The sequence below is a fragment of the Nycticebus coucang genome, chromosome 3 (assembly GCF_027406575.1).
Source record: "Nycticebus coucang isolate mNycCou1 chromosome 3, mNycCou1.pri, whole genome shotgun sequence".
Classification (NCBI taxonomy): domain Eukaryota; kingdom Metazoa; phylum Chordata; class Mammalia; order Primates; family Lorisidae; genus Nycticebus; species Nycticebus coucang.
Window position 1 is genome coordinate 51,151,243 of NC_069782.1, and position 288,358 is coordinate 51,439,600.

At 40.3% G+C, this 288,358-nt stretch overlaps 4 protein-coding genes, 1 non-coding gene and 2 pseudogenes across 7 annotated transcripts in view; 4 read left to right on the top strand and 3 right to left on the bottom strand.

The window, feature by feature from the left end:
• ZFC3H1 (zinc finger C3H1-type containing) overlaps positions 1-41,465 on the top strand; it is a 58,788-nt gene extending 17,323 nt beyond the window's left edge. Inside the window, exons 4-35 of the mRNA XM_053586668.1 lie at positions 1,681-1,879; positions 2,945-3,168; positions 4,390-4,513; positions 7,642-7,739; positions 9,160-9,369; positions 9,571-9,735; positions 10,698-10,835; positions 12,366-12,487; positions 12,890-13,039; positions 15,580-15,754; positions 16,292-16,423; positions 16,777-17,319; positions 17,726-17,835; positions 18,960-19,091; positions 19,196-19,317; positions 20,258-20,359; positions 21,095-21,214; positions 21,798-21,981; positions 23,424-23,610; positions 25,376-25,564; positions 26,614-26,851; positions 31,537-31,642; positions 31,722-31,920; positions 32,477-32,571; positions 36,002-36,112; positions 36,364-36,468; positions 36,597-36,762; positions 37,864-37,964; positions 39,338-39,439; positions 40,071-40,110; positions 40,367-40,429; positions 40,559-41,465. Of these exons, the coding sequence (XP_053442643.1) occupies positions 1,681-1,879; positions 2,945-3,168; positions 4,390-4,513; positions 7,642-7,739; positions 9,160-9,369; positions 9,571-9,735; positions 10,698-10,835; positions 12,366-12,487; positions 12,890-13,039; positions 15,580-15,754; positions 16,292-16,423; positions 16,777-17,319; positions 17,726-17,835; positions 18,960-19,091; positions 19,196-19,317; positions 20,258-20,359; positions 21,095-21,214; positions 21,798-21,981; positions 23,424-23,610; positions 25,376-25,564; positions 26,614-26,851; positions 31,537-31,642; positions 31,722-31,920; positions 32,477-32,571; positions 36,002-36,112; positions 36,364-36,468; positions 36,597-36,762; positions 37,864-37,964; positions 39,338-39,439; positions 40,071-40,110; positions 40,367-40,429; positions 40,559-40,696 (4,890 nt within the window). The 3' untranslated portion in view covers positions 40,697-41,465. The remainder of the gene's footprint in view (positions 1-1,680; positions 1,880-2,944; positions 3,169-4,389; positions 4,514-7,641; positions 7,740-9,159; positions 9,370-9,570; positions 9,736-10,697; positions 10,836-12,365; positions 12,488-12,889; positions 13,040-15,579; positions 15,755-16,291; positions 16,424-16,776; positions 17,320-17,725; positions 17,836-18,959; positions 19,092-19,195; positions 19,318-20,257; positions 20,360-21,094; positions 21,215-21,797; positions 21,982-23,423; positions 23,611-25,375; positions 25,565-26,613; positions 26,852-31,536; positions 31,643-31,721; positions 31,921-32,476; positions 32,572-36,001; positions 36,113-36,363; positions 36,469-36,596; positions 36,763-37,863; positions 37,965-39,337; positions 39,440-40,070; positions 40,111-40,366; positions 40,430-40,558) is intronic.
• A 24,055-nt stretch (positions 41,466-65,520) lies between these two features.
• Positions 65,521-224,808, bottom strand: LGR5 (leucine rich repeat containing G protein-coupled receptor 5). 3 transcript variants are annotated; one of them, XM_053586671.1, is made up of 18 exons: positions 224,261-224,808; positions 148,682-148,753; positions 127,098-127,169; positions 111,553-111,624; positions 96,289-96,504; positions 94,016-94,087; positions 91,021-91,089; positions 89,867-89,938; positions 84,759-84,830; positions 84,541-84,609; positions 84,331-84,402; positions 80,136-80,201; positions 78,837-78,908; positions 73,924-73,995; positions 73,089-73,214; positions 71,958-72,103; positions 69,583-69,666; positions 65,521-68,234 (listed from the first exon to the last, which is right to left on the bottom strand). In XM_053586671.1, exons 1-18 carry the CDS (start codon positions 224,470-224,472, stop codon positions 67,147-67,149), a joined length of 2,724 nt encoding a protein of 907 aa, XP_053442646.1. In that variant the 5' UTR covers positions 224,473-224,808; the 3' UTR covers positions 65,521-67,146. The 3 variants fall into 3 exon arrangements, with proteins under 3 accessions (XP_053442646.1, XP_053442645.1, XP_053442647.1); XM_053586670.1 differs by having other exon boundaries at positions 223,861-224,366; XM_053586672.1 differs by lacking the exon at positions 127,098-127,169 and having other exon boundaries at positions 223,861-224,366.
• Positions 74,729-74,804, bottom strand: LOC128582978 (uncharacterized; annotated as a pseudogene).
• On the top strand, positions 129,451-130,362 carry LOC128582614 (putative DENN domain-containing protein 10 B). Its single transcript, XM_053586674.1, has one exon. The coding sequence runs from the start codon at positions 129,525-129,527 to the stop codon at positions 130,065-130,067; it is 543 nt and encodes a 180-aa protein (XP_053442649.1). The 5' UTR covers positions 129,451-129,524; the 3' UTR covers positions 130,068-130,362.
• LOC128582615 (60S ribosomal protein L39-like) lies at positions 157,256-157,901 on the top strand. Its single transcript, XM_053586675.1, has one exon. The coding sequence runs from the start codon at positions 157,387-157,389 to the stop codon at positions 157,540-157,542; it is 156 nt and encodes a 51-aa protein (XP_053442650.1). The 5' UTR covers positions 157,256-157,386; the 3' UTR covers positions 157,543-157,901.
• On the top strand, positions 166,996-168,403 carry LOC128582612 (putative F-box/LRR-repeat protein 21; annotated as a pseudogene).
• A 7,534-nt stretch (positions 224,809-232,342) lies between the features above and the next one.
• On the bottom strand, positions 232,343-232,404 carry LOC128582820 (U7 small nuclear RNA). Its single transcript, XR_008379250.1, has one exon. It is a non-coding gene; the product is annotated as a U7 small nuclear RNA (small nuclear RNA).
• Positions 232,405-288,358: the final 55,954 nt, after the last annotated feature.

The window sequence follows — 288,358 nt, forward strand, 5'->3', positions numbered from 1 at the left end:
CCCTTGAGCTCAGGAGTTCAGGTACTACTCTGAGCAAGAGTGAGACCCTGTCTCTACTAAAAGCAGAAAAATAAGCTGGGTGTGGTGGTGGGGGAGGAGTGCCTGTAGTTGCAGCTACTTGGGTAGCTGAGGCAAGAGTATCTCTTGAGCCTAAGAGTTTGAGGTTGCTATAAGCTGTGACGTCATGGTACTTTACCCAGGACAACAGAATGGTACTTTTATCTCAAACAAACAAACTCAAGAAAACCTCTGCTTAAGAACCTGACATATTCAGTTATATTTTACTTTAATGTAGAGAATGGATTAATTTTAAAAATTATCTCAAAAAAAGTAGAAAAATGAATGAAATGAAAAATTAATTTATTTCAATTTGAAAATATTCTCAAACATCTGCTTTTAACATCTTCCCATTTTAGCTTCTGTGAAGAAAGTCTTGTGTATTCAAAATATTTAAAATATTCAGATAAACTTCTGTAGCTTTAGAACACAGTCAAATGTAAGCACGTCTATAGATTTTTATCTTCAACAGCAATTTAAAGAATTTAAAATATATAAGAAAAGAAAGTTTGCAAATTTGAGTCTTGATATTAGTGTATCTGTTCTCTCTGTTACATGTGAGGCTAGTAAGTCACATGATTTTGGAACCATTTTAATTCTTATTCCTTCCCTCCTGGGTTCTTGATTTCTTCTTCTTTTTTTTTTTGGAGTCTTAAGCTGTTGCCCTGGTTAGAGTGCCGTGGCGTCACAGCTCACAGCAATCTCAAACTCCTGGGCTGAAAGGATTCTCTTGCCTCAGCCTCCCAAGTAGTTGGGACTACAGGTGACCGCCACAATGCCCGGCTATGTCGTTGTTGTTGTTGTTGCTGCTGCAGTTGTCATTGTTGCTTTAGCTGGCCTAGGCTGGGTTTAAACCCGCCAGTCTTGATGTATGTGGCTGGCGCCCTACCCACTGAGCCATAGGCACCACCTCTTGATTTCTTCTTATATTTGCTACTCAGATTTTTACACTCTTAGAGTTATTACTAGTATTTATTATTATTGTTATTATATATATTTTTTGAGATAGAGTCTGACCATGTTGCCCTGGGTAGAGTATTGTGGCGTCACAGCTCACAGCAACCTCAAACTCTGGGGCTTAAGCGATTCTCTTGCCTCAGCCTCCGAAGTAGCTGGGACTATAGGTGCCCGCCACAATGCCCGGCATTTTTGGGGGTGGGTGGGTGGGAGGGGCTTGTAGTTGTCATTGTTGTTTGGCAGGCCTGCAAGCTGCCAAATTCGAACCTGCAAGCTCTGGTGTATGTATGTGGCTGGTGCCCTAGCCACTGAGCTAGCCACTGAGCTATAGGCACTGAGCCAAGGGAGGCCTTTTAAATGATCATCTCTAACTCCTAGTTTTCCCTTTTTGCATTCTCTTCTGTCAGTTGTACCCTCCCCAGTCCTGCATATTTGTGCATGTAAATACACCCTTCACAGATTGATTTTCTGTTGGTGTCATAGGCAATAAATTAGGGTCTTGGGCTCTGGTAAGTAATTTAGTTTCCTTATTTTACCTATAATTGCCTTTTAAATAATTGCCTTAAAACTGAGTTTAAATTCTGAACTTGAAGATTTGACTTTGTGAAATATTCGAGGCTTACTTACAGAATTAAAAAATTTTAACTGTTTCTTTTTGCTTTAAAGAAACTCGGTGAAGATGAAGAGGAGCTATCTGAATTACAACTTCGTCTTTTGGCTCTCCAGTCAGCCAGTAAAAAATGGCAACAAAAAGAACAGCAGGTGATGAAAGAAAGCAAAGAGAAGTTGACTAAAGCCAAATCTGTACAGCAAAAAGTTAAAACCAGTACAAAAACACATTCGGCCAAGAAAGTTAGCACTACAGGTAATCATTTCTGTTAAATTTTTAAAATCAAATGAGTATTTCAGAATAGTTTGTAGATTTTAATTCAAAAAGTTTTAAGTTAATGGAAACTAATCCTGGTGTAAACAGAACTCAGGAGCAGCTATATAGACAGACAACTCATGATGATGAAAATAAATTTTTTTTTTTGTAGAGACAGAGTTTCACTTTATTGCCCTCGGGTAGAGTGCCGTGGCGTCACACAGCTCACAGCAACCTCCAACTCCTGGGCTTAGGCGATTCTCCTGCCTCAGCCTCCCGAGTAGCTGGGACTACAGGCGCCCGCCACAACGCCTGGCTGTTTTTTTGTTGCAGTTTGGCCGGGGCTGGGTTTGAACCCGCCACCCTTGGTATATGGGGCCGGCGCCCTGCTCACTGAGCCACAGGTGCCGCCCCAATTTTTTTTTTTTGAAATAGAGTCTGACTTTGTTGCCCCAGGTAGAGTGCTGTGGTGTCATAGCTCACAGCAACCTCAAACTCTTGAGCGCAAGCCATTCTCTTGCCTCAGCCTCACAAATAGCTGGGACTACAGGTACCTGTCACAATGCCCGGCTATTTTTAGAGGCAGGGTCTTGTTCTTGCTCAGGCTGGTCTTGACTCTGAGCTCAGGCAGTACACCTGCCTCAGCCTTCCAGAGTGCTGGGATTACAGGTGTGAACCACTGTACCTGGCCCAAATGAAAATAATTTTAAAACTCTTTTATCTCCTACAAAATTCTAACTTTTTTTTTTTTTTTGAGACAGAGTCTCACTATGTCACCCTCAGTAGGGTGCTGTGGTATCACAGCTCACAGCAACCTCATATTCTTGGGCTTAAGCGATTCTGTTGCCTCAGCCTCCTAAGTAGCTGGGACTACAGGCACCTGCCACAACCCCCAACTGTTTTGTTGTTGTTGTTGTTGTCATTGTTGTCTAGCAGGCCTGGGCTGGGTTTGAACCCCCCATCCCCAGTGCACGTGGCCTGCACCCTAACCACTGAGCTATGGGCACCAAGCCCCAAATTCTAACTCTTAACAGATAACTGATGTTTATGTATTTTCATCTAAAGCTAAACAAGCATTGAGGAAGCAGCAAACAAAGGCATGGAAGAAACTGCAACAACAAAAAGAACAGGAAAGACAGAAAGAAGAGGATCAGCGGAAACAAGCTGAGGAGGAAGAGAGACGGAAAAGAGAAGAAGAGATCAGAAAAATTCGAGATCTCTCAAATCAGGAAGAGCAGTACAATCGATTCATGAAATTGGTTGGTGGAAAGAGGAGATCGAGAAGCAAAGTAAGAAATGCAAAAATAGTCAAAATATTATTCAAAGTTAAGTACCCTTGGGAGTCTTTATTTTATAGATTCTGTCAAATAAAAACTGTGCATCTTGCATTTGACAGTTTATATAAATAACTCTTGGGGAGAAAGAAGAATAGGTTATAATTGGGAATGAGTCTTTCATAGTTAAAAGTGTTAGAAAAGTGTTAGTGTTAAATGAAAGGAAGGCTGAAATTATATTTAACAAAGACTGCTTCTAGCCTTTTTTACCATTTTCTATGTAGATTAAAGTAGGATTACTAAATTATGGTGAAGACTTGCTCTGTTTCTTTAGGGGTAGAATTTCATTAGTCTTTTATTTAGTAATGTAAAACGGTAAGTATGTCATGATTAATTGGTGTGGACTGCTGTAAAGAGTACTAAATCTGCTTATAGTAATAACCTTAATGCATGTGGCTATTTTGTAGTTAATCATCACACATTTGTTGAACATTTGCTGTGTATAAGTCATGGATAATGTCCTTTAAAATATACTTGTGGATGTACATATGAAGAATAGAGGGATATTAAAGAGGAAGTTCTTTAATTGAAGGGAGTCAGGAAGTAGGTTTGCCTAAGCAAGGAATATTGTAAGTATCATAAATATTCATGTTTTGAACTTTAAACAAGCACTTTGATAGAACATTTTCCCATCGTATTCTTTGCACATGATTTTTAACTCCATGCGGATAGGCTTTGCTCGTTATTTTGTTACCAGCTGTCCCTTTGAGTAGAAAAGAAAACACAATAGACAAACACATTATAGTTTTCAGGTATCATTAACTTATTCCTAATAAAAATGTTATTGAATTTTTGGGGAATATTCTTGATGCCATAAAACTTACATTTATTCCTCTAGTTTCTTATTCATATGGAAGACAGGTGTTAGAGAGCTTAGTGTCATCTTATTTAATAGAGGAATAGCTAACTGTTTAGTGACTTAGCTAACTGTAGGGGATTTCATCATTTCATCTAGATTTCCATTTTCTGTTTGGTGATGCAGTTATAAAATGTCAACCACAGTGTACATAGTACTTGGCATGTAAATTGAATTTCCCAAATCAGATCTAACTGAATCATCATGATTTTTGGTATTGTTTCCCAGAAGATAACTATTAATTCATTATTGATTTGTAGCTTAAGAATAGCTTAAGACAGAAAATGCTTTGAAACTAAAAAATGTGTTTCTATACTTAGTCTTCAGATCCTGACCTGAGACGATCCTTAGATAAGCAACCTACTGATAGTGGAGGAAGCATTTATCAATATGATAACTATGAAGAAGTTGCTATGGATACAGATAGTGAAACCAATTCTCCAGGTATGAGCTGTAACTGGAAACATTTGTATATTTATGATTGTTAGAGAATGATCATAAAACTACCCAAAACTTTGAAAGACATGTGCAATGAAAGTGAGATTTGTTGATGGACTGTATAACCAAATACTTAAAGAGAGCAAACCTCAAATAAGTTATGTTAACCTTTATTTCCAAGTGTTTCTAGATAGAGTGTAAGTAAAAGAAGCTTTGTTTAAGGTCTGTTTGATCTTAAAAGTAAATACTGTGTGAAAGATGAGAATGCTCTTCTTATTTTTTTTATTTTTATTTTTTATTTATTTATTTATTTATTAAATCATAGCTGTGTACATTAATGTGGTCATGGGGCACCATTCACTAGTTTCATAGACCGTTTGACACATTTTCATCATACTGGTTAACATAGCCTTCCTGGCTTTTTCTTAGTTATTGTGTTAAGACATTTACATTCTACATTTACTAAGTTTCACATATGCCCTTGTAAGATGCACCGTAGGTGTAATCCCACCAATCCCCCTCCCTCTGCCTCCCTCCCTTTCCCCCTTCCCCCTATTCTTAGGTTGTAACTGGATTATAGCTTTCATGTGAAAGCCATAAATTAGTTTCATAGTAGGGCTGAGTACATTGGATACTTTTTCTTCCATTCTTGAGATAACTTTACTAAGAAGAGTATGTTCCAGCTCCATCCACGTAAACATGAAAGAGGTAAATGCTCCTCTTTTAAAAAAACCACAACAAATCGTTGGTATCCGGGATGTTTTTTGCTTTAGTCAACGGAAGATCATTTTGCTATCCGGCTTCCTGTCTCCTTCCAGTAATTATACTTTGTAGGAATTTGGAGATGGAAAGTGATACTAGTGGTATCTCAGGAAATTGCTACTTAGGACTAATCAGAGCTGTATGTCTGTTAGATTGCATAGGCTAGCCAGGGGTCTTCAAACTGTGGCCCGCGGGCCACATGAGGTGGTATGATTGTATTTGTTCCCCTTTTGTTTTTTTACTTCAAAATAAGATATGTGCAGTGTGCATAGGAATTTGTTCATAGTTTTTTTTTTTTTTAAACTATAGTCCAGCCCTCCAATGGTCTGAGGGACAGTGAACTGGCCCCCTTTTTAAAAAGTTTGAGGACCCCTGCTAGACTGTGAGGGCCAGAGACTTGCTTTTGTTAATGTTCAGGGGTGATTGGCTATGAGACACCTAGTCTCACACTAATTTGAAAGCATAAGATTGAGGCCGGGGACAACGAAGTTGGCATTTGAGGAGCTGCAGTGCTTAACAGACCACGGGACAGTGTCTTTCTCCTGGTGCTCATGTGAGACCAATCAAAACTAGAATCCTATTACACTTTTTTGGGTCTAAAGACATATTATTTGGCTTATGTTGACCAAAAGAGCTCATTTTCAGGTTGTTTTAAGCTAATGCTTGATAATCTTACATTATTATTTTGTTTCAATTTCATAAATTAACTTTTTGATCAATCTTTAATTTTCTTATTTTCAGATTCTTGGGTGATACATTGTAATTCCCTAGTATTGACAATATTTATATTCTGTATTTCTGTAACATAACTTTATGATCTATGCTTTTTCTTTCCTTTTTTTTTTTTTTTAAATAGAGTCTGACTCTGTCTTTCTGGTTAGAGTGCTGTGGCATCATATCTCACATCAACCTCAAACTCTTGGGCTTAAGCAATGCTCTTGTCCTAGCCTGCAGAGTAGACAGGAGCCTGCTATAATAGCTGACTTGTTTTTCTATTTTTGTAGAGACAGGTCTCGCCTTTGTTGAGGCTGGTCTGTGAACTCCTGAATTCAAGTGATCCACATCCCTTGGCTTCCCAGAGTGCTAGAATTACACGCATGGGCCACCACTCCTGGCCTGATCTATGTTTTTTCAACAATTTTATAAAGAATTATTATCCAGAGAACATACTCTGCAACTCAGCTTTGTCAAATTATAACTTTTTGCCATGTTAACTACATATATTTATAATGTAGTTAATTTTTTTTTTTTGAGACAGAGCCTCAAGCTGTCGCCATGGGTAGAGTGCTATGGCGTCACAGCTCACAGCAACATCAAACTCCTGGGCTTAAGCGATTCTCTTTCCTCAGCCTCCCAAGTAGTTGGGACTACAGGCGCCCAACTACTAGCCCCCTGTTATTTTTTGGTTGTATTGTCATTGTTGTTTGGCAGGCCCGGGCTGGATTTGAACCCGCCAGCTCTGGCATATGTGGCTGGTGTCTTAGCAGCTTGAGCTACAGGCGCCGAGCCTGTATTTGATATTTTTAACAAGTAAAGTGTTCTAAAGATCAATGTGTATGTAGATGGTCTTATTTGGGCCTCAAATCAACTCCATGTAAGACATGAGTAATATCTGTATTAACTTGTGAGACAAATAGTATAAAAAAGAAAAACTAGATTTTCCCAAAGGTTTTACAGTTAGTTGATAGTAAGAGTAGTCTTTGAATCTGCCACATTTCAGTGAGCCTAAGAAATCTTAACAGCAAAATGCATAATTATTTTTATCTGCTGCCAGGGCAGAAAAATGTTAGTAATTTAATTGAGATGAATTGATTGTAATTATTTCAGAATTTAACATGTAAAAATATTATTGATTAAATATAGTAAATAGGTCTTCTCATTCATTCCTAGTTGAATTTGGTTTCTACACAGCTTATATAGTCCGTGTCCTCAATTTTCTTTGCTCCACATGAAAGGAAGAATGAAGTTGCCACATCACTGGTTTCTTTAGGCTAGGGCATTTTGTCAGGATTCAGGGGAATTTTCTGTTTCATTATTTCTTAAAAAGTATGTTAAAAAAAAATATATATATATATATATGTTTAGCCTTTCCTGCTATGTTCCCTGCTGTCATCATTAGGTGAAATGTGCAACAAGGTAATTTTGAGGGACTAAGTGTTGGCTTAAAGTGAATGGCTGACTTTATGATGATGTGACCATTTTAATTGGGTAGAGGTGGTAGACTCATGGGGGTTGAAGATTTTATCAGAGATTGATAAAGTCTAATTTGTACTCAACCTAGATATATTTTTTATACCATAAAGTTAATATATTTTTGTTGAGGTGTTTGCCTTATTAAACTCTCACTAAAGTTTTTTTTTTTTTTTAAATAGCTCCTTCACCAGTGCAACCACCATTCTTCCCTGAATGTTCTTTGGGGTATTTTTCTCCAGCACCATCTGTTTCTCTGCCTCCACCACCTCAGGTTTCTGTAAGTCAGAATTGATAATGATTTCTAGGAAAATTATGTTGCCCTGTCTTTTCTAATTTTATAAAAATTGGCATGTAATTAATGAACAGTTAGGTTTGAAGAAGGCTTAAAAAATCAAAATTGCTTACCATAATTAATAGCAATGAAAAATATAGAATAAGCAGTTGTATATTTACTGGCATGCTATCCATCTGGTATGTTTTTCTTCATAGCTAAATTTTTTTATTTCACGTTGACTTTTAACACCTAGCATGTTCCTTCTTCTCTTTGCTTCTCAGCAAGTAGCTACTCACAAAATTTATTTCAAAGCAGTAGAAAAGTTATCCACTATTTTGGCATATCTCTTTTTTTAAGAATTAGGATTTAACATATATAGGGATGCTTCCAAAAATTCTCTCTTCTTTTGATGAATACAGTTACTTTTAACTTGAAAATTCAGCAAAGGAAAAGCATTGCCTATGGAAGTTAATCTTTTCCCTTATCTTCTACTTAAAAGAACTGTCCTTCATTTAAAAAAAAAAAAAAAAGGAAAGAAGGAATGGGGGAATCACAAAACAAAAGTTTTAAAGTTATTTCTCAGTTGGTAAGAGGGAACCTTTCCCTTTCACATTTCCTATGCTGACGTAGACATGTAGGGTGTTTATAGTGAAGGGACTGTTGTAACAGAGTGAGAGAGAAAACACTTTTTTTCCTTGAAATGATTTCTTTTGGGAAGTGTGGCGAATGAATAAGTTAAATGCCATTAGTAGTACTGGAAGATCTTGAACTCAGGGAAATGTATACAGTTAGTTTCCTTTATAGGTAATCTCTAAGAAGCTATTTTTGAAGTGGTGATTATTCTTGAAACTTAATAAGGTACTTCGTACTATTCCCAGAATCCCTTTGATTCCTAATTTTTACTTTTTTACTTAAATACAGTAGAATCTTTCTAATTGACCACCTCCCTACTGACTGGCCAACTCCTTATGTTGACCTAATTTTCACAGGTGCATCCTGCACATGTACAGATCAGTCCAGTAGGCCTAGTTTCTTATGTTGACCACCTCTGTATGTTGACCGGCCATACATAATACAGGTTCTACTGTATTGTATTTTTGGTTTCAGTATCTCTACTTGTTTTCAGTTCGTCATTTGGAAGGAAAGACTTGTGTAATTTAATTCCTTTGTCTTCTAGAATGTAAAATGGAGATAAGAACAGGAATAGAGGTGTTTTAAATATTAATCAATTTTTTTTAATTGCAAAGTTTTTATTGTGGAATATTGTATCTTGGGTTAACTTTAAGTCTAGAATATACTTAATTCACTTACAGCTAAATAATAACCTCTAAAGTGTACTTTTTTCTAATTTAATATTACTGCAGAGATGAACATTGTGGTGATAAAATTTGTATTGTAATCATGATTTATTTTTAAAAAATAGTCCGTGCCACCTTTGAGCCAGCCTTATGTGGAAGGCTTGTGTGTTTCTCTTGAACCTCTACCTCCTCTACCACCTTTACCACCTCTCCCACCTGAAGATCCAGAACAGCCTCCAAAACCACCTTTTGCAGATGAGGAGGAGGAAGAAGAAATGCTACTTCGAGAAGAGCTACTTAAATCTCTAGCAAACAAAAGAGCTTTTAAGCCAGAGGTAATGTAGGTTTCTGAATCTCTAGGTGGTGCTCTTGAGCTTGGTTTTAGGGTAGTCCTACTTTTTCCTGGTTATTTGGGATTCACTGGACTTTTCAGCAAAGTAGGAATAAGTATCATACTAATTTGCTCAAGATTTTTAAAGATGGCAGAAATCTCTTTTTATGTAGAAATGTTTCATACCAGTCTCTTCCTTGTTTAGGAAACATCCAGTAATAGCGATCCACCTTCACCTCCAGTTCTGAACAATTCACAGCCTGTGCCAAGAAGCAATCTATCAATAGTCAGTATTAATACTGTATCTCAGCCTAGGATACAGAACCCAAAGTTTCACAGAGGACCTCGTCTTCCACGAACTGTGATCTCGGTAAAAACAAACAAAAAATTTAATATTTTACCCAAACAGCTTCTCAGAAATTTGTATGAAGTTTTGCTGTCCTGTTTCCCACCCCCTGGTTTATTTATATATATATACATGTATTCATGTAAATGCAAATTGTGGAAAATTTATTTTTTATTAACGATAAAGTGAGAGCAGTGTCTTCTTTACTTAAAAATTGGTAGTGTTTGGTGATAGGGTACTTGGGGAAGTATTGTCCTCATCAGAGTGTGATATAATTTCTCTGCTCTTTCTTCAACTTCTTCCTGTAAAAATTGGTTAATTAAGATTTTCTATCTTTTCTAGAGTCAGTTTAATAAATTGTATGTTTTTATTTCTCTCATCTCTTTTTATACTTTGCTCACATTTTCCAACGAGTGACTGTACCATAATCGAAGAATTTATTTATGATGTTTATTAAAGAAAGGTGAATGATAGTTTTCTACCTTGTTTTCTGATGGCTTCAAAGTAAAATAAATGGAGCAAAGCCAAGTTGAAATCTTGCCTATGTTAGGGAAGCCAGCTTTGGCAACTTGTCCTTTATATATACCCACAAAAACTACAGCATTTTATTAATTATTATATAGCATTATTAATTTTTCTTTGGTTTTAAAAGATTTAGTTTAGATGGCATTATGGTTCTTTATATTACGTTAGAGAAAATTAAATTTAATGAGGGAGGTAATCATAATAATGTCTAGAAAAACTTAATATAGATTATTTTATGTTTTGGCATATAACCAATATTAATGGAGTGAGATACAATCAGTTATGTAATGTATTTAGAAGGAGCAATCGACTATCTACTTGGAGCCCATTGTTTTTGTGGGTTGAAATTCAAAGAGGTTAAAAATTTGTCCAAGGCTGTGCCCCTCCCCTCATGGTGGTAGAGCCAAAAAAGAATAGACGTGATTTTGTTATCAAAGGTAACAAATATATTGTCTTTGTAGCTTCCAAAGCATAAATCAGTGGTTGTAACACTAAATGATTCAGATGATAGTGAATCTGATGGAGAGGCTGCCAAGGCAACAAATAGTGTTTTTGGTGGATTAGAGTCCATGATTAAAGAAGCAAGACGAACTGCTGAGGTAGGTGCAATAATGAAAGGTGAAAAGAAAGGTAATCCATCAATATGACTAAAGTTTATTTTTTCCTGATAATTAGACCTTAGACTTACAGATTTTTAATGCATGGATTTATGGAGATATTTTAAGTATTCGTGCTATTAAGACTTTAAATAATGAAGCATGTATAAATTTAGATCAATTTTACTATTAAAAAAAATCCCTAATTTGTGTTTCCTATTAACTGGTCCCTTCAAAATAGTAAAACTGGATGGGTAATTGTCCTGTTGTACTAAGGAGATTTGTTGTTTTGGAATTGTGTTTTGTTACTAGAAAATAGTTTCTATTAAAGTGTATAGTCTAAGTGATACTTTTATCCTTTTCACTGTTGAAACAGTTGTTTAGATATGATTTAATTCAGTGATTTTCCAAACTAGGTCTTGACTACTTGGTGCTTTATATTATTAATTTGGTAGTTATTAACCAATGTTGTTTGAGAAAAAGGAGTAGAAAATGATGGAGATGTTCAGGCTTTTCTGTCTTTTTTTAGCATAAACTGGGTTGCAACGTAAAATATACTTTTTTTTATTTATAGATGACATGATTTTCTTTTTCTTTTCTTTCCTTTTTTTTTTTTTTTTTTTGAGACAGGGTCTCACTGTGTTGCCCCCTAAGTAGACTGCTGTGGTAGCACAGCTCACAGCAACCTCCAACTCTTGGGCTTAAGCAGTTCTTTTGCCTCAGCCTCCCAAGTAGCTGGAACTACAGGCGCCCACCACAACGCCCGGCTATTTTTTGGTTGCAGTTGTCGTTGTTTAGCAGGCCTGGGCCGAGCTCCAGCTCGCCCCCTTCAGTGTATGTGGCCAGTGCTCTACTCACTGAGCTATGGGCACTGAGCCATGATTTTCTTTTTATAAAATTCTAAAAAGTATCCCAGAAAAAGCCCATTATATTTAATAAGTCAGTTTTGTAATGTCACAGGATACAAAGGTAGTATACAAAAAGTAATTGTCTCTCTATATACTGGCAATGAGCCACTGAAAATTGTAATTTAAAAATAACATCAATGATGTTATATAAGTGATTACAATGCAACAAGAATACATGATATCTCTGGGCATAAAACTAATAAAATATACCCAAGATCAAGATACTAAATAAATTGAGAAACATACCACAGTCGTGGATTGAAATAAATAATACAGTTAAGATAATCACTTCTTCCTAAACTGTTCTATAGATTCAGTGGAATTCAAATGAAAATCCTAGCAAGATTTTTTTTTTTATTAAACGAATTCTATTAGAATCGTAAATTTTGTAAATAATTAAAGTAGAGCAAGATTGGTGGAATTACTCTACCTACTTTAAGATTTACTGTAAAACAACACAAATCAAGGCAGTATGGAATTGGTAAAAGGCTAGATAAATAGAAAAATTAAACATATGGGCCATCCAGAATTATACCCAGCTATATGTGGTCAATTAATTTTTTTATATATAAATCTTAATATGAAATTTCTGAAAGCTATTGATGTGATTGCAAATATTTTTTAGCAAGCTTCAAAACCAAAAGTACCTCCAAAATCTGAAAAAGAAAATGATCCTTTGCGAACACCTGAGACTTTGCCTGAAGAAAAGAAGATTGAATATAGATTGTTAAAGGAAGAGATTGCCAAGTAAGTGTAATTTTTGTAGTTAGCTTTAATGGTATATTTTTCTTTCAGAACTTCCCTTAGTCTATATAGTTTATTGACACTAGGAAATAAATGATGGTTTTTTTTTTTCCAAGATGCAGTTAATGTTTTTGTAACTCCCTCACAAGGGGGAGCCAGATGATCATTTTTATAGACTTAAGTACAATAATGCACTGAGATCCTGCCTGCTTAGAAAAAGATAAAAAGCACTCAGAGAGAAAAACTGCACAATTAATTCTGAATGCCAGCTTGGGTCATGCATAGTGGTCATCATTCATCATTGTTAGTCAGTGTGATGATATTATGAAATAGAATACATTTTAAAGAAAAATAGTTTCAGTTTATTCTTGGGTGTAATTCATCTGTCTTTATTGATAATTTTAGTCGTGAGAAACAGCGTTTGATTAAATCAGATCAGCTGAAGACAAGTTCATCATCTCCAGCAAGCTCTGATGTGGAAATGGATGGGATTGGGAGGATAGCAATGGTTACTAAGCAGGTTACAGATGCAGAAGCAAAACTTAAAAAACATAGGTGAGCCTCATTATCTTCCCATATCTAATTGTTACTCTATTAGAGGGATGTATTTTTATGTGTATCATTTATAAGTATGTTTATAGGATTATAAATTTTTATTTACATTTGGTAGAACTGTAAATGCATTTATGTAATACCATACAATTAATGTTTAAATAAAAATACCAACACTTCAAAGGAAAGTTGAACCCTTCAGATTTATACGTGACTTATATATACATCACTAAAAACATTTATGGAACTTCTGTCTTTGGAATTTTATTTAAAACCTCTGGCATGTTTTTTGAAATATCTTAATTGGAAGAACCATTTATCCATAGTTAATTTTTATTGTTAAAGTAGATTTGACTGTTGGAAATAGTCATTACCTAGTTAGATCAGTGATACATGGTCAAATTATGGTTTTAAGAGGTGTGAGTATTAACTTCTGAAATCACTGTGCTATTCAAGTGATGGTTGACAATTTTGAGAATATGTAATTCAAAATTCAATTTCGAGAATATAAAAACCTCACAAGATGAACATATTGAACAATAGAATTCATTTGTCTGTATTAGCATGTATATGATAGAAAAAATTATAAGTATGCATTTTTTCCCCTCCCCAAATCCTGCAATTATTTGTTAGTGAAGAACAAAATGACTTTAGTTATCTTCAGTGTTCCTGAACTTTTCTTCTACTAATCTGTTTTTTAGGTTTACAAATATAAAGGGGACGTTCTGTGTAACTTTTCTTGTCCTGCTTTTAGTAACTGAGAAACCAGTTCTTGAACTATAAATCATGGCAGTAAAAAGTTTTTATCGTGATGAATTAAAACTCTTACTGTTGAACAATTGTTAGTAATATTTGAACAGTTTAATGGTTTTTAAAGCAAGTTTGAAAAGTTCATTTATAATTAAGGAAGAGAAATAGAAATTTACAGCATCATTTATAACATAATAGCCATCTTAAGCCATGAGGAAGAATGTAATTTGGTCTGTTTTTTAGAAGGCAACAGAGACATCTCAAGAAGATACTGACTGAATAAGGCTTTATGTTAAATATACAAACATGTCTTCTCATTTTCATTTATGAGCAAGAGATTAGGTATTAATATTCTAAACAAAATAATATGCATTTTAAAATAGTGTTCATAAATGTCTTAAATTTTAAACGACTTTTGTCTTTTGCTTAACTTACTGTATTTCTTAAATCTAAGTATTGCCATTACTTTATGTGGTACTAAGAACAAAAAATGCCACTGTGCAGTAATGTCAACATACATCTTGATGTTAGAGATCTGAAAAATAGGATTCATAGGTGAAATATGAATAAAATGCCTAAAATTATCAATGAGAAATGGTATTATGTGTGTTTTAAAAGATTAAGATAAATTTAGTTCTTTTTCTTTAATAACTTTTATAGCAAATGAAAAGTTTGTAAAAACTCTTCATGTGTCTTTCCATTCCCTGTTCTATCACATATTCTTTGTCTTTTATGATTCATTCTAGATGTCAATAGTTGGTGACTACTGAAATCTGGTATCTTTCTGGAGAGCTGCTTCATTCTTTTTTTTTGCATTTTTTTGGCCGGGGCTGGGTTTGAATCCTCTACCTCTGGCAAATGGGGCCAACGCCCTACTCCTTTGAGCCACAGGCGCCGCCCTGCTTCATTCTTTTTAACAACATATTCTGTGGCTTAAAATATTTAAAATTGTTTAAATTTATTCATATTCATAAATTTGTCTTTTTGTCCTGCTTTTACTTCTCAGTTTCAATTTAAAAATTAGACTTTGTTCTCCACTTCTTTGCCTTACTTTAGATAAAAATGAGTTAGAGGTATATAAGTTAATTAAATGTGTTTATGTTTATTAGATGTTTGTGTACATATTAGCAGCATTATAAACGAAACTACACATAGCCACTTTTCCAGTCATTACTGTCCAGGGTCCGTATAGGGTCAGATTCAGCCAACATTGAACATTTGCTCTAAGCTTTAAAACTGTAATTTATATTAATTGTAGCTTAAGTGATTTTTTTGAAAAAGATCAGACTCGGTGCCTATAGCTCAGCAGCTAGGGTGCCAGCCACATATACTGGGGCTGGCGGGTTTGAATTTGGCCCTGGTCTGCCAAACAACAATGATAATTATAACAACAAAAATAACTGAGTGTGTGGCAGGCACCTGTACTCCCAGCTACTTGGAAGGCTGAGGCAAGAGAATCGCTTAAGCCCAAGAGTTTGAGGTTGCTGTGAGCTGTGACGCCACAGCACTCTGCCGAAGGCGACATAGTGAGACACTGTCTCAAAAAAAAAGAAAAAAAAAAAAAACAGACCCCTAGTTGAAATTATAAAGTATAGCAGTGTCAAAATGTAGCAGTGTCAATTTAAGTATATGTGTGGTTGACAAATTTAGAAATAATTATCCTTTTAAATTCTCATCTGCATGTTATAGATGTTTTTTAAAATGGTCTACCACTTTGAAAATTTTTTATTTGGATGATGTTAGTCTGCTTGTTTAGAAAAACATTAGTAAGAATTTTGTTATTTCCTGTTTAGGATTCTCTTGATGAAAGATGAATCTGTTTTAAAGAATCTAGTACAGCAAGAAGCTAAGAAGAAAGAATCTGTGAGAAATGCTGAAACAAAGATCACAAAACTTACAGAACAGCTTCAAGCAACTGAAAAAATTCTCAATGTCAACAAAATGTTTTTGAAGAAGCTTCAGGAGCAAGTAATGTTTCTTTTTAAAAAGAAAAAAATATTACAGTCTTGTTTACTACACATTTTTGTTTTTCTTTATTGAGACGGAGTCTCACTTTCTTGCCCCCAATAGACTACCATGGTGTCTTAGCTCACAGCAACCTCAAACTCTTGGCCTTAGGTGATTCTCTTACTCAGCTTCCCAACTAGCTGGGATTATAGGTGCTTGCCACAATGCCTGGCTATTTTTGGAGACGGGGTCTCACTCTTGCTCAGACTGGTTTCAAACTTCTGAGCTCAAGCAGTTCATCCACCTTGGCCTCCTAGAGTGCTGGGATTACAGGCATGAGCCACCACACCAGGCACTACCCATTTTTGTAGGTCAAATTTTCTGTAAGACCAAGAATCCCCACAAAATTAAGTTGTCAAATATGTGCAGTCATTAGTTTTTCATTGAGACATGATGGAGTATTTTTATTTTCAGTTTATTAAACTAAAGCTGCAGTGCTGAAGAATTTCCTTTCTGAAGGTTTTCATTTACACTTTCAAAATTATTCTGTATTTTCAGATTCACAAAGTTCAACAACGTGTTACAATTAAGAAAGCTTTGACTCTAAAATATGGAGAAGAACTTGCTCGGGCAAAGGCAGTGGCTAGTAAAGAAATAGGAAAGCGCAAACTGGAACAAGATCGCCTTGGAGTAAGTTGTTTGCAGAAATATTTATTTTGGAAAGCAAAGTTTTTATACTTTTGAGGGTAAGAGATGTGTAAAATAATTTTTTCTTTAAATTCAGAGAGAATAAAATTAAAGCTTTGCTTTTAAATGACATCCACATTTTTGGATGCTTCTTTTTTGAAATTTATTTTGTCTTTGTTTTTTGGATTAAGTCATAGATTAACTAGCAAAACTGTTGGAGACTTACATTAAACTGTTTCCTTCTCTATATCTAGTTAGTTTTATAACATTGGCATTATATTTGATAGCACAATTATCTTACCCAAAATTATAAAATCACAGTTATGTAAAATATTTATATCATTTTTCTTCTCCAGCCAAATAAAATGATGAGACTGGACAATTCTCCAGTATCAAGTCCAAGAAAGCATTCAGCAGAACTAATTGCTATGGAAAAAAGACGATTACAAAAGCTTGAATATGAGTATGCCCTGAAAATTCAAAAATTAAAAGAAGCCCGGGCCCTTAAAGCAAAGGAACAACAAAATATTGCTCCAGTTATGGAAGAGGAAGCTGAATATTCTTTACCTCAACCCTCGCTTCATGATTTGACGCAAGATAAATTAACCCTAGACACTGAAGAAAATGACGTTGATGATGAAATTTTGTCTGGTTCAAACAGAGAACGAAGAAGATCCTTCTTAGAATCCAATTCTTTTACTAAACCTAACCTTAAACACACTGATACCCCTAACAAAGAATGCATAAACAAACTTAGTAAAAATACTGTGGAAAAACCAGAACTTTTTCTAGGGTTAAAAATCGGTGAACTGCAAAAATTATATTTGAAAGCAGACAGCTTAAAACAGCTAATTTTAAAAACTACCACAGGCATTACAGAAAAGATTTTGCCTGGCCAGGTAACTGAATATTTCTTATTCTTTGTAACATCTAAAATTTGTCCCAGACTTATTTTCATTATAGAAGTATTAGTGTTTTTTGTTTGTTTGTTTTAAGGTATTAATGGGGGTACAAACATTTTTGGTTACATGGATTGCTTTCATAAATGCTTGAGTCAGGGTTGTAAGTGTGCCCATCTCACAGATAGTGTTCATTGTACCTATTAAGGGGGTTTTTCCCTCTTCTCCTCTCTCCCTGGCTTGTTTTCCATTGAGTTTCTTTCTGTGCATATGTGTGCTCATTGGTTAGTTCCATTTAGTACAAGTACATGTGATGGTTGATTTTCCATTCTTTAGATACTTCACTTAGGATAATGTCTCCAGTTCCATCCAAATTGTTGCAAAGTATTATTGTTTTCTTTTGCAGGAGATTTCTGTGGATGTGGATTTTGTCACAGCACAGAGTAAAACATCAGAAGTGAAGCCATGTCCTTTTAGACCCTACCATAGTCCTCTTCTAGTTTTTAAGTCCTACAGGTATAAAAGATTCAATATAATTGAATTTCAGGATTACTCCTTGGTTCTTAGTATTTAATCTTGAATATTTGATGAATGAACAAGCAGTTGAATCTTGGTCTGTCAGATAATGAATCTGTCCTTTTAGGGAAAATAAAAATTACATGTGTTGCTGTTGGACTCACTGTGTCAGGAAGTGACATTTATTTATTTTTTTTGAGACAGAGTCTCACTTTGATGCCCTTGGTAGAGTGCCGTGGTGTCATAGCTCATAGCAACCTCAAGCTCTTTGGCTTAAGTGATCCTCTTGCCTCAGCCTTCTGTGTAGCTGAGATTATGGGCACCTGTCACAATGCCCAGCTAGTTTTTTTAAGAGGTGGAGTCTCACTCTGGTTTGGCTGGTCTTGAACTCCTGAGCTCAAGCAATCCACCCGCCTTAGCCTCCCAGAGTGCTAGGATTATAGGTGTGAGCCACTGTGCCTGGCCCTTAGGAAGTGAAGTTTAGCTTGCTTACTCTTGGGTTTATCAGTTCTTACAAAATTTCAGTTTCTGGCTGCTAGCCTAAATGTGGGCATTCTGAATTTCTGTTATGGGTTTTAGGAAAAATAACTGCCATCTTGTGAGGATTTTTAATTTTACTACTGTTCTAAGGAGTGCATTAGCCAGACTTCATAAAATTTATGTAGGTAGACATTATCATTTCTCAAATAATTAACTTTGAGAGAGATTGTCCCACAAAGATTTTTTAGACTTCTAGAAGTTGTGAGACTATTAAAATGGGTATGGTTTTATCCTAAAGTTATAAAGCACCTTCAGGTAGTGTAGATTTTTTCCCTTTGTGTGTGTTGACTGGCAATGTGTGCAAAAAACATTAGTACTATACAGGATTTTATTAGGTGGAAAAACACTACTTCTAGAACACAGGCTTTTGTTTTCTCTTTCAAATCTTATGTTCTTGGCATAAATTAGCTTGTCTCTATCAGTTGATACTCTGGCTGTTGTCTTGGGCTAATTTGGTGTTAATTTAGTTAGATAAATAGTAAGCTTAAAGTATAGAAATCTTAACTGAGAAAGAAAAATTAAATTTTTTTAGTTTTCTGAGGAATGTTTATGGTACATGACATGCCTGTCCACTCTCTTCCTAGATTTAGTCCATACTATCGAACCAAGGAAAAACTTCCCCTAAGCTCGGTATCACACAGTAATATGATTGAACCGGATCAGTATTTTTGCCGTTTTGATCTAACAGGAACGTGTAATGATGATGATTGTCAGTGGTGAGTTGTATTTGTGAATATTTTATAATTTGAAAGGTCTTGGTTGCTTAACTTTCATGTCTTACGTACATTATTATCTTTTCTGTGTTGCCATTTTATTTTAGGCAGCATATACAAGACTATACGCTTAGCCGGAAACAGCTGTTCCAGGACATTCTGTCATATAATCTGTCCTTGATTGGTTGTTCAGAAACAAGCACTGATGAAGAAATTGCTGCTGCAGCAGGTTTTTAAAAACTTCTTATTCTTCCCCAAGTGAAAATTTGAGTTTAGGCAATTAAAAAATGTTATGCTTCATTGTTGTTTTTAAATAGCTGCAGTCATGCAATACATTCACCTGTGAGACTTTATCTAGCTCTGCTGTGTCCGTACAGTAGCCTCTAACCATGTGCTGCTATTTAAATCAAAGCAGAAATGTCCTTTCTCAGTTACTTTAGCCACATGTCAAGTGCTTTTTGGCCATGTGTTACCAGCGGGACAGCACAGACTTACTGCATTTCTAAGATTGTATAAAGTTCTTTGGACAGAGTTCATCTGAATAGTTCAGTTTATTTAAAAGAAAATATTAAGCTATTTATATAGAAATTTTATTAATCCTTTAATATGGACCTCTGGTTTTGCTTACACTGTTTTCAAAAATAGAGGAGAACTGAAAGTTAAGATGGCTGTAGTTTCAAATTCTATAATGAAATAGAAAAGACTTCATACACTTCGACATTATAGAAAGCATAGATTACTATCATATAATTTGAGCAACTATTGTTTAAGCTTTTCTACAGATTTGGTGGCAAATAATAAACCTCAAACTACAAGTCTTTTGGAAGTAAGGGAATTGATAATTACTAAATTTGGTGTTATCACAACTCAGTGTGATTGTAAAGTCACTGAATCTGTTTCGTCACTCCCAACTTGGGACTTTATTAAAATACTATTGACTTCATTTCAGGAAATAACTTTTTTTTCTTGTCCGTTAGGTATACGATATGGTAGGATTTGCCATAGTAGTTAAAATAATGTAGGCTTTGCCCTCTCAAAGGCCGTAAGTGTAACTGACTAGTATCATATACTTTCTTTTAATTCTTAAGCTATTCTTTGTGTCATACTCTTTATTATACGAGTCTCTATAATTGATGTTTTTTATGAAGATAGTATTGTACTTATTTCAGAAAAATATATCGAGAAACTCTTTGGAATAAACAAAGATCGGATGTCAATGGACCAGATGGCTGTTCTCCTTGTTAGCAATGTCAACGAAAGTAAAGGTCATAGTAAGTGTGTGTGTGTGCATCTTTCTCTAAAAAGAACTTCTGAACTTCCAGATTTACGTGACTCACACCTGTAATCCTAGCACTTTGGGAGGCCGAGGCTGGTGGATTGCCCTGAGCTCCCAGGTACGAACTCAGCCTGAGCAAGATCGAGACCCTGTCTAAAAATAGCTGGGCGTTGTGGCAGGTGCCTGTAATTCCAGCCACTCGAGAGACAGAGGCAAGAGAATCACTTGAGCTCAAAAATTAGGAGGTTGTTATGAGCTATGATGCTATGGCACTCTGCTGAGGGTGACAAAGTGAGACTCTGTCTCAAAAAAACAAAAATATATAAAATATATGTCATTTCTTTTTTTCTTTTTTCTTTTTCTTTTTTTTGAGACAGAGTGTCACTATGTTGCCCTTGGTAGAGTGCCATGGCGTCAGAGCTCACAGTAACCTCAAAGTCTTGAGCTTACACGATTCTCTTGCCTCAGCCTCCCAAGTAGCTGGGACTACAGGTGCCCATCACAACGCCTGGCTATTTTTTGTTGCAGTTGTTGTTGTTTAGCTGACCAGGGTGGGGTTTGAACCGCCAGCCTCAGTGCATATGGCCAACGCCATAACCACTGTGCTACGGGCGCTGAGGCAATATATATCATTTCTAATATAGAGTTCTTTTTAAATGTTGTTTAGGTAGCCTTCAAAATAATAAAAAACTAGTTATGTCAATTAACAGTCTTCTCCTATTTACATTAGCACCTCCATTTACAACATACAAAGATAAAAGAAAGTGGAGGCCAAAGTTGTGGAGAAAACCTGTTTCAGAGAATAGCTTCAGTAGTGATGAAGAACAGTCCACAGGACCAATTAAGTATGGTAAGCTGTATAATTTAAGGTCCAGAATTATTAAACTGGTGCTTCGTCTTAATCTGATGCTTTACTGATCTTTTGGTATATGTACTAGCCTAGTGTTTAAAAAACTTTCTGCATTCTAATTTCAGGTTTGCACAATTTGTTTACTATTTGTGGAGTAGCAAATATCTAAGAAATGTGTACTCTAATGTGGTTAGTTACATTAATGCTTTTTCTGTAGTTTAGATGTAATGGAATAAATCAGCTTCATAAATTGTAACTTTTTATTTATAATTGACAATTTAATGAATGTGAATTATTAGATGATGTCACTTACCTTTACAATAGGATGACCCATACTGCCAGAGTCCTCCTGATTACTCCTTTTGTCCTGGTGTCATTTTTAATAGCACTTTTTTCCACTCTTAGAACTGTACTAGTTTGGATGAAAAATTTTATGGTAGCTCTACCTTAAAACTATAAGCTGCTGCCTATTAGAGTCTAAGTTTTGAGATTATTTTAAAGATCAGTTGTTTTTTTCTTGGGTCTGTGGTTTAAAGAAAGTATTAAACTAATGATACTTTTTTTTTTTTTTTAATTTGAATAGCTTTCCGGTCAGAGAAGCGAATAAATGTTCCAGCTCTGGATACAGTTGTCACTCCAGATGATGTCAGATACTTTACAAATGAGACTGATGACATTGCTAATTTAGAAGCAAGTGTGCTTGAAAATCCTTCTCATGTACAACTTTGGCTCAAGCTTGCATACAAGTACTTGAATCAAAATGAGGGGTAGGTCAGCTTCAAATCTTTGTGTAAACTGTTGTACTTACATTTTTGTTTGAGGTTTATTTCATTCACAGTAATCAGGTTTCTTTCCTAGTATCAATGGAGTCTTTGTTTTTTGACAAAGCTAAAAGCATTTTATTGTTTAAAAGCTATTAGAAAAGTTTAAGATTAAATCTTGAATTTTTGTGTATGGCTCAGTGTATGGGTAATAAATTACACTCTCAAGCTTTTAACTCCAATAGGCTCTCATTTCAAAGTAGAATTAGCTAAAACTGTAAATTCTGAGTGATGGGAAGATTATTAGGTTTTTTAAAAAACCAAGTAGTCAAAGTCTTTTAATAAAATTTACAGAACAGGTTAAATTTTATGTTGATTTGCAGCAGAGATATAAAGCTTATCTAATAACTTCTAAATTTTGGTGAATTTTTTTTCACATGTTTTATATTAAATTATGTGTGTTTAAATAAGATAAACAACTTCTGCTGCAAATTGCATCTTCTGATTTCTGCTTTTCGATAGTAGAGATAAGCCAGGAATACAATAATCTTTTTATAATCTTAGCTTCAAAGCTATTTTGAAGGATTTTTTTTTTTTAAACAGGCTTGTCTGATATAGTTTACCATCTTAAAACTTAGTGTAAAAACTCCTGAGTGAGGTAGCACTGCAGAGTGGTAATAAACCACACATGCCTGGATGTGATGCTTATTTAACTTTCCTTGTGTGTGATTTTCATGTTACAGTGTTTTCTTTTCTGACTCATTTACTGAGTGAAGGCCAAAAGAACTATACATTATTTTATGAATAGGATCATGAGAGAGAATTATCTTCTCCAAAAGATAGCAAGCCCTTGACCGTTGAAAAGAACTATTATATTGAAAGCTTTGATATTTTGTGCTGGCAGTAGCTGGCCTTGAGAGAGAATTGTTTAACTTTTCCCATTCCTGAACAGTGTAAATCATAAAAGCTATTGCTGAATATGGATATAAAGCACATTTGAAGTTGATAACCTTAGTGGTTTTATAACACTGTATTTTTATCTGTGGCACGTGGTTACTGAAAATTCACTTAATAAGAAATTGTTGAAGAGGGATGGAGGGAGGGGGGTGGGGCCTTAGTGTGTGTCACACTTTATGGGGGCAAGACATGATTGCAAGAGGGACTTTACCTAACAATTGCAATCAGTGTAACTGGCTTATTGTGCCCTCATTGAATCCCCAACAATAAAAAAAGAAAAAAAAAAGAAATTGTTGAGTCTGGGAAATCAGGAAGTTTTTTGGACACACCTGTTTTAAAATCCTAATCTATTGCCTTTTGTTATAAGTGATCCTGGCTTCTTGGTAGGTTTTAATAGGAAATGAAATTTTAAAATTGACTCATTGGATTAGCTTTATTTAAAATGTTCAAGTAGTATATTTTAAAAGTGTTGCTGCCTTTTAAACATACAGGCTATGTTCAGAATCCTTGGATTCTGCTTTAAATGTTTTGGCTCGAGCATTGGAAAACAACAAAGACAATCCAGAAATTTGGTGCCATTATCTTAGATTGTTCTCAAAAAGAGGAACCAAGGAAGAGGTACAAGAAATGTGTGAAACAGCTGTTGAATATGCTCCCGATTATCAGAGCTTTTGGACTGTGAGTAGAAAAGATAATAGTCATGAGTGTGTATGTGTGTGTGTTTATAATTCTTTGGGTCGTCTTAAATATTGATGGAGCATGTACTTTCTCTGGACACAGATACAGTGACGTTACTTTCAGTTTCTAGTAGCCCCAAAGCCACTTCTTCATGGATCAAGATTAATACATAGTAAGAAGTAAGCAAGAAGAAACCATTTAGTAAATAGGTGATTTTTTGTTGTTGCTAATTTTATTGGTAAGTAGAAAATATAAAATCATCAAATATTTTGGGCAGAGTTAAGTGTAATTTCTACAAAACATAACAAAAATTTTTTCTTTTAAATTGCTTGTGTAAAGTTATGAATGCCAGGAAATGATTTGGTCTTTTTATTATTTATGGAAATAACCCTAATTTGTAATCAACACTAAAAATCAAACCTTGCCAAGGTACAAAGATTTGGTTGAAAAAAATTGGGTTCTTTCTCTGAGAATAGGATATTTTGCACCCAGACTTGAAGTTATTAATTGATTCACATGTGAAATAAGTATTCATTAGTATCTGAACTTTCATCAGTTGAACTCAGGAACTATTACATTAAGATAAATCTGTTTCAGTCAGATATATAATTACTTGCTAACTGAAATTCAGAACCAAATAGATTTGGACAACATATCTTTTTTTTTTTTTTTTTTTCCCTTGAGGCAGAGTCTCACTATGTCACCCTTGGTAGAATGCCGTGGCATCACAGCTCACAGCAACCTCAAACTCTTGGGCTTACGTGATTTCTTGCCTCAGCCTCTGAAGCAGCTGGGACTACAGGTGCCTGCCACAGCACCTGGCTACTTTTTTTGTTGTTGTACTAGTGTATTTGGCTGGCGCCCTAAGCACTGAGCTACAGGCACCGAACCCAACATGGTATCTTTTGTTTTTTTGTTTTTAGAGACAGAGTCTCATTTTGTTGCCCTTGGTAGAGTGCCGAGGCAACACAACTCACAGCAACCTCGAGTTCTTGGGCTTAGGCGATTCTCTTGCCTCAGCCTCCTGAGTAGCTGGGACTACAGGTGCCCGCCACAACACCTGGCTATTTTTTGTTGCAGTTTGGCCAGGGCCGGGTGTGAACCCGCCACCCTCGGTATGTGGGGCTCGTGCCTTACTCACTGAACTACATGGTATCTGCCCAACAACATGGTATCTGCTACTCTAATTCTTACTGTCTGAACTTAGGTAAAATAGATTTGGATGGTAAAGGTTGCTTGATTTTTGACCTGGTGTCTTGTACCAAAATTAATGCTATTGATCACTGAAAGATTTTACAAGGTGTGAAATATTCAAAAGATGTGATATTTGTCCTTGAAGTTGTTTAGTTTTCAATGTGTTTTGCCTACATTTCTAATATAAAATCTATTCTTGTATTTTTAGACAGTCACACTTAAGCAGTGCAAATTGTGTATGATCATAATTGTGAACTTTTGGATAGCCATCAAGGTCTTGCTATAGTTTGCCTTTAGAATCAGGGAGAGATGAAATTACTTCAGTGATGAGTCTGAGAGTGCATCTGTATTGTTTCAGTTTTCATCTGATTCTACTTTCTGTTGTGTGATAGGAGGGGAAATCTAGGTTATAATGCGGGAACTTGGGTTTATACAGTTTTCTAATTATCCTGTTTGTATAAATTGAAGATTTGATATCAGACAGTTTGTTAATGAAATGTGAAAAATCTGTAGTTTTAGTTTATTCCTATAAACCAAGATTAACATACAACCTCCTCCCCGCCTCGGGCAGTTTCTGCACCTGGAAAGCACCTTTGAAGAAAAGGATTATGTATGTGAAAGAATGATGGAATTTCTGATGGGAGCAGCCAAGCAGGAAGCATCAGATATTCTGTCCTTTCAGCTTTTAGAGGCTCTCTTGTTTAGAGTTCAGCTGCACATATTTACTGGAAGATGCCAAAGTGCACTAGCAATTTTACAGGTAACCATTTATTATGGCATTTAATTATACTTTATAGAAAAAGTGTAAAAGGTATACAACATTACAGGTAGCATTATTTAATGATGAGAGCTTTTGGATTTGAATTCTTGTTTTGTCACTAGTAAGTTGGGTAACATTGGTTACATTTATGATTTTATTTCCTCATTTGCTTTGTAGGGATAATATCTTCTTTAGAATACTTATATTATTGTTTTTATATAATTTGTAATATACAATAGTAATGAAATGTACTATTGTATGTTAAGTACCCACCAGATAAACTTCAAGATTCAAACCATAAGGGAAATCAGTCTGTAATGAAAATTAGATGAGTGTAGTCTAAAAAAATTTTTTTACTATTTTTAATCATACTAGATTTTGAGTATCAGGATACTTAAAATGTGCAAATAAATTCCATCTTTTCTATTAATTATGTCAACTTTAGCATAATGAAAATTATCTTCATCTGATATAGACATCTTTTTAAAAATTTTTTTATTTTTACATATACATGTGTTTATTAGGTTACCTTTTTTTGCCTTCACAAAATTAAAAAGGCTTAAAATTTAATAACAATAATAATGTTTAAGATAAGGACTAGAAACAAAAACCTCATAAAGAACGAACAAACGTATAGACATTTTTAAAGAATATTTTCATTAAGAAGTTAGTGACGGGCGGCGCCTATGGCTTAGTGAGTAGGGCACTGGCCCCATATACCAAGGATGGCTGGTTCAAACCAGGCCCCGGCCAAACTGCAACAAAAACCAGACTGCAACAAAAAATAGCCAGGTGTTATGGCAGGCGCCTGTGGTCCTAGCTAACTTGGGAGGCTGAGGCAAGAGAGGCCTATGTTTGAAACCTGGAGGTTGCTGTGAGCTGTGACTTCATGGCACTCTACCATGGGTGACAAAGTGAGACTCTGTCTCTAATAAAAAAAAAATGTTAGTGACTATCTTAATAATTAACACTTTTTTCTTATTTATGTTTGTTAGAATAGGAGTCATTTTTTAAAAAAAATTTCCATATTATTTTTTCATTTTACTTAGAATGCATTGAAATCAGCTAATGATGGAATAATAGCTGAATACCTTAAACCAAGTGATCGGTGTTTTGCTTGGCTGGCGTACATACATCTTATTGAATTCAACATTCTTCCTTCAAAATTTTATGATCCATCTAATGCCAATCCTTCGAGAATTGTTAACACTGAATCATTTGTAATGCCATGGCAAGCAGTTCAAGATGTAAAGACTAATCCTGACATGTTATTAGCAGTTTTTGAAGGTAAGTATAAATGTTTATAAATTATAATATTGATGGTTAGAAAATCAAGTACCCATTACTATAATTCTTCATAATTAAGTGGAACAAATTTATTTCTATACATTGCAAGTTGTAGTTTCACACTTTATTATGTAAATGCTTAAAAAGGACTGAATTGATAAAATGGGCATTGACATCTTGTGAAAACCAATAATTATGTAATTAATTTTTCTAACTATGACAAAGGAAATCAGTTAAAATACGTAGATGATCTAGGTTATTTAGGTTTGATAAGTTGATTGAATCAGAGAACTAGGTACTACTTTTTTTTTAGCATTCCGTTAGATGGAAGTTTAAGAAGATATGTCTTGTTTTTCTTTTCAACTAATTTTTTTCTCTATCAATGACTTTGATTGTACTAAATGGCATGTCTGCTGTGAAATACGTACAAGGTATATAAATTCTGTACTTTCTAAAAGAAGTGTATAGCCTAGACAGAAGTTGAAAGATAAATCTATACATTTGATATGATTATTAAACATATAAGGCCATATATATCACTGTATTAGTATATAGTCTAAATTGTGTGCTACAGAAGAGATTAGGTTCTCTGATTTATAGAATTATTTGGTATGGGCAGTGAGCCTAAAGGGAAGAGGTAATCATAGGTTGGCACAGTCAAGAACATCTTCATAGAAGAACTGGGCCTTGGAACTGGACCGTTAAGCACAGCTGTGGGTCTGCCATAGTGGGTCTCATCAAAGATGGGGGGGTGGTCTTTGTTGTATCTGTCTATTTCTGAGGGCCTATAAGGGTGACTGGTATTAAGTACTTAGTTGATGCTTGTTGAATAACACAGTGAAGACGGGAAAGAAAAGAAAGGTTATTCTTCTTAGGGGAGTAAACAAAAACAAGTAGGTAAGAATTTATGCAGTGTATTTGAAGTGGAATTGGAGGAAGGAATAATCATTATTAAAGTGAGAATTCTGTGCTGGCTATTAGTAGGGAGTAAGCTTGATAAATTGAGTGATTCCAGTTTTTCAAGAACTTTGAAAGTATGGTGGACTCAATGGTAGGAGTAGAGGTTTTTTAAGAGAATGTACTTGAAGAGAAATTATACCAATGGTAGGAAAACCAGCCAGAAGCTGATGGCCATAACTCAGTCACAAGGAAAATAACCTGAGAAAGAGACTATTTGTTAGAGACACTTCAAGTTAGCATATGATGGATTACAGATTAAATGTCAGGGAAGAAGAGGAGAAGGAATAACCAAAGACAATTTCAGGGTTTTGAGAATGATGAAAAGAACAATGTCATTAATAGAAACTAATAAGTTAGGAAGACTGATTTTGGTAGTAAGAGTAGTGTTGATGTAACTGTGCATTCAAGTGGAAATGATTGTTGGCAGAAGGAAATAAGTAAGTGGACCTTAAATGGACAAATTAGGGCTAGATAAGTGGATCTGAGGGTTATTAACATAGAAATGACTAGGTTACAAAGTACTTTACAGTTTTTAATTTGCTTTCAAAGTAAATTATTTAGTATTTGAAGCTATGAGATACTTTCTCTAAGGAAATGAGATTTAAGAACATAGCAATAAGGATATAAAGGAGAGTTGAGTCAATGAATGAAACTAAAAGGAAATAGAAACAATCTCGTGGAAGGCAGAGGCAGGAAGAAGTTAAAAAGAAGAACATCTGTCATGTGCTAATCAAGTAAAATGAGGTTTTAGGTTTGATTACATATGAATCCTTACACAGTAGAACCTGTGTAAGTTGACCACCCAAGGGACTGAAACAACTGGTCAACATATGGAGGTGGTCAGCATAAGGAGGTGGTAGGCCTACTGAGTGATAGGTACATATACTTTACTTTCTAGTACAGTTTTTATTAGCTATAATCAATACGAAATCATACAGTGTTATATAAAACCAATACATTTACTGTTTTCCCATGGTTTAATCATTCTTTCTGAAAAAGAGCCAATCTTGGTCTGTTTCTTGTTTTTATTACAAACATAAGTAGAGAAAGCACTCTTAACAATTGGCTGTACCACTCAGCATCCCTAGGCATTTTTCCACAGCAGATGACTTCAACTGCATTGTCAGATGCCTGGCAATCTCTTCTTTTAGAATCTCCACAGTTTCTGTGTCATCTTGCTTCTTTCACTTCATCAGCTCTTTCATGCACTTTCATGTGGGTCTGTACTCCAGTCACTGTCACTGGAAAATTGCTTCTGGGTCAGGTTCATTACAGGTTGCCACCTTCTCATCTATTGCAACCAAAACCTTCAAAATCCACTCCTTCCAATTCTGCCATGGGAGATGGACTGTGATGGGGTTGTGATAAATCCAGCTTTCCTGAAAAGCTCCTGTGTCATTTGTGGCTGAACTTGATTCCAAGCAGAACCGATCCAGAGGACAGCATCCAGAGTGTTAACTGATGCAGGGGATGAAGCTGCTTCACAGGTGGCCACATTGGGGGTGGTGGGGCATTTTAAATGTTTTGATGATGGCTTGGTTAAGAGGTTGTGTTGGGGGCAGAAATTTTACCATCATATTTGTGAGATGATTCACTTGGGAAGTGGCCAGGACAGTTGTCTGCTGTCAGTAGAATAGATCATTTCTTCTTCATTCATTTCGCAGTCAGTACCCTCTAGCCACTCCTCAAATAGGGCACCAGTCATCCATGTGCATTTGTTTGGTTTCCAAGTGACATGGAGTTCTTCGGGCTTCAGGTTCTTGAATGCATGTGGCTTTGCTGATTTACCAATCACTGAGGGTTTTAATTTCTCTCTGGTTGAGTTAGCATAAAACAAAAGTGTAAAATGTTCTTTGGAAAGTTTTCTGCTCTTAACATTTGTCACCCTTCATGGTGAGGCTCCTGTCAGGCATTGCCTTGAAAAAGAGTCTGCGTTCATCAGAGTTAAAGATGTCATCTGATTTGAAGCCTCTGGCAATGTCCAGGAACTTTATTTTTATTATTGTTTGGGATTCATTGATGGTACAAAGCATTGGGATACACTGATTGCATTTGTTAGTCCCTGTTATACTTGTGTCCCACCCCAAGAGGTGTGTCACACACCATGGCTCCCTCAGCCCTCCTCCCCTCTCCCCATTCCCTTATTCCCCTATCCCCCATCTACTGCCTTCATGTTAGAATTGAGTACATTAGATTCTTGCCTCTCCATTATTGTGATATTTTTTAACAAACTCTTCCACAACTTCTACCGGCACATCATTGGATTAACCCCACAAGACTTTCTGGGAGATCTTGTGTCACAGTTTAAATTTCTGTAGGTAACAACTGATGCTTGGAAATCTGCCACCCCAAATTCCTGTGTGAATTTTTTAACGACTTCTTAGGTTATCGGCCCCGGACATTTAGGTGTTAACTATCCTTATTTGTTCAAACCAGCTTAATGTGGCATCACTGACCTCAAGTGCTCTTCCCTTTCTGCTATAGGTCTCTGCTTTCCTTACCATGTCTAAGTACCCATGTTTATGTTTTTGGATTTTGCTGTGTTCTTGCTAACAGCAAAATGTTCTGCTGTCTTTCTTTGGCTTTTGCTTTCCAGAAAACATAGAAGATCAACCTTTTCCTTCCATATCAACTCTTTGAGTTCTTTCTTTTGAGCCATCATGTCTTGATAAACTGTAAAATTTTTCAGTAATTGTGGTATGTACCCACAATTCAAACCACCCCTTTCACATTTGAAAAAAATCTCCTGCAACATGTGATCAACAATAGGATGTTAGGGCTAATCCAACATGTGGTAATAGTAAAACACGAAAAATCAACTTACAGTAAAGAAAAGATAATATAACTAGGGTCACGCCCCACACCTTCTACATCTTGATGTAGAGTGGACTCAACTGGTCAAATTGTAAATAGTAAATAAATACTTTGTGTCATTGTCAAAGTAGTGAAGATGAAGCTTACAGAAGTGTTCCGTATATAGAGGTCAGTCTTCCATGGAGTACACGTGGTGGTACATGTCCAGTCCATAAAAAGTAGGTCAGTTTAAGGAGGGTGTCATGTTAAGGAGGTGTTCAATGGAGGGAGGAGGTCAACTATGGAGGTTCTACTGTATTTGAACCTAGAACATAGTTTTCAAATTGACGACGTACACTTTGAAACTCTGCAAGTCTAGGAAATCATACTACATTGGACAAGGAGGAAGTGATGGCCATTATGCAAAGTAAAACACTATACCATTTTACAAGAATTAACAGGATTAAGTAAAGAAATCTTTACAAGGGCAGAGTGTGTTTTGAAGGAGTAAGGAAAGGATCTAGTTTAGGGAGAAAAATGTGAATGGCTATTGGACAGCAGAGCAAGACCTCCTTTCAGTGGTCAGAGAGAAAGGAAAAGATAATTTATTCTGTGATTTTTTATTTTTTGGATGAGTTATAAGAAACTTAGGATAATTGCAAAGATACTTGTTTATGCAAAAGCATTCATTTGAGAGCTCATGTGGGATGATTTTTTTCTTGCCAGAAAAATTGACGGTAAGGGATTTTAGGATTTTGGAGATTATCTTAATTATCTTCTTCACGTGAAAGCCAGGAGTTCAGCAAAGATAAATAAGATGACGGGCAAGAAAAAGAGTAGTTCATCTTTTCCCATTGGTCTCTCAGAACTGAAGTAACAGTCACATAATCCATTTTATGTTCAATTCATGTTATTGTGACATTTTTGGACAGATGCAGTGAAAGCTTGCACAGATGAAAGCCTTCCTATTGAAGAAAGACTAGAGGCCTGCTTTCCACTTTATACAAACATGATTGCTCTGCACCAGCTCCTAGAGAGGTAAACTTAATTGCCAAGCAGCTAACCTTGTGTTGAAAGTTGACCATTACGTGTGTTTAGCCATTTTTTTCTTGTTAAGGTATGAGGCTGCAGTGGAGCTTTGTAAATCTCTGTTGGAATCATGTCCCATGAACTGCCGGTTATTGGAAGCCCTTGTTGCTTTATATTTGCAAACAAACCAGCATGACAAGGCCAGGGCAGTGTGGCTTACTGCATTTGAGAAAAATCCTCAGAATGCAGAGATTTTTTATCATATGTGCAAATTCTTCATCCTGCAGGTAAAAAAAGTCTCATAATTTTTAAATATGATGTTTTTGTATTTCAAGTTTCCTTTTTATCCACCTAGCCAGGAAGCATTTCCTCTTGCCCTTCGTATTAGGTATCCCTTCTCACTGCTGTAGCCCCACCATTGCACTGAATGCAGTGCTTTGTAGTTTTGCTTGTGGCTGCTTTATATACTTTACTAAGAACTTCTTGAGGACAAGGATTATGTCTTAGGTTTACAGCCCCATGCCTACCATAGTGCCACACTTGAGATAGATGCTTGATAGATAATTAGTCCTTGTAATTTGAGCCTATAGTAGGTAGTATTGGATGTTAGGCTGTTTAATGGTTAGTTCTGAATTTAATTCAGAAGTTAGAATATAGAAGTTATTAAAAAAAAAAAAGAATATTGAAGTTATTTAAAAGTGTCTCAAACACCCCCACCATCCATTACTCACCCAAGAAACTTAATCAGTATTTTTTAAGGCATTTTTTCCTCTGTTAAGACATTTTAATTTTAATCAAGCATCATAAGCCTGATGTATATCCCCTTCCTTCTTTTTAAAATAGAATCGAGGCGATAATCTTCTTCCATTTTTGCGGAAATTTATTGCATCCTTCTTTAAACCCGGGTTTGAGAAGTATAATAACTTGGATCTGTTTCGGTAAGTCATAGAACTCTTGATTTGTAGAGGAATGAGAGAGTACAGTTCAGTGGGAAGATTACAGTAATTTTGTATATTTGATTACATTTTAGACTTTAAAAAAATAATCGAACACATTATAGAACTCCTTTGAAGACAGTAGAATAAATAGAAAAATATTAACAAATATGGAGGCAAGATATAAATTATTATAAATTTTTTTTGCATTCTTTGGATTAAAGGCACTTTACAAAGTAAAGTTTATAGCAACACTGTCGTAACTCATTCTTTTACATAATTCTTGTTAATTTTAGTACTTAGTACAATAGTGTCTAATTGTTCTGATATAAATCTCAATAATTTTTGGAAAACGTGCTTTCATTTATTTGATGAATGTTCAGAAGTGGATGTATATAACATGCCTTTTTGAGAACTGTTCTAGCCTCTGAATGAATAAAGTTTTAGAGAGAATTATTTTCTCAACTACTAGTTTCTCAGTAGCTCATATAGAACTGTGTATTTACTATCTTTGTTTGCTTTGCTAGAATGTTAAAATTCTTTTTCCTTCCTCCCTCTCATCTCTCTCTAGGGGTCATCAGACTTTTTTTCTTAAGAGCCAGAAAGTAAATATTTTAGATTTGCAGGCTGTATGGTCTACGGGTATCACTACTTCAAACAGCTCAGCTTTGTTGTAGTGAGAAAGCAGCCGCAGACAGTATGTAAATGAATGGCATGTTCAGTAAAACTTTATTTACAAAGATAGGTGTAGTTTTCTGATCTTTATAAAATAATACCAAAAGGAAAATATTTTACTGTGACTTACTCTATTATTTTATGTTAGGAAGAATTCAGAGAAGGAAGACATAAGCTTGGTATCTCTCCAAAAAGTTTCTTTCGTTTTTTTTTTTTTTTTTTTTTTGGCCGGGGCTGGGCTTGAAACCGCCACCTCCAGCATGTGGGTCCGGTGCCCTACTCCTTTGAGCCACAGGCACTGCCTCCAAAAAGTTTCTTGTGAAGAATACTGATGAATGAAAGTAAAATCTTTGTCTTATGTTAGCAAGTCTAATGCTTGCAAATACGTATTTTTCTTAGGTCCTCCTCCTTTCCTACTCATACCTCTACCCTATCCCCCCAATAGCAGCATTATATAAAAACAACTTTTTAAAAATAACCCAAATTTTGTTAAGTGATCCATCTGTCTCCCCCTACCCCCCAATTTTTTGTGAACATGGTAGTTTTATTTGAGATTTGGGGAGTCAGTGTTCCTTCTCAGACCTAAGTCTTTGTATTTGCCCTCTTTTGGCAACCAGCTTATTGACAGTGATTTTGGTATCCTTCCTGATATTTTTTCTGCTCTGCCACATTCAAATTAATATCTTACAAATAATTACAAATGAAGTAATTTTAAATAGGAAAGAATGAAACTAAAAGTAATTTGTAGCTTCCCCATACTCACTTTCTCCCTTGTTTAAATTAGTTTGCTTTAACTTCTCAAACTCAGGTAAGGACTAATTCAAGGCTGAACCAGACTCTGTACAGACTTGCTGGTTCTGGTCTTCCCTTAGGCATGGAGATAATTGGTTTAGTTTAAAAGAATATGCTGCCAGTTTCTGCCTTGCTAACTAATCAAGATATCTTCAGATCTTTTTGATGTCAGCTTAATTAAGCAAGTGTCAAATAAATTTTTTAAATTAGTTTTCAAATAAAAATTTGAAAAATTAGTTGCTTTTAAATATTCTCATTGTTCACTGAGTCTTCTTGATTTATTAAATTCTTTTTTGGAAGTAGTCATAATTCACAATTCACCAAGAATTAGAAAAAGGTGCCTTGTATATAGTTTATTCCAATGGTTCTTAACCTTCCTAATCCCGTAACGTATTTTCGTTGTTACAAAGGGGTTGCGACCCACAGGTTGTGAACCACTGATTTAGACAACAGTGAAATCCTTATTTCCACAAAATTATGCATATATGTTAATTTAGAAAGTCTTTTTTGAGTCACATATTCGGAGATGGCAATAGATGAGATAATTTTTGGTGTTGCCACACTTACTGTATGTTGATACACATTTTTGAAATTTATAAATATTGTCAAAGTGTATTAATAGAAATAAGTACTCTTAATTGGTTCAAAATACTTTCAAAATTTCATGAGTAGAAATTGTAAAGCAAAATACTTAGCACTATAACATTTACTAGAGTTAAATTCTGTCAACTCCTTATGTGGCCTTTAATGTAAAGATAACAAGGAGAAATATAGGGGGTAATTTTCCGGCTTTTCTAATCTATTTAAAGATTAGGTGGATAACCAGAAAAGTTAATTGGGGATTTCATTTACTATACTGAAGTTAGCCTAGTGATTGTAGTCTAACAAAGATTTGAAGTTATCTTTTCAAGCCCCTCCAGTTTTCAGTTGAGAAAACTAAAATTCTTTGAAGTTAAGTGATTAACTCATGGAAGTGTATCTCCTTAACTCAGGTAAAGTGAGAGGACAACCTGAGTTCTCATGTCCCATTTCTTTCTTTGTGTATCGTTCTTTCTGTTTGTCCTCCATACAGTCTGTCTAATCCATTAAAACTTGTTCCCTTGCACTCATTTTAAAATCCAAGGTAAATAGTTGCACTGGGTTGTTATTTTTGAGATCAGTGTATTTCCTTTAAAAACATTAATTTGAAGATGCTATTAAGTATTATACACACAGAGATTCAAATACATTGGAGGAAAACTAAATTGGTCAAAGTCAGATAGATTTCTTTACCGACCAACTTTTAGAACCTTTGATATCCTAATATGTACTGTAGGTTTTCTGAAAGGGGCTATAATTTGCAGTTACTTCTCAACTTCCTTTGATCATAGACCTCTTTTTGACAAGTAGTTTCTGAGCCAATGAGTTATAGAATATGCTTTGATATCATGTCTAACATTAAACCTAAATGGGGGAGTATGTGTGTTTGTGAGAAAGAGATTATTTTTAGATATTTTTATTTTTAAAAAACATTTTTTTTTACAAGTATGTTAGATACTTAGTAATCTTTTTTTTTTTAAAAAAGTTAGATTTAATTAGAGGATTATGGTGATTTAATTTTGGAAATAGAAGAAAAACTTCATTTTAGGAAGGGAGTTTGTGATGTAGGTATAAAACTAAAACTTTCAGGTGAAGGGAGAGGGGGGTTGGTAAGCTGTCACCTATGGGCACAATGTAGGGGTATGTAAATGCAAACAATGTAATGTACTTGTATGTACCCTTATATTAATCTGAAATTTAAAAAAAAAATGAAACTTTCAGTAAATATGTGATCCTGGAGAGCTGACCAAAGAGGTGTGGTATATACGTTAAAAGAAGTTCTCATTACTTTCTAAAAACAATTCAGTGAAACTTAAGGAATTTTAAAAAATATAATTTATATATGCATAGGCATAATTTCAAACAATTTTGGATTTTTTTTTTTCAGGTATCTTTTAAATATCCCAGGACCACTTGACATTCCATCTTGTTTATGTAAAGGGAATTTTGATGATGACATGTTTAACCACCAAGTTCCTTATTTGTGGCTGATTTACTGGTGAGACATCATCCGCTGTGGAGAGATGTTGCATACTAGGCCTGCATTTGCTGTTCCTTACCGTTTACCCTGATGCTAAGGTCATTGAAGTAAAGTTGTAGTGATACTAAGGTTTAATACATGCTACAGAAGAAAGATCAAAAGAAGACCTCCATTGTTACAAAATTTGTAATGTTTAAAGTATACTTTATCTTTCTTTTACCTAATAGTATTGAATGGTGGACATACGTTTTCCTTCGTTTTTTAAACAGCCTTTGTCATCCTCTTCAATCAAGTATTAAAGAGACAGTGGAGGCATATGAGGCAGCATTAGGGGTGGCCATGAGATCTGATATAGTACAGAAGATTTGGATGGAGTAAGTTTAGTTCCTCTTAATAAGAATGGGATTTTAGAATAAGGGGATATGGTGGGGAAAGGGGTAATAGGCTTTCTTGGTGAGAGAATTACTGAATTAACTAAATTACAATATTTTTCTTTTGGCAGTTATCTTGTCTTTGCCAATAATAGAGCTGCTGGATCCAGAAACAAAGTCCAGGAATTCAAATTGTTTACTGATTTAGTGAATAGATGTTTGGTTACAGTCCCTGCCCGATACCCCATTCCTTTTAGCAGTGCTGATTATTGGTCCAACTATGAATTTCACAATAGGGTAAGAACTTAAAGATTTTTTCTTCAGATATTTGTACAAAACAGAGACACTTAATAAATGACAGCAGATCTACTATTTTATATCAGGAGAACATCTCCTAGGATTCTTTCTTAGCATTCACTATTATTCTTGACCATATTTCTTTCTTACCTCTTCAAAGTCTAGCAGCATAGTCCTTGAAGACTCAATTAAAATAAAATATACATACTGATTATGTTATATTTAAAAATAACAAGCAAAATTGAAGGGATGTTAAGGTTTAATATACATTAATGAAGAAAGATCTGACAAATGATTCTATTGTGCTAATACTATGAGGTTTTACATGAGGAGTTGAAAATTTTACTGAATGAAATTCCAAAATTTCAGAGTAAATAAGAATGGACTTATACATGATGGCTACTCTTCTTGTTAATATTTTGTTAAGTCATTATAGCCTTACATGGGCCATAAGAAAGCTGAAATCAAGTGCTGTTTAGAATTTTAAGAGTAGACTGTGATTAATGGTGTATTTTATAAGGTTATCTTTTTTAAAAAATGCATTTTCAGAGACCCTTTTCAGTCAGTGCAATATAGCCTTAAATAGCTGCTACAGCACCATGTAGACTAAAACATGTATGTGTTTGGGTTTGTTTTTTTTGGTGGGATGGTTTTGTTGCTAATCGGCATAACCATTGCTCTGTACTTCTATGCCATTCTTTATCTCAGGATCTCAAACCACTTTATGGACATTAAGTCATTTACACACGAGCATTCCATGAGCAAGATGAGGCAGGTATTATTAACCCATGACTTGCCCACCTATACAGCAAGTAAAGGTAGACTCAGGAATGAAAACCCGGACTCCTGGCTTCTTGTCAGTGTTCTGTCCATGGCTCTCATCACTAGTCCATGGCTCTCATCACTAGACCACATTTCCTAATTCATACCTGGAAAGTCACTAATATAATTAATGGTTGGAACTATAACTCACAACATCATACAGTATTGTAATTTATACATTCACATCTCAAAAACCATTTTGGTTTTCTTATTAAAACACATAGGTAATTGGATTTCACATTTTGGTTGCATTCATTTTCCCCCCCTCAACCTTTACAGGTTATTTTCTTTTATTTGAGCTGTGTTCCAAAGACCCAGCATTCCAAAACCTTGGAACGATTTTGCTCAATTATGCCAACTAATTCTGGACTTGCACTGAGGTAAGAAAAAGTACAATTCTTTTGTTCCTCAGCTCAATAGTATAGGCTCTTCATATAAAATTATTCTTGAAAACGTATTAGTGTGTTCTTCCTCTGTGTTCTCATGGATATATATACTGTTTAATTTCAGAATTTTGTTAAGCAGTATTTAGCTATTGATATAAATCAGGTTGATGATAAAAAATCTGGTTTATTCAGAAACTGCAGGCTGCATTATAAGGGGATAAATAGTTTCCTAAGCACATACTACTACTCTTTAGAAATTGCCTTGTAATTAGTAAACATGTTTTATGTGGCAGAGAAATATTTACTTAAGAAATTTTTATATTTCCACATAGGTCATTTGCTTTTCAAATATTGGCATACATTAGAATCTCTTAGAATGCTCATTTAGAACATAGCGTCCTGTGCTTGAACCCTCAAACCACATTTTTGAAGCACTGATTTAGGGATTTCATACGTTTAGTCAGAGTGAGATTTGGGAACATTTCTTTATAGTTTCTCCGCTCTATCAAGTAAACCTATTTTACTCTCAAGAATTGTGCTTTTTAATTCTGCGTGCTAGTGGTTTGGCTTCCACTTGGGCAGTCATCTCTCCTGTGTGAGCTGTATCTTATGCAATACTTACCAGATATCCCTTGTAGGATTTGTATTCCACCTAGCATATATGTAGAAAAAATAGTATAGAGTTTGAAACTAAGGGTATGACAAAATAACCATGGTGTCTTATAATTAAATTTCTTAGCAAGCATGCTAATCTGCAGAAGCTAAGTAATTTGAATTATGAAACGTTACTTTCAATAACAATGTAAAATAGAAGATGTGGTCATATTTTGACTAGTTTCTATTATGATAGACTTCTTTGATACAGGTAGTTTAATTGTTGGTTTTGTTGGCAAATCCTCACCTCAGTGTTTTTATTTCCTTGTGGTCGTCCTCATCTCTTTGTTTAGGAGAATAGAAACCTAATAATTAGTTACTATACTTACATGTTAATTTAAGAAACATTCAAGATTAAGCATACTATAAGAAAGAAAAATACCAGGAAACTGCATTAATATGTCAAGTCATTACTTTCAAAAAGTTAGGGGTGGGGACAAAGAGTGTTATTTGGAGAGAATGCTTTCATGTCTTGTAGGAATGTGTGGCCCTTACTTTAATTTATTGAAGATGACCGTGAATCTTGACTAGTTTGCACATTCCTATCCCAGGATAACTTTTCATAAGAGACATTTTACAAACATTTGCTGAATAGCCTTGATGGAATTTAACTGAACAAAAATTTATATTTCATCAAACATTCTGTTCCTAGAGCACAGCGGGGTTCCCTATACTTGCAATTGTTTGTTCATTTTCCTGAATGTACTTTACAGGCTACTTCAACATGAATGGGAAGAAAGCAATGTTCAGATTCTGAAACTTCAAGCCAAGATGTTTACATATAATATCCCAACATGCCTGGCCACCTGGAAAATGTAATGCAACAATCATGTTCATGTTTTTATAGCTATTGCTTTTATTTATAAGATTTGCGCCAGACAGGTAAATCTGAAATGACATCTATTTTTATTATTTTTTTTTCCTGGACAAATTGCTACTCTCAGTTAGATTTGTTTTTTTTGGCACTTGCTGAGGTTTAATGCCAAGAGTGAGTGCTCTTTAATATTTACCTCTAAAAGCAAAAAGGATAGACTTTTAATTTTCTGTGAAGAACATCTAGATAATACTGTCATCAAACAGATCTGTTATGGACATTTTACAACTATCTCTTTTGAAATGTGGTGTTTCTCCCCATTAGAGTCTGATTTCTCCCTTCTTTTAAAGGTGTTAGTGCCAGGTATTTTTTACTAGCTGTTTGAGTATTTTTTCATCGTGAACGTTATTTATTTTCAAAACACTGGTCTGCTTTCCTCTTGTAAAGTTGATAAAAATTGTTGAATTTTTCTTTTCACTATAGGTTATCCTCCTTGGAAGTTTAGCCTGTTACTTTCAGGAAGTTTTGTATTCAGATTCCCACAGTCAGTATTCTGCCAGTGGTGGTGTTTTATTTTGTTCAAAGATAAATTTGTCTTTTCCCTTTTCTATATTCCTTTTTTTTTTCCTTAGAGCCATTGCTGCTGAGATTGTTCTAAAGGGACAAAGAGAGGTAAGCCATGATTGAATCTCAAATGGGCCACTTTTATTTTTTTAAGTTATTCTGCCCCTGTTGTTGACTTCTCAGTTTAAAAGGATCAGAACATATCAATTAACATTTCAAGAACTCTAAATGTTCGGAAACGCCAATAGCCATTTTGCATTGAGTGTTACTGTATTTTGAGTGTACCATTCTTTAAACAGATAGGAGTGTGAAGCTATTTTTTATCATGTGTTCTGATGGAGTTGTATGTGCATCTTTCTTATAGGTCCACCGTTTGTATCAGAGAGCCTTACAGAAGTTACCTCTTTGTGCATCACTGTGGAAAGATGTAATGCGTTTTATCTTTTATTTTATCTTGATGTTTTCCTATAAATTTTCTGCATGTGCCATATCCATTGATGTGGTAATGCTCAAACTCTAGCTCAGTCTTACTTCTATACTTCCCTGTCTTTTACAGCAACTCTTGTTTGAAGCATCAGAAGGAGGTAAAACTGATAACCTGAGAAAACTAGTTTCCAAGTGCCAAGAGATTGGAGTCAGCCTAAATGAGCTCTTAAATTTAAACAGTAACAAAACAGAAAGCAAGAATCACTGAACATTGGGTACAGTCAGTTCTAAGTCCTTATAATAATTGCCAAAATTATTTGAATGATTCTTCAAGATTAGGCTGATCCCTGGCTAAGGTCTGTGTAAGGCAGACAAGCATTATTGATCATATCAAGTCCCCTACAATATCTTATCCTCAAAACCGGAAGCAATGAACATGAACCTCTTCGGTTGGATAAATGAACTTCCTGTTTGGCCTGTTCTAGGCCCTGCCAGATTCTCATAACATCATGTACGTAAGTATAGTTCCTAAAAGTGACTGACATTTATTTTAATTTTCCTTTGTTTTTGTTTTTGTTTTTTACTTTTCCCTCTTCCTTTATGTTGTGTTTTTCCTGATTCACTTGACACTCTCTGATGCCTGAGAGATTCTTGTTTGGGATTTAATTTCCAGTGCTGTGTTTACAGTAAAAAAAAAAAAAAAAAAGAAAAAGAAAAAAAAAGTAGGCAATCCCTTTTAGTTCTTCCTTTTTAAATCTTCTGAGATTCTTTATTTCAGGATTTAAAACTTAAGCAGTCCATCTTAAGGAAAGTGTAACTGCCATGGCCACAAGTCTGCTAGTTGCACTTGAATGCTCTAACAGGGTTGTTTATTGCCCTTTCTACGTTGTGGACTCCTTGCTGAGACTGTTTAACTTGAAGATTAAAGAAACTATTACAAATGCCAGTGCATCAGAACCTAAGAGTGGTCAAATATTATGTGCAATTTTTTGTAAAGAAATTTTAATTTATAATAAAGTTTAACAGTTTAAAGAACAGTTAATATTTGAACTGCTTTGTATTGAAATACTACTTTGTAGTATTAAAATTGTTTATATGCAAAATATTTTTAATATAAGTTTTTTAAAAATCTTGCTGTCTTTATTCACTTTTCACACTGGTGGGAAAGGGTTGAAGTAGGAGATATAGATTCACTATAGTTATATCAATGCCTGTTTATCCTGAAATTGCTTTTTTTTTTTTTTTGAGACAGAGTCTCAAGCTGTCACCCTGGGTAAAGTGCGGTGTCACAGCTCACAGCATCCTCAAACTCAGCCTCCCAAGTATCTGGGGTTATAGGCGCCTGCCACAATACCCGACTCTTTTTAGTTGTAGTTGTCATTGTTGTTTGGCAGGCCCAGGCTGGATTCGAACCCGCCAGGTTCTGTGTACATGGCTGGCGCCGGGCTGAAATTGCTTTTCCATTAATAAATTTTTTTAGTGAATTTTTAGTTATGAGAAAATGGACCCTTTTCTGTTTTGAGGACAGTGAACAGAAAGATCTGCACTACCATTAAATTTTGTTCTCAAAACCACAGTGTTTAGAAAGTGTCTCCAAACTGTATTTTGAATAATTTGCTCAGTGACATGCTGTATTATGGTGAATATCAGCATGATCAAATATAAAGGAGACCTCAGTTTTTGTTTTAGTCTTATCTTGGGTTGTGTTCACGTTGGCAGAAAAATTGTTTATGATAATATGCTGCCACAAACCTGGCCTTACAGCTACATGCCATCGAATTGTTGGAGGGAGAGCAGCACCCCCATGAAATACTAGGCAAACTTGCACATCTACATGTCGCGGTGAAAGCATATTTTGAGGCCTGTGTGCCTAGTAGACAACATATTTGGGGTCAAAAATGGAGTTCATTTGTCTGCTGTTTTTCATTTAATCAGAAAGAGAGGTGAAGTCTTTTTTTTTTTTTTTTTAAATTGTTGGGGATTCATTGAGGGTACAATAAGCCAGGTTACACTGATGAGAGGTGAAGTGTTAACTGGTTTTCCTCAAACCCAAAGAAATTTGAGTGGAAGATAATAATCCCAGAGGGATAGATTATCAGTCCTCCATTGTATGCATTTAACCATTTGACCCTGGAAGCTGCTTAGAAAAGTATTTCCATTCTTCCCCCATATAGTTTTGATGTTAACTGAAATGTTTTAGGAGACAGTGCCAAGTTTTGAACTTCGTTACATTAATAATTCCACTGGTAGTAACTATTTTGCCTCCTTTTTAAAAAGAAGCCTTTGCATTGGTGTATGCAAAACTCCCCTGGGGCTGTGGGTAGAAGCCCAGAGTCCATCCACACAGGCTGACAGTTCCATGCAGTTGTTCAGGAATAGGCCCTGTTTCCTCTTTGGTCACTTGGTCAGTGTATTGCTGTTTAAAACCACGAAGTTATCTTAAAAAATTATATTGCCTTAATATACCTTCTTAGATCTCCTTTTCTTCCTGTCATTTTATAAACTCACTTTTTAACCTCCACATAAAAATAGCAACACTGCTACAATGTGAGGTATGTGTTCCTGTAATCCTTCCATATTTAGCTTAACTTTTTTTAATGAAGTACTTTCACGCATAGTAATTAAAATATTAAACAAATATGGGATTAAGTTGATATTGGTTGTTTTAGTAACAAGAATATAAAAATACTTAACATAACTGGTGAACTAAAGTCTTTGGGCAGAGAAATACCGCACAGTAAGAAAAGAGCAGTCACTGAGAACTTCAATCCCTGTCTTCCCCTGCCTGCTAGGGGAAAGGACACTCACACAAAGAGCTGTTTTAGGCTGTGGGCTTTTATCTCTGACAAAGGAAATGGAGTGGTAGATTACAGTGTATTTTTATGTGTTTTTCTTCATTTTAGAGAACAGCTTAATATTTCTATTTGCCTTTTAACGGAAAGTGGACCTTGTAACATTGTTGTCGCTGGATTATCTAAGGCGGTTTGCTTTCAATTAAAGGGCATATAAACCTACATCATAAAGCAAGCAAGGATCTCCAGGTGCAACATCTAAGAGCTAAAGGCACTAAGCAGACAAGCAAAAGGTGATTAAGACTGACAACAAATGGAGAGGGACTTTATTGAAGATTGTAGTTCAAATATTTATTTTTCAAGGTTGTTGACAAAGTAGGAACATGTGGTTAGAATAAAAAGCAGGGCCAATATTCTTGGTCGAAGCTGTCATGTGTTCACAGATAAGTCATAATTTCCTGAAGTCTGCTTTCATATCTCCGTGTTAATACCAGGGAACAGTGGGGAAAGAAAACTTGAGAGACCTTCAGGTTTGGGGCTTATGCCTGCAAATGTAACGTTAACCCTCAGCGCAGATGAACAGTAATTACACAGAATATTTTGGAACAGGAGCTGTTTTAAAAAAGGCAGACTTCAAAGGAACATTTCCAATGTAGTTTTTTTTTTTGCTGCTCACAGTTAGGTCTGTGTTTTTCTGTGCTGTGCTGGTTCTTATTGGGGGTGGGAGAGCTGAGCTGAAGAAGAGCTTTTTCATTAATTGTTTAGAGCTCTATTCTGTATGTCACCAGAATGTCCCCTCACTTTCTGGGTGTGCTCCTCTGTTGTGCATTTCACTCTGGGGGAGAGGGAGTATGCACGTCCACTTCAGGACGTGTCCCATCCTGTCCACATTCCTGTGTCTCACCAGCACTCACACAAGCTGCCTCACTACTTTTTGAGCACTACTTGACTGAAATACCCACAATAAATGTGAAAAAACTTTCCCCTTTTTTCTGTCAGACATCTTTGAGGTAGATAATGGAAATCTGTATCTGTCTTCCACAGATAGTGAAAGGATTTAGAATTTGTCTTAGTTTTTGGTGTAGTGGCTTTCTCAAGAGGAGACCCCATAACATATTTTTCAGAGACCTCACCAAAGAGAATCAGGCTTCTTTTTTCATTCCAGAATCCATTTGATCTCTGTACTAAGCATTTTGAATACAGAGGTGAATAAAGGGGTGCCCAAGGGTACTTGAAACTTAACAAACAGAAGAGTGTATTCCAAGGAAGGGTCTCCAGGGGGATCCTAACTTGAGTTGGAGGTTGGAGAAGGATTTGTGCATGAATGTGAATTATTGACTAAGTCATAAAATGGGGGATGGGGGGATTGAGGCCAACAACATTTTTTGTTTTTGAGAGAGTCTCACTTTGTTACCCTCAATAGAGTGCCGTGGCCTCATAGCTCCCAGCAACCTCAAACTCTTGGGCTGAAGTGATCCTTTTGCCTCAGCCTCCCAAGTAGCTGGGACTACAGGTGCCCACCATAATGCCCAACTATTTTTAGACGTGATCTCGCTCTTGGTCAGGCTGGTCTCGAACCCCTGAGCTCAGGCGATTTAACTGCCTCAGCCTCTCAGAGTGCTGGGATTACAGGCATGAGCCACCATGTCTGGCCTCAAGAACATAATGTTAAAATACGTACCACTCCTACCTGAATGTTATAGAAAGATTTGTACAAATTTAGAAACCTTTGCATTTTTTTAAAACTAACTGAAAAGCTTCTTGGACTTTGCAAATTCTTCCATAACTACCAAATTGTTAGAAATAAAAGATGAGTAAAACTCCGTAGTACCCTAACTATCCGGAAAAGAGTGCTCTTGGGGGCACCCTCTCCTTCTAAATCCACTTGAGCCTGACTGACTAGGAGTGATCTTATCAGACCCAACTCAAACAGCCTTGGTGTGCAAAGTCTTTCTGGAGTTGCAACTGCTGCTACTAACTTTGCCTTTCGTCCCTCTAACTTCTTAGGGAATGCATGAATGAATGCTACTTTCAACATTTGTTAGTGGCTGCAACACCAGAGCACTATTTCAATTCCAGTTAAGGCTACACAGTTGTTTTCCATTATTTAGGAGTCATGGTATTTTTCTATCTATGTTAAACTACCTAAAGATGGCCCAGACCTACAGCATCTTCACTACTTTAAACTGATCTTTCCTTATGACCCAATACCAGAAATGTTTGTAATCACTGTGGAGCTAAGCCAGGAATAAAATGGTTAGTTGGGGAACAAAAACATTTGCATGTTTGGAAGAATATGTGCTTCCTAGTTTCACCAAGAAAGTAGAAGTTCCACAATACCTGAGGCCAGTAAAATTGCTTCTTAAGACAAAACTTATGTAGAAAATAGTGAATGGGATGTTAAAGATACGGTGAGTTAATTGTATTCCGAATAACAGAATAGCATGAATATCTCACTTGAGACCTTAATAAATTTTGAAGGCCATCCAAAATACAAACAAGTATGACTTTCAGGGCCATCTTCTGTGAATTCCATGAAAGCCTAAATCCAAGTAATTTGCACAGCCATCATTAAAGAGCACCCACTATGTTTGCCCTTTGGGAATCTGAAAGCTTCCAGATTATCAAGTCAGCTGAAATCAAAGGTGAGTGTACAATATCATTTGGTCCATCAAGCAAATTAAATCTTGTAAATGTTCTTACCTACTGAACTAAGACTTTGGAAGGAGGAATGATAGCCAACAGCCTGATGGAGCTCAATCAGAGAGAGAGAGGACCGGTGAGCTGTTGCATTAGTGGAGAAATCAGGGCATCTGCTGCCAAGGCCAAAACAAACACAACCTGGCACATCACAGTCAACAAGACAGCTTGTGGGTAGGTTTGGCATTTCATGCTGGTTGAAATGGAGAGAAATAATTGGAGAGAGGAATGTGAACCAACGTGAGTAATGAAAACACACATAAAAGATCTGGGTATTAGATTTAGCTTTGCCATTAACTACGTCTTTATGACAGGCCATTGTGACAGGTTTCTTGTCTCTTAACATCAACATACATGCACTTACCTCAATGGTGCTAAGAAATAATAGAATTTTTTTTTTTTGGTGAGGACAAGAGCATTACTTTGTTGTCCCTCGTAGAGTGCCATGGCGTCATAGCCTCAGACTCCTAGGCTCAAGTGATTATCTTTGCCTCAGCCTCCCAAGTAGCTAGGATTACAGGCACCTGCCACAACACCCAGCTATTTTACAGTCAGGTCTCTAACTCAGGCTGGTCTTGAACTCATGAGCTCAGGCGGTCCACCCACCTTGGCCTCCCAGAGTGCTGGGATTACACGCCTGGCCTACAGAAATCATATAATAGAAATTATCTTTAAAAAACAGAGTAGTATTTTGAGTTTGAGGACATTTTCCAAGATTTTGAGGGCAGAGTACAAAATAGGTTTCTTCTGGACTTAATTTTAAATACTGTCTTTTGGTGAAGAGCATATGACTCTACTAATAGATTAAGCATAAGTCAGTTGCTAGCTATGAGACTGACATCAGAAAATTGCCATCCAAATTTAATGGCTCATTCCTGGCATCATTCCCCAAAATAACAGGTGAAAATAACCATTAAAAGACGGTTTTGGCATAAGGTTTTTAAGTCAAAAGGGGTTATACAAAAATCTTGTCTGCTTTTTACTTTCAAGTCTGAATGTTTGCAGCGTGTTAGCTGGACTCCATTGAAGGTGTAATAGAGGATACCCCTTAATTCAGTACTCAGGAGTTAACTGCAGAAAATAGCCAATAAACTAAGCAACTTCCCACACTTTATTGGAGTTGCCCACTAAGGGCATGGCATGATCAACCAATTTAAGTTGACTTATTTTTGCAGGCAGAAAGCCATTAAAATGACCTAATCAAGCAAGAAGACTTGCATAAAGTTTGCGTGAAAGCTAACCATCCAGGAACATTTACGAGAAAAGAATGCCCCCCCTTCCAGCCCCCCTTTTTGAGATAGGCTCTGTTGGCTAGAGTGCAGTGGTGTTGGCACAGATCACTGCAACCTCCAACTCCCGGGCTCAAGTTATCTCCTACCTCAGCCTCTCAAATGTCTGAGACAACAGGCACGTGCCACCATGCCAGGCTAGTTTTTCTATTTTTTTTGTAGAGAGAGGGTCTTGCTGTGTTGCTCAGGCTAGTCTTGAACTCTTGACTTCAAGCAATCCTCCTGTCTTGGCCTCCCAAAGTCCTAGGATGACAGGTATGAGCCACCATGTCCAGCCAGAATTGCCTTTCAGGGGAGGGGGGAAACTATTATTTTACTGTATTGTAATTATGTTCAACATGGCTGAAGGTCTGGTCCCCTGAGAGGAAGAGATGAAAATCAGATTGCAAACAGGCGTAATTGGTAGTATTCACTTCCGGTGATTAAGGTGGTTCTAAATAAAAACAATGTTTCGTTGAGGTTTTCCCCGCTATCAGTGTTGCAAGTGCTTGGGGTTTATTAAATCATTTGAATTCTCACAACAACCCTATGAGACAGTGTTAAAATCTCCACTTTACAGATAGAAACTGTGTCATGAGAAGTTGACTCAGGTCACAAAGAGTGACAAACTCAGGAAGTCGACCTCTGAGTGCAGCCTAAAACCCCTAGAGAGAAGTTGGTCCACTGAGAAGGAATCCTGAGACCTTTGAGCGAGTTGCTAGTTGCCAAGAAAGAGCTGCTCTCTGTTACTGAGTTAGAATGCAATTCCTCTAACAGCCCTGTTAGCGCCCACTGGGTGGGAGTGGAGTCCAAAAGGAAAGCAGAAGTACGCGGTGACAGCAGGATTCACTGTGAACTACCGTCAGATACTTTGGATTTTTTAGACATTTTAAAATTTTCATTTTTATAAACTGCCTTCCCTCCTTTTAAAAAAATTGAGCTTCTGAGACGACCTATGCCTGAAGAGACGAACATAGTCATTTAACAATGAGGGCAGAAAATGGAGTAAGTTCTTAGAGCTACGTGAACTGAGATCTAATGAGTGACTTCTCGTTGAAGTTGAGAGGTATGGGAGGATGGACGGTGGTAGAATGGCACATTTAGATATGTAAGGAATAGGGCTGCGGAGACAGAAGTGTTAGGAGGAAAATACGGCCATAGTGCTTAAATTCTTGGGTTTTCCTTGAATTCAAAGCTTGGCTGTATGACCAGGGGAAGGTTCACTTAACGACTGTATGGCAACATAGGTGTGATTAATACTAGAGCTCCTCTCACTTGAAGTTGTGAGTATAAAGTAAAGAGTGAGCAGGCTTGGAACAGTGCCTGGAGCATTGACATACAGCATTGGCCACAGCAGATGAGAGCAGAAGTGAAGAAAGAAGCCCTGAAATGTGAGGGGTGGTGTCTCGGAATAATAAGAGAAGACTTGTAGTGTCTAATTACTTGATTAAATTTTTCACTAGAGGAAGACCTGAAGAACAAGTAGAGACAAGGAAAATGGAATAATCAAGTGTGGTTTGGTTTGGACCCATATTTATTCGGCTAAAGAAAGCTCTGTTGAAGGTTTGCAAGCAAACTAGTGTTGATGGCTGGAGACAGCAGTTGCAGAGAGAAGAAAATGAAGCTTTTTCTTGGCTGGGCATGGTGGTTCATGCATGAAATCCTAGCACTTAGGGAGGCTGAGGAATAATTGCTTGAGGCCAGGAGTTTGAGAAGAAACTGAGCAACATAGCAAAACCCCTGTCCCTACCAAAAAAAAAAAAAATTAGCTGGGCATGGTAGCACACACCTGTAATCTAAGCTTCCTGGGGAGGCTGAGGCAGGAGGATCACTTAAGCCCAGAAGTTTAAAGTTGCGGTGAGCTGTGATGATGCCACTAGACTCTAATGGCAACAGAGATCCTGTTGGGGGAGAGTGGGGAGATTGCTTTTCAGTTGGAGATTCCCCAGTGTAAAGAATGTGCTAAAAGAAGTAGGTTTTTGCTTCTCAATGTGGTTCTGGGTCTGCAACATCAGGGACATCTGGGAGCTAGTTGGAAACACAGAAGCTCTGGCTCTACCCCAGACTTCCTTAATCAGCACTTACACTTCACTGAGATGCCCAGGTGGTTTTCTTGCTCATTAGAATGTGGGAAGCACTGCTGTAGGCTAGAGAGAAATGCATGGATCTCCATTGTTGAAAATACGAGAAAGAGTGAAGAAATGTGGTCCCACCCACATCACTGGAACATCTATTTTAAAGTTTGTAACACAGTAGCTACAAGTCGCATAGTTGCCTTTAGGCTTGCTGTCTCATTATTCCCTGGGTGCCTAACAAGGTTTCAGAAACACTAACCATTAATCTCCATCCTCACCCATGCTCGTTACTCCGAAACTGATGCGAAGGAGTAATTCTGGTTTCCCAATTCTTAAATATGTATGTGCTGTTGAAATTTAAGTGAACCATAATTTCTTGCCTATTCACAGGAGCATTGTATTATCTATTGCTGCATAACAAATTATCTCAAAACTTAGCTGCTTAAAGCAACAAACATTTATTATATCACAGTCACTGTGGATCAAGAATTCAGGAGTGAAAGTTCCACACTTGCTCCTGAAGCTGCATCAGAAGAAAGAGGACAGGTGGTTTGAAGAGGAGGAAAGAGAAGTTTATTAATTTGTTATCAAACGAGGAGGTTGTTGGACTCCCATTCATAATGCCAGCGTCCTCCTGAAAAAGGCACAGAACTTTTGAAAATTCGGATTAATCCCATAATCCCATTTGGCTAAAACAGTTTCACACCCTCCACCAGATTAATGCCATCTTCGGCTAAAATAATCTTGTGACCTTTTCCCTGATTCATCCCTTCTTGTGGCACAAAGAACAAAAGGGTACTTCTCCTCCCCTCCCTATCACTGGCCTGAGCAGGGATATGGGCTTTAGTTCTCAAAAAGAGTAAGGGTTTTTTTCAAGAAATAGCATTTTTACCCTTTTCCCCCCCTTGTTTACCTGGCTGGTTTGGGTTTGGGTCTTTAATGTAGATGCATCAAGCTATTTGGCTAGGGCTGCAGTCAGTCATCTGAGGGTCAACGAGGCCCAAAAGATCGACTTTCAAGGTTTCTCATGAAGCTGTTTGCAGGCCTCAGTTTCTTACCACATAGATGTTCCGTAGGCTGCCTGAGCAGTTTTGTGTCATGGCAGCTGGCTTCTCTCAGAGCAAGTAAGCTAGGAAAACCCAAAATGGAGGCTGCAGTCTTTTAATCCCTTGGAAATAACATACCATCACTTCTGCCATGTGCTGTTGGTCACACAGAGTTACACTAGTACCATGTGGAGGTCATTGGGACATCTTCCTGAAGTCTGGCCGGCTACAATGGTGGTGGTGCTGGGGTGCTTTCCTTACAACCAAACTCATTAACAGCCCCAGGTGCAGGTTGGACAGCCAGGAACCTCTTCAGTCTCTGTGCAGAAGAAGGGAGCTAAAACAGTGCCTGGCTGGCTGATCTCACATCCACGTTCAAACTATTTCCAGGAATATAAACAGAAATGGATTGTAGTCTTTTTTTTTTAAACAGTCTTGCTCTGTGTGTCTTTACCCTATCGTATCTCCTACACTGAAGCAGGCATATACTATAACTTAATCTAACATACTGTACATCCTATGGACCATAAACTATTTAAATTATAAAGTTAATTGTATAGAGAAGTTAATGTCCATCTCCACTGAATGTTGGATGGGATAGATGCCTTCTGTCATATGTAAAAAGTATTTAAATTCTCCTTATTTCATAGGTTTTCAGAGGGAAAAACTCTGAATATTTCAGAGATTACATCAGGTAAAAGTCAGCTACGCAACCTTTTTCTAATTACCATAACAAGGCAACATAGCAGGAATTTTTGTTTTTCTATTGGAAAATAAAGTTACGTGAATCAAACACAATGACATTTGGTCTATTTTAGATCAAAGCCTCCTCTATACCCCAATTCTGTTCTTATTAGGACAAAATCCTTGGGTAAAAAGTTCAATTTTTTTTTTTTTGGAGCACTTTGTTATTGCTTCCAGTAAACCTCTCAGTGGTTAGCATATTTTGACCAAAATATCAATCCAGATCATTTTCTTACTATGAAATGGAGATTTAAAATTTGAGAAGTTGGGTGGCACCTGTGGCTCAAGGAGTAGGGCGCCGGCCCCATATACCAGACGTGGCGGATTCAAACCCCACCCCCGCCAAAAACTGTAAACAAACAAACAAACAAACAAAAAATTGAGAAGTTAATCATGTAAGCACCAGATATACATGAACAACATATTCCTCCAATGGGAAGAAAACTTTTCTTGTAACTAATTATCTGCATCACTTATTTTATTCTTCTTTGATTTTTATGGTTAATTGGTTCTTAGTTCATTTGGACTGCTGTAGCAAAACACTATAAACTAGGTGGCTTGCAAACAACAAACATTGATTTCTCACAGTTCTAGAAGCTGGGAAGCCAAGGTCAAGGAGCTGGCAGATTGGGTGTCTGGGGAGGGCCTATTCTTCATAGACAGGACATTCTACCTTCTGATTGTTTCCTCACAGGTGAAAGGGTTGTGTATATATCTAGGGTCTCTTTTAAAAGAGCATTAATTCCCTTGATGAGGGCCCCACTGTCGCTACCTAATCATCTTCCTGAAGGTCCCACCTCCTATACCTTTACTTTAGGGGGTAGGAATTTAACATATGCATTTTGGAGGGACATAAATATGCAGACAGAAATCGGAAAGTGAAAGTTAACACATGTAGTGTAATATGGATATTTTATTAACATTCATTCTATTAATTTTATTGATAAGTACTTTGACTGAAGAAGGGGAAGTAGAGAAACTTGCCCAAGATCACATCACATACAACTATTAAAAGTCGGAATTGGGATTTGAACCCAGCTGTCTCAGTCTATTTTGTGTTGCTTTAACAGAACGTAACAGACTTGACAACTCTCAAACAATAGAAGTTTATTTGGCTTATGGTTCTGGAGGCTGGGCAGTCTAAGATGGAGGAGCCACTTGTGGCAAGGACCATCTTGCTGTGCCATCCCATGGCAGAAGGCAGAAAGGCAGGAAAGTGTGAGAGCGAGCCCACAGCATGCTACTGTGGTACATAAATTCCTTGAAGACAAGTATTAAAAAATAAAAATAAAAAGGATAGAGATGTTTATTTAGTTCATAAATGATGTTTCAGCCAATATTTTCACCCTTCCTTCCTTCCTTCCTTCCTTCCTTCCTTCCTTCCTTCCTTCCTTCTTTCTTTCTTTCTTTCTTTCTTTCTTTCACAGAGCCTCAAGCTGTCACCCTGAGTAGAGTGCTGTGGCATCACAGCTCACAGCAACCTCCAACTCCTGGGCTCAAGCAACTGTCCTACCTCTGCCTCCCAAGTAGTTGGGACTACAGGCACCTGCCACAATGCCCAGCTATTTTTTGGTGGCAGCCATCATTGTTTGGTGGGCCCGGGATGGATTCGAACCCTCCAGCTCAGGTGTATGTGGCTGGTGCGTTAGCCACTTGAGCCACAGGTGCCAAGCCGCTCATTTTTCTTTAATATGAAATAAAATTTCTGTCTGCCTTCCATACTCCACTTTCCTCTAGATCAGTAAACACCTCTTTTATCTCATGGCACACTTGAACCCATAGTTAAGCTTGTGTAGCACACATACGTGTTATGTTGATCCAAAAAAGAGTAAGAAAAAAAAAGAATATACTTACTGTGCTTTGAACTTGTTTCAAAGATAATTTAATTAATGACCTTAAAAATTTTTGAGGCAAAGGGGTGGACCAAGATGGCGGCTGAGTAACAGTTTCCCTGCAACTGGGCCCGGTGAGTCTGGGGAGATAAGACTCCAGGCATCTCTGGCTGGTGGGATATACCTATAATCATCCCTTTGAGGATACAAGGAGTTGGCATGGGACTTCTGGACCCCAAAGGAGGACAAAAACAGTGGAAAACTGGCAAGTGGTTGCATGTGTTCAATCGACCTAATCCCGCCAGCAACTGTAAGTACAAGCAGCAGCGAGACTGCAAACTGGAAAGGCCTTACCTGTGAACTGTTTTGGTGTTTTTGGACTTGGCACACAGTTGAAATGCTTTGCAGAGAGCTTAAGCAGGAGTGCGGAGAATTTGGGCATTGTCTAGGACCCCAGACTGAGCCGCTGAGCTGGGCCGCAGGGAGCCATTGTGAGAGAACTGCCCCGGCAAGCTCCGCCCTCAGGCTCCCAGAGCAACAATTAGGCGGGAGCTACTAACCTAGTGACTGAGCAGCCTAAAGGCAGGGCCTAAGCTGCCTTACAGCCTTAACCCATAGGGGTAGAGTGAGACTGGTTTTGGCACACTGAAGCCATGGGCCGTTGCAATGGGTAGAGTGCCGCGGCATCACAGTGCATAACAACCTCAAACTCCTGGGCTTGGCGCCTCCCGGACCTCAATAAGAGCTGTGCTGCGACCCCCGACCTGAGACCTGCGCCTGCCGGGCTTCCGCATGACATGACCAAAAACTGCGGGAGCCGCGCTACCCGGCATCCTCCCTCTTGTATCCTTCCTGCCTCCACACTGGCCTGCTTGTATGGCCAGGGATACTGGTAGCCGCATGCCATCTGGAGCCCTCCCTGCCTCTGCACAGAGCCCTTTTCCTGGCCAGAGACTGCTGGAGTCTTGGGCTCTCTGTGCCAAAGTCACTGGGTGCCAGGCACTCCCAGAACCATGCGCACCACCTCCCACCTTGTTGCTGGATCCAGGTGTGTCATGCCCTGGAGTTGCTTCCAAAACCAGAACTCCCTAGTTAGGTGAGCCTCAGAGGAACTACACAGGGTCACTCCCTATAAAGATCCAGCAACAATACAGTGATCCCGCTGGGGTCTAATCTTAGAGAGACACCTCCCCAACTCTGAGGACGGTCAGAGGCAATGGTGAAAAACAATCATGAGGTGTGTCCAGACGAGATTGGAAAACCTCCTGAAAGATTTTCTTAACCTTATCAGTTAAAGGAATGGAAAAAATGATTTTCTTTTGTCACATGTTCTTTCCTCTGGGCCTTTGTGACCCTGCCAAAAATGAAAAATAAATATAATTAAAAAAAAAAAAACAATCATGAGGTGAAATCTAAAGAAAAACTCTAGCAATATGAATAATCAGAGTAGATCAACTCCCCCAAGGGTCAATGGGGCAGACACAGCACAAGATCCCATGCACAAACAAATAGCTGAGATGTCAGAAATCGAATTCAGAATCTGGATAGCAAATAACATCGAATTAGAATTCCAAGCAATAACCCAAAAGACAGCTCAAGAATTCAACAAATTCAAAGACCAAATGACCAAAGATTTTGACACATTGAGGCAAGAAGTTGCAGCCCTCAAAGATCTGAGAAACACAGTAGAATCAGTGTTTCTGATTGGAGCAAGCAGAAGAAAGGATTTCTGACATTGAACAAAAAGCTTTCCAACACTCCCAAACTCTCAAAGAGGAAGAGAAATGGGGGGCAAAAACTCTCTCAGAGAGCTCTGGGATAATTAGAAGAAAACTAATATTTGTCTTATAGGGATCCCCAAAAGCGACGAAGTGGCTTCACAAGGCACAGAGTCTTTTCTCCAAGCCATTATGAAGGAGAACTTTCCAGACATGCCAAGAGATTCTGAAATTCAGATAGCAGACAGTTTCAGAACTCCGGCATGACTGAACCCAAATAAGACATCCCCCAGACATATCATAATCAACTTCACTAAAGTTAATATGCAGGAGAAAATTCTGAAAGCAGCCAGAAGAAAGAAAACCATCACATACAAGGGCAAGAATATTAGAATAACTGCAGGTCTCTCTGCTCAAACCTTTCAAGCTAGAAGAGGATGGTCATCAACTTTTAATCTCCTAAAACAAAATAACTTTCAACCCAGTATCCTGTACCCAGCTAAACTGACTTTCATTTATGACGGAGAAATTAAATACTTCAATGACATTCACATGTTGAAGAAATTTGCCATAACTAAACCGGTTCTCCAGAATATTCTCAGACCTATCCTCCATAAAGACCAGTGTAAATCTCCACCACAAAAGTAAACCCACCCAGAAAATTTTGATCAAATTCCAACTTCCACAGTCACAAAAGGATTAAAAATGTCCACTGGACTCTCGAAAGGCTTATCAATATTCTCAATTAATGTGAATGGTTTAAATTGTCCTCTAAAGAGGCACAGGTTGGCTGACTGGATACAAAAACTCAAGCCAAATATCTGCTGCATACAAGAATCGCATCTTACATTAAAAGACAAATATAGACTCAAGGTGAAGGGATGGTCATCCATACTCCAGGCAAATGAAAGGCAGAAAAAGGCAGGCGTTGCGATCCTATTCGCAGACGCAATAGGCATTAAAACAACCAAAATAAGGAAGGATAAGGATGGACACTTCAAATTTGTTAAAGGTAATACTCAATATGATGAGATTTCAATTATTAATACTTATGCACCCAACTAGAACACACCTCAATTTATAAGACAAACTCTAACAGACATGAGCAACTTGATTTCCTCCTGTTCCATAGTAGTTGGAGATTTTAATACCCCTTTAGCAATGCTGGATAGATCCTCCAAAAAGAAGCTAAGCAAAGAAATTTTAGATTGAAACTTAACCATTCAACATCTGGACCTAACAGACAGCAACAGAACATTTCATCCCAACAAAACTGAATACACATTCTTCTCAAAAGCCCATGGAACATACTCCAAAATCAACCACATCCTAGGCCACAAATCTAACCTCAGCAAATTTAAAAAATAATAGAAATTATTACTTGCATCTTCTCAGACCATCATGGAATAAAAGTTGAACTCAATAACAACAGGAACCTTAATACCCATACAAAAACATGGAAGGTAAACAACCTTATGCTGAAGGATGATGGGTTATAGACGAGATTAAGAAGGAAATCACTAAATTTTTGGAACAAAACAACAATCAAGACACAAATTACCAGAACCTCTGGGATAATGCAAAGGCAGTCCTAAGAGGGAAATTTATAGCACTGCAAGCCTTCCTCAAGAAAACGGAAAGAGAGGAAGTTAATAATGTAATGGGACATCTCAAACAACTAAAGAAGGAAGAACACTCCAACCCGAAACCAAGCAGAAGAAAAGAAATAACCAAAATCAGAGCAGAACTCAATGAAATGAAAACAAAAGAATTATACAACAGATCAATAAATCCAAAAGTTGGTTTTTTGAAAAGATCAGTAAAATAGATAAACCTTTGGCCAACCTGACCAGGAAAAAAAGAGTAAAATCTCTAATTTCATCAATTAGAAATGGAAACGATGAAATAACAACAAACAAGTCAGAAATTCAAAAAATCCTTAACGAATACTACAAGAAACTCTACTCTCAGAAATATGAAAATCTGAAAGAAATCGACCAATACCTGGCAGTATGCCATTTACCAAGACTTAGCCAGAATTAAGTGGAAATGTTGAACAGGCCTATAACAAGTTCTGAAATAGCATCAACTATACAAAATCTCCCTAAAAAGAAAAGCCCAGGACCAGATGGCTTTACGTCAGAATTCTACCAAACCTTCAAAGAAGAATTAGTACCTATATTACTAAACCTCTTCCAAAATATAGAAAAAGAAGGAATATTACCAAACACATTCTATGAAGCAAACATCAGCTTGATCCCCAAACCGGGGAAAGACCCTACAAGAAAAGAAAATTATAGACCAATATCACTAATGAATATTGGTCATTATGCTAAAATACTCAATAAGACCCTAACAAAGAGAATTCAACAGCACATCAAAAAAAAATTATACACCATGACCAAGTGGGATTTATCCCAGGTTCTCAAGGCTGGTTCAATATACGTAAATCTATAAATGTAATTCAGTACATAAACAAACTAAAAAATAAGGACAATATGATTCTGGTCTCACTGGTCTCACTCTGCCCCTGATGGTTAAGGCTGTAAGGCAGCTCAGTCTCTACCTTTAGGCTGCTCAGTCAGTAGGTTACTAGCTCCCACCCAGTCCTTGCTCTGAGACCTTTAGGGTGGAGCTTGCCAGGGCAGGTCTCTCACAATGGCTCCCTGCTGCCCATAGCTGAATACTATTAGCTCCGTCCAGCTCAGCGGCTCAGTCTGGGGCCCTAGACAATGCCCATTGTTCTCCGCACTCCTGCTCAAGCTCTTTCCAAGGCAGTTCAACTGAGTGGCAACTCCAAAAACACCGAAACAGTTCACAGGTAAGGCCTTTCCGGTTTGCAGTCTCACTGCTGCTTGTACTTACGGCTTGCTGGCAGGATTAGGTTGATCTGACACATGCAACCATTTTCCAGTTTTCCACTGTTTTTGTCCTCCTATTGGGGTCAAGAAGTCCCTTGCTGATTTCCTGTATTCTCAAAGGGATGATTATAGGCTGATCCCACCAGCCAAAGATGCCTGGGGTCTTATCTTCCCAGACTCAGTTGCAGGGAAGGTGTTACTCGGCCACCATCTTACTCTACCTCCAGAATGTGAATTTCTAATGAGTTCCCAGGGACCATCTATAGTGTAGCTATTTTAAAAAGTGTCTCTGAGACTTATCTTCACTATTTACTAAGCAACTGATCTGAGGCAAATAAACAAACCTTTGTGCTGTTTCTTCTTCATCTACAAAATGCTGATAAGAAGACCCATCTCATGGTCTTGAGGTGTTGGACATAAAGCATCCAACACAGCCCCTGATGTAGATCAAGTCCTCATAATAGCTATTGTGATGGACTGTCTTTTCCAGACAAACATCCACTTAGAATAGATTTAATAATAAAATAATAGCTATTGGCAGTAAAAAGATATTCCTCATTGTTGACATTTCCTTCTGTGTAGAGGGAGCTCCATTTCTACCAGTATTGTGGCCTCAGCATGTGAATGGTCTTGTCCCAGGGGAGTAGGCATGAACAGTCTCATTGGAGAGTTGGAGAGAGAAATCGCCCTGCTTGGATAAGCCCCTTCCTCTCTCTTAAAAGTGTGGAAGTAGGCTCTCCATAGGAACTTTAAGTTCTGCTGCTGGGTGATTCCAGAGAGTCTGGCCTCCACATAGAGAGTCTGGCCACACGGAGAGTCTGGCCTCCACATGGAGAGTCTGCCCACCACATGGCGATTCTGGCCTCCACATGCAGAATCTGGCCACCACATGGAGAGTCTGGCCTCCACATGGGGAGTCTGGCCTCCACATGGCGAGTCTGGCCTCCACATGGAGAGTCTGGCCTCCACATGGCGAGTCTAGCCTCCACATGGAGAGTCTGTCCTCCACATGGCAAGTCTGGCCTCCACATGGTGATTCTGGCCTCCATATGGTAAGTCTGGCCCATTAGAGAGTCTGGCCTCCACATGGAGAGTCTGGCCTCCACATGGCGAATCTGGCCACATGGAGAGTCTGGCCACATGGAGGGTCTGGCCTCCACATGGATAGGCTGTCATCATCCAGTGTAAGTCTGTAAAGCTCATTACTGAGATATTAAGCCACATTCTACAATATTAAGTCTATTATTAGGAAATATGACAGATTGGTACATATGTACCTTATTACTTTTTCTTATTTCTCTCTTATTTTGAACTCAGGGCAAGAGAAAGGATGCTATTCATGGGAACTCTTCAAATCCAAATCCAGTATGAGGTTTGAGGTTTCTGCCATGTGACATTTCGATGTGGGAAGGTTACTGAGGTGTACAGAGGCCACGTTCACAGATGAATGTATGTTTTCATACAGGCTGCACTGGGCTTAAGCGAGTTTAGGATATTTGAAAACTGAACAAAGATGGGATCTTTTGAAAACGTGGCATCCCAGAACCTCGTGGAGACCAGTTCTCCTGCAGTTGTGATTGCTCTTGGGGAGCAGCTTTGAGAGGGTGGGAATAAAACTGCCCCGATAGGTGGTAGATGTCACCCTCTGAAAGGACAGCCACACTGTGGGCTGATCACAGACCTACAGGTGAAACCTAATAGATTAAGTTGAAAGAACCAAACATAATGATGGCTTGAGGGAACAATCACATCCACCCTTCTGATGTTTCCTTCCATATGGAAGGAGCTTTATTAATGTAGCACCCCTGCCAGCATTCCATTCTCTTACTGACATCCTGCAGGGAGGATAAGTGACATGTCTGTTTAGAATTTAGAAGAATCTGTCTTTTCTTCCCTCTGTTAATGTCCCCCAAAATGTTACATTTGGCCCTGTTCTTCCATGCCGTTTATTTTATAGAAGCGCACTTCTATGTTGGAGGTCTGTGGTGGTCCATTGCTCTCTGACAAGTGGACAAGTCTGTCTGCCTCTCCCGTTACGCGCTAGGAGCCCGGCTTCCCTGCAGAGAGAAGCTCTGCTGTCTTTTATGAACATTACATGTAATCAAGTTTGACCTCCGTTGTCTCACTGCTTGTCCTGTTTTTTGATAGGCTTAAAGCAAAAGTATAGAAAAGAGGTTTTATTTATGGGACCAACCCAAACCCCAGACGTTTATGGCTAAACATTTACTGAGCACATAATTATGATGTGCTAACCATTCCATATATTAATATTTCTTCAGTAAGAAGGAACTAAGGTGTGTGGTAGATGCCATTATTATTCTCATTTTATAGATGAGGAAATTGTCATTTAGAGGAATTAAGTAACAAGCCCAAGGTTACCCAGCTGGTAAACAGTGGCCCTGGCACTCACACTGGGGGTGTCTGAACCCAGAGCCCTTGGGGTTAGCGCTACCATTCTCTGTCCAAATCTCCTGCTTGAAAACAGAAGAGAAAAAAATTTTTTTTCTCTCTTGCCCTGGGTAGAGTGCTGTGGTGTTACCATAGCTCACAGCAACTTCAAACTCCTGGGCTCAGGCGATCCTCTTCCCTCAGCCCTTCTGAGCTGGGACGACAGACGCCCACCAGAACGTCCAGCTGGTTTTTCTGTTTTTAATAGAAATGGGGTCTCGCTTTGCTCAGGCTGGTCTGGAACTCCTGAACTCAAGCAATCCTCCTGCCGTGGCCTCCCAGGGTGCTGGGATTATAGGCGTGAGCCACTGTGCCCAGCCAGAAAAGAAACTTTTAAAAATACTTTTAAGTAAATAATTCTATCTGCATGTACTGTATTTTATGTAAAAGCCTACTTTGTTTTTGTATGTTGTATAAATGTATCTAATGTAATAAACCGGGTAAGTGACTGTGGCAAATGATAGAGAGAAAAATCTGTGGAAGGTTCCCCTGTGCCAGTGGAAACTGCACTTGAGCTGGGGCAAAGCAGCTAAAAAGACCTTATCCAGATGCTGGAAAGACATTACGGCTGTACATAAAACATTTTGGGCAGTGGGGATGGGCGTTTTGTGTGTGAGGGACAATAACAAGTTCCTCAAACCAACTCTAGTATAGAGGGGTTTACGGAGAGAATACGACAGGCGAATTCCCAGACATCTAAGAATAGGACTGCAAGCATAACTGAGCCACCTAGAGAATGGATCTTTCTAGAGGCTCTATCTTTCATGGAGCTGCTTGGCCTTATTCTATTACTTTTTGCTTGTTGCCCCGGTCTTTTGTTTTCTCAGTATAGTGACTTTTTCTCCTTTTCAGAACTTAAACTTACACATAATTTTGGCTTCTCATGGTGTCAATGCCACTCAAAATTCTGTTTGGAGCTTCTCTTCAAGCACTTTCCCATCATGATCGGCCTATGTTAGTGTCTCTCAGTGTCCTCATTTGAAATCCTTGGAAAAAAAGAATCTGACTGCTCTGGCTTGGGTCATATCCACAGGGGACTTGATAGTAGTTGTAGCTGGGAAGCAATTGCAAATATGGGGGCATGGCCTGGAAAAGTAGCCCCAACCTGTCTCCCTTAGTAAGGAAAGTTAAAATTTGTCTTAGTCCCTCCCTTTGGACTGCTATACCAGAAGCCATCAATTGGCTGGCCTTATTTCTCACAGTTTTGGAGGCTTGGAAGTCCCAGACCAAGGAGCTGGCACATTTGGTATCTGGTGAGGGCCCACTTCCTCTTTCATAGTATCTGTCTTTTCACTGTATCCTCACCTGGGGTAAAGGGGGAGGGAGCTCTCTGGAGTCCTTTTTTATAAGGCCACTAATTCCATTTCTTGGGGTTTGGGCACGCATCACCTAATCATCTCCCAATGGCCCCACCTTTAAATACTGTCACACTGGGGATTAGGTTCAACATATGAATTTGGGAGGTGGGGGAGATTATAAACATTCTGTCTATAATGAGTCACGTGCACAAAACAGGCCAGTAAAGACCCTTCCGGGCCTAGAAGCTTCTAAAAGATCCTCGCCCATTGTCTCCTGCAGAGGAAAGTGGGAGGGAGCCGTAGTCAGCCAGGGTTCTGACCAGTGACCCCGACTTCCCCCATCAGCACCATGACTGATTGGATCAGAAGGGGTCCTGTGACCCAGAGGCAGCCTCGTCTGGTCTGAGCTGTGGCTCTTCCCCTGACCCTCAGGTTACCCAGCCCTGGGGCTCTGCCCCACAGGTGTACACGACGATCAACCGGATGCTCTCCCTTCTAGAAGATTCCACCAAGGCTAGGAAGTGCATTCCCTCAGTGAAAACATTGTGGGGGATGTGTCAAGGGAATGGGCTAAAGTAACAAGTCAGCAAAAGTCAAGGAAGTTAAAGCTACAGAATGGAGATAGTAGTAACAGAAGTGGTTGAAGCAAAGACCAGCTGGGTCCTCCCTACAGCAAAGGGGGCAATAAGACTCCTCCATCCGAGGGCTGGGTGAAGCCCAGCGCTTCCTCAGCACCACACTGCAGTTGGGGAGGGCCAGTCCCAGGAGATTCTGTGTCCTCCCCCAAACTCTCCACTCTCCCCCATTAATTATGATTGAAAGAGCCAAACTAACCATAGGTATTGAATATTTCACCTCAGTATTCTAATATTTGCAGTCTGAGATCAAAATGAGGAGGACTAAGAAGATAGGCCGGAGCTGGCGAGTGAGAGGTGGACCTACTGGTAAGGACTTCACACAGGTGAAGAGGGGGTCTGCCGTGGCATTTGAGCTGTGCTCTGCATGGCTCTTTGGCACTGCTACTTTGGGGACTTTGGGCTGCGACTTTAGCTTACTTGACTGTTATCTGTCCTCCTCACTGCCTGGGGAAGGACAGCAGCAGAAAGAACAGACTTCAAACCTGCGGTGGCCAAAAGCCGTAGAGAGTTGATATCGTTTCATCAGTAGTTTGAGCACAAAGGGCAGTCAGGCAGGAGGTGAAAAATTTAAAGGACTTACTTAGTGTCTCAGGGAAGGCCTCTAGCAAGTAGAAATCCTGTCTTTGTCCTTCACCACTGAATCTCTGCCAACATGTGACCCAGAACTATGCCCTGGGCTGGGCACGGTGGCTCATATCCTAGCACTCTGGGAGGCCAAGGTAGGTGGATCGCCTGAGCTCAGGAGTTTTAGACCAGCCTGAGCAAGAGCGAGACCCCATCTCTTTTAAAAACAGAAAATCTAGCCAGCTGCTGTGGCAGATGCCTGTAGTCCCAGCTACTCGGGAGGCTGAGGCAAGAGAATCGCTTGAGCCTAGGAGTTTGAGGTTGCTGTGAGCTACGACACCATGACACTCTACCCAGGGTGAAAAAAGAAAAAATAAAAGGTTGGGAATTGAAAAGTTAGCCGTCATTTGATCTAGCTTCTCACTCAATATGATAAGACTTCCTTTGGCACCCGAGACACCTGACCAATGAATCTTCCGTAGGTAAGCCTAATTTTGTTTCACCGAACTGGTCACCCATTGGTTTTTATTCTCTCAAAGAGTATGTCAGCTTATCTGCAACTGTTTTTCAAGCACTGTTAAGTAAAACTTGTATTTTAGTCCCGGCTCTTTATTTTAGACCTTGGAAAGTCATTTTATCCCTCTGACTCTCAGTGGCTTCATCTGCAAAAGGGCAAGTTCTGCTTTGCTCATTCCATGGGGTGTCAGGAAAGGGGGAAAGCCAGTAACCATTTATTGAATATTTATTACTTTTCAGGTGTTATGATAAGAACTTTAGATACAGCAAGTTATTAGTATTTCCACCCCGGCGAGGCTGACAACATTATACCCATTTTACCGAGGAGAAAGTTGAGGCTAAAAAGTTGATATCTTGCCCAAGATTCACACAGATATTAACAGAACTAGGATTTGAACCCAGGCCTGTCTGGCAGTTGAGCTTAGCCATTTCACTATTTGGTCTGCTCTTAGGTGATGCTGAAAAAAGCACTAAGTTTCAATCATTTAAAGATTTCAATGCTTTCTTTTAGCCTTTTCTCCAGGAGAAATGTTCTACACCTTTTTTGTTTTTTAATATTCTTTGATGGGATATCATTTCCCTCCCCCATTCCATTCCATTCACCACATTTCTATGTCCTTCTTAAAGTGTGGTCAGTAGAGCAGAAGGTCATGTTTGCATAGACTGTGGACAATCCCTGGAAAGCCTGTATTCCACGAGGCTTCCCCAGCTTGTCACCTGTATTTTCTGCGTGTTTCTGGATCCACTTAAGCTGCAGTTTTATTATCCTACCCAGTAGACTTTAGGAACTTGTGCGTAAGTGGAAGGAGTCAGTGTAGAACCCGAGTCTAGCATCTTTAGAAGCATTTATAAGGAAGACACTGAGCTGAGAATGTGGTCACACCCCTCCCGACCACTTCACGTGCAAGGAAAACCTATCCAACTGTGTTTGAGAGCCTCTGTGTCCTGAGACGTCTGGTTGCCACCACAACACTTGTCTAGTTTTTCTATTTTTAGTACAGATGGGGTCTTGCTCTTGCTCAGGCTGCAATAAAGCCTGTGGATTTATAAAGAAATAAATTAGAAGGCCGGGCACAGTGGCTCACGCCTATAATCCCAGCATTCTGGGAGGCTGAGGCAGGTGGGATTGCTTGAGCTCAGGACTTGGAGACCAACTTGAGCAAGAAAGAGACCCTGTCTCTAAAAATAGCCAGGCGCTGTGGTGGATGCCTATCGTCCCAGCTACTCAGGAGGCTGAGGCAAAACGATCACTTTAGCTCAAGAGTTTGAGGTTGCTGTGAGCTATGATGCCACAGCGCTCCTGAGGGTGACAAAGTGAAACTGTCTTAAAAAAAAAAAGAAAGAAAGAAATTGGAGTGGATTTCTCTGTGTGCATGCTTAATTACATTATTGATTTGTGTTTTCTTGCACAGGACAAAAAGGAGTGGGCTGCCTGAACTTGTTCTGAACTTTGGGTACCCACAAGCAGGAATATTGAGAGGAAAGACAGAGATGTATTCCTCTAGAGCAGTGATTTTTCAACCAGGGTGTGCATCCCACTGGCGTGCCCTGAGAAGATCTTAGGTGTGCCTTGAAAAATTTTAAGGATCATTAATTAAAATTATTTTTGAAAGTTCAAAGTGCAGTAAGTATATTCTTTTTTTAACTCTTTTTTGGTCAACATAATTTAAGTGTGCTGCAGGAGTTTAACTGTTGGTTCAAGTGTGGCCAAGAGATAAAAAAGGTTGAGAAACACTTTTCTAGAGGCAACTTTGGCATCTGCTGCCTGGGCTAAGAGGAGTGGGATTAAGAAGAGGGAGCCCTTGTTTCAGCTGAAGATAAGCCAGACATGGAGCGCACAGTGGATCCACTGGAGGCCTGTCAACTGTATTGGGGCTGAGGCATGTGGTTAGGTCTCATGTGTGGGTAGGAAACTCAGTGCCAGGTGCCCTGGGTGGGGGTGCTCTGTAAACGTGGATTGATTTTCGCAATAATGCTGTTTGATTTTGCAATCCACGCAGGAGGAGCAGGAATCATCACCAAAGCTGGTAGGGCCTGGCATAGGTGTCCAGAAAAATATTTTATTTATGTTTTGGGACATAGGAACTGCAGGGGACAGTCTATTTCTTTGTTCTCTGGACATACTGTGTCCTCTTGTTTTAGCCTTGACTTGGTCATGAAATACGTTTGCTTTAAAGCAGGAATTTATAGCAAACTCATATCCATAAAAAATATGCCAACATTGATTTGTTATTCATAGATTTCTTTCTAATAATGTAGGTTTTTTATTCTTATACTACAAAAGAAGTTTGGGACCCATGTAGATATAGAATCCAATCTTTCACTGGGGACAGTAAACTTCACTAATGCTATGACAACATGGCTTATCAACGGTAGTTAAAATAACACAAGAGTTGGTAAAGATGTTTTGATTTTTTCTTGTGAAAGGTTTTTTTGAAAAGATAAGTCCAATATGCCTTAAGTATTAAAGTGCTAATACTTACACAGAAAATGTGCTCTATTCTAAAATTTAAAAACATTTCAGAGGCTATATGTGTGTATCTATCTGTGGGCTCAATAAAGAGACCTGAAAACATTTTGTTTTATAGTCACACATTTTATTACAAATTTATTTTGTACCCAATAGAAAAGCAAATTTGGACTCTATTTACAAGTACTATATATTACATATACACAGTTAGTGATGTCAAAGAGAACGGGCAGTGAAATACAGTAGAGATGGAAGAACACGCCACTGTTCATGGTTCATTGTCATGGTCGTTAATGTTACTGAATCTTAACTATAGTAATAAATACACTTCTATATTTACACATCTTATAAAACATCTCATACATGTATTTGATCAAAATAAACATGCTTATATAAAAATATATCTAACAAACACCCATTTGGCTTGAGTATGTTGAAGCTAATGTAGGATAAAAAAAGTGAAGAATTAACATTTTGACTTTTAATATTTAATAATTTGACTCTTAAAATACCAAATACTTATATTAATATGGAATAAGCAGGGAAGTAATGTTCTCGACATGAAGTGGGTTGATCCAGAGAGAACACAGCTAAAACCAAGCTAAATAAACAAGATAATACGTTACTGAGTCTCTGTTGAATCCAAATGGTTTCAGAGGTTGGGTTTACTAGACCTACTAGAGATACATGTGTGGGGAGTTACACCAGTGAAATTAATTTATGCTGTGTCTGTATTTGATTGTTATCTTAAGATGCACCTTGGTTTGAATCAACTGATAGAATCTCTTGCAAAATAATTTGCACTCACTCAGGGGAAAAAAAAAAAGTCCCAGGTTGTTTACTATCTTTTTAAGTATGTCCATTGCCAGCAACAGACTTTCCTTCTGAGCTTTGGCCACCAAAGAGTGAAAAATGAATTAGACAAGATGAACTTCTCCTGTACCTGATTGCCCTCATAGCAATTTAAGAATTTCAATTTTCCTTCCAAAATATTTGTGAGCTGGGTGGCGCCTATGGCTCAAAGGAGTAGGGCACGGGCCCCATATGCCAGAGGTGGCCGGTTCAAACCCTGCCCCAGCCAAAACCTGCAAAAAAAAAAAAAAAAAATAAAATAAAATAAATTTGTGAGTCATGTAATTCCATAGAGGGTAGAAGAATTTAGTGCTCATAAATAAAACCTGATGTCTCTAAAAATGACCTGGATGTGAGTGAGTTAATAATGGCTCACATTATTCATCCAAGTGGTTGGTGACCTGCAAGGCTCCTTTCTGAGGAAAGGAAAAAGTAGAGCATGGTCATAGCCCTCCCTTGGTAAGGGAAGCAATTTAAAGCCCATATGCTGCCAACCATCTTTTACCTTAAAATATAAACTAATTTTGGAAGCAAGTGGGGTCTTATCCCATCTCCAAATTACTGCATTGGTGAATTTAAAAACAATGAAAGTAAAATCATGGGGAATCATTTTTTTTTTTTTCTGAACCCTTGGGGAATCATTTTTGAAGAACATTTCAATCTGCTTTTTTGATCTGTGCTCACCTACATAGTGTGACAGATCTATCCCTTAGCTAAAACAAATTTATACAAGCAGCATTTAGACATGTTTTACGCTCAAGTATCAATAGGTTTTCAGATTTTTTACATTAACGGAGAGGTCTTTTTTTGTTTTGGTTTTTAAAACTAAGTTTCAAGTCGGGTTTCGGTGTCACATTTTCAGATCTTCACTTTTTGAAAACTTTCTCTCTCACACATTAGTGACATGGGACAAATGCCACAGACGACAGATGGCAGCTTTCGGTCATTGGATAAGCAGGCAGGGACATGGCATTTGAAGGCAGGTCATAGGCTATGCTGGCGCTGGTAAAGGTCACCAAGGCCTGGGTGGAGTCACAGGACTGTTTTTCCACATCATCAGAGTTAATGGACATCAGACTTGGGTGTTTGGATCTCGTCCAGAAGTACGTTTGCTTTCCCACGCTCCCCAGATCCTCTTTAAAGTGGGGATTGAACAGGATGTAGAGAAGGGGATTGAGACATGCAGGAAGTGGGACAATCACCAGAAGGATGAACTTAATAACTTCAGGACTGATAAACGTGAGGTTCAGTAAAGAGGAGAAGGACAGGAAAGCCACAGGACAGTAAAGGATACAGTTGGTGAAGAGCAACAGGGCGAAGTGCTTCACCATGGGGCAGTCCCAGACATTCTCCAGATCCCCCTTTTCCAGACTGCAGTAGAGCCTGGTGTAGGCGACGGTCATCACGAGGAAGCACAGGGAGTTGAGCAGGACAAGGGCGACCATGTAGCCGGTGGTGCTGGGCTCCCCAAAGGGCAGGGGCAGGCAGAGCGGGGAGGCGCCGTACTCGCTGCCGCCCAGCAGGGGCGCTGTGGCCGTGGCCAGGGCCAGCAGGGCGCACAGCAGAATGGCTGTTTTCAGGCTGGAAAAAGGAGTTTTCGTTTCAAACTTTGCAGCACACTTCACAGAGAAGCCACGCTCCAGAGCTGCCAGAGTAAGCAGGAAAACAGATGATTCGGAAGCAAAAATGGACAAAAACCCAATGGCTCGGCAGCCGACCCCGTTCTCCCACCGCGCCCCGTGTCGCGCAAAGCGGCCGAAGGTGGCGGCGTCCACGGCCGCCAGCGCCGCGCTGGAGGCGCCCGCGAGCAGGTTCGCCGCCGCTATGGTCCCGACCAGCAGCTTCGCGGCGGAGACGCACAGCGGGGTCCTGAACACCGCCGACGACACCAGCGCGTTGCAAGTGAGCGCCAGCACGGCGACGGTCCATACGCCGATCCTGATCAGCCAGCTTCCCAACAGGTGTTCACAGGGCTTGAAGGGGCCTGGAAGTCCAAGGAAGAGAAAGATGCAGCATCAAATCAGAATCCGCAACTCCTGTCCAGTTACCCCTTTTGTTTCTCTAACGAGGACGCCGAGAGATAGAGCCCAGGACCGGCCCTGGCTGCACACAGCGCCCCCGTGGCTTCCTCCACTTTCTCAAACCGCCGTCCTTACCATCTGCACCTACACACCAGGGGCTCCTGTTTCCAGGAGAAATGGGGATGGGGAGTTGCAATCTCTTGATTAGGGACCCCCAAATACAGCTGTCGTGGGGCAGGTAAACAGCTAGATCTCTGGGACTTAACATTTTTCACAGTGCTTCAATAAGGTTCTGAGGGCAGAGAAGGAGAATCCCAGGGAAATAGTCCATAACATTAGAAAAGGAAGTATGGGTGGTCTGAACATGCATTTCATGAAAATCTCATCTTAGTTTTAGATGAGAGTTTTAGATGTCATTTGACATTAGGGAGCAAAGAACAACTGAATTGTTGAAAATAAAATATCTACTCTTCTTTTTTCAACTGGCTCATCCTGTTTCTCAGAATGGGAGGAACTCTTAAGTGAATTCACTGTTGGGTTTTTCCTTTCTCTTTAAAAACTGATCTATTATTTGCTTCCCTCAAATGGTTATTTATAGGGTTATTTATAATAATCACCCTCAAAAAATCAGGCATATAAAAGCAAGACTATAACATATTATTTCACAGTTAGTTGCTAATATCATTAAAATAATGACACATGCTTCAGGTGGCGCCTGTGGCTCAAGGAGTAGGGTGCCGGTCCCATATGCCAGAGGTGGCAGGTTCAAACCCAGCCCCGGCCAATAACCAAAAAAATAAATAAATAATAATGACACATGCTTCTAACGACATTGCTTGATTCTTTTTTTTTTTTTTTAGTCAGTCTCTGTTTCCTCAGACTAGAGTGCTGTGGTGGCGTAGCTCACAGCAACCTCAAACTCTTGGGCTTGAGCAATCCTCTTGTCTCAGCCTCTTGAGTAGCTGGGTCTACAGGCGCCTCCCACAACACCCAGCTAGTTTTTATATTTTTAGTAGAGACAGGGTCTTGCTCTTTCTCGGGCTGGTCTCGAACTCCTGAGCTCAGACAATCTACCAGCCTCCCAGGACACTCAACCTTGCTCGATCCTTTAGTTTCCATTAAGTTGTTTCAATGTCCCTCTCCCCTAATCTTATTTGCAAATAGAGAACTCCAGGGAATAATGAACATTTGTAGTTTACAGGCCCCAACCCTGGGAAAGGATGGGCCACAAAGATGGGACAGAGTGGCTTTTCAAGGCTGGCCGCACTGGTGGACTGAGACTGCGGCTGAGCCAGCTCTTCTGCTTCTCACCTGGGGAAGGCGAGCACTGCACCGAATGAAGGGCTTTCAGGTCTTCCTCAAAGTCAAACAGGAAATCTTCAAGGTCCCGTTCATCTGCAGGAATGACAGTCCTAGAATGATCAGTTCTGTCTCTCATTTCTTTTTTCTTTTTTTTTTTTTTTTGAGACAGAGCATCAAGCTGTTGCCCTGGGTAGAGTTTTGTGGCGTCACAGCTCACAGCAACCTCCAACTCCTGGGCTCAAGTGATTCTCCTGCTTCAGCCTCCAAAGTACCTGGAACTACAGGCACCCGCCACAACGCCTGGCTATTTTTTGGTTGCAGCTGTCATTGTTGTTTGGCGGGCCTGGGCTGGATTCGAACCTGCCAGCTCTGGTGTATGTGGCTGGCGTCTTAGCCGCTTGAGCCACAGGCGCCAAGCCATGTCTCTCATTTCTTATTTTGAATATTTATTAATATTTATATTATATTTATATTTATTTTTATTTTTTTTGAGACTAAGTCTCAGTCTGTTGCCCTGGGTAGAGTGCTGTGGCATCATAGCTCATAGTAACCTCAAACTCCTGGGCTCAAGCACTCCTCCTGCCTCAGCCTCCTGAGCTGGGACTTACAGGTGCCTGCCACAATGTCTGGCTTGTTTTTCTATTTTTAGTGGAGTTGGGGTCATGCTTATGCTTAGGTTGGTTTTGAACTCCTGAGCTCAGGCAATGCACCTGCCTCACCCTCCCAGAGTGAACACCGGCTGTGAACACCCTGCCCAGCCTCTGTCTCTTTTCAAGGGACCAAATCTCAGGCAGAAGTGTCCTGGGTTGTTCTTGAGACATAAACCCTCGCAAAGGGAGCTGAGCAAGACACCCTGCTTTTTCTGGGGCTCCAGTTTTCCTGCAATTGGAGGACAAAGCTGCCTTTGGATGTTCTACCCGAGCTGCTGTGCCGCACGGTTCCCCACAAGGGGAGGTGAGGGGATGGGACCCCAGACTCCAGATCATAACATCTAAAGTATCCTATTCTGTTCTTGTTCCATAGAGCTTGTGATGACGCTGAATTGCAGACGTAAGTTAGAGAAAGGCTGTGGCCTCTCTCTGCAGATTGGGAGCCATGTTATCCAACCTTTTCACACTGGGATGGCTACAGTACCCGCATTCTAGATTGTGCTTTCTGAACACAAGGGAGAATCAGAGACAGTGAGTTTTCAGCCTTGCAGAATAGGGGAATTCTGCATAACAAAGAACAATTCAAGAAACTGCTTGGTGTTTGGATTAGCTGTCCAAGGAATAGGAAAATAAAGAGTTTCACGATCTATACTTTCCCCACACTGCAGATTTAATTGGTTTCATGTGGTGCTTGGGAATCAATATTTTTCCAAAGCTACTATTGTGGCTCAGGGTTGAGAGCCTCTGCCCTTGAAGGCAGAGTCCATGAAGGATCTTCTCTCTCTGGCTCTTTGTGTATTTCCAGGGCCTGGAACGGTGCCCTGCACGTAGTCGGGTCTCCAATTGTTCATTTGTATTTCCTTGAGTGAATGACTGTAGTAAAAATCAGAGTGAGTGAGCCAGGAAAGGCAAAACTAAAGCGAGAATAAGAGTAAGACATGCCGTGGCTTAAAACAAAAAGCCAACGGCCAAAATATCAGCTCCTTAGACAGGCAGGGAGGAACGGTAAAGTGATCTGCAGACAGACTGAGTCACATTCACTTGGAACCAACAAATCATCTAGGCCCAAAACGTGAGAAGTCAGTCTGTTGAGACTTTGTACAAACTTGCAAGGTTGGCAGGGAAAGGAGGGAGCACTGCCCGGAGTGGCTCCTCATTACCACAGGTGTGGTCTGCGGAACATTGCTGTCTGTTTAAGTAACGTCTTCTCTCAAGGAAAGCCAAGAGTTTTACAGACCTTATCTCATTTCACCTTCCTGAAAGATAACCCCGTGGAGGGAAGGCAGGGAGAATGAGTTAGAATTAGCTGGATAAAAAGTTGGATCCTTATGCCCCTACTACTGAAATACGGAGGAATCTAAATGCCTATCATAGAATAACAATAGATTTTGTCTTCTGAAGAAAAAGGTTCTAAAGCATGATTGGAAATGGTATCTGCAAGGGTGGGACTCCTTTAAAAGTTTATGGAAACACTGGTATCATTAATCATTCCTGAGGATAATATATGCTAAAGGGGATCTACTTCAAATACAAACATGAAGAATTCACATGCATAACAGATATCACTTTAAAATAGATCTGAAGGGAGCTTTCTCTTTCTCAGGAAGTTCTTAAAAAGGGTGATTTGATTGATTCTCAACTTGTGAGATGGTTACACAGGGCCTTGTCTGGAGTTCAGATGATCTGTTTGATAACTTTCCAGACTCTTTCAGACCATGACATAGCTGGTCTTACCTTGAACCTGAAACATTCCGGTATCTTTCTTAGGAAAGTCGTCCATACTCTTGTTGTCAACTTTATTCCACTGATTAGAAACTTTGTAGACATTCTCACACTCTCCAAAGGCACAGCACTGGTAAGCATAAGGCATTTCTATAACTCTTCATATGAAAAAAAAAACAAAAAAAATACAACTTAAAAACCGTCATTAGATATAGTGAGCATCTTCTTTCACTCAATGATTCTAGCCTAAATAAATACCCCAAATGTAAGTCATAGGTATAAAGGTGTTCACTACAGTGCTACTTAGAGTAATAACAGAATTATTAAAAATTATCACCTATTAAGTGTAATTGCTAAAGCTGAGTGAGGCAACTTCCATCATTGAAATGATGGGAAATTTCTAAATTAAGAATGAAAAATGACCGCTGAGACAGTTGTAGCAAAATTAAAAAATGCTTACAGCATAATGTTAAGTGACTAAAACATGATATGAATTTGTATGAACACTTTGATTCTAATAATTAAAAATACACCGAAAAAGCCTGGAAAGAAATAACGTAAAATGTTGTTTAGGGAAACATTTTTTAAAATTTTTGTTTTTTCTTCTACTTTCCAAACTTTCTTTTGGGAGCATGTTACTTTCATAGTTTTAAAAGTCTGTAAAAAGGTTTATGGTTTAAAATATATAGTATATATGTAACTCAAAATACTGCTTTATCAATGATAAACCCAGTAGGTTTTAACAAGTACTATCTATTTGAACGAATATTAATTCAGTACATTTTATGAGAACATACACACACACTAGAAAAATTAAAAATTATAAACAGGAGTACGATGATATGACAATGTTATTTAATTACATGCCCTAGTTTATATGCCATGGATCAGTGGTTTTCAAACTCTTTCTGTGAACCCTGCAATTCTGAAGGCGTCTTTGAGAAAGAAAGGAAATATGATCAGGAAGACACATTCTCCCACTTTCGGACTTGCCCTAACAACACTCCAAGAACAGGGGACTTGAGGGCATGAAATGCAATTCAAAAGGGTCTCCTGACCTCATAAATTTAGGAAACCACTATAATATGTCTATTATTTTGCATGACCACAAATGTATCTTATTAGTTTTAATGACAAACTCACTTGAGTTCTGGAAAGTTTTCAGATGATATCAAGCTCTGCAAGGCATGATTTCCTGTTAATTTTAAGTGAGTTAAACCATGTAACCCAGTTACAGGAAAAGACGACAGGAGGTTGGACGATAGGTCCCTGCAAAACATCAAACAACAATAACCTTTTAGTCTGTGTTAGCATAAAACATTTATGTTAAAAAAGCAACCTAGTGATCATTAAAGTGCTCAATAAAAACTTCTAAGCAGGGTCCTTACTCTTAATGGTAAAAGCAACCATTTTTGTTTTTGCTTCTGATAACTTTTCTACTTATCATCAGGATTGCAGGGCAGGAGGTTAGTTTTAATTGCAACCAAATTGTTCTTGGGTCAGCTTCAGTTTTTCAGGTGGGGGCAGCCGAGAGGAAGGTGCTGCGCTTAATCTGAAAAGCAGTGCTGAGCGGATTAGGAGTGAGAAGTAAAATGTTATTCCTCCTAACTTCTTTTGGACCATTTCCTCTTTTGTCTATCAGATAAAAGATAGAGAGAGAAAGGAATGGAAGATGGGAAGTGGACAGGAGAGATAAAGGAACAGGAAGTGATTCAGCAGTCAAAACAATAAATGGAAGCCCCTCAGAACTGAATTGACATCTTATTCCACCCGATTACTCAGCAAAAGTGGAAAATTTCACCAGAATAACCATTTGTCACCCACATCTTCCATTATCCACTTAAAGGCTCAGGTGTGGAGGACACGGAAGGCTGGACAATCTGTGCCTCTACAGCTTCTTCAACAGAACCAACATTTTGATTAACTAGATGCCCCCCAGTTATTAAGATATGCCGTAAACAGGTAAGGATATACTCACAGCTTTATTAGAGACGGCAAAGTGGAAAATGCATTGGGGTGGATAATGACAATTTTGTTCCAAGCTAAATTCCTATTAAAAAAAAAAAAGGCAAATGAAAAGGTTATATTAAAAAAGAACACAAAGTTTTACCAAATGCATTCAGTCCCCTATCAAAACGCAATTTCCATTCAGATCAGAAACAACACATCACATTGACATTCAGATAAAGATACTGATGTTCTACAATCACTAAAGAAAGAACTTTAAATCAGCTGTTTAAAGCAATCAAGGAAAAGTCATTAAGTTAGGAGAATATTTTAGTTTTTATTCTTGCTAAAAGATTGACTTTAACATAGCTGTAAAATTTTATCAGGGTTTTCTAAAATGAGTGGAGGTGGGGGTGGGGGGTGGGAAGAGACGGAAACTTCCAAAGCTCTTCTTCTGACAAGCACGTAAGTTTTAAATTACAGCATCCTTGGCTATACGATGAAACTCAACCACAAAACCTATGCGTGCTCCTTGTGTAGCTCAGGGCTTGAGAGAGACACAAAAAGGGCTTCAAGAAAATTTCCAAGGGAGGATACTGACAAGTCTATTCTTAGCTGGGTTGTGAATGAAATAGAGGCTAATCATGTTAGAAACAGAATCTTTTGACAGTAAAAAAAAAACACAGTTTATAGGGAAATAAAATCCACTTGCCACACATATGTAATAAAATGTAGATAATTAAGCAGGGATGAAACCTTTTTCAAAAACTTGTGCAAAAATATTATAGGGTATAAGAATTTCTACATTAAAAAGGAACTCTAAAAAATAAAAAAGAACTATGGATTTAAGAGTTTTACTCTTAAAAAGGGTAATTAACAAACTATAGAAATGATCCCTGAAAGTATAGTCTTACCACACCTATGGTGCATTTCACAAGGGTCCATGTCAAATCTACTAAGTGGTGAGTATAAATGTCTTAACACAAGAATTAAGAAAGTGCGGTGAAGGCACTGTTAACTGTTAACCAGTTTGTTGTAAGTATTTCAAATTGTATATAAAACCAGCACAGTGTACCCCATAAATGCATTAATGTATACAGCTATGATTTAATTAAAAAAAGAAAAGAATAAAAAAGAAAAGGGTAATTAAGATGGAGGGGCCAGGTGAGGTGGCCCACGCCTGTAATCCTAACACTCTGGGAGGCTGGGGCGGGTGGATCCTCCGAGCTCAGGAGTTGGAGACCAGCCTGAGCAAGAGTGAGACACACCTCCCACTTACAAAAGAAACAAACAAACGGCGCCTGTAGTCCCAGCTACTCGGTAGGCTGAGGCAAGAGAATCGCTTAAGCCCAGGAGTTGGAGGTTGCTGTGAGCTGTGTGAGGCCACGGCACTCTACCGAGGGCCATAAAGTGAGACTCTGTCTCTACAAAAAAAAAAAAAAGAAACAAACAAACAAAAAACTAGCAGGGCACTGGGGGAGGCTGAGGCAAGAAGGATCACTGGAGCCAGGAGTTTGAGCTATGATGTCATGGCCCTCTACCTAGGGTGACAGAATGAGACCCTGTTTCAAAACTAGTATGTAGGCCTCCAAGAAAACCGAAAGTGGTCAACCTCAACTTTTGTTTATGAAAACATTAAATTTTGAAAGTTATGAAAAGTTTACGATACCAAGCCCAGAGCTCAATGAGTGACTTGTTTCTACACTTCTGAGCTCTTGATTCCACACTTTTCCTCCTCTTCTTAGTTGCAATTTTCCTCTGCTCTGGGATCAATGAAAAACTTCCTCAATGAGAAAGTAACTTTCATGTTACTTTGCATTTGTTAAGTAAAGTCCCCATTGTGGCTGTGTCCTTTCCCCAAGAGGTCTGCCATGTGCCCTTCGGTTGTGCCCATGTGTGGGATCACACCATTCCCCCCACCCCCCAACTTGACAGGCTTTTTAGTAAATATGTGAGAACTTATAAATTCAAAGGACTGTAATTCCTCTTCTAGCCACCCTGGAGGTGTCCCTTCTGCTCTCCTGCTCTGCTCCGAGCCCAGCTGGGTCCTTGGGATGCGTCCCCGAGCGCCCTGTGGCCTGCTCATTCCCCGTTTGGGAACCGTGTCTTGGGGGCAGCCGCCGCACCCCCTCGGGTGAGCGCTCCCCGGGTCCCTCTCCGTCTGTGTGACGGGGTGCTTTCTGCACAGCCTCCTCTTGCTTGCTCCTGGCAGCACCTGGGCAAGTCAAGTGTCCCTTCAGTGGAACCGATTCTGTTTGCTGCCAGGGCCCTGGCGGAGCACCCTGAAAGGCTACCCAGGGTTCTAGTAATAACAGTGCGGCCTAGTTACTCCGAGCCAGGTTCAGTTATGAGGTTTTACATGGGTTATCTCGCAATCCTGGACACAACCAGAAGAGGCAGGTGGTGTCATCATCTTCATTTTATTGGTGAAGAAACAGAGACACAGTGAAATAAGTCGCTTGCCCAAAGTCACAGAGTCATCTCAGGCGCTGAGGCTCAAAGCCAGGCACACTGGTTCAGAGTCCCTGATCTTTGCTCAGAACATTTTTTTTTGGCCGGGGCTGGGTTTGAACCCGCCACCTCCAGCATATGGGGCCAGCACCCTACTCCTTTGAGTCACAGGTGCCACCCATTTTTCTTTTTAGAAAGTGTCTTATTCTGTCCCTGGGTAGAGTGCCGTAGGGTCACAGCTCACAGCAACCTCCAGCTCTTGGGCTTAGGTGATTCTCTTACCTCAGCCTCCCGAGTAGCTGGGATTATAGGCACCTGCCACAACGCCCGGCTATTTTTTTTTGTTGTAGTTTGGCTGGGACCAGGTTTGAAACCACCACCTTGGGTATATGGGGCCCACACCCTGCCAACTGAGCCACAGGTGCTGCCCTTTCCTATCATTCTTAAATGTTTCCTACTCCGTTAATGACTGGATTTGTTTAGATGTACCCCATTGTAATCAAACGTTAAGCTTTAAATTTTTTTTATTGTGCATATATGTGTGTGTATATATATATATATATATTTTTGAGATAGAGTCTCACTATGCCACCCTTGGTAGAGTGCTGTAGCGTCATAGCTTACAGCAACCTCAAACTCTTGGGCTTAAGCAATCCTCCTGCCTCAGCCTCCCAAGAAGCTGGGACTATAGGCGCCTGCCACAGCCTGGCTACTTTTTCTATTTTTAGTAGAGATGAGGTCATATTCTTACTCAGCTTGGTCTTGAGCTTCTGAGCTCAAGCTATCCAACCCTCAGCCTCCCAGAGTGCTGGGATTACAGGTGTGAGCCACCACGTCCAGCTCAGAGCATGTTCGAATTCTTAAGTAAATAATGAGAGAGCCACTGCACTAAAGCCTAGAAATAAACAGGCAAAAGCATTCCTGTTGTTTCCCGGTAGGGCATGGTTTACCAATGGCAGAGCTGGGTGTTACGTCCTGTAGTAGACAGTGGGCACAGTGGGCTCCAAGAAAGGAGAACTTAGGCTTGTGAAATGGGCAGAGAGACTAGTCGGGGTGGGGAGGGATCCCATAGGCCCCAGGAACAGGAGGGGCAGGGGGAGAGAGGATGTTGTGCCAGGAGGCTGGGGTCAGATTGTGAAGAATGGTGCTGGGACATCTGGTCTTCATCTTGGAAAATTGGGGAACAAAAGGTTTCTGAAGCAGAGGAGTAAAATAATTAGACTTCTATCGAAGAAAGATTATTTTGACATCTCTTTGGAGAATGAGATGAATGGGTAGAGACAGAAGACAGGTGGCAGGAGGACTGGCTGCGAGGATGGTGGTGACAACAAATGAGTCCTTAGCTGGGCCTGGGGCAGAAAGCACAGTGGGAGAAGTGGAGTTGGCGGAGCTCAGCGAGTGGCTGGAGGTCAGGTCCCCACAGAAAGAGGAACCCAGGGGGATTCGGGTGTCTATTCTTCAGAGCCGGTGACACATTCTTTTGTTATATTTAGAGCTTAGCTCTAGAACTGACTTTGGGAACAGTCAGAAATCGAACCTGGTAAATAAGGCTGGTAGTGAAAGGAGGTATTTTGTTCACATTTATTAAAAAGTAAAAAGCCCCGCAGGAGGAGGTTTAAGCCAGAAGTGAGGAAGGGCAACACGACCCAGTCAGTGCCAGATGGATCTCCAGGTAAGTTTTTAGGAGAAAGTGATTCTAAAAGATAAATTTAAAGCCTTTCGAGGACTGGTATTATTAAGGAAAAACACTGTGGAGATCAGGAAAAGACACAGATTTTTAACAAACTACAGTTTAAACATTGCATTAGAGACATACATTACATTAAAATCATGTCGACATTCACTTTCAGTATAGAAAAGCTTTAACTGTTATTTCATAAAATAATGCTACTAAATTTTCTTTTTTAAATTTAATATATGGGTGTTTCAATCATCAAATGGAATTAAATATGGGCATTTACACATCTTCATTGACTGAGCATCAGAAGCATTTCTGAGGACCTCCGTGCTCAAATCTCAGTGTCCGTGTTAAAATTCAGATTCCCAGGCTCACTCCTGAGATTCTAGCTCCTGGGGCAGGCGAGGACCTGGAGTCTGTATTTTTCACAATTGCTCCCACGTGACAATCAAGCCCTTTGAGACACATGTTGAAAAACTCTGCCTAACTGGGTTAGAAAAGCAGGCAGAAAGAGTCGTGTGATCACCCCATTTTTGCGCGCAGAATGATCCTTGCCAGGCTGTGGACGGCAGCACACCGTGGGTGGCTCTGCTTCCTCCCTCTTCCTCTGGGGTTCGTGTTTGCTGCCTGGTAAAGTGCATAACTGCAAGTTTGCTGCTTTTAAATTTATTCCTGGGTTTTGTCAGGAACAAACTACTTGCTTTATCATAGCACAGAGGTCCCACCATATAAACATACAGTGAAAAGAAAATAGTAAGAGGAGGCTCGAAAGAGAATGTGCTGTGTTGGGGGAGATGGAGGCAGGCGGTACTCACAGAGATCGGAGACTCGGCAACCGCTGGAACGTGTCCACTTTGATTTCATAGATTTCATTATGTCGTAGGTCACTGCAATGACAGAATTCCAAAGATTGATTTCAAAGTTACTGGTTTCAAAGATTACAGGCTTCAGAGAACTTTGACAGAGGGATTACCTGCGCTTAATCAAAGAAACGCATGAAGTGTGACTATCAAGTGACCCAGTTTTGTTTGTTTAAAAATGAACATCAACATTTATACACTCAAATAAGCGTTATCTCTATTTTGAAGCAACTGATTCCCCTGGGAGGATATAAAACCATGTTCCAAACACACCGTCACCATTTGAAACACCTGAGCCCTCCTCTCCTGGTGAGGACTCTATCCTGGTGAGGCCTCTTCTCCAGGTACCCCCTTCCAGACATTGCACCCTTGGAGGGTCTTTTAGGAGGATCAAGTCTTTACCTTTTAAAGATGGACTTACTTTGTTTTTCTCCCTAATCACCAGAGGTCTTCAGAGAAAAACTAAGCATAAGAGCAGAGCTAGGTACTACTGTTTCGCTGAAAACTGAAGTGTGACTATCAAGCAGTGTTTTTCAGGCTTTTTTATCTTACGGCACACTTGAATCTGAACTTTCCTGGCACACTGAAATTATGTTAGTTTAAAAATAAAAAAGAGTAAAAAAAAGAATATACATACTGTGCTTTGAACTTCTTTAAAAAATAATTTGATTAATGATCTTTAAAAACTTTCATGCACACCTAAGATCCTCTTAGAGCACACCGGTTGAAAATCACTGCTATAAAGCAACAAGGCCAATGTTTGTGGGGGAGGCAATTTTACGAGGAATGCTAAAATATTTCATACACAAGTAGCATCCACGACACCTCAAACACGACAAATATGGCACTTCCTCTAAAGAGACTATTTGTGAAACAAACACAACAACAAATTCAAGTCCCCCCATATTCAAAAATAATACCATTCATTGGATGTGCAAATTTGGTTGTTCTTGCAAAGGAAGAAAAATCCTAAAGCTCAAACAAACCTAGTTCATTTGTACACTGATTTGTGGGGGGAAAAGCAAATATATAACAAATGTTTTCCTGCTTTTATAGCACAATGCTTGAAAAAATAATATTATTTGTGTTTCTCCATTATGTAGCCACCTTGTATGGTCACACCTTGCGTGTGTAAGAAGGAGAAGGATCAAATGTCACCTCAGTGACCTGCTGCATAAATGAACCAGTGATCCTGAGAAGTGGGAGTTGGGGTTCTTGGTTCTTGCTAGGTGATTTGCAGACTTTTATACATACATTTTCTGAAGCTTTTGACAGAGTGAAAAACTGGGTAAATCTTCCAACAGGTTGTAAGACAGATCTCTGAAAAACAGAAGGTACAAAATAAGAAAGTCTGTTATACGAGTCATAAGAAAATATGCTTTGCTCTTCTTGTTCCTCCAAGATGTTGTATTTCCCAGAGGCAGACTCTGAACATTTCCTCAGCCATGATGGGGAGCAGCTAATCACAGGCATTATCAGATTACCCAGTAGATCCAAATGTTTACTGAAATATAACTGTTCTATTTCTTTCTTCTTTTTTTTTTTGAGACAGAGTCTCACTATGTCACCCTAGGCAGAGTGCAGTGGCATCACAGCTCACAGCAACCTCAAACTCCTGGGCTAAAGCGAGTCTCTTGCCTCAGCTTCCCAGTAGCTGGGACTGCAGGTGCCCGCCTGGAACACCCGGCCATTTTTTTGTTTGTCTGTTTAGGTGGCTTGGGCTGGATTTGAACTGAACAGCCCCAGTGCATGTGGCCGGTGCCCTAACCACTAAGCTATGGGGCACCGAGCCAACTGTTTTATTTCTTCAATTTATTTAAATAATTACTTAATGAATTTATTTGTATTTTGTTACTAATGATCTACAATGTTTTAGCTCTTATCTTACTGCCATGAGTACAAATTAAATTATGTAATCATGCCTCTGTCTCTAAGAGCTCTATAGCTCTATCAACTTAAAAAAAACCCAACAATTCACGGAGGGAGGGGGGTGGGGTCTTGGTGTGTGTCACACTTTATGGGGGCAAGACATGATTGCAAGAGGGACTTTACCTAACAATTGCAAGCAGTGTAACCTGGCTTATTGTACCCTCAATGAATCCCCAACAATAAAAAAAAAAATAATAAAATTGCAGCATAAAATAAAAAAAAAAAGCAAACCCAACAATTCAAAACATGGCACTAACTTTGAAATCAATCACTATGAGATAGGGGTGGGATTCTAAAAATGTCTTCAGCTAAAACTCAACAAATTACAGAATAACAAAAACATCTGGACATATTTACAGTATAATATAACTCATCTAAAAGCAGCCATGGTAATTTGCAGAAAAAAGAAAGCTGATAAAGTAATATATATATATATATATATATCTACTTTATCTATCAGCTTTCAAAATCTTATCTGTTTTAAAAGTGACTAGCTGGGAGGTGCCTGTGGCTCAAGGAGTAGGGTGCTGGCCCCACATACCAGGGGTGGTGGGTTCAAGCCTGGCCCTGGTCAAAACTGCAAAAAAAAAAAGTGACCAGCTAATCAACTACCACATTTTCATGCCTGATTCTAATTCTTCAAACCAGATCACCGCTATGGAGCTGAAAAATCACACTGTTTTCTAAGATGTTTTAAATTACTCTGTTCTTCTAATTGATTACTGTATTCTACAGTTATTGAATAAATGAATGGGATTTATATAGGAATAGAGGTCATTTACTCCACATAAACAGTTCAAAGGAAACTGCTTACAAACACACATTTGTGGTTTAAACTAGAGGTTTGAAAGATACATTACCCCCCAAATCCCCTAAACCCTGTACCTATGCACAAATACATATGATGAATAATATGGTAGTTTTTGAAAATTAGTGAATGTAATAAAATGAATATTTTATTATGGATATAAATGTGTATTACATTTATACATATAATACACATACATTATATCATCAAAGCTGACAATAACTTGGTGCACTCATCTCTGTGACTGCAAAAGTGGGAATCCTTACACATCTATCTTTTAGTAGAGTGTGTATAAAATCTTGTTCTACATGAAGACACAGGGCTACCGTCTACCTAATGACTTACACGGTTAGCACTGACCAAGCACTTCTTACATAAAGGCTTCACTCAAATTGTCTCAAGTACTCTCTGGCCACTTCCTGTGGAAGATGCTGTGATTGTACACCTGCAACATGGGACGACTTGCCTCAGATCACAGCTGGTCAGTGAGGAAACCACACACAGCCTGCATAGTGGGGCCAGGTAATCCCACGTGGGTGAAGCAAGTCGAGGGCAACGCCACTCATGTTCAGTGAAGCTTCCTCGTGTAACACAGGCTCACTGAATGGTTCAGCCAAAGGAGGAAAGCTCTGAGACCTTCATGAGAACACACAGCACCCTGCTGCAGGAGTCCGGGCGCTGGGCTCTAGTTCCAACTTCCACTCATTTTACTCGGTTGACACACCGGCCCAAGCACCAATGTCTTTGTCAGCTTTCTCATATGAGGAGACACCTGCTTCGGTGACCTTGCGGTATTGTCAAGAATGATCAAACAATACTATAGGTTAAATGCTCTGGAAATGGCAAGGTACTGCCATTAACGTGCTTGTGTTCTGCCACTTTCAAGTTCCAACTTGAGGAAAGAACTAAGAACAAAGGACGTGGGAGAGATGACAAGACCTGACATTTTCTGAGAGTGTCCGACCTCCCAAGTGTGCTGAAGGGTCATGAAGTCACTGAATCTCCCTGTGATCCTCTGAAGGAAGTGGCTATGCCTCCATTTCATAGACTGGGAAACTGAGCCCCAGAGGGGTAATAATTGCTCAATGCCCTGCGCTGGTAAAGAGACTGGACTTGAACCAGAGAAGCAGGCTCCAGAGGCTTGGCTCTTATCTGTTTTGCCAGCAGTCCTCCACTTAGGGTGGTTCTAGCCTGGGTCACTGGCTCTGCATCTGTTAGTTACAGTATGTGAAGTTCTGATCATGTTGCTGAGCCACCTGCCTCAAGAAATGGGGACAACTGTCCGTGTACCCATTCTGGGTGTGCTAGGTAGAATTCTCAGATGACCTTCCAAATTTCTGGCACCTGGTGTACGCACAGGTTCTCCCAGGCAGTCAATCAACCTGAACGCATTTGAATGTTAACTCTGCTACTTTCTTGCAGTGTGACAAAGGTACTGAACTCCCATAATTCCAGGTTTTCTCATCTGTATGCACACTTCAGGGGGCAGGGTAGGGTCGAGAAGAGGTTTGTTCTATACTCCCCATGTTCTATACTCCCCTTCTGGTGTTACTTCACCCCATGTCTCTGAGCAATGGGACTGTGAGGTGACACGGCAGGCTGGGGACAGGAGGCAGAATCCCTGCAGCAGACATCCCCCTCCATCCATTTAACATTCATGGTGCTGCTCAGCAGCACCTGTGTGACCACAGGCCTGCAATGGCCACAGGTGCCTTTCGTGTGAGTGCCCAGCCCTGGCCAGGGACTAACGGGCCTTTCGTGAAGTCTCCAAAACGCTTGAGAAGACAGTAATAAGGCTGAGTGGAGATGAGCAAGGGGGCTGCAAATGGAAGGTCAGAGCAAGGCTCTTCTAATCCCTACGAGCTACTTTTCATAAAACAGGAGAAAGGCGGGGGAAAGCAGCTCCAAGTCAGTAGGAATAACACAGGCAAGCTATTTAACCACTAGATGATACAGAAGAACACGGCCCCCACACTAGACAGAAAGTGTGTTTGGTGACTTTGGTGACCTTCATCAAGGTTTGTGTGAGTCTGATATTCCATTTTTGATTTTGGTGGCCACATGGGTTAGTTGATCCATTAGGTTATTTTGTTCTCTGCAAAGCCTTTAGGGGGGAAATGAAGTTATTTTGGCTTGCTCAGATCTTTTGTTGTTGTTGTTGTTGAGATAGAGTCTTACTCTGATACAGTCTTACTCCTGGGCTGGAGTGCCATGGTGTCACAACTCACAGCAACCTCAAATTCTTGGGTTCAAGCAATTCTCCTTCCTCAGCTTCCTGAGTAGCTGAGACTACAGGGGCCCACTACTATGCCCAGCTAATTTTTCTATTTTTAGTAAAGATGGAGTCTTGTTCTTGCTCAGGCTGGTCTTGAAATCCTGAGCTCAAGTGATCCTCATGTCTTGGTCTCCTACAGTGCTGGGGGTACGGGCCCAAACCACAGCTTCTGGCCCACTTATTCATTTTCAGAAAGAAAAATGTAACCAACTGAAATTCTGATGGGAGACTGTTTTGGACTTGGAAACAAAGGGTCTACTGCCTTGACTGCCAAGCTCACGTCAGACAGCATGAACCAAAGAGAGCAGAGACCGGACCTCCTGGAGACTGCCAGGAAGCAAACTTTCTCCCCTTTTAAAGGATTATTGAAATAATGCCTGCCATTTCACCCCTAAATGGAAGCTGTCTTTTACACATAGTGCCTCACGTATACGCACAGCACTTGGAGATTAGGTAGCTGATCACAGGAGGTTTGAGGAAGAGACGAGATCTGTGCCCCAGTCAAGGTCCTGTTAAAACATAAACCAGATGGTCCTTTCATTCAGGCATCTCACAGTGACATGTTTTGATTCGCTTATGTTAGGTCTGTCAGGCTCTCAGGGCGGGGTATGTTCTGGGCAAAGTTAAAAGTCCACTCAAGCACTTACAAGCTCTCCAGGTTTGCAGTGCCAGTTAGATCAGGAAATTCAGTTATTTGGGAAGCACCATTCAGAGCCCTGCAAGAAAGAGAGTAAAAGTAGTATTGGGAGAAGATTGGAGATGGGAGTAATTATTATTGCTATTTTCAAAGCACTTCAATCCATAACATTCATTTGATTTTTCACGGCAACCTTCTAGGGGATCTTTAAGAGGAGTAGAAACTTACAGTGTTCTCAGTTCAGGTAAATGTTGAAAAGCAGATCTTCCAACAAACTGGATAGGGTTGTCATAGAAATGTCTGAAAATCCAAACACTAATATATTAGTATACAACCTGAATGATGAATGAATATTTGTTCAAAATTTGAACAAATTGGCTCATTGCCTATAAATATATGGCTAGGGAACTGGCCACATACACCGGGGCTGGCATGTTCGAACCTGGTCTGAGCCTGCCAAAAAACAATGACAACTACAACAACAACAACAACAAAAATAGCTGGGTGTTGTGGCGGGCGCCTGTAGTCCCAACTACTTGGGAGGCTGAGGCAAGAGAATCGCTTAAGTCCAAGAGTTTGAGGTTGCTGTGAGCTGTGACGCCACAGCACTCTACTGAGGGTGACATAGTGAAACTGTCTCAAAAAAATTTTTTTTTGGAACAAATACATTAATTGTATTTATGTAATTTTGGTAATACTCAAAAAGTTAAAACCTCAGAAAGTGTTTTGACTCACAGTATAAAACTTTTGGTGAGGAATCAATCCTATATAAAATTAAACATTTCTTATAGCAAGGCAAATATAAGTGATATGGAGAAAAGCAAGTAAACTGACTATGGCTATGCTTAAAAAGTTCCTCTGCCTCTGCCATCTGTGGGATATCCATTGAGATGGCAAAAAGGTAATTAGTTCAAGGTGCTGGCACCTTGTTTCAATAATTAAAGCTATTTAACCATTAGACGAAACATTATAACATGGCATCCACACTATACATATACACATCTATATATGGTTAGGTCTGCTGGGTCAAATCTTACCACAACGTAAACAAGAGACTTTTCAAATTATTTGAGAGAAAATGAGCTACTCTGGGTCTTTTTGAACATTAGAATTTTCTTGAGTTAATTATTGTTCTAAAACGTGAGACATTATTGGAACTTAAAACATGTTTTGTTTTACAGACATTTGGATGCAATGGTAGTTGAACTGCCTGGGGAAGGGAGCTCCGTAAATACCTCTTAGCTGGGTTATCCTGCTAGTTCAATTAAATTCAACAAATATTTATAGTGTCTATCACGCTAAGCGTGTGAGGGTGCTGTGGGGATTTAAAGACCAATTCACTTAAAAATCTACTATATACCTGATATTATGCTAGATGCTGGGGCTTGAAGAGGAATAAGATGTTCCTGCCCTACAGGAGCTTGGAATAAGTTGGGATAAAACAAATAGGTAACAATCTATTACTTTCTATTTGACAAAGCACTTCCATATACGTAGCTCAACTGATCCATGCAACGTTATGAGAGCCACCGTATAGATCAGCGGTTCTCAACCTGTGGGTAGCAACCCACAGGAACTGTATTAAAGGCTCATGGCATTAGGAAGGTTGAGAACCACTGGTATAGATACAAGCAGTCCCTGGGTTACAAACAAGACAGATTCTGTAAATTTGTTCTTAAGTCGAATTAGTATGTAAGTTGGAAGAGCTGCATTCACCTATTACCTGGAAAGCCTCTGCTTGTAAGTGCGAGTTGTACATGAAGTCAGGTATTGGTAACTCGGGGACTGCCTGTACTATTTTCTTCATTTTGGGGCAAGGAGATCGAGGCTCAGAGACTTTGGCAAGCTCATCACCTCCCAAAGCCTTAATTCTCTAATTCGCTAAACTGAGATAATACTACTTAGTTGTGCGGTTTCCCTAAGAAATAAAAAAGCCAATGCATGTGTAACATCTGGTTCAGAACTTGAGATGTGTTTTTTTCCCGACAAACCTCCGTCTTCTGCCCTACCCTCTGAGCTCTTCTTTGCCCTTGGGATTACTCAATAAGAGAAGGAGCTGGAGCTGGAATACAAGCCTTATGATTTAAATATGAAGCTTTCCTCATCATATCACATCAGCCCTGAGCTACACTACACGCTTTATGTTTTACCTGTTTTCACATCCAGGCATCTGGGCCAGTGTGGACACACAAGCTGTGTGCACCAGCACAAATTCCACACAGACACTCAAGGAGCTTTAGGGGCTCTGGAGGGAGCTCTCTCATATGCTGGGGGGAGACTGAAGGAGGAAATGTCTTGAAACAACATTTGAAAAGAGCTTTCTTCTGTAGGCATAGCCTGGGCCCTGGCTGGTCAGGTTTATGACCTAGGGCAGCGGTTCTCAACCTGTGGGTTGAGACCTACAGGAACTGTATTAAAGGGCCACGGCACCTGAGAGGTCAGTTGAGAACTACTGACCTAGGGGAACTGAGGAGAGCTTTGGGGAACTGGTGGGGAGGGTTGGCTTAGGCCATACTTTGGAGAAGTGTCAGTGTCAGGGTAAACATTTGCATTTGATGTAAATCTCACAGCAAGAGGGTGAAGAGATGAGAGGGATGCTGCTCTTCCTGGGTGACCCTGCTCTTCCTGGGTGGTGACCCTGCTCTTCCTGGGAGGGGACCCTCCTCTTCCTGGGTGATGACCCTGCTTTTCCTGGGAGGGGACCCTGCTCTTCCTGGGTGGTGACCCTGCTCTTCCTGGGAAGGGACCCTGCTCTTCCTGGGAGGTGACCCTGCTCTTCTTGGGTGATGACCCTGCTCTTCCTGGGAGGGGACCCTGCTCTTCCTGGGAGGTGACCCTGGTCTTCCTGAGTGGTGACCCTGCTCTTCCTGGGTGGTGACCCTGCTCTTCCTGGGAGGGGACCCTGCTCTTCCTGGGAGGGGACCCTCCTCTTCCTGGGTGGTGACCCTGCTCTTCCTGGGAGGGGACCCTGCTCTTCCTGGGAGGTGACCCTGCTCTTCTTGGGTGATGACCCTGCTCTTCCTGGGAGGGGACCCTGCTCTTCCTGGGTAGTGACCCTGCTCTTCCTGGGAGGGGACCCTGCTCTTCCTGGGAGGTGACCTTGCTCTTCCTGGGTGGTGACCCTGTTCTTCCTAGGAGGGGACCCTGGTCTTCCTAGGTGGTGACCCTGCTCTTCCTGGGTGGTGACCTTGCTCTTCCTGGGTGGTGACCCTGTTCTTCCTGGGAGGGGACCCTGGTCTTCCTAGGTGGTGACCCTGCTCTTCCTGGGTGGTGACCCTGCTCTTCCTGGGAGGGGACCCTGGTCTTCCTAGGTGGTGACCCTGCTCTTCTTGGGTGGTGACCCTGCTCTTCCTGGGAGGGGACCCTGCTCTTCCTGGGAGGGGACCCTGCTCTTCCTGGGAGGTGACCCTGGTCTTCCTGAGTGGTGACCCTGCTCTTCCTGGGAGGGGACCCTGCTCTTCCTGGGAGGTGACCCTGGTCTTCCTGAGTGGTGACCCTGCTCTTCCTGGGAGGGGACCCTGCTCTTCCTGGGAGGTGACCCTGGTCTTCCTGAGTGGTGACCCTGCTCTTCCTAGGTGGTGACCCTGCTCTTCTTGGGTGGTGACCCTGCTCTTCCTGGGAGGGGACCCTGCTCTTCCTGGGAGGGGACCCTGCTCTTCCTGGGAGGTGACCCTGGTCTTCCTGAGTGGTGACCCTGCTCTTCCTGGGTGGTGACCCTGCTCTTCCTGGGAGGGGACCCTGGTCTTCCTGGATGGTGACCCTGCTCTTCCTGGGAGGGGACCCTGCTCTTCCTGGGGGGGGGCCCTGGTCTTCCTGGGAGGTGACCCTGGTCTTCCTGGGAGGGGACCCTGGTCTTCTTGGGAGGTGACCCTGATCTTCTTGAGTGGTGACCCTGCTCTTCCTGGGAGGGGATCCTGCCAACATGAAGGGAAGGGCATTAGCCTCATCTAGATTGGTGAAAATCCAGAAGTAACAGCTACCAGAGAGGCTGTGCCACTTGGATAAGAAGAGAATGTGGCAGGATGGAGACTGAACATGGGGAGCATTCACAGAAAAGGGGGTCCTCTGAGGGGGCTGGTGGTGGCAAGAGGTGGAAACAGATTCATGAGCAAGGACAGGGTGGTCCACACTGTTAAAGAGTGGGTAGAGGCACCAATAAACGGGGGTGGGGGGGTCTGGTAGCTCTCAGGGGTATTAGCATATCAAAAGAGAGATTAAAAAGCAGTTCAGGGGCTGCAGAAAGTGGAGCCACAGTGCAGCGTGCCAGCCACTTGACACGCAGATACTCTCCAATGAGGACTGGCGTTTACTATCCATACCCTTAAAACCTTTAGTTTGTCAAAATATTGCCAGAACATTTCAGAAACGATGAATAGTTCTTTTTCCTCTTCCAGTTGTCAGTGCTAATTGGGACCCCAGCTTATTTGTGACAGATGCCACACAGTTCAAGAAAGCCTTTCAATCGAGTTGGCACAGGACCAACAAGAAGTGCCCTGGAGTCATGTTCAGCAGTTGCTTTTACTGTTCTCAGTATTGGAGACCTTTCACCCATGACCCAAGGCCAGCATTGTACCCCGAACTTGCCTTGGACAAGTGTCTTTTAACTAAGGGCCACCCTAATACGTACACATTTTCATCTTCCTATATATCTATATATCATCAATCTTGTGTCCGTTCTAAATGTGAAACATAAAATTAGTTACATGTAGTTGGTAGCTATTAAGCCATTTTTATTCTTTTATGGCATATAAATCCTTAGTATACACCTTTCTAGAACATATGTGCCCTTCTAGAATTGCAAACTAGTTTGTAAAATGTGACTCAATGCTTGGGCTTGATAATAAATGGAAATAGAAACTTCGCATAAAACAGTATAAAACCTCTACCATCCATGTAGGCTGGGTTATTGCTATAAACACCTTTGTTTGTATATAATATTTGTGTTTCTATACTTATGTCCAAGTTCTAAATGATTATGTGGCTTTGACATTAATGCTCTAAAAATCAATTTTATTCCATAGAAGACAGATAATCAAAAGCATTTTATGAAAATATTGTGAAATGAGATAAGGCATCTGAAGATACTAAGCATAATTCATTGCACATCAGATCCTAAAAAAATCAGCATGTTTTATATTATTTCTGATATATTTTTATATTATTTTATATTAGTTCAGTTAAAACCTGGAAAACACATCCATATACACCTTTCTGTATAAATTCTTATATCGAGATAAGACTCAGGCAAATATAGAATATTCATTTCATTATATTTTAATGTGCCATATACACTATCTTTTAGGATGGAAAAATCAAAACGCATTATGGAAACTTACATTGTGATCAGAGAAGGGTTGCCTACAAATGCTTTCTCAGGTATTGATCTGATATTGTTGCTATGAAATCCTCTAGAAAGAGAAAAAAACAATTTACAGAATATCATGCATGAGGTAGAATTATTCAAAAGTTTCTTTCACCCCCATGGCACTAATCAGCACCTTTAGTAACCAGAGAGCAAGGTTAAATTCCTCTCTGCATCTTGAAACGTATATGCCTTTATTTACTCTCTAGGAAAAGAAAAATCACAAGCTGTCCTCTTGAAAGAGTAATAAAGAATCGGAACATTCTAACTGCACTTCATGGAAACTTAAAATCTAGTGTCATAAAAATAAAATCCATCTATTAATATTCAATAGAGCATCACCATACACACAGCCTGAGAGAGTGGAACCATCTCAGCAGAGAGGATTATGATCACTCCTCAGGACCCCATTTGAAACCAGGAGGAGAGAAAATTGATTTAAGCTGCAGTAAAGCAGAGATTTCTTATGAGGACAAGATTTCCCAACTCAAAGGAAGGTGCCCCTGCTCAGAGAGCCTGTAGTAAGAAAATGATTCTCAGCTGTTGATGTGAACATTGTCTGAATGGCAGAGGAGAAGACTTAATATTCTTCGGCTCTGATCTGGGCCTGTGGCTGCGTGAGCAGGGCCTCCTGACCAGTGAAGACGGCCCCGTTACATGTGGGTTTTGACTGTGTGCCCTGTGTCGGTCAGCTCTCAATGGCAATATGTTTGCTAGGCACATACAGTTGTAGTCATCTAGTTCTAGACTCACCTGGAAATGTTCAGATTTTTAGAAATGCTCAGCAAATAACTAAATTTCATTATAGTTCTACTACAAATCTTATAAATATATAAATGTTGGGGGAGTATGCATGGCTTAGGAAAAGAGAAAAGCATATGGCTTATAGAAATACATACATACATACATATTGAATATACATAATATGGAGAGCCATCATAAGCAAAAAATATCACCTCTGATACTGTGGTGACAGAATCAGTTAATAAATATTGTAAGTGCACTTAACAATTATTTGTATAACTTTAAACTTTTTTTAGCAAATCTTTTCATGTATAATAATTATGCATTTTAAAATAGATTCGCAAAGAATAAAGTTGTCCCATTTAAACTGTCCTAAGTACTTACAGTTCTTTAAGGTTGGAGAGTGTCCTAATTGCAGTGGGAAATTCATCAAGGTTATTGTAATTTAAATCTCTGTAAATGAGTAAATAGGATTTTCAGCTTTTCGTTTAGAAATTCACAAATACGATATTTACAAGGAAAGTTAACATGTTATTCCAATGGACCTGCATCGCTGATGCAAGTTCTTGGTCCTGTTCTTTATGCAGAGATTTTCCTGCCTTTCTGACAACGAACATTCCATAAGTATCTTCATTAAAAGGGTCATTAGGGGCAGCGCCTGTGGCTCAAGGAGTAGGGCGCCGGTCCCATATGCTGGAGGTGGCAGGTTCAAACCCAGCCCCGGCCAAAAACCAAAAAAAAAAAAAAAAAAAGGGTCATTAGGCTGATCTGGAGACATTTCAGACTCAAGGCTCAATGGCAGTAGGGCATTTAAAAAAGGGAGGGAACAGTAAGCAGCCTTAACTTCAAGTCAAGGGATGCTCAGCAGGTGTTGACAGCTTCTGACTCAGGTCCCTGGAACCGCTCTCTTGCTCTCTTCTCGGAGCTCCTGGACACCTCTTTTCTTTCTTTCTTTCTTTCTTTCTTTTTTTTTGAGACAGAGCCTCAAGCTGTCACCCTGGGCTCCAGCAATTCTCCTGCCTCCGCCTCCCAAGTAGCTGGGACTACATGTGCCCGCCACAATGCCCGGCTATTTTTGGGTTGCAGCCATCATTGTTGTTTGACAGGCCCAGGCTGGATTTGAACCCGCCAGCTCAGGTGTATGTGGCTGGCGCCTTAGCTGCTTGAGCCACAGGCGCGGAGCCATGCCTCCTTTCTTGTTTCCTCCTTCACCCTGTTGGAGACAGGACATCTTGGAGGACTGCTTTGTCCCTGACTCCCATAAAGTGCCCAAGATCCTGCCCAACCCGAGCTCCAGGATGAGCTCTGCTTCTGGAGAAGCTTATACAGGGCACTCTCAGGAAGGACAACTGGTCTCGACTTTCCTCAGGGTCACAAATGATGCAGATCAGAAGGAAGCTATTTTCCTTGATGGGTGCAGGAAACCTCTATTATCCCTCATGTACAGAGATGAAATGGCCAGTCTCAAGTCTTTAGTTTCTCTCTCTGTTATGATACAACTTACTCACAAGGATTTTATAGACTTATCCCACCTTGTGTCTGCATCTTCCTACAGAGTAATTGCCCCCAGTCTCTGGGAATGGCAGACTTCCCAGATGACGCACGAAAACCTTTTGGTCAAGCAATCAGATGTGGTTAGAAGCTCCTCTGTGGAGAAGCATTGCTATTTAATCTTAAGAGACAGATAATTTGAGTTAAACATGAATCAAGATTTCTACTTGTCTGGCACAAACCATCCTTAAGCTATACTGCAGGCAGGAAACGCTTGTCTTTTGTGGACATAAATTTTCTTCCTGTTTGTAAATCTCTCCAGATGCTCGGTTTTGATTAAATGAGGAGTGGGCCCTTATAAATTACTTGGATTTCTAGTGAGGGTAGGAAAGGCTGGGAATAACGAATTTACTTATCCTCTGTAGCCCTGGGCATGATGGGGGGGAGGGGAGACAGTAAGGCACACATGAATTTTGCCGTGAAATGTTTTCTTCTATATGCGATCCCCGGTCCTAATCCCAAACACAGAGGAAAATGAAGGACTGTGGAAATACCCATCGAAGCCCATCTTGAGTTTTGCTCCTGTTGTCAAAAGGTGATTTTGATCGCTCCGATTCCCCCTCCCAGCCCTGTGTAAACAGGAGAGAAGGTCCAATTCTTCCTAGCAGCATGATGGGAACAGCTTGCTTATGCTATCAAGTTGATGTCAAGGTCCTGCCTGGACTAAGTCCATCTTTGGCACCTAAGAGGAGACACAGAGTGATTTAAACCCTGAAAAAAGAGCTTTCAGTGCTCACTATCTGCAAGATCACCAGTAACAGGTGTTCCTTAGGACATCAGTGGACCTCTAGACCTGGTTAGAAGCTAAACTGACCAGCTACAAATTGCTAAGCTCTGTGTGCAAATGAACAGTGGATTCATGAGAAGTGGCCGCTGGTCCTCGCCTTCTGCAGCTTGGTTACAGCCAGCATTGGAGGCCCAGCGCCAAGTGTGGTTGATTGCACTTGAGTATTAAAAACGTGGGGCTCAGAAGGGGGCATGGCTGTCAGCCCGCTCTTTATTACACCTTTCTCATTCAGCCACAAGGGCAATAAAGGACACTCCTTCCCTGGGAGCAGTCTGGGCCCTGCTGTGGCACACGACACCCTCACCTTGGTGCTGGGAGACAGTATAGAATATGGTCGACTGGCTGGACCCTGTTTTTACTATAAGTGCCAGTTAGGAGCTACATTTTTGACCTAGTCTTTGGAAGAAGCATTTAGCGGTAAAAATCTATTTCAGAATCGGACTAGAGAAGGAAGCAAATCTCAACTCTGCCACTGTTTATGTGGGTGGAATAACCTGATCTCACCAGAGCCCGGAACAAGAGTCACGGCTCTAGGTTGCGTCTGACCACAGATATGCTCAGTAGATGGTAATTATTATGGCTTTTTAGTCTTATGTGTTGCTTTAGGGTGAAACTTCACTGTTTCCCAGTGAGTCACCTGTTCACTTTGGAGTGAAGACTCCGGCTCTGGCCTGGTCTGCACCCTGTCATTCAGCAGGGAGGACAGGGCTCAGAAGCAGTGAGTCTGAGTGACAACTGACCCTGACAGAGAACACACAGCCCTAAGCAAACTGTCTCTGCTCAGCAGAGAACATCTCATTTAACTTGCAATGACTGCAATTTATTTCTCTTATTAGATTAAAATAAAATCTCAGCTTTCTTGTTGAGCTCCATGGGGGCTGTGTGCATGCCCACCGTTAAGATAAAGCCACTGTAAGTGTCTGTGTAAAGCTCAGGCAATTAACCAACCAAACAGCAAGCTTGGCTTTATGGCTATTTCAATTCCTTCAGAATATTCATGAAAACACTGATAAAAGGGAAACAAACAGAAGGTCAACTCACAGAGTCTCTAGGCTGTGGAGCCCATCAAAGCATTTCTTTCCCAGGGAGTGGATTCTATTGTTATGGAGATGTCTGCAAGAGAACATTAGGGACAGTCAGGGAGGTGCACGGCCCACAGGCACCACATTTTGACTGCTTAAATCCAAAGGAACTTATACTAAAGAATGCACTTTGTATAATAAATGAACATCAGATTTTAAAAAGGCTATATTCTCCATTCACTCATATCACAGATGATTCTGTATGATAGAATTAAAAGAAAGTCATAATTTTACTGTTTGGGTTTGGGATATCAGGTTGTGTATAAAAATTTAATCAACACAAATGATATAAGTAAATGCAGGTTTTCCAGCGTATTTTTCCAGCTCGCGTTGTTCAGCTTGGCTTTGAGACGCAGGATGTTAAGCAGAGATATTAACCATTGAGACGGGGAGGTTAAAGGGAAGGTCCTAGGTGTGCTACACACATTTTCTATTAGTGTTGAGGGCATATAATGGCCGCGTCCCAGCGTGGGGCCACAGGTCAACAGGAAACAACCATTTTAGCCACAGGGAATGGTGATCAGATTTTTTGGCTGCGCAAGGAGATTAGTTATCTTGACACAGTATTAATGTGTATAACATCCTCCTTAGCTCGCTCAACTGGTAAGTCAGGTCAGAACTAGCGAGAACACCTGAGTGTATAAACTGAAAACTGGACCCACTCCCAAAGGGATTTTGAAGAACAGGTTTAAGGAGGGCAGGGTGAAAAAGAATAGCTGGATGAGTCTTTGTAAATCTATTTCCTCTAGTGGAGGAAGAAAATTGAAGCACACGCTCAGCTTCTGGTGGGTCAGTGGTGTCATCTTTATATGAGAAATTCAGTATAGAAATTTGTTAATATCACCAAAAAATTTATTTTGCTTTCAGACTAGGATTTTTGCTCTAACAAATACATTTTCATTTAGGTGAGATCTATGTGACATTCACGGAAGATCTTCTATATGCAGTATAAAAAGGAAGGGATTGAGGAGAACCCGAGAAGATGAATGTTTGTCTGTCCTCAAAGGTGTGCATCCTGCAGTGCAAAAGACGGACTGTAATGAAGCGGCACGGTGGGTGAGTGAAGCCAGAGGTGGGTCTGGGATGGGCATGAAGCAATGGGAGAAATGCTGAGACGACGCTTTCCTCCTCGACCGGCGATTATGTTCCTTCCATAAGTGGAGCAATATTGCTACTTTCTTAGCAAAGAAGACTGGTTATGTTTCAAACTATTACTTTCTGAAATCATCTTGACTTCTTCAAATAATAAAGTATAGACAAATTAGGGGAGAAATAGTTGTGCAAATGCATAACTCACTGTCAGGGGTTTGTTTTTACTTTTCTTTCCTTGGTAAGGGTTCGAGAAGTTGCACTCTGGGAGGCTGAGGTGAGTGGATCACTTGCGCTCAGGAGTTTGAGACCAGCCTGAGCAAGGGTGAGACCCTGTTGCTACTAAAAATAGAAAAACAAGATGGTCATTGTGGCAGACACTTGTAGTCCCAGATACTCAGGAGGCTGAGCTCAGGAGTTTGAGGTTGCTGTGAGCTATGAGGCCATAGTGCTCTACTAAGGAGGACAGAGTAATACTCTGTTTCAAAAGAAAAAAAAAGTTCTTTTTTTTGAGAGAGAGCCTCAAGCTGTTGTCTGGGTAGAGTGCCATGGCATCACAGCTCACAGCAACCTCAAACTCCTGGGCTCAAGTGATTCTCCTGCCTCCGCCTCCCAAGTAGCTGGGACTACAGGTGCCTGCCACAACGCCCGGCTATTTTTTGTTGCAGCTGTCATTGTTGTCTGGCGGGCGGGGCTGGATTTGAACCTGCCAGATCAGGTGTATGTGGCTGGCGCCTGAGCCACTTGAGCCACAGGTACCAAGCCCAAAAAGAAGTTCTTATGAATAAATAATAAGAAGAGCATCTTTCAATTTGACCAGAATTATCATTTGTTATAAAAAATATGGAATTTTTGTTCACTTAGGTTACTTACTGTACTAATTATGCAATGTGGTGATACAATAGGCTCTCCTAAGGCAGAGGTCACATTTTATCATCTTTGTACACCAGGGTGCCTGGCACATAGCAGGTGCTCACTACATGTTAAGTCGCTTACACAAATGTAACATTTATAAGTGGCTGGGGGTTGTTTCCTCCCTTGAAATAGCCCATTCATGCTTTGAAGGGCCAGCGATTTTAAGGCCAAGGTCTTATAATAAACTTGGAAACTGTTAAAAGAGATAGTAAAATCAATAAAACTTACAGAACGACCAGGCTGGAGAGGTTTCCAAAGGCATAGTCTGGTATGTGGTGTATTTTGTTCAGGGCCAAGGTCATGGCCTGCAATGCTGATAAACTTCTGAAAGCCTGGAAGGGGATTTCTGTCAAAGCGTTGTCATCCAGCCACAGATGCCTCAGGGAATGCAGGCCGGTGAAGCAGCCGGGGGGCACGTAGCTGATGTGGTTGGCATCCAGACGCCTGTGGGAGGAAGAAAGTAAGAATGGACAGGAAGGCCAAACCCAGGCGGAGGGCAGATGCTCAGGAAGAGTCTCATGTCTGCAGTTATTTTGATGTCACCCTGGGTAGAGTACCGTGGTATCATCATAGCTCACTGCAACCTCCAACTCATGGGCTCAAGTGATCCCTTTGCCTCAGCCTTCCTAGGAGCTGGGAATGTAGGTGCCCATAACAATGTCCAGCTAGTTTTTCTATTTTTAGTAGAGAGAGAGTCTCACTGTTACTTAGGCTAGTTTCAAACTCCTCAGCTCCAGGACTCCCCTGCCTCGGCCTCCCAAAGAGCTGGGATTACAGGATTGAACCCCCGTGCTTGGCGGCCATCTCCAGCTTTCTGTTCTCCTGATAAGCTCTCCTTCTCACTCACGGGAGAGGAGCAGCACCTCTGCTACTTAGGTCCTGGCTCTCACATTCCACGGTGCTGTGACTGTCCTCCAGTCTTGTTTGTACCCACTTCCATGCACGGAGCTGTGAAGTTTCCGTGTGACAATCCCTTCTCTTTCCTTTCCATCAGGTAGACACGCTTGTCCTCCCGCCTACCCCAGGCCAAATGAATGTCTTTGTTTTCCTGGACTGTCCTGAACACACTAATCATACTGTTCTACTGGTTTGCTCAGTAAGCTCTGGGAAAGGTTATTTCCATATTTAAAGGAACTGAATACTTTTTAAAGAACTTCTGAGAGACCTGCCTCAGGGAGCGTGGAGGCAGCCTCCCCTTCTCCTCCTTGTACAGTGCCCCCGAAGCCTCAAAGCTGCTGGCAGATTTTTGTTTTTCTGATATTTTGTTTTTCTAACCATTTCCATTGGCAGATTTTTGTTTTTCTGATATTTTAAATGAATAACAACATTAACAGGCCAGGGATGGTGATATGGTGGCTCACTCCTGTAATCCTAGCACTTTAGGAGACCAAGGCGGGAGACTGTTTGAGCCCCGGGGTTGGAGGCTGCAGTGAGCTGTCATCTTGCCACTGCGCTTCAGTCTGGGTGAAAGAGACCTTGACTTAGAAAAACAAACAAACAACCCACCACCTTGCCAGATTTGCTTTTGCTTCCTTTTCCCACATTTCGTTCCTCCACTCCGTCTTTAAATGGGGAAATACGTCTAAAAATACTCCTGGTTAATGAGCTGTTGCAGCCGCAGGGCCAGCAGAGGGAGTGCAGCAATTGATTTTACCTCCTTCCAGCATGAACAGGGGCCTTAATGAAAATGCCCTAACTTTTCTTATGAAAGTGACAAAACCCACGCAGCTTGCACATTTCTGTCAGGTGCATGGATGATAGAACCACCACTGTCACTCAGGCTGCAGCTTCCGACAGCCCTCCCATCTGTCTTTCAGACGCTCATGTTTGCATGTTCAAACCCAGATTTAAAAAAATCAAAGAAAGGTTGCATTTTAAGCAGTTCAAGAATTAGGAACTAGGATTAGAAATCACGAGTGGATTTTGAAAAATGTTTTTGGAAGCATTTAAGACTAAGCAGATGGAGGAAGCACACCAGGATTCCCAAATAATCCCCTGAAAACCAAAGTGAAACAATTTAGAATTAGAATTCTCTGTCGGTAGGGAGCGGCTTCCTCTACTCTGGTTGTCCTCTGGGTCTTACTTCTACTGACCGGGAACAAGTGATGCCTTAAGGGCCCTGGGCTAAGTTTGGATAATAAGTGAGATAAAAGTTACTTGGGACAAATTTTAAGAGAAGGATGTCATAGCCTGTCCCCAATTACATATCTAATGGGATGCCTGTCACTGGGGCGATGGAAACACAGCCGCCACACTTCTCCAGGTTCTGTCAACAAACAGACCAGAAGTATTCAGGAAAACCCAACACCATCTCTGTCCTTTCTCCAGCAACAACGTTCTTGGCCTCTGTTCACTGAAGGCATAATTTCGTCAGAGGAGAATGAGGAGGGGAATGTTTTTGTTTGACTAAAAGTAAAGCACATATTTGCAAACACTTCTTAACTCTTGAGTTGACTAAAGAAGGGAGACTTTATAATATGAGCATCATGTTTTAAGCTGACCTATTGTGTAATGATTGCCAGTGCTCATGCGTTGAAACTGTAAGTGGCTTCTAAAAAGTCTTGAAAATGACAAATGTTAATGTTCAGTGCAAATGTTGAGGTACATTTACGGAAAAGGCTTCCTCAGCGTCTCATCAGAGGGTTGTCTTCTTTTTTTTGGTAGAGACAGAATCTCACTTTATCACCCTTGGTAGAGTGCCGTGGCGTCACACAGCTCACAGCAACCTCCAACCCCTGGGCTTAGGCGATTCTCTTGCCTCAGCCTCCAGAGTAGCTGGGACCACAGGCATCTGCCACAACGCCCAGCTATTTTTTTTTTTTTGTTGTTGTTGTAGTTTGGCTGGGGCTGGGTTTGAACCCACCATCCTCAGTATATGGGGTCGGCGGCCTACCCACTGAGCCACAGGCGCCACCCAGAGGCTTGTCTTTTTTGGCATTTCAAGTTGCTACCAAAGTTTCTGCCGTGTCTTGAAGTGACCCTGCGATCAGTTCCCAGTGTTATTAAGTCCTTTTCTCTGGACAGGTATCATTTAGGAATCACGTTATTTTTCCCCCCCCGCAAGAAAAAAAGGCTGTAGTCTGACCTCCATACTGTTATCTTACACCACTTTGCTATCTGAAATGAAATGAGTAAGACAGAATAATTAGTTCTTCAGAGTCTTAACACTCCAAATACTAATATTTCCAAGCCTAAAACTCAAAAACACAGGCCATCAGATGTTCTGAGTACAGCATTAAAATGTCTCTGTACTAGAAAATTTCTTCATTTAAGAAGCTCTCAATATGGTGGCTCACATCTATAATTTTAGCATTCTGGGAGGCTGAGGCAGGTGGATTGCTTGAGCTTAGGAGTTTGAGACCAGTCTGAGGAAAAGTGAGACCTCATCTCTATTAAAAATAGAAAAACCAGCTGGACATTGTGGTGGTAGGCACCTACAGGCACTACTTGGGAGGCTGAGGCAAGAGAATCACTTGAGCCCAAGAGTTTGAGGTTGCTGTGAGCTATGACACCAGGGCACTCTACCCAGGGTGACAGAATCAGACTCTGACTCAAAAAAAACACAGCTCTCAATAAATTATATCCTTCTAAATCGGTGGTTCTCAACCTTTCTAATGCCGCAGTCCTCTAATACAGTTCCTGTGGGTTGCGACTCACAGGTTGAGAACTGCTGTAACTAAATTCTGTGTTTTACAGTCCATGTTTACCTGGCTTCAGTGGCCCAAACTGAGAGAGACATGTTGTTTACACTTGAAGGCGTTAGCTAATTTAATTCCCCCCTCCAGCTTCATAAAGGTATAGCTGCTAAATAAAAATCACATGTACTTATGATGTACAATGTGATATTTTGATATATGTATACTTTGCAAAATGATTAAATCAAGCTAATTAACATATCCATCACTTCATATACTTATCATTTTTTTATAGTGAAAACATTTAAGATCTAATCTCTCAGCAATTTTCAAGTATATAATACATCATTATTAACTGGAGTCACCATGCTGTACAATAGATCTTCAGAATTTATTCATTCTGTCTAACTGGAACTTTATATCCTTTAACCAACATCTCCTCATCCAACGCCCAGCCCCGCCCTCACCCTGTGGGAGCCGCCATTCTACTCTCTGCTCCCCTATCTGATTAAATCTTAATGGATGATCCCAAACAAGGCCAAACCTGGGGATGGAATTAATTATCCAGTCACTCACAGGTGGGTCTTACGGAACAAGGTTAATACTGTGGACAAAGAAGCTGACAGGGCACAAATTGTGCCTATTCCATGAGTAAACAAAGAGTTCATGGTCTGTCAGTCTGGTCTTTTCAGGCAGCTGAAATAGTCTACTCACATGCTTGGGAAATGCAATATTTAAGCAGTGGGGTATAAAATAAACATCATTATGCAGTACAAGAAAACACATACATGTGAAATATGGTTCAATAATAGACATTGTCAGGAGCAAAATAAAAAACATACCACATTATACAGCTCCATGTTTCTTTGCTATTTCTGTTTTGGGCAAGTGTGTGTGTGTGTGTGTGTGCGCGCGTGTGCACACGCGTAGGCCCCTCACTACCTGGGAATGAATGCAGACATGTGGGATGGGAAGTAGCAGGTTGAAGCTGACTGTGGAAGCTGTGTGGCCATGGCCAAGTCCACAGACCTCAGGACTCCTCTCTATCTTATAGGGCTGCTTTATGCTTTAAGAAAATGATGCAATAGGGCTTTCTAAATATAAAGATCACCTTAAAGGTTTTAAACATTATTATCTGAAGCTGATTAATAACTTTTTTTGCCTTTTGATCATTAAAACCATTCAGAAAAACAGAGGCAAACTTGTATTTTGCTTAAGCACAAGTTTGTTATAATGAAGGCTAGATTGTCAGTGAATTTCAATTCTGAGAAATGTAGGCTATTTCTTTTAACTCTCATAATAGAAATAATGAAGAGGTATCTGTGATTAGGCCGATTAGAAGACACCCTTACTTTCAGCCTTTAGTGTTATTGCTATGCGTACAGGTGTATATATGTAGACACACACACACACACACACACACACAATTAACAGGGCAAGTAGCTTTGTTCCTGATATATTACTGAATATATTTTCATTCTGGAGGCAAAGAAGCAGCAATGATGGATAGACAATACGTTCTCAGAGAAAGTTTTCAGAAATGATGTTGGCATTAAAGCATCTATCAAAATCATGACAGAGGTGGCCCATCACCTACAGTTATGCACAGTAAGAGAAAACACTTTAATAATAGGAGTGACCTTGCTTTCATTCAGACAAACAAACTCGCTTATTATGATCTTGAAATGCTGTCTGGAAAATGATCACTACATGGGAAGCAGCACCCACATTTCATGCTCCTTTTGGTGGGGTCCGTTAGTTATAATTTGTGGTAAAATCATACATAAAACAAACATTACCCTGCTTCTTACATTATCTGCAGCATCTACATGATGTGTGCCTGGTAAACTAGGAGAATTAGGATGCAAATTCAAGAGATGCATCACTTATCAATTCTAAGATTTGGGGACATATGATTTACCTCTCTGTGGGTCAACTGCAGAATCACAACAAGTCACAAAATTGCTGTGGGGATTTAAAGAGAAAATGGATGTGGACCAGTAAAGCAATTTGCAAATGATTGGCTTTACTGTTTGAGGAAAACTGTCACATCTAGGGCGCGGTATCATTTTTTTTTCCATCTGAATGTCTCTTTTATTCTTTCTGAAGTTTCTTATGCCTTTGTAATTTTATCTAAGAGATTGCCATTTTTTGGTCATATAAAGTGGCAGAACCGCTGCTTCTCTGCTCACTGCACACCCCTTACTGGTGTGGGGTGTCCTCTGCTGCAGCGTTTGATTAGCGCTATAGCAAGATTTTCGTCACAGAGAAAAGAAGGTATACATCTTCTGTGATAGGTCAGCCAAAGGATAGCTGAGGTCCAAAATCCTGACACAGCATCTATAGTTCTAGCTACTTGGGAGGCTGAGGGGGGAGGATCACTTAAACCCATGACTTTGGGGTTAAAGTGACCTGTAATGGTGTCACTGCTCTCCAGGGTGGGTGATCGACTGATGCTACCTCTAAAAACGTTTTTAAAAATTAAAAAAGATTTTCTTTCTAATATCATTATGTATAAAGGGTTAAATATGCAAATTTTCCTTTTTTTTTTTTTTTTTGCAGTTTTTGGCCAGGGCCGGGTTTGAACCCGCTACCTCTGGCATATGGGGCTGGCGCCCTACTCCTTTGAACCACAGGTGCCGCCCCAAATTTTCTCTTTTAAACGAGACATTTTACCAATCTCTTCTATACTCCCAAAAGGAATTTTCAGCTTATAAATGACATTATTGTAGGGATTAGGGCATTTATGAGGTCACTTCTGCTGCTGTTCCAGAAAATGGCCCTTTATAGGCATCTTGTATATAATAGTTTGTCAATGTATCACACAAACTTGTATCTTTGTTTGAGAATGTCTTTGATGAGCCATTAACACAAGGAAGAAAGCATTGGACAAAAGATAAGCCATTGATCTCGGATAATTCCATATCTGAGATGACTGTAACCATGTCAATTATTAACATGGATAACGTGAAAAAAGAAAGCTAAAAGTGAGAAGAAGGTTGCAGCTGCATGGTACGGCTTGTGGGGACTCTTACAATAAACAGAACCACATGGCAATGCATTTCCTCGTCTGACATTGCTGTATTATGTTTGGGTGGCCCTTTCCCCATAAGTTTTAAAGAAGTGACTCCCTCTCTTATACAGCACATACACTTGTACATTTTGTGAGATAATTTTGAGCAAGTCAGGAATAGACAAGAACCTCCAGAGATTTTGTTCATTTATACATCTTAAGAAATAAAAGCATTCTCAACTCATACTTTGCTTTTTCAATATAGTGAAAATCATGTAATTCCAAGTCTGCATATAATATAGCAAAGTATGTAAGCTTTTTTTTGTCATGATGAAATATGATTGCTTTGAAATTTTATTGCACTGGAATCAGTGGATTGTTAGAGCTGAGTTTGTCACAAGATCATTGTAGTAATACTGTCAGGGTACAATTTTGTCTATGTGGACTCTTGTAGATTGAATTCATGGTGATTTCTGTAAGTAACAGAATAACATCAGTTGCTTTTGTTGTTGCGGCTGTTCTTAAATATTTATGGAGTGATCACAGTGTGGGATGCCATGTTAACATCTAGGAGGACGTTCATCACATGAATTCATACAAATAGCGTGACTGTTGACACGGGACTTTCTGCTTCTGTTTTTCTATACTCCACTTTATTTACTGGTTAACTTAATGTGATCACCAGGAAGAAAATCTTTGCTTTACATTTACCTCTGAAAAGAAAAACAAATATTCCCACCTCTCCAGCTTAAGGAGAGGGAAAGCCTACATGTCCACTGAAGTGTAATAACTTAGAGACAACTGAGCTGTCTTGACCAGGAGCAAGATGAAAAGTGTCTAAAGGAGCCAACCCTCATCTCTCTGGTTTTGTTGAGGAGTGTAAGACTCTCATGAGAAATATACAGTATTGGGCAGCGCCTGTGGCTCAGTGGGTAGGGCGCCAGCTCCATACACTGAGGGTGGAGGGTTTGAACCCGGCCCCAGCCAAACTGCAACAAAAAATAGCTGGGCACTGTGGCGGGTGCCTGTAGTCCCAGCTACTTGGGAGGCTGAGGCAAGAGAATCGCCTAAGCCCAGGAGTTCGAGGTTGCTATGAGCTGTGACACCACAGCACTCTACTGAGGGTGATAAAGTGAAACTCTGTCTCAAAAAAAAAAAAAGAAAGAAATATACAGTATTTTAAAGTCAAATTACATTAAATGGTTCGTCTTCCCAGAGGTCACCACCACTGTGAATTTTGTGACAAGGAGATGATCTAAAGTAACATGAACAGTAATTTCCTCAGTTTATTTTTCCATAGAAAATAAAGAACCTCTTTTTGTTGGGGACACCAGTAGTCTTTCAGGGTTTGAAATTTGTGGGTCATTTTTCAGTCTTCCATTGCCTCCCAGCCCATCATTCACCAAGTTCTCTCCATTTTATCTTCACCTCTGAGACACTCCATTTCCACTGTCTGGATAATTCTCATAATTATCTCTTCACACTTGCATTTCTGCAACAGCCTCTGAGCTGGTCCTTTTGCTTTTGATCTCTTATCTCTTCAGTTAATACCAGAGGTTGCTGCTCGATTAATCTTCTTAAAGTTGCCTCTATGTCATTCCTCTCTTGGGACTCTGCAGTTCTTCCCCATTACTGTTGCTTTCAAACCCAAACTTTCCATTCTGATTCAAGGCTCTCCATCCATCTTATCTGGCTAAACTTTACTCTTATGTCTTTCTCTGTCCCAGTCAAGTCTGTTTTCTGGGTCTTTCCCACAGTAATTCTGGATCTGTGTTCATGAGTATTTCCTACCCCTACCATCTGCCTATCCAAATCTCATCAACCTTCTAAGACTTAATATCATAGTTCTTCCTGAACCCTAATATGAAGGAATGGGAAAACTAATTCTGGAAGATTTATTAAATCTCAAGTCCCTGCAGGAACCACTGGGTCCAACTCTCAGCCCTGGAAAAGCATGTGGGAAAGTTGGGATACAGAGAATTCGGAGCCTGAGAGACGAATGAATTGCAGGCACAGTCACTCTAGGGGAGAGACAGCTGAGCAGCTGTCTAGAGCCACATGGAAAGTTTGAGGCACGAGTTTGGTCTAACAAGTATTTCCTGAGTGCTTTCTTTGTCCTAGGTACTACAGATCTGGAGTGTGACAGGTGGACTTGTTCCCTTCCAAAGGGTAGTCTGACAAATAAATCATTACAATGAAGTTCTAAGAAAGGCGTGGTAGGGGAGACTAACCTAGATTTTACTTTTCCTGGTTCAGATCTGGATTTCAAACTAAGTGACATCTCTACTTAGTTGTTCCTCCTCTAACACACGTGCCCAAGACCAGATCCACTGTCCCACAGACTCTCAGAACACACGAAGTCTCCGACCAGTGTCTCCTGACTCAGTGATGGGTTTTACTAAGCAGAAGGTTGTATACCGGAAACTTAGAAATTGTTCTTTTTTTTTTTTTTTGAGACAGAGTCTCACTTTGTCACCCTTGGTAGAGAGCACTGTGGTATCATAGCTCACAGCAACCTCAAACTCTTGGGCTCAAGTGATCCTCTTGCCTCAGCCTCCCTAGTAGCTGGGACCACAGGCGCTTGCTACAATACCCGACTATTTTTAGAGACAGGGTCTTGCTCTGGCTTAGGCCATCCACTCGCCTTGGCCTCCCAGAGTGCAGGCATGAGCCACTGCACCCACCCTTGGAAACCATTCTTGGCACCTCTTTCTCTTTCATTACTAAACACCAGTCATTTCATCTTTTAATATTTCTCAAATCCATCTCCCTCTATTCACTGTCCCCTGCCCCTACCCTGGCAAAGTACCTCTTTCTCTCCTAGATGATTTCAATGACACAATCTGGTGGCCACCTCCTCCTGCTTAAAACTGAGTCCAGTGGATTCCCATTGCTTCTACCATAAGGACTGAAATCCTCCACGGGCTCCAATGCTTCCAGGTGGCCTGGCCCCGCTGTCGTCCTAGGCTCCTCCTGCTGCAGCTGCACTGACCTTGTCCTTGTCCCTTGATGCACTGGCCAGGAGCTGTACCCGTGGTCCTCTCTGCCTGGGACGTTCTCCATGGTCTTTGTTTAGTCAGCTCTTACCTTTGCAATAGGGGAGAGGTCTCCCAGTTATCACCTATAATTTCCCCCTCAGGAAAGTGGAGACAATTCCTGCCTCCTTGGTAATGAAGGATCAGACAACCAAATGCATAGAGAAATACTCCAGGAAGGCTGGCAGGCAGGACTGTGTTTCTGTCAGGCCTTCTTCTCTCATCTCTCTGCCGGGGATCCTCCCAGGGAGGCAAGGTGATGTGGGAGGATAAAGTGAAGGGGAAGGTTCTAGAATCTGACAGACTAGAGTTCTCATCTCAGAATCACCTCTAGCCTGACTCTGTTGCAAGTCATCTGATGCTGGGAAGGTCAGCTGACCTCTCAGAGTTTTTGATTCCTTCTTACTAGGGAAGGGGTAATCACAGCTCCCACCCCCTGAGGCTGTTGGGAGGGTGATACAGGTAAAAGTGCTTAATAAATATTTGCAACTGCTGCTCTTAGAATCATGGCGTTCCACCAGTTCCACATTCCAATTTCGTCTTGCAATGTTCTCATTCTCTACCGCTTTCTTTATGCGTCTTTCCACTATCATCACAGACCCCACTTATCCTGAAAAGGGGTGAACACGTATGTGACTCTGAGGACCACGCGCTGATTGTAGCTCTCTCTTCTTGCTGTGTAGAAAGGGCTTTGCCTCTGAAAATAATCTCCCTCTAATAGTTAAATTGGGGGCGAGGGAGGGAAAAACTTCTCTCCACAAGGATTCCCTGGCTGCTGACTTCCACATGGAGCCATGACACGGACTCTTCCCTGTGCAGGAGACAAACTCTTTGGCCTCTCAAACTTCTACATCCACCTCCGTCCCAATATCTACTGAATATGTGGGCACTTTGGGGAAGAAACAAAACAAACACAGACCGCAGTGCTTCTTTAATCGTGACTTCTCTTTCTGGAGACCATTTTAGTGGAGGGAATAACGTTACCAAATCTAAAGCCACTGTGTTTTATAACCTCTTAGATCCTTTACTCTTACCCTCTTGGTTCCTCCCCTTCCCTTCATTTGTCTGCTTAAACCTCCTTGTCTTCTGTTGCTTCCTTTCCTGTCTGTATCCTGGTCTGAAACGCAAGAGGCTCCTGGATTTTAATAGAAGAAAACGGCTCCTGGTTCTAAGTGCTGACTGCTCTGCACGGTGAGCCCACTCCTTTCTTCTCTTCTATTGCTCTTTCCCTTTTTTTCCCCACTGTATTTCTTTTCTCTTCTCTTTTTTGACTACAATCAGCAGAAAACTTTGAAGAGTCCATGTGAAGTTATGACATATCACAGGGCACAGTGGTGGGTCTTGTAGCCCTGAAGATGGTATCACAGTAAGATCGGCTGCCAGCTGGGGGCGTGACACAATTATAAGAGGGACTTTTTTTGACAAATGCAATCAGTGTAACCTAACTCTTTGTACCCTCAATGAATTCCAGACAATTAAAAAAAAATTAAAAAATCAGGTGCCAGCTAAGAATTATACATTATTTTTGGGTTGTAAAATATATTCTTATCCTCTGAAGATGAATATTAGCTAATTGGAGACTAGATAATAATAAACATATGTTTAATTTCTCCTTTCATCATCTATTCCACCTATTATCTTTGTGATTGTGCACATTCCACAGTCAGCTTCACTGGTGCAGACATGGGATAAACACAACACGCATTGAAAAATACTCTGGTTACCTGGACAACCATGATAGGTCTTTGGTCATCTGAACTTCACGATGACAGTGAATTGCTCGAAATTCATCAACAACCATCACAAATGAAGCAATGATTTTTTTCTTTTTTTTAACAATGATTTTTTAACAGATTGATTTTTTTTTTTTGAGACAGAGTCTCACTATGTCGTCTTGGCAGGCCCAGGTGGGGTTCAAACCCACCAGCCCCGGTGCATGTGGCTGGCGCTCTAACCACTGAACCAAGGGCGCCAAGCCTAGATTGATTTCTTTATTGTTGTTACAGAGGTGTGAAGGCACGGGAGGCTTAAGTTTCGAGTTTCCATCAAACCACTGTAATCTAACCCCAGACCTGAAATGTCTCTAATGGCAAAAGTTTCTTGGTGAAATATAAACTCACTGTGAATTCTGATTACATTTCTTATTCCCTTCCAAAAAGCAGAAAGGAAATTATGTTATATTTGATTACATTACAAAAAATCCAATGGGTGTCTGGGCAGCCATTGCCATGTCAGAAGCCAAATGTGCTCACAGCACAGCAGTGTGTTCTGGGCTGCAGGGCTCTGGCTGGTAGGCCTGAGCTCTGGTTCTTTAGCTGAGCAATCCATTAGCATTGAGAGGGTTAAAAGTGCACAGATATACCTAGGTGTTTTCTTTATGAACAAAACAAAATGTCTTTTGTATATGTGGAATAAATGGAAAATTACATCCCTGGAAACATGAGTACAGTTTTGTTTCTTCCTCATAGGAATGTTACCAATTTTCAATATATCAAGTTTCTTAAATTTTATTCAATGAAGCCAAGGCTATATAGGTGGAGCAAAGAATGCAAATGGTTTATTTCAGTAGTTCTCAGCCATTTTTTGGTTTGTAGACCACTTTGTGGGTGTAATAGAACACTACAAACGTGAACTTCTTAAATGCGCTTCGTACACACATCACCTAGGATGATGTTCAAATGGAGAGTCTTATTAAATAAGACGGAGCTGAGGCCAGACGTCTGCATGTGTCAGGAGATTCTGGTCCATGGGCCACATCCGAACAGAGGGTGACAGGGCAGTGGCCTCTTAATGTTATCTGTCCTAGGTGATCAGTAGAATTAAGGGGCAGATGTGAGCTGTTTTCAATGAAACACAGGGCAGTGCCTGACTTTTCTACTCTAAGTACATAATTTGCTCATATGAGAATGCAAAATATGGACTTTCTTATTATTTAAAGTTTGTAAAGAGTTTGGGAGAATAGTTGGTAGATCAGAAGGACTGCTGCAGGATGCCAGTTTTCCTAATTTTCACTTTAGGAAAGGCTTAACTCTACAGTTAGGCCGGCCAGAAAACACTGGTGCTTGGGTCCTATCTTCAGAGAGGCGGATTCTAACTGTTCTGGGCTGCAGCCTGGACTTTAGGCCTCTCCACATGGCTCTTACTTGTGGCCAACACTGAGAAGCCCCATTGTGGAAGTTGTCAGGCCAGGCATCCTGAGGGGCAAGGAGCACGCAAACCCTGTGGAATACAGAGTGCTTCTCAGAGAGTGAATGCATAATGCAAAGAAAGTAATGAAGTGGAGAAAAATAGAGCGAATTCAAGAGGGAGAAAATAAAAAAGAGAAGCCATGCAGAAAAAAATGCTAAGTGCAGAGTCAGGGCTGACTCTCATCTGAGAAGAGATAGACAACTGGACGGAGAGGTTGTCCTGGGTGTCGGACACGTATGTGAGACACAGTCCCACCCTTGGCATCACTCTTCTCCGTAACAGATGCACACATGGCCTGGGACATGAGGACAGCGTGTGTTAGGAACGCATGTTTGTAATGACCATTAAACTCGAAACTAATGCTTTTATTTTTTGAACTGCTTAATGAAATACTTTAAATATTTTAGTAAGACTTCAGAGGGCTCACTGTACCCTCAATCTCCAGTCCAGCCCAGTCTCACCCAAAGTGAGATTCTCCTTCAGCTGGTACAGCAGCATACCAGTGTGGGTGGTGAAGCCTGTCTTTATTAAGCTTTTGGATGACTCTTAATTCTAGTATCAAAGCAGCATGGAAAATATCAGTGAGAAAAAGTGGTATGCTGGTGCATGCTGCCAGCACTCACAGCCACATGGGTGTGTCACACGCTGCCAGCACTCACAGCCATATGGGTCTGTCACACGCTGCCAGCACTCAGCAGCCACACGGGTCTGTCTGTCCTCTGGGCAGAGAGACCGCGGCAATACAGCACAGCCGGCTGATACAAGCGTGTGAACTGGGGGTGGGCGACCTATCTCAGATGCTTCGGTCTGGATGTACTAAGTGTCAAACTAGAAAGTTAGCCCTTGACCTTTTCACAGGGCACACATATTTATGATGTTTCAAAACATAATTCTTCCTGTGAACTAAAAACCAAATGCAAGAGACACCTGGTGAACAGTCAATATGGACTGTGAGAAACTAAATCTGAACACCTTTATCAGAGAGGCAACACCCACTCGTAATGAACAAAAGATTCATGGTTTTTCTCTTCCTCAAAGAGTCCGTGCTGTTTGTGCTCTGTTTGTGATCTGCTTTCAGCTGATAGTGGCTTTTGGTTACAAACTCTTATCCTTCTATCTACTGCCTGCCTTGCAGCTGTTCTGAAGTTCCTACTGGCCACGGCCATTATCTTGATTTCAGTATAGCCCCCAGACCCCAGAGCCCTTACACAGAGGACGGAGTGGAGGCTGTTTGGCTCCCCCGGCTGCTGCTCCTCCCTTCAGGTAAAGGTTTGTGCAACCAAGGAGGAGCTACACCGTCATGTCATTAGGGAGCTTCTGGAAATGTGACAGACCCACCCCAGGCCACAAAGGAGCCCTTGTGGGTTTGTTTATCTACAGGCTGGTGAAACCTAGGAAGTCACTTTGACTGGGGTAAAAGGCTTAAAACGATCTCAAGCACAGATTTTCTTTCATTAAAAAAAAAGATCAAAGGACAGAAAGTATCATCTTCAAATCTCATGGTCGTCCTTCTCTTGTGTCACCTCAGTAAAAGGCACTTGGCAAACTATGTGTAATTACTAACCCATGGATTCTTCACAGCAATTGTCAACTAGCAGCTGTGATATTTATTTGCCTTTTTTTAAATGAATTTCTCTCTCATCCTTCAAGGCCAGAAACCAGCATCTTGTTTGACAGAGGAGGACCTCCGGTGTAAGTAAAATTAAAGCATATATCACACACGTGTATACTGGACAATGTATCGTAAACACACACATTCTGATGAGAGGAATATTTACTGGAAAAAAATAGCAGCATTGACTTGCCAAGTAATCATCGCAACCACTTGCTTATAACTCAAGTTCCAAAACATCTCATCAGTGAGAATGTTCCTCTTGTGAGGAACTGTTCATTTTTATTTATTCAGAGGTTTTAAACCAGGGCGTATGTGGGGTGGTGGAAGACTCCTGATGGGACATAAGCACCAACCCCGATGTGTTTGCACGTGTATGTGTATGGCTTGTGAATCTACCATACGTGTGTATCTGGGAGCTCGTCTATTACCGTGTTTGCACGCCTGTGTGTAGTGACAGGGAAGCTCTTGGATTTTAGGCAACTGCGGGAGATGTCCAGGGCTTCAGGGTCTATCAGTACATCCTAGTCTTCTGCCTCGATCATCCCTGATGCATACACAGGACTTAACAATTAAGTCTTTATTTAATTCTGAAAAACTTGGTCACAAGGCAGCTCAGACAATCTAAAAACAGAATAAGTATGAAGATGCCAAGAATTCTAGATTATGGCATCCGTTTTTCTAGGTACGAGGAAAGCATGATTTCTGATTTAAATTCAGGAACAAGAATAGAATAGAGAAATAAATGTAGGACAAGATCCTGAAAGTGGAGCTTTTGACTGCAGGTGTATTAAGTCTCTGCCTTGAAACCCCAAACTCCAGCGCTTGTCTCTTTCATCCATATTTGCTTAATGAGGATGTGGGGAATTTTCGGTCTAATAGACTCTCACTCAGTTTACTTAGGTATGACCCCCAGGCGAGGAAGGCACACAAAATGGTCACTGGGACATTTCAATGCTCCTTCCTCAATTGCTCTTAAACACATTTTGCAATTTCTTGTATACTCACAGGGACTGAAGGCTTCCCAGATTCTGTAGAGCTTCTGTGGGCACCTGTCTCAGCTGGTTATTCTGCAGCATGCTGCAGGGTAAAAGAAAGAAAATCTTTAAAGAAAGATGTCAGGAAAACTGTGGAGCATCTGACAATTTTGATTTTTGGGGAGCTTAAATTCCTCAGGGGAACACAGATAATTAAAAATAGAGGAATACATAACAGGAGACAAGTGGCAAATATTATGGATAAAAACCAAAGCATGGATTAGGGAGAGCTGGTAACACGGGGACAGATTTTTATTTTAAATGTGGTCAGGGAAGGTCTCTCTGAAAAGGTGATATTTAAGTAGGCACCAGAATGAAGTCAGGGAGCAAATCATGGTGAACAGTGAACATCTGGGAAGAATTCCTGAGGAAGAGGGAAGAGCAGTTGCAAAGGAATGGAGGCTGGAGAGAGCAGCAAGGAAGCAGTCGTGACTGGGGAGGAATGAGCGAGGGACAGAGGCCAGGAGATGGCCCAACGCTACCTCGAGAGGACTTGGCAGGACACAAGACCTTATTTTAAATGTAACAAGAAACCCCTGTTGAAAGGTTTAAGTAGAGAAATGACATGCTCTTACATGTTTTTAAGGGATCATTCTCGTGACCACACAGATGAGACAGAATGGAAATAAGGATAACAGCAGGAAACTATAAAAGATCTTTCTGCTTGTGCATGGCCATATATTTTTTTAAAATTTCAGGTTTATTTGAGGGTACAAAGAAATAGGTTACACTGTTTGCATTTGTTAGGTAGAGTCCCTTTTATAATTGTGTCCCACTCCCAAGAGGTGTGCCAGACACCCTAACATTGTGCCCATTAAGTGGGAGCCACCCATCCCCTTCTCCTTCCCTTCCCCCATCTTGAATTGATTTGAGTTTTTCTCTTATGTGGGTGTGTATCACTTTGCTGGTTTTCTATTAGTATTGAATACATTGGATTATTGCTTCTCCATTCTTGTGATACTTTACTGAGAAGAATGTGTTTCAACTTCATCCAGGTTAATACAAAAGATGTAAAGTCTCCATCTTTTTTACAGCTGAATAGTATTCCACAGTGTACATATACCACAGCTTGTTAATCCAGTCCTAAGTTGGTGGGCATTCAGCTTGTTTCCATGTTTTGGCGATTGTAAATTGATCTGTGATAAGTAATACTGTGCAAATGGCCTGATGATAAAATGATTTTTTTTTCTTTTGGGTAGATGTGTAGTAATGGGATTGCAGGATCAAATGGGAGGATTCTAATTTGAGTTCTTTGATATTTCTTTTCAAAGATGTTGTATTAGTTTTTGGTCCCACCCACAGTGTGAAAGTGATTCCTTCTCTCCACATCCACGCCAGCATCTGCAACTTTGAGACTTTGTGATGTGGGCTATTCTCACTGGGGTTAGGTGTTATCTCAGGGTGGTTTTTATTTGCATTTCTCTGATGATTAGGGAAGATAAGCATTTTTTTCATGTTTGTTAGCCATTTGTCTGTCTCCCTCAGAGAAGGTTTTGGTCACATCTCTTGCCCAGAGGTAGATGGTATTGTTTGCTCTTTTTTGTTGTTGTTGTTGATTGATTTGAGTTCTCTGTAGATTCTAGTTATCAAACCTTTGTCAGATTCATACTATGTAAATACCTATTCCCATTCTGAAAACTGTCTTTTTGCTTTAATTGTGTCCTTAGCTGTGCAGAAGCATTTAGACTTAATTAGGTCTCATTTGTTAATTTTTGTCATTGTTGTGATGGCCGCTGAAGTCCTCTTCATAAAATCTTTCCCCAGGCTGCATCCTTAAGAGTTTTTCCCACACTTTCTTCTAAGATTTTTATTATTCATGTCTTAAATCTTTTATTCATCTTGAGTCAATTTTTGTAAGTAGTGAAGATGTGTGTCCGTTTCAGTTTTTTTTACATGTGGTTGTCCAGTCCTCTCAGTACTATTTGTTGAATAGGGATTCTTTTCTCTACTATATGCTTTTGTTTGGTTTATCAAATGGTAAATCAGATGGTAATCAGAGGCTGGTTTCATCCCTTAGTTTTCTATTCTGTTCACATGTCTTTGTGTCTATTTCTGTGCCAATACCATGCTGTTTTATTACTATGGACTTGTAATAATGTAACCTGAAGTCTGGTAGAGACTTTGTTTTTATTAGTAAGAATTGCGTTGGCTATGTGGGCTTTTTTCTGGTTCCATACAAAACGAAGTACTATTTTTTTTCCAGTTCTTCAAAGTATGTTGTTGGTATTTTAATGGCATTACATTGAATCTGTAGATTTCTTTGGGCAGAATATACATTTTAACAATGTTGATTCTTCCCAGCCAGGAGCATGGTAGGTTCTTCCATCTTGTTTATGTCTTCTGCTATTTCTTTTCTTAGAGTTTCATGATTCTTTTTGTAGAATCCTTCACCTCTTTTGTTAGGTATATTCCTACCCTATTTCCCTGAAAATAAGACAGTGTCTTATTTTAAGGTGTGCTCCCAAAGATGTGCTAGGTCTTATTTTCAGGGGACGTCTTATCTTTCCTATAAGTAGGTCTTATTTTCGGAGGATGTCTTATTTTCGGGGAAACAGGGTAGGTATTTTATTTTCTTTGAAGCTACTGTGAAGAGAATTGTCTTTGATTAGCTTCTCAACTTGGATGTTATTGTCATAAACAAAGGCTACTGATTTGTGAACACTGATTTTATACCCTGAGTTGTTACTGTATTTCCTGATCACTTTCAGGAGTTTTGTGGTTGAATCTTTAGTGTTTTCTAAGTATAAGATCATATCATCAGCAAAAAGCAAGAGTTTGACCTCCTCTGCACCCATATGGGTACCCTTTATACCCTTCTCTTGCCTGACTGCACTGGTTAGAACTTCCAGCACTATGTTGAAAAGTGGTGGCAATAAAGGACATCCTTGTCTGGTTCCAGTTCTTAGTGGAAAAGCTTTCAGTTTTACTCCATTCAGTATGATATTAGCTGTGGGTTTGTTGCGAATGGCTTTAATCAGTTTAAGAAATGTGTCACCAATGCCTACATTCTTAAGTGTTCTAATTAGAAAAGGATGCTGAAAATTTTAACAAATACTTTTTCTGCATCTATTGAGAGCATCATATGGTCTTTGTTTTTGCTTCTATTGATATGGTGAATTACAATTATAGATTTGGGTATGTTAAACCAACCTTGCATCACTAGGATGAAGCCTAATTGACTTTGATGTATAAGTTTTTTAATGTGTACCTGTAATCTATTAGCTACAATTTTATTGAGCTACAATTTTATTGAGTATTTTTGCATTAATATTCATTAGCAAAATTGGTGATTAGTTCTACTTTTAGTTGGGTCTTTTCCTGATTTTGGTATCAGGGTGATGTTTGCTTCTTACAATATGTTGGGGAAGGTTCCTTCCTTCTCAATGTTTTAGAATATTTTTTGCAGTACAGGTACAAACTCTTCTTTGAAGGTTTGCTAGAATTCTAGTGTGAAGCCATCTGGTCCAGGTCTTTTTTGTGTTGGAAGATTTTTTATTGTTTCTTCAATCTCAGTCCTTGATATTGGTCTGTTCAAGAGATCTGTTTCTGTCTCGTTAAGTCTAGGGAGAGGATGTGATTCCAGGTAGTGGTCCTTTTCCTCCACATTGTCAAATTTCTGGGCATAGAGTTTCTTGTAGTGGTCAGAGATAATCTCTTGTAGCTCTGTGATATCTGTTGTTATTTCCCTCTTTTCATTTCTGATTGAGGTTGTTAGAGATTTTACTTTCCTATTTCTAGTTAATCTGGCCAAAGGTTTATCAATTTTATTTATCTTTTTGAAGAACCAACTTTTTGTTTCATTAATTTTCTGAATGATTCTTTTGTTTCCAGTTTCATTTATGTCTGAATTAATTTTGGTTATTTCTTTTCTTCTGCTAGGTTTGGGATTGGATTGTTCTTCCATTTCCATTTCCATGGAATTGGATTGGATTGTTCTTCTGCTTCAATCAACCTAATGATAATTCATTAGTTTGTTCATTAGTGCTGTCTGTTTATTGGATGTATGGATTTAACACGATAAATTTCCCCGTTAGGATACTTTTGAGTATCCCTCAGGTTTTGGTGGCTTGTGTCTTTCTTCACTGTTCTTATGATCAAGGAACTTAGTAATTTGCTTCTTTATCTCTTTTGTCATTCAGCCTAAAGTTTTTTAATTTCTATGCCTTTGTGTGAGGATGAAAATTTTTGTTGGAGTTGAGTTCCACCTTTATTGTCTTGTGGTCTGCAAAGACACAAGGTGCAATTTCAATTATATTGATTTTTTTTTTTTTTGAGATAGAGTCTCATTGTGTCACCCTTGGCGGGGTGCTATCGTGTCATAGCTCACAGCAACCTCAAACTCTTGGGCTCAAGAGTTTCTCTTGCGCGATTCTCTTAATTTAGCCTAGCAAGTAGCTGGAACTACAGGTTCCCACCACAATAGTTGGCTATTTTTTTTGTTGTTGTTGTTGCAGTGTTCATTGTTGTTTAGCAGTCCTGAGCTGTGTTTGAACCCACTTGCCTCAGTGTATGTGGCCGGAGCCCTAACCACTGAGCTATGGGCACCAAGCCTCTTTTGATTTTGTTGAGGTTCTATTGGTGTCTTAGGATATGGTCTATTTTGGAGAATGTTTCTTGGGCTGATGAGAAGAATGTCCTTAGCTTTGGGGTGGTATATTCTGTACCTGTCTATTAAGTGCAGTTGTTCTAGTCTCTTGTATCTTTGCTTAGTTTCTGTTTAGGGGATCTGTCCAGCTCTGTAAGAGGGATGTTAAAGTCCCTAGATATTATGGTGTTATAAGATATCATATTGTTCAGGCCAATTTAAGGTCTGTTTCATAAATGGGAGTATTTAAGTTGGGTGCACAAATATTTAGAATTGAAATGTTCTCTTGTTGTAATGTTCCCTGGACCAGTATGAAGTGAGCACATGGCCATATTTTGATAAGAATTAAATTCTTTTTGTGATGTGTTTGTGCTTTTGTGTTCCCAGGTTGAACAGAGTTTTTTCAGAGTACAGGGACTGCAGAATGGAAACACCTGGCAACAATAGAATAATAATATATTCTTGCTAGTGGGGAAATAGCCTGGAAAAAAATTCCCATTAGATTTCTTATATTTTGCTACCTTATTTATTAATTTTACAACACAAATGTTTTCTGCAGCATTTTTTTTTATCCCAGTATTTCATGGTTCATGTAAGCCCGAGGCAGAAGACTATTTTAGGAAAGCAGACATTTTAAAGAAATATTTCTACTTATTAGGTTAACAACTTATATTTGGATTTTAGTAATAATTCTCATCTTTACAATGGAAACTTCTTTTCATTAGTTGGCTAGCTGGGATTCAATTCCAGGAATGTCTAATTCCAAAGCTTAGTGTGCCTTCCAGAGTACCAAAGCAGCATTCTCTTGAAGAATAATTGCTTCTTGCATAAATTCTCAGGTTATGTGATGTATGGTATGGTTAAGAGCATGGCTCTCAAATCTGACTACTTCTTTGTCACTAGTGGTGCAGACTCAGGGAAATAACCCAATTTCTCTGTGGCTGAGTAATCAGCGATCTCACAGGGCCTCTTGGGATGATTCTCAGTGAAAGTTCATAGAACAACAGCTGCCACATGGTAAGCAATTAATAAAGTTTGGCCCTTTTTATACACATTGATAAATTCTTTTTCAGTACTCATGCTTTTGTACTGGATGTGACATTTTATTTATTTTTATTATTGTTTTTTGAGATAGAGTCTTACTTTAGTGCCCTGGGAAGAGTGCTGTGGCGTCACAGCTCACAGCAACCTCAAACTCTTGGGCTTAAGCAGTTCTCTTGTCTCAGCCTCCCAAGTAGCTGGGACTACAGGTGAATACCACAACATCCGGCTATCTTTTTGTTGTTGTTGTAGTTGTCATTGTTGTTTAGCAGGCCTGGGGTGGGTTCAAATCTGCCAGCCTCAGTGTATGTGGCTGGTGCTACTGGTGGTGCTACCACTGAGCTACTGGTGCCACCCTGGATGTGACATTTTAATTAATGAGTCAAAGAGAGAGAAACTGCATGCCAGTGGTTGTCAGACTTTAAGGTTTGTAGGCATCCCCTCCCTGGAGGGCTTGCTAAAGCACAGATTACTGGGCCCACCCCCACGGTGTCTGGTTCAGGAGGTCTGGGTAGGAGCCAGAAAATGTACACTTCTAACAAGCCTCCAGGTGATGCCTGTACTGCTGAGCAAGCATCACACATTGAGAACCACCCGGTACTATGCGAAATATGCATTTAAAATTTTTTAGATTTTACTTTCTTTTAGAGATGGAGTGTTACTATATTGTCCAGGCTGAATTTGAACCCCTGAGCTTAGGGGATCCTCCCACCTCAGCCTCCTGAGTAGCTGGGACTATAAGCAGGGGTGCTGTGATCAGCTATCTAAATATTTCTAATAGAATATTTTCACCTGAACTTGAGGAAGAGCTATACTGGGCTTGGAGATAAGACCTAAATTTTTAGTTTTGGTGAGCAAACCCGCTTGACCTCCATGACCTTTAGCCTTATATCTGTAGTGTGGGAATAATATCTGATTGAGAAGATGTTTGAGGATTAAAATATGAAAGTATTTATAATACTTTTACATATACAAATAAGGCTTATGGATGTATACAAATAGGGCATGAAAAAATTTAGTCATAAAATTTACACTTTTCTCGCCATGCCTGAGATTCTGTTTTCTAAGGAATATAATTACATCATTTGCATACCAATAGTTCTACTCCACTGATTTTATTATGTTAAACTTGGATTGAACTAAAATTTTTTAAGAGTCCTAACAGTATTTGGTTTTTATAAATAAAATTGAGTTTTAGGGAGGTCTCACACTTTGCCAGTTAGGGAATTGGAAGAATTGAAACTTCTGTTCCGTATCTTGCATAACTTACCTACATATTAAAAGTCTAACTTTCTATGTTATTTTCTAGTTTTCTAAGCAATTTCTAACCAATTAGCTAATTTTCAGTTCACAAAAATGTTTTTGAACTGAAAATGAAACTGAAAATGTTTTTGTGAACTGAAAAAGGAATGAATTAATTTTGTGATAAAATTTAAATGATGATAAGATACAGAGAATGGCCTGAATTGATGTTTAAACTTTGTAGGTAATATTGTACTAGTACGAAGGTACCAGTCCTTTGACTTGTCTTTCTATACTTTGTTAACTGAACAGTGGCACTACAAGTGTAGTTTTCCTAAAACATCTAAAAATTTGGAGTAGAGGATAAGAGATATTTAGACAGTTTTCCATTATTGAATAGCTGCGGACTTTATTGGTTGCTTTATATATCTGCCTTCAGAAAATGGAACTTAAATGAGCTTTAATAACTGTAACTTTCAAAGCTACCTCTCAGTGATCTAATTTTTCAATTACTTCTCCCAATAAAACAACAAAATAATAACTTAAAAAAAACAACTTAAGCCTTGTTCTCCCCAAGTAAAGAACTTGTGCTTAATTACTTTCAAATGACAGAATAAGAGCAAGTTATCTCCACTATATCCTGCTAAGTCTCCAGTGAGTTAATTATAATATTCTGTTTTTGTTTAAGATATTCCAAGGTAAGATAAAACAATTAGTACTACAGAGTGCAATTAAAATAGGAAACACTCACAACATGGCTGTCAATTTCTTTTGAGAATGCTACTCATCTAATCCACAGGAGAGAAGCAGAATGAATAGGAAGGTTGGCACTTACCAAGTTCATTTTTATCATTTGCACATGGGCAAGAAAAGAAAATTAAATGCTTTCTCCAGAGACAGAGGATGACTGTGTACTTTCTTAATTTCTTTTCCTGAGAGCTTTAAGGTGTTTACTATTTCATACAACATCCTCAGGCTACTCTATACAAATTTTTGGTTATATATATATATTTTTTAAACCATCAGGGTTATATAAGAAGAGGTACAGTGAAGCAGAGGGGGATGAAATAACTTGTTGAAGTGGTATTTACTGAAAATCAATAGCTCAATTCTTAGGTATTTCTTCTGCCAAGTTGCCCTCTGTGTAGATACCAAGTAACTATCAAGCTCTACCTGGGACTGGGGGAATTCTGCCTAATTTTGACTTTTCTATTGTTAGTTTTACCCATAACCTCCATGTGGCTTTGGTTTAAGTGCTGGGCAGTGGGAGGATGAACCATTACCTGATTGAATAACTTACACAAGAAAATCAATCTTTGTTGAAGATAGCCTGGTTCAGAATTCCATGGAATTTGGTTTTGTGCAATCCAGGAAAAAAATCACTTTTTTTATTAAGGCCAATATTTACAGGGATAGTAATCTTATTTATAAATATTAGTGATCTTTTAGCATTCACCATAATAAGATTTCAGATATAAAACAGCCCTAGGCAAGGACAGCTGTTGCCACCTATACTTTCCATCTTAATAGACTTAGTGATAATCGTAACTATTATATTTCAGTAACATAAGAATAAGACTATTACTCTTATGTTATCATTTCCGTCATGCTACAGTGCAATCAGTGTTTCTTTTCCCCAGACACTTTTGGACTTTGTAGAACATGTGACAGAGTTTCTATGAAGGTAGGGACAGGTCTGTTGTGGTCCACAATTTACTTCTAGCACTGTGGTTCTCTCCCTGTTGGACCCAATGCTCCCTCCAGTAACAAGTGCTTTGCCATGCCTCTTCTACTAGATCTAAATAAAATTTATAAAAATATAGTCTTTCCTGCACACTTCAAAAAAGATCAATACATTGTACTGCCCTAACTATTATAAAGGAAAAATAAAAGTAATTTATAGTAAATTATATGTGCCTCACTCTGTACATGGTTCTCGGATGTGACTACCCCAAGAGACATTTTTATGAATGAGACTTGCTTCTACTTTTAATGGGCAAGGTGATAAAAATAACATGATCAGAAGCTGTTGTGTACAAGAATAAGAACAGGAAAACAGGTATGGTGGATGCTAGAATAAAAGCTAGTGAAGATATGCAATAATAGCACACTGATGTCTGGTGAGAAAGAGAAGGAAATAATTTTATTAAAATAAAGATAACATGCGAAGGCAAATTATGAATGTTGTAGTGGAGAAGACGAAGAAGTGTGACACAAGTGAGTGTGGATGTTCTCCCAAATGAGCGTTTCTTATAGACGGGTACTGTTACAACAATTCCCTATGTTTTAGGACAAGATAGTGTTGAAACATAGAGATGTTTATCCTGTCTCAAAATTACATAACATGTTGAGGCAAGTGTTGATTCGTCACTACTTTAAAAGGCCTAGGAGGGTGGCGTCTATGACTCAAAGAAGGAGGGCGCCAGCCCCATATGCCAGAGGTGGCGAGTTCAAACCCAGCCCCAGCCAAAAACTGCAAAAAAAAAAAAAATAAAATAAAATAAAATAAATAAAAAAAATAAAAAGCCTAGGATAGGCAATGGGAGAATTGAGGCGGAACTGCAAAAAGAAACAGTCACAGAACTCTTTTCACATAAGTTCAGTGGTAGATCTGACTAGGTAGTGAAAAAATAAGAATAAAAAGGCAACAGGCTGGCCACTGTCAAATAAATACATCATTATTTAATCGTCACAACATAAAATCTTGTTCCAAAAATTTTTAAAGGCAATAACTCGAAATATTTATAAAGCAAACTTTGTTAATAAAATTCAATGAGGTCCCTGTGTTTCTTGTTTCTCCACTAATTTAATAATTATTTTTAAGTTCCAAATTTCCACGGTTAAATAGTTTTAACTTGTTTTGTGGACTTTGAGGTAATTTTTCCACTATGCTAAATAATACTATTTCAAACTAAAAATGTGGTTAGAAATCCTACAACACCAGAAATAGACAGGATGTGTAAACTGAGGTAGTTACTCAGTGATTTTGAGAGAAAATATTTATTTCATTTAATTTTTCCTACACAAATTAAGAGGCTTATGCGGCATGTCTTATAAAATCTAGCATAATTGCACATTACCGTGCTATTGATGTATGTTTGGTATGAAGGGACGGTCAGCAGCCAGGCAGGATGAAGGAGAAGTTTTTGCGCTGGGCTGTGCAGTGTGATGCAGGTCCATCAACTACATGCCAATTATGTGCACAGCCAAAGATGCCTCCACCAGTTTTCAAAATACAGGCACATCTCCTGTGGTGAGAACCATGGCTCTCACATTGCTACGGTTTGAATGGTTTTGTCCCCTCCAAAAATTCATGTTGAAACGTAATCCCCAAAAGTGTTGGGAAATGGGGCCCTCTGGGAAGTGCCAGGTGGAGCCTTTCAGGAGCTGTTATTATTAAATTAGTAGGGATCTAAATGAATTTCATTAATGAAATTTGTTTTATAAATATTTTGTATTATTTCCCTAAATTTTTTTTTTTTTGTAGAGACAGAGTCTCACTTTATGGCCCTTGGTAGAGTGCCATGGCATCACACAGCTCACAGCAACCTCCAACTCCTGGGCTTAAGCGATTCTCTTGCCTCAGCCTCCCAAGTAGCTGGGACTACAGGTGCCCGCCACAACGCCTGGCTATTTTTTGGTTGCAGTTTAGCCGGGGCCGGGCTTGAACCCGCCACCCTCGGTATATGGGGCCGGCGCCCTACCGACTGAGCCACAGGCGCCGCCCTTCCTTAAAAATTTTTTAAAGCACAATCATTATGATTGGATTAATGCCATTATAAAAAGGCTTGATGGAAGGAGTTCATTCCTGTTTTACCCTCCCACCTTGAGCAAAGTGAGGACACAGCATTCCTCCCCCCTTGTAGGACCCAGTGTTCAAGGTGCCTTCTTGGAAACAGAACAGTCCTCATAAGATGCTGGCACCTGGGTCTTGGACTTCTCGGCCTCCAAACTGTGAGAAATACATTTCTATTCTTTACAAATTATTTAGTCTGTGGTATCCTATTATAAAAGCGACTAAGACAAACACCAAAATATTTTCAAAATATGACAATTTGAGTCCACTGTTGAGTGTTAATCTTTAAGTCAGCAAAGTAAAGGGAAGAGCGAATGAACACAGCTCCTAGCAGGGTCTTGCTCCTCTTGAAGTCTGCTCATACTGACAGCGATCTAGCTAGATCCCCATATAGTATTCCCTTACTTACATCTTTTCCTTGGCTATTTATCACACCTAAAACATAATAATGTCCACATTTTATTTTTTTGGACATATACCCCTGCAACCAGGACCTGTCTTTCCAGGCTCTTCAAATTCTCTCCAACTTCTCCTGAATGCTTTGAGTACTAACCTGCTTGGGGTTACCCATTCAGCCAGATCTTTCCTGCCCGTGTCTCTGTGTATATTGCCCCATCAATCAGCTCTCTTTTGAGGGGACTAATTTCTAGTTGTGCTTCAAGTTTCAGCTTCTAGGTCAGCTCTCTGGGAAAATCTATCTCCTAGGGAACCCACTTCAGACCATCAGGCTGGACTAAATGCTCCTGAGCCTCTGTAGCACCAGAGGACCTTGCACACATCTCTAGACTCACTTTCCATGAGAGCCCGAAGGGATCTATCTGTCCTGGTTCCTCTATCTTGGTCCTACAATCTGTCACCAGATTATAAGCTCTTCAAGGGCATTAACCATAGTTATTGATCATTGTATTTCCAGCAATTATTTGTTTAATCCCACTTTGAGTATGACACTCACCAGGCTTTGCGGAACCCTTGGCCATACAGAAGACAGGAAACATTGGTGGGTTAGGAGTGGATACAAGAGAGGGTCTGAATACTACATTTCATTTCATGGGTTTTTTTTTTTTCCTGGTGGAAAGTGCACATTGAAATGGTAAGGTTTAGTGATAACCTATGATTTTCATTTTAAAATCAGACTAATGGCAATGCTTTCTGAAGCAGTAAGGGAAATGTGAGGTAGGAAGCACCAAAGTATGTGCAGACACATTCTGGGTAAATCGGGCTGCTGGCTAGTAGAAGCACAGATCAGCTATAAAAGCACACATTTTTTGTTTAATTATAGTAGATAGTCCATTAAAAACATATAGCATTGGTCATATGATATGCAGAAAACGTTGAGAAATCTAGAATTTCTTTGTTCATCTGTCTGAATGAGTCATTCAACAGATATTTACTGAGTGCTTGCTCTGAGTCCTGACTGTTCTAGGAGCTGGAGATATACCTGTGACCAAGGCAGATGACATCTTTGATTTTATGGATCTTTAGGGTATTGTGAGACACAAACATTCAATGATAATATGATGCAATTAGAAATATATAATGGTAAAACTAGAAGATTTAAAAATGTTAAGATAGAAAAAATCATACAAAACTTGAATAAGTTATACATGAGAATTGAAAGATTTAAAATTACAATTCTATATAATATTTATATTATTTAATTTATATGTATTACATGTATTCATGTTGTATATTCATAATTCAAATATAATTATGATGATTGGAAACACACACACTAGTTCATATATCAAATATATATTTTTCTAATTGAATTAAAATAATTGATTATAGTATAATTTATTTAACAAGTTTCTAAAATACTTAGTGGTACATAGCTCAACATTGGAAAGTATCACTCTTTAGTTATCTTATCTAAACTTGATTTAGCTGGGCCAGGTGGCTTACGCTTGTAATCCTAGCTCTCTGGGAGACCGAGGTGGGTGGATCACTTGAGCTCAGGAGTTCAAGAACAGCCTGAGCAAGAGTGAGACCCCATCTCTCCTAAAAATAGAAAAACTATCCAGGCATAGTGGCACATGCCTGTAGTCCCAGCTGTTTGGGAGGCTAAGGCAAGAGGATTGCTGGAGCCCAACAATTTGAGATTGCTGTGAGCTGTGACACCACAGCACTCTACCCTGGGTGACAGAGTGACACTGTGACTCAAAAAAAAAAAAAAAAAAAAAAAATCCAAAACCAAACTTGACTTTTGTGATGCATTTTGAGTGGTTCCAAATATCTTGCTGAGTTTGTGGAGATATATACATTGAAGCTGATACTACAACTCAGAATTTTACCACATAATGAATTAGCATTCGAGTTTGGCAACATGGCAACTTGTTATTAGGCAAAAAAAGTCCAAAGAGGGGAAGAGTGCTGGGAGAATGGGGACTGAAGACCCCATTCTTGGCAAAGGAAAGCACCCCCAGGAAAAGAGGAAAACTAAAAAAGCAAGCTGAGTGAGTCAGAACAAAGAAGTCAGCTGATTTATGTTTAAGCTAGCCATTGTTAGCAAGCTTCTTTCCTTTTCTGAAATACTAGCCTGTTGGGGTCTAGCTTACAAACACCCTGCTGGGTCTGTGAGCACTCTGAGGAGAGTAATGGCCATAGAAGAGATTATGGCAAGTCCTGAGAAAAGATACATCTTCTAGGGCATTTCCTGCTCATTAAACAGGCAAAAGCAGATCCCATTGTGGAGATTTGCTTTTGCCTGGGTCAGAGACCCAGGGAGGAGCTTGAGCTCTGAGATATGGGCAGAAGAGCTTATATCCCTTATTGCAGAGGAAGATGCTCTGTGGTGGTGATGGGAGGAAAATGCCTTCCTCCCATCGATCTCTCAGAGGAGATTAATGCCAGTGGCATTTTACTCTACAGAGAACTAGCAGAACTTAGCACCTCCCTAGAAATCTGTGATCTCAAGCAGGAGGTTCTCCCCATACAAGCCTCACATTTCAGATTATTGAAGGCTACCCTTAAGGTTAATAATAGTAACAATAGGAGCTGATATGATCAATGTGAGAAACTCCTGACATCTTTGTTCCCTCCCTCATCTTACCCTCTAGACTTCCATAAAATCAGAATAGAGCAAATACTCTGGGCCACTGCTGGAATCCCACAACAGGTAATGGACCCCTGAGCTCTTGCTTTTAATTCTACTCTGACTTGCATCTTTCTTTACTGTCATTCTTAACTATATTTCTTCAATAGGTCACCACCAGGTCCCACAGGTCTCAGTCAGTGAACGCTGCTCTCAGGGCAGGACCCCAACAGAAGAGAAGCCAAACCCAATCACTAACTACACTGAACAATGGTTTTGCAGTTGAATTTAACTTTTAACTAAATATTAAATTTAATGAAACTGTTTTTTTAACCTATGTATCCCTCAGGCCACTGAAGTGCAATTTTCACAGAGCAGAAATACATTATTAAATGCTTTTTTAGAGTTAGCAACTCACTTTTATCTCAAAGAAAAGAAATAACATCAGGACTTTTTTTTTAATCAGGACTTTTTTTCTGAGATAAAGTCCCTCTTGTCTGACTTCTAACTTGCAGTATCTATTTTCTCTATCTCAGGTGACTTTTTTTTTTTTCCTACACAGAACAAACTGAGAGAAAATGAAGCCTTGAGTCCCAGAAGAAGGAAGTGTTCAATGATGTTTTCTGATAAACATATTGAGAAGTTTGACATTAGATAGTAAGAAAACCTATGTTTACGATTTTCAGTGAATTACCATTTCTTTTTTTTTTTTTTGAGACAGAGTCTAACTAGGTTGCCCTCAGTAGAGTGCTGTGACACCATAGCTCACAGCAATCTCAAACTCTTGGGCTTAAGTGATTCTCTTGCCTCAGCCTCCCAAGTAGCTAGGATTAGAGGTGCCCACCACAACACCTGCTAGTTTTTTAGAGATGGGCTCTTGCTCTTGCTCAGGCTGATCTCGAACTCCTGAGCTCAGGCAGTCCATCCTCCTTGGCCTCCCTGAGTAAACAGGGTATATTCTTAACTGATTGTGACTTAGTGCATCGACAGGAAACAAACTTCAAAACCGATTTGAAGCTGCAATCTCATTATGTTAGCCTCATAGTGATTTATAGTCCTGACTCAGTGATCAAAATGCTTTTCAATACACGGTTTCCAATTTTATACTACAAAGGCAAAGGAAAATACATTTGACCCTTGAATGACACAGGTTTGAACTTTAAATTAGAATTTTCTTCCACTTCTGCTACTCCTGAGACAGCAAGACCAACCTTCCTCTTCCTCAGCCTGTTCAACATGAAAATGACAAGGATGAAGACTGTCTTGGTGACCCACCTCCACTTAATGAAGAGCAAATATATGTTTTTTTTCTTACGACTTCCTTATTAACATTTCCTTTTTTTCTAGCATACTGTATTGGAAGAACACATATAACAAAGAAAATATGTGTCAGTCAACTGTTCTGCTATCTCCAAGGTTTTTGGTCAACTGTAAGCTATTACCAGTTAATTTTGGACGAGAGTCAAAATTTGGAGAAACCCATATTTTCGATTGTGTGGGGGTTGGCTCCTCTAATTCCAAAGTTATTCAGGGTCAATTGTACTCTTCTAAAAGTTTGAGTTGGTAAAGTGGTTATTTAAGATGCAGACAATTTTAGATATTAAAGTTAGAAGAGAATTTTTTTCACATGCAAATTTAGTCATACATGTATAATATGGTTCTCTGGAGTCAACGAAGGCAGACTTGAAGTTAGATGAATTAGCCCATGGATTTATATAGTTTATAAGAGGGACTCAATCTTTGTAAGTTAAAGTTGTAAAATCACAGCAGCCATTTGACACTAAAATCAGAAATAGATCCAATAACACTTGGTTTACTTACAGAACTTTAAGACTATGAAGGCCAGCGAATGCTCCCTTGGGAATGTACGTCAGAGCGTTTCCGGCAAGACGTCTGTGGATGTCAACGGGAAGGACGGAGTGAGCACAGTTCTCTTCACATGGAATTCATTTGATTGTTAAATAATGCAGTACAGCTATGTTCAAACCACAAATGCCAAAAGCAACTACAGAGAATTTTGGCTTGTTGTATTTTGCTAAATATTTCTATACGTTTCTAATGAAAATGTTGACAGACATCCCTAAAAAGAAATGTCATAACTTACCTATTTTACTATAAATCATTTGCTAGCTTACATTATATACACAACTGTTCTTTAAACAACTGTTGAAGCAAATATAATACCATTTAATCACTTGCAAAAAACTGTCATGTCAAAATGTGGCTGTCATATGATTTTTACAACTATTCTTTACAAGCATGAATAAATCAGACAATCAAATGTAAGAATATGTCTATTGCAATTATACCACAAAATATCAGCTTTCTTATGAAACTTGTCAAATAAGAATGCAGACTATTGCAATCAATTTTGTCTAAAGTCTACCACAAAAAGATAGAGTAGCTTAATTAATTTAACAAGTTTTAATGAAGTATAATATCTTTAAAAAATGGAAACAAAGAAAGTTTAGTATGGAAGACATTAACATGGGTAATTTTAATGGAAAGTTTTGACATCATTAACTGTCAAACTTATAAAGTTTCCTTGATAGTATCTAAGTGAAGACAGAGGAGTTGGAAAATATGCCAAAAGACCCACCTGGTGTGTGCATAGACCGGCGGAGGCAGTGCCTTTTTGGCAGCCACATCAAAGACATAAGCTCAGGTGTCAGAGGGTTCCATAAAACAGAAAACCCAAGGACAAAATTTGACTCAGCACATTGAGGTGCTGATCATATCTCAGAATGGTGAGCAGAACTGGGAATCAAGATGCCCTGTCTTTGCTTTATGGAGGTGGGGGTTCAGGAGTAAGGGGGGAGTTGGTGCATTTGACAGGAGCTTACTCCTGAAGGGCCTAACAGCCTCAGATTTACACTTTTGATATTACCTTCAAAGGAGAGATAATTCAGTTATGGAGACCCATTGACTGCACTGAAATAAGCCATTCATCATGTGTTAAACGCACACCCTGCCACTGGTCCACACCACGGATGATGCATCATCACTGAATATTTATTCCTTTGTTTTAAAATTTCAGAGTAATATGAGGGTACAAAAGATTAGATTACAATGTTTGTGTTTGTTAGGTAAAGTCCCTTTTGGGGGATTGGGGGTCAGGGAGTCCCAGTTCCCCGAACCCAGTTGACCTGATTGATTACTCAGCTGAGCTTGAAAATTGAACAGAGGCAGGGGGATATGGGAAAGCAAAAGTGAGTGGAGACTGAAAATAAAGCTGAAGCTGCACAGGCAGTGTGGACAGAAGGCTAAAGTGACCTAAGAATGAGGGTAACAAAGAGAGATTTTATTTAGGGAAAACAAAGGAAAGTTCAGAGCACTTCCAAAGGGAGTTGGAAGTGGGTGCCTCTCACAGAGGAGAAGAGGAGAGAGAGGGAAACTCAAAGGCTGTGCAGGGTATAAATACTCTCTCCATTTGAAATTGGTTGCAAATCTTTCATTGGCTTCTCTGCTCCTCCAAGCAGTATTGCCCTTTCCAATATATTGGTCATTGGTTACCTAGGTTACTTCATACCCACATTCTTTTCATTTTATTTTATTTTTACATATACATGTATTTATTAGGTTTCCATTTTTTTTTGCCTTCACAAAAATTAAAAAGACTTAAAATTTAGTAACAATGTTTAAGATAAGGACTAGAAGCAAAAACCTCGTAATGAATGAACGAACGAACATAAATACAGTCAGAAAAGAAATCAGACAATTGCTACATTGAAATATTAAGCAATAATAATAATGCAAAGAAACCGAGCGGCGCGCGCTGCGGCTGAGGCGGCTGACACTCAGCTTATGCTCGGAGTCGGGCTGATCGAAAATGGAGAAGTTCTATGGGTGTGGTGTTATCCTTCTACGACAGCCACGCTAAGAAATCTGCTGCTGCGAAAATGCTGCCTTATGGATGAAAACAAACTTTTCCATCCCTTTGTCTTTGGTCAGTATAGAAGGACATGGTTTTATATCGCAACAATTGAAGTTCCAGATTCTTCAGTTTTGAAAAAGGTGACTCATTTTTCTATTGTTCTGACCGCCAAAGATTTTTACCCAGAGAAATATGCCGCCTTCACTAGGATATTGTGTAGAATATACCTGAAACATGGGAGCCCAGTTAAAATGATGGAGAGTTATATTGCAGTTCTCACAAAGGGGATATGTCAGAGTGAAGAAAATGGCTCTTTCCTTTGCAAGGACTGTGATGCTTAAAAGGCATATCTTGCTGGATCTATCAAAGCACTGATGCTAAAGAAAAGAATTGTCGTCTATCACCCTAAAATAGAAGCCGTCCAGGAGTTTACCAGGACTCTGCCTGCCCTGGTGTGGCATCGACAGGACTGGACCATTCTTCACTCCTGTGTGCACCTCAGCGCAGATGAGCTGGAAGCCCTGCAGATGTGCACAGGTTACGTCGCTGGGTTTGTAGACTTGGAGGTAAGCAACAGACCAGACCTCTACGATGTGTTTGTGAATCTGGCGGATAGTGAAATTACCATTGCTCCACTTGCAAAAGAGGCCATGACAATGGGCAAATTGCACAAAGAAATCGGTCAGCTAATTGTTCAGTCTGGAGAAGATCCGGAGAAATCAGACAACCAGGTTATACAGGATATTGCCCTAAAAACCAGAGAAATCTTAGCCAACCTAGCACTGTTTTCAGAAGTTTCGGAAGATGGAGAAAAGCGAGTCCTCAATTTGGAGGCACTAAAGCAGAAACGATTTCCACCAGCAACAGAAAACTTCCTTTATCATCTAGCAGTAGCCAAACAGATGCTGAAAATCTGACTCTGCCAGAATGTGTTCCTGACGACTGATAGAAAACCCTTTCACTCTGTCCATTAACTATGTAAAATACTGAAAGTAACAGAGAAACGTTATATTTTTAATGATTTGACCTTAAAAACATTGAAGCACATGAAAACGCTTCCTCTGATTTTCTCCTAGCTGATACAGTTTCCTGCCCACTGTTGGTGTTGGACAAAATGCTGTAACTACTATATATAACATTACAAAATGGCCCAGTGTCCTGGAATAAGAAAAAAAGCTGCGAAGTTCTTGTGCAAATCACCATGAATGAGAAAGCCTTCCTTATCATAAGTTCTGGTTTGTCTCATGGTATAGCCATAAACTAATGGTTTACTTTCAGAAAGCTGCCTGAAATTTTGCTTTGTATTCTTCTAGGAAGAACTTAAATTCCTTCTGAGGAACTCTACTTTCTGAGCCAAACTACTAAGTTTTCTACAGAACTATCTAAGAAGATCATTCAAAAGATCTTGTAATTGCACTTTCATAAAAAAGTTTTTTCCTGGCCTTTGAAGATTTTGCCTATATTGTGCATAGATTTTATACTTCAGTAGACCGCTGTAATAATCCATATTTATACTGTCGCAGAAGTAAACATTTGGCAAACTTAAGCCAATTAATACTCCTTAGTTTACCCAGTTGCTAATAATATTCTTTTGAAAAAAAAAATGCCAGTCCTTACATGGTAAAATGGGAAGCCCATTTTGAATATAAATGTCTGTAGGACTAAAACAGTGACATTATGGTAAGGGAGTTTAAGAGTTAACTTCTTACAGGGGCCAAAACCAGAAAATGTCTTCAGACAACTTTGGTGAAGCAATGTGGCCACTTCTTTTCAGTTGTGACGTACCTTTTTCATCATTGGAGACTTTAAAATTGCCAAGTAAGCATGGAGGTCTAAATTATGTACTCCTTATTTTATTATGTATGTTCGTATTAATTATGAAAGATTATTTTTTACTTAGTACTTTTGTCCTTAGAAATCTTACCTGGAAACATGTCTGTAAAAAATTTGTCTCTATTAGGTCTTTAATTTTTTTTAGTATTAGATATTTGTTAAGTAAAAATAAAAAAAAATAATGCAAAGAAAGTAACATTCACATTGTCAAATAAGAGTATGTCTATTACAGAATGCTTTGACTCTGAGATTCAGTATGGCGTCATCAGTTAACTTCTTATTTTTTTTTAAGTCTCAAAAAATAGACAACTAATATTTATAAATAAAAGTAAAAGATAATTTCGAAAAACAGATCATGCCAAATTTTATAGACAATAGAAAAAGAAGAAATACTTCGAAATCATTCTACTTGATCTGGGTACACCTGATATTAAAATTGGAGAAAATATATTATTATAAAGGGGAAATTACAAACATGTCACTTTTATACATGAGGATGCAATATCCTAAACAACATATTAACAAGTTGAATTAAAAAATTAATGTTTAAGTAATGTGCTTTGGTCAAAATTAAATCCAATTTATGTGAGAGTTAGTCACTATTTTCTTTTCTTTTTTTTTTTTCCTTTTCCTTTCCCTCACCCCTCATATCCACATTCTTATAACCTCCAGACTTCCTGTTTCAGCAGACAAGGTTTTGCTGCCTGGTCCTGGAACCTCCTTTCTTTGTGCTCCTTCTCCATCCCTGTTGTAGTTGTGCCCCTCACCCAGAGGTGTGCTGTATACCCTTACATTGTGCCTGTTAGGTGGTGTACACCAATCCCCCTCCCTTCTCCTCCCCTCAACTTGAATTAAGTTGAACCTTTCTCTGTGTGGGGCTGTATTAGTTTGTCTACTGACTTTATTGAGTACATTGGATACTTGGCTTTTCCATTCTTGTGATACTTTACTAAGTAGAATGTGTTTCACCTCCATCCAGGTTAATACAAAAGATGTAAAGTCTGCATCTTTTTATGGTTGAATAGTGTTCCATGGTACACATGTACCACAGGTTATGAATCCATTTAAGGGTTGATGGGCACTTGGGTTATTTCCAATCAGTGAATATTTAAATATAAATATTGCAATTATCATATGAATGGACTTCTAAGCAGTATTTGTGGTATGTTTATTAAAAGCATTATTTGCCCAACCCAAATTAAATAAAATCGAAATATATCATAATTTTTGTAATCCTGCTTTTTTTTTTTTTTTTAAATAATAATGTAAGGCACTTGGGCTTTTCCACAACGCCCTGCTTCTCTTGCTCTCTGCTATGAGATAAGTTGGTTAATGTTTCTGAGTTTTATTTCTTTACTCTCTACATGAAATGTTAAGATGGCTTCTCTTAAGATAAGAGCCGTAAATGATATATATGTCTCTTCCAGCTCCAGAATTCCATGATTTCTCTACTGGTCTTGTGGTTATTTGTGTTTGTTCCTATTTTTCCTTTCCTTAACAGATACGTCTTTTAAAAGACTGGAGTTTTTCTCATGCCACATTCCACTTGTCTTCCTCATGGTGCCTAAACAAGTGTTTTTTCAAAAGTAGCTACATTTTGTGCCTCAGTCTAGAATTAAGAAAAGCATAGAGTAAAAATTGCAGAATGCATTGGCTGAAATATTTCTTTATAAAACTTTTGTTTCCAAATATATTTATGAAAATGATCGAGGAAAATGAATATGCTTTTTCCTGTGAATGATCAGAAGAGTTCCAGATGAGTGAGAGACTCTTGTAATTTATGTGTGTGTGTCAGAAAATTTAAATATTACAGAAGAGGAAGAGTTAACAGAAGTAAGAAATGACAGGTAATTGCAATTAAACTATTTAACAACAGATATTGCAACCTTTTGGTTATCTCTCAGGGTGAATTTTAAAATACTACCAAAAATGGGGGTGGTCTCAGTGTGTGACCCATGTTATACCCTCAAGGAATCCCCAACAATAAAAAAAAATCTCTTGTATTCTCAAGGTCATATTTGTGTGAAGCAAGCTTTTTTGCAATGAGTAGTTTCAAAAAACAAGAATCCATCACAACTAGAATTCTTGCAAGAAGATTTAAGAGTATGCCTGCCAAATTCACTCTTGAAAGGGAGGTATTCTAAAAAAAGTCAACTTCAGGTATCTCATTACTATTAAATTTTAATAAAGAGAAAAATAAATGAATATAAATAAGTATTTTAAAGAATTTTATCATCTTTTCAATACAAATTATAATAAATCATTTTGTTAAAAAAAAAAAGAGTTCCAGTCTGTTAGCTTAAGCATGGTAGATACTCAATAAATATATCTTACTAACATGTAATTCAGTTTCGTATTTGACCAGGGTGACTTCAGAGGTATTTTATTTCATTTCCCACAAAATTGTCTTATCAGAAAACCTCTTCAGGCTGTAACTCTGACCTTCCCTCTATTCTTCCCAAATTCATTCTCTACCTACTCTAACTCATTCTACATTCATGGATGGTCTTTATAAAGCCAATTTTGACCATATCACTGCCTTGTTTAAAACCCTCTGTCAGTTCCCACGTCAGGTGAAAAGAAACGAAAAGAAGTTCTCAGCCCTTTCTCCCATCATTCCTGATCCCTGCTTGATGCTGGAGCTAAACCAGACCATGTAGCTGCGTGTCTTAGACCCGTCCTTCACTTTCTCCCTCTAGGCCTTTGTTTCACCCAAAATGCTCTCCTCCTCCTCCTCTCTTCCTGTCTCTCAAAGCAACCTCTTTTCTGAGCTTCCAAAATGATGGGCCATCTCTCTACTTTGAAATTCTGATAGTCCTTTGTGCTCTGTTTATGGATTTGATAGTCAACTTTGACGGCATGGGCCTGTCTTACAACACACACAGACTGGGAACTCCTTGAACCTGGGGATTCTCTTTGTCTCTCTTCTAGGGTCCTGAGTAGTGTCTGAAAACACAGTAGGCTGCCCCAATAGCGCCCACTAGTCATGTAAGTAGTGACTGCTGGCTGGCCCCCAGGATCCGTCCTCCCGTTCTCTAGAATACCCTTCCCCAGAGTTTTAGCAGGGCACATGCTCCCCTTTTCTAGTCTTCTTTGCATCTAAACGTGGCACTTACAACTGAGTTCAACTGTGATTGAAAGTGAAGTGTGAAACGTCTGTGTCATCTTCTTAAAAGAAATTTGCTTGCTCCTCCTTGCCTCTATTTCCCCTTTCCTGCCTCAGTGATTCTGATGTGGAGAACATTCCCCAGAAGGCAAAACAAGAACAACAAGAAAGAAGGAAGCTGGGCTCTGGGGGATGGCTTCATGGAACTGAGCTGTCCCACAGCTCTTAAATCTGTTTTGAATAAATAACTGACCCGGGATGGACCCCTGTGGTATCCTCTGCAAACAAGTCAATGATTGAAGGATTATTTAGTTGAGAAGGCTGGTAAACCTTGCCAGAGAGAAAGAGGAGGCTATATCACACCTGCCTACTAGACTCTGGCCTTGAAGGATCACGTTTTTTAAAGCTGTTCAATCGTCAATGTTCGTTGTCTTTGCTTTAATTTCCTTTCATCTTTGTATCTTTAGCTCATCGTTGGTGAACTATCACGGGCATTGCAAATTGCTGTTTTTTGAGCAATCACTCTAAATTAAGAAGAAATATGCTTTATCATTATTTCAAGCTATCTTATTTTCTGGGCTTGGCTATGTATATATTTTTTATTGTGGTGAAATAGATAAGACATAATATTTATTGTATTAACCATTTGTACATATAGAAATAGTATTAAATACATATATTCACAATGTCGTATAAAAAACACCAGTGTCTGTCTTCAAATCTTTTGATTATTTCCCACAAAAATTCCATACCCAATTAGCAAGATCCCTCCCCCTGTTCCCAAGCCTTGGTAATTTCAATCACAAATTCTATCTCTATGAACTTGCTTTTCCTAGGTATCTCATAGAAGTGGAATCATATAATATCTTCCTTTGGTGTCTGCCTTATTTCAATAAACATAATATCTGCAACGTCCAGCCATGTTATGTTACATATCAAAGTTGCATTCCTTTTTGTGGCTGAACAATGTACCATTTAGGGGTGTCCAACCTCTTTTCTTCTCTGCTGCACATTGGAACGCAATAAATATATAAACATTATTGAAAGCTAACAAGCAAAAAAAAAAAAAGTCCACGCATAATTTTTGCAATATCTGACATCAGAGATAAGCAAGACATAACCCACATGTGGCCCACGGGCCTCAGGTTGTACACTCCCATAGGACAGTTGTATTTTCTCATCCTTTGGCTGTAGTGAACAGTGTAGGCTATGAACATTAGTGTACAAATAAATGTTTGAGTCCCTGTTCTCCATCATTTGGGTATGTATCTAGTAGTGGAATTCTTGGGTAATATGGTGTTTCTATGTATAACTGTTGGAGAAAATGCCAAATGATTTTACGCAGCAATTTCACCTTTATACAGGTTGTCCATAAATTTCGTGTGCAATTTAAAATAGTTGTCTATTGGAAGAAGAAAAATCAAGGCAAAGGGATGGGGAGCAATGGATGGAGTTTGTGGAGGGAAGTCTGTCTGCTGAGGGGCATCAGCAGAGGTTTGGGCCATGCAGTTGTCACGGGGAGGCAGCAGTTGAGCAGAAGCCCTGAGGTGGAGCGGGTATTGTGGTGGGCGCCTGTGGTCCCAGCTACTTGAGAGGCTGAGGCAAGAGAATCACCTAAGCCCAAGAGCTGGAGGTTGCTGTGAGCTGTGACACCACAGCACTCTACTGATGGCGACAAAATGAGACTCTGTCTCTAAAAAAATAAAAAATAAAATAAATAAATAAATTTAGCCATTTCTTTAAGCACTTTCAATATGCCACATGTGGTGCTTTGGGCATATACATAGTAGCTACCATTTATTAAATAATTTTTAAATATAGTCACAATGTTAAGTACTTTATATACATGGTGCTAATTAATTATAACAATCATATTAAATAATTGATGTTGTTATTCCCTTTCTGTAGATGACAAAGTGAGCCAAAGAGAGGTTATTTCACTCACACCTTTAAAAGTTTACATCAGAAAATTTAGTTCAAACATAGCATTTTGACTCTAAAACTTGAGGTTTTCACCATTACTTTGGTTAAAGGAGGTTGGTCTGGAGTTTAGCTTGGTTAGGAGAAACCAAACGAAACCAGAAAAAACACAAAGATACAACGGCTGCATTCCCTCAGGCACTGGAGAGGAAAGTTCCCTTCACTGCTTCTTACTGCAGCTGCCCCCCTGCCTTCCAAAGCCAGCACAAGCTCACTACTCTCACACTTGGTGGCCGTCAGTTTTTCTTCTTGCTAGCTTCTCCTCATTTTTCATCTTCCAAACACAGATGTTCTTCAAGTTTCTGGCCTCATAACTGTTCTATTTTTCTGCTCTAACTCTGCTCAAGTTTTAGTGTGCTATCATCACTTTGAGAGCCCCCAACATTCATATCCCCAAACTCAAATCCCAGCCCAGTGAAGCAGAATTTCTGGGAGAAGGATTTGGGAATCTGCATTTATAGTAAACTGCCCCAGTGATTATAACCTAGGTGGACAACTGGAAATCACGGAGGCTACACGCTCCCTCAAAGTCCTCACCCATTCCAGCACCTTCAACTACCACCTCTCTGTAAACCACTCCCCATCATCCCCTCTAGAACAGACCCATGACTCCAGCAGTGCTACTGACATTCCCATTGGGATGTTCTGCTGGCATGTTGCACTTTATATATCCAGAAATGGGCGTCCTCTTGCCTGCAAAGTCAGTTAATCCTCTTGAATTACTTATTTCTGAGCCTTGTCAATCTCCCAGCCCTCACCTCACAACCTTCCTCAGGAGCCATCTCTCACCTCAGAACCTCTCCTTTAGTCCCTGTGTTCAGTCAGCTGATGAGCCCTGTCTTCCTCTCCTGTGACGCTTTCATACATTCAGCAGTTCTCAGTCCATCTGTAGAACTTAAAAAAAGTGTCTGACGTGCTGGGTGCAGTGGCTCATGTCTGTGATCCCAGCACTCTGGGAGGCTGAGGCAGGTGAATTGCTTGAGCTCAGGAATTTGAGACCAGCCTGAGCATGAGCAAGACCTCGTCTCTACTAAAAATTAAAAAAGGCCTTCATGCTGCTCCATCCCCTGAAGTAGAAGAGAAAGTGAGAGGCAAGAGATTGAAGTAGAAGCCTCATCCCTTTTTATATTTGGCATTAATCCATTCCTGGAGGTGGTGCCGTCATGACCTAACCACCAGGACTCACCTCCCAACACTGTTGCAATGGGAATTAAGGTTCCAACATGTGCTTTTTGGGGGCACAGTCAAACCATAGCAGCTGTAACACACTTTCTAAGATATGCCTCTAGATCATTTTTATTCAAATTGTTTGATATATTCTGAATTAATGTGTGAATTGGGAAAACCTTAAAAATGCCTTGTTCTCATTTGCATAATTGATAGAAATAAAATATTCTTGTTAATCAAAATCAAAATAAAAAAATTAGCCACGTGTGGTGGGGGGGTGCCTGTGGTCCCAGCTACTTGGGAGGCTGAGGCAAGAGGATTACTTGAGCCCAAGAGGTTGGGGTTGCTGTGAGCTACGACACCACAGCACTCTACCCAGGGGCAAATAGCCCTAAACATGCCGTGGACGGTGGTACCTCCCTATCAGGGCTGTGTCTTTCCCTGGGCGGGGTTGACACCCCTGCTCTGTGCCTCCCGGTGCTGCTGTGCAGCCCCCCAACCCCGATCTCTAACAAAGTGATGTGGGTGCTGTCTAAAGAATAATCATTGATTTGTGAAGCTCTGAAATTCTCTTCCAGGCCCACTTGAACACTCAAAAGAGTTTTGCAAGGTGTCCTGTGATTTGGAGAATATTGTCACAGGAGTTAATTCTAAATGTCAGAGTCAGAGAGTCTGAGGCGTCAGTTTTAGAGGAAACTGGAAACAGTGACAAAGCAGCAGGAGTAGCTGAGGAAGCCTGGACCCCGGAGTAGCAGCTCAACCCGCCCAGACACCAGTGTCGACCAACAGCTGAACCTGCAGCTCCCGTGGAACCAGCAAGACCAAGTGCTGACTCCAAAGAGCCCCTCTCCCACGCCTGGGGGTGTCACCACAAAGGAGAAGCACCTCGGCCAGGCTTTTTCTGATGCCTGGCTCGGCAAAATCAAGGGCATTGATTACACAGATTGGGAGAATCCTCAGCGCTACAGTGACCATGTGAAGGACATTTCCCAATACCTCTGCAGCCTGAGGCTCTGCAATCTGTAAGCCTCATTCTCAGATGGAAGAGATATAAATGGCCATGTGTGTGCCACCCCGGCAGACTGGCCAGTGCAAGTTCTGCTTCTGGGTTAGGGGAAGCACGCCCCCGTCACTACTGTGGACAGCTTTGCATGGCTTCTTACAGGCTTGGCCAGTCTCATATTTTTAAAAAGCTTCAAGTGGGATTACCACTGTGCTCTTGGCTTCCAAGAATGAGGAGATATTTTCTCCAATTATTGAAGACTTCACTTCCATCACAGACAATTACTTATACCGTTTCCCAAATCTGAGAAATGGAAACTCTAATATTGAAAGAATTGAAATTTGAGCTGGGTCAGCCCTTGCCACCGCACTTTTTAGGGTGAGCCCTGAAGGCCGGTGAGGGTGATGTCAAGCAGCTGACAGAGTGACTCTCACTGCCGACGACATGGTGTGTTATCACCCTTCCAGGCGGCAGCAGCTGCTTCCTGTGCATCTCAGGAGCTTCTAGGTCAAGGCAAATGGAACTTAGAGCAGCCATATTACATGAGATATGCAGAAAATAAAGTCCTGGAAGTGAGGCAGCACGTGGCCAAATCTGTGGTGAATGTAAATGAAAACTTAACTAAATTCATCACCGTCAAGAACAAATACGGAAGCAGCAAACTCCTGAAGATCTGCACCATCCCTCAGCTGAACTCAGAAGTCCTCCAAGATCTGGCTGCCCCTCTGCCGGGAGGTCCTAGACTGCCGGGCCTGGGGCTGAGCGCTCCCTTCATGTACTTGCTCTTACTGGCACAGAGCTCTCGATTTTGCTTTGAGTCCTCTAGTCTAGTTCATGACACCTCTTTTCAGACTGATTTTCTAACCGAATATTGAGGAAAAATAAAGCTACTGATTTTTCTTAAGGTAAAAAGTTTGAGTCGCCACTGAGACCCATGAAATCAGAATCTGTGGGGATAAGCCCTGGTCATTAGTAGTTTTAAAAATTGTTCCAAGTACACACTCAAGGATGGGAAACTTTGAAGGAGCTCTCGCTGTTAAAAATTTACACGATCATGTGGAGACCTTCACAGTCTCCATGAATTAGAAGAGCTGATTAGTTAATGGCTTTTAACAGTTACCCAGATGAGACCAGAAGAGCCTGGGGTAGACATGGCGGCTCATGCCTGTAAACCCAGCACTTTGGGAGGCCGAGAAGGGAGGAGTGCTTGAGGCCAGGAGTTCAACCATCTTGGGTAACATGACGAGATGCGGTCTTTACAAATACATTAGGAAAAAACTGCAGCTACTCAGGGGAAGGAGGCAAGAGGATCACTTAGCTCAAGAATTGGAAGTTACTGTGAGGCCATGGTAATGCCATCGCCAATCTAGCCTAGATGACAGAGTGACACCCTCTGTCTCCAAAAAGAAAAAAACAGTGAAGAACCTGAAATAACTGGTGAAGAGAAGAGAATGAACAAATGAGAAAAACAGTGGAGTATTATGAGCTTTGCAGTTGAAAATTGGCTAGAGATGAAAGAAAAATGATGGCTAGGAAAGGAGAGACAGACAGAGCAGGGACTGTGGGGAGAGTGAGGACGCCTGTGGCAGCAGAGACAGGAGTAAATGTGTGGCGGGGGCGGCGCTCCAGCGAATCTGCTTCTGCACACATTGAGTTTATGGTAAATGTAGAGTGTAAATGTTTTGGCACAGTAACTGAGATAACACCAGAAAGGCTATGTTAACCACTGTGATAAAAATGTGTCAAATGGTTTGTGAAGCGAGTGTATGATGCCCCAGGATCATATCAATGTATACAGTTATGATTTAATAAAAAAAAAAATAAATAAAGTGTTGCTAAGGTGGTGGGTAGAGGCGTCTCTTACATAGTTGGGGATTCTCAAATCATTTGCTAACCTACCTATTTGCAATTTCTTACAAATGCAAATTCTTGATGTTTTTGTCCCCAACCTCCAACCTGCTAAGGAAACTTCAAAGCTCTATGGTGGGGCCCAACAATGTATGGTTTAACGAACCACTCCACATATCCTGAGGTCACTAGATGTCAAGACCAGCAGGCTGGAGTGAGCAGTGGTTCTCACCATGCATCAGGATCTTCTGGAAAAAGCTTGTTAAAGGCAGTTTCCATGGTCCAATTCCCAGAGTTCCCATTTCACTAGGTTGGGGTGGAGCATGTGAATTTGTATTTTTAATAAACTCAAAGAGTAAGTTTAGATAAATAATAAATAACAAGGTGGTGCCAATGCTGTCCTCCAGGGACCCCACACTGAGAACCAGTGATCTCACATTCTAAAGAGATGTGGTCTAGAAACACATATGAGGGGGTCATCTACACAGTAGAAATAGTTCCAAGTCATAGGTTTCTTGCCTAGGCATCTACAGTAGCTTCCTACTGGGTCTGTTTTCATAATTATGCAATCCCTTTTGCATACAGAAATCAGAGAAATCTTTTAAAATCGTAAATCCTATTGTTTCACTAGCTGCATAGAACCCTCCAATGGCTTCCCATCACTCTTATATGAATTCTAAACTCATCCTGATTGGCCCTGAATGATCTGCCCCCAGCCCCCCAACTGCATCCATGTCACTTCCCCACTGTCCCACTCTGCTCCAGCCGCACTGATCTGCCTGGAGATCCAGAAACCCTGTGGGATAAATTCCCACATGTGTGCCATTGAGGCAGGGAAAGGCGAGTTGAAATGATTTTGCTAACACAGTAGCTCAAAGCCAGCTGCCTTGGTCAGCATATAGGGCCTGCAAAATAGGAAGATAAAATTCCATTCGCAGTGACTTTATGATGCAGTAGTTAAGCCCAGATAAGGTCACAGGTTAAGAGCCTGCCTGCTGGAGATACAACCCAGAGGTTGACGATGTGAGAAAAACATTGTCTTAACAGCTGTATAGCTTCAAGCTCTGTGGATAAACAGAACCATAAAGCTTGTCTGTTAAATCTCACTGGGCACGTGGAAATCCTGAGTATTATCCCCCCAAGTTTCTGATTTTTACAGATAGCATGTCCGTAAATAATGTAAGAAGGGATGTTTTGAATAGATATTGTTGATTTTTAGAATTGATGTCCTCAAGCAAAGTTAAAATTAGCTAAGAATTGTTAAGAAGGAAAATTCTTTGATTATAGATTAATGGAGTGTACATGACTGCTCGACTATATAAGGTGGTCCCAAATAAAGCTCATTTGCTATATGCCAATCTGAGATGTAGCCTGTTTCTTGTTTTCCGAAACATTACAGGAGCAATTATAGGATTGAATGGCAGATACCCAGAAGACCAAAAATCACATTATAACAAAGATATTTGTACCAGAATGTTTACTGCAGCCCAATTCATAATTGCTAAGTCATGGAAAAAGCCCAAGCGCCCATCGATCCACGAATGGATTAATAAATTGTGGTATATGTACACCATGGAATATTATGCAGCCTTAAAGAAAGATGAAGACTTCACCTCTTTCATGTTTACATGGATGGAGCTGGAACATATTCTTCTTAGTAAAGTATCTCAAGAATGGAAGAAAAAGTATCCAATATAGTCAGCCCTACTATGAAACTAATTTATAGCTTTCATATGAAAGCTCATTTGCTATGGCATTAATGCATTAATGCACACAGCTGTGATTTAATAAAAAAAAAAAAAATTACAGGAGCAAGCTTGCATTTGCGCCAAAGCTGCTGTTCCCTCGCGTTGTCCTTCACCACAGCAAACCCATCACATTCTTTGTACTGCAGCGCCTCTCCCCACGCTGCTCTGCTGCCCGGAACCCTGGACCAGCTCTAGGACCCCAACTGTCCCTTGGCCTCCTGATGTCAGTTTAGATGTCACCTTAGAGCCTTCCTCCCTTTGTCACCTGCTGTTACTTATTCTTTATCTTATCCATGTTTGTGTTCTTCATGGCTTTTGCCACAGTTAGCCAATATCACACAGGTTGTTTTCTTGCTTATTCTATGTCTCCTCCACCAGACTGTAAGCTCCCCAAGGGCAGGGGTTGAATGAATGAATAAAACAAATCTGATAATTCTTTTTTTTTAATTAATTAATTTATTTTTATTTTAAAATCATACATTAGTACTCAGCCCTACTATGAAGCTAATTTATAGCTTTCACATGAAGGCTATAACCCAACTATAGCACAAGACTATGAGGAAAGGGCCAAGGAAGGGGAAGGGAGTGGGGAGGTTATGGTGGAAGGAGGGTAATGGATGGGGCCACACCTACGGTGCATCTTAAAATGGGTACAGCCGAAACAAATCTGGTAATTCTTATTTGATTTTATGTTCCCAGTGGCTCCATAAATATGTGTTGGATAGAGGGAGTGAGGAGTACTGGGAAAAGGAGACAGCAAAATTAAGAGGAAAAATTTGGAGAAGATCTACATTTTGTAGGAGTTGAGGATAGAGAAGAATTAGAATTCTGAGGGGAAAAAGAAGAGGAGACACAGGGAGGGCACTTTCAGAACAGTGCCCTAAATTGTCATGACAAGAGACACACAGGCACACACTTACCCAATGACAGATGTCTAAACGTCCGTATCCAGCTATAAGGGCAGTCATTTGGAAGAGAACCAAAGTAATTGCCATGAAATAACACTGGAGATTTAAGGAGGCAGCATTTGTAATCAATCACCGATCTGTGAAGGCAGGAGCCTGATCACTGAGAGGCCAAGGACAAGGACATTATCTGTGGCGTGAAGGTGTTTTCCTTTTACAAACACAACTCAGTCTGTGAATTATAGTTTACCAAAGTTCCTCCATCATCACTTCATTTGATCCTCAGAAAACTAATCTCCAAAGACAGGCAGGACTGAGTGCTCACTATTTCCAGTAACGTGTAAGGAGCAGAAGTAACAAGCATAGACTCTGCTTTCAGGAAGTTTGTGTTATCTCTCATTACAACTTTCATCTGTAATAATAGATATCTACTATTTATATGGAGATTCTTCAAGGCCAACCACAATATGAGCAAACAGTTCCAGGTAACAATACTAACTTGAAAACAGACCTCCTCAGAGCTTCTCATGTTTCTTTTCTAAATCAAGTATTTGATTCCAATAGCAGTGGAATCTGGGGAGATTTTAAAATGCTACTCGGAAATAAAGGCCTTTAACTTGGAGTGTTTAAAAGGGTAACAATTCCTTTCTCCTCTGGTTTAATCAGACTACCAGTGTGAGTTTAATATAACTCGCAGATGCTAGCAGTTGGCATGTACAAGTCGCCTCAGCGGCCATCTGCCACGAGTGCCTGACATCTGGACCGCACTCTGATGTGCCAGATAGACGATCTTCTTTTTTTTTTTTTCTGAGACAGTCTCACTTTGTCACACTGGGTAGAGTGCTGTGGTGTCACTGCTCACAGCAACATCAACCTCCTGGGTTTGAGCAATCCTCTTGCCTCAGCCTCCCGAATAGCTGAGACACCTACCATAACGCCCGGCTAGGTTTTCTATTGTTAGTAGAGACAGGGCCTCGCTCTTGCTCAGTGCTCTCCAATCCTGAGCTCTAGTGATCCACCTGCCTTGGCCTCCCAGATGCTGGGATTATAGGGGTGAGCCCCTGACCCCAGCCAGGGTCTTTTATTTCTCCCCACAGCAAGCATAACATGAAGTCCTTAGAAGTGAACAAACTGGGCTGGGATAGGTGGTGTTGGAGAGAGACTCAGTGGCTCTCAGGTGGTTAGAATCTGGTAAAGAACTATCGCCATCATCACCTCTATCCACTAACGCTCAGGAAACGGCTGCTCCTCCCCGAGTCCCAGATCCCTGGGATTCCTGCCAAGTCAAGCTTCTGAAACAGGAAAGGAGGTTAGAATCTTTTTGAAGGTGTTTTCATTTCATTACTATAACTCAATATATAAATTACAGTTGACTGAAGTTCGTTCATCCTCATTTCATTTGCTCTTGAGAAGCGCCTTGGTAGACAGGCAGGGCGGCTCTCTCCATTTTCCTGTGAGGCCCGGCGAGGTTAACTAGGTTATCAGGTAGTAAGTGGCAGAACCAGGAGGGGATTCCTGAGCTTCTGGATCAAGATACTGAGTGGTCTTTGCACAAAGCACAGTCTGCCTGCATTTAGACCTGTTTTGTTTGTTTTTCTGCACAGGAAAAAGAAGGAAAAGACTTTCCTTTTCTTTGTGCTTGCCCACCAGCAGGAGGACTGGCCTGTGCATGTCTGGCCACCTTGATGGGTCATTAAAAAAAGAAGCAAAATAAACAAAACCCGAATGTTCCAAAACTTGCAGCACAGGTGGTAGGTGCTCCAGAATGAGAGGGAGAGAGGAAGACTGTTTTCTGCAGGGGCTTCAGTTCTTCTTAAATACCAGGCAGTCACTGCTCCAGGCAGTCACTCTCTGCAGTTACATGTTTGTAAACATCGTCAGGACTGTCTCTGGGCCTTTACTGATTCTTACAGGATTTCGAACTATGGCACTTCTGTTAAGGTCCAGCAACGGGCGAGGAATAAACCACAGTTATCTTCCCTGTTTATTAGATAGATAAATGAATTAAATGAGAGTAAATAATATATTGGGTAATCAGAGCTAAGGGGAAGCACAGAAGGTTGGCTTTCTTCAGACAGAGTTTTGTCATAGAGGTTTTATTAGTACTGTTGTTAGTATCCGTAGCAGTTTCCTATTCACTTTACGAGGTGATAAGGCACAGAGATGAGTTGAATAAGCTGAATGAAAGACTTTCCATGTCAAACAGTGCCCTAATCATCACACACATGCAGGCGGATCCCTAAACATCTATATCTACCCTGATTCCCAGAAAATAAGACAGTGTCTTATTTTAAGGTGTGCTCCCAAAGATGCTCTAGGTCTTATTTTCAGGGAATGTCTTATCTTTCCTGTAAGTAGGTCTTATTTTTGGAGGATGTCTTATTTTCGGGGAAACAGGGTAGCTGTGCACGTGGTCATTTGTTAGTTCAAGAAAAATATTACATAAAACATGGTGCTTAAGCATATATATTTATATGTAAAAATATTTTATTTGCTTTTCTACGTGTTGAAAAATGCTGGATTGGCAAAATGCGCCCTTGAGATTTCTGATGTTAACTTTTCTAACATGATGGTAGTGGACTGATAACGGCGTCTCCAACTTCTCCCTCCTGGGTAGGCAGCTCTTTCTGGCTTTCTTATTCTCTCATTTCCTCCTTCAGACACATACGGGGACACACATACATACAGGTGATCATTACACAACTCAGGTCACAACACTGAGAAGTGTTCAACTGTCACGGCACCGTGAGACTGTTGTGCTGGGTCCTCCTGGGGAAAAGCCAAGTGCAGGTGCCTCGTACACAGTTCCTCACTCCCCACCACGCTCTAAGCCCAGCTTTGACAGTCATTTTGAATCTTAGTTTTGACTTAGGTTTGAATCTTAGCCCTGATACTTACCAACCCTATTATCTTGGGTAAGTTCCTTATTTTCTCTATACTTCAGATTTCTTATCTGTTAATTTGGAACAATAATAATACCTACATTTATGGGGCTATTACGAGAATTCAGTGGGATGGTGTGTGAAGCACTTTGAACGGTGACTGGTACAAAGTGAGCTGTTCAGTGTTATACATTATACACAGTACTTATTATTTTCTAAGATCTTATACTCTAAAAGAGAATACAGATGCAAGCATAGCTAAATATCACAGAGTGACCAGTAGCATAATAAAGACATAATCAAAATGCTCTGCTAAAGGGATATTGTAAAGAACAAAAATAAAACCTTCAAATCTCCTAAACTTAGCCTTGGGAACAAAGGAATAAATCAAGCAGAGTTGCCTTTTGCCACTTAATGAATAATGACATCTTCAAAACTTCAGTCGGATGCAACACAGAATTCTATACGGGAAAGTGGTCTCGATTTTTTTTTTTTTTGCAGTTTTTGGCTGGGGTTTGATTTGAACCCACCACCTCCGATATATGGGGCTGGTGCCCTACTTCTTTGAGCCACAGGCGCCGACCTCAAGTGGTCTTGATTTTCAATTCAGCAAGTCAGCCAGTTCAGCAGAGAGGGTTCCAGAACAGAATGAGAAAATGAAAGGAATGAGCTTTACAGGTTCTTGCTATTTCTGAAATTCTGTGATTCTATGATCAAGATACTTGATAAAATTTCCAGATAGATAAAAATAAGGCAATTCAGAAAAGTAGCATTTTCAAAAGGTTATTACCCACATTCCCCCTTTCATAATTTTTGTCAATTATTGTTTGAAATACTGATCATGGAACAGAATTAACAGTCATTTCATGAAGAAAGAAGAGTTATTTTCAATGAGTTGGGTCACTGAGGGAAGAACAAAATCCTTGGAGAAATGAATTATTTATTGATTCAGTTTGTGGTTTAAAGTTGAGGTGTACTGGGGGAGCAAGGGAGCACTTTGCCCTGGGATATTACAAGGAAATTAAGGAGAAAAGGACGCAAGGGCACACTGTGGCAGATGGGTGTGAACAGGCTAAGTTCTGTATCTTAATTGTGGTAGGGGAGGGAGAAATGAGAAAGATGTAATTTTAAGAATTCCTAATGTTTGAAAATTACTTAATCTTTAGAAATGTTGACCAATTAACTCTGTCACTTTGTCCTAAGGTACTTAACATGGACTACAGATAAAAAGCTCTTCTCACAGGATTTCTTTCTCATTCAGTCATTTATGAAGAATGTATCGATTATTTATTACTTATCAGCCATGACTAAGACACACATGGTCCAGCCATTTGGAAGGTTAAGTCCCAGCAATGGAAAAACTCAGAGAAAAAAGAGAAGAGGGAAAAGAAGAGCCTGGAACCTGGAATGAAAGTCCATTCCCTGAATGATAAAGACTTGTGGTGCAATCTAGTAACATAAAATTCCCCACAATGCTCCTTCAAAACAATTTGGTCATACTTCAATGATTTCACTAGTAAAACAATAACATATCTTAATTCCATCAAAATAAATATAGACAAAACTCCAGAGAGGAAAAATGTAAGAATATTCTCCTTTTTTTAAATTATTAAATCATAGCTGTGTACTTTAGTGCAGTCAAGGGGTACAATGTGCTGGTTTCATATACAATCTGAAATATTTTCATCAAACTGTTTAACATAGCCTTCATGGCATCTTCTTAGTTACCGTATGAAGACATTCGAATTCTGCATTTAGTAAGTTTTGCCTGTACCCATTCTAAGATGCACCATAGGTGTGGCCCCACTTTTTTTTTTTTAAACTGAGACAGAGTCTCACTTTGTCGCCCTTGGTAGAGTGCCATCATAGCTCACAGCAACCTCAAACTCTTGGGCTTAAGGGATTCTCTTGCCTCAGCCTCCCTAGTAGCTGGGACTATAGGCGCCCACCACAACACCCTGCTTTTTTTTTTTTTTTTTTTTGTTTAGCAGGCCCGTGCTGGGTTCTAACCCACCAGACCCGGAGCATGTGGCTGATGCCCTAACCACTGAGCTACCAATTCTCCTTTTGGAAAACTGATCAATGCAGCGTGATCTGGTTCTGACAGAACATTCCTTCCACCTCCCATGGTGAATCATGTGGTGCATCCACAATTTAAATCAGTCCCCAAATTAGAGCCTGACTTCAGGATTCATAAAGGAAGTATTTGCAACAGAGGTCACTGGCTAAACAATTCCTTTAATCAACAGTTGGAGGATTTCCTCCACTAATAGTGCAAGAGTTCCTCCCAGGGCCATGATGGCACATCAGAGCCTGAGTCCCTGTCACTCAAGAGGGTATGAGGATCAAATGGAGTTTTAAATGCACATTTTTGGTTTATATAGATCTTTTTCATCTTCTGGAAAGTGATTACTAGACTTAATCAAAATTCCTCTGTGTATCATTAACTAATTTTAGCTTCCTCCTTTTTAATTTTAATTAATTAATTTATTTTTTCCAGTGGGTTTGGGAGAGGCCAGTCTAAGTCCTCTGCAGATCTCCCGTTTTCTGTTGAAGGCTCAAGGGAAGCTAAATTGACAAATCGGGAAACAGTAATTAAAAGTGATCATGACAGCAGTTTTGGCACACTGCAATGTGAACTCAATTCTCCCTGTGACAAGGTGAACCAACCAGCAGTTTTGGTTTTGATTATAGCTTCACTTTGCTATTTTAATAAACACGAACCAGTATTCAAACTTTTAATATCCTGCTGCTTAATTATTTCCAAAGAGCCATCCAGATCTTTTAAACAGGCTTTGTTTTAAAATTTTAATTTGTTTGGCTCAGTCTCACCTTAGAAAGTTGTAGCCTTATGGTAAACTCTTTTATAAGTTGATTTCCAGAATCATAAGCAACCCAACCCTCCCAACCACTCCAACTAAGTGTTTCCTCATGTGCCAAAATTGTTAGTGCAGGTTTTCCACCTCCTTTTATCTGGTTCCCACAGTTAAGTACGAGAGACAAGCTAGAGAATGTGCCCAGTGCTGCCTGGATGTGTCCAGACTCGGGTTGATACTTACAGCTCCTCGAGGAAGCGGAGGCTGGGCAGTGGGTTCGGGGGCAGATGGCTGATGTTGTTCATGCTGAGGTCTCTGGAGGGGGGGAAACAGACAGCGTGTGAGGAGCCGCACAGAGCCAGCACTAGGAAATCCCGCTGTTCAGCCTGCACATCTCCAAGTCACCCAGTAAAATGAACTCATTCCTCTGCTTGAGGAGTGAATCGCAATTTTGCTTCTTAAATACATCCCTTTTCTCCCATTCCTGCCCCGCCCTCCAACACCATGAGCTCTCTCCCAGATCAGGGCCCTGAGGAGAAGCTTCTATGGAATTCAGAATGCTTTGGACCATTCATGGGCACGGCTACAATTCTTCATGTTTAAAATTATGGGAGCAGGACAGCCAAGGAAGCAGACATAACTCAACTCTAGACATAATTCAACGTTGCGTCTTGGCTTAATTTATGTGACAAAGAGAAATGTCTTCACCATGCAACTCTAGAAGTCCTGTTTCTCTGGGACTTTAGGCACCTTGTAAAAACAAATGTTTTGATTCAAAGAAATTTATCAAAAAAAAAAAAAAACCCAAAACAAAACAAGACAAAAGCTATTCCATCCTTCTAACATGTTCCTTTTGCAGGTTCTCAGATTGCATTAAGTAAGTGAAATGAACCGTGAGCCGAGGTGTAAGGTGACCAGCTGGGGCCACTTCCTGCTGGGCTGCACAGTAGTTCCTGGCACAGGAAACAACAAGCCTCTTTGGGCAGAACTCAGTCAATTTTTGTTTTAAGTGAAACTCCATGTCATTAGATTTTATTCTGTTTTTAATTTTCTATTTCTTTACTGTCTCTCACATAACCCCAGAGCATCACTGGTATCTGCCATCTGTGTCCTAGGGGTGAAAAAAGGCTGAGGGCTGGACAGAGTCTGATCAAGGCCGACTTAGACTGCACATGTGAGCTGAAGGCTGAATTAGGAAATGACTTGCTATTCAAACCAAAACCAACGCCATTATATTCTCATACCAGGCCTCTATTCTTAAATTTATCTTGAGAGAAGCTAAGGAGATTCTTTCTGATCTCAGTGATTCCTCTTATTAAAGTGGACACACCCATGCACCCAACTGGCTCATTTCAGCTTGGTTCCCCTATCAAACATTAATTTTAAATCAATGCTGCCAAGAATTTAGGGATGATTCTCTGCCTTTCAAAGATCGCAAGCATAGGCTGGGAGTGGGGGCTCATGCCTGTAATCCCAGAACTTTGGGAGGATAAGGTAGGAGGATCCATTGAGCCCAGAAGTTTGAGACCAGCCTGAATAAGAGCAAGACCCTGTCTCTACTTAAAAAAAAAAAAAAAAAAGACCCTCCCACTTCTGGAAGAGCTGTGCAGGGATCCGCTAACCCTCCCACTGGGCCTCCCCACACCCTGAACAGGAACTCCAGGAGCCGCGCAACCCTGCATCCTCCCTCCTGTAACCTCCCTGCCTCCACACCAGCCGCTAGTCTGGCCCGGGACTCTGGTAGCCGTGTGCCCTCCAGAGCCCTCCCTGCCTCTGCTTGGAGCCCTTCTCCTGGCCAGAGACTGTTGGAGCCTTGGGCTCTCTGTGCCAAAGTCACCAGGTGCCAAGCACTCCCAGAACCGTGTGCACCCCCCCACCATGTTGCTGGATCTGAGGGTGTCACACTCTGGAGCTGCTCCCACAACCAGAACTCCCTGGCTGGGGCAGTCCCAGAAGAGCTACACAGGGTCGATCCCTACAAAGATCCAGCAACAATAGAGTGATCCCCCAGGTCTAATCTCAGAGAGACACCACCCCAACTCTGAGGATAGCCAGAGGCAATGGTGAAAAACAATCATGAGATGAAATCAAAGGAAATACTCTGGCAATATGAATAATCAGAGTAGATCAACTCCCCCAAGGATCAATGGGGAAGACACAGCACAAGACCTCATGCACAAACAAATAGCCGAGATGTCAGAAATCGAATTTAGAATCTTGATAGCAAATAAGATTGAATTAGAATTCCAAGCAGTAACCCATAAGATGTCTCAAGAATTCAACAAGACCAAATTCAAAGACCAAATGACCAAAGATTTTGACACATTGAGACAAGAAGTTGCAGCCCTCAAAGATCTGAGAAACACAGTAGAATCCTGCAGTAACAGAATGGAGCAAGCAGAAGAAAAGGTTTCTGACATTGAAGACAAAGCTTTTGAATGCTCCCAAACTCTCAGAGAGGAAGAGAAATGGAGGGCAAAAACAGATCACTCTCTCAGAGAGCTCTGGGATAATATGAAGAAAACCAATATTTGTATTATAGGGATCCCCAAAAGTGATGAAGTGGCTTCACAAGGCACAGAGTCTCTTCTCCATGAGATTATGAAGGAGAACTTTCCAGACATGCCAAGAGATTCTGAAATTCAGATAGCAGACAGTTTCAGAACTCCAGCATGACTCAACCCGTATAAAACATCTCCCAGATATATCATAAACATTTTCACTAAAGTTAATATGAAGGAGAAAATTCTGAAAGCAGCCAGACGAAAGAAAACCATCACCTACAAGGGGAAGAATCTTAGAATAACTGCAGATATCTCTGCTGAAACCTTTCAAGCTAGAAGAGGATGGTCATCGACTTTTATCTCCAAAAACAAAATAACTTTCAACCCAGGATCATGTACCCAGCTAAACTGAGTTTCATTTATGATGGAGAAATTAAATACTTTAACGACATTCATATGTTGAAGAAATTTGCCACAACTAAACCAGCTCTCCAGGAGCTATCCTTCATAAAGACGAGCATAATCCTCCACCACAAAAGTAAACCCACCCAGAAAATTTTGATCAAATTCCAACTTCCACAGTCGCAAAAGGATTAAAAATGTCCACTGGACTCTTGAAAGGCTTATCAATATTCTCAATTAATGTGAATGGTTTAAATTGTCCTCTAAAGAGGCACAGTTGGCTAAGTGGATACAAAAACTCAAGCCAGATATCTGCTGCATATAAGAATCTCATCTTACATTAAAAGACAAATGTAGACTGAAGGTGAAGGGATGGTCATCTATACTCTAGGCAAATGGAAAGCAGAAAAAAGCAGGCGTTGCAATCCTAGTCACAGATGCAATAGGCTTTAAACCAACAAAAGTAAGGAAGGATAAGGATGGACACCTTATATTTGTTAAAGGTAATACTCAATATGATGAGATTTCAATTATTAATATTTATGCACCCAACCAGAATGCACCTCAATTTATAAGAGAAACTCTAACAGACATGAGCAACTTGAATTCCTCCAGTTCCATAGTAGTTGGAGATTTTAACACCCCTTTAGCAGTGCTGGATAGATCCTCCAAAAAGAAGCTAACCAAAGAAATTTTAGATTTAAACTTAACCATTCAACATCTGGATTTAACAGACATCTACAGAACATTTCATCCCAACAAAACTGAATACATATTCTTCTCATCAGCCCACGGAACATACTCAAAAATCGACCACATCCTGGGCCACAAATCTAATCTCAGCAAATTAAAAAAAAATAGAAATTATTCCTTGCATCTTCTCAGACTATCATGGAATAAAAGTTAAACTCAATAACAACAGGAATCTACATACCCATACAAGAACATGGAAGCTAAATAACCTTATGCTGAAGGATAGATGGGTTATAGATGAGATTAAGAAGGAAATCACCAAATTTTTGGAACAAAAAAACAATGAAGACATGAATTATCAGAACCTCTGGGATACTGCAAAGGCAGTCCTAAGAGGGAAATTTATAGCACTGAAATCCTTCCTCAAGAAAACAGAAAGAGAGGAAGTTAATAACTTAATGGGACATCTCAAGCAACTGGAGAAGGAAGAACATTCCAACCCCAAACCCAGCAGAAGAAAAGAAATAACCAAAATCAGAGCAGAATTAAATGAAATTGAAAACAAAAGTATTATACAACAGATCAATAAATCCACAAGTTGGTTTTGTGAAAAGGTCAATAAAATAGATAAACTTGTGGCCAACTTAACCAGGAAAAAAAGAGTAAAATCTCTAATTTCATCAATCAGAAATGGTAAACATGAAATAACAACACACCTCTCAGAAATTCAAAAAATCCTTAACGAATATTACAAGAAACATTACTCTCAGAAATATGAAAATCTGAAAGAAATTGACCAATACTTGGAAGTACACCTCTTACCAAGACTTAGCCAGAACGAAGTGGAAATGTTGAACAGGCCTATATCAAGTTCTGAAATAGCATCAACTATAGAAAATCTCCCTAAAAAGAAAAGCCCAGGACCAGATATGGCTTTACGTCAGAATTCTACCAAACCTTTAAAGAAGAACTAGTACCTATATTACTAAACCTCTTCCAAAATATAGAAAAGGAAGGAATACTACCCAACACATTTTATGAAGTAAACATCACCTTGACCCCTAAACCAGGGAAAGACCCAACAAGAAAAGCAAATTATAGACCAATATCACTAAAAAATATTGACGCAAAAATACTCAATAAGATCCTAACAAACAGAATCCAACAACACATCAAAAAAATTATACACCCTGACCAAGTGGGATTTATCCCAGGCTCTCAAAGCTGGTTTAATACACGTAAATCTACAAATGTAATTCAGCACATAAACAAACTAAACAATAAAGACCATATGATTCTCTCAATTGATGCAGAAAAAGCTTTTGATAATATCCAGTATCCCTTATGATCAGAACACTTAAGAAAATTGGTATAGAAGGGACATTTCTTTTTTTTTTTTTTTTTGTAGAGACAGAGTTTCACTTTATGGCCCTCGGTAGAGTGCCGTGGCCTCACACGGCTCACAGCAACCTCCAACTTCTGGGCCTAAGCGATTCTCCTGCCTCAGCCTCCCAAGTAGCTGGGACTACAGGCGCCCGCCACAACGCCCGGCTATTTTTTTGGTTGCAGTTTGGCCGGGGCCAGGTCCGAACCCGCCACCCTCAGCATATGGGGCCGGCGCCCTACCGACTGAGCCACAGGCGCCGCCCGAAGGGACATTTCTTAAACTAATAGAGGCCATCTACAGCAAACCCACAGCCAATATCGTGTTGAATGGAGTTAAATTGAAATCATTTCCACTTAGACCAGGCAAGTTTGCCCATTATCTCCACTGTTTTTTAACATTGTAATGGAAGTTTTAGCCATTGCAATTAGGGAAGAAAAGTCGATCAAGGATATTCACATAGGGTCAGAAGAGATCAAACTTTCACTCTTCACAGATGACATGATAGTATATCTGGAAAACACTAGAATTCTACTCAAAAACTCTTAGAAGTGATCAAGGAATACAGCAATGTCTCAGGCTACAATATCAACACCCATAAATCTGTAGCCTTTATATATACCAACAATAGCCAAGCCAAAAAAACAGTCAAGGACTCTATTCCTTTCACAGTAGTGCCAAAGAAGATGAAATATTTGGGAGTTAACCTAACAAAGGACATGAAAGATCTTTATAAAGAGAACTATGAAACTTTAAGAAAAGAAATAGCTGAAGATGTTAACGAATGGAAAAACGTACCATGCTCATGGCTGGGAAGAATCAACATTGTTAAAATGTCTATACTACCCAAAGCAATATATAATTTTAATGCAATTCCTATATAAGCTCCATTGTCATATTTTAAAGATCTTGAAAAAATAATACTTCATTTTATATGGAATCAGAAAAAAACCTCGAATAGCCAAAACTTACTTAGAAATAAAAACAAAGCAGGATGAATCATGCTACCTGACCCAAGACTGTACTATAAATCAATAGTGATCAAAACAGCATGCTACTGGCACAAAAACAGAGTAGTAAATGTCTGGAACAGAACAGAGAACCAAGACATGAATCCAGCTACTTACTGTTATTTGCTCTTTGACAAGACAATTAAAAACATTCGGTGGGGAAAACATTCCCTATTTAACAAATGGTGCTGGGAGAACTGGCTGGGATCTGTAAAAGACTGAAACTGGACCCACACCTTTCACCATTAACTAAGATAGACTCTCAGTGGCTAAAAGATTTAAACATAAGGCATGAAACTATAAAAATACTTGATGAAAGTGCAGGGAAAACTCTTGAAGGAATCGGCCTGGGCGAATATTTTATGAGGAGGACTCCCCAGGCAATTGAAGCAGATTCAAAAATACACTACTGGGACCTGATCGAACTAAAAAGCTTCTGCACAGCCAAGAACATAGCAAGTAAAGCAAACAGACAGCCCTCAGAATGGGAGAAAATATTTGCAGGTTATACCTCTGATAAAGGTTTAATAACCAGAATCCACAGATAACTCAAACATATTAGCAAGAAAAGAACGAGTGATCCCATCTCAGGGTGGGCAAAGGACTTGAAGAGAAACTTCTCTAAAGAAGATAGATGCACGATCTACAAACACATGATTAAAAGCTCATCATCCTTAATCATCAGAGAAATGGAAATCAAAACTACTTTGAGATATCACCTAACCCCAGTAAGAATAGCCCACATAACAAAATCCCAAAATCAGAGATGTTGGTGTGGATGTGGAGAAAAGGACACACTTCTACACTGCTGGTGGGAATGCACACAAACACGTTCCTTTTGGAAGGATGTTTGGAGAATACTTAGAAATCTAAAAATAGATCTGCCATTGGATCCTATAATTCCTTTACTAGGTATATACCCAGAAGACCAAAAATCACAGTATAACAAAGACATCTGTACCAGAATGTTTATTGCAGCCCAATTCATAATTGCTAAGTCATGGAAGAAGCCCAAGTGCCCATCGACCCACAAATGGACTAGCAAATTGTGGTACATGTATACCATGGAATATTATGCAGCCTTGAAGAAAGATGGACACTTTACTTCTTTCATGCTTACATGGATGGAGCTGGAACATATTCTTATTAGCAAAGTACCTCAAGAATGGAAGAAAAAGTATCCAATGTACTCAGCCCTACTATGAAGCTAATTTATAGCTTTCATATGAAGGCTATAACCCAACTATAGCACAAGAATATGGGGAAAGGACCAAGGGAGGGGCAGGGAGGGGGGAAGTCATTGTGTAGGGAGGGTATGATGCTATGGTGCATCTTAGAATGGGTACAGGTGAAACCTACTAAATGCAGAATACAAATGTCTACATACAAGAACTAAGAAAATGCCATGAAGGCTACGTTGAATAGTTTGATGAGAATATTTCAGATTGTATATGAAACCAGCACATTGTACCCCTTGATTGCACAAATGTACACAGCTATGATTTAACAATAACAAAATAAATGAATAAATAAATAAAAATAAAAGGAAAAAAGAAAACTTGCTGGGCATTGTGGTGGGTGCCTGTAGCTATTCAGGAGGCTGAGGCCAGGGGATTGTCCAAGAGTTTGAGGTTGCTGTGAGGTGACAGAGTAAGACTCTGTCTCATAAAAATAAATTAATAATAAATAAAAAAGGTCAGAAGTATGTGTAAAGACAATAAAATTTCTGTTTATTGTTTCAGAGTATGGTGACCCCCCAAATTGCTGTTTATTTAATTTTATTTTTATTTCATTTCATTTATTTATTTTTTTGGGATCCGTGGCATCACAGCTCATAGCAACCTCAAACTCTTGGGCTCAAGTGATCCTTTGCCTCAGCTTCTTGAGTAGCTGGGACTATAGGAACTCACCACAATGACTGGCTAGTTTTTCTATTTTTGGTAGAGATAGAGTCTCGTTCTTGCTGAGGTTGGTCTTGAACTCCTGAGCTCAGGTGATCCACCCACCTCGTCCTCCCAGAGTGCTGAGATTATAGGCGTGAGCCACCATGGCCAGCCTGCTGTTAATTTTAATATCTGTTAGTGAATAATAATGAAGCCATGTAAATGCTGTACTCTTAAATGAAAACTAAACAATGCCAATAATATAGACTAAAAAATTTTGTATTATCCATATTAAAAAGAATCCGGACATTTCTGGAATTGTCTAGATAAGAGAGTCAAATAATTGAGAAACAATTTCAATGTTTCTTACAAATATTTCTGTCCTGTTTGTTGAGCAATCATGTCTTATACAGATCAGTGCAGTTTCTGGGTTCCTCAGGGTGACTGTGATCTCTGCAAAGACTTGACATTTCTCAGGAATGGTCACTTATTATTATTTATTTATTTTTCCTTGACATCACACTTACTTCCTAAAAGGGTCAAGGTGATTTGCTTTGGGGGCATGTTTATTAATAATCTAGATTGACCTAGTCTCAAGACAGCTAGGGTGGAGAGCGCTGATTGTCTCTCTGACATTTTTCTGCATGATGTACAAAGTTGTTTGGAACAAATGTTGATCTTGTTTATCCACAGAAAGCTCTAAATAGAACAGGGGCATTTGCATGTTAAGGAGATTTATAAGCTGTCTACATCGTCTAAGGTTTGTTACCCTATTTCAGGTCCTGGAAGTGAAGCTTAGAGAAGCGTTCACTCTCTGTTCCCACTGGGATACTTTTTACAGAGGAGGAGCCTTGGACAGCAGAAAGGGCACAGGCAAACCTGGTACTACTGTCCCAAGGTATCTGGACTTTCCTATTCACTAGCTACATGATCTGGGGGAAATTAACCTCCTTGTATTTAAATTAACCTTCCTTGTATTTAAACAAAGGAATCTCTATGTTAATAATTTGAAACCCCCCCTTTCTCTTGCTCTTCTCCACTGTGGTGAGTGTGAGCAGTCTCGTTTGTCGCCATGTCCTCTCATAAGACTTTCAGAATCAAGCGGTTTTTGGCCAAGAAACAAAAACAAAATCATCCCATTCCGCAGTGGATTAGAATGAAAACTGGTAATAAAATCAGGTACAACTTGAAGAGGAGACACTGGAGAAGAACCAAGCTGGGTCTGTAAGAAATTGCACGTGAGATGGCATGTACTTATGCTGAATCACGGTCACTGTCATCATCTTACCATATCAAGCTGAAAATGTCATCAGTTGGACATTTGCCACACTTCATTGGGAAAATGAGTTTTCCCTTCGTTTATGTGCTATTCCCTAATAAGCTGGTGCAGTAATAAATTTGTGAGACCTTGTGTTTAAGGTACTGAGTTGCCCCTCCCCCAGAAGACCTAACACAACACTGTCCTGTAGAACTTTCTGCAATGATAGAAATGCCCCTAGCTACCAAGTTCTTGACATGCTTAATAGAAAGTTTCACTTTTTCAGTTTATTATAATTGAATTTAAAGTGGTTTCTTTTTTTTGTTTTTGTTTTTGGAGACAGAGTCTCTGTTGCCCATTGACCCAGGCTAGAGTGGTGTGGTGTCAGCCTAGCTCACAACAACCTCAAATTCCTGGGCTCACTCCAGTAACTGGGACTATAGTCTCCTGCCATGACACCTGGCAGGAGACTATAGTAGAGATGAGGTCACTTGCTCAGGCTGGTCTTAAAAGCTCAGGCAATCCTTCCACCTCTGTCCTCCCAGAGTACTAGAATTACAGGTGTGAGCCACATTCTTCCTTAAACATTTGCATAAAGCTATTCTATACCAGTTCTTTTTATTTATGTTTTTGAGACAGTCTCAAGCTGTTGCCTTGGGTAGAGTGTTTCAGGCATCATAGCTCACAGCCACCTCAAACTCTTGAGCTTAAGCGATTCTCTTGCCTCAGCTTCCCAAGTAGCTGTGACTACAGGCGTCCGCCACAAGGCCTGGCTATTTTTTGGTTGTAGTTGTCATTGGCAGCCCTGGGCTGAATTGGAACCCACCAGCTCTGGTGTATATGGCTGGCGCTGTAGCCACTGAGCCGTAGGTGCCAAACGTATACCAATTTTTTTCTTTTTTAATAAATCATAGCTGTGTACATTGATACAATTATGGGTACGATGTACTGCTTTTGTATGCAATTTGAAATATTTTCATCAAACTGGTTAACATAGCCTTCATGGCATTTTCTTGGTTATTGTATTAAGACATTTATATTCTACACCTAGTAAATTTCACATGTACCCTTATAAGACGCACCCTAGGTGTGGTCCCACCAATTACCCTCCCTCCACCCATCCTCCCCTCCCTCTACCAATTTTTTTTATTAAATCATAGCTGTGTACATTAATGTAATCATGGGGTACAATGTGCTGGTTTTATATACAATTGAAATGTTTTCATCGAACTTGTTAACATAGTCTTCATGGCATTTTCTTAGTTATTGTGTTAAGACATATTCTACCCCTAGTAAATTTCACATGTACCCTTGTAAGATGCACCCTACATGTGGTCCCACCAAGTACCCTCCCTCTATACCAATTCTTTTTTTTTTAATTAAATCATAGTGGTGTACATTAATGTAAAATAATAATAATAATTTGAAACCCTATAATTAGCTGTTACCAATCAGAAGGGAGCAACAATTCTCTTCTTAAAAACAAAAGTACCTACCTTTCCCATCAGAAATTAACAACCTTTGTGGGTTACCTGATGTATTATAGTGTGGCTTCTCTTAGAAGATGAGCTGCTATGACTAAACCAAACCTTTACCACCTGTTTTCTAACATATGTACAGGCTATTTTCTTTTAAAGAGCTACTAGCAGTTTATAAGTATATAGCGGAAAATAACTTTTAATAGCAACAATCTAAGCTCAAGTGAAATGGGCCTTTAAAATAAAATTCGAAGCAGGCAAGGTAAAAATAATTTTTGCATTCAGCTTTTCCCCTAGTGTGCACATCTGCATTGATATTAACATGTAAACATAGTCCTTGAGTTCTCAGCGTGCCTCAAACTATCCATGGTGAGAGACCAATTTAAAAAAAATTCTAATTTGCTATGGACTTATGCTTTTATAAAATATAATAAAATATGATTATTGGAAATGGAAAAAAATACAAAGGCATGCCAAGTACAAACCTCTTTAATTATGGGATTCAACAGAGATTGTTAAATTACTATCAAAGTCTCTAAATCTTTACTGGAAAATTCTTATCTATGTGGATCAGTAAAATACAACTATGGCCTGGGATGGGTCCTCAAATCCACCTGTAATGGGCAATGCTCTTCTGGCTTTCATATCAAGAAAGGCAAGGCTTAAAGGGTTTTTGGCTTGCTCAGCCTTGAGTTGAAAATGACAGAGTGAGAGACTGGGTGCTAGAGAGGACCAGCCCTGCTGGGGCGAGGCTGTCACCCCAGATGAGGAAGTGAGCTTGATGAGGGCGCATGACAGCACGCAGCAAGCAAGCCCAGGCCTGGAACCCCCGTCTCTACCTGCTTGGGTGTCTTCCACTTATTTTCTTTCTTTTTTTTTGCAGTTTTTGGCCGGGGCTGGATTTGAACCCACCACCTTTGGCATATGGGGCTGGCGCCCTACTCCTTTGAGTCACAGGTGCTGCCCTCCACTTTTTTTCTTTTCAAACAACCTTTCTACTGTTTACAAAATATTCTCATTCTGATGATTACTTTTATTTTATTTTATTCTTTATTCAAATTAATATGAGGGTACAATATCTAGGTTACATTGTTCTCACTTCCAGGATAAAGTTCCATTTGTAGAAGAGCCCCTCACCCAGGTCTTACTCTGCCACCCAGTCATAGCTCCCAGCAACCTCAAACTTTTGGGCTTAAGGGATCTTGCCTCAGCTACCTAGCAACTGGGACTACAGATGCCCACCACAACACCAGCTAGTTTCTTTTTTTTTTTTTCAGTTTTTGGCCGGGGCTGGGTTTGAACCTGCCACCTCCGGCATATGGGGCCCATGCCCTACCCCTTTGAGCCACAGGCACCACCCAACACCAGCTAGTTTTTCAATTTTTTCAAAGAGACAGAATCTCGCTCTTGCTCAGGCTGGTGTAAATTCCTGAGCTTAGGCCATCCACCCGCCTCAACCTCCCAGAGTGCTAGATTTACAGGTGTGAGCCACCGTGCCTGGCCAGATTAAATTATTTTTAAATGTTTCTTTTTATTTTTTTAATAGTATTTGATGTTTTAAAAAAAACTTTCAGATGGATATGAGGGCATAATTGTTTAGGTTACACTGTTTTCATTTCTAAGGTTAAGTTAAAGTTTTAGTTGAGCCCTTCACCCCGGGGACGTGCTGAACACCCCCACATTATGCAGGTTAGGTAAGATCAGCCAGCTGTCCTCTCCCCTCCTCCCTCGCTAGGTTATACTTGTGTTTTTCTTTAGTGTAGGTTTGTTTATATATTGGTTTCATATTAGTATTAAATACTTGGGGTACTCCCCCCCATTCTTAAGATAGTTTATTAAGAAGAATGTGTTTCAACTTCATCCAGGTAAACACAAAAGATGTAAAGTCTCCGTCTTTTCTTAGTACTCATGGTATACATTTGCCAAAGTTTGTTAATCCATTCATGGGTTGATGGGCACTTGGGTTAATTTGAGGTCTTGGCGATTGCGAATTCAGCCGCCGTAAACATTCTGGTGCCAAGGTCCTTGTGGTAAAATCATTTTTTTTTCTTCTAGGTAGATACCTTGTAATGGGATTTCAGGATGGAAGGTCTGCTTTTAGTTCTTTCAGGATTCCTAGCATTTGGTCTTTTTGACCCCTGACACACATATAAAGTGTAGCAACAAATGGACGGTTTTAAAATAATTCCCAGCCTGTGCATTATGTGCTCTTAAAGTTGTTATTTTTAAATGTCTCCAACTTTTCAAACTACATAGTGCCCAGGATTCAGTTCCCTAAAACCAGGAAACCATATAATGGATTTCTTGAAATTTTTAATCTTTTGCCGACATGTAGGAATTAATTTTGAAGAACTGGTCACTAGGTAAAGAGATTTCATAAGAAATGGAGAATTCATTGTGACAAAATGGTCAAGTAGGTTAAACTATTCTGCCTGTCTTTGACTTAGGAATTTGTCTGCTTTGTACTAATGATCATGTCTAGAAATCTAGAACAGGGCTTGCAAAGTTCAGTGAGAAGACTTGGCTGTATGTTGGAATCACCTTGGCAGGCTATGTCCAGGCCTGGGTCCCATCCCCAGGGTTTCTGAGTTAATTGATCCATTGTGGGCAGTGGAATTTTAAAATGCTTCTGAAATGATTCAAGTGTTCAGCCAAGACTGAAAACCTCTGCACGCGAGTAACTAAATTTTTAGGTGAGTTCTCTGAATGCTATGGCTCCCTCCAAGTTTAGGAGGCTTGAGATGACTGAAGGTCCTTTTTCTGTTGAGTTCCTATGGATCCCACCCCAGCACTCGGTGTATCTTTCCCTTGAAAATATTTGTGTTCCTTGCAGCTCTATTTTTTTTCATCTGAGAAATGCTAAGCGAGCTTTCATTGTGGTCAGGTTTTCTTCTAGGAGCCCCGTGGAGAATATAACGAAGCCATCTTCAACTGCTGCCTTTCCCACCATCCCTGTGTCCGTTAGCGCTGGTGTTATTTCCACTACAGAGCTCACTTCTGGCCCTGGCCCTGCCTCTTTTTTCTTAGCTGCCTTTGGTCATATTTTTGTCATGCTGGAAACTGTTCTTCTCCCAGAGTTCACTGTGTGTCCTCATTCTGGGTCATCTCCTGCACCACAGCCAGAGGAGCTGGCACACAGCCGCTGCTTATCAGGGAGAACTGCACCCTCGGGAAGAAGCTGGAAAAGGGTACCCCTCTTGAGGGGGTGAAGAATTACAGCAAAGATCCTCTTTGTCTTGTACAACAGCCACAGAGCAGGGTGCACAGCTTGGCCAACAGAGCGTGGCCCGCAGTTTCACCTCCATGGAGCAGCTCGGTACAGGCACAACGTGCCCCATTCCAGCCATGGGACTCGCCCCCCGGCCTGAGAATGTCTGCTGGCTCTGAGCAGGTCGGTAAAGGCACAACGTGCCCCACTCCAGCCATGGGACTCACCCCCGGCCTGAGAGTGTCTGTTGGCTCCCGGCCTCTGACCAGAGACGCTGCCCAAACACCTCCGGTTCTTCACAATCTGGCTTAATGTACCTTTCCGTCTCCACCCTTCCCTCCATGAAGTGTGTGATCTAATTACATGGAAATTCTCGCTGTTCCCCTTTGCTCCATCTTTACACGTGTGATTCTTTTTCCTTGGAATGAATTATCCTCCTCATTTCTAAATTGCCACTCACCCATGTCTGTCTCTCCAGGCTATTCAAGTTCAACAGACACCTGTGTTTCTCATACAACCTCCTATCCTTCTGTCTCAGTTGTTCTCTATTCCAACCTCCATGTCCTTTGATACGCCCCGAATCAAAGCCTTGTCTCAGCCTAATAAGCTGGCTTAGATCATCTGTTGATCACCTGGATCACCACCTCGCCAGCACCCTCACCTCTCTAGAGCCCGTCTTGTGTTTAACCCTCCTGGCAAAACCCCAGCTCTGGAAAAACACCGTAAGTCATTTTTTTTTTTTTCCTGCTACTATCCCAAGGTACTAAGTGCTACTAGAAAAGAAAAATTCACATAAGTTCAGAATAGTGGTGATGAATTCATGGTGCTTGTGGGTTCTCAACACTGCTGCACAATCCTGTTATCTGTTATTTCTCAATTTTCTCCTGCAGGAACTGCTGCCAACCTGTGCCACTGGCTTCAAACCTCTTCAGCAGCAACTACACTCATGGGATATCTTCCCCCTTTTCTCAGGGAAATAACTGGGATTCGCTGCACTCCCAAAGAGGAAGTAGGCCAAAGTCCTGTTCTCCCTTATTCCCTGCCTCCCACACCCACAGTTCATTCCACACTCAGCTTTCCTCCTGGTCCCTCCCCTCTACCCTACAACGGCACACTGTTCCCTACTATGACCCGAATGTTTGTGTTCTCCCCAAATTCATAGTTTAAAGCCTCTAATCCCCAAAGTGGTGGAATTTGGAGGTGGGGCCTTTGGGAAGTAATGAGGTTATAAACGTAGAGCCCTCATGATAGGATCAGTGCCCGGAGAAGAACCAGACAGGTCCCTGCTGTCTGTCAAGTGGGGATCCCATGGGAAGACTGAAGCGGCTGTCCCTCAGCGGACGCTGGATCTGCTGGAACCTTGCTCTTGGCCTCTAGAACTGTGAGACATAAAGTTTTGTTGTTTAAGCCACCCAGTCTATGCTAGTTGTTTTATTGCTGCCTGAACAAATGGCTACACTGCTTCTAAGAGCTTGAGGTGTATAATTCTTCTGGGAAGAAACACTTTTGAGAGAACACCCTCTTTGTGTTGTGCCCACCTTCCAGAATGATTTTTTTTTTTTTTTTTTTTTTTTTGCTTGTAATTAAGTTTCCCTCTTCAGTTGATCCGCTAAAGTACTGTTCTTGTCATTTCTATGGATTTGTTGTGGGAGGGATGACTGAAATATGTATGTAGTCCACCATTGTAAGATTCAACCGTAGTGTCTATGAGAGTTGGTATTTGAATCAAAGAATAGGAGGTCCTGCCTTACAGTGTTACTATCTAGAATAGCTAAGAAAACAAAAAAAAGTTTTTTCTTTAATCTCTGCCAAGTTGAAGACAATATTCTCTTCTTTAGCAGCACACTACAATTTTTTGTTTCTTCTAAGTGCAATCATTTAAAATTTGTCTTGGAAGATTCAGTGGCTTTTAGCTCTCTGCCAGGTACCTTTGTTAACAGAAAATCTAGGTTGGAGCCATTGATCACTTTTCAAATATGCTTCTAGAGATAAACCCTCTGGTGACCCTCAAAAGGAACCGGTTCAGGACTGAGTAGCATTTCATGATCGTATGAGTAATGTCATTTCGAGGTACTTTTCTTGTGTTAACGCCAAAACAATGTATCCTTTAAGAATTTTTTTTTTTTATTGAGGTATAACACACACAGGAAAATGCATCAATCCTGCGTTCAGCCCAATGAATTTTCACAGTATGAACACACCTCATAAACCAGAACGTTCCCTTTCACTCACTACTCCCCACCAAAAGTAACCAGTCCCCTGACTTCAAATGCTCTATATTAGTTTTGCTTGTTTCTTTATATAAATGAAATCATACTGTGTATAATTTTGTGTGTATGTGTACGCATCCAGCTTCTCTGGTCATTGTATTTATTAGATTTATCCATGTGTTGCACACGATGATAGATAGTCCTTCTCAATGCAATTTGGTATTTAATTTTATTATTATACCACACTTTATTTATCCACTCAGCTGTTGATGAACATTTAGGTTATTTCCAGTTTGTGGCTATTATCAATAGTGCTGCAATAAATATTCTTAAACATGTCTTTTGTTGAAAATACATATGTATATATTTCTGATGGGTACATGTCTAGGAGTGGAATTGCTTCATCTTGGTGGATGAGTATGTTTAGCTTCAATAGCTACTGACAAATAGTTTTCTACAATGGGTTGCATCAATTTATACTCCCACCAGTAATCTATAGGAATCTCAGTTATTTCACAGTAACAGTTTCCGTTTGTTATCTCCAAAATTAGTATTATTTTTCTATTCTATTTTAGTTATTTAGCATGTATACAGAGATATCTCATTGTAGATTCGGTTTGCATTTCTTTTATGTTTAATCAAGTTGAGCATCCTTTCATATGATTTTTGACCATCAAAAGGATACCCTTTTATGCAAAGTGCCAACAGAATATTTTATCTTACATGGTAACCTTCAGATTAGAAGTGAAACATACTTGTTGTAACAAGTGAAACTATACATCGATGTGTAAAGAAAAGGCTAATAATCTCTTCTAATGTTACTTCCCTGGGTTTCAAAAGTATTCTCTTGAAAGAGTTAATACTGTAATAGTTAAGAGTATGTATTTTGGAGATATTCTGACTTGAGTCCTGGCTTTGACATTTCTGAGCTAAATAACCTTGATCAAGTTATTTAAAAGGTCTGTGTGTCAGTTCCCTCATCTGTGTCATCTGTGAAATGTATATAATAATAGTACGTACTTCATAAAATTGTTGGGATAAATGTCACAGTAAAATTAAAATGAAAACCAGGCCAGAAAAGTTCTTGAGCAAACAATACAAGTTAGGCCTTTAAAATAGCCTGAATTTAGCTTACATTTCAAATATACGTGACACCTGACTTGGGATATATTGGAAATATAAACTAAACTTAACTTGTGGGTATTTCTGACAAAGGATTATGTTAGATAAAAATAAAACTTGTAGGCAGCACCTGTGAGAAATACTTTGGCAATAAGGGATTGGGGAAGGGATTTAACATCATTGGCTCTAGTTAGTGAGACTCACGAGAGCACTAAAGTATGTACCTCATTGGTTAGCAGTCTCCACACCTGTGGCAGAGGTGACCATGGGATCACTTCTATAAGTAGCTTCGAGAGAAGTTAGCCGGGCTCCCTCTGTTGGCTCTGCTTCTTGCTCGGAGGACAGCTGATTGGCACTCCCTAACTAAGACTGCTGCTGAGATTGCTGCTGAGATGCTCGCTCCTACTAATACTGACTGTGACTTCTAAGGTGCTTCAGCACCTGAGACCTGGACAAGACCCACCCCAAATAAGCTGGCACAGCAGCCACGTCCAGACAGTTGAGTGGGCCAGGGCCAGAGACACGGCATCCTGGGCCGACAAAAACTTAACCCAGCTAATCATAAACAACCAACTAAGATATAATTACGTGTAGGGACTTTATAACAAGATAGCCAAGAAAAAATATGTCTGAAACTGTACACCAATCAGGTTTTCTTATTTTGTTTCTGCATTCCTCACTCAAGGCTGCCCGCTGACTCTGTCACTGGGATGCTGAACCTCTGCTGGTCTGGTGCTTTGGAACTCATGAATTGCTTCTTAAATAAACTTTTAAAAACAAGACTTAGATTTTTTATTTAACATTTTGGTGTCAGAAATGGGATTCAAAGAAGACTCTTCCTGGGATCCCATGGCACCCAGGAATACTGAGGAACAAGATGCAAGGTGCCCACTGAGCCCATTGAGCTCACTGCTTTCTTCTTGCATCTGTAGATCCCTCTTGAATTCTGAGTTCTACAGTTTGCATCCTAATCAGCTATTTGAGTTTATTGAGCCATTTTATTTCTGATTGGATGCAAAGGTCAGACTGAGTGTTGGGCAGAGACTGGAATGGGTCTAGTCTAGTGCACTAGTTTCTAGACTAGGTCTGGACTCTGTACTGAGATCCAGAGGTCAAACTGGGTGTTGGGAGAAAGGTACAAGTACTGGTACTGGTACTCCCATTTTGAGAGAAAGGTACAAGTTTGGATTCTCTGGGTTCTACACATATAATCTGTTGGTGTTCTGGATGGAGTACCAGATTGCCTAGATACTGACAAACTCATAATATCCTGTCCTTTAAAAATTGTACTTACCTGAAGCCTTCAACTGGATACCCAGTCATCTTCCTGTTGAACACCCAGTTTGACCTCTGGATCTCATGATGTTTCACACCATACAGAGTGAATCACAAGACAAATATTTACATATTAAAAAAATTTCATTGCATTTGAAGAATGAAGAGGAAAAATTTGTCTGTTGCAAATAAAATTGTCCCATCTTCACCACCAACAAAACAGCCAAAACTTGGGTTCTACTCTTCTTTCAACCGGACTCATGAGTATACTGTTCTATTTGCCTCCCATGTAGCATTACAGATTTTCCAGTGTCTTCCTTTAACAGACTGGGCCTGTGCATCTTCTGTATGTAGAAGATGGAATGAAGTCTTTCATATTACTGACCTTTGGAGAAAGTTCAAATTTGAGCTGAACCGGTCAGCTACTTCATGTTCTAAGTCCGCTCATCCTGATCTCATTCAGCAAATTATTAAAAAGCATGCTTCCCATCTCCAATACATCAGCTTTAAGGCTCATAGTAGTATGAAGTCAGCAGAAGCTGCCTGTGATATACTTTCTCTGTTGGTAAACTGTTCAAACCACACCTTGGGGTTGATTTCAACAGCCAAGCTGAGTTTTATGAACGTGTCAAAGTCTCATTTTGTGTTAGTGCTTACGGTTGTTTTTGTCAACTCAAAATCATTATCGTCAATCAAAATTGAAGACACGCCAGTGGATGATCCTTCATTGAAGATTCTTGTGGCTAATGACAGAGACACTCTAAAACTCCTAAAAACAAGTAGCTGTCCTCATGTTTCATCTGATGGAATCCTTTGTGTAGCTGATTATTGTCAAGGCCTTGGAGAATTGGCATTGAATTATTACATTCTAAGTGAAGAAATTCTCCTAGCACTTTAAAGTGAGACTCATGTTAACCATGAACATCTTTAAATTGATGTTGTGAGTGAAAATCCTGGACAGGTTGAATTTCCTTCTCTTAAAAAAAATAGTTGGGATGCACTTATTACACAGTCCCCTAGAGTTAATGTTGCTATGTACTTCTTTTTATATGAAGAGGAATTTGAGACATTCTTCAAAGAAGAAACCCCTGTTACTCATCTGTATTTTGGATGGATAGATCTTAATTGCCCAAGACTTGTTGAGTTAGTGGTTTGTGCTAATGGCTTTCGGCGTCTTAATAATGAACTGATGTGTGTTGCTGAACACTGTAAAAACATAACAGCTTTGGGCCTGAGCGAATGTGATGTTAGCGGCAGTGCACTCATTGAGTTTGTCAGACTGTGTGGGAGAAAGCTAACTCAGCTGTCTATAATGGAGGAAGTTTTGATACCTGATGAAGACTATATCCTAGATGAAATTCACACATAAGTCTCCAAATACCTGGGAAGAGTATGGTTCCCTGATGTGATGCCTGTCTGGTCATTGGCTACCAAAGATTCTGGACTTTTTTTTTTAATCAGTAAGGTTAGTTGCTTTCTGTCTATGAAAATTTAAATTTTAAGATGTATTGCTGAAATATTTTAGGTCAAATATTTTACCATTTCCAAACTGTCTTAATGGACTGCTTCAGAAACATTTGAAAAAATATGAGAAACGTGAAAAGCTGGAAATCTCTAAAAATAGGGCACAGGCACTGTGTGTGGTTTAGAGGGTTGATATGCCAGAAACTACAGGAGGTTTCTAAGTAGATCCCTCAGCCTTCCTTGAAGGCATACTTTAGGTTGCTAAATAAATGTGTAATACTGAACTTGGATCCCTTACGTTACATCATTTACTATGTTCTATTGTTTTAATTGCTTCTGTTTTATCTTGATATCAATATATTTTATAAAATACATATTATGTATTAAACTAAGTGTATATAAAGATACAGAGATGGACTCACTTCATTACAGAATTTTCAGCACTACATAAGATCATTTTATGATTCAACAAACAACTCCTAATTTCCAATGTAAAAAAAAAGTAAATTAAATTAAAGTTCATACTTATAAAACTAAATCTAAATACCAAGGATTTAGCAGGATTTCTGCTTAGTCAACGGGCACTGAACTTTTTAAAATATGCAGTCTGAATGAACTCCATGAAGTCAATTCAAGTCAAATTACCTATGATAATTTGCTTAACAAACAACATTGTGCCCCTGAACTCCAGCAGCAAAAATGGTCTAAAAGAATGCAAATTTACCTGGGCACAGGGCTCACACCTGTAATCCTAGCACTCTGAAAGGCTGAGGCAGGTGGATGTCCTGAGCTCAGGAGTTCCAGACCATCCTGAGAAAGAGCAAGACCCCATCTCTACTAAATATAGAAAAACTAGCTGGGTGTGGTGACAAAGATCTATAGGTCTAGCTACTTGGGAGGCTGAAGCAAGAGGATTTCTTGAGCCCAGGAGTTTGAGATTGCTAAGAGTAACAAAGTGAGACTCTGTCTCAAAAATAAATAAATAAATAAATAAATGCAAATTTCCTGCTATACGAGTATTCATCAAGAGCCTAGATGGCTACCTGGTCCTTCCTGAGCCCCTAAAAGTGCCACTCCTCAAGGCTCTGCACTTCACTACTCATCATGGTGAAGATAATATGGTTCAAATTATAAAAGGTACTGGTGGAGTGATTGTTCTAAAATGACAAAAATGGTTTATAACAAGTGTCTGGCTTGCCAAACCTATAATGCCAGAAAGAACCTTAAGGTTTCAAGTGGTATATTTCCACCAGCTGCTGGACCATTTAAACAGATGGATCTCATTCAATTGCTACCCTCAATGGGATATCAAAATATTTTTGTGATAGTCTGTTTTCAAAACAGATTGAGGCTTTCCCTTGTAGAAAAGCTGATGCCGTCTCCACTGATAAGATAATTCACTGTACTGGACATGTTATCAAACAAATAAGATTTTATAAACCCGATGGCACTACCATTGCCTTTATTATCCTCTGTCCTTTAAAAAGGTTAAAATGACAGTTGGTATCTTGAAATTAAAAATCAGTTAAATTAACAGAGTTGGTTGGGGCTTTGCCAAAAGTTTTACGCATTATCAGTGCCCTTAATGGAAATTAGATTAACTTCTATGGGAAAACAAAAATTGACTTCTTATAACATAATTACTAGAAAACATATGCCTTTGAGGACAGAACCTCCTGTATCTTCTGCACTTATTAGCTCTGCTACGACCCAATACTTCAAGACATTGATGCTTTTTGCCAAAGTACATTTCCACCAGGCAAAGGAAGCCTTCCGTGGCTTATCTACCATAACTTAGAACAGTGATTTTCAACCAGTGTGCTGTAGGAGGATCTTAGATGTGCCATGAAAAATTTTTAAAATCATTAATTAAATTATTTTCAAAAGAAGTTTGAAGCACAGTATTTGTATATTTTCTCTTTTTTTGGATCAACATAGTTTAACTGTGCTGCGGAAGTTTAACTACAGGTTCAAGTGTGCCGCGAGATTAAAAAAAGGAAGAAAAACATTGACTTAGAACCTGGAAAGTGGGTCTTTTGGAAACAACAGGAGAGAAAATTGCCCTTGAGTCTCACTAAAAGGGACCATACCAGGTTCTTCTTTCTGTTCAGACTGCAGCAAAAATTCAGTGTCTTGGAACTCGGGTCTATGTGTTGCAGCTGAAGAGAGCTCCCTTACATTGCTGGAGCTGTCAAACTACAGGTGACTTGAATTTAGGAATAGCCCCAGAAAAGCCTTCTCTAGAAGTAGAAGGCAAGATGTGGTAGACAGCTTTACCCTCAAACGAAGACTCCATCTACCTCTTTTTCATTGACTACGGCTTGTTTTTGTTTTGTGTTTAACACAAAATGTTCAAGTTTTTACTTTTGTTAGGGACATTCACCACTCAAATTGGATAATCTTCCAAAGTCCACTGTTCAATGTATAGCCACCTTCACTAAGCAAAGCCGTTGCTGCCTATGATGAATTTCTGGATGAATGGGAAAAATCACAGCTAATATTAAAACCTGTTTCCATGCACACCTGGGTGAGCAAATTAGTAAAATGGCTTTATAAAAAGGCTTTGTATCCTTCCCTCAGCAGTTCAGTTGATATTTATGATTGATGAATTTTACAGCAGAAAGAAACTATACAAGCAAAGGGACAGCTTATACCACTATTGATTTTATAGCAGCTTATTTATCCTTCTGCATAGAAAACCTTAATGAAAGTGAGTCCACTCTGGGGACTATTCCAGACCCTCTCAGTAATCAAACTCTATGTTTAACACAGATTATTGAGAGTGGACTCTTACATATAATGACACAGATATAAAATTAAAATATGACCATAATACCCTGGGGCCATATCATTAGAAAATTCACTAAAACTAGATACTGTTTCAATAAAGACAGTAAAAGCAAAGGGAATGCTTTTATGGTTCTACTATATAAAATACATACTAGTTTTTTTTTTTTTTTTTTTTTTTTGTAGAGACAGAGTCTCACTTTATGGCCCTCGGTAGAGTGTGCTGTGGCCTCACACAGCTCACAGCAACCTCCAACTCCTGGGCTTAAGCGATTCTCTGGCCTCAGCCTCCCGAGCAGCTGGGACTACAGGCGCCCGCCACAACGCCCGGCTATTTTTTGGTTGCAGTTTGGCCGGGGCCGGGTTTGAACTCGTCACCCTCGGTATATGGGGCCGGCGCCTTACCGACTGAGCCACAGGCGCTGCCCTAAAATACATACTAGTTTTGTCTATTGGGTAGACCAATACTCAAGACATGTTTGAAAAGAAAACCAATCATCCTTGTACAGTGATAGTATGCATGGGCTACTTATTAAATTCATAAAATTTATTTTTTGTTACTACTCCAATTTAAACCAGAATCATTGAACCTGGCAATGTACAGATCCAGATAAAAAATAGCCAGGACATTCCTATTACTCCCACGTGGTGAGTAATGGGATTCAAATTGACATTTTCTTTCAGTAATACTGGATTATTCATCTTGTGTAATAACAAAATATATAAAGAATTTCCACCTAAATCATCTGGACACTGGGGTTGGGGCTATCTCTTACCCCAAATGACCAAATATGACTCATTAAGTGCTACTGAAATCCTTGACTTAGGGTCACATGCACTCATAGGGTCACATGCACTCATAGTGAGCCCTCATAGAAAAATCTGCCATGGCCTCTAAAACCCAATCATACAAAGGGGTTTCCAAATTTCATTTTTTCTTTTCAAGAAGTACAATCTGAGATGACTAATTTGGCCTCCGTGGTCCTCCAAAATGAAAGAATTCTTGATAAGTTAGCTGCTCAACAGGGAGGAGCTCAACAGCTGCTAATTGGTTTAAAAAAAAAGTTGGATTTTTTTTTTTATTGTTGTGTTAACAAATAATTGCCCCAAATTTTGAGAACATTAAAGAACAAATACACATTTTACATTGGATAAACACTGCTCCTCCATTCAGCTGGTTACTCCATGGCTTCTGGAAGTCCTCACGAAGGGGGATTTTCAGTTTCTGGGTGTTATTCTGTTTAGTCATTATGTTTGCTCCCCTGGGGCCCTGCATCCCCTCAAGGGCTGTCAGCAGCCCTGGAAGGCTCAGTCTGGCTCTTGGGGAATGGTGCTGTCAGGCTCAGCACCTCAGAGGAGGCGGCATTGACTACCTACTTCCTCTCACAGCCTTGTGACTCTATGCCCCGGCATCCTTTGATGATGATAACACCTACTTGACTTTAGGTCCTGAGGACCACGTCAACAGTGGTAACTGACAGCAAGTTATACCGTTTGGTCACCCTCTCAACTTTCAGAAAGGACGTTCAGAAAGGATGATCAGAAGGGGGTGTTAAAGTGAAATTAACATAGGAAGTGGGCTTGAAAAATTCCTTAGAAAACAAAACTCGTTAGACCTTAAAAACAGACTTAATTTAGCTTCCATTACAAATATAAGCAAAACCTGACTTGAATCATAACTGCAAATACAAGTGAAACTTAACTTGGGTCATTTCTGGTAAATGCTTATGTTAGCCAGAAATAAAACATAACCTCAGCTAATCATTCATAAGCAACTAACTAACATAATTATGTGACTTGGAACTTTCCAACAATATACCCCTCAAACAGTAAATATGTAATTGTAAACCAATCGTATTTCCTTATTTTACTTCCTCATTTCCAATTACATTCTTTCTTCTGATATTCTGACATTGGAATACCCTTTCTGATCCTATGTCAGAAGACATCAGACTTTTTTTTTTTTTTTTTTTTTTAGAGACAGAGGCTCACTTTGTCGCCCTTGGTAGAGTGCTGTGGCGTCACAACTCACAGCAACCTCCAGCTCTTGGGGTTAGGCGATTCTCTTGCCTCAGCCTCCTGAGTAGCTGGGATTACAGGCACCTGTCACAACGCCTGGCTATTTTTTTTTTGTTGTTGTTGTTGCAGTTTGGCCAGGGCCGGGTTCAGACCCACCACCCTGGGTATATGGGGCCGGCGCCCTACCCGTTGAGCCACATGCACCCCCCCCCTTTTTTTTTGTGGTTGTGTTTGTTTGCCTGCTTCACTGGAGAAAAAAATGCAGACACACCTTCCCTACAGGAGAAATCTCCTCCCTCAGCCTGTGAGCAATGTAATGAACAGAAACTCAAGAAAGAGGGGAAGACCATCATCTCCTGACACTAAGGCCAGGCTGAATGGGAAGATGTACTTCTAATGCAAACCTGAAAAAAAATCAACAAAGAGTTGAGTGTTTTGCAGCAGAAGAAATGAGAAGGGTGGAAGGAGAGAAACCACGTTCTGCCGGGAGACCTGCGAGAGGAAGCCTGGGCTGCATCCCGGAGATTACAACAAGAATCACACTCAGAAAAATAAAAACAAAACAAACAAAAACACTTCAATTATTTCATGTAACCTAAAATAGATAACAAAATCATCAGTATTTATATATGTTCATATTTACGTTTTTTCCCTAAAAACTATAGGATAATTATAAGTAATCCACCAACCTCCTGTCCAAAATGAAATAAGAGCTGGGGAGTATGTGAGTGGCAGAAAAATTGGACTGGAAAGTTCTATTGGTCTGGTATTCCTCAATCCATGAATTACTTCTTACTCTTTAAAATTTTATTGTACCTTAGATTTTTCTTTAATGGAAATAAGTGAGCTACATGTAAAGTACCTAAAACAGAACCTGGAACATTATAAACACTACATATTTTGCTATTACTATTGTTACTATGTTACATAAAATCTTTTAATGTTTTTACAAATGACAGCTCTAGCCTGCACAGGTGTATCAAAAGGAGAGTAATTCTAGCTTATTAATGTCTATGGTTTCTTTGAAAAATCTTTTTAATATTATGGGATAATTCTAAAAAATATTTAGAGATAGCTGGTTTATTTTCTACTGATCCCTCATTAAATGACTATATTAATAGTGTTAAAATATTTTTAGTAGAAGCTTCAGAAAGACAGACTTAAACCAGAGCACATGGGAAAATTTTTAGACTATTATTCTAATCTCAGTAGATTGAAACAGTTAATGTAGTGGGCATTCATCTGCCCTATCTACATTATATCAACAAGAGAAGACACAGCTGTAGCTATTGTGGGTGGATCACTTTTCTAGGAACCTTGCCTACTCAGATCACACACTAAAGTGGAGAAGGAAGGAAGCAGACAAAACAAAACCAAAACACAGACAAACAAAAAAACAACAGCAGCAGCAGCAAACCAAATCCTCTGTGAACAGCCAGAATCAGAAGTCCACAAAATCAGGCACAAATGTTTATGCCCTTTCCTCAGAAGGGAAGTATTCTTAATTTAATCAATCCTGGCATTCGTTTGTTTATTTGTTGTGTTTTTAAATCCACAGGCCCTAGTTACCAGTGGGAGGCAGACTCAACAAGTCTGGCATTAATGTGGAAAAGCAGATTTTAAAACTAAAATAGTAATGATAATGCCAAACACACACATATCTGATCATCTTGCATAATCATTCTAGAGATGTTAACACCTACCTATGGCATCCAATTTCTGCCCCCAAGATCGTGTAGTAATTTAGTAATTAGTAAAGGAGAAAAGTATAAACATCTAGAAACACCCTCCAGTTCTGTCTCTAACGACTTTCTCTCTTTTTCCTGGGAAACCTTACATAGCCACATGGAATTATCATTTTGAAGTTCTTCCTAAGATTGTGCATTACTTTACAATACTCATGTTCAAAGTGAGAGCCTTGAACTCACCTAAGCCCAGAGCCTTATTTCTAACAGCTTCCCAAATGACCAGGTCAGTTACCCAAAGCTCGACACATCTCTATTAAATTCTTCATTTTCTCTCTTTCCTCCAAACCAGTTTTTCCTTTGTGCTTCCTCACCTTGATTAATGAAGCTGGAAACCTCGGGTTTATATCCATGTCTGTGTCATTCTGTCACCCATTCCACTCTCATCTATGTCACCATCAACCCCATTGATGACATCACTGAAATGTTCCTGCAATAATAACAGCTAACATTATTTGTGTCAAGCACTTCATACCTGCACACTCTCACACAAGCGATCTAATGAATCTCCAGATGACAACTTGTTTACAGATGAACAAACAGAGATGGGTAGAATTTAACTAGCTTTCCCAGCATGAAAGTGGCAGAGTCTGAATGAACCCAGTTCATCCGGGTTCACAGCGTGTGAGGCCAGACCTTTGCTGCTATACTGTGTACTGGGTGCTGGAATCAGGGTCTAATTTCTAATTTCTGCTGCCAGAATTTAAATTCAGGGACTCGAATTTTCTTCTCTTTTCTCCCCCTCCCCTGAGACAGAGTCTTATTATGTTGCCCTTGGTAGAGTGCTGCGGGGTCACAGCTCATAGCAACCTCAAACTCTGGGCTTAAGCCACTCTTTTTTTTTTTTTTTTTTTATTGTTGGGGATTCATTGAGGGTACAATAAGCCAGGTTACATTGATTGCAATTGTTAGGCAAAGTCCCTCTTGTTTAAGCGACTCTCTTGCCTCAGCCTCCCAAGTAACTGGGACTACAGGCACTCGCCACAATGCCCGGATATTTTTGTTGTTGTTGTAGTTGTCATTGTTGTTCAGCAGGCCCAGGCCAGGTCTGAACTCGCCAGTTCTGGTGTTTGTGGCCCACGCCCTAGCCGCTGAGCTATAGGCGCCGAGCCAGGGTCTCATATTTTCTTAATCATCTTCACTCTTGAGAAGTACCACACCCCTGAGGAGGTGCCTCAGGGAAAGTCTGCTCTCCACTTTTCTGAAGTTTGCCCGCCCCTTTGGAGTGACCCTGTTCAGACCCATTTCTGAAGGATCTTCTCTGCTCCCACTTTGCACACCATCTTTGGGGCCCTTCTTGTCACCATGGTCTTTGGCCCCTGGACCCTCTCCCACCCAGCTCTAAATCCCAAAACTCCCACCAGAATCCTGAGCTTCCCCTCCTCTGCCAGGGAAAGACAAGCAATTGGCGTGAGCTGTTAAAAGACTTTTCTGTCTCAGTGTTACCCCCTTCCCAATCTTAATTACTTTTCTTGAAAGATAAAGGAGCTAATATTTTCTGTTATGCTTCCTAATTAAAAACAATAACTCATTTATTTGTCTAGCACTTTAGTTTACAAGGCACGTTCATATGCCTACACATTTTTCCAGGTTTGTCTTAGTGGTGCAATAATGCCAAAATCTAATTTGCTCTATATTCCCAATCAGCTGCTTTGAAGCCTGTTGGAAAACAATGTTTCTGTGTGTGATATGTGAACACGGATAGTTGCAGAGTTCTTCCAAGGATTGTGCTATACTTCACAATACTGATGTTCACTTGAATAATGTCCTCTGATTTTCTTATGCATAAAAACTATCAAACAATCGGCCTTGGAACTAAGACAGGATCTTCCAACCTTGACTCTATGCTATTTTGGGCTAGGTGAGTCTTTGTTGTGGGAGACCTTCCCGTGCATTGCAGTGACATTGGCCTCTCACTCACCTTGGTCACACCCACTGCCATGCAGAACCCCACATCCATTTGGTTCTTGGGGCTCTTTCTGTGCATTTCTCTCTGCCCACATCACTCACCCGCAACCTGCCCTCCCTTCCAGCGGGCAGCTTTTGTTCACTATTCTTCTTCTACTTTTTTTTTTTTTTTAGACGGAGTCATACTCTGTCACCTGGGAAGAGAAATCATAGCTCACAGAAATCTCAAACTCCTAGGTTTAAGCAATCCTCCTGCCTCAGGCTCCCCAGTAGCTGGGACTATAGGTGCCCAGCATGGCACCTGGCTAGTTTTTTCTCTTTTTAGTAGAGACAGGGTCTTGCTCTTCCTCAGAATGGTCTCGAATTCCCGAGCTCAAGCAATGCTGGGATGACAGCAGAGCCACTGTGCCCAGCCCTTTTTTCGTTGTTAAACGTCACTTTTTGGAGCTTCCTGTTTAGGACATGCGCCTTCCTTGCTCTTCATCCTGCCTTTCCCTGTCTTCCCTCCACTCCATTTGGTTCTTTTCACCTATGACAGCGTGTGGTCACGCCTTTCTTTCCAACCTGTCTTCCTTTCCTGACAGCCGCGCAGACAGGGGGCTGCTAAATGGCCAACTTTTAGCACAGCATCTGGCCAGTGGTTGTCATACAGGGAATGCTCCTTTCTTTTCATTGCTAGAATAGTTATTTTTGGAAAATATGTGTTTGCAAGTCTGGGAGGCTAGTATAGCACGCAGGTCCAAGGATTCTATGTCCACTGTGTGTTCCTTCAAATGGCTGGCTAAAATGTACTTCTAATAAATTACTACAAATATTAATCTACTGATGAACAACTGATAGAGAAAAAAATAAAAGGAGCCCAATAAATTATCAAGTAATTTTTGCATTAGTTCAATATACAAGATGTAGAAATATGATTGCATTTTAAAATCAAATAGGCAGGGTACAGATTCCATTCCCTGTTTTGCTCATATTGAATCATACCGGAGCCTGCACAGACATGTATGTGTCTTCCTAAATTAAAAAATTTCCTTCATGAGATGGAAGGCTCTTCCCTGTTTTTAGCTCAGTGATGGGGGGAATGTGAACGCAATATTGACACGGCGTGTTCTGAGCTGCTCTGGAGGGCCCGCAACACACTTGATGAGCTCTTGTTATTTCGGCAGGGCTTTCAAGCATTTTAAACCCAAAACCATGGGGTAAAAACAGGAAAGTAATTCTCCAAAAGAAGAAAATATTAAAAAAGGGACCCTGAATTATATTCAACCATCCAAGTATTTGCTTTAAACATTCCTTTTCATTAAACTAAAATAATTCTGTGACAATTGGCTTGCATTAGGAAGATGAGAGACGGAAACTTTCTCCGTGTCATAGTGGCACTTTTCAATGATGCTACGGGAATTATTTTCTAGCTTAATAATTTGTTTTCTTTTCAGTCTGGACTTGATTGGCCAATTCTGGAAAAGACATTCAATTTCAGGTGAACTGAATGGTTTTCCCATTCATTTTAACCAAGATTCCAGTAGAGGGAGCAGAGTCAACAATTAAAGAAGGACAATTTTTAACTCAGATACTTAAGCGTGAAAAGAACAAATGCTGAATTAATTTGAGAAACAGGTAAGACCTTGTTTCAACGAGACAGCTTGCTTATTCACCTTCCAAAGCATTACCACCATAAAGTTGGTGGTCTGCTGCTCCTTAATACCTGAGATGAAACCTTCATTCCTATGCTGACAGGTGACTCAAGAGCCAATTAAATCACCGGGGCACTTCCAAAAACAACCAAAGGCATAATTGCTCCTTGTTATTGGTTAATAAATTACAAAGCTTAAGAAAATGTTAAAAATATAGCAGGGGGCTGGCGCCAGCCACATATACCAAGGGTGGCGGGTTTGAACCCAGCTCAGGCCAGCTAAACAACAATGACAACTGTAACAAAAAATAGCTAGGTATTGTGGCAGGTGCCTGTAGTCCCAGCTACTTGGGAGGCTGAGGCAAGATATCGCTTGAGCCCAGGAGTTTGAGGTTGCTGTGAGCTGTGACGCTATGGCACTCTACTAAGGGTGACATAGTGAGACTCTGTTTCAAAAAAAAAATGGGGCAGGGTGGGGGAGGAGCTTGATTAGTTCCTATGTGTTGGGTACAAGTAGGGGTATATGGCACACTTCCCGGGTGACATGCTCAACTACTACTGAGACATTGGACGTTACCTTACAAAGAAAAATAATGTAACCCAATTGTAGGTATCCTCATATTATCCCATAACCATAAAAAAAGTCTAGTACTTAAAGTCCTTTGACCAAGTCCAACTACATATATAATCAGAAATTCAAAATGTCAATATAAGCTACTCAAATATATAATTTCACTAGAACCTCCATAGTTGGCCACCTCCCTAAACTGATCACCTCCTTAAATTGACTTCATTTTTATGGATGGACATGGACCACACATACGTATCAGTCAGTAGGCCTGGTTCCTTACTTTGGCCACTTCTCTATATTGAGTGTTTTGCTACAGTCCTTTGGTCAACTACAGAGGTTCTACTGTAATTATTAACTTAGAAAAGATGAAAGTGAAAAAAAAAATGGGGGAAACCTCAAAAAAGGGGAAACTCATCATTGTATATTTATAATAAATCTATCCAAGCAACTGAGCCATGTGTGGGGGACTCACCAGGTGCACAGTGATTATTTATCTGATGAAGCCACAAAGGCAAGGAGCTGTATCCCCCGGAAGAAGCAAGTTTGCTAGTCTGACTATGAGCAGTGAGGAGAGCAGAGCTGACACACATGGAAATTCACTGTTAGCTGCCATGTTCCCAACTCCAGCTGGTCTAGGGCTGAGGCATATACACCTCGTGTGGCTTTTTGTGGCCGTCCCACATGCTATTTCCTTGGCAGTTCAGTGGCCATTTTTTTTTTATTTTATTATTATTATTTGTTTGCAGTTTTTGGCCTGGGCCTGGGTTTGAACCCACCACCTCTGGCATATAGGGCCGTCGCCCTACTCCTTGAGCCACAGGCGCCGTCCTAAAACTTTTTTTTTTTTAGAGACAGAGTCTCACTTTATCACCCTTGGTAGAGTGCCAGGGCATCACAGCTCACAGCAACCTCCAGCTCTTGGGTTTATGCGATTCTCTTGCCTCAGCCTCCCAAGTGGCGCCCACCACAACGCCTGGCTATTTTTTTGTTGCAGTTTGGCCAGGGCCGGGTTCAAACCCGCCACCCTCAGTATATGGGGCCAGTGCCCTACCTACTGAGCCACAGGCACTGCCCATCAGTGGCCATTATTAAAAAGAATAATTTCCAGGGCAGTTAGTAGAATAAATTATCAGTGATAAAGATTTTTATATATGCATACAACAGTGTGTAGTTTTAAATGTGTGTTCAATGAGTATAAAACATTTTATTCTTTTATTTCACTTCTTTAAGTTAAAATTTTATTTTAGGTCAAAGTGGTATAAATATATACACAATATATTATATTATTACATAAATAATGTATTATATTATCACACATATATGCATTTTTTTTTTTTTGGCAGATTTTTTTGGCCGGGGCTGGGTTTGAACCTGCCACCTCCGGCATATGGGGCCGGTGCCCTACTCCTTTGAGCCACAGGCACTGCCTGTATGTTTTATAGTCTGTTAAAGAGCTATAAGGTTTATAATAAAAAGTTACTGAGTCCCTATCCCTCCCACCCTTTCTACTCCTGGTTCCCATTTTCCAGAGGCAACCGACCATTTGCACCTCTTGATCTAGAATCTCGCAGGGGTTACCCTCTTCAGACTGTAAATCTCTCGTCTTCTAACAGTCCTGTTTTGTGCTGAGAATGCAGGTGGTGTTGAGACAGTTGCTGTGTGAGCTAGGGGATGTGTTAAACTGCTCATTATTCAGACTTACAATGGATTTTCCTATATGTAACATACTCTGACCTTCAGAAGTATCCTTCCTAAGGTTTTATGACCAGAATTGGCCTGCTTCTTAACTTATTCCATGTCCTTTTTCTCTGCTAAGTCATTTCACAAATTCGTTAACACATCCTGTGTATTCTAATTTTCTTTCTTGTCCTTTTTGCCTACTACGTTTATGCTCTCAAAGTTCCTTTTCTGTCACTTCAGATAAACATGTGTTTAATCTGCTGTATCTTTCTTAAGCTGGGACAACATATCAGTTATTCAAATATCTACCTGTTGTGGGTATAATGCTTTATTTTTCCAGTCCATGCCAGCCTGATTAAAAATAGCCACATCATGTTCATGACTTTGCCCCTAGTTATATTTAGAAACTTTAGCTCCCAAAAGATTTCCTTCTCAGAATCACTCTGGAAGTTCTAGCTTTGGCTGGGATGACTTATCTGCCTGTCAAGAACTAATTATTTGACTATAGTGTGTTGTCTGCTGTTTGTCCCTTCTCCTGCCCTCACTTGCTGTCATTATGTGTTGAGATGCCATCAATGATCCACCAGCCAACTATCTTAGATGCCCAAGACCAAAAAGTGTCCCAAACTTCCTTAGCACCCCAACCCCCTTGCTACTACCATGACCAATGTCACTGCCCTTTACCCAAACTTCTCCAGTTAGGCACAATCCCTTTCAGGTATTTCCTAGATGGGTACTTAAAAAAAAATTCAGATTAATATGAGGGTACAAATGATTAGGTTACAATGTTTGTGTTTGTTAGGTGAAGTCCCTGTTGTAGTTGTGTCCCACCCTCAGGAGGTGTGCCATGTACCCGTACATTGTGCCCATTAGGTGGCAGCACACCAATCCCCTTCCCTCTTCCCCTCTTCTCTCTCCATCCTATCCCCTCCCTCAACTTGAATTATATTGAGTTTTTCTCTTGTGTGGAAGTCATATTAGTACTGGCTTCTTATTAGTATTGAAAACATAGGATACGGGCAGCGCCTATGGCTCAAAGGAGTAGGGCGCCAGACCCATATGCTGGAGGTGGCAGGTTCAAACCCAGCCCTGGCCAAAAACCACAAAAAAAAAAAAAAAAGAAAACATAGGATACTTGCTTTTCCATTCTTGTGATACTTTACTGAAGAGAATGTTCTCCAACTCTATCCAGGTTAATACAAAAGATGTAAAGTCTCCATCTTTTCATGGCTGAATAGTATTCCACGGTATACACAAACCACAGGTTATTAATCCATTCATAGGTTGATAGGAATCACTTGGGCTGATTCCACATCCTTGCTCTTGAGGATAAAATTGAGTTTCAATAAACAATCTAGGCAAATGTCCTTAAGATAAAATGATTTTTTTTTCTTCTGGGAGACACCTAGCAACCTAGATGGATCCTGGGTCCCTCTGTGGATATGGACCCTTCCTGAGTCAACCTGGAACCCCAGAGTAGACACCGGTTGGGCACAAGTTAGGTAATTTACCCTGAATGATTCCACTTCTAAATCTGTAGGAGTCTGGAGAGCTGGTGTCTTACTACTGCGTGTTTAGCACACAGTCAACACATTTCTCATGGGTTGGGAAGGACTTGAATGAAATGGGATTTCAGTAGCTTTATTTAGTGTCAAAAGAATAGTATGGGAAGGTGGGTGTTTAGAGGGTGTGGTTTGTGTTCCAGTTAGTCAGTTTGGGCAACTCTACCATTCACCTGTAGATCTGGACAATGTTCTCATCTTCCCTCATTAATATGAGTCCTATTTGATCTTCTGCTCAAAAGGGACAACCTTTCCAAACTGAAAAACTCTGTGTGTCAATCACCAACAGGTCAGTGATTTTACTGTCCTGTTAGAATCTCCACATTCCCTCTCAACGTTTGTCCATTTTGAGAAGTACAATGTCCAAGGATGAAAAGATATATCGGGTAAAAGTTTTCATTTTCTAAGTAAGATAAAAATGATAAAATTTCTTGGTCCTATCTGATTCAATATAAAACCTATCTTTCTATAAAATCTCTCCAAGATCTTAGCTGATTGGGAATCAATCTCTTCTTCCACAAAACTCTCAAAGAACTTTCTTCTTACTTATATCAAACAATTGATCATAACCTTTCTACTGTTACGAGTTCCAAGAGGCACTGGCAATTAAACGGAGAGAGGTGTCAGCTTGGACAAAGGGAGGGGTGGGAGAGGAAACAGTATTTCTGGTAAAAGAAAAGCTTGCACACGAGCATTGAGGCCTAAGAGAGCAGGCTGTTTTGCAGAAACTACAATTACGTTGGCATAGCTGAATGAAGTGCTGTGTTGCAACACGACCCATTACAAGGCCTAAAAAGCAGCGAGGGCCAAAGGCAGACCAAGCTGGCCTCAGATGTCACACTGAGGAACCCAGACTCTCCTGGGGGATCAGGGAGCCACTCTAGGATTTTAAGCAGGGAAATGACATCATCTTTGGATTTAGTAAATCTCTTGGGTAGTAGTTTTTTTTCCTTTGTTGTTAAACAAAGACATAAGAAAGAAGTGATATTTTAATGTTGGAGACTGTGCAGTATATTTTAGTTTATTGTCTCTCTTTCTTGATAAGTGAGCACTGGATGTTTTTTGTCATTTTGCGCATGTTAATTTTGAATTAGATACACCAACAGGCTTAAATTAGAACAATTCTTCACACGTTCTTTCTTTTGTGGTCAAGTAATCTTCCTTGATGCATTTTTAGAAGTCTTACACGTCTGCTAGCCTCAGAGTGGCTGTAAGAATCTTCTTGAACCCTACTTGCAATTCCAATTAGTCATAGATCAAAACATTAATGTGGACAGATTAAAGCGGAAGCCCTCATGCTTTATTTCCTAATATCATCTGTCTTGGCTTTGAAAAGCACACCAACGGAATCTGCATCTGTACACCCCAAAGGTGATTTAATCTCCCTTGGCCAACATTAAAGCTTTAAAGTAACTCTATGCTATGATGCATTTTTCTTTCTTTTCCAAGTTCAAGCATTATATAATTCACTTTTAACCAGACTCCTTTCTTTTTGTAGGTGATCAGTTGCCACATTGTTTATAGTTTTCAACATTATCCAAAAGAAGCCTTTTACAAGCTTAAAATGAAGTAAACGGAGTTTTCCACATGCTGTCATGTGAAACTGAGCGCAGGCAAGGACATCATCTAGAATGTATTAACATAGGTTGTTTTGTGATATATTAACTAATGTTAGTATTTTAAAAGATTGTGGAAATAAACCACACATTTATAAACCATAAATGCCAAAATAGACATTTCTCCCCATATACTGGGTCTATTTTAAAATAGATTTTCCATAGGTGTGGGCTTCTCATTTAATCTGAAGCTTATTGGTTAAAGTGCCAAAACATTTTTCATGTTAAAATTTCATATAGGAATATTTTTTTAAATGTATCTATACTTACTGCCTTCTTAAAAGGAATATATATATATATTTTTTGATAATTCATGATCACCATCATAGAAACACTAGGACCTGTTCAGGAGAAACTTTTGAAACTACTAAGTGAGATTTGTAGGATGCCTAATTCACACACCAAATGATGACATACAGCTTTGTTTTATTTTTTGTCTCTAGTTTGGGAATTCTTTCTCTGCTGCTATTGATTAGATTATTAGTTAATAAGTTGTGCCCTTATCAATGAAAGGTGAAAGGTTTTTTTGTACTGTTTATATAATTGTAATATCTATTCAATATACATTCAAAAGCCAAATAATCAAGCTTGTCAGAATTATATGTAAAAGAAAACCAATAGGATGTGAAAGAGAGTCAATAACTCCTTATGAAGAGATTTTAGTGTATAGGATTTGTACAGTAATATCTGACATTCAGAGTCCTGTTTCATCTTTTGGTTCTGTTTTAAGAGTCTGAAGTTATAAAAGACTGACCTCTGGGAAAGTGAGGTATTATTATTTGTCTGCTTGATGTAATGGTGCACTGACTCTGACTTTTGATGGTTGCAGGTGAATACATAATGTATCACTTTGGGGTCTGAGAATATATAGTTACGTATTGTATAATTTGATTTGCTTTATATATAACAATAAAACACTAGTAATCTGGTAAACTGAACACTCAGATTCTGAAAATTAAGGTTGACTTATGTCATCACCCCAAATTTACCCCCCTTTGTAAACCAAGACTTAAACATTTTTTAAATGAATTAAAGAGACAGAAAGACAGTGGAAATTAATGGAAATCCTTCATTTTTCAGTATCTCTGGAAAAATCAGCCTGTCATGTTAATTTACTTCGATCAAGTCCTGCCATTCATCATTCAAGAAATTAGTAATGAACATTTTAAAAAGTGTTGAAAATGATGGTTTATAAACAAGTTATATAATTTGTTCCCAAATCACAATTTATTTACTGATTTGTTCACTCAACTGATATTTTATTGACGATCTTTCTATGTGCCAGACCCGTGATAAGTGCTGGAGCACAAGATGCAGTGAGACGCGGCCACCATTGGAGTCTTTCAGACCAGACTGTAATCTCTGTGGGGGCAGAGATTTAGCAAAAATTGAATGCGAAAATCTGATTCTGCTCATATATGAATTATTTATAGCGTAGCATATGTAGGCCAAAGCTTCCTTCTCTAGAGTCACTGAAAAATCTCAGAGAGATAGAATTTAACCTGAAGTCATAAAGTTTGCTCCCAGATGTTCCAAGTGAATTCTCCTAGCCACTGGGATTAGTTTTGCATTGTCCTTTTTGAACAGAGGATGTGCTTCATACAGTCACTTCGTGCTGCGGGATGCACAGGCCATGTGTAACACATTTTTTGCTACTGACTACAATGATTGAAGTCAGATGCTCCGCGCTCTGGTGTAGCCAGTATTCTTGATAGTGTTACAACGCTCGTGTTGAGAGATGGATTGCGCCCTTGTGGCACAAAACCTCCAATATTATTTTTGTTTAACAATATTCTCAAGGTAAAGGCTCTGCCCATTTTCCATTTCAAAGGAATATTTCTTCTTGTAAAATCTCAGGCAAGGTAAGAGGACCTGTGGTGGGAGCTTGATGTAGGACTTGTGTGTGAGTAAGGAGCGGATTGTGGAGTCCATCGCAGCCACGGAGGCATTTCTCTCCAGAGGTGATTACCCAGTTTGCCTGGTACATATATGTGGAAAAACTAACACAGGGGAGAGCTTGGAGCCCTAGAAGGTACACTGACCTGGGGGTCATATGGCTTCTCTTCTGTCACATTTGAGACCTGGCAACTGGAACGAGTTACCTTGTGAGTCAGTTTCCTTGTCTATAAAATGGAGATAATAATAGTTATCTCATGCGGTTGTTCTGAGGATTCAGTGGCCTCATAATGTGTGCTCACTCACTCACTTTATTATAAATTGCATACAGTGTACACAGGATGGCTTATTAACCAAGAACGTTACATACGCTGCAGACATACATGTATCACTATTTTTGAAAGAAATAAAACACAGTATTACAAGCATATCAGAATGTATTTTCTTCTCATGATTTAAAATATAATCTTTTATTAATAACCATAGCTAATATTTATTGAGTGCTACTATTTCTCAGGCAGTGTGCTGGGCATTTGGCCTTTGGGGTGGGCAGTACTTTGCCTCCGTTTCATAGAAGGGAAACTGAGTCACAGAGAAGCTAAACATCTTGCCCATGATTGCTAGCTGGTAAATTGTGGGGGATTGAAAAAAATCCTATCGAAAGCCCTTGCTCTTAGTTATGAAGAACAGCTTTATTGAGATACAATTCACATATTTAAAGTATACAATTCAATGATTTTTAGCATACCCACAGAGTTGTTCAACCATCACCAAAATTTTCTAATTTTAGAAAACTTTCATCAATCTGAAATAAACCTCACAAACCAATACCTCTCTATCGCACGAGTCCCGGGCAGCCACTAGTCTAATTTCTGTCTCTATAGACTTGCCGATTCTGGACACTTTTTCTCTGAATGGTTCATTCATATTGTATTGTGTGTCCGTACTTCCTTCCTTTTTATTGCTGAATATTCCATCATGTAGATAAACTACATTGCATTTATCCATTTCCCAGTTGGTGGACATTTGGGTTATTTCCACTTTTTGATAGAGCCCTCATTCTTACCCATTATGGTTGACATTCTTATGTATAAATCATTTAGTGTACTGTTATTAAAGTTTTGGTTATTAAATAGTTCTGATCATTTGCCTTCCAGATACAAATAATTTGTCAATGCACCAGATATTTACTGAAACATCCTCTATAATAGACAGATGTGTCAGGGACTTGAATGAAATTCCTGACTTCCTAGGGTTTACAGAACTGGGGGGGAAATGAACAACAGTTACACAAAGTGACAGGTGGTCCACTAAAGACGTGTCTACTCTGGGAGCTCAGTGGATGGGACCCTGCTTCAGCTAAGGGGAGCACGAATAGGATGAAATGACCAGTAGCAGACAATCTTAGCTGTAGGGCCAGCACGTGCTCTGTCAGGAGCCCAGTGACTGCAGTTTGTTATATGGTGTACAAGAGGTAGTGTGCAGGGTTAGCGCATGCTCTGTCAGGGAGCCCAGTGACTGCAGTTTGTTATATGGTGTACAAGAGGTAGTGTGCAGGGTTAGCATGTGCTCTGTCAGAGAGCCCAGTGACTGCAGTTTGTTATAAGGTGTATAAGAGGCAGTGTGCAGGGCCAGCACGTGCTGTCAGGGAGCCCAGTGACTGCAGTTTTATAAGGTTACAAGAGGAAGTGTGCAGGGGCAGCGTGTGCTGTCAGGGAGCCCAGTGACTGCAGTTTTATAAGGTTACAAGAGGAAGTGTGCAGGGGCAGCGTGTGCTGTCAGGGAGCCCAGTGACTGCAGTTTGTTATACGGTGTATAGAGTCAGTGTGCAGGGCCAGCGTGTGCTGTTGGGGAGCCCAGTGACTGCAGTTTGTTATAAGGTGTACAAGACGCAGTATGCAGGGCCAGCGCATGCTGTCAGGGAGCCCAGTGACTGCAGTTTGTTATAAGGTATACAAGAGGCAGTGTGCAGGGCCAGCGCGTGCTGTCAGGGAGCCCAGTGACTGCAGTTGGTTATATGGTGTACAAGAGGAAGTGTGCAGGGCCAGCGCGTGCTGTCAGGGAGCCCAGTGACTGCAGTTTGTTATAAGGTATACAAGAGGCAGTGTGCAGGGCCAGCGCGTGCTGTCAGGGAGCACAGTGACTGCAGTTGGTTATATGGTGTACAAGAGGCAGTGTGCAGGGCCAGCGCGTGCTCTGTCAGGGAGCCTAGAGACTGCAGTTTGTTATATGGTATACAAGAGGCAGTATGCAGGGCCAGCGCGTGCTGTCAGGGAGCCCAGTGACTGCAGTTTGTTATATGGTGTACAAGAGGCAGTATGCAGGGCCAGCGCGTGCTCTGTCAGGGAGCCTAGTGACTGCAGTTTGTTATATGGTATACAAGAGGCAGTGTGCAGGGGCAGCGCGTGCTCTGTCAGGGAGCCTAGAGACTGCAGTTTGTTATATGGTGTACAAGAGGCAGTGTGCAGGGGCAGCGCGTGCTGTCAGGGAACCAGTGACTGTAGTTGGTTATATGGTGTATAAGAGGCAGTGTGCAGGGCCAGTGCGTGCTCTGTCAGGGAGCCAGTGACTGCAGTTTGTTATAAGGTATACAAGAGGCAGTGTGCAGGGCCAGCGCGTGCTGTCAGGGAGCACAGTGACTGCAGTTGGTTATATGGTGTACAAGAGGCAGTGTGCAGGGCCAGCGCGTGCTGTCAGGGAGCCCAGTGACTGCAGTTTGTTATATGGTGTACAAGAGGCAGTATGCAGGGCCAGCGCGTGCTCTGTCAGGGAGCCTAGTGACTGCAGTTTGTTATATGGTGTACAAGAGGCAGTATGCAGGGCCAGCGCATGCTCTGTCAGGGAGCCCAGTGACTGCAGTTTGTTATATGGTGTACAAGAGGTAGTGTGCAGGGTTAGCATGTGCTCTGTCAGGGAGCCCAGTGACTGCAGTTTGTTATAAGGTGTATAAGAGGCAGTGTGCAGGGCCAGCACGTGCTGTCAGGGAGCCCAGTGACTGCAGTTTTATAAGGTTACAAGAGGAAGTGTGCAGGGGCAGCGTGTGCTGTCAGGGAGCCCAGTGACTGCAGTTTGTTATACGGTGTATAGAGTCAGTGTGCAGGGCCAGCGTGTGCTGTCGGGGAGCCCAGTGACTGCAGTTTGTTATAAGGTGTACAAGACGCAGTATGCAGGGCCAGCGCATGCTGTCAGGGAGCCCAGTGACTGCAGTTTGTTATATGGTGTACAAGACGCAGTATGCAGGGCCAGCGCATGCTGTCAGGGAGCCCAGTGACTGCAGTTTGTTATAAGGTATACAAGAGGCAGTGTGCAGGGCCAGCGTGTGCTGTCAGGGAGCACAGTGACTGCAGTTTGTTATATGGTATACAAGAGGCAGTGTGCAGGGGCAGCGCGTGCTCTGTCAGGGAGCCTAGAGACTGCAGTTTGTTATATGGTATACAAGAGGCAGTGTGCAGGGGCAGCGCGTGCTCTGTCAGGGAGCCCAGTGACTGCAGTTTGTTATATGGTGTACAAGAGGTAGTGTGCAGGGGCAGCGCGTGCTCTGTCAGGGAGCCCAGTGACTGCAGTTTGTTATATGGTGTACAAGAGGCAGTATGCAGGGCCAGCGCGTGCTCTGTCAGGGAGCCTAGTGACTGCAGTTTGTTATATGGTATACAAGAGGCAGTGTGCAGGGGCAGCGCGTGCTCTGTCAGGGAGCCTAGAGACTGCAGTTTGTTATATGGTGTACAAGAGGCAGTGTGCAGGGGCAGCGCGTGCTGTCAGGGAACCAGTGACTGTAGTTGGTTATATGGTGTATAAGAGGCAGTGTGCAGGGCCAGTGCGTGCTCTGTCAGGGAGCCAGTGACTGCAGTTGGTTATATGGTGTACAAGAGTCAGTGTGCAGGGCCAGCGTGTGCTGTCAGGGAGCCAGTGACTGCAGTTTCTTATATGGTGTATAAGAGGCAGGGTGCAGGGGCAACACGTGCTGTCAGGGAGCCCAGTGACTGCAGTTTGTTATATGGTGTATAAGAGGCAGTGTGCAGGGGCAGCGCGTGCTGTCAGGGAGCCCAGTGACTGCAGTTTGTTATATGGTGTATAAGAGGCAGTGTGCAAGGCCAGCGCGTGCTCTGTCAGGGAGCCAGTGACTGCAGTTGGTTATATGGTGTACAAGAGTCAGTGTGCAGGGGCAGCGCGTGCTGTCAGGGAGCCCAGTGACTGCAGTTTGTTATAAGGTGTACAAGAGGCAGTGTGCAGGGCCAGCGCGTGCTCTGTCAGGGAGCCCAGCATGCGCTGAGGAGTGCACGTGGTTAGCTCTAGTTTGTTGTAAGGTGTACATGAGGCAGTGGAGAAAGTGGACCCTGCTGGAGATTGGGGTGGGAGTAAGATCACACTGGGATTTACAGGCTGTGGTTGGACTTTATCTCACAGCTTGGTGTTTTCCAAACTCATTATTTGGTTGTATAAGGCAATAATCAACTATTGTTGAAAAATATATATTTGTACGTAGCATCTACATACATAAAAATACCTGTGTGTCTGCACTGTCAATGTATCTATAGATCTATGAATGTATATTAATTGACTCAAGTAACTAAGTTTAATAAAAATGGAAAATTTCTATCAATTACCTCTAATTAGAAAACCAGTCACACCTGCCATAAAGGAACCTGTTCAATTATAGCCAATGAAAAACCAACCAATGTTATTAAATTCTGGTTAGATTTCTAGTTAGATTTGCCAGGTCAAACTGAGCCTGAAGCCTGGTCTCCCTTTGACAAAAAGAAAGCGCAGTTGAGTAAGACAATGAAGACCAGCCAACCTTCACGAAGACTTCTCATCCATGAAGCCAGTGGGCCGAGAAGGAATTCTGAAAGGGAGAACATTTCCCTCTGTGTGATGAAATGTTCTAGATTTCATGACTCAGTACCAACTAAGATCAAGCTGGACACTGCTGGCGGTATGGGTACTCTAGGGTCACTGCAGGTTTTTTAGCAGAGACAGAAATGTGGCCTGGTGGTGGTCTGGAGCATGGACCGGAGGGCGGTCAGCCCACAGGGGCTGCTCCAATCATTTAGGTGAGATTAGAGGACCGAGAGGGGCTGTGTGTGCTAGTGCGTGTGCTGTGTGATGATACTCTGTTAGAGGGGAGCCTTTCTTAGGTTCCAGCTTTTTTTTTTTTTGAGATAAGAGTCTCACTCTGTTGCCCTGGGCCCTGGGTAGGGTGCCGTGGAGTCCTGCCTCACAGCAATCTCAAACTCTTGGGCTCAAGGGATCCTCCTGCCTCTGCCTCCTCAGTAGCTGGGACTACAGGTGCCTGCCACAGCCTGGTTAGGTTTTCTATCTTCAGTAGAGACGGAGTCTCACTCTTGCCCAGGCTGGTCTCAAACTCCTGAGCTTAAGGGATCCACCTGCCTCCACCTCCCAGAGTCCTAGGTTTACGGGTGTGAGCCACCACGTGATGCCAGGTTCCAGCTTTTAGAAGAAAGGGCAGGACGCTGACCACTAGGATTTCTAGCTGTTGTGAGGTCCTTGTGTGAAAACCCGTCTGGCCTTCACCACACTGGGCCTTTAACAGTCACTAGGATGGGTTAGTGGTGGCGTTTCTTCCAGGGTTTGGGGGAGGTGTGGCCGGCTGCAGTGGCCAAGAAGGGGCTCTAAGCCTTCATGTGTTTATCCTTTCAGCTTCCACTTCACTGGATTTTCTCAGTTTCTCTGCTTTGGCCTCACCCTCATCTCCTGCCCCTCTTGGCTTCTTTGTGTCCATGTCGCTTGCTGTCAGATCACTGTCAGCAGCCTGGGAAATGGGCAAACAAGGCCTGACTGTGCTGCTCCCAACCCCCTGCCCCAACTCCCACTCCCGGTGCTCGGTGCAGAGCCAGGGCCACGGAGTCACAGGCCCCCGTGGCGCCAGTGCCCGCCCCCCCACCTGTGGGGATCAGGCAGGGGGAGTCCCGTCTGTGAGATCACTGGAGATTTCACTGAGATAGGTAGGAGGAGGCAGTGACTACGTCTGAAGTGGGGGCCATTCTAATTCACCTTATGATGGGGTGGTATTTTAAAATTGCATTCAGAATTTTAATGTACGAAGAAACATTATGAATATAATCTCTCTGGAAATGGGTTTTTTTTTAGGCTGAATACATTTTACCTGGCCAAAAACCTATGGCCAGAGGCACAGATGAATAAATATGAAATAAAATGGTGATCATGTCACTCTGGAAGTCTAAAATCATCTGTACATTAAAGCAAATGTAAACTAGACCTAAACTAAAACATAAAAATTAAAACATAAACATCTTTAAAAAGCATTAATTCTTTATTTGAACAACATGGCATTACATGTTCAATATTGGGGGCTACTTACAGCTCCTATATTAAGAGAAAGGGAGTTGAGAAAGATCGTCTACACACACGGTTGTTTGGCAAGAACTTATCTAATTCTCACTAACAACAAAAGTATTTAACTTCTGAGCACAGAAATGTATTAGAAGAAGTCTTACTGTCCTCTTTTTCTGAACCCTCATTTTAGGAATTCAGCAAAATTGTGGGGGAAAAAAGGCAAGAAAGTGAAAACTCAACACGTCCCTACACCTAAAAAACAGAGGCTACCACAGACATCCTTCAAAGTCGCCTTCTGTAGTGGGAGGATTTCCTTTAAATCCTTTTCAAAAGCATATGGCTGGCTTTGAAAGCTTAAATGGCATTTGTCAACCATCAGTAAATCTTTAAAATTGTTTCTGCAAATAGGCCAACTCAGAGTTTCAGCTTTTCCCATTAATCTTTAGGTAGGACCGCTGAAGACTTTTTCAGAGGCTAGATAATGCCATGATTAAAAGGCTCATTCAAGAGGGAAGGCTTTAGCATTCACCTTGGGTACATAGTCATTTCTCCAGGGTATTCATGGGCTGTTATTTCAACTCTGCAATTGTGCCCCAAACAAGACTTTTTTTTTGCCACAAAGCTTTGAGTAGAGACATTCTTTAGTGAATTACTGAAACCTTGCCCTTCTATTTGTCACAGCTTGTTATTTTTTTATCAAGTGCAATCAGTTCAAATAGGAGCCTGAGATTGACAACTTTACAACTGTTACTATTTAAAACAGACAGCATTTCATTTTATTTTTCCAAGTGCACAAGTAGTCTTGCACAAACCACATATACCTGTCTGGGCACTCACTGTGTTGCTTCCCTGTTTATCTCTTACAGCACGGCGTCTGGCAATCAAGACTTAAAATAAGTCTTTGAAAGACTTGTGAAAGTCTTTCTTTCACAAACTGAAACAGGTGAAGGTTAAAGTGTTAAAAATATGCAACTGCCATCTTAAATGTTCATAATGTTCAATGAAAACAGATCTGCTTATCACATATTAAACAGACACAATTTTCTTTGGTTTATGTGATATTTTTAAAAGCATCGCTTTCAACTTTTTTGAAAGACTGTAAAAATGAATAAAAATTCAGATACAGCTCTGTGAATCCTTTGATGGAGTGTGCTTCACAAGTTTAAACAATAAAATAGTTTGGATTTTCATGAAGTTAAAATACACTCACCTCTAGAACTTACAGCATTTCTGTAGAAATCACACAAATAGAACACGTAGTTTCTGGGCACAATCTCCACAATTATGGCAAGTAAAATTACTGATCATGTCACTTTCATGAAACCTGATAAATTGGCACGATTTGTCCACTGACGATATTAACTTTGATCCCCACCAAAATGATCTCTACCACTGAAGTTACATGCAGTTAACACTTTCCTTAGCAAATACTATTAACTGGCAAACACACAAAACCACTTTAATTCCCCCCAAGAAAGATCACGATAATCAGACACACACGTGAAATGACAATTAGCTATTCCTAATACAGACGTTAAAATGACAACGAATGGGGGTGTCTAGTATTTTCACTACTGCATTCCCAGCATTTATTATGCTCTCAGTTCTTTAGGCCAAATTCACTCCAGACTATTTCCCCACCAATGAAATCCTGAACAATTCTCACTCCTTTCTGAAGTAACTTAAAACCTTTGGCATTCAGGAAAGCAGGTGAAAATGGCATTACAGCTAATATGAAGGCAAAGTTCACATTTGGAAATTCTCTTGGAGTCCTGGGGAAAGCCCAGGCTTTGGGAGCAGACAGATCTCTTTTCAAATCCCTCCTCTCCACTATTTATTGGGTTTGTGACCTTGGAAAATTCCTCAACTCTCTGATTTCTTTATTTATGGAATAGAAACAAACCCTCCTGGTCTGCTGTCAGGAGCATACAAGTTAACATATGGGAAGTCTGGTACATCATAAATGGTGGAAATTTTTGTTAAAAAAAATAAATCCTGCTCCGCATTTCTTTCCTTTGCCTTTCTCATTCCCCAGGCATTCAGATACTACCTTGAACGCCACCTTGGCGATTCCAAATCTCAGTCCTGACTCACTACACCTTCAAAGTCAGTTGCATTCTCCTTATTTCCAAGGAAGACACGTCTCCAGGAGCCCTGTTCCTGTCTCCTCAGTTTCCTTAAATTTGGAAAACCTGAAAATGGTAACCAGAGCTTAGATACCAAAGAAAGACTTTTCTTTTTCATTACCTTATAATTTGACAGACCTTTCCTTAGATACTACTTATTAAAGGCCAGGGGAGACCATGGAAATTACTAGTCCCATGTAAAATCCATTTTGCTTTTTTGGCAGGGAATCCAAATGCAAAATAGCATACTCAGGAAGAGCCATAGGTGGAGTAAATCCTTTTTGTATTACTTTCTTTTTATCCCCCAAATAAGTAAATGATTTTAATCTAATCTGTTCCATTTACTTTCCATTTCTTTATCTTCTTCCCTCTCAATTTAAGAGTCAAGGCAAGATGACTCTTACAATATGTCCTCAATTCCCCACTGTCTTAACATTTTACTAAGCTAAGGTCCTGAATTACTACAAAGTTAGGAAGAGCACTTACAATTTTTTGAACTCTATTCAATTAAAAAACAACAACTTCGCTATAAAGAAATGATGGAATGTTAAGCTCTTTCTGTGTTGATGACACAGAAGTAACATAATTTCATAATCCTCCTTGTTCCTTCAATTCTCCTCTTGATTCATAAAAAAGGATTATACCAGTATATTTAAAAAATACAGACAAAAACTGTTCTATTCAATGGATAATCCTTAGAGCAATCTGTCTGGATGTGGTAATTCATGACTTTACTTCTACATAAAGGCACAGGAATCACTGAAGTACACCAGCCACCTAGTTGGTGGCAGCCTGCCAGTCTTCCCAGGTGCAGTGCTGGATAAAAAATTATCTCATTCTATTGAGTTCCAACAGTGTGCTGGACATTGTGCAATGGAATGGTGCACAGAACAGGTGCAAGTGCTGCCGTTTAAGAGTTCATAGTTGAAGACCAACAAAGCACCATTGCTGCTGCTGTTTCACTCAGTTATTTTTATTACGCAGATTTTTTTGAGTGGTTAGGAAGCAGACATTTGATAACTTCTATACTAGAGGATCGTTTGTTTTCTCATTTCCAGTTAATCAGTTTATGTTACCTGAAAAGGAAGTCCTGAGACTTCTAATAGAGAAATGGAGAAACATACCTTTGCCAGGTGTTAACTTGCAGGAATTTACCTGATGGACAAAGAGAATGTAAATGAAGGAAGACAGGAAGTTTATGCAGCTGGATGTGAGATGGAGTTGAGTCCCTAGGGTCGTGCTCCAAGGCTGTTTGTAACCCCCGAGGGATCTTAGGACTAGGACATGGAGCTTGGAGGAACGCCAAGCAGTATAAACATTCTTTGGGGCAGCAGAAACGCACAAATATATATGTGGTACATATAATAAAGATGGGAAAAGAACGGGTTAGAAAGTGAAGAAGCCCATGAAATAGAACAGGAAGAAGATTGGAGGAGGGAGAGGAGGATCAAAGTCTGAAACAATCTTGGATCCCACAGCGGGCGGACTTCTTCAGAGCAGCGTGGCCTCATTGTGGTAAGCCCACTGTGATGGTCTCCCTCAGAACTCTGGTGGCCCTGCCTGTTCCCTCCCCTTTCCAGACTAAATCCCTCTAGACCAGTTGTGGGAGATGTTAGGGTGTCCCTAGGGAACTGAATCTCATTTCTACAGTGCCAGCGACTGAGTCGCTTGCTGAGAGACTGCAGAGAGCTTCCTTGCCCAAGGTCACACTCTGGGGAGCGGGACAGAAGGGGACACCTGAATCCAATAACTAGTCAGCCTGAGGGTTTGAACTACACTTGTGAAGGGCCACCCCTGGGCCAGAGCTCCCAGGAGGTTGGCTGAGGGCTTTGTTGCAACTTATCTTGGTGGTTCAGCTTGATCCTGCCTCCTTCACGCCTTCATCTCCCCGCCGGTTTGATTCTGAGGAGAGTTGCTGCACTCAAACATCAAGCTCCAAGTCTGCTTGCAAAACTTATTTTCTAACCTACACCCCTGTTTTCTGAACACAAAAATCTCATGTCAACCTTTAATTAAATATCATTACCGAAATAAATCAAAATAACTACGCTATTCAATGTACTTACCAAAACAACAGACACACTTTCCCACCCTCCACCCTGTGGAAACTCACTTCAGTTCAGAGTGAGGACTGCTTGCCCCCTGCCCACTCCACGGATGTAGTTATAGCTCATGAGATATATTTCTGCTTTTTCTAAAATCAGTTCTTTTTTTGTCTCTTTCAATCCACCTTCTGGATTAATCCCTGGCCTAATGCTTCCTCTAATTATGTCAACCCCCAGGACAGTCATTCCTACACACTTATTAAATATATGGCATGTTGCATATTTCTGAATTTGTTAGATTACCCCTAGCTAGATTGTAAACTTTGGTGGGTTGAGATAGTCTTAGCGTTTTATATACCTACATTTGCACTCAAGTTTAATAATCAAAATTTATTCTGTCCACTGCTCCTGGTTCTGTGATAAATTTGTGACTGTACATAGATTCAGCCCACCCTTGCTTCCATCCTCCTTTTTTCTTCTTACTCAATAAATACTTTCTTGGCACTCACTATGTGGTAGGCAGTGCTAGGCTCAGGGAATTCAATAGTGAACAAGACGGACATAATTCCTGTCTTCCTAGAGTTTTACTTTGAGATGTTTCTCATGAAACAGACACTGAGATGGTTATAATAAAAATAATAATTTAATTATAATTTTAAGTACTGCAAAGGAAAACAAAAGGTACTTCAATAAAACAAGCATGATTTGAATAATCTATTTTTAAACTAACATTAAATCCACCCTCTAAGGACACATTTTGGCATGGGCTTCTATGTACGAGCATATATTACTTGGGCCAAAAACTAACACATCAAACACCGAGACAGGGCTTTTTTTTTTGTCTATGCTAACAAAAGCCTCTATAAATTTTTGTTTTAAAAGTCAGAAAGGGTCAAGACCTTTGATACGATCACTTGATGTACTATAGATCACATATATATCTATATTTTATATATATGTGGGTACTAGAGTCACATATATTCTATATGTGCTATTATAATCATATATACTAAAGTTTATTCCAATAATTGCAGAGAATAAAAAATGCAAGAGAAGTATTTGTTGCTGAGATACTGATCTCTACAAATATACCAGGAGAGAGATCAATTACCTGTGCTAATATTTTCTTCAGGGCTACTGTAAATTGACCTTGAAGGCAGCCGAGTAGGGATCTGAAGAGAGGGACTTGGGCAGTCGTCGCCATTATAATAGTTGACATTTACTGCTTGCGAGGTACCGTGCTGAGTCCTCTGTAGAACCAATCCCATTCTTTCTTCTTCTATGGTGAGTACAGTCCTTGTCCCATTTTACAGGTGGGGACGTGGTAGAGAGATAAGTAATTTGCTGGCGGTCACCCATCTAGTCAGTCACAAAGCTAGGATCCTAACCCACCCGCTCCTGATGCTGAAGTTGGGTGAACCTCTTGACGGAGGTGAGGAGCATCTGCAGCAACCCAAACCGCCCCGGATGCTTCCCTGAGGGATGTGAGTGTGCATGCACCACACAGCTCCTGGAACAATCCTAATCCCTGTGCCAGGGTTTAAGGACAGACGCCCAGATGATTTCCAGATCTACCAAATTGGAATCTCTGAAGTTGCTGCCCAGATGCATGAACTTAAAAAAATTGCCATGAATGATTCTGATTTCTGCCCCAGTTGTAAGCTATTGGACTCGAGTAGACATAAATGCACTCAGATATGTGTGGAATTGGCTCAATTTCTTGTTAAATGGATAAATGTGCTACAGCCATTATTCTAGGTTTTTAATACAATGCAATGACAGTTGAAGCCCTCTGAAGTACAATTTAGCTTCTTTGCCAATTTTATACTAACTTGTAAAGGTTAATTAATATTAACAATTAATATTAAAAATTCAAGCCCCTTACAGTCTTTTCCATATATGACCTCAGCTACCTTGGCTTAAGTATGCCCTGAACAGTGCTTGACAGATGAGAGAACTAACATTACCTGGGACATTTTAGTGAAGTGTTTTGAAGCCTTGGATAAAGATGCTGGAATCGAGGTACCAGCTGGACACTGTCCAGGCACAATGGACCTTTGGATAAGATGCGGCACAGCCAAAGGTGGTAGGAGGAAGATAGAACTGGCCAATGTGTAAAAAGGTTAAGCCAGTGGGGTGAAGGAAGGAGTGGGGAAAAAATTGCAGTGATCCAAATGAGACTTGTCCAGCATGGATGAACCATAAAAAGTGACCGGTGTCCATTGGGAGGGACAATTACTCTGAGCATGGGTGAGAAAGTGGCACTAGAAGGGAGTCCAAAGTAAGGGTTTTCACACATGGAGTTGGGAAAGGACCCAGCCAGCCAGAGAGAGTGGTGAGAGCACAGACAGTTTGGAAGGGAAGCAGGAGCAGTGACGGAAATGGGGCCCAGTCTGATTTGCCTCAGGAATATAGAGAACTTGAAAGTGGGAAAAGAATGGCACAAAGATAAAAATCATAGCATTTTAGAGCTCAGAAGAACTTTGGCTTTCAGTGAACCTGCTAATAAAGACAGGAGAGATCAATCAAGAGATATTAACTGGCAGCAGCTGGAGGTCTGCCGTCCAGAGTCCCGACCAGGTGTCCTCAAACTGCGGCCCACGGGCCACATGAAGCTGTGTGAATTGTATTTGTTCCCATTTTGTTTTTTACTTCAAAATAAGATATGTGCAGTGTGCATAGGAATTTGTTCATAGTTTTTTTTTTTTTTTAACTATAGTGCAGCCCTGCAATGGTCTGAGGGACAGTGAATTGGCCCCCTGTTGAAAAAGTTTGAGACACCTGGTCCAGACTCTCCAGTCGGAGGCCAGCCGGCCAGACTCCAGACTCTCAGGGTCTCCAGTCAGAGGCCAGCCAACGAGACTCTGGACTGTCAGGGTCTCCAGTCAGGGGCCAGCCAACGAGACTCCAGACTGTCAGGGTCTCCAGTCAGGGGCCAGCCAACGAGACTCCGGACTCTCGGGGTCTCCGTCCTGTGCGAGTTCCCTTGCTAAGCATGGCTGTGCCTGGTTGTGCACACAGTGCTATGGATCTGCACTCTTCCAGTTTCTGGGTGTGCCTGAGGCTTTCTGAGCAGGAAAGCGGTTCGCTCAGCATCAAGGGTAGAAGATTGAATTGACAGCGGCACACATGTAAGATGACGGGGAAGTAAGCAGAGCAATTAGGAGGCCAAGCAGGCGTGTGCCTTATTAATCCCATTTTATAGATAAGGAAACTGAGCTTTGGACTGTGGCCAAACGCAGGCCTGGCAGATTCTGAAGCTTGTTCATTTTGAGGCTGGTATCTTGGACTACTCCAGCTGATTCCAGTAAAGGGAGAGGACGGTGAGTCGAGTGCCAGGCTGGAGAGGGGTCCAGGACGACTGAGGGCTAAGCAAAGGCCACGTGGGCTTGGCAAGAGGAGGTCACTGGTGGTGTTTACGAGAGAGTGATTACAGCTGAATGGTGGAGGTGGCAGGCTGATTTCACAAAAGATGAAAGAGCAAGTGGGTGGCACTGAAATAATGGCAGTGAATATAGCCTCCTCAGAATGTTGGCAGGGAGAGGAAAAAGAAAGAAGGGAAACTATTTGAAGGAATAGCAGAGCAGGCAGAAGGGACTTTGCTTTTTGAATAGAGGAATTGTTTACTCCACCAATAGAAAATATTTATATAATAGTATATGTACCAGGGATTTTGCTAGGTAGAGTGTGGTGAATAAGAAAGAGACCAAAGAAAGAGGATGCTATGGCAATACTTCTGCTCAACGGGAATCCCTTTATCGGGTAAATGCCAAATTACAAGTTTAATATAGTAGATAAGATAATATGGTTGATATTAAGATATCAACCCTTACTATTTCAAACTTCTGGAAGAGAATTAACTGATACTGTCTCTGTCTGTGTTCTCTGTAGCACCTTGCACAGAACTCTCAGAGTCAAATTCTGCAGAATGAATGAACCATGGGTCCCACGAGATAAAAGGGAAGGAATAACAAATCCTAGATGGGGGGGTAACTGTGGAAAAGAGGCGGGTCATGTCCCTTTCATGACATGAAGGGAGGGGGCGCGTGGACTCACAGACCCTCAGCAGTATGGAAGAACGCTGATCTGTGACTCTCAGCTGCAGCGCTCATGACCAGAAAAGGTGCAAGAGTGAGGCTGTACCCCCCGTGTGTAGAGACTCTGGCCATGAGGAGGTTAGGGAGCAATTCCTGGGGAAGATCTGTGATCATCCTGTTCTCAACAGAGGCAAGATGGCTGCGAATCCTCAGTGGTGAGTGGGTCTGAGTTTTGAGAAAACAGCCGAGTTGAGACTACCATCCAGAAACCATTCATTCATTCCCTTCTTTAGTGGGATGGCAAGGATGTGGAGAGGAAGATTAACCCTGTTTTGTAACAGAAGTGGAAGTGGAGTGGATGGCAGGATGAAATGGAAGCTCCTACATGAGGAAGGAGAGAGAGAGACTGGGAGCTGGGCGGCACCTGAGAAACGAAGCTGGTTACGGGGAAGCTTCCAATCTGATTCCACCTTCCCTTTTCCACTGGTTCAGGGACATGCAGTGCCTGTGTGTTAAACACGGTTGGGGGCATTAATTTGTAAGTTAAGCATTATATAAATTAATCCTTGGCAATGCTTGTACTACAGTGGACCCTGGATGAATTCTCACATAGTGGACGACATCACAGATCAGAAAGGATGAGTGCCACCCCCTGATCACACAATTAGTCAATGACAGGGAAAAATGAAAACCCTGAGCCTCGGAGGCTTGCTGTCCTGTGCAGGGTCCAGTGGTTTGAAGGGAAACTTGAGGGAGGGCCCGAGACTTATTTGCAGGTAGCAGTCGTGACTGGAACTGAGCGTTAGCCAGCTAAGCCAATGTCTCCACACCAAAGTCTCGGTGTCTTCCTGGGAGTTTTGCAGGATACTTTCTTTATTTCCTGTCTTCATAGCACTCTCATTTCCAGGGGCTGTTGCCTCACGTTCCACCTGCTTTTACCCTCCTGGGCCTCTGCTGATGTGGGTCTCACCTTCTGGGGAACATGCCCCGTCCACGCAGTGAAAACCTCTCCCTCCTTCAGGAGCAGGGCAAACGTGACCTGGGTAGAGTGAATGGTTTCTTTTTCTTTCTTCTTCTTTTTTCTTTTTTTAGAGTCACAGTCTCATTTTATCACCCTTGGTAGAGTGCTGTGGCGTCACAGCTCACAGTAACCTCCAACTCCTGGGCTTAGTCGATTCTCTTGCCTCAGCCTCCCGATTAGCTGGGACTACAGGCGCCCGCCACAACGCCCGGCTATTTTTTGTTGCAGTTTGGCCAGGGTCAGGTTTGAACTTGCCACCCTGGGTATATGGAGCTGGTGCCCTACTCACTGAGCCACAGGCACCGCCCCCGAGTGAATGGTTTCTTTATGCCTCTCTATTGGCAATAACAGCCAACCTTATCTTGTATTTACTGCCTGCCAGGTACTATTCTCAGTGGTCTGCAAATAGTAACTCTCATCAACAGCCCTAAGAGAAACGTTGTGTTTTATACATGAGGAAACCAAAGCCCCAAAGCAGTCAAATAATTTGCCCAAGCTAATCAGGGGCAGTGCCAATACCAAGTGACTGGCCCCGGACCATGGCGCGTAGCCACTGCACTCCACCACTTTATCTGTCTTCCTCAATTAAATCGTGAAGTCCAGAGAGCAGAGGCTTCCCTTAATTCATCTTCATTTCCTGGGCCTAGTTTAGGACCTGCCTGATAGTAGGTGAAGAGTAAATATTAGGTGAATAATCGAATGAATAAGTAAATGTGCATTCTCAGATCTGGCCAGCTCCCCCTCGTGAACAAAAATTGGGAGAGTTGACAGTGAGTGAGGACAGAAGGGAAAGCTTGTCTTCCTCTTCCCGGGAGGAGTAGGGTTCAGCATGTACCGGCCCTTGGTTCTGGGCTTCCCCATCTGACACCAGGGGGATGTACATGCTCACTTGACAGGATGGCCACCCCCTCCTTCTAGGTTACCATTAGGGGCGCAAACAAATAAGTACATAACTGTGCTTCAGAAGGACTGACAATGGATGTGGTGTGCCCAGGAACACTATAAACTGGTAAAACAGAGGTACATTCATGATATCCAAATACAACTGCAGAGCCTCTGACTATATAGATCTTCATAAAATATAAGGAATGATGCGTCATATCTCAGAGGAGGCTCCTATCCCAGAGGGGTAACTGTCTCAAGACCCCCCGGTTGTACAGGGTGCTTACTCCATCCTGGGTATCCTGCAATTGTTATAGCTGCAGAAGTCAGAGGAGAATTCAGTCAGTGTTCTGACTTCAATGGGAAAGTTTGTCTACCTCATTCTTTCCTTAGCCAACTCCAACTCATCATCTGCGTTGCAGATTAAATTCAGTTCCTAACAGAAATCTTCCCTGACCAATAGGACCACACAGACTCTCTCCCAGTGTACTCCTGTCTTCCATCAGAACTCTTTCATAATCTCAATAATTTCAGTTGAAGGAAGCATTTTCTTAACGTCTGTCTGCCTCACCAAGGCAGGGACTGTGTCCATCTTGTGCGCTGTTACGCGTCAGCATACAGCCCCAAGTAGGCAAGTGACACGTGCCAGTCGTGTGAGTGAATGAATTTTTGGGAACATGAAGTTGACACAAATCTTTTTCACAGCAGTAAACGGACTTCTTATCCCTAATAGTTGCTATCTTGTCTACATCTTATAAAAGCTAGCAAGAAAGAGAAAACAGGCTTATTTGCATCTTTTACTGCTGCTATCATTAAGAACTTTTAAGACAACAGAAGAGTTAAAATGTTTTTTGACTGCAGCTTTCCAAAAAGGGAAGAAAGACATGAGAGAAAGTAAATAAAATTATTTTAAATAATCTTAAAAACAAGAAGAGTGGTCCTTAAAACATATTTTCTATTATCATTTCCCCACATAAAAGTTTCTCTGTAACCTTGAAACTTGGTGAGGTCCAAACTCCCAGAGTCTCTTAAAAGATCCGCTCATTTTTACAGACACATTAAGTCTGGCTTGAAATGCATACTTTGGTATCTAAGAAAGGAGATTAGTAGCCAAAAAAGCAATTAGGTTTACAGCAGGGTTACAGATACTATATCTAGTACAACAGTTTGGAAAAGGAAGTGGTGCAAAGGTCATATAAACAAGAAAAAAGTAACACTAAATAGTAGGACAAAATCCCATATTCCAAAATCTTTCCTTCTCATCTAATAACTACACGTGATGGGCGGTTTAGAGAAAACAGGAGAGGAGGAAGTGGCATTACTGGCACGGAAAGTGCGAGCCAGGCTGCGGGATCCAAGCCTCTGTGGAGTCAACCTCCTGGTCAGCTTTTTCAGTTTGATCTCAGATCCCATTCTAGAATATCAGGATCGTAAGATCCCAAGCTACAGGCGGAGCAGCAGCTGGGGTTTATACAAACACAGCTAGCCACCCCAACAACGTACATGTTTAAAGGACTAAGCTTTGGGAAAAACCAACAATGTTTTAGGACCAGGCAACAATTGTACCTTTTAAACGTGAAGGCAAAGGTATCCCTACTAAACAACAGAACTGTATGGTACGGACACCAACTATAAGTCGCCTTTGGTCATTTTGTTTAGTCTGGTAGCACTGCAGATTCCTGCATCTGTGATGCTTGCCCAGCCTATAACAGTGTCTTTCGCCGGAGCTCCTCTTCTGCATCAGTATCCTATTTTGAATGAACAATGCTCTCAGATGAGCCGAAAAGATGTCGCTAGCTCCCACCATTACAATTTCTGATCCCCTTTACTTTAGCTCTTTTGAAACAACATGAAAGCTTTGGCTTGCTAATTACTTTTGTCCGGCTCATAGAAAAATTAGTTTATCTTCCTGATCAAAGCAAATTAGGCAGATCATGGTTGATTAGAATGCAACAGTAAAATCTCCATACTCTCTCTTCCATCCCTTTTTTCTCAGAAATAGGGCCTGTGTCAAATATGTAGGTATTTCCCACGGCCAAGCCAGACTCTGTTTCCAACAGGGACCGCGGCTTGGACAATGGTTCTTACACAGACACTAAAGTTCTTTAGTTCAGTCATTGTGTTCGAAAAGAACTAGTAACCCCTTAGCTAGCATTTGATGAAACATCTAGATTTACATATTTCCTTAATTGCATTTTTGAATGTGAGTGTGATTTATCTGACCAGAGTTAAATGCCTCCTTTATTCCCCTACCCAAGGCAAAATTCAACTCCACGCTCTTAAAAAAAAGTGAGATGGGGGTGTATGGAATCTTATTCAACTCCGATCTGAACAAATTTTAGGGTTTCAATAAAGTGGGACGAGGGAGTTATGTTACGAAAGACAGGAAAGATATATCTTTACCTTTCAAAGTGGAAACGTGGGTTTCTAAAGCCTTTGCTTGGTGCGCTCTTTGAAAAAGGCTATTTTGATTTTAAATGAATGCTATTCCTTGTTGCTGAATTCCTCATAACAGTTGCTAGAAAGCTCCAAAATTATTGTCCTTAATAATTTCTTGCTAAAATGTCTGTTATGTGACTATAAAAACTGGAAGGTTCAGTTTTATTTTCTTTATTTATTTACTATAAATTAACAGTAAATCTTGCATTTAGCTCCATTTAAACCTCTCTCTGCAGCTGCCCATTTGAGAAATAAAATGGTTGCCTTCTTTCACTTCAGTGGGCACAGCACAAAACATCCATTGAGCTTGGCCTTTATTGCAGCTGCCAAGGCCCGGCCGACTTTTAACAAACCAACCAAGTGGAATCACAATGCAGCTGCAACATTTTATGGTATTTCTGTTGGTTCTCTTTTGAGACTGAAGGTGTTAATTAGGAATCAAAGAACACAACCCTGCCAGCTTTCTTTCAAAAACCATACCCTGGTCACTGCAGTTTTCAGAAGAAAAATAAATCTAATAAAGGGATAAAAATGTTGTTTGTCACACCAGTAAAGTGTACTTAAGACCCTTTGATCAAAAGCTTTTTATGTAGTCTTGTCAGATGGGCTGGAAATATTGTATTTTTCCCTTTTCCCTCCTTCTTCATGCAGACTTATCTGAATTCTGAATTTAATTTAAGACTGTCTGCAAAGAAAAAAATATATAAGCAAAGCCACTCGTGGATACTTTAGAGATAACGGGTGTCATACAGCAGGATACTTTGGCTTCTTGGAAAAATTTTCATATTTCAATGTTCGATCATTTTATAGCTTCACATGAAACTGGGTCTTCTATTAGCATTAACAATAGTCTAACTGTAAGTTTTCACGCTTACAGTTTGCATACACATCTGCTAATACTCCCTTTAGTATAGTGATTATTACATAAATCTCTTGGTGTTTTAGAGGATCCTTTTTTTTACATATGCAGAACTGAGTATTTTCATAAGAGTTAAAAACACACACACATATAATATTAATTTATCAAATAGTTTGTCATTTTTGTACAGTTTGTTTTAATGCATGTTGGGTATCATGCATTCAAACGTAACAGTGAGAAGTCACTACCTTTAATCTTCAGTCAAAGTTAAAAGCTTAAAATAAGTTTATGAAGTTAGCACTGCTGGGAATTAGTCAAGCCTGCTAGCTTTCTCAGCACGAGGTTTTGCTGCTAGATGCACAAATCATGCCAAAATCCATTAATCCTGCTAGAAAGAGGCAGAAAGAAGGTCTGCTTGTTGATTTAATGTTAATGAAATGAATGGGCTCCTGCGGCTACCTACCGAGGCCCTCTAAACTATAAAACAAATACAGTTGTCTTAAGTAATGCTCGCTGCAGGAGAGTAAACAGCGCTTCCTGACTTGCTGCACTGAACAGGAGTGGGTGGCTGTGGAAACCCCCCATTCTCTGTAGTCCTGGGACACCTGCTCTCACAATACCCACGATGTCAACCTACAGAGTCAAAGAAGGATGGACTTAGGAGAGAGCGGGGAGCATGCGTTCACCTTCTTATTCTACAGAAAACTGAGGCAGGGAGGCGAAGAATCTTGCCAGAGATTATAGATCTAATTAGTGGGGCACTAGACCTCCTAGTTCAGTGGTTCTGAAACGTGGCCGCACATTGAATTTGCCTTGGGGAGTAAGAAAACATTTTGATGTCTGGCTCTCTCCTCCAGAGATCCTGATTTGGTGAGTCTGGCATGTGACCTGGGCTTTGAGATGGTTAAATGAGCTCCTAGGTAGAACTAAGGTGCTGACAAGGCGGAGAAACATCGAGACTTTTAATCTAGCACCCTACCCCACACATTTTATTATTATTATTTTTTTGCTGCTCTACCATGTTCATTGTTTTCATGCTCTTAGGAGTGTGCCAGTTGCTTTATCATCCTACACATAGAGTAGACTTTCTGTTTATTTTGAGATATTTATTTTCACAATGAATGTGGAGGGTTTTTTTTTGTTTCTTCATTTTACTGCAAGCAGAGGTGTGCCCATGTTGTGTGTGTGTGTGTGTGTGTTGTGTTGTATGTGTTGTGTGCGTGTTGTGTTGTGTGTTGTGTTGTGTGTGTTGTATGCATTGTGTGCATGTTGTGTGTGTAGTGTTGTGTGTGTTGTGTTGTGTATATGTGTTGTGTTGTATGTGTGTTGTGTTGTGTGTATTGTGTGTGTGTGCATGCATCATGGGTTCCCTGAAGGACTGCACTGCCCTGTGGATGAGCCAGCTCCACAGTGAGACCGCAGTCAGGGTCCACACCACATTTGGTAACTCCTCCTCCTGCCCCACCCCCTCACATTCTTCTTTCTGTCTTGTACATCACCTCACTTTGAGTCAACCTTCTGACACTTTTTTTTTTTTTTGAGACAGAGTCTCACTCTGTCACCCTGGGGAGAGTGCCACAGCATCACAGCTCACAGCAACCTCAAACTCTTGGGCTCAAATGATCCTCTTGCCTCAGCCTCCTGAATAGCTGGGACTCTAGGCACCGGCCACAGTGCCCAGCTGATTTTTCTAGTTTTAGTAGAGACAGGGTCTCCCTTGCTCAGGCTGGTCCCAAACTCCTGAGCTCAAGCAATCCACCTGCCTTGGCCTCCCAGAGTGCTGGGATTACAAGCTGAGCCACCATGCCTGCCCCCTTTCGGTACTTTTTTATTCCTTTCTAATTTGCCAGCAGGCCTTCTCTTGGCTGCCACTTTCTTCTTACCCCTGGCCCCCACTAGGAGAGACCCCTCTGACTCTTCATTTGAAATTGTTCTGCTTTTGCTTCTTTCTGTTTCCCCAGGTTTGATGATTATTTAAACTGCCCACTTCTCTAATCTGTGCTGCTGGATAACGTGTAATATTGGATGTCTGCCCACAAGTCACTTCCACTTTGGCTCTAAAGCTGTAAGATAGATAAGCTTCCTGGTTTACTTCAGTTGGCTCTTGAGAATCCCCAAATCATCTTTTTGCACATGGTAAGATATAAGGAGTTTTCCCACTTTCAGACCTGCTCTCTTGATTTGACTGGGTAGGGGCAAAGCAGCTTACCTCTTTTGCAGAGGGTTAGGGAGCCTCTGTAGAGACAGCACGTAATACAGGTTCATCCAGCAGGACTAAAACTCTCCAATACTCACCCTATCCCCAGTGAGGATAACTGGCCCTAATTCCAGAGACTTCCTGCTCAAAATATAAGCCCACAACATGGCACCTGGACACCCTATTTAACTTAGAATCCCTTCTCCTACACAGCTTAATGTCTCGATAACCTTATATTCCCCAAGGAGTAATTTCAGCCTCACTGTCATCGCTGACTGAAAGCTCCTTCCTGCAATTATGTTGAAGCCACTGCCTTTTTATCAAAGACAGTAACTCATCAAATTTCCTCTTGAAAATGCAACTCTTTTAGTTGTATTTTCAGATAGACATAAGCCTATTGCTTCAATCAGTTTTTGTCCGTAAAGTAGAATTATTTTTTTCAATTGTTAATATGAAAAAAATTTTGTTGTGTTGAAATCTTGATTTTTCCCGAATGCAACTTTGGCCCGAGGGAAGGCAGAATCCCCCACGTCCTCTCAGTGCCCTTAGTCCATCCTCTCCTGTCCCGGCAGAAAATCAATTGCTGATACTGAAACTTTTAAGGGCCCAAGAAACTATCAAACTGAATTCTCCCTCCACAGTCAGGAGAAGTCATGGGGGTGAAGATGAGATGAAAAGTGAGGACAGAAACAATTCAAGCCCAGAAGCACAAACTGTGGGCCCTTCACTAAATCTTGTCTGAGAGCAGAGGCGCACTGTGCCATCAGTCCGCTCTCCGTGAGAAAGTGGTCACTCGCCGCCCACTATCTGGAGATTTGTGCAGTGTCTCCACAAGGCTACACGTTATGTACAAATATAAAACTTTATTAAAACACAGAATCCCTCCTCTGTATGATACCCAGCATTTTTGACAGGTGGTGGATGAGGTCCAGTTCATTTGAAGCCACCCTTTCTTGCCTCCCCTATTCTTCTTTACCTAGCAGGTGCCTCTCTGCTGTTCTCTCCTTGTTTATAGCATTAAAAATATCTCGTTTAATGAAAAATTACATTTGTACTTATACAGTTTCAGGGCTATTGACTTAGCAATTTGAAGGAATAATTTTAAGAGGGAAGGTGGTGTATCTGAAAAGCCTGGGCTTAACGTGACACAACTGTAACATCACCACCAACAAAAATAATAGCACCTAACATGAGATGCGCACTTCACACTGAGGTGTGCTGCGCAAAGTGCTGTGTGCGGCCCCTCGCCAGTCCCCACAACCACCAGGCAGCAGATGGCATGATTACTGCCATTTTATAGATGAGAAGCTAAAGCACAGGGTAACCTGCAAGGTCACGGAAGATAAGATGTCATACTCATCAAGAGATGTTCTCGTCTCCAAGGTAGGGACAGTAATAACTCTCTGACTGTTTGTTATGAAGGTCAATGAGGACCTGGGGGAAGAAGTGTTCCCAGACGCTTTGGAATTTTTTTCCTCTGCCTTGTGGGTTTAACAAACAACACAGCCTGCCTAGTTTAGAGCAAAGAACGTGTCTGCCATCACAGTCTGAGTTACGTCAGAGATCATCTCAGCCAGTCTCACTCTGCACCACAGTCTGAGATTCTGTCAGAGATCATCTCAGCCAGTCTCACTCTGCTGGAACCTCTCTCCATCACGGTCTGAGATTATGTCAGAGATCATCTCAGCCAGTCTCACTCTGCTGGAACCTCTCTCCACCACAGTCTGAGATTCTGTCAGAGATCATCTCAGCCAGTCTCACTCTGCACCACAGTCTGAGATTCTGTCAGAGATCATCTCAGCCAATCTAACTCTGCTGGAACCTCTCTCCACCACAGTCTGAGATTCTGTCAGACATCATCTCAGCCAGTCTCAATCTGCAGAAACCTCTCTCCATCACGGTCTGAGATTCTGTCAGAGATCATCTCAGCCAGTCTCACTCTGCTGGAACCTCTCTCCATCACGGTCTGAGATTATGTCAGAGATCATCTCAGCCAGTCTCACTCTGCTGGAACCTCTCTCCACCACAGTCTGAGATTCTGTCAGAGATCATCTCAGCCAGTCTCACTCTGCTGGAACCTCTCTCCATCACGGTCTGAGATTCTGTCAGAGATCATCTCAGCCAGTCTCACTCTGCTGGAACCTCTCTCCATCACAGTCTGAGACTGTCAGAGATCATCTCAGCCAGTCTCACTCTGCTGGAACCTCTCTCCACCACGGTCTGAGATTCTGTCAGAGATCATCTCAGCCAGTCTCACTCTGCTGGAACCTCTCTCCACCACGGTCTGAGATTCTGTCAGAGATCATCTCAGCCAGTCTAACTCTGCTGGAACCTCTCTCCGTCACAGTCTGAGATTCTGTCAGAGATCATCTCAGCCAGTCTAACTCCGCTGGAACCTCTCTCCACCACGGTCTGAGATTCTGTCAGAGATCATCTCAGCCAGTCTCACTCTGCTGGAACCTCTCTCCATCATGGTCTGAGATTCTGTCAGAGATCATCTCAGCCAGTCTCACTCTGCTGGAACCTCTCTCCATCACAGTCTGAGACTGTCAGAGATCATCTCAGCCAGTCTCACTCTGCTGGAACCTCTCTCCACCACGGTCTGAGATTCTGTCAGAGATCATCTCAGCCAGTCTCACTCTGCTGGAACCTCTCTCCACCACGGTCTGAGATTCTGTCAGAGATCATCTCAGCCAGTCTAACTCTGCTGGAACCTCTCTCCGTCACAGTCTGAGATTCTGTCAGAGATCATCTCAGCCAGTCTAACTCTGCTGGAACCTCTCTCCACCACGGTCTGAGTTCTGTCAGAGATCATCTCAGCCAGTCTCACTCTGCTGGAACCTCTCTCCATCACAGTCTGAGATTATGTCAGGGATCATCTCAGCCAGTCACACTCTGCTGGAACCTCTCTCCATCACGGTCTGAGATTCTGTCAGAGATCATCTCAGCCAGTCTCACTCTGCTGGAACCTCTCTCCATCATGGTTTGAGATTCTGTCAGAGATCATCTCAGCCAGTCTCACTCTGCTGGAACCTCTCTCCACCTCAGTCTGAGATTATGTCAGAGATCATCTCAGCCAGTCTCACACTGCTGGAACCTCTCTCCATCACGGTCTGAGATTCTGTCAGAGATCATCTCAGCCAGTCTCAATCTGCAGAAACCTCTCTCCGTCACAGTCTGAGATTATGTCAGAGATCATCTCATCCAGTCTCACTCTGCTGGAACCTCTCTGCATCACGGTCTGAGATTCTGTCAGAGATCATCTCATCCAGTCTCACTCTGCTGGAACCTCTCTCCATCTCGGTCTGTGATTCTGTCAGAGATCATCTCGGCCAGTCTAACTCTGCTGGAACCTCTCTCCATCACAGTCTGAGATTATGTCAGAGATCATCTCATCCAGTCTCGCTCTGCTGGAACCTCTCTCCACCTCAGTCTGAGATTATGTCAGAGATCATCTCAGCCAGTCTCGCTCTGCTGGAACCTCTCTCCACCTCAGTCTGAGATTATGTCAGAGATCATCTCAGCCAGTCTCGCTCTGCTGGAACCTCTCTCCACCTCAGTCTGAGATTATGTCAGAGATCATCTCAGCCAGTCTCACTCTGCTGGAACCTCTCTCCACCTCAGTCTGAGATTATGTCAGAGATCATCTCAGCCAGTCTCGCTCTGCTGGAACCTCTCTCCGTCACAGTCTGAGATTATGTCAGAGATCATCTCAGCCAGTGTCACTCTGCTGGAACCTCTCTCCACCTCAGTCTGAGATTATGTCAGAGATCATCTCAGCCAGTCTAGCTCTGCTGGAACCTCTCTCCATCTCGGTCTGTGATTCTGTCAGAGATCATCTCAGCCAGTCTCACTCTGCTGGAACCTCTCTCCATCTCGGCCTGTGATTCTGTCACAGATCATCTCAGCCAGTCTCACTCTGCTGGAACCTCTCTCCATCTCGGTCTGTGATTCTGTCAGAGATCATCTCAGCCAGTCTAACTCTGCTGGAACCTCTCTCCGTCACAGTCTGAGATTATGTCAGAGATCATCTCAGCCAGTCTCACTCTGCTGGAACCTCTCCATCATGATCTGACATTCTGTCAGAGATCATCTTAGCCAGTCTCAGTCTGCTGGAACCTCTCTCCACCTCAGTCTGAGATTATGTCAGAGAGCATCTCAGCCAGTCTCACTCTGCTGGAACCTCTCTCCACCACAGTCTGAGATTACGTCAGAGATGATCTCAGTAGTGTCACTCTGCTATAACCTCTCTCCATCACAGTCTGAGATTACATCAGAGATCATCCCAGCCAGTCTCACTCTGCTGGAACCTCTCTCCACCTCAGTCTGAGATTTTGTCAGAGATCATCTCATCCAATCTCACTCTGCTGGAACCTCTCTCCATCACAGTCTGAGATTATGTCAGAGATCATCTCAGCCAGTCTCACTCTGCTGGAACCTCTCTCCACCTCAGTCTGAGATTATGTCAGAGATCATCTCAGCCAGTCTCACTCTGCTGGAACCTCTCTCCACCTCAGTCTGAGATTATGTCAGAGATCATCTCAGCCAGTCTCACTCTGCTGGAACCTCTCTCCATCACAGTCTGAGATTACGTCAGAGATGATCTCAGCCAGTGTCACTCTGCTGGAACCTCTCTCCACCTCAGTCTGAGATTCTGTCAGAGATCATCTCAGCCAGTCTCACTCTGCTGGAACCTCTCTCCATCACAGTCTGAGATTATGTCAGAGATCATCTCAGCTAGTTTTGCTCTGTTGCACAGAAAAATGGCAGCTTCTATCTTAGGTATATAAAAAGTTTGAGTTTTACGCTGATTTAGGGGATGAGGAGAGTGCCCTTTCAAGAGAGAAAACAGTGCTGACTCTCCTGTGGGTGTGACCCGGCCACAGCCACTGTGAAGTGGTCCAGACACAGACATGCACAGACACAGGGTGTTCCAAAAGGGAGGTGTCAGCACTATTCAGCTGTGCTGAGACCAACAGACCGGGAGATGACCGCCGCTGAAGATGCAGTGTGTTACTCACAGTCCCCAAGGAGAAGGGGCCTGCCAAGCTGTGCAGTACCACGCAGCGGAGCACTGGGAGAGAAGCCTTGGCCAGAGACTCTGCCGTGCCTTCTGTGGGAAGGAATGAAGCAGTATGGGTCAGCAGGCTGAGGACTGGATAACTTGAGGAATTAACTTGAATGGCTCTGGGGCATAAGGGTTATCCTAGCTTGTGTGGGACCTGCCTTCAGATAAGCAGGACAGGGGAGACAGACCAAGGCTGGGGGTGAAGGCTGCAGAGCAGCTGGTTTGTGTGGGAAAGGCAGACACTGGAGAGTCACTTGCTATCTCTAGGAACTCCCTAGCCCTAGGAGGGTGGTCTCTCTAGAATCAGCAAGGCCCCTAGATGTTAAAGCATCATAAAATAGAGAAATAGAGAAAATCAAAACCGTGATTAACACACAGGGTCCAGTTCCCCGAGAGATCGCTTTCTTTTTTGGTCCAAGAAGACCTACAGTTTAAGGGGCATAGAACTCAGTAGTAGCAACAGACAAGTAGACCAAGTGTGGAGATCAAATGTGATGAATGCTAGGATAGAGATGGGCTCAGCGTGATGAGGGGACACCAAAGGCAGGTTTCTAAAATGCAGGGCCACGGAAGGCTCCCCAGAGCAGGTGACATTTAAACTGAATACAGAGAGACTCATAGAAAGAAAGGCAATTTCAGCAGAGACAGCACATGGGAACCCTGAAGGCAGGGGAATTGGGGAAGCAGTTTGGTGTGGTTAGAGAGAAGAGAGCCTGGGGCCTGTGGAGGGGCTGGCTGCCAGGCTTCAGGTGGGGGATCAGGCAAGAGAAGTCAGCTTCCTGGGCTAAATTGCGGTGCTAAATATTAGGAAAGCCACAGGAAATCACTGAACGACAGACATGACCAGGGGAGCATCCTGGAGAGACTAGACAGGTGGTAGGGAGTGTGCATAGGCAAACATGTGTACTGAGTCTGTGTAGACCATGACTGATGACTGCCACAGTCACCCAAGCACAAAACTGAGGAGGCCCTGAACTAATGGAATTTCAGCTAAAGGGGAGAGGCATGGACACAAGAGATACTACGACAATCTGCATTTGATCATATTAATGTCAAAATGAAATTTAAATTAGAATAAACATATTGAACTACAATGAACAGAAATTTGAGAAATGAATCATGTATTCCTCAGATTGTATCTGATTGTTCCTTTTTTCTCTGCAGATTTTTAGATGATACCTCTGTATCTTGTCTGTGTCTACAATGGCCAAAATAAGATGATAAATTTAGAATAGGCACATACCTAGACAAGATGCAGAAGGATATCTGGTAACATCTAGAAAAGTAGCTGGAAGTTTTATTTATTTATTTTTTGTTTAGCAGGCCCTGGTCAGGTTCGAACCCACCACCCCCACTGCTCAGGGCTGGTACTCTAACCATTGAGCTACAGGCACTCAGCCATAATTGGGAGTCTTAGAATTAATTCTAGTATCCAGCACTGGAGCAAAAATGGTGTCAAAGGACAGCACTGGAGCAAAAATGGTGTCAAAGGACAGCACTGAACTGGGGTTTCCAGGAGACGTGGGGCACAATCCCATCTTTGCCAAGTACATGATTGTAAGGGCACCATTTACCACTTGGCAACATGAATTTCAACACCTGTGACGTGAAGCCGCTGGGTTAGGAAACCTCCAAGGTTCTTTCCATTCCAAATTCCATGGATAGCTATAGCTTTTGACTCATTGAATTCCTCTGTAAACCATCTAAGTGATTTTAATTCCGTTTATTTCAGCAATTAGGGTAATGCTCTAGCAATCATGATTAAATTTCAGTCTTGCACTGTGTAACGTGACCTTAGGTATACAGCTTAGTCATTCTGGTAATTTGTGGATAAAAGATTATCCTTTTAGTTCTTTACAGTAGAACTTAACTCTAAATGTAGTTTGCTATTAGCTTTAGCTTTGAATTCATTTTTTATTTTATTTTTATTATATTAATAATTCACGTAAATCTACCAAACGTAGCCTTTCCTTTCCAACACCCAATTAATTATGTTCTGAACCAAACTTAGCCTTTCCTTTCTGAGAAGTTCATACAGCTACAGGAAAGAAAGGCCTCAAATTTCTAGGTCGTAGTAGTCATTCGGGTCAAGTCCATGTCTCCTTATCACCGCTGTAAGACCCTGGAGGGGAGGATGTTTTTGCTGGAAGGCCATCAACCATAAGGTGAAAGGCAGAGACTTGCTGTCAGTTGATCATGCTGCTAAAACTTTTGAGATCTTCAAATGAGATATAGTCACGCCCTGGGAGCATCTTGTTTAATAAGGATTTCTTTTTTGCTACCCGAGCTTGAAGACTCAATGAAAAAGGATCTTGAACTTCCATCTATATTCTGTTGCACTGAGTCCCAGAGAACAGCTGCTGAATAATGGGGCTATGGGTGAGCTAAGATCTTTAATCCCATCCCCCACCAGGGATAGCGATGTAGCTTCTCCAAGTTAAAAGTCAAAACCCCAATTGTGGTGCACTTAGAGTTGACACTTTGTTCCCAAAACTCTTCTTTCTAAACTTCCCTTCATCTTGTAGCCCGAAGCCCCCGGAGGGTGGGGAGGGTGGGGAGGGGGGAGGGAGTGGTGTCTGAGATAAGGAAGGAAAATGCATCCTTCTGTTTCTCCTCTGATACCATCTAGAAGTGAGGTACACAGAAGCTAGAGAGACACAGGAGAAGAATGTCACTTGGGAACAGATGTGCAGGGGAGCCCAGGAGCTCACAGTCTCTCATTTCTGCCTGCACTGTCCCTTGGGTAGCAGACCTCAGTTACTCTTTCCACCTCTCGCCATTCTTAGTCGGAGCTTCACTCTATCACACAGTTAACACTATAACAATTATAGAGCTGGTTTAGTGCCAAGTGCAAGCAAGTCTGCTGAGCGCCCCTTCCAGACGGGAAGTATGAACATAAAATAAAGATTCCTTATCTTGGTCTTCACTAGAAGACTCTGAACTGATTCTATAGATGCACTGAACAAACCTGAAAAAATTTTTATTCTGAAAGTCTCAGTACAGATATACAAAATAGAGGCTTACAGAATATAATTTCTTCCATGGAAATTTTTATTTGGTGTTCATAACCAAATAATCTTTACTACATATGCATACAAAAACTGAAAGGTTATATTTTGCACTGATAGACTTAAAGAGCCATTGATTATGTAACAAAGTTCCTTTAAGTAAATGCCTCATAAGAAAATTTATAACCTAAAAATTTCAAGCACCATGTGGTGTTTTGTGTGTCGAACCAATAAACTCATTAAAATAACATTGCATAAACCCAAACACAACACAAGGAAAGTTCTAACATAGCCCACATTAACCAACCAACTTTAAAATAATATCTCTGTTATGTACTAAGGTTAAAAATTCAGCAAATTCTTTATATTTTTTCCACTTGAGATCATGTGTGGTTTTCCACTTTCCTGAGAAATCACATCTGTGACTTTTTTGATCAAAGGAAGGTTATTTTTACCCATGGGAGTCTTTTGTAGGGGTCTTTGCTTTTCTAAATCAAGGTTTCAAGGAAAAAGGACAAAAACATTTATCAGTTTTTTAGTGAAACATAAAAATCCTTAACTGCCCTTCTCCATGTAGACTTGGCAAAGGCGGCACTCTGTCAGGTCAGCCGCCACAGTTGTGCCTATGTGTGAGTGTGCGTGTGTGTACGTGTGTGTGGGTGAGGGAGACAATGAGGACGAAGGAAGGAATAAAGGAATTCGGCTTTGAAATTGAGGAACAGTTGGGAACACATGGTTGCTAGCTGGGAAAGGTGAACAACACAGGGGCAAAAGGCCAGCCCAGCCAGGGACCACTGAAGGAAGCCTCAGCTGGCCTGGCAGGCTGAGGAAGGTGGCTTGGGGCACACATTCTCAGCTGGAGTTGGGCTCCCTTTGTCAGGAAGATCTTCCGCATTTTAGTTTCTGAATCGAACTGAAAGTGCCTTCACACAGCCAGCTGCTGAGCCTCTTCCCTTACCAGGGTGGCCTTCCACGCCATGCTCTGTCCACCTAGGCGTCATTTCTGCCCAGCAAGGGACACGCAGAGCACTATTTCTTACTGGTATGCACCTGACATTGCTCCCTTCCTCCTTGACCATCACAATCCTTGTTTAAGTAAGAAGGATACAAAGAATACGGGGAAGATGGACATATATAAACCAATGGGACAACTGAAAATTAGGGATTATGGAATAATTATCAATTACTGATGTTAAATTAATAAGAAAATTAGAGTATTGTAAGCATTGTAAGAGATAGTAGAGATTGCCTTGCAATGTATCCTAAATTTTCTAAACATCAGTACATACTTGGTGAGGGACTTTTTACACAGACTATAGTTTGTAACTGATTGGTCACCTATTAGTTTTTCAGGCTGACTTTCTAATACAACATATTATTAATGTGTATCAGGTTAATAGCAGCAAGTGATTGAAGGACTGAAGAAATTAAATTCAGAAAAGCATCTTCTTGTTTTGAAGGAGACTTTTTTTCTGAGTCCTTCAGATTTCTGGTTGACACAGAAGTCTGCCCAATTATGAAACCGGGCATAGTTTTAAAATATACATTAAGGACTTAGATAAAACTTTGAAGTAATTCTCTATTCTGGATCAATTGAATGACATTATGACACCTTTTTGACATTTTATCTAATCTCCTCCATTTTACAGGTAGGTACAAACTCAGATCAAATTCTCCTGTTAAGAAAGTTCATGTCCCTCTGAGAGAGAGTCTCAGTGAATGCAGCTACTTCATTTGACCTGGTCATAGAAAAAAAGTTTTATTCTTGCCTCAGAGGTTTCTAATCTATAGATCACTCTTTAGAATACCCTGGCAGCTACTGATCTCTGACTTGGAGAAAAGAAAAGTTCTTCCTATGGTATAAACGTGGATATATAAAAAGATACCTATTAAACTTCAAATACTGGCCTGAAACTATACAACATAATGGTTATCTTACTAAAAATCAAGAACTGCATTTTTCCCTGGAATTACCTGAAAACATTTCTGGTATTAAAGCTTCATAAATGGTGTTCCTTAAAAAGAAAAGTGGGGTAAAATACTTGAGCCCTGGTTATAATTATTACGAGACACAAGTGTAAATTATAAAGCTGTTTTTCTTGTGTTGCTGGTAAACTGGCCCTGAAGATAACTTCAGAGAGGTCCAAAAATATTTTGAGCAATGAAAAATACCCTTGGAATAAGCTTCCATGCCCCCAAATTAGGAGAAGGAATAGTGTGCCCACATCATAAAGTTGGGGCCATGTGATGGAGGAGAATGTGGCATAGTGCCTGACACCCCAGAAGCACGATGTCAGTTGCTACGATGATTACTGCTGTTACAATAATAAAATAATTTAGATACATAAATTCTGGTGTGTGTTAAAGCCAGCATCGTGTCACATTGTTCAGGCTGAACACTGTGCAGCTGCATTTCAAATGGAGCGGGAGCCATGATCCGGGGTACCAGCAGCTTTGCGTTGTTACTTGTGGACTGGTCATTCTCACTTATTTTTCTCTGATCTTTCAGCCAAGGGGATTTCAGCAGTGGGTTCAGCCAATGGTATTCAATTCGACATTACAAATATTTACTGTACATCCCCTAAGAGTCAGGTGCGAGCACTTGGGATATACAGTAGAAAATTTCCTGCCCTGGAGTTGCTCACAGCCAGGAGAGGAGAATAAACCCTGCAGGAAAGAGCCCCTCACTCCATCCCCGATATTGTTCCATCTGACTTTAAGGAGGTTGTTTTCACAGTCCTGAGTTGCTTCCTTGCAGAAACTCAAAGTAAATCTCAGCATCTCCAGCCCCAGCTTTCAGCACTGGAAAGAGAACTGATGTACGAGGCTGTGAGGAAGCCCTCCTACTTAGGTAGCATCTTTTGTCCCCCCACTAATGCTACACCCTGTAAAACGTCCTTTTGGAACTATGACTAGATGATTTTATTCCCTTTGTTTAAGTCAAATGACTACTGTTCTTCTACCTTGTAGAGTCAAGCAAAGCATTCCCGCTGGGCTTCACCAGTGGAACAGAAACATTAACTAGTAGAAGTGGAAGAAATCACCATTGATTTTCAGAATGGATCTGCTTCCATTTTTAAGTTATGAGCATTTTAATGGGAAAGTCCACATTGAAGCCTGTGAAATGCTGCCTTTTCCCAGAGGTAACGAATTCCATACGTAAAACGGGGCATACACTTGGTGTTTATAATGTCTAAATAAAAATTAGGATTGAAGCTGACAAATCTGGGAATAATAGAGTTGTGATGTGCTGGAAATCATGGGCAGATTTAACAAATGAAATTCTACTAAGGTACATTAAAATAGCAACAAGACTAGATAATCACCTCATTTTGTTTGGTAATAATATAGCAGTGGTTTTAATGCAGTCTGATTCATCTCTACTGCAAAATAAGACTATTAAAAGAAAACAAAACATGCAGCAGGCGTGAGAAACTTAATTCTTAAAGGAACAAATCTGCCTTGTCGTGAAGACTCCAATTTATCCACTTGAGGGTGTTTACAAGGAAATGTGCCATTTAGTTTTACTCTAAATTTATGTACACCAATAAGTGAACCAAACCAAAAAAAATTACTTCACACAACTGCTCAATGCAGAACTCACCACTGTGCTTCATTTCTGTCTTATGGCATATGATTTAGATTATTTGGAAACATACTTAAATTTATAGATAAAATAAATGTATGAATTTAAGAGAAGAAATGCAAAAACATGTTTTACTAAGGCAAGTCAAAATTTAGCTATCCTAAATTTAGCTATTCTAAAATTATAATATTCTATAACACCTTTATGATAGCCTTATTCGGTTGTTTACTCTGATACTTCTATGCCTTTGACAGCTGCATGTCTTAGAAATTTAAAAGAATCAAATAGTTCAGATAAGAAACTTTTAAACTATAAGAAATTATAGACCAGTTTTGTGTTTCTGAACTTCTTTACAAACATCCAAGTGTGACTGGGTGGTCTACTATCAAAACATGATGTTATTTAACTATGCAGTTTCTGGATTCCAATCTTCTCACTCATTTATGATTGCTACCTTTTGTTACTTCATCAGAACTCCTTTACTTTGAAGGAAAGGCATGATAAGGAAAGAAAAAACTGAAGATGTTGTTTATTATGTGCAAAAATTCATTCTTGTCACAAACTCTGCCATACATATGTTAAATGCATTCAATAAAATGTATGCTGTAAATTTATGCCACAAAATTGTTTGGATCAAAACTCACTTCTTTAAAAAATTGCAGAGACTGATTAGTCAATTAGTTTAAATAATTGCCCCATCACAAAAAACACTACTAAACAAACAAGCAAACAAACCAGGAATCCTGGAGAAAAGAGATGACTTCATTAAAATGCAAAAAATTATTGACAGAATTACATTTTAAACAAATCTTAAAAGTAGGTTGTAAACAAAACTGTATAATTTTTGCAATTGATATAAATGTTAAGACTGTTATAAAAGTTAACATCTTTTTTTTTTTTTGTAAGAGACAGAGTCTTACTTTATGGCCCTCGGTAGAGTGCCATGGCCTCACACAGCTCACAGCAACCTCCAACTCCTGGGCTTAAGTGATTCTCTTGCCTCAGCCTCCCGAGTGGCTGGGATTACAGGCACCCACCACAACGCCCGGCTATTTTTTGGTTGCAGTTTGGCCAGGGCTGGGTTTGAACCTGTCACCCTCGGTATATGGGGCCGGCGCCCTACCAACTGAGCCACAGGCGCTGCCCTAAAAGTTAACATCTTGTAACCATTTCTATAAGTACAAATTCTTTTATTTAAGACAACTTTCTTTGCTTGAAGAGAAGCAGGACTATATTAAATCACTTTCAAAGAAGATTCTAAATATGGTCTTTAATTCTGAAACTGTGTTGAAGTGCTTAAAACACATGTAGGATAAAACACAATTAGGTTCAGGGCTGAACCTAATTTAACGAATTAAGGCTTTTGTTCAGTTCTTATTAACATCAGTTTTACTAATTATATATAAGTTAAATTTGGTTTCAAAGGTACATATGGAAAAGTAACCAAACTACATAAAATTAAAAAAAAAAAACTCTTTTCTTTCAGTTCCTTTGGTTTATACAACATAAATTCACTTATGGATGAAAAGTTCATGCCTTGAAGCAACAGCAAAGAAAAAGTCAGTATTCTTTAAAAATAAAATTGGCTGTTCTAGATCAATACAGAAAAGTGCACATGCTGCATTAGCATGTTTATTAGGACTTAGTTTTCTATCTGGAGGCTACGCTAACCAGATGAAAGACACATCGAAGTTGAATAGGGGAGTTTATCTGTAAGACCCTCCTAGCAAAAACGTCCACCTGATGTGTGAAAATGATTTATCGTCATCAAGATTAGATGCTAGAACTACTTCTGACAATCCGTTGGTAGATTGAGATGTATTAAACACTGTAAATAGGCATTGCCTGCTTTTTACGTCTCAACTTTGGTGCGTTCTTATTTTCTGCTGAGTGAACTTTATTATCCTCTGTTAGTAAAATCAGTGCCCATCCCCACTGGGAGGAGGGGGTGAGAGAGAGAAGAGATTGAGATGGAGATGGAGATTTTTCCAGTGTTGCCGCTGTGTTCAATGGTCTAATTACAGATCTATTGGGAAATGCAGTTCACTAAGGAAAGAGTTAATATTAATGTTTGGACTGGCTTAAGATTTCACTTTTCTGGGAAGAGAGATTGTAAAATGGCACATAAACTGCTCTTCTGTGAAGAGATGTAGGCAACTTTCTCTACCTACAAGTCTAACTAGTCAGCTATCAGAATGTGGCACATGTGTACAGCTGGAAGTTGCCAGTGTCAACCTAAGAAAATGAAATGCTTGTTATTTATTTTCTTTCTTTTGAGGAAGGATTACGAGATAAAATTTTTGACTAAATAAATGGTGATAATCTTCTATAAATAGTAAAAGATAGTAGCTCTGGCCTTTCACTCACAGCACACTGCAACTTTTGCACACTGCAACTTTTACATCAAAGTCTAATCACTACTGGGCCCCAGGGGAGTGGGGCCATGACTTCATATTCCCTTTTCAAAAGCAAGGGGATATTATTCCTCAATACAAGAAAATCAGCAAAACGCATACTTATTCAGCTGAGTATGAGTAAATCAAACTTTCAGGTTATGACCACACAACTGAAGACAGAAATAGTTAGATAATACTAGGTGTAACCAAAAGAGGGCACAGTCGGCCCTTCCTGTCTGCACAGAGTGCCTGTAGTTGCCAAAACAAAACACCCCAGGATGGAAGGGCTTTCCAGGGCTCCTGGCACTTTGTACTTTATCAGGAGACCAGATCATGAAATCACACTTTAGGAAGGGCATCAGGTGCTTATTTACTTCAAGATTGATTTCCACATTCAGCACTCATATTGTCTGAAATGTGTTAAAATTCTAATGGTTACATTAAAAGCAAACATTTAACACTTACTATATCACTTCTCACAGACACTCTGAGCTTAACGTTTTATAGAGCTCTGAAAACATTTTCCCATAGGCCAGGGCATAGGCTGTTATCAAACAACAAGAACGTAACAGTTAACTTCCGAATGGTATCTTAACTGCAAGAAGTTATGTATCTATATGATAGATAGATAGATCTGCTCCCTATCTACAGATCTAGGCACTATGTGGTAGTCAGTCCTACCCAGCCATGGAGGATGCAGTAAAATGCATTTGAGGTATGTAGGAAATGGTTTAAAGCAGAATTTTATGCCAACTTTTAGTAACAGAAGCCTAACAAATGTTTATTCTTTCAAGTGGGAGAAAAAAAGTATCCTGACACTATTAAACTTATCTTCTGTGTTCTTAAACATGTTTTTATCATAAACGTATGATTCAAATACAGGTTCAGTGAGGGATGTCACACTGTCAGGACAGCGAGGACCAACAGCTAAGGGCTCTCACGTGCAACTGTGCAACCACGCCGGGGAACACGGGATCCCCGAACCTGACTTAACCCAGGGAGGCTGGGGATGAGCGTTCTGCTTTGCAGTCGAGGCAGCCGTTCAGGAGGAGACTTGTGAATTCTGAGAGCATGAACTCCGGAAGGAGGCGGACTCACAGCCCTGGAAACATGTTGCTACTTTCTGCAGTGAGAGCAATTGAAGGGAGATCTGGTGGGGAGTAATTCCATAACCCTTTCAGTAAAGAAAATGTGCCCAAACAGTTTTATGGTAGATGAGGAGGCGACTGCCACCTACCAATACTAAAATCTAGCAGGAGAGCCCCTTTCTCTAAATGCAATATTAAAGCAAGTTTAAAAAAAAGTTATTTTTTTTCTTCTTCTTTCTGTCTCCATAAAAAGAACCACTACCTAGTGGAAAACGTTGTGCAAGCCTCTGCGTGTTTCTTCCCTCTGGAAAACAACTAAACAGAGGAAAGAACTAACGGGTTCACAAACATCCCAACTCGTTCTTGCCAAGGAACATCAGAGGAGCCGAAAACCGCGATTGCATGGGCCTGCGGTGGGCGCACTGCAAGGTCTTGAATTAAAACCTAAATGTTTCAGGTTGTGGTCACCAGCGCCCGTTTTCCAGGCTGGCTTAAACCCTGGTCTCTCTGCCCAAAGGAACGGAGCCCCAGAATCTTGACACCACGGGGGTGGGAGGGTGGTCACCTTCTCCCCAACCCACCTGTTACCTCCGGGCCTGCGCTTTCCAAAGACTAAATTATGAAATGAGCCTCCGTCTCGTCTCCGTGGCCAGGGCTTTGGAGACTGTGGTGGGGCAAAAGGGATGGGCAGATCCCCAAGGGACGACAGAGAGCTCCAGGTCTCCCTTGGCTGCCCGCCACGCAGCCCTCAGCCCACTTCCCTTTTCCTCCCCCGCGGGAGGAGATGGTTAAAGATTACACCGCGGCCGCGGGCGCTTCAAAGGGCGGCTCGGGCAGCCAAAGGTAAAGATAACGTTCTGGCAGCTCGAATCAAGGTTTGCGGTTGCTACATTTTAATCACGTCGCTAAAAAAGGGAAGAAGGGAAGGAAGGGAGGAAGAAAGGAAGGAAAAAGGTTACATCACACCACAGCCCAAGGATGCAGAATAAGCCCCTTTAGGACCGGGCCGGGTGGGTTTCCCTCCGACGTAAACTTTTTACAACCCACCTCTTCCAGGAACAGAACAAGACGCGGAGAGGAGGTTGGGGCAGGGCCCAGCCGCGCACCCCGCCGCAGGACTCGGGCGCTGGGACACACGTCCACCCGGCACGCAGGAGAGCCGCACTCGTCGGAACGCGGCTGGGCAGTGCAGAGCGCGGGGCAGCAGGCTGCGGCGCGCCAGAGCTTCCCGGGGGGCGCATTCTTTGCGGGCGCAGAGAATGTGAGCACGCTGTCCCCTGAGACACATGCATTTCTCTGGGGACCCAAACAGATCTGGCCAGGATGACTTTGGCAAAGTCTCCGGCCCCTCCGGCGCAGGCGGGCGCGGAGAAGCCCCCCAGTCCTGACCTGGGCCAGCCCTCCTTCCCCTCTTAGCCTCCCTCTCGGAGCAAGGAGGTGCACTTACAGGTAGGAGGTGAAGACGCTGAGGTTGGAGGGCAGCTCGGAGAGCCCCAGGTCGGAGCAGTCCACCCTGAGCAGCATCCTGCCGTCGGGCTCGCAGTGACAGTGTGTGGGGCAGCCCCGCGGAAGCGCGCCGTACCTGGGCGAGCCGCCCCCAGCCGCCAGCTGCAGCAGGACAGGCAAGGACAGGAGCGCGCGGAGCCGGGAGGTGTCCATGGTGCCCGAAGTCGGGGGCCGCGAGGCGGACGCTGGCGGAGGACAGCGCGGGGCGCCGCTTCTGGGGCTTCTGCGCCTTAGCTGGCGCCTGCGGCACGGGGTGTCGCGAGCCTGGTCCCCGGCAGGGGCACCGAGGAGAGAGCCGCGGGGACAGAGGCTCCCGGGGTAGCCACGCCGGCCTCCGGAGCAGCTATCGCTGCAGGCGCGGTGCGCTCGCTGCTGCAGGCGGCCTGGGCGCTGTGGGGCAGCATCTCCGCTCGCACGCCCGTGTTTTAAAGAGCTCCAGCCCGAATTGCGCGCCCGGTGACGTCAGCGCAGCCCGCACCCCCGCCCGGGCCCGCTCCCCTTGCACGTCCCTCCCTCCTGCCCGCGGCCGGGCCGGGAGGCGGCGGGCCATGCGCGGTGCTCGGGCGCCCGGACTGCGCCTCCGCGGGGCGGCTGCGGCGCTTGGCCGCGCGCCTGGTGCGGACTCCGTCCCCGCCCCTTTCTGCGCCCCGGCCACCCAGATGAGAGCAGAGAGGGGGTGTCCTTCCGCGCAACACTCCAGACGCACCGGGAACGACGGATGCGGCACGCTGCCTCCGAGCCCGCTGCAAATAATGGACGAGATTCATGGAATGCTCAAAAAATATTCCACCAAAATCCAATGCAGAAAAACAGTGACGTTATGGGGGAGCGAGGCCGGCGTCCCGGCGACCGATAGGTGGCCTTCTGATCCTTACGTCAGCCGCGCTGTCCCGCTCGCTTCTGCCCTAAAATCAAAGTGCTGGGCTAATCACTAAATAAATACAGGTCCCGAGTGCGCGCCCCACTGCAGCCTGCCCAACCGTGCGGGGCGAGGAAGGGGAAGTGACTGATTGGTTTTTAAAGTGTTTTAGAATCCCACGGAAGTCACTTTTGGTAAAGTGCTGCGGGACAGACAAGTGGCTGTTTGCTTTTCTTGGGGAGCTTTTTTATCTAAGCGCTCCAGGGTTCTCAGAACTAAGGCCGGTCCCCCGCGGGGGCGCCCGTGGGACAAGGTTTGTTCTTGCTCGGAAAGTGTCTGCAGAGAAAGGAGGAGAAAGATCCAGAGCTTTCATGTTGGAAGAGAAGACCTCAGTGAGGGACAAGTCGTCCTCTCTAGACCTGAGTGAGCTTTTGAAAGAGGTGACAGCCCAGACTTGCAGCACCAACTCACAAAAACACAGTGAACACTGTTCACTCAAGGCAGGGAACCCTTCTGACCTTCGAGATCTCTCTTAACCTTCTTCCACTTTACCGTTCACAGAAATTTCCCATGTAAACTTAGGACTTTTACAATAGGGAAGATTGCGTGCGTGTGTACACTTACCATCCTTCATTTATAAAGTGGTCTCTAAACCTGGCTGTTCATTCACCTGTGGAATGTCTAAAAACATACAGACTCCTTGACCCCAGTCTGTATTCTGAGCCTGCTCTTTTCTCCGGTGAATTTAATCAGGAACGTCTGATTCTTTGCGTAAGGAGGAGGGAAAGAGTGAGAGAAGATTATAGACTCTATCCTCCTCATTCTGCAAATAAAGAACAGTGGCCCAGAACTTTGGAAAACTTGACTGTGCTGGTGAAAACAGTGAGCTAACCTGGTTTTGGGGTGATGTGAGTGGCACCCACTTCTCCCGGTCCCTCATGCACACCACCTCCGCTCCCACCCTTTGCTTATTCTCACATTTTTCGTGGTCCTCTCAGCCATTCCTTCCACATGTATAGCATGCCCATCTTCCTTCTTCTTCTTCTTTTTTACTTATCCCCAGATTATTTTGTAAATGCAACTCAAAACATATTTTCTGTGAAACTTCTCATAACCACAGTGTGCATTAGTCACCAATCAACAGATGTTTGGGGAATAATTACAACTAGGATGTCCAAGAAAGGGCAGCTGTCTCTTCTCAGGGAGTTTGCAGTCTCCAGGGATGACAGATTCGGAACCCCCAGAGTGACAAGTTGCACTGAAGGTTATAGTATAAATATGCTCTAAACCTGAAGGTATTTTAAAAAAAAAATTGTTTCATTTTTTTCAACTTTACTGTAACCATTTTTCAGGCAGAGACTAGGCCTCTGGTCTCCTTTTTAGCTTCAGGATTCATGTGGTGGACTCACAGTAGTGAGTATTTAACAAATATTTGCTGACTGATTGATCGACCATCACAGGCTTTATGGCTGTGCCCACCATATGTTTTAGGACATTAAGCAATTCTTTCTTTGACTTCAAAGTTGCTAAAAGGAGTGTAGCACTGTGGTTGTGGAATGAGCTAGGCAGGAATGTATTTGAATCTAGGCCCTGCCAGTTTCAGGCGATGTGGTCATGAGCACAGAAGGAGCCTTTAGGAGTCTCAATCACCTGCTGGGTAAAAGGTGGCATCCATCACCTGGGTTGTCCTCAGTGTCCAAATATCTGCACAACCAGCTTCCAGCAGAGTGGATTTGCAACCCGGGTTAGTGCCTTTCCTCTTCTTTTCAGGAATGAAGTTTGTTAACACATTGATGTAGAGCAAAGCAATTTCTGATTTAATTGAATGGGGAAGACAGCTTTGCTGGCAGAGGCCAGGTGAAATGAACATCTGTTCTTTGTTTTTTTCATACCCAGCATTTCTCCTTCTCCTTTCAGTAAGAGCATCCACTATTTTCCTTTGGGAAACTGCCTCCCCAGCAGGGGGTCCTCAAACTACGGCCTGCGGGCCACATGAAGCGGTGTGATTGTATTTGTTCCCATTTTGTTTTTTTACTTCAAAATAAGATATGTGCAGTGTGCATAGGAATTTGTTCATAGTTTTTTTTTTTAAACTATATTCCAGCCCTCCAACGGTCTGAGAGACAGTGAACTGGCCCCCTGTCTAAAAAGTTTGAGGACCTCTGCTTAGGGTGTCAGTCCTGGGGCCCCATCTCCCTGCCTCTGGGGTAGGAATTTAACTCAAGCTGAAAGTGTTTGGGGGATTGTCATGGCCCCTGGAATGAGATGGTATTCTCTGGATCCATGAGCTATGGGAACAGGCACAGCTGGAGCTCTTGGAGCTTCCCTTCTCCTGTGTGGAGAAAGCCCACTGGGAAGAGAATATTAACATTAGCAAGGAGGCAAGCAAAATCCTAAAATCTTCCTCTGAACAACTGGATTTAGGCCATTTCCACTCCATCTCCTCTCCACTGGGCAAACCAAAATTAGTTTTGTATTGTTGCTTGACCAGTGAGTGAGAATTCAGCTATGGTCACTTGCAGCCAGCCAATGAAATTCAATAAACACCTGAAAACACAGGGCACCTGAGCATTTGACAATGGCCTGATGACTCTCCAAGGTCTTGTAGACCTTGTAACGTAGAAATCACAGGAGTTGAGAATAGTCATGATCTAGCTGATGGTGATTTTATGGCCTGAATGGATGTATGTGAATCACTTTATCTCAGCTAATAAAGATAAAAGTACAATGAGCTAGTTTCCTTTCACATTTTAAAAAAAAAGTTCCAGTAGGCTGTTGACCAGTGGTTTCTCTCTGTATTTGTAACAAATACCAGTTGATTTATAAGATTAGCTCTTCAAATTCCATGGTAATGACCATCAGCACAGACTCAGCTCTTTCTATAGTCTGATGCTCTCATGGAGTCCTCAGTAAGAGGTAGGTCCCATTCTTAACCCACATTTAAGGATTAGAAATGCAAATAGTTTTCTTAGTGGTGGCCAGCAAATTAATGATGGAGCCAAAATTCTGACATGAGCATTTTGACTTTAAATTCCATACCATTTTCCAAATCCTTAGGGAATTCTAGTCACATGTTGACTTAAATTGGGTAGGACCTTGGGTTTACTGTCATTTTACTGAGAAAGAAATTTACGTATTTTTGTAAAGAAAAGTATAGTTCTTTTAGACTGTGATGGGACAGGTTGGAACAGAGAATGGTGGTCTATTATGTGAACAGTCGGGACAGATATATATTAAACCTTTTCCCCTGGGGTGGGGGGAATCTATATATGTATTTCAGGTTGTTCTCACCAATCAGTTTCTCATAGGAATGCGTACAGGTGAAATGTCAGAGAATCATCAATGTCAGAGAAAGGTGTCATCCCCACCCTTACATGCGGGAGTAAGGTTAGTTAGATTCATTTAGTACTTTGTTTGGGTGAGATGTTCTTACACATAACTTTGAAAAGTATCTCAGTGTTAATGAGCAGCTGTATAATGGAATATCTCCTGTTCGGATAGAAATTACTCTTCACTTTTTAGACTCTTAGACTGTAAGTTCCTAAAATTGATTGTGGTAAAGTACAGTCTGCTGCGTGTCCAATTTCTGAGCTTGTTGAATAGATGTTTTCCTAATTCTTTAATCCTTGATAAAAGCCCACAGCTAAAAATATTCACATATACCACAAGAATTACTAATAAGCTTAGTTGAAGCATGCCAGGATAATTTTAGTTAACAGGTAAGTCAATATTTCTTTTACAAGTATAGTGAAATAGTGTTTACACAACTGGTGGGCTATTATGAACTTATTTAACTTGCTTGAAAGAGTATAGAGCCCATTATTTGCCCTGTTCATTTTACATTCATGATATAATCAGGCTTATGCTGAATTTCTTAACTTCCTTTCACCAACAAAGTCTAATTAATTGAGAAGGGAGGAGGAGGATTTAGGAATAAAGATCTATTTTCTTTCAGAATTATTTATTTTGTGAGAAAGCATTAGTTTAGCTAATTCATTACCTTGAAATAGCTTATTATATAAAATCAATTGGATCTGTCTTTGATTTTATCCAACATAAAGGTGACCTTTAAATATATCCACATGTTCAAAGTGTTCTAAAAGAAAGGGCAGTGGTGTATTATATCATCAATTCTTTAGCTCATTTTGATCCCCTCATCTAATTCCAGTATGATAATGCCCGTGCTTCTCCTGGGATGCCTCTTGCTTGCTGAGAATGTCAAACTCAGTCAAACTCACAAGTAAATGACGGGTAGGTTTTCTTTTCAAGATAACAATAAAATGAATGAAGAAAAAAATAACAAAACACAATTAAACGATCTTCCTGTTTATTCACATGCTTTATTAAATTCTTTTAGATACTGCCTTAGACTAACTCTTCATGTGCCCAACACGATGGAATTTCTTTCTGGTTAGAATGACACTTTTAGGATTTTTAACTATCTACAATCTCCTCATGCTCATATTTAAGTGGCAGAGCTCAGACAAAGCTTGGGCTGTTCCTGAAATGATGATGTGCTAATAGTTTCCCTTTTGCAAAGCTGCTTCCCGCAGGTCCTATAGCTACAGGATACCCAGATCCACAATCTTTCATTTGTAATTCTGAAATCTGAAGAGCTCTGAAAGGAGAAAGATTTTTTGAAACATACTTGGTGTCACAATTTCAACTGTACTGATGTGAACCTATTTATAGACTTCCTTTTCTTGTGAATATTCATTTAAGTTGCTACAGAAATATGGACGTGTTTGATAGTAGGATCTTCCTGAGACTCCATTGGAGATTTTGTTTGCAGTTTTTGGCCAGGGCCGTGTTTGAACCTGCCACCTCCGGTGTATGGGACCAGTGCCCTACTCCTTGAGCTACAGGCGCCACCCTCCATTGGGGATTTTATATAATATAGAGCAGCATCCTCAAACTTTTTAAACAGGGGACCAATTCACTGTCCCTCAAACCGCTGGAGGGATGGACTATAGTTTTTTTTTTTTTAAAAACTATGAACAAATTCCTATGCCCACTGCACACACATATCTTATTTTGAAGTAAAAAAATGGGAACAAATACAATTCAAACCACTTCATGTGGCCCGGGGGCCACAGTTTGAGGACGCCTGATATAGAGACTATCACTCTCAACATACACTGGTTTTAAAATTTCTCCAAAATTCTGAATCCTGCAACATGTGTGGCGCTACCGTTTTTGGCTGAGGGATTATGGACCTGGAACTAGGAGCAAGCTTTGGGTACAGCCCAAGCTTTGTCTGAGCCCAAGTAAACAATTTTCAGGAGAAAAAGAAGAACTTGCTGGATGAGGAAAGGGTGGTAAGTACAGAGTATCCCAAAAGTTTACCCCAAAGCCACCACACATAGGGAAAATGGGAAATTTTAGCTAAAATGTAACTGTATTTACAAAACATTCCTTACAAAATTTTACAAAGAGGTGGCCAACATGCAGAGAATATTTTGTAAACATTTTGTTAAATTTTATAATAAAAATTTTGTATGTAAAGGCACATTTAGTTATAATTTCCCATAGTCCCATGTGTATGGAACTTTAGGGGAGACTTCTGGGGCACTCTATATTATCAAGAGCAAATTCATAGAGAAGAGAAAGGAAGTGGTTAGCTTGGGTTAGGTAAGTGACCCTCGCTGGACAAAATCCCTTTGGAGAGTCGAGGACAGAGCTTCTTGTACTCTTACTCTTGACAAATTATTTATGAAAAGGTTAGAAAAGAATATTCTGTATGTTAAGAGACCATTCTCTCAAACACTAGAGAATAAATAATAATTGGTAGGCAAATTCCAGAAAATGAAAAAACCCCACAAGAAAACAGGTGCTGAGCAGAAATAGTAAAATTAATGAGAAGGAATTATAGAACTCACCTAGAAGAACGAATTTAGGGATTTTTTTCCAAGGACATACAGAATTTATAAAGCAAAATAAACAAGTAAAGAGCATGCCATTTCCCAAAATGCTTTATTTTGATAAGTCTGATACTTTTTAATTGAGTATGGATAGTAGCATTTGGATGGCAATTACCATCCCATAAAGCAGGGCAGAGTATCCTGCACAAACATGGTGGCTGAAGTCGGTGAGTTATAGGGAAACATTGTCCAGATTTATAGCTATTAAAATTTACAGAAACCTTTTGCTGAGTGTTATTAGGTTTGTGGATTAATAAAATGACCCCACTTGTTTTCATTGTTCTTTAACAAGGAATAACAATTTTGATTTTAAGTTTCATTGATTACTCTTCTTTTGCATAGATTTTAGACGGCTCCTTTGCTGAATGAAATCTCATTGCTGCTTAAAAAATTTCTAAATACATTTTCTAAAAGATGACCCCTTTCATTTTCTTATTTACCTTCACTCTCCTTTGTTCACGTGGTCTCTGTTTTTCCCACTTTTATTTTTTCCCCGCTTTCCCTCAGGAATGCTGGGAGTGGGTGGGATGGGGTGTGGGGATTGGCTCAGCCTCCCCAGCAGGGCAGCACAGCATGGGATCTGGATGCTCACAAGTGGAGTTCAAGTCTCCGCTCAGTCATTTACAGGATGTGGGGTTTGGAGCAATTTCTTCTCTGAGGCAGAGTTATTAATAGTTTCTTCTTTGTTTTACTGTAACAGTATGTGTTTTCATCCCTGTTATTGCACTGCAATTTAATTCCCCATTTTCCAAGTCTCTTCCTAAGTCAATTACTTGAACGTAGGCTCCATGTGTATTTATCCCGTATTTCCAGGCTTGGCCTCTGCTGGATGAGAAATAGATGCCTTTAAATAAATACATCCTGGTTAGAACCAGGCATTGAGGCTTTACTAAAACTGTGGCCTCAGTTAACTAAATGTGACTCAGGAAGACTGGTTCACTAGCAAACAGTCCCAACAGAGGTGGCCCCCAATTTTTTTATGCACCTTGATTTTGTGGGAAACCATGGTAAAGGTTCAAAGTTCCCGGGTCATTAGCAAACATGGAAGGAATGAAGGAAGGGAGGGAGACGGGCAGGAAGGAAGGAGAAAGAAAGGAAGAAATGAATAGAAGGAGGAGAGGAGGAAAGAGGGAGGGACAGAGGGGAAAGATCTTTTGCCTATTTCCATTCCCCTATTTCTATAGAGTTGAAACGATTTTCTTTGTTTCTTCTCCTCCTCCTCATTCTTTTTTTTTTGTTGTTTATTGGTCTTTCGGTAGAGACTGGAAAACCTGCAAGACAAATTCTAAAAGAGCTATAACATTTGAAAATCCTTTCTTAGGGGTAAAAGCCCTTAGCAAAAGAATGCAAAGTCCCATATAGTCAATGCTACTGCAGGCAAAGCCCTGTAACGTATTAGCACTTACTGTGCTAACACTTCTGTAAACTTGGTACAATTCTCCTCACCTTGCAAGGATGGGACAATTATCTGCATCAGAGAAAGGCTTCACTGAGAAGAATATGTTTGAAACAGCTCCCTGAAAAATTGTGGGAGTTTGTTAAATGAAAGGAGTGGAAGGGCATTCCTTGGAGTTGGAAGGGGACAGAATGTGATTTTTACACGATGAGTGGGGTTCCACCTTGGGGTGGATGTGCACGAGGTGTTAGAGACTGACCTAGAGGGAATCTGGACAGTCATGCCGGGCAGAGGGGTTGTGAAAGTGGTGTGTATGTGGAGGTATTAAGCTTCGACTTGCTCCTTAGTGCAGTTGAGGGCCAGAGCATCTGTAGGCAGGGAGTTGGTACAGATGTATTTATCTCTGGAGAATGAGAACTCTAGTGTCAGTGTGGGGAACGTGCTGGAGTAGTCACGGGGGAGCACAGGAGCAGGAGTCTGGAGGTGCCACCAGTCTGAATGTGTGGAAGACCTGCTCCCATTGGCATGTAGCAGAAGCTGTTAGATCTTCAGATATTTCAGGGCAGAACTCGCAGGACTCGGTGACTACAGTACCTACCTATGGGCAGGGGGCAGCTGTAAGGACCCCATTGCCCCTAGCCTAGGAAATTGGGCAGTTTGTGGTTATTTACTGCCAAATAAAGACTGTGTTTGAGTCTTTATTTGTGCCAGCTGCTATGCTCAGTGCCTTAAAGAGATTTATTTTTTTCATTTAGTTCGGTCAACAGCTTCGTAGTATAAATAAAATTATCCTCTTTTTACAAATAAGGAAATTTAGGCTCAGAGAAATTAAATAACTTTCCAAAGTCATTCTGCCTAAAAATGGCACAGCTGCCATGGAATCTGCAGTCTGCTTGACTCCAAAGCTACGCTTTAAACCCTGGAAGGAGAGCAGGCACTGGAAAAAAGATAAATCTAGATTCGGACATGCCAAGTTTGCAATTGGAGAGTTTCCAGAATGATGCCAGGGGTACTGACGACAGCATGCACCTTTACAGCGCCCGTTCTTTCTTGATATGGGCTCTGACTTGACCCAGACATAAATTCTTGGTCACAGACTTGACACAATGGTCTCTGCATTCGTGTCGCTCTCTCCAAAGTTAGACCAGATGGAGTGGCCAGAATCCCCAAACTCAAGACCTGTATCAGGTGCTAACCACTGTTAGCATGTATTTGTGGCAGGTGACTACCAAGGTTCCTTAATTTACTTAAGCCTTTTCCAATCATATTGTAACTGAAATTTGATGCGTTTTGAAGGCAGAAATGTCTTTTTTATTTCTTATGTGGTACTAAAAGTCTTATTACATTAGTCATTTTCTTAATATTTATTTTATAAACTGGCATTTTCTTAATTCTTGTAGTATCATGAGATCATAATATAGTTTCTGAAGGTATTCTATAAATGTCTGTTTGATGGGTCAGATAACAAGAGTAATATAAGGTCGTTGTAGAAACATCAGAGAATAAACACGTATAGGGCAGCACCTGTGGCTCAAGGAGTAGGGCGCCGGCCCCATATACTGGGGGTGGCGGGTTCAATTCCAGCCCGGGCTAAAACTGCAAATAAATAAATAAATAAATAAACATGCATAGAACAATGTAAATTAAAAAAATCCCCAGTCTCACGACTTGAAGGTAATTGCTGCTAACATTTCATCTATTTCCTATTTCTTTACAGTCTTTTTAGTGTTCACATATTTTTTCCTAAGGGTGATAATTTTCCACTTTTAATGGGAAAGATACTTTCCTTTATCATTAGACACCTGTGTAAACACCAGTTTTAATGTCTTCATGAGAGTTTATTCTCCCCATCCTCCACATGAGGAAATTGAGCCCCAGAGAACTTGAAAGATTTCCTTAATTATGGAGTAAATATGACTCTGTCTTATACATTATGTGACCTCTCAATCTTGTGAGGAAGATCCTAAGTTTAGACAAATAACCATGCTCGAGTGGAGCATATGGGAGATTGGGAGCTGTTCAAAGGGCAGCAGGAGTTTGGAGGAAGAAGGGAGACAGCCTGCTCTCTTCTGGGAAACTAGGAAGGTTTTATGGAGCAGGTTGCATCTGAAATGGGTCTCCAATGATGAGCAGCAATTTCACATTGAAGAAGGACAATTAGGGGCAGGGACAATGTAAGCAGAGACACGATGACAGAAATGCTTGCAACCTATTTGGGAAATTGAAATTAACCCAATTTGGTTAACTCTTGGGATAAAATGATACAATTGAAGGGTGAGATAAGATTGAATTGAATTTCAGCTACTTTATGGATGAATGAGGAGGAAAGAAGTTTGATTAGAACTACGCCTTAGAAGAATTCCTCTAGCAGCAGGACCTGGGGCTGATTGCAGGGAACAGGTGTGTGAGAGATCACTGATTCAGCACATGCTATTGTGTGCTGGGTATGTGAGCTAGAAAAATGCAACATATAAAGTTTCCAAGTGGTTTGGTTAGAATAGAGGCACTATTAAGAATAAGAATATTTGGGGAAGAACAGTCCTCAGGATTTGGGTATGTTGAGTTTGAGTGGTTCAGAACTCAGCCAGGTATTCAGTCTGCTGCTTCAGAGAGAGAGCAGGGTAGATGTCCTTACCTTTGGGAATTGTTGATATTAATATTACAAGGTGATAGATGTAGTGTGGGGACTGATGAAATCATGGGGGAAGAGATTTTAAATGTATATCTAACATTTCTTGAGCACTAAGTATGTATCAGGCACTGTTGAAAGCACTTGGTGGATATCACTTAATCCTCACAACAACCTTGTGAGGTAGGGACTATTAATATCTCTGTTTAATAGAAATCTCATTTTATAGATGAAGAAAATGAGGCCCTTTCTGAAAACAGTCCGAAAATTTTAAATCTGGGGACCTCAGGCTGGCCAACTCTACTAAACTCACATTGTTAACTCCTACGTATGCTGCTCCATGGACAGCAGTGGGGGAGAAGACAAAGCTGAAAAATACCAATGTAGGAGTGAGGCCAGGAAGAGAAATTTGCGGATATCAAAGAGGAGTTGGAAAAGATACTGGAAGAAAGCTGAGAGGCTGTGGTCAGGAGGGCAGGAAGACAGTATCAGGTACCACTGGCATTTTTTCAGCTGAAAGATACCTTGATGTTGGTGTGACCCAAGTGCTAACAAAATAGTAAAGTGAAGTATATGCAAGAATGGTTACCAATGACTTACAATTATTATTTCAGGAGTTTGGTTAATCAATTGGTAGTTTCCAGACCTCCTTCCTCAAGACTATCCTTTTACTGCAATTCAGTGAGAATTTATTTATTTATTTTTTTTTATTGTTGGGGATTCATTGAGGGTACAATAAGCCAGTTACACTGATTGCAATTGTTAGGTAAAGTCCCTCTTGCAATCATGTCTTGCCCCCATAAAATGTGACACACACTAAGGCCCCACCCTCCTCCCTCCATCCCTCTTTCTGCTTCCCCCCCCATAACCTTAATTGTCATTAATTGTCCTCATATCAAGATTGAGTACATAGGATTCATGCTTCTCCATTTTTGTGATGCTTTACTAAGAATAATGTCTTCCACTTCCATCCAGTTAATACGAAGGATGTAAAGTCTCCATCAGTGAGAATTTATTGATCAATACTACAAATTTAAACTATGCTAGGCACTGAGAGGGCTATCAAAGGGACATTTATTTATTTTTTGACTAAATATTTATTGAGAACTTGCGCTGGGCTAGGCACCATGTTTGGCATTGAATACTGATTAGTAAAACAGAAATGGTCCCTGACCTCCTGGAGGCTTTGGTCTCGGGGGAGGGCCATGCTTTTGATCACACACACATACAATATATTTATATATGTTTACAAACTGTGTTGAGATCTGTGAGATCCATAAACAATCTTTCTTGGAAACAAAGTTTATCGATGAGAGAATAAAATAAAATAGGTGCAAAAATGAGCTACATTTCTTAGAATTATTTTTATACCATTAATTTATTTAACAATTCTTATTTTCATTGATACGTGAAGGAAAATCATTATAAACACGAATACAATTATTGTCTTTCTCAACTAGTAGGTTATAATTTTACTTTTCATTCACTTTATTCTGTAGGTATTTCTCTTTCCCCATTTTTACTGTGCTTGTGAGGGCGTATAGCCATGGCAGCAGCTTACTGGTGGAAGGTTCCTTCTAGTGGCCAGCAGACAAAGAAAAAGGGTCCAGGAATCATATTAATAAATGGGGGTGGGGCCCACGTAGGATTTTAGCACCTCAATTTCAAGGCACTTTGAGCCTTACAGAAAGTGTGTGTGTCCTCTCTAAAGCAGAGGTAGGTGGCTAAATTAAGTAGCTGAACTTCTTTACATACTTAAGTTGAAGTCTTTTAAGAGCAAGGTCAATGTTTTCTACAAAGTGTTATTATAAAAAAACCTCAAGTGAGCACTCCAGTGCCAAGTCACTGTGGACATTCAATTGTCAACAGCACTAACATTGACTTCTAATGTTGGTTTACACTATTGATTTGTCTACATATGAAATATCAGAAGAGGTTGTGTTTTTCCATGAAATTCAAAATGTCTGATAACGTGCTTTTTCTTTCATTTCCAAATGCGTTTCAACTTCACACAGAGATCCCATTCTCATAGCCCTGACAGAACATTTGGCAGGACTCTGGCAAATCTTGAGGAACAGGTGTTTTATTTACAAAGTAAGAAAGAGTGGATATCACAATTTTGGGAGGTAGAGAAAAACTCAAAAGAAAAGGTCCTTTTGAAAAGAAAAAATAAATGACTTTGTTCTAAGGTAAATACATATTTACATACATATTTAAATACATATTTACATACATATTTAAAATACATATTTTCTAAATGGAAAATACATATAGTACAATTTCTAAAATTAATTTGTTTTCCCCTAGAAACCATAGAGGTAAGGCAACTCTTTCAAAGCCATTTAATGTCTAAAATTTCTGTGCATTTCACATAGAAAGGGTAAGACAAAGAAAATAATTTTTAAAAACTCTGGTAGAAGAGTAATGAAAAGAATAATTTCTTAGGTGGTCAATATAGAATACACACAGAGAGACTATTGTACGTATGCTATATTAGATTTTGTTTCATAAACACATTTAAAAAAATTTACAATTTAATAACAACCTCCTTAAGTGCCAGAAGCCTTTAGGCTTTAACGATCTTTAGGTGGTTAATTAACATCTATTCTTGGCCGAGGAAAACTATTCTTTCATCATTTCCACTTATTCTACAAATAGTTGTTGAGTGCCTGCTATGGAAAGGCATTGTTCTTGTTTCTGGAGATACAGCAAGTAAACAAAACAGATGAAAATCCCTGCCCTTTACATTCCAGAGTGAATTTACATTCTAGAGAGGCAGATAATTAACCAACAGATGACTAGTATGTATAGAATGTCAGGTGGTAATTAGGGGAAAGAAAGAAGCAGCAATGGATGGATAGGGAGCATGAGGACAGGAAAGGTGAGTTGAGGTTTTAAAGGGAAAGGGCAGGCTGGGCATGAAGGCTCAAGCATATAATTCTAGCATTTTGGGAGGCCAACATGGGAGGATTGTTTGAGGCCAGGAGTTTGAGACTAATCTGGGCAACATAGCAAGACCTTGTCATTACAAAAAATTTTAAAGAATTAGCTTGGCCTGGTGGCAGGAGCCTATATTCCCAGCTACCTGGTAGACTAGGGCAGGGGCATCACTTGAGCTCAGGAGCTTGAGTTTGCAGTAAGCTATGATGCTGCCACTGCACTCCAATACAGGTAACAGAATGAGACCCTGCATTAAAAAAAAAGAAAAGAAAAGAAGAGAGAGAGGCCAGGGAAAGGCTCATCACCAGCGGAAGTGACATGTGAGAAAAGTCCTGAAGGAAGGTGGACCACACAGGTATCGATGGGGTGGAGTCTTCCAGGCATATTAAATAGCAAATGCCAAGGCTGGGGCAGGTGAGAGCAGGCCTGTGAGGTCTGCTGGGCAGCAGAGGCAGTGTGGCTGCTGTGCACCGGACAGGGAAGGGAGAAGGTCCAGCTGGTCACTGCAGGGACTTTGGATTTTATATGAGTGCAATGGAAACCACAAGAGGATTTCAGAGACGAGCCACTTGGTTTAACTTACACTTAAAAGACTGTCTGTCTGCTGAGTGGGGAATAGATGCATTATGAAGAGGGTGGGGGAAGAGGCGAGGCTGTGATGGCTTGGGCAGGGGTGATAGCAGCGGAAATGAGTACAAGCTGGGGATTACGGGTGGGATGCTGGAGAAGTTCTGAATAGAGAACTGACAGAATCTGCTGATCGATTGGATGTGGGGTTTGTGAGAGGGAGGGAGGAATCAAGGAAGAATTCAAGGGTTCTGACCTGAGCAACTGGAAGGATGAAACTGCCATTAGCTGAGATGTGGAAGACTGTGGTAAGAGGAAGTCTGGGAGAAAAGAAAAGAAGGCAGGAATCGAACTTGTTAATTTTGAGAGCATGTTCTATGTATACTGAGTGTATAGTTGAATATAGATGTCTAGTGTTCAGGCTGGAAATTAAGACTTTCGTTGTCAGAATGTAGGTATTATTAAAAGCCGCAAGACCTTTTGAGACTTCTAAGTGGGTGAGTGCATATAGAAAACGGAAGAGATGCAAGGACAGAGACTGAAGGGCAGGGAAAGGTCGACTGTAGGAGCTGGAACACTGAAATACTACCAGCAAAAATTGTGGAGAAGTGGCCAGTGAGAGGGGAGGAAAATGGAGAGAAAATGGAGGAATATGGAAGCCATAGAAGGAACTAGATCAAGCAAGGAGTGACTAGTAGTGGAATATACTCCTAACAGGTTTAAGAGTAAGGGGGGAAATGTCTGTAAGGTTCAGCGTTGCGTGGGTCATCGATAGCTTTTAACAAGAGCAGTTTTCACGGAGTGACGGGGAGAGGGTCTACTTGGAGTGGGTTCATTTGATCTACTTGAAATTATCTGAGATAAATACACAAAAATGTTCTCTAAGCAAAAGAGAACATTTGCTAATACATATTTTCAGGTACTGAGACACCAGCAGTGATAACTGACATTTATCCAGACCTAACTTGTGCTGGGCACTGCTGTAAAGAGCTTTACTCACCTGGTTTCCTTCGACCCTTCACAATCACAGATGAACTAGGTACTAGTGTCTCTATTTTACAAATGAGGAAATTGAAATCTGCAGACTGTAAGGGACTTTTCTGAAGTCATACGTGGTATAACAAGCTGAGGGGTTGGAAGTATTTTTATAATAGTCGAACAGTTATTTCGTTTCTGAAGTATATTGATTGCCTTTGGACACAGACTTATTCTTTAGAAACTAAGGTGGCATTTTCATTCATTCAATTTATTTCCTGTGCCTTTATTTTCCCAATATCTAACACTTCCACAATATTTAAAGCATATAGTCAGTTTCTTTAAAGTTGCTTGTGTTGTGTTTTTTTGATGCAGAGAACTACTCAAAATATTTCAGTTTGTCAAATTACATTAACATGTTCAATCCCATTAAAATGTGATCAAAGAGAATGCCATTTTACAGAATGACATCTTTTTTAATGTAATTTTATTTCTAGGAACTTGATTACATTTTCAGAAATACGTTCTTAAAATAATGGTATTGAAAAGCCATTGAACACCTGACCTGCTTACTTCGTGTTTACAACCTCTCTATAAGCTGAATATTATTATTATCTACACTTTATACACAAGAAACAGGAGATTTAGAGAAGTTGAATAAATGGCCCAAAGTCACAGAGCTTGTCAGCAGTTGAGAAAGAATTGACCCCATGTCCTCCAAAATTACATTCCATGCTCTTTCCACTACAACATGCATGCAAATTTGGTTAATTCCAATGTTCAGTTTGAAATATTATATCTGTACTCATCTGTGTAAAATTGATTACCCTCATTTGATGCACCGCTATAACTCTCCAGCTGGTGCAACAGGGGCCCACAGTCTTAGGAAGCGTGCATACATTTTTAAATTAGACATGTTTTCTCTGGGAAGCAGGTGAGTGGTTTATTATTATTTTTCCTTTTTAGGGTTGGTTCTACATAACCCAAGAGAGGGAAAAGCAACATTGGAGGTTTGCATGGCTGTGCTTTTCCTAGTTGCTGAGCCTTTGTGAGGATGTAGCTGGGATTGGTTGTTGGTAGAGAATTAAGAAGGAACACATGAATTCTGGAGTCACCATGAAATGGGCCAGGAAATGCGTGATTATTACTTTGAAATGACTCCTACAACTTCCAATTGCTTCTGGAATCTCACATTCCATTTTCAAGAAAATTGTTGGTTTCTTACACTAGCATGCCCGTCTCACGTCTCCATTGGAGCCTCTTTGATCAAGCTTCCACTTTATGGCTAGAATGGTCTACTAAAAATGCAACTCTGATATCCTACTTATGTGCTCAAAATTCTTGACTGACCACTCATGACATTTAAAATAGAATACTAATCTCTCAGCGTGGCCTACAGGCTCCAGCCCTTTCCTACTCATCTGCCACAGCCAGCACCGTTTTCCATTATGCTGTAGCCCTAGGCTTTTAAAAAAAATTTAAATAATAATTTTATTATTATTTTTTATTTTCACATATACATGTGTTCATTAGGCTTCCACTCTATGCCTTCACAAAATTAAAAAGGCTTAAAATTTAACAACAATAACAATGTTTAAGATAGGGACCAGAAACAAAAATCTCACAAAGAATGAAGGAAGACAAATACATTCAGGAAAGAAATCAGACGATTGCTGCAATGAAGTATTAAGCAATAATAATAATAGTATTGCAAAGAAAGTAACATTCACATTGTCAAATAAGAGTATATCTATTATAGAATGCTTTGACTCTGAGGTTCAGTATGGAGTCATCAATTAACTAATTTTTAACTCAATTTAGTCTTTTTAGTCATCAATTAACTAATTCATTTTTTTTAAGACAGATTCTCACTTTGTTGCTCAGGCCAGAGTGAAGGGACATCATATCTTATAGCAACCTCAAACTCTTGGGCTCAAGAAGTCCTCCTGCCTCTGCCTCCCAAGAAGCTGGGACTATAGGTGCCTGCCATAAAGCCAGGTTAATTGTTGAATTTTTAGTAGAGACAGAGTCTTTCTCTTGCTCTGGCTGGTCTCCAACTCTTGAGCTGAAGGGATCCTCCCGCCTCAGTCTTCCAGAATGCTAGGATTACAGGTGTGAGCTATCCCACCTGGCCCCAGCCCCAAGACTTTCTTAGAAGCTCTGTCCATATTTTTCTTCCTCATGGCTCACATAATACTGTTTCTTCTGCCTAGAACATTCCTCCATTTTTGGTATAAGGGCTACCTCCTCAGAGATCTTCTCCAACCACCCAGTCTAAATTAGGATCCCTGTTATCATTTCCCTAATTTGTGCTTTTCCTTCAAAGTACATATTGAGATTTGGGATTACATTTTATTTGTATGTTTATCTTATATCATCACAGCATCCCCCATGTACAGATAAATGGAAGCCAAACCATGACCTGGTAGACAATACATGTTCAGTAACATTTCTTGAATAAATGAATGCCCTTTCACAAGAAGTTTTCTCAGCCTAGGATACAACAAAAATAGCTAACATTTATTTTGTGCTAATATCCCAAGTGTCATGATGTCATCACAATTCAATTGTTCCTAGAGCTGGAGCAAGGTTGGGAAGTGCACTTGTGTGAGGGTGGGCATGTTTCACAGGAGGATGCTTACTTTCTGTTCTGCTGAAGTTTATCCATTCCCTTGAAAACAAGTGAGAGCGAAAGAACAAAAACGTGCAGGAAAGGGTTTGGTCAAATTATATCTAGAGAGTATTACGTTGTGGACAACACTGGGCAATCTAGAAGCTGACATGTATAAGTGGATTGATGTGGGTTCATTTTAAAGAGCTGGAGATTCTCATCAACTTTTCAATCTTTTTGGTAGAGATAAGTAAGGATAAAACTCAATTGTCCTTTCCTCTAATTTTGAAAATACCCATTTAGTGGCCTCACAGGATGCTTGACTGGGAGCAGAGATTGGTTAAAGTTGTCATTTTAGCTCCCTCTGCTGGTGGTGAATGGTGCTTTTAGCAGAAGGCTGGAGAAAAAAATGCAAATGTTACACAAAATCAAGCAGGTGGGTGGGGAAGGCCTGGAGGGGGGCATTCACATCCAGCTGGTATAACGCACACTATCTGGATGATAGGCACACTTACAAATTTGACTCAAATGGTACAAAAGCAATTTATATAACCAAAAATGTTTGTACTACCATAATATTCTAAAATTAAAATAAAATATTAAAAAATGGGCACAAAACACCTCTGTTATTATTGCTATACTTTCCTTGATCAAGGGACACATACTCTTTGTTTTAAAAAGATGTTTAATGGCATTATTGAGATATAATTTATCATCAAGTTCACTTATTTGGGGAGTATAAATAAGTGAATTTATACAGTTTTTACTATGTTTGAATGGCTGAGTTGTGCAGCCATCACTATAATGTAATTTTAGAAAATCTTCTCTAGTCCTGAAAAAACCTTTCTATGCACTAGCCACAGCCTCCTGTTTCCTCCCCCTCCTCCCCTGCCACCGGCTCTTGGAAGCCACTTCTCTACTGTCTGTCTCTATAGATTGACCTGTTGTGAACATTTTGGATAAAAATGATCACGCAGTATGGTCTTTTGTCACTGCCTACTTCACTTGGCGTACTGTTTTTTAAGGTTATCCATAGGGTAGAATGCATCAGTATTTCATTCCTTTTTAAAAAATGAAGTATAATTTTTATTCTTTATTTATTATGGGTCCATAAAAGTAGCGTATCTTTATAGGATACATGTGGTGTTTCGACACAGGTGTACAATGTGAATTAATCTAATCAGAGTAACTCGGGTATCTATCACCTCAGGCACTTATCATTTCTTTGTGTTGGAAACCTTCCAGTTTCACTCTTTTAGTTATTTTAAGGTATACCCTAACCTATTGTTGATTACATTGTTGTGCTATCAAATACTGTTCACTCTAACTATATTTTTGTATCCATTAACCATCTCCACTGTATTTCCCCTTCCCTGACCCCTTCCTGGCCTCTGGCAACCATCATTTTACTCTTTGTCTCCATGAGATCAGTTGTTTTTAATATTTAGCTCCCACATATGAGTGACAACATGCAAGATTTGTCTTTCTGTGCTTGGATCATTACCACAACATTCTCCAGTTCCATCCATGTTGTTGCAAATGACAGGATCTCATTATGTTTGTAGCTATATAATATTCCTTTGTGTATTTGAACCATAATTTTCTTATCTGCTCATCAGTTGATGGACATTAAAGTTGATTCCAAATTCTGGCTATTGTGAGTAGTGCTGCAATAAACATGGGAGTGCAGGTAACTTTCCGCCATACGGAATTCCCCTCTTTTGGATATACACCCAGCAGTGCATTTGCTGGGTTATTTGGTAGTTCTATTTTTAGTTTTCTGAAGAACCTCCATACCTTCTCTATAGTGGTTCCATTAATTTACACCCCACCAACAGTGTATGAAGGTTCCCCTTTCTCCACATCCTCACCAGCATTTGTTATTACCTGTCTTTTTGATAAAAAACATTTTAACTGGCGTGAGATATTTCCCAGTAGTTTTAATTCACATTTCTCTGATGACTAATGATGTTGAGAATTTTTTCATATACCTGTTGGCCATTTGTCTGTCTTCTTTTGAGAAATGTCTATTTAGATCTTTGCCATTTCTTAATTGGATTGTTGGATTTTTTCCTATTGAATTTTTTGAGCTCCTTACACATTTAAATTGTTGATCTCTTGCTAGATGAATAGTTTGCAAATATTTTCTTCCATTCTGTGGAGTGTCTCTTCAATTTGTTGATTGTTTGCTGCACAGAAGCTTTTTAGCTTGATGTGATCCCATGTGTCTCATTTTGCTGTGGTTGCCTGTGCTTTGGGAGTATTACTCAAGAAGTCCTTCACCAGACCAATGTCTTGACACATTTCCCCAAGATTTTCCTTTAGAAGTTTCAGAATTTCAGGTCTTAGACTTAAGTGTTTAACCCATTTTGATTTGATTTTTGTAAATGGTGAGAGATAGCAGTCTAGTTTCAGTCTTCTGCACGTGGATATCCAGTTTTACCAGCACCATTTATTGAAAAGAATAATTGTTCTTTTCCCAGTGAATGCTGTTAGCACTTTTGTCAAAAACTGATTGGCTGTAAACGTGGATTTATTTCTGGGTTCTCTCTCTGTTCCATTGGTCTGTGTGTCTGTTTTTATGCCAGTACTATGCTGTTTTGGTTACTATGGATCTGTAGTATAATTTAAGTCAGGTAACATGATCCTCCACTTTTGTTCTTTTTTCCTCAGGATGGCTTTGGCTAGCTGAGTCTTTTGGGGTGCCACATAAATGTTAGGTTTATTTTTTCTATTTCAATGAACAATATCATTGGTATTTTGATGGGGATAACATTGAATCTGTAGTTTGCTTTGGGTAGTATGGGCATTTGAAAAATGTTGACTCTTCCAATCCATGAGCATGAAATTTCTTTCTTCTTCTTCTTTTTTTTTTTTTTTTTAATATTGAGGCAGAGTCTCGCTTTTTTGCCCTCTGTAGAGTGCTGTGGCATCATAGTTCATAGCAACCTCAAACTCTTGGGCTCAAGTGATTCTCTTGTCTCAGCCTCCCAAATAGCTGGGACTACAGGCACCTGCCACAACACTCAGGTAATTTTTGTTTGTTTGTTTGTTTAGCAGGCCTGGGCTGGGTTTTAACCCACCAACTCTGGTGCATGTGGCCAGCACCCTAACCACTGAGCTATGGGCACCCAGTCTCTTTCCATTTTTTTTTCTTTTTGTGTGTGTGTGTGTTTTATATGTGTCCTCTTTAATTTCCTTTACCAATGTTTTATATTTTTCATTACAGAGCTCTTTCACTTCTTTGGTTAAGTTTCTTCCTAGGTATTATATTTTCTTTGTAGCTACTATAAATGGGATTACTTTCTTGGTTTCTTTTTTCAGATTGTTTGCCATTGGCATACAGAAATGCTACTGATTTTTGTATATTGATTTCATATTCTATAACTTTACTGAATTTTCTTATCAGTTTTAATTTTTTATGTGGAGTCTTCAGATTTCTATGCCCATAAGATCATCTCATCTGTAAACAAGAGTAATTTGACTTCTTCCTTTCTGATTTCTTTTTTCTTGCTTCTTTTTGGACCTTTTTTTTTTTTTTTTTTTGTCAGTTTTTGGCCAGGGCTGGGTTTGAACCTGCCACCTCCAGCATGTGGAGCCAGTGCCCTATTCGTTTGAGCCACAGGCGCCGCCCCTCTTTGGACCTTTTTTAATCCACGACTTTTGGGAGCTTGATTGGGTTAAATCTCCTTGGAGTTCTCTGACCTTCTTGTACCTGAAAATTGATATCTTTCTCTGGATTTGGATATTTCTCTATTACTATTTTTTTGAATAAATTTTATATCCCAATCTCTCTCTCTCCCTTCTCTTTAAGGCCAATAACTCTTAGATTTGCCCTTTTGAGGCTGTTTTCTAATGCACTATTCTTTTTTTTCCTTTTTTCTCTTTATGGTGTATTTTTAAATAATCCATCTTCATGCTCACTAATTGTTTGTTCTGCTTGGTCAGTTCTGCTGTTGAGAGACTCTGATGCTTTTCTCAGATTGTCAGTTAAGTTCTTTAGCTCTAGAATCTCTGCTTGATTTTTAAAAATTATTTTTATATCTTTGTTAAATTTCTGATAGGGTTCTAAATTTCTCCTTTGTTTTGTCTTGAAGTTTGTTGGGCTTCCTTAGGGAGCTATTTTGAATTCTTTGTCTGAAAAGTTGCATTATCTCTCTCACTCCAGGATTGATCACTGGTAACTTATTTAGTTTGTTTGTTAAGGTCATATTTTCCTGGATGTTCTTTATGCTTATGGATGTTTGTTGATGTCTGGGCATTGAAGAGCTAGGTGTTTATTTTAATCTTCACAATCTAAACTTGTTTGAACCCGTCCTTCTTGAGTTAGCTTTCCGAATATTCAAAGGGAATTGAGTATTTTGGTCTAAGTCTTTGGTCACTGCACAGCCATATCAGCACTGAGGGTGCCCCAAGCCCAGTAATACTGCATATTTGCAGCTCCTGAGGATGGTACCACCTTGGTGGACTTGGGGAAATAGGGGAGAATTTCCTGGATTACAGGCAAAAGCTCTTTCTTTCTTCTCTCTCTCCCGTGGGAACACAGATTCTCTCTCCACTAGGTGTGCTATTGTGTTGTTGCCAGGGGAAGAGGCGAAGAGTGGTATAGCAGAACAAGACTGTCTTTTCTGCTATCTTCAATTGCTCTCTGCTTGAGATAATGTTAAAACCAGGTCATATGATCACTCACCTGATTTTTGGTTCTTCTGACAGTGCTTGTTTGCAGGATGGTTGTTGAATTTGGTGTTCATGTGGAGGGATGGTCACTTGTGGCTCCTAGTCAGCTGTCTTGCTCCACTTCTGCTCTACTTCAGGACTGTCTATTGCCAAACAGTATTCAATTTTATGGATGTACCACATTTTGTCTAGCTATTCATTATTTGATGAATAATTGGGTTGTTTATACTTCTTGGCTATTATGAGTAATATTTCTCTGAGTATTAGTGGATACATTTTTTAGGTGGACATATGTTGTTAATTCTCTTGAGGAGATAGGAGTGGAATTTCTAGATCATACCTCCATTTAACTTTTTGAAGAACTGCCTGATACTTTTGAAATAGGTGTACCATTTTATATTCTCACTCATGTGCTCTTTTGAATAGGTTTAGCAAGTAGTATCCAAGAGAAAGAGAAACTAAATTCAGTAAATGTCTGTTATCATTTATTCTTACATACTACTTATGTACTTTCATATTGTCTCTTTAAATTATTGCTCTTTAAATTATTGTTCAATCTATCTTTTCTTCTCCATCATTACCACTGTCGAGTTTTTAAAATTTAATTAAATATTTTATTTTATCATTTTATTAAGTCACATACACATAGATCATGAATACATTTATGCTTATGTGGGGTACAATGTGTTGTTTTTTTTTTAATACAATCTGACGTGGTAACATCAAACCAATCAACATAGCTTTCGCCTCATTTACTTGAATATTGTGTTAAGACATTTATGTTCAATACTTGGTGGAGACAGGTTTTACTACGTCGCCTAGGCTAGACTCAAACTCTTAGACTCAAGAAATGCTCTTGCCTCTGCCTCCCAATTAGCTCAGACTACAGGTGTGAGTCACTATGTCCAGTGAAAGTCTCTTTAGTTTACCCTCTGTCAAGGTGGATGGTGACATGATGGTCAAGCTTCTGCTCAGCTCAGAAATACTGAGTTGGAGTAAGATAAGATAAGGAATGATATGGAACACACAGAGATTTATTCCTCTGTTCTGCTCTTCTCCTGGACCATCATCCCATTAGCTTGTCCATTTCCTTTTGGTTGCTTCCCACATCCCCAAATACCCAGCTTTGTGTCTATGATGTTGAGCCCTGCTCTTCCTCCACTTAGGAACTATTGGATTCAAAGCCTAGTCCAAAAATATGGCCAAATTTTTTGTTATATTCCACAAACATGGCCAAATTTTTGTTATATTCCACAAACATGGCCAAATTTTCATGCTTCGCTCTTTCATTTGTAAATTTGAAATGAAACTCTAAATTCTAAATCAAGAAGCTGAACCTCTAGCATGGAAGTGATTGAAAAAGTTGTATAGTCATTTACACATGGACTTTTTGTTTTTTTTTTTTGCGGTTTTTGGCTGGGGCTGGGTTTGAACCCACCACCTCCAAACTCCTTTGAGCCACAGGCACTGCCCCACATGGAAATTTTTTAATGGCTGACAATATTAAATTTACTCTTGGGAAATTGAAAGTTATAAACTGCAACTCAATTTTGCTACTGTGAATAAGATGATAACCCAAAATTTTGTTTTACTATTTTGTGAGGGTTCGTTGGACCAGTAACACAAGAGTCATTTCAAAATTTGGATTGCCCTTGAAAAGAAAATGCCAAGTATGTTAAACTGTGCACTTAGTTTTTCATGTGGAAGAATGAATCCTACATTCAATGGACTGCACAGTTCTTCCAAGCTCTAAGTGTATTTGCAATTAAGACTCTGTACTTGCTGTGCACTGGTGGATTCTGTCTCCTGGAAAGCTTTGTTTCTTTGTGAAACTTAAAATCCTGCCATTGATCTGTACTCACAAAACCCTGTTGATTTAAACAGGACTCCCTGGGGTGGAACAACAGCGAAACCAAGAGACTCAATTTACTCAGATTGGGTTTCAGGAAACATATTTAATAGCAGACAGTTCCTGTTTTCATTGTTTTCCATTTAAGTTCCTACAAAATCAGATTGTCTTTAAATAGATGCTGCTGCCATTGGGAGAAGATTCAGTTTCACATCCCTGAAGAAATAAAGAGTTTTGTAAAAATTCACTCTACCTTAGCCTCACTTACAATGGGCCCGAGTCAGGCCATAAGGATCAAGATGGATACCAGGCTAACACAGTGATAGAATAATGACACCAAAGATGTGAAATGCACACTCTTTTAAGACTTTTTAGTGTAACCCTTGATAAGCAAGGAATAATTTTTCTTTCCTTTTTTTTTTTATTGTTGGGGATTCATTGAGGGTACAATAAACTAGATTACACTGATTGCATTTGTTAGGCAAAGTCCTTGCAATCGTGTAGCAAAGAATAATTTTTGGTGGTTGGGGGTGAATACGAATTTCCTTTGACAGCAATCCCATTTAGTCTGTTTTGGAATGTAATACATGTTGATATTAAAGCTTTCTGAGGAAAGAAACAAGGGAAAATAATTTGAGAAAATTATCACTTGTGATTAATTCCATTCAGAAAGGTCCTGAATTTGGCAGGATTTCTGGAGTTTTGTCTTGAAAGAGATGAATTCTAACCAACTATAATAATGGTAATGATAATGGTGATAACTAATATCTGTTGAGCACATAGTGTGTGTTACAGGTCTATGATAAGCATAAAACATATATAAAATCTCATTTATTATAAGATCAGTTTATAATGGTTTGGGTTAACGCTTCCACCCTGGAAGGCTGGACAGTGCAGTGGTTAGAGGAGGGTACAGGATTTTATTTCTTTTTCTACCACTTATTAAATATGTGACCCTGAGGAAGGTTCTTTCTGCGTCTTAGTTTCTTAATCCACACAGTGGCACGATAAAGCCCACTTCACTGGGTTTTGTGAGGATTAAATAGTACAGGCCATTGGAGGAGACAGACAAAACACCTTGCAATACAGTGGGATCAATCTGATTTATTGTAAAGTGCTGGTAGCAGCTTGCAGGGGACTTCCTGTTCTTCCAGGACCTTGACGATGCCAAGTGCTCTGGAGCCACCAAAAGTGGTGACTTGGGATGGGAATACTTCTGGAGAAAGCCAGGGAAGGGTGTCCCAGTCTGAAGGAGCACTGTGACTTTGGGGAATTGCATCTCACTGCACAGCTGGGAAGGGAGCTTGTTGTATTGAGAGATGAGGCAGAGAACTCAGCAAGTGCAGCTCATAGAAGACTTTGGATTTGAATTCAGACTTTCTTCCAAGGTCAGAGGGGAGCCATTGAAGAGTTTAAGTGGCAGAGTGACATGATTGGATTTGTTTTTGTGAAGTTCACTCTCTTTGAGATTAAAGATACTGTGAACGGAGATCCTTTCTTGATCCCATGTTTGAGCACACTCATGACCTTGACCGCTTTGGTTTGAGGACTGTCATCAGGTGACTTAACAGCTATTTGACTCCTGCTGCACTGATTTCAGTTATTTCCTTATTGGAGATAAGTGGTGTGGTTTAGAGCAGTGGTTCCCAACCTTTTTGACACCAGGGACTGGTTTCACAGAAGACAAGTTTTTCAAGTGGGGGCCATAAGGGGTCTCTGACAGGAGGCGGAGCTCAGGTGATGGTGCCAGCAGTGGCAGTGGCTGTGAATTCAGAGGAAGCTTCCTTGGCTGGCCCACCTATGCTATGCAGCTCGGTTCCTTATAGGCCACAGATAGGGGACATTTTGGCACCAGAGACCAGTTTCATGGACGATAGTTTTTCCACTGATGGGGAGTGGGAGTGTGGGGTGGATGGGATGGGGGCAGAGTTCAGCGGTGACTCTGTGTAGCCAGGTTCCTAACTGGCAATGGACTAGAACTGGTCCACAGGCTTGGGGTTGGGACTGCAGGTTCAGAGGATGGACAAGTACCATTTCTGCTGACAGATGTCACTGGGCTACATGAACACTTTTTTTCTCTAGTCGCCTATTATTTGTTTGTGGATTATATACTTAGTATATTAAATGGAGCTAAATTGATTTCAGATTGACTTTCAACACTTTCTTCTGGATTACACCTATTTATTGAGACTTGACATGTATTCAGGCCAAGTAAACTATTTTCTAATGTTAATTTCAGTAAAACAATAGCAGAAAACATTTGCAGACATACTACCTCTTCCTTTCCCCAACTGGCAGCTTGTTACTTGAGCAAAACACTAAGTGAGATCAAATCTAATTGTGTGAGTGACATATTTTTTGGCTGAGGGACTATCTATGCTTCTGCTTATTTTGAATAGAAAATTAACTCTATTTTATGATCATATCTTATATTCCTAGAGGATTCCAAGAAAATCATCTTCATTTATTTATTTATTTATTTTTTTATTGTTGGGGATTCATTGAGGGTACAATAAGCCAGGTTACACTGATTGCAATTGTTAGGTAAAGTCCCTCTTGCAATCATGTCTAATAAAATTAGGTAATAATGTATTTCCAGGTCATACTGATTGCCAATTACTATTTTGCAGAATACTTATAAAAACATCAACACCTGCATTGTTTCAAGATTTAAGTTAGATATAACAAAAGTAAAAAGTTATATTAAACAAAAGTATTTCTGCTTCGTATTTCCGGTGAGGCAGGGGTTTGACATGGGGACATTAATTTAGAACTTGATATGTACTAGATTTATGGTAAAGTGAGAAAGCTGTTAAAATAGCCAGAAATATTAATCTATGCATAATATCCAAAGGGTAAGTAATTATAATTTTAAGAGAAATTAAATGTCAGAGGACTGTGATAAATTTTTTTTTTTATTGTTAAATCATAGCTGTGTACGTTAGTGCAATCAAGGGGTACAATGTGCTGGTTTCATATACAACCTGAAATATCTCATCAAACTGTTCAATGTAGCCTTAGTTATTGTATGTAGACATTTGTATTCTGCCTTTAGTAAGTTTTGCCTGTACCCATTCTAAGATGCACCGTAGGTATGGCCCCACCCATTACCTTCCCTCCACCCTAACCTCCCCCCTCCTTTCCCCTTCCTTGGCCCTTTCCTCATAGTCTTGTGCTATAGTTGGGTTATAGCCTTCATGTGAAAGCTATAATTTAGCTTCATAGTAGGGCTGAGTACATTGGATACTTTTTCTTCCATTCTAAAAGAAGAATATGTTCCAGCTCCATCCATGTAAACATGAAAGGGGTAAAGTCTCCATCTTTCTTTAAGGCTGCATAATATTCCATGGTATACATGTACCACAATTTGCTAGTCCATTCGTGGGTCGATGGGCACTTGGGCTTCTTCCATGACTTAGCAATTATGAATTGGGTTGCAATAAACATTCTGGTACAGATGTCTTTTGTTATATTGTGATTTTTGATCTTCTAGGTATAAACCTAGTAAAGGAATTTAGGATCAAATGGCAGGTCTATTTTTAGGTCTCTAAGTATTCTCCAAAGATCCTTCCAGAAGGAACGTATTAGTGTGCATTCCCACCAGCAGTGTAGAAGTGTGCCCTTTTCTCCACATCCGCGCCGACATCTCTGGTTTTGGGATTTTGTTATGTGGGCTACTCTTACTGGGATTAGGTGATATCTCAAAGTAGTTTTGATTTGCATTTCTCTGATGATTAAGGATGATGAGCTTTTTTTCATGTGTTTGTAGATTGTGCGTCTGTCTTCTTTAGAGAAGTTTCTCTTCAAGTCCTTTGCCCAAGTCCTTTGTCCTGAGATGGGATCACGTGTTCTTTTTTTGCTAATACGTTTGAGTTCTCTGTGGATTCAGGTTATTAGACCTTTATCAGAGGAATAACCTGCAAATATTTTCTCCCATTCTGAGGGCTGTCTGCTTGCTTTACTTACTATGTTCTTGGCTGTGCAGAAGCTTTTTAGTTTGATCAGGTCCCAAATGTATGTATTTTTGATACTGCTTCAATTGCTTGGGGAGTCCTCCTCATAAAAATATTCACCCAGGCTGATTCCTTCAAGAGTTTTCCCTGCACATTCTTCAAGTATTTTTATAGTTTCATATCTTAAGTTTAAATCTTTAACCCAGTGACAGCCTATCTTAGTTAATGGTGAAAGGTGTGGGTCCGGTTTCAATTTTCTACAGGTTGCCAGCCAGTTCACCCAGCACCATTTGTTAAATAGAGAATCTTTTCCCCACTGAATGTTTTTAATTGGCTTGTCAAAGATCAAATAACAATAAGTAGCTGGATTCATCTCTTTGTTTTCTATTCTGTTCCAGACATCTACTTCTCTGTTTTTGTGCCAATACCATGTCGTTTTGATCACTATCGATTTATAGTACAGTCTCAGGTCAGGTAGCGTGATTCCTACTGCTGTGTTTTTATTGCTGAGCAATGTTTTGGCTATTCGAGATTTTTTCTGATTCCGTATAAAACGAAGTATTATTTTTCAAGATCTTTAAAATATAACAATGGAGCCTTAATAGGAAATGCATTAAAATTATATATTGCTTTTGGTAGTATAGACATTTTAACAATGTTGATTCTTCCCAGCCATGAGCATGATATGTTTTTCCATTTGTTGACATCTTCAGCTACTTCTTTTTTTAAAGTTTCACAGTTCTCTTGTAGAGATCTTTCACGTCCTTTGTTAGGTATACTCCCAAATATTTCATCTTCTTTGGCACTACTGTGAAAGGAATAGAGTTCTTGATTGTTTTTTTGGCTTGGTTATTCTTGGTATATATAAAGGCTACAGATTTATGGGTGTTGATGTTGTATCCTGAGACATTGGTGTATTCCTTGATCACTTCTTTATTTTTTTTTTTTATTGTTGGGGATTCATTGAGGGTACAATAAGCCAGTTACATTGATTGCAATTGTTAGGTAAAGTCCCTCTTGCAATCATGTCTTGCCCCCATAAAGTGTGACACACACCAAGGCCCCACCCTCCTCCCTCCATCCCTCTTTCTGCTTCCCCCCCCCATAAACTTAATTGTCATTAATTGTCCTCATATCAAGATTGAGTACATAGGATTCATGCTTCTCCATTTTTGTGATGCTTTACTAAGAATAATGTCTTCCACTTCCATCCAGGTTAATACGAAGGATGTAAAGTCTCCATTTTTTTTAATAGCTGAATAGTATTCCATGGTATACATATACCACAGCTTGTTAATCCATTCCTGGGTTGGTGGGCATTTAGGCTGTTTCCACATTTTGGCAATGGTAAATTGAGCTGCCATAAACAGTCTAGTACAAGTGTCCTTATGATAAAAGGATTTTTTTCCTTCTGGGTAGATGCCCAGTAATGGGATTGCAGGATCGAATGGGAGGTCTAGGTTGAGTGCTTTGAGGTTTCTCCATACTTCCTTCCAGAAAGGTTGTACTAGTTTGCAGTCCCACCAGCAGTGTAAAAGTGTTCCCTTCTCTCCACATCCACGCCAGCATCTGCAGTTTTGAGATTTTGTGATGTGGGCCATTCTCACTGGGGTTAGATGATATCTCAGGGTTGTTTTGATTTGCATTTCTCTAATATATAGAGATGATGAACATTTTTTCATATGTTTGTTAGCCATTCGTCTGTCATCTTTAGAGAAAGTTCTATTCATGTCTCTTGCCCATTGATATAAAGGATTGTTGGCTTTTTTCATGTGGATTAATTTGAGTTCTCTATAGATCCTGGTTATCAAGCTTTTGTCTGATTGAAAATATGCAAATATCCTTTCCCATTGTGTAGGTTGTCTCTTTGCTTTGGTTATTGTGTCCTTAGCTGTACAGAAGCTTTTCAGTTTAATGAAGTCCCATTTGTTTATTTTTGTTGTTGTTGCAATTGCCATGGCAGTCTTCTTCATGAAGTCTTCCCCCAGGCCAATATCTTCCAGTGTTTTTCCTATGCTTTCTTTGAGGATTTTTATTGTTTCATGCCTTAAATTTAAGTCTTTTATCCATCTTGAATCAATTTTTGTGAGTGGGGAAAGGTGTGGGTCCAGTTTCAGTCTTTTACATGTAGACATCCAGTTCTCCCAACACCATTTATTGAATAGGGAGTCTTTCCCCCAAGGTAAGTTCTTGTTTGGTTTATCAAAGATTAGGTGGTTGTAAGATGTTAGTTTCATTTCTTGGTTTTCAATTCGATTCCAAGTGTCTATGTCTCTGTTTTTGTGCCAGTACAATGCTGTCTTGAGCAGTATGGCTTTGTAGTACAGACTAAAATCTGGTATGCTGATGCCCCCAGCTTTATTTTTGTTACTAAGAACTGCCTTAGCTATACGGGGTTTTTTCCGGTTCCATACAAAACGCAGAATCATTTTTTCCAAATCTTGAAAGTACGATGTAGGTACTTTGATAGGAATGGCATTGAATAGGTAGATAGCTTTGGGAAGTATAGACATTTTAACAATGTTGATTCTTCCCATCCATGAGCATGGTATGTTCTTCCATTTGTTAATATCCTCTGCTATTTCCTTTCTGAGGATTTCATAGTTTTCTTTATAGAGGTCCTTCACCTCCTTCGTTAGGTATATTCCTAGGTATTTCATTTTCTTTGAAACTATGGTGAAGGGAGTTGTGTCCTTAATTAGCTTCTCATCTTGACTGTTATTGGTGTATACAAAGGCTACTGACTTGTGGACATTGATTTTATATCCTGAAACATTACTGTATTTTTTGATGACTTCTAGGAGTCTTGTGGTTGAGTCTTTGGGGTTCTCTAAGTATAAGATCATGTCATCAGCAAAGAGGGAGAGTTTGACCTCCTCTGCTCCCATGTGGATTCCCTTTATTTCCTTGTCTTGCCTAATTGTATTGGCTAGAACTTCCAGCACTATGTTGAATAGTAAAGGTGACAGAGGACAACCTTGTCTGGTTCCAGTTCTAAGAGGAAAAGATTTCAGTTTTACTCCATTCAGTAAAATATTGGCAGTGGGTTTGTCATAGATAGCTTCAATCAGTTTTAGAAATGTGCCACCTATGCCTATACTCTTCAGTGTTCTAATTAGAAAAGGATGCTGGATTTTATCAAATGCTTTTTCTGCATCTATTGAGAGGATCATGTGATCTTTATTTTTGCCTCTGTTAATATGGTGGATAACGTTTATGGACTTGCGTATGTTAAACCAGCCTTGCATCCCTGGGATGAAGCCTACTTGATCATGATGAATGACTTTTTTGATGATAAGCTGTAATCTATTGGCTAGGATTTTGTTGAGAATTTTTGCGTCTATGTTCATGAGTGAGATTGGTCTGAAATTCTCCTTTTTGTTTGGGTCTTTTCCTGGTTTTGGTATCAGGGTGATGTTTGCTTCATAGAATGTGTTGGGGAAGATTCCTTCTTCCTCAGTTTTTTGGAATAATTTCTGCAGTACAGGAATAAGCTCTTCCTTGAAGGTTTGATAGAATTCTGGAGTGAAGCCATCTGGACCAGGGCATTTTTTAGTTGGAAGCTTTTTTATTGTTTCTTTGATCTCAGTGGTTGAAATTGGTCTGTTCAGGAGGTCTATTTCATCCTGGCTAAGTCTAGGGAGAGGGTGTGATTCCAAATATTGATCCATTTCCTTCACATTGTCAAATTTCTGGGCATAGAGTTTCTGGTAGTATTCAGAGATGATCTCTTGTGTCTCTGTGGGATCAGTTGTTATTTACCCTTTATCATTTCTGATTGAGGTTATTAGAGATTTTACTTTTCTATTTCTAGTTAGTCTGGCTAATGGTTTATCTATTTTATTTATTTTTTCAAAAAACCAACTCCTTGTTTCATTAATTTTCTGAATGATTCTTTTGTTTTCAATTTCATTGATCTCTGATTTGATTTTGGATATTTCTTTTCTTCTACTGAGTTTAGGCTTAGATTGTTCTTCTTTTTCCAATTCCATAAGATCTCTTGTGAGATTGTTGATGTGCTCTCTTTCTGTTTTTCGAATGTAGGCATCTAAAGCGATGAATTTTCCTCTCAAAACTGCTTTTGCAGTATCCCACAGGATTTGGTAGCTTGTGTCTTCATTGTTGTTATGCTCAAGGAAGTTAATGATTTCCTGTTTTATTTCTTCCTTCACCCATCTGTTATTCAACAGAAGATTGTTTAATTTCCATGCCTTTGGGTGGGCTTGAGCATTTTTGTTAGAGTTGAGTTCCACCTTTAGTGCCTTATGGTCTGAAAAGATACAAGGTAAAATTTCAATTCTTTTGATTCTGTTGATATTTGTTTTGTGTCCCAGGATATGATCAATTTTGGAGAATGGTCCATGGGGTGATGAGAAGAATGTATATTCTTTATCTTTGGGGTGGAGTGTTCTATATGCATCTATCAAGCACAGTTGTTCTGGGGTCTCATTTAAATCTCTTACATCTTTGTTTAATTTCTGTTTAGAGGATCTGTCCAGCTCTGTAAGAGGTGTGTTAAAGTCCCCTGTTATGATGGTATTATCAGATATCATATTGCTCAGACTGAGTAAGGTGTGCTTCAGGAATCTGGGAGCATTTAAATTGGGTGCATAAATATTTAGAATGGAAATGTCTTCTTGTTGTAGTTTTCCCTTGACCAATATAAAGTGACCATCTTTGTCTTTTTTTACTTTAGTTGCTTTAAATCCACATGTATCTGAAAATAAAATTGCAACTCCTCTTTTCTTCTGAATTCCGTTTGCCTGAAAAATTGTCTTCCAACCCTTGACTCGGAGCTTTAATTTGTCTTTTGAGGCCAGGTGTGTTTCTTGCAGACAGCAAATGGATGGCTTGTGTTTTTTCATCCAGTCAGCCAATCTATGTCTCTTCAGTGGGGAATTCAAGCCATTAACATTTATTGAGATAATTGATAAGTGTGGTAGTATTCTATTCGTCTTATTTGGTGAGAGTCCATTGCTTAGTTTTATCTTTTGCATCAGTGTGGAGGTTAGGTTTTGTCCTTTGATTTCTGAGTTCTTACTTTGCTGCTGATCCATTGTGGTGGTCAGTGTGCAGAACACATTGAAGTATTTCCCGTAGAGCTGGTCTTGTTGTGGCGAATTTCCTCAATGTTTGTATATCCGTAAATGATTTGATTTCTCCGTCAATTTTGAAGCTTAGCTTAGCAGGGTACAGAATTCTGGGCTGAAAATTGTTCTGTTTAAGTAGATTAAAGGTAGATGACCATTGTCTTCTTGCTTGGAAAGTTTCATTAGAGAAGTCTGCGGTCACTCTGATGGATTTGCCCCTGTAGGTCAACTGGCGCTTACTCCTGGCAGCTTGCAGAATCTTTTCTTTTGTCTTGACTTTGGACAGGTTCATCACAATGTGTCTTGGAGAAGCTCGGTTAGAGTTTAGGCGACCTGGGGTCCGATATCCCTCTGAAAGCAGTGTGTCAGACTCTTTGGTGATGTTTGGGAAATTTTCTTTTATAATATTCTCTAGTATGGCTTCCATTCCTCTGGGGCATTCTTCTTCCCCTTCTGGAATTCCTGTAACTCGTATGTTGGAACGCTTCATAAAGTCCCATAATTCTGACAGTGAACGTTCTGCTTTCTCTCTCTTCTTTTCTGCCTCTTACTGTCTGAGTTATCTCAAGAACTTTGTCTTCTACCTCTGAAATTCTTTCTTCTGCATGGTCTAACCTGTTGCTGATACTTTCCATTGTATCTTTAAGTTCCCTAATTGACTGTTTCAGTTCCTTCAGGTCTGCTATATCCTTTTTATATTCTTCATATCGTTCATCTCTTATTTGATTCTGTTTTTGGATTTCCTTTTAGTTATTTTCCACTTTATTAGCAATTTCCTTCATTGTTTCCATCATTTCTTTCATTGTTTTCAACATGTGTATTCTAAATTCCCTTTCTGTCATTCCTAAGATTTCTATACTGGTGGAATCATCTGCCGTAGCTACCTCATGGTCCCTTGGTGGGGTTGTTCTAGACTGGTTCTTCATGTTGCCTGGAGTTTTCTGCTGATTCTTCCTCATGAGTGATTTCTTTTATCTGTTTCCTTGCCCTAATTTTCCTTTCACTTCCTCTTGTTCTTTAAGTTCTTGTGCCTGTGGAGTAAGGGTTACAGGACCAGAAGGGTGAGAAGGTTGAAGAGCAAAAAAAGGGGATGAAAGAAAGGAGGACCGAGTGATAAGAAAAAAAGAAAGATAGAGAAAGGAGAGGGGGTGGGTATAAGGAATATTGACAAAAAGAAGAGAGGCACAGAAAGAGGGAGACAGGGCAATATAGGTGTACAGTAGGGTACTTTGACACAATCTTAAAAAACCCCACCTTCTGGGGGTGCCCAGTTGCGTGGTTCCCTTGAGGTCAGCAGCTCTTTGCTAACCTGATCAGACACAGTACCCCACCTCCACCAAGTAGAGAGGAAAGACAAAAATGCTATAAATCAAACCAAAAGAAGCAAACAGAAAACTTTACGGGGATAAAATTGGGTGAAAAACCAAATTATATCGGTAGAAACACTAGCAAAAATGAAGTTGAAGTTATTTAGAAAGGCAGCAATGGGAAATTATAATTAAAGTAGGAAAATTGAGAAAGAATAAGGGATCTGTGTGGAAAAGATTGGAATTAAAAAAAGAAAAGAACATCAGCAACGTCAAAATAAACAAACAAAAAAAACCAACCAAACCAAAAAAAAAAAGAAGAAAAAAATACACCACCAAAAACAAAGCAGTTTGTATATGTTATTGAATATTGTCTGGGCAACACGTGGTCTTCTGGGGTATGAGATATTAGTCACAGTTCTGATACGACTGGAGGCTGCTGATTTCTCAAACCCCAGCAGGTAGACACCCTAAATCTCTCTTCAGCCTACTTAAAAGGCACTTTGAACTTGTAAACTTGCTGAGCAGCAGCTTTCCCAGCTTTGTCGCTGGAATCGCTGCTGAAGTGGCTATCCACTTACTCAGTGTGCCGAAACCGGTCTCACTCTGCCCCCGAGGGTCAGGGCTGCAAGGCGGCTCAGACCCCACCCTTAGGCTACTTGGTTGCTGGGTTACCAGCTCCCACCCGTTTCTAGCTCTGCGACCCTGAGGGCGGAGCTTGCTGGGGCAGATCACTGACAATGGATCCGTGTGACCTACCGCCAAACACTATTAGCTCCGTCTGGCTCAGCGGCTCAGACTGGGGCCCTAGACAACGGCCAAAGTTCTCCGCACTCCCGCTCAGGCCTTCCCCAAGGCAGTTCAACTCAGTGCCAAGTCCAAGGACATCAAAACAGTTCACAGGTAAGGCCTTTCTGGTTTGCAGTCTCGCTGCTACTGAACTTACTGTTGTGGGCGGGTTTAGACGGATTGAACACACGCGGCCACTTGCCGGTTTTCCACTGTTTTAGTCTTCCTCTTGGGGTCCAGAAGTCTCTCGCTGACTCCCTGTATCTTCATAGGAGTGATGATTGGCAGTTCCCACCAGCCAGAGATGCCTGGAGTCCTATCTCCCCAGACTCACGGTGCCCAGATGCAAGGAAGCTGTTACTCGGCTGCCATCTTGCTCCCAATCCTCCTTGATCACTTCTAAAAGTTTTGTAGTAGAATCTCTAGCGTTTTCCAGATATATGATCATATCATCTGTGAAGAGTGAAAGTTTGATCTCTTCTGACCCTATGTGGATATCCTTGATCACCTTTCCTTCCCTAATTGCAATGGAGACAATGGGAAACCTTGCCTGGTTCCTGATCTAAGTGGAAATGATTTCAATTTAACTCCATTCAATACGATATTGGCTGTGGGTTTGCTGTAGATGGCCTCTATTAGTTTAAGAAATGTCCCTTCTATACCAATTTTCTTTCCTTTTTTTTTTTTATTGTTGGGGATTCATTGAGGGTACAATAAGCCAGGTTACACTGATTGCAATTGTTAGGTATAGTCCCTCTTGCAATCATGTCTTGCATGTGTGACACACACCAAGGCCCCACCCCCCTCCCTCCGTCCCTCTTTCTGCTTTCCCTCCCCCCATAACCATAATTGTCATTAATTGTCCTCATATCAAAATTGAGTACATAGGATTCATGCTTCTCCATTCTTGTGATGCTTTACTAAGAATAATGTCTTCCACGTCCATCCAGGTTAATACGAAGAATGTAAAGTCTCCATTTTTTTTAATGGCTGAATAGTATTCCATGGTATACATATATCACAGCTTGTTAATCCATTCCTGGGTTGGTGGGCATTTAGGATGTTTCCACATTTTGGCGATTGTAAATTGAGCTGCAATAAACAGTCTAGTACAAGTGTCCTTATGATAAAAGGATTTTTTTTACTTCTGGGTAGATGCCCAGTAATGGGATTGCAGGATCAAATGGGAGGTCTAGCTTGAGTGCTTTGAGGTTTCTCCTTACTTCCTTCCAGAAAGGTTGTACTAGTTTGCAGTCCCACCAGCAGTGTAAAAGTGTTCCCTTCTCTCCACATCCACGCCAGCATCTGCAGTTTTGAGATTTTGTGATGTGGGCCATTCTCACTGGGGTTAGATGATATCTCAGGGATGTTTTGATTTGCATTTCTCTAATATATAGAGATGATGAACATTTTTTCATGTGTTTGTTAGCCATTCGTCTGTCGTCTTTAGAGAAAGTTCTATTCATGTCTCTTGCCCATTGATACATGGAATTGTTGGCTGTTTTCATGTGGATTAATTTGAGTTCTCTATAGATCCTAGTTATCAAGCTTTTGTCTGATTGAAAATATGCAAATATCCTTTCCCATTGTGTAGGTTGTCTCTTTGCTTTGGTTATTGTCTCCTTAGCTGTACACAAGCTTTTCAGTTTAATGAAGTCCCATTTGTTTATTTTTGTTGTTGTTGCAATTGCCATGGCAGTCTTCTTCATGAAGTCTTTCCCCAGGCCAATATCTTCCAGTGTTTTTCCTCTGCTTTCTTGGAGGATTTTTATTGTTTCATGCCTTAAATTTAAGTCCTTTATCCATCTTGAATCAATTTTTGTGAGTGGGGAAAGGTGTGGGTCCAGTTTCAGTCTTTTACATGTAGACATCCAGTTCTCCCAACACCATTTATTGAATAGGGAGTCTTTCCCCCAAGGTAAGTTCTTGTTTGGTTTATCAAAGATTAGGTGGTTGTAAGATGTTAGTTTCATTTCTTGGTTTTCAATTCGATTCCAAGGGTCTATGTCTCTGTTTTTGTGCCAGTACAATGCTGTCTTGAGCAGTATGGCTTTGTAGTACAGACTAAAATCTGGTATGCTGATGCCCCCAGCTTTATTTTTGTTACAGAGAACTGCCTTAGCTATACGGGGTTTTTTCCGGTTCCATACAAAACGCAGAATCATTTTTTCCAAATCTTGAAAGTACGACGTTGGTATTTTGATAGGAATGGCATTGAATATGTAGATTGCTTTGAGAAGTATAGACATTTTAACAATGTTGATTCTTCCCATCCAAGAGCATGGTATGTTCTTCCATTTGTTGATATCCTCTGCTATTTCCTTTCTGAGGAGTTCATAGTTTTCTTTATAGAGGTCCTTCACCTCCTTCGTTAGGTATATTCCTAGGTATTTCATTTTCTTTGAACTATGGTGAAGGGAGTTGTGTCCTTAATTAGCTTCTCATCTTGACTCTTATTGGTGTACACAAAGGCTACTGACTTGTGGACATTGATTTTATATCCTGAAACATTACTGTATTTTTTGATGACTTCTAGGAGTCTTGTGGTTGAGTCTTTGGGGTTCTCTAAGTATAAGATCATGTCGTCAGCAAAGAGGGAGAGTTTGACCTCCTCTGCTCCCATTTGGATTCCCTTTATTTCCTTGTCTTGCCTAATTGTATTGGCTAGAACTTCCAGCAATACCTTGAATAGAAAGGTTACAGAGGACAACCTTGTCTGGTTCCAGTTCTAAGAGGAAAAGCTTTCAGTTTTACTCCATTCAGTAAAATATTGGCTGTGGGTTTGTCATCGATAGCTTCAATCAGTTTTAGAAATCTGCAACCTATGCCTATACTCTTCAGTGTTCTAATTAGAAAAGGATGCTGGATTTTATCAAATGCTTTTTCTGCATCTATTGAGAGGATCATGTGATCTTTATTTTTGCCTCTGTTAATATGGTGGATAACGTTTATAGACTTGCGTATGTTAAACCAGCCTTGCATCCTTGGGATGAAGCCTACTTGATCATGATGAATGACTTTTTTGATGATAAGCTGTAATCTATTGGCTAGGATTTTGTTGAGAATTTTTGCGTCTATGTTCATGAGTGAGATTGGTCTGAAATTCTCCTTTTTGTTTGGGTCTTTTCCTGGTTTTGGTATCAGGGTGATGTTTGCTTCATAGAATGTGTTGGGGAAGATTCCTTCTTCCTCAATTTTTTGGAATAATTTCTGCAGTACAGGAATAAGCTCTTCCTTGAAGGTTTGATAGAATTCTGGAGTGAAGCCATCTGGACCAGGGCATTTTTTGGTTGGAAGCTTTTTTATTGTTTCTTTGATCTCAGTGGTTGAAATTGGTCTGTTCAGGAGCTCTATTTCTTCCTGGCTAAGTCTAGGGAGAGGGTGTGATTCCAAATATTTACCCATTTCTTTCACATTGTCAAATTTCTGGGCATAGAGTTTCTGGTAATATTCAGAGATGATCTCTTGTATCTCTGTGGGATCAGTTGTTATTTCCCCTTTATCATTTCTGATTGAGGTTGCTAGAGATTTTACTTTTCTATTCCTCGTTAGTCTGGCCAATGGTTTATCTATTTTATTTATTTTTTCAAAAAACCAATTCCTTGTTTCATTAATGTTCTGAATGATTCTTTTGTTTTCAATTTCATTGATCTCTGATTTGATTTTGGATATTTCTTTTCTTCTACTGAGTTTAGGCTTAGATTGTTCTTCTTTTTCCAATTCCATAAGATCTCTTGTGAGATTGTTGATGTGCTCTCTTTCTGTTTTTCGAATGTAGGCATCTAAAGTGATGAATTTTCCTCTCAAAACTGCTTTTGCATTATCCCACAGGTTTTGGTAGCTTGTGTCTTCATTGTTGTTATGCTGAAGGAAGTTAATGATTTCCTGTTTTATTTCTTCCTTCACCCATCTGTTATTCAACAGAAGATTGTTTAGTTTCCATGCCTTTGGGTGGGGTCGAGCATTTTTGTTAGAGTTGAGTTCCACCTTTAGTGCCTTATGGTCTGAGAAGATACAAGGTAAAATTTCCATTCTTTTGATTCTGTTGATATTTGTTTTGTGTCCCAGGATATGATCAGTTTTGGAGAATGTTCCATGGGGTGATGAGAAGAATGTATATTCTTTATCTTTGGGATGGAGTGTTCTATATACGTCTATCAAGCACAGTTGTTCTAGGGTCTCATTTAAGTCTCTTATATCCTTGTTTAATTTCTGTTTAGAGGATCTGTCCAGCTCTGTAAGAGGAGTGTTAAGGTCCCCTGTTATTATGGTATTATCAGATATCATATTGCTCAGACTGAGTAAGGTCTGTTTCAAGAATCTGGGAGCATTTAAATTGGGTGCATAGATATTTAGAATTGAAATGTCTTCTTGTTGTATTTTTCCCTTGACCAATATAAAGTGACCATCTTTGTCTTTTTTGACTTTAGTTGCTTTAAATCCACATGTATCTGAAAATAAGATTGCAACTCCTCTTTTGTTCTGAATTCCATTTGCCTGAAAAATTGTCTTCCAACCCTTGACTCGGAGCTTTAATTTGTCTTTTGAAGCCAGGTGTGTTTCTTGCAGACAGCAAATGGATGGCTTGTGTTTTTTAATCCAGTCAACCAATCTATGTCTCTTCAGTGGGGAATTCAAGCCATTAACATTTCTTGAGATAATTGATAAGTGTGGTAGTATTCTTTTCGTCTTATTTTGTGAGAGTCCATTGCTTAGTTTTATATTTTGCATCACTGTGGAGGTTTGGTTCTGTCCTTTAATTTCTGAGTTCTTACTTTGCTGCTGATCCATTGTGGTGGTCAGTGTGCAGAGCAGGTTGAAGTATTTCCTGTAGAGCTGGTCTTGTTGTGTCGAATTTCCTCAATGTTTGTATATCCGTAAATGATTTGATTTCTCCGTCAATTTTGAAGCTTAGCTTAGCAGGGTACAGAATTCTGGGCTGGAAATTGTTCTGTTTAAGTAGATTAAAGGTAGATGACCATTGTCTTCTTGCTTGGAAAGACTGAGAAGATTAGAGAAGTCTGCGGTCACTCTGATGGATTTGCCCCTGTAGGTCAACTGGCGCTTACTCCTGGCAGCTTGCAGAATCTTTTCTTTTGTCTTGACTTTGGACAGGTTCATCACAATGTGTCTTGGAGAAGCTCGGTTAGAGTCGAGGCGACCTGGGGTCCGATATCCCTCTGAAAGCAGTGTGTCAGAATCTTTGGTGATATTTGGGAAATTTTCTTTTATAATGTTCTCTAGTATGGCTTCCATTCCTCTGGGGCATTGTTCTTCCCCTTCTGGAATTCCTATAACTCGTATGTTGGAACGCTTCATAAAGTCCCATAATTCTGACAGTGAACGTTCTGCTTTCTCTCTCTTCTTTTCTGCCTCTTTTACTATCTGAGTCATCTCAAAAACTTTGTCTTCTACCTCTGAAATTCTTTCTTCTGCATGGTCTAACCTGTTGCTGATACTTTCCATTGCATCTTTAAGTTCACTGATTGACTGTTTCATTTCCTTCAGCTCTGCTATATCCTTTTTGTATTCTTCATATTGTTCATCTCTGATTTGATTCTGTTTTTGGATTTCCTTTTGGTTGTTTTCCACTTTATTAGCAGTTTCCTTCATTGTTTCCATCATTTCTTTCATTGTTTTCATCATGTGTATTCTAAATTCCCTTTCTGTCATTCCTAACATTTCTGTATAGGTGGAATCCTCTGCAGCAGCTACCTCATGGTCCCTTGGCGGGGTTGTTCTGGACTGGTTCTTCATGTTGCCTGGAGTTTTCTGCTGATTCTTCCTCATGGGCGATTTCTTTTATCTGTTTCCTTGCCCTAATTTTCCTTTCACTTCCTCTTGCTCTTTAAGTTCTCGTGCCTGTGGAAGTTGCGGCGGGTTTAGACGGATTGAACACACGTGACCACTTGCCGGTTTTCCACTGTTTTAGTCCTCCTCTTGGGGTCCAGAAGTCTCTCGCTGTCTCCCTGTATCCTCTCAGTGGTGATGATAGGCAGATCCCACCATCCAGAGATGCCTGGAGTCCTATATCCCCAGACTCACGGTGCCCAGATGCAAGGAAGCTGTTACTCGGCTGCCATCTTTCTCCGCCATTTCACAGCTTCTACGTTGTCCTAGCTTCCTCCTTTCAGATTTTTCAGTACTTGCAGGTCACAAGGATACAGAGGATGTGGCAGCACATTCAGAATTTCCACAGTGAAGGAGAACAAGAAACGAACACGATTCAACCTTGGCTGGCTGACTCAAGAGACAAAAAAACTATACCAATTTTCTTAAGTGTTCTGATCACGAAGGGATGGTGGACATTATCAAAAGCTTTTTCTGCATCAATTGAAAGCTTCATATGATCCTTATTTTTAGTTTGTTTATGTGCTGAATTACATTTATAGATTTACATATATTGAACCAGCCTTGAGGGCCTGGGATAAATCCCACTTGGTCGTGGTGTATAATTTTTTTTATGTGTTCTTGGATTCAGTTTTTAGGATCTTATTGAGTATTTTAGCATCAATATTCATTAGTGGTATTGGTCTATAATTTTCTTTTCTTGTTGGGTCTTTCCCTGGTTTGGGGATCAAGGTGATGTTTGCTTCGTAGAATGTGTTGGGTAATATTCCTTCTTTTTCTGTATTTTGGAAGAGGTTTAGTAATATAAGTACTAACCCATTTCCCTGAAAATAAGACATCCTCCGAAAATAAGACATACTTACAGGAAAGATAAGACGTCCCCTGAAAATAAGACATAGTGCATCTTTGGGAGCACACCTTAAAATAAGACACTGTCTTATTTTGGGGGCAACAGGGTAGTTCTTCTTTAAAGGTTTAGTAGAATTCTGACATAAAGCCATCTGGTCCTGGGCTTTTCTTTTTAGGGAGGTTTTGTATAGTTGATGCTATTTCAGAACTTGATATAGGCTGTTCAACATTTCCACTTCATTCTGGCTGAGTCTTGGTATGTGGCGTACTTCCAGGTATTGGTCGATTTCTTTCAGATTTTCATATTTCTGAGAGTAGAGTTTCTTGTAGTATTCATTAAGAATTTTTTGAATTTCTGACGGGTCTGTTGTTATTTCCTCGTTACCATTTCTGATTGATGAAATTAGAGATTTTACTCTTTTTTTCCTGGTTAGGTTGGCCAAAGGTTTATCTATTTTATTGATCTTTTAAAAAAACCAACTTTTGGATTTATTGATCTGTTGTATAATTCTTTTGTTTTGAATTTCGTTTAATTCTGCTCTGATTTTGGTTATTTCTTTTCTTCTGCTGGGTTTGGGGTTGGAGTGTTCTTCCTTTTCCAGTTGTTTGAGATGTCCCATTAAGTTATTAACTTCCTCTCTTTCCGTTTTCTTGAGGAAGGCTTGCAGTGCTATAAATTTCCCTCTTAGGACTGCCTTTGCAGTATCCCAGAGGTTCTGGTAATTCGTGTCTTGATTGTTGTTTTGTTCCAAAAATTTGGTGATTTCCTTCTTACTCTCGTCTAAACCCATCTATCCTTCAGCATAAGGTTGTTTAACTTCCATGTTTGTATATGGGTGTGCAGGTTCCTGTTGTTATTGAGTTCAACTTTTATGCCATGATGGTCTGAGAAGATGCAGGGAATAATTTCTATTTTTTTACATTTGCTGAGGTTAGATTTGTGGCCTAGGATGTGGTTGATTTTGGAGTATGTTCCGTGGGCTGATGAGAAGAATGTGTATTCAGTTTTGTTGGGATGAAATGTTCTGTAGATGTCTGTTACGTCCAGATGTTCAATGGTTAAGTTTAAATCTAAAATTTCTTTGGTTAGCTTCTTTTTGGAGGATCTATCCAGCACTGCTAAAAGGGTGTTAAAATTTCCAACTAATATGGAACTGAAAGAAATCAAGTTGCTCATGTCTGTTAGAGTTTCTCTTATAAATTGAGGTGCATTCTGCTTGGGTGCATAAATATTAATATTTGAAATCTCATCATATTGAGTATTACCTTTAACAAATATGAAGTGTCCATCCTTATCCTTCCTTATTTTGGTTGTTTTAAAGCCTATTGCGTCTGAAAATAGGATTGCAACACCTGCTTTTTTCTGCTTTCTATTTGCCTGGAGTATAGATGACCATCCCTTCACCTTGAGTCTATATTTGTCTTTTAATGTAAGATGCGATTCTTATATGCAGCAGATATCTGGCTTGAGTTTTTGTATCCACTCAGCCAACCTGTGCCTCTTTAGAGGACAATTTAAACCATTCACATTAATTGAGTATATTGATAAGCCTTTCGAGAGTCCGGTGGACATTTTTAATCCTTTTGCGACTGTGGAAGGTGGAATTTGATCGAAATTTTCTGGGTGTGTTTACTTTTATGGTGGAGGATTACGCTGGTCTTTATGGGGGATGGGTCTGAGAATATCCTGGAGAACTGGTTTAGTTATGGCAAATTTCTTCAACATGTGAATGTCATTGAAGTATTTAATTTTTCCGTCATAAATGAAACTCAGTTTAGCTGGGTACAGGATCCTGGGTTGAAAGTTATTTTGTTTAAGGAGATTAAAAGTCAATGACCATACTCTTCTAGCTTGAAAGATTTCAGCAGAGAGATCTGCAGTTATTCTAATATTTTTGCCCTTGTAGGTGATGGTTTTCTTTTGTCTGGCTGCTTTCAGAATTTTCTCCTGCATATTAACTTTAGTGAAGTTGATTATGATGTTTCTGGGGGATGTCTTATTTGGGTTGAGTCGTGCTGGAGTTCTGAAACTGTCTGCTATCTGAATTTCAGAATCTCTTGGCATGTCTGGAAAGTTCTCCTTCGTAATCTCTTGGAGAAGAGACTCTGTGCCTTGTGAAGCCACTGTGTTGCTTTCAGGGATCCCTATAAGATGAATATTGATTTCTCTTCGAATTATCCCAGAGCTCTCTGAGAGAGTGATCTGTTTTTGCCCTCCATTTCTCTTCCTCTTTGAGAGTTTGGGAGCGTTTGAAAGCTTTGTCTTCAATGTCAGATATTCTTTCTTCTGCTTGTTGCATTCTGTTACTGAGGGATTCTACTGTGTTTCTCAGATCTTTGAGGGATGCAACTTCTTGTCTCAATGTGTCATAATCTTTGGTCATTTGGTCTTTGAATTAATTGAATTCTTGAGATAGCTTTTGGGTTACTGCTTGGAATTCTACTTTGATCTTATTTGTTATCCAGATTCTGAATTCGATTTCTGACATCTCAGCTATTTGTATGGGATCTTGTGCTGTGTCTGCCCCACTGATCCTTGGGGGAGTTGATCTACTCTGACTATTCATATTGCCAGAGTTGTTGTGTTGATTTCACCTCATGATTGATTTTCACTGTTGCCTCTGGCTGTCCTCAGAGTTGGGCAGGTGTTTCTCCAAGATCCCAGTGGGATCACTCTATTGTTTTTGGATCTTTGTAGGGAGTGGCCCTGTGTAGTTCCTCTGGGGCTGTCCCAGCCAGGGATTTCTGATTGTGGAAGCAGCTCTGGAGTGTGACACACCTGGATCCAGCAACAGGGTGGGAGGTGGTGCGCATGGTTCTGGGAGTGCCTGGTGCCCAGTGACTTTGGCACCGAGAGCCCAAGGCTCTAGCAGTCTCTGCCCAGGAGAAGGGCTCTGCGCAGAGGCAGGAGGGCTCCAGAAGGCACATAGCTACCAGAGACCCTGACCAGATGAGCGGGCTGGTGTGGAGGCAGGGAGGGTAAGGTGGGAAGACGCAGCATTGTGCAGCTCCCGCAGTTCCTGGTCAGGGCATGCAGAGGCCCAGCAAGTGCAGGTCATGGGTTGGGGGTTGTGGTGCAGCTCTTATGGAGGTCTGATTGGTGCCAAGCCCAGAAGTTTGAGGTTTCTATGAGCTGTGACACAACAGCACTCACCCAGGGCAACAGCCTGAGGCTCCAGTGTGCCAAAACCGGTCTCACTCTGCCCCTGAGGGCAGGGATGTAAGGCAGCTCAGTCCCCACCTTTAGGCTGCTTAGTCACTAGGTTACTAGTTCCTGCCTGATCCTTGCTCTGCGACTCTGAGGGTGGAGCTTGCCAGGGCAGTTATCTCACAATGGCTCCCTGCGGCTCTCAGCTGAACGCTATTAGCTCCGTCTGGCTCAGTGGCTCAGTCTGGAGCCCTAGATAATGCCCAAAGTTCTCCGCACTCCTGCTCAAGCTCTCCCCAAAGGCAGTTCAACTGAGTGCCAAGTCCAAAAACACCAAAACAGTTCACAGGTAAGGCCTTTTCGGTTTGCAGTCTCATTGCTGCTTGTACTTATGGCTGCTGGCGGGATTAGGTTGATTGGATACATGCAACCACTTGCCAGTTTTCCACTGTTTTTGTCCTCCTCCTGTGGTCCAGAAGTCCCTTGCTGACTCCCTGTATCCTCAAAGGGATGATTATAAGCAGATCCCACTAGCCAGAGATGCCTGGAGTCTTATCTCCCCAGACTCACAGTGCCCTGTTGCAGGGAGGCTGTTACTCGGCTGCCATCTTGCTTAGGATCAGTGTATTCCCAAAGTCTAGCAGAACTCCTGACACAAAGGGTGTGGTAAAACTTTTATTGGAAAATTTTAGTATTTCTTAAGAAAGAAAAATATGTATAATGGAAACGAAACATATTTTCTTTGAGTTGTTCACAAAGTGACTTAGCAGTCTTGGAGCAGTTTATGTTTTACTAACATTGTTAAATCCCATCTGGTGTTTGTAAAGTCTTTGACTAGCCCCTGCTGGGACAGGCAGACATTGGTTTGCATAACTGTGTGTTCCCAAAATATTTTTTTAAAAGTATCTAGTGGATTTATATCAACTGTAGCAGGATGACAGAAGACTATGTTTCCATTATCATGCCTTCAGGAAAGGAGAGAAATGCCACCAGGTCGCAAAAGCTCCATCAGTTTTACTATTGTGACATTTAGGGAGGAATGTGAATGATTAGTGGTTTTCAAAAGTTGTTAGGAATTCCACATCCTGTGTCAATATTACTTCAAAAATATTTATAGGTTCTGAGTCAGTGAGATGCGATTTATTCTCCATGGAATTCGTTCTAGAATGTGTGGAATTTTGCCTTTGAACCTTAGCTGTGCCAATAAATTCCCTGGAATTATCTTTATTGTTAATAAACAGGTTGTTTTGCCTCCTTGAGTGATTTTTATTGTATTATGAGAGCCCGACATCTCTGGGAAGCAATAGACTCTTTGTATATAGAGAAAATAATTTAATTGAATAAAAATTTATTATTAATAACTTCTGTGTTCAAGGCTGTCTGATAGGCACGGGAAAAATGGATAACCATGAGATGCAATCTCTATCTTTAAACAATTTATAGTTTAGGTGTAGAAATAGATTCCAAAAAGAACAAGGTAATCTAAATTTTGAAAATGAGTTATAATAAAAAGATACTACATTAATAGTGAGAAAGGGGTGATTAAACTTGCTTAGGGTATGAAGAAAAGTGCCATGGTAAAAGTAAAAAAGTCTTGAAAGATAAGTGTAATTTTAACTAAAGGAAGGTAGTAGATAGAGGTTTATAATCTGAATAAAGTCATGGATATGTCAAAATACAGCGGAAAGAATTTGTGGATAGATACCCGAATTTTAAACTTGGCTCTGGAAGTAACAATGTAAGCTCAGACAAATCTCAACTAACATTTATTGAGTACTTACAAGTCCCAGGAATTGTTTTAGGTGCTGGAGTCACAGAGCTATTTATATATGACGTCAGGGTATCTGATAGCTTGTATTTTAGTGGAAGGAGGTAGAAAGAAATAAGTACAAATTAATGAAAAAAAGCAAACAGCAGGCAGCAATTAGTACTGTGATAAAATAAAACTGGGTGATACGATAGGGAGTGATAAGGGTGGGGCTGCTTTAGGTTATCCTGAGACAAGACCCATTTAAGGCCGTGACCTACCACCTGAGAACGGAAGGACAACAGACTTCCGTGTGAAGTTCAGGAAGATAGTTCCAGACCAGAGGCCCTAATGTGGACACATGCTTAGTGTGTTCCAGGATAGAAATAGGTTCTGCTGGTTGGGGAGAGATGAGAGAAGAGCATGAAGTTAGAGTCCTTGGCAGATCATCCAGGATTTTATAGTAGGGTAAAAAAATTGGATTAGATTATAAGTATGGTGGGTACAATCACAGAAGCATTTAAGCTGGTGTATTTTTTTTCTTTACAACTTTTTTTTTTTTTTGTAGAGACAGAGTCTCACTTTATGTCCCTCAGTAGAGTGCCGTGGTCTCACACAGCTCACAGCAACCTCCAACTCCTGGGCTTAAGCGATTCTCTTGCCTCAGCCTCCTGAGTAGCTGGGACTACAGGCGCCCACCACAACGCCCGGCTATTTTTTGGTTGCAGTTTGGCCGGGGCCAGGTTTGAACCCGTCACCCTTGGTATATGGGGCCGGCACCCTACCGACTGAGCCACAGGCGCCGCCCTAAGCTGTATTTTATGGAGTAAGTTTCACCACAGTCACTGTGGCTGTTGGTTAGAGAATGGAGCACAGCTGTGGAAGCAGGGAGATGTGACAGGCAGGCCTCAGGGAGAACATACAGGTTTTTAACTTGAGCAACTGGTAGAGTGGTGGTGACACTGGCTGACTAGGGCAGACTGGGCAGCGTGGAGGTCAGGCCTCCTGAGATCTCTCAGCCTGTTTTCCATTTGTATGACAGCAGTGATAATGCCAAGTTTGCAGGGTAGTTGTTGTTGTAAGAATTAAATCAAATGGACTGGACACGGTGGCTCATGCTTGTAATCCCAGCACTCTGGGAGGCCGAGGTAGAACACCTGAACTCACAGGTTAGAGACCAGCCTGAGCCAGAATGAGACCTCATCTCTAAAAATAGCCGGGCGTTGTGGCAGGCACCTGTAGTCCCAGCTACTGGGGAGGCTGAGGCAAGACAATCACTTGAGTCCAGGAGTTTGAGGTTGCTATGAGCTGTGACACCACAGCACTCTACCCAGGGCAAAAAAGTGAGACTCTGTCTCAAAAATAAATAAATAAATGAATAAATAACTAAATAAAATGAAATAACAAATATAAAGTACCTGGAACACAGTATGGGCCCAGAACTTGTCAGCTTCCTTTTCTATATCACATAGACATAGAACAAACATCCATAAACAACTCTACATAAACAGTTTCCAAAAGGAGGAGCTAGGAACACAGGAAACATTCTTCATGATCCAATACTTCAAAAGATATAGTTTTAAGAAAACTCCCATTTCATACGTTTTATGCAAGACTGATTATTTCATGCCTTGTGTTGGACGTGCAACCAGGAAACATTCTGCTGAGGCAATGGCTCCTGGAGAAAATGTAAATGGAGCAACGAGTGTGGCCTGTGAGCTTTCACACCATGGAGCCCCCTGGGGTAGAATGGTCCTTGTTTTCTGTATACCAGTGAGGATAGTCCCTTCTGAAGATATGCATGTGATGGTTGAATTGCACCATATTGTGATGCCCATAGGAATTAATTAGACCTTAAATTACAGTGGGACCCTCATGTTGCTTCACTGAATGAGTCCTGCAGTAGAATCATTTCTTTGGTATCTCCCCCGTGCCATATTTAACAGCGGATGGTGGGACAAGTGGATCAGTGCTGATGTCCTGGAGGGTTGTCCTCCTCTGGTGTCACAGCCACACAAATTAAAAGCAAATGGTTTTCCCTAGGACTTCAAATTGCCCCCACCCTCAACCCTGTAAGCTGATCTTAAGTGTGGTGACAGCTTAAGCAAGTGGTGAGGGCGGAAATAGTTTTTATAAATGCTTGCTATAGAATTTCAGGCATTGCAGCATGGTTGGACGTGGCTGAGAGGCAGTTTCCACCATCAGATCAATTTGAAATCCAGCAACCGAGCTGTATCTTTTATTCCTTGAATTAAATAAAAGAGGTAGAACCACGAACTGTGATGAGGTATCTCAGAATAGTTCATCAGCACATGACTTATGTTTCCAAACTGGAGAATGGTGGGCATCACACAGGACTCATGAGGTGAAATATGCATCGTTAATTAATTTCTCTAATATTTACTGAGTACTGAATATGTGCTATGAATTGTTCTAAGGGCTGGGGAAACAGCCATAAACAAAACAATTTTGTGACTTATGTCCTAGCACAAGAGACAAGCAATAAAAAGTTAATATGTAAGATGATATTACCTAATGACAAATACTTGGAGAAAAAGTGAAGCAGAATAAGGGGATAGAATGAGAGGTGTTCTAATTTAGGTACAGCAGAGAACGATGTCTCCGACAGGTGACATTTGAGCAGAGACCTGAGTAAAGTAAGAGAGCCACCTATGGGCATACTTGGACAAAAAAGCTGTTCAGCAGAGGAAACTGCAAGGACAAAACCCCTGAGCTGGGAACAAGCACGGCATTTTTAAGCAGCAATGGGGAGGCCAGTGTAGAACAGAATGAACAAGGATGTGCCATTGCAAAGTGAGCCAAGGGTCATCTGAAGATGGACTTGTAAACTGAGGCAAGGAGTTGAATTGTATTTTGGATGGGATAAAAAGCCATCGGAGAGCTTGAACATAGAAATGACACAAGTGTGCTTGGCTATAGCAGATAGGAGGCCGTGGTAGTAGTTAGCAAAGTGAAGGTTTATAAAGGATTGGATCAAAATAGTAGCTGTGTTATTGGCGAAAAGTGATTGAATTTGGAACATACTTTGAAGGTAAATCCTGCACTATTTGCTAATAGTTTGGGTATGGGATGTGAAAGAAAAGATAAAGAGACTCCAGGTTTGGTGTCTAACCCATAGAGTTGATGGTGATGCCATTAAATTACATTCCCCCAGATTCAAGGAGAAGGGATAGCAGAAGGCACACTGGAGGGAAGGCAGAATGAGAGCCAAAGAACTGTCATCACAGCTAGACAGTCTAACCCCTGGGCTGGGCTGTGGGTGGGAAGGATGCTGAGGTGGTCTCCTTGGTTCATTAGGGAGTAATCACATTAAAATTGTCATTCTGTTTGCCTATATTTCCTGCATACCTAGATCCAATGAATCCTGTTTCAATCATGTATTGAACTCACTGATCATTTGCTTTCATAATGGTGCTAATATCCTTTTTTTTTTTTTCTTGAAATAGAGTCTCAAGCTGTCACCCTCAGTAGAGTGCTATGGCGTCACAGCTCACAGCAACCTCAAACTCTTGGCTTAAGCAATTCTCTTGCCTCAGCCTCCCAAGTAGCTGGGACTACAGGCACCTGCCACAATACCTGGCTGTTTTTGGTTGTAGTTGTTAATGTTGTTTGTCAGGCCTGGGCTGGATTCGAACCGACCAGCTCCCGTGTATGTGGCTGGTGTCCTAGCCGCTGAGCTACAGGCGCCAAGCCTCTAATATCTTTTGTTATAATCTTAGCAGTCACATCAAACCATTATCTACCTTTAAAAAGTGGTTCATCATCATGTCTGGAAAATGTGTTGAGAAAGCAGTTGGTTTCTCTGCTCCCTGTGCATTAGAGTATGATTCGTAATGACTTCTATGAATTGAGAGGAGGAATGAAATGAATTAGGTAATAAAAGAGCACTGGAATAGAAATCATGAATGCTGAGGATTTTTTTTTTTTTTTCTGACACAGAGGCTCACTTTGTTGCCCTTGGTAGAGTGCCTTGGTGTATAGTGATACTTTTTTTTTTGAAACAGAGTCTCAAGCTGTCACCCTTGGTAGAGTGTCATGGCATCACAGCTCACAGCAACCTCAACCTCTTGGGCTCAAGAGATTCTCTTGCCTCCGCCTCCTGAGTAGCTGGGACTATAGGCAGCCACCACAACACCTGGATATTTTTAGAGGCAAGGTCTCGTTTGTACTCAGGCTGGTCTTGAACCTGTGAGCTCAGGCAATCCACCCTTCTTGGCCTCTCAGAGTGCTGGGATTACAGGCGTGAGTCACCGGCCCCGGCCTGAATACTGAATACTGAGTTTTAGACAGTCCCAACTCCGCTAGCTGTGCAACCTGGGAGAAGACATTTAACCTCTAGGGGTCTTGGTTTTCTCATCTGCATAATTAGTGATTTGGACTAGAATAATCTTTGGTACACTAGAATGCTGCCTGTGGTAAGACTGTATAATGCAATTTAAAATATTCATTTATCATAGTCAGCGTATCAGTAGAATGGTGATGTTTGCAAAAAATAGCAGAAAGCACATACTGAAAAGGGCTTTGAAAATGAGAAAAAGTTATTGTAACAGAAGGAAAAGATTCTGAGTTAAGGTGGTTCCTGGTTTGGTTAACAATATTTATTATGAAGCTTATTATTATTATTAGAGTTATTATGAAGCTTACCCTATGAGGTAATAAAGTTATCTCTACTTTACATATGTGTCAACTGAGAAGCACAAAGGTTAATTCATGCATTCATAGTCACAATGCCAGTTAGTGGTCTAGCAGGTTTTTCCCTCATAGGCTGCCTAAGCTTAGACCATGCTCTTAATTGTTAGGGCCTTTGGCCCCTAAATCAGGAAACTTCGAAGTACATTGTTTTCTTTTTCCTTTTTTTGCATTTTTTGGCCAGGGCTGGGTTTGAACCCACCACCTCTGGCATATGGGGCCGGCGCCCTACCCCTTTGAGCCACAGGCACTGCCCTAATTACATTGGTTTCTTAGTCTACTGATATCAAGATAAGTGAAAAAGCATGTTGGTACTTGAAAAATAACAATCACCAGATTGCCTATCCAGTATCAGGCTGTGTAAGAAAGCTGATTCTTGATCTTAAGAACAAGGTCTCTTTGTTAAATAGGGAATCTTTTCCCCATTGAATATTTTTAATTGGCTTGTCAAATATTAAATAACGGTAAGTAGCTGGGTTCATTTCTTGGTTCTCTATTCTGTTCCATATATCTACCTCTCTGTTTTTGTGCCAGTACCATGCTGTTTTGATCACTATCAATTTATAGTATAGTCTGAGGTCTAGTAGTATGATTCCTCCTGCTTTGTTTTTATTTCTGAGTAATGTCTTGGCTATTCGAGGTTTTTTCTGACTCCATATAAAATTATGGATTATTTTTTCGAGATCTTTGAAGTAAGACAATGGAGCTTTAATAGGGATTCCATTAAAATTGTATATTCCTTTGGGTAGAATAGACATTTTGACAATGTTGATTTTTCCCAGCCATGAGCATTGTATGCTTTTCCATTTGTTAACATCTTCAGCTATTTATTTTCTTAGACTTTCATTGTTCTCTTTATAGAGATCTTTCATGTTCTTTTTCAGATAAACTCCCAAATATTTCATCTTCTTTGGTGCTACTGTGAATGGAATAGAGTCCTTGATTGTTTTTTCAGCTTGGCTATTGTTGGTATATATAAAGGCTACAGATTTATGGGTGTTGATTTTGTATCCTGAGACATTGCTGTATTCCTTGCTCTCTTCTAAGAGTTTTGTAGTAGAATCCCTGGTGTTTTCCAGATATACAATCATATCATCTGTGAAGAGTGAAAGTTTGATCTCTTCTGACTCTATATGGATACCCTTGATTGCCTTTTCTTCCCTAATTGCATCCTTAACCACCAGAGAAATGCAAATCAAAACTACTTTGAGATATCATCTAACTCCAGTAAGATTAGCCCACATCACAAAATCCCAAAACCAGAGATGTTGGCACAGATGTGGAGAAAAGGGAACACTTCTACACTGCTGGTGGGAATGCAAACTAATATGGTCCTTTTGGAAAGATGTTTGGAGAACACTTAGAGATCTAAAAATAGATCTGCCATTCGATCCTATAATTCCTCTACTAGGTATATATCCAGAAGACCAAAAATCGCATTGTAACAAAGATGTTTGTACCAGAATGTTTATTGCAGCTCAATACATAACTGCTAAGTCATGGAAAAAAACCAAATGTCCATTGACTCATGAATGGATTAATAAATTGTGGTATTTGTACACCATGGAATATTAAGCAGCCGTAAAGAAAGATGGAGACTATACCTCTTTCATGTTTACATGGATGGAGCTGGAAAATATTCTTCTTAGCAAGGTATCCCAAGAATGGAAGAAAAAGTACCCAATGTACTCAGCCCTAATATGAAACTAATTTATAGCTTTCATACGAAGGCTATAACCCAATCTCAGTACAAGAATATGGGGAAGGGGGTAAGGGAGGGGTAGGGAGGGGCAGGAAGGGTGGAGGGAGGGTGATTGGTGGGTCCACACTTAGGGTGCATCTTGGAAGGGTGCAGGTGAAGTTTACTAGGTGTAGAGTATAAGGATTTGAACACAATAATTAAGAAAATGCCATGAAGGCTATGTTAACCAGTTTGGGGAAAATATTTCAGAATGCATATGGAACCAGCACATTGTACCTCATGATTGCATTATTGTACACAGCTATGATTTAATAATAATAAAAAAAAGAACAATGTCTCTTGAATATGCAGTGACAGCTTTTGGCCACTAGAGAACACTTTGCAGAGATCATCCTTTAATTAGGGCACAGCAACTGCCTTCACTAAGTTTAAATCTTCAGTCAGTACCATGTTGTATGGTCTCAGAAAAGAGGATGGGTTGTCTGGCCACTGCTAAGGCTTTGGATCATAAATTCCTAGTGGCCATTTGGGGGTTTAATTTGTCTCAGGGTAGCTCTTATGTTGGAGTTATGTTGCAAATCTCAATATGGACCTCCCCAGCCTTTTAGGACTTTCTCCCTTTCACCCAAGATACCTATCTTGTAAGTAATGCTTCAAATATTATACTTTCTCGTTATGCTAAATGTACTTAACTCTCCATTGGTTCATCTGTTTCAAGTAAACACCTATACTCTAAATTTAGTTAGATTAAATTATTGATTTTATTCATTCCTCTGATCTTGCTTTGAGTTATCATAATCATTTAACTATTAGAAAAAATTCTAGGATTGGCTAGAGTTGGTTTTCTGTAAGTCTAGGTTTTTCCATGTTGGTATCAGTTGATACAATGTCTAAAAGCAGGACAATTCCCTCCCGCAGCCTCCAGCAAAGTCTCCAACACATGTGGGTGCTTAAAATGCCACCTAATGTGGGCGGTGCCTGTGGCTCAGTGAGCAGGGCGCCGGCCCCATATACCGAGGGTGGCGGGTTCAAACCCGGCCCCGGCCAAACTGCAACAAAAAAATAGCTGGGCGCTGTGGCGGGCGCCTGTAGTCCCAGCTGCTCGGGAGGCTGAGGCAAGAGAATCGCGTAAGCCCAAGAGTTAGAGGTTGCTGTGAGCCGTGTGACGCCACGGCACTCTACCGAGGGTGGTACAGTGAGACTCTGTCTCTACAAAAAAAAAAAATAAATAAATAAAATGCCACCTAATGGTGAAGTTGATTAATTTCCATAGTTGAAATAATTAAGCAAGAAAATTATAAATAAAGAAATACATTTTTTTAATCCATTCGTGGGCCGATTGGCATTTGGGCTTCTTCCATGACTTAGCAATTATGAATTGGGCTGCAATAAACATTGTGGTACAAATATCTTTGTTAAAGTGTAATTTTTGGTCTTCTGGATATATACCCTGTAGAGGAATTATAGGATCGAATGTCAGGTCTATTTTTAGATCCCTAAGTGTTGTACATGTACTGATCCTATGTATATGTACACCATGGAATATTATGCAGCCTTAAATAAAGATGGAGACTTTACCTCTTTCATGTTTACATGGATGGAGCTGGAACATATTCTTCTTAGCAAAGTATATCAACAATGGAAGAAAAAGTATCCAATTTACTCAGCCCTACTATGAAACTAATTTATAGCTTTGGTATGAAAGCTATAACCCAATTATAGCCCAAGAATAGGGGGAAAGAGGATTTGATAAAATGATTAATCATTAATTAAACTAATGATTTAATAAAACATCATAGCTGTGTACATTAATGCAGTCATGTGGTACAATGTGCTGATTTTATATACAATTTGAAATATTTTCATCAAACTGGTTAACATACCCTTCATGGTATTTTCTTAGTTATTGTGTTAAGACATTTATATTCTACATTTAGTAAGTTTCACATATACCCTTGTAAGATGCACTAGGTGTGGTCCCACCAATTACCCTCCCTCTACCCATCCCCTTTCCTCCCTCTCACCTTTCCCCATATTCTTGGGCTTCAATTGGGTTATAGGCTTTCATATGAAAGCTATATGTGTGATTTTTGGTCTTCTGGATATATAATTAAAACTATAAATTATAATTAAAATTAAATTATAATTAAAACTATAAATTAGTTTTATACTAGGGCTGAGTACATTGGACACTTTTTCTTCCATTCTTGAGATACTTTGCTAAGAAGAATATATTCCAGCTCCATCCATGTAAACATGAAATAGATAAAGTCTTCCTCTTTCTTTAAGGCTGCATGATATTCCATAGTGTACATATACCACAATTTGTTCATCCATTTGTGGGTCAATGGGCACTTGGACTTCTTCCATGACTTAGCAATTATGAATTGGGCTGCAATAAACATTCTGGTATAAATATCTTTGTTAAAGAGTGATTTTTGGTCTTCTGGATATACACCTAGCAAAGGAATTGTAGGATCAAATGGCAGGTCTATTTTTAGATCTCTAAGTGTTCTCCAAACATCTTTCCAAAAGGAACATACTCGTTTGCATTCCCACTAGCAGTGTAGAAGTTTTCCCTTTTCTCCACATTCACACCAACATCTCTGGTTTTGGGATTTTGTGATATGGGCAAATCTTACTGGAGTTAGATGATATCTCAAAGTAGTTTTGATTTGCATTTCTCTGATGATTAAGGATGATGAGCATTTTTCATATGTCTGTACGCTGTGCACCTGTCTTCTTCAGAGAAGTTTCTCTTGAAGTCCCTTGCTCACCCAGAGATGGGATCACTTGTTCTTTTCTTGCTAATAAGTTTGAGTTCTCTATGGATTCTAGTTATTAAACCTCTGTCAGAGACATAACCTGCAAATATCTTCTCCCATTCTGAGGGCTGTCTGCTTGCTTTACTTATTGTGTTCTTGGCTGTGCAGAAGCACTTTATTTTGATCAGGTTCAGTAGTGTTTTTTGATGCTGCTTCAATTGCCTAGGGGGTCCTCCTCATAAAATATTCACCCAGGCCTATTTCTTCAAGTGTTTTCCCTGCCCTTTCTTCTAGGATTTTTATGGTTTGAGGTCTTAAGTTTAAATATTTAATCCAGTGACAGTCTATCTTAGTTAATGGTGAAAGGTGTGGGTCCAGTTTCAGTCTTCTACAGGTCACCAGACAGTTCGCCCAGCACCATTTGTTAAATAGGGAGTCTTTTCCCCACTGAATGTTTTTAATTGGCTTGTCAAAGAATAAATAATCATAAGTAACTGGGTTCATCTCTTGGTTCTCTATTCTGTTTCATACATCTACCTCTCTGTTTTTTTGCCAGTACCTGCTGTTTTGATCACCATCGATTTATAGTATACTCTGAGGTCTGGTAGCATAATTCCTCCTACTTTGTTTTTTATTTCTGATTAACGTCTTGGCTATTTGAGTTTTTTTCTGATTCCGTACAAAATGAAGTATTATTTTTTCAAGATCTTTAAAGTATGGAGGTGGAGCTTTAATAGGGATTGCATTAAAATTGTATATTGCTTTGGGTAGTATGAACATTTTAACAATGTTGATCCTTCTCAGCCATGAGCATGGTATATTTTTCCATTTGTTAACATCTTCAGCTATTTCTTTTCTTAGAATTTCATAGTTCTCTTAATAGAGATCTTTCATGTCCTTTGTTAGGTAAACTCCCAAGTATTTCATCTTCTTTGGCACTACTGTGAATGGAATAGAGTCCTTGACTATATTTTCAGCTTGACTATTGTTGATATATGTAAAGGCTACAGATTTATGAGTGTTGATTTTGTAACCTCAGACACTGCTGTATTCCTTGATCACTTCTAAGTGTTTTTTAGTAGAATCCCTGGTGTTTTAGAGATATACAATCATATCATCTGTGAGGAGTGAAAGTTTGATCTCTTCTGAACCTATGTGGGTACCTTGATCACCATTTCTTGACTAATTGCTATGGCTAAAACGTCCATTACAATGTTAAAGAGCAGTGGAGACAATGGGCAGCCTTGTCTGGTTCCTGATCTGAGTGGAAATGATTTCAATTTAACTCCATTCAATACGATATTGGCTGTGGATCTGCTGTAGATGGCCTCTATCAGTTTAAGAAATGTTCCTTCTATACTAATTTTCTTAAGTGTTCTGATCATGAAGTGATGCTGGATATTATCAAAAGGTATTTCTGCATCAATTGAGAGAATCATATGGTCTTTTAAAAATTTGTTTATGTGCTGAATTATATTTATAGATTTATGTATAATGAACCAGCCTTGAGACCCTGGGATAAAACCCACTTGGTAATGGTGTATAATTTGTTTGATGTGTTGCTGGATTCTGTTTGTTAGGATCTTGTTGAATATTTTAGCATCAATATTCATTAGTGATATTGGTCTATAATTGTCTTTTCTTGTTGGGTCTTTTCCTGGTTTGGGGATCAAGGTGATGCTTGCTTCATGGAATGTGTTAGGTAGTATTCCTTCTTTTTGTGTATTTTGGAAAAAGTTAAGTAATATAGGTACTAATTCCTCTTTAAAGGTTTGGTAGAATTCTGTTGTGAAGCCATCTGGTCCTGGGCTTTTCTTTTTAGGGAGATTTTGTATAGTTGATGCTATTTCAGAACTTGATATAGGCCTGTTCAACATTTCTACTTGATTCTGGCTAAGTCTTGGAAGGTGGTGTGCTTCCAAGTATTGGTCAATTTCCTTCAGATTTTCATATTTCTGAGAATAAAGTTTCTTGTGATATTCATTAAGGATTTTTTAAATTTCTTTTTTTTAATTAATTTATTTTTATTGTTAAATCATAGCTGTGTACATTAGTGCAATCAAGGGGTACAATGTGCGGGTTTCATATACAATCTGAAATATTCTCATCCAACTGTTCAACGTAGCCTTCATGGCATTTTCTTAGTTACTTTATGTAGGCATTTGTATTCTGCATTTAGTAAGCTTCGCCTGTACCCACTCTAAGATGCACTATAGATGTGGCCCCACCCATCACCCTCCATCCACCAAACCTCCCCCCTCCCTTCCCCTTTCTTGGCCCCTTCCCCATAGTCTTGTGCTATAGTTGGGTTATAGCCTTCATGTGAAAGCTATAATTTAGCTTCATAGTAGAGCTGAGTATATTGGATACTTTTTCTTCCATTCCTGAGATACTTTGCTAAGAAGAATATGTTCCAGCTCCATCCATGTAAACATGAAAGAGGTAAAGTCTCCATCTTTCTTTAAGGCTGCATAATATTTCATGGTATTCATGTACCACAATTTACTAATCCATTCGTGGGTCGATGGACACTTGGGCTTCTTCCATGACTTAGCAATAATGAATTGGGCTGCAATAAACATTCTGGTACAGATGTCTTTGTTATATTGTGATTTTTTGAATTTCTTATGGATGTGTTGTTATTTCATCTTTAGCATTTCTGATTGATGAAATTAGAGATTTTACTCTTTTTTTCCTGGTTAGGTTAGCCAAAGGTTTATCTATTTTATTGATCTTTTTAAAAAACCAACTTTTTGATTTTTGATCTGTTGTATAATCCTTTTGTTTTCAATTTCATTTAATTCTGCTCTAATTTTGGTTATTTCTTTTCTTCTACTGGGTTTGGGGTTAGAATGTTCTTCCTTTTCCAGTTGCTTGAGATGTCCCATTAAGTTGTTAACTTCCTCTCTTTCTGTTCTCTTGAGGAAGGCTTGCAGTGTTATAAATTTTCCTCTTAGGATTGCCTTTCCATTATCCCAGAGGTTCAGATAATTCGTGTCTTCATTATCATTTTGTTCCAAAAATTTGATAATTTCCTTCTTAATCTTGTCTATGACCCACCTATCATTCAGCATAAGGTTATTTAGGTTCCATGTTTTTGTATGAGGATGCAGATTCCTGTGTTAATGAGTTGAACTTTGATGTGACCAATTTTAGAGTATGTTCCGTGGACTGATGAGAAGAACATGTATTCAGTTTTGTTAGGATGAAATGTTATGTAGATGTCTGTTAAATCAAATGTTGAATGGTTAAGTTTAAATCTTAAATTTCTTTGCTTAGCTTCATATTGGAAGATCTATCCAACACTTTTAAGGAGTGTTAAAATCTCCAACTATTATGGAGCTGGAGGAAATCAAGTTGCTCGTGCCTTTCAGAGTCTCTCTTATAAATTGAGGTGCATTCTGGTTGGGTGCATAAATATTAATAATTGAAATCTCATCATATTATTACGATTAACAAATATGAAGTGGCCATCCTTATTCTTTCTTACTTTTGTTGGTTTAAAGCCTATTGTATCTGCGAATAAAATTGCCACACCTGCTTTTTTCTGCTTTCCATTGGCCTGCAATATAGATGACCATCCCTTCACCCTGAGTCTATATTTATCTTTTAAGGTAATATGAGATTCTTGTATGCAGCAGATATCTGACCTGAGTTTTTGTATCCAGTCAGCCTCTTTAGAGGCCCAAATTTTTTGATTGAAATAAAATGTGCTTTATTATTTATGGAAAGAAAAATAAATATATATATTTTTTATGGATAACAAACTTAATTACAAATACACTTACATTCATAGGGTGGTGAAAGAGTGACAATGGTGGTGCTCTCCAGTGGGTGAAGATGGGCAATTCTTTGAGGGCATGGATGCTTTTTTTAGTCCTGCAACTGGGTCAGTCTGCAAAGAGAATATTTTCTGGTAATTATTGTTATTAATTAAGATAAATTATCCATTTATAGATTCTTTTTGTTAAGAAATTTTAAATCATAGTTTTATTTTTAGAGTGCTTGAAGCTATGGTATCTATGCAATTAATAATTGGGACACTTTAGAGTGATAATAGTATAGTTTTTAAACACATTTATAATTTATTAAACCTGTAGAAGTCTTTTGCAGTAGATCTTATATATTTTTTCTTTAAAATTAAAACATTAAAAGAGCCATTATTATGCCTTAATTCTTAATTCTAGTTGTTTTTTTTTTTTAAGAAGCTTCTACCTTCTATTATATCTGTTTACTACATCTTACTAGTAACTTTCCATGTCAACGTCTCTCTTCCCTGCACTAGACTCTTTCCTTAACTATTGTTGGTTTAAAGGAGACACAGCATTTGGGGAAGGTCCCTTCTATAGACCTCATTTATGCAGTCATTTGGTAGGAAGGTTGGTTTGCCATTGGTGTAATAGCATATCTAAGCACAATGTAGGGTAATGTAATATTTCCCAAGGTGAGAGCAGGTACCATGAAAAGACAAGGAATGGGGAGGCGGAGCATGATGGCAGACAGGACGGATGTGTAGCCCACCTCTCCCAAGTCATCAGGTGAGATGAAGGGGGGTCTGGACCTTTTCCCTCTGTCGATTATTGGTGTGGACAAACAGCTGGAGACACACAGCAACGTGGCGGATATCTGTATATGAGGTGTAATTTAAAACCACGGACTCTGTTGTAGATATTTTCTCTGATCAGCCGTGCTGGCTGACAGGCCCCTCCCTCATGGAGCACAACAGCTTGCAATTTCTGGCAAAACCCAATTGACAAAAATGTATTCCTGAGCCGAGTTTAGCGAGCTGAAAGGGGTCCCGCTCAGAGCCACAAGAGGCTAAGCAACCTGATGGAAAATTGAAGGGAAGGGATCCCACCCTGGAAACAGACATTTTGAATTGTCCGAAATGGCTGACACCTTCCCCTAGAACAATAGGAGTGATTAAATAGACTGGAACATTCCTGGTGGGGAATATTGGTGTGGGCTGGCAGTTCAGGCTGTGCAGTGAACTGGCGAGTGGCCAGACTCAAAAGTCCAGATTCAAAAGTGTGACTCTGAACCACAAAAACTGAGGATAAGGTCTCTGGGCACTGCAGCAACGAGAGCTGGCAGTAGCTAAAACTGGCGGCAGCCAGAATCCGCCCCCACAGCTGATTGCAGTTGCCAGTTTACAGGAGAATGGGGAAGCAGAATAGAAAGGTTTGTGAAGCTTGGACTCCTGCACTGAGTTGGGAGGTCAGATAGGAATGCTATCTGGAACAGAGCAGCTGAGGTTGGACAATAATTAGATAATAAACTTTTACAGAAACTCCAAAATTGCGATCGGCCAGCTAGGATGGTTACCGTGGTAACAGTGCAAACTGTGACCCAGGTATAAGACGGGGAACCACTCACAGCGCCACCTGGTGTTCAGAAAATATATTGCATTACAAATATATTCCTACGAAAGTTGATCCCTATGTCATACATACAGATGTGTATTTATACATATTTACAAGAATAATATTTTTGGGGTTGGGGCCATTTTTTCCTTTGCCTCATCATTTTCTTGGAGGAGCTATTGTTAATTTTTATTATTATTTTTTATATGTGTATTTTTATTTTTATTTTTTCTATTTTTAATGTTTCTTTCTTCTTTTTTAATGTTTTTATGAACACCACTTTTTTTTTCCTTTTTCCCTTCTCTCTTCCTGTTATTCCCTTCTTATGGTTTCTGAGAGTGCTTACATCAGATTTTTAGAGGTTTTTTTGTTTGTTTTTTACCTTTTTTAAAAATTATTTTATGATTATCATTATTTTTATTGTAGTTGTTTTTTTTTGTCTCTATGTCTATGTGTTTTTGATTGTGCATATGTGGGCTTGTGCATCTGCTGGCCTTTTTATCTGTTTATTTGCTCATTTGGTCTCAATGAGTTTGGTGTTTTGCTAAATCCTTGGGTTGGTAATTTCCCTAACTCCAATTTTCATATTCAACAAAAACAAGGGGGAATGGGGGACAATGGCAGATTAGAACCTGCTGTCAATAGAAGCTCTAGTCTGAGGAAGAGTTAACGACCAGAAAGAACCCACCAAAGCTGCAGGAGGGGAGCCGAGCTGAGAGATGAGATAGATAATTGCTCATCTTCCCTGCTGAGGCAAGATTGACTCCAAAGAAACTATTTTCAGAGGCAGAGATAAGATGGCTGATTGAACCCAGCTTTCCACAGAGGCTCCCATCCAGAAGGAGAGTTAAAAGACAGAAATTTAGCAAGTAACCTGGTGGGTTAGAGCTGCACCAAGAGAAAAGGTTGAAGAACGCACATCAACCACTCTGAGACAAGCTGCTACCCCAAGCATACAAACAAAAGGTACAAAATCCATCACCAAGTGGATGGGAGTTCCCTGCCCCATGAGAACAGCTTGGAGTGCCCAACAAACAAATGAGCAGAGTTCAAAATATTTGAGTTGTCAACAGAAACCTGCAATCCAGTTGCCAGAGACCTCTTAAGCTCTCCCACCTGAGACAGGTGCTGAGTGAGACAATTGATTCAGACCTTTTGAACTGAGCCAATCACCCAAGGACTATTCAAGTGGTGCCCTGGGTGTGTGGTTGTATTAAGGTTTGATTTTCCTTTTCCAATTGTTGCCTGTGGGGGTGTGTGTGACTTAATTGCTGGTATTTCTCCATAGCTGAGACTTCAACCCAGAGTTACTGTTTCACTAGGGTCAGACAGAGACCAACTGAAAACAAGACAGAACCACTTAGCCCCACCACACCAAACAGGTCCCCAGTTTCTCATGCCATAGCACTGTACGGGACCTCAACAAAGCTCCAGGGGAAAAGTCAAATGGTGTAAAATAATCATGTGGCAGAATCAGCGGAACAACTCTGGTAATATGAATAACCAGAATAGATCAACACCCCCCAAGGAAAGATATGGCAGATGTAACTGAAGATCCTATTTATAAACAGCTGGCTGAGATGTCAGAAATTGAATTCAGAATTTGGATTGCAAGCAAGATTAATAGAATGGAGGAAAATTTGGAATTAGAAATTCGAGGAGCAATTCAAAAGTCAGAATCATAAATTCGAGGAGAAATTAAAAATTTGTCTCAGGAATTTGACAAATATAAAGACAAAACCACCAAAGATTTTGACACACTAACAAGAGAATTTGCAGCCCTCAAAGATCTGAAAAATACAGTAGAATGCCTCAGTAACAGAGTGGAGCAAGCAGAAGAAAGGATTTCTGACATTGAAGACAAAGCTTTTGAATGCTCCCAAATTCTCAAAGAGGAAGAGAAATGGAGAACAAAAATGGATCATTCTCTCAGAGAGCTCTGGGATAATTTGAAGAAGGGTAATATGTGCCTCATTGGAATCCCTGAAAGTGATGAAGTGGCCTTGCAAGGCACTGAGGCCCTGCCCCATGAAATTATGAAAGAGAATTTTCTAGACATGCCAAGAGATTCTGAAATTCAGATAGCAGACAGTTTCAGAACCCCAACACAACTCAATACAAATAAGACATCCCCCAGGCATATCATAATTAACTTCACTAAAGTTAATATGAAGGAGAAAATTCTGAAAGCAGCCAGACGGAAGAAAGCTGTTACCTACAAAGGGAAGAATATTAGAATGACTGCAGATCTCTCTGCTGAAACTTTTCAAGACAGAAGAGGGTAGTCATCGACTTTTAATCTCCTGAAACAAACTAACTTTCAATCCTAGATCCTGTATCCA

Excerpts from the sequence above, each read along its gene's own strand:
- LOC128582615 (XM_053586675.1), top strand. The coding sequence starts at position 157,387 with ATGTCCTCTCATAAGACTTTCAGAATCAAGCGGTTTTTGGCCAAGAAA.
- LOC128582614 (XM_053586674.1), top strand. The coding sequence starts at position 129,525 with ATGCTAAAGAAAAGAATTGTCGTCTATCACCCTAAAATAGAAGCCGTC.
- LGR5 (XM_053586670.1), bottom strand. The coding sequence starts at position 224,105 with ATGCATGTGTCTCAGGGGACAGCGTGCTCACATTCTCTGCGCCCGCAA. Across the intron at positions 84,831-89,866 it reads AACCCTTCTCTGATCACAAT|ACATTTCTATGACAACCCTA; the intron begins GTAAGTTTCCAT and ends TTGGATTTTCAG. Across the intron at positions 72,104-73,088 it reads GAAAACTTTCCAGAACTCAA|AGTTATAGAAATGCCTTATG; the intron begins GTGAGTTTGTCA and ends TTTCATATGAAG.